Below are 288358 nucleotides of genomic sequence, written 5' to 3' on the forward strand. Positions count from 1 at the left end.
GGAAAATGGAAAAAGGATATGCCCAGGGGCCCCTGCCCCTGACTGCAAAAAATCCTTATATCGAAGGATGGACCCCACACCGAAGTTGTCCCCACCTCAAACTTGTGCTGCCCTGATAGACCCAAGGGAGCCCTACAAACTGACATCAGGAACCTGGACTGCTGAGTTTTCTTTCCCAGGGAAAATGGAAAAAGGATGTGCCCAGGGGCCCCTGGCCCTGACTGCAAAAAATCCTTATATCGAAGGATGGACCCCAGACCGAAGTTGTCCCCACTTCAAACTTGTGCTGCCCTGATAGACCCAAGGGAGCCCTACAAACTGACATCAGGAACCTGGACTGCTGAGTTTTCTTTCCCAGGGAAAATGGCCGAAGGATGTGCCCAGGGGCCCCTGGCCCTGACTGCAAAAAATCCTTATATCGAAGGATGGACCCCACACCGAAGTTGTCCCCACCTCAAACTTGTGCTGCCCTGATAGACCCAAGGGAGCCCTACAAACTGACATCAGGAACCTGGACTTCTGAGTTTTCTTTCCCAGGGAAAATGGAAAAAGGATGTGCCCAGGGGCCCCAGGCCCTGACTGCAAAGAATCCTTATAACGAAGGATGGACCCCACACCGAAGTTGTCCCCACTTCAAACTTGTGCTGCCCTGATAGACCCAAGGGAGCCCTACAAACTGACATCAGGAACCTGGACTGCTGAGTTTTCTTTCCCAGGGAAAATGGAAAAAGGATGTGCCCAGGGGCCCCTGGCCCTGACTGCAAAAAATCCTTATATCGAAGGATGGAACCCACACCGAAGTTGTCCCCACCTCAAACTTGTGCTGCCCTGATAGACCCAAGGGAACCCTACAAACTGACATCAGGAACCTGGACTGCTGAGTTTTCTTTCCCAGGGAAAATGGAAAAAGGATGTGCCCAGGGGCCCCTGGCCCTGGGCTGGGGCCTCACTGCAAAGAATCCTTATATCGAAGGATGGACCCCACACCGAAGTTGTCCCCACCTCAAACTTGTGCTGCCCTGATAGACCCAAGGGAGCCCTACAAACTGACATCAGGAACCTGGACTGCTGAGTTTTCTTTCCCAGGGAAAATGGAAAAAGGATGTGCCCAGGGGCCCCTGGCCCTGGGCTGGGGCCTCACTGCAAAGAATCCTTATATCGAAGGATGGACCCCACACCGAAGTTGTCCCCACCTCAAACTTGTGCTGCCCTGATAGACCCAAGGGAGCCCTACAAACTGACATCAGGAACCTGGACTGCTGAGTTTTCTTTCCCAGGGAAAATGGAAAAAGGATGTGCCCAGGGGCCCCTGGCCCTGACTGCAAAAAATCCTTATATCGAAGGATGGACCCCACACCGAAGTTGTCCCCACCTCAAACTTGTGCTGCCCTGATAGACCCAAGGGAGCCCTACAAACTGACATCAGGAACCTGGACTGCTGAGTTTTCTTTCCCAGGGAAAATGGAAAAAGGGTGTGCCCAGGGGCCCCAGGCCCTGACTGCAAAGAATCCTTATAACGAAGGATGGACCCCACACCGAAGTTATCCCCACTTCAAACTTGTGCTGCCCTGATAGACCCAAGGGAGCCCTACAAACTGACATCAGGAACCTGGACTGCTGAGTTTTCTTTCCCAGGGAAAATGGAAAAAGGATGTGCCCAGGGGCCCCTGGCCCTGACTGCAAAGAATCCTTATAACGAAGGATGGACCCCACACCGAAGTTGTCCCCACCTCAAACTTGTGCTGCCCTGATAGACCCAAGGGAGCCCTACAAACTGACATCAGGAACCTGGACTGCTGAGTTTTCTTTCCCAGGGAAAATGGAAAAAGGATGTGCCCAGGGGCCCCTGGCCCTGACTGCAAAAAATCCTTATATCGAAGGATGGACCCCAGACCGAAGTTGTCCCCACCTCAAACTTGTGCTGCCCTGATAGACCCAAGGGAGCCCTACAAACTGACATCAGGAACCTGGACTGCTGAGTTTTCTTTCCCAGGGAAAATGGAAAAAGGATGTGCCCAGGGGCCCCTGGCCCTGACTGCAAAGAATCCTTATATCGAAGGATGGACCTCACACCGAAGTTGTCCCCACCTCAAACTTGTGCTGCCCTGATAGACCCAAGGGAGCCCTACAAACTGACATCAGGAACCTGGACTGCTGAGTTTTCTTTCCCAGGGAAAATGGAAAAAGGATGTGCCCAGGGGCCCCTGGCCCTGACTGCAAAAAATCCTTATATCGAAGGATGGACCCCACACCGAAGTTGTCCCCACCTCAAACTTGTGCTGCCCTGATAGACCCAAGGGAACCCTACAAACTGACATCAGGAACCTGGACTGCTGAGTTTTCTTTCCCAGGGAAAATGGAAAAAGGGTGTGCCCAGGGGCCCCTGGCCCTGGGCTGGGGCCTCACTGCAAAGAATCCTTATATCGAAGGATGGACCCCACACCGAAGTTGTCCCCACCTCAAACTTGTGCTGCCCTGATAGACCCAAGGGAGCCCTACAAACTGACATCAGGAACCTGGACTGCTGAGTTTTCTTTCCCAGGGAAAATGGAAAAAGGATGTGCCCAGGGGCCCCTGGCCCTGGGCTGGGGCCTCACTGCAAGGAATCCTTATATCGAAGGATGGACCCCACACCGAAGTTGTCCCCACCTCAAACTTGTGCTGCCCTGATAGACCCAAGGGAGCCCTACAAACTGACATCAGGAACCTGGACTGCTGAGTTTTCTTTCCTAGGGAAAATGGAAAAAGGATGTGCCCAGGGGCCCCTGGCCCTGGGCTGGGGCCTCACTGCAAAGAATCCTTATATCGAAGGATGGACCCCACACCGAAGTTGTCCCCACCTCAAACTTGTGCTGCCCTGATAGACCCAAGGGAGCCCTACAAACTGACATCAGGAACCTGGACTGCTGAGTTTTCTTTCCCAGGGAAAATGGAAAAAGGATGTGCCCAGGGGCCCCTGGCCCTGACTGCAAAAAATCCTTATATCGAAGGATGGACCCCACACCGAAGTTGTCCCCACCTCAAACTTGTGCTGCCCTGATAGACCCAAGGGAGCCCTACAAACTGACATCAGGAACCTGGACTGCTGAGTTTTCTTTCCCAGGGAAAATGGAAAAAGGATGTGCCCAGGGGCCCCTGCCCCTGACTGCAAAAAATCCTTATATCGAAGGATGGACCCCACACCGAAGTTGTCCCCACCTCAAATTTGTGCTGCCCTGATAGACCCAAGGGAGCCCTACAAACTGACATCAGGAACCTGGACTGCTGAGTTTTCTTTCCCAGGGAAAATGGCCGAAGGATGTGCCCAGGGGCCCCTGGCCCTGACTGCAAAAAATCCTTATATCGAAGGATGGACCCCACACCGAAGTTGTCCCCACCTCAAACTTGTGCTGCCCTGATAGACCCAAGGGAGCCCTACAAACTGACATCAGGAACCTGGACTGCTGAGTTTTCTTTCCCAGGGAAAATGGAAAAAGGATGTGCCCAGGGGCCCCAGGCCCTGACTGCAAAGAATCCTTATAACGAAGGATGGACCCCACACCGAAGTTGTCCCCACTTCAAACTTGTGCTGCCCTGATAGACCCAAGGGAGCCCTACAAACTGACATCAGGAACCTGGACTGCTGACTTTTCTTTCCCAGGGAAAATGGAAAAAGGATGTGCCCAGGGGCCCCTGGCCCTGACTGCAAAAAATCCTTATATCGAAGGATGGAACCAACACCGAAGTTGTCCCCACCTCAAACTTGTGCTGCCCTGATAGACCCAAGGGAACCCTACAAACTGACATCAGGAACCTGGACTGCTGAGTTTTCTTTCCCAGGGAAAATGGAAAAAGGGTGTGCCCAGGGGCCCCTGGCCCTGGGCTGGGGCCTCACTGCAAAGAATCCTTATATCGAAGGATGGACCCCACACCGAAGTTGTCCCCACCTCAAACTTGTGCTGCCCTGATAGACCCAAGGGAGCCCTACAAACCGACATCAGGAACCTGGACTGCTGAGTTTTCTTTCCCAGGGAAAATGGAAAAAGGATGTGCCCAGGGGCCCCTGGCCCTGGGCTGGGGCCTCACTGCAAAGAATCCTTATATCGAAGGATGGACCCCACACCGAAGTTGTCCCCACCTCAAACTTGTGCTGCCCTGATAGACCCAAGGGAGCCCTACAAACTGACATCAGGAACCTGGACTGCTGAGTTTTCTTTCCCAGGGAAAATGGAAAAAGGATGTGCCCAGGGGCCCCTGGACATGGGCTGGGGCCTCACTGCAAAGAATCCTTATATCGAAGGATGGACCCCACACCGAAGTTGTCCCCACCTCAAACTTGTGCTGCCCTGATAGACCCAAGGGAGCCCTACAAACTGACATCAGGAACCTGGACTGCTGAGTTTTCTTTCCCAGGGAAAATGGAAAAAGGATGTGCCCAGGGGCCCCTGGCCCTGGGCTGGGGCCTCACTGCAAAGAATCCTTATATCGAAGGATGGACCCCACACCGAAGTTGTCCCCACCTCAAACTTGTGCTGCCCTGATAGACCCAAGGGAGCCCTACAAACTGACATCAGGAACCTGGACTGCTGAGTTTTCTTTCCCAGGGAAAATGGAAAAAGGATGTGCCCAGGGGCCCCTGGCCCTGACTGCAAAAAATCCTTATATCGAAGGATGGACCCCACACCGAAGTTGTCCCCACCTCAAACTTGTGCTGCCCTGATAGACCCAAGGGAGCCCTACAAACTGACATCAGGAACCTGGACTGCTGAGTTTTCTTTCCCAGGGAAAATGGAAAAAGGGTGTGCCCAGGGGCCCCAGGCCCTGACTGCAAAGAATCCTTATAACGAAGGATGGACCCCACACCGAAGTTATCCCCACTTCAAACTTGTGCTGCCCTGATAGACCCAAGGGAGCCCTACAAACTGACATCAGGAACCTGGACTGCTGAGTTTTCTTTCCCAGGGAAAATGGAAAAAGGATGTGCCCAGGGGCCCCTGGCCCTGACTGCAAAGAATCCTTATAACGAAGGATGGACCCCACACCGAAGTTGTCCCCACCTCAAACTTGTGCTGCCCTGATAGACCCAAGGGAGCCCTACAAACTGACATCAGGAACCTGGACTGCTGAGTTTTCTTTCCCAGGGAAAATGGAAAAAGGATGTGCCCAGGGGCCCCTGGCCCTGGGCTGGGGCCTCACTGCAAAGAATCCTTATATCGAAGGATGGACCCCACACCGAAGTTGTCCCCACCTCAAACTTGTGCTGCCCTGATAGACCCAAGGGAGCCCTACAAACTGACATCAGGAACCTGGACTGCTGAGTTTTCTTTCCCAGGGAAAATGGAAAAAGGATGTGCCCAGGGGCCCCTGGCCCTGGGCTGGGGCCTCACTGCAAAGAATCCTTATATCGAAGGATGGACCCCACACCGAAGTTGTCCCCACCTCAAACTTGTGCTGCCCTGATAGACCCAAGGGAGCCCTACAAACTGACATCAGGAACCTGGACTGCTGAGTTTTCTTTCCCAGGGAAAATGGAAAAAGGATGTGCCCAGGGGCCCCTGGCCCTGACTGCAAAAAATCCTTATATCGAAGGATGGACCCCACACCGAAGTTGTCCCCACCTCAAACTTGTGCTGCCCTGATAGACCCAAGGGAGCCCTACAAACTGACATCAGGAACCTGGACTGCTGAGTTTTCTTTCCCAGGGAAAATGGAAAAAGGATGTGCCCAGGGGTCCCTGGCCCTGGGCTGGGGCCTCACTGCAAGGAATCCTTATATCGAAGGATGGACCCCACACCGAAGTTGTCCCCACCTCAAACTTGTGCTGCCCTGATAGACCCAAGGGAGCCCTACAAACTGACATCAGGAACCTGGACTGCTGAGTTTTCTTTCCTAGGGAAAATGGAAAAAGGATGTGCCCAGGGGCCCCTGGCCCTGACTGCAAAGAATCCTTATATCGAAGGATGGACCCCACACCGAAGTTGTCCCCACCTCAAACTTGTGCTGCCCTGATAGACCCAAGGGAGCCCTACAAACTGACATCAGGAACCTGGACTGCTGAGTTTTCTTTCCCAGGGAAAATGGAAAAAGGATGTGCCCAGGGGCCCCTGGCCCTGACTGCAAAAAATCCTTATATCGAAGGATGGACCCCACACCGAAGTTGTCCCCACCTCAAACTTGTGCTGCCCTGATAGACCCAAGGGAGCCCTACAAACTGACATCAGGAACCTGGACTGCTGAGTTTTCTTTCCCAGGGAAAATGGAAAAAGGATGTGCCCAGGGGCCCCTGGCCCTGACTGCAAAAAATCCTTATATCGAAGGATGGACCCCACACCGAAGTTGTCCCCACCTCAAACTTGTGCTGCCCTGATAGACCCAAGGGAGCCCTACAAACTGACATCAGGAACCTGGACTGCTGAGTTTTCTTTCCCAGGGAAAATGGAAAAAGGATGTGCCCAGGGGCCCCTGGCCCTGACTGCAAAAAATCCTTATATCGAAGGATGGACCCCACACCGAAGTTGTCCCCACCTCAAACTTGTGCTGCCCTGATAGACCCAAGGGAGCCCTACAAACTGACATCAGGAACCTGGACTGCTGAGTTTTCTTTCCCAGGGAAAATGGAAAAAGGATGTGCCCAGGGGCCCCTGGCCCTGACTGCAAAAAATCCTTATATCGAAGGATGGACCCCACACCGAAGTTGTCCCCACCTCAAACTTGTGCTGCCCTGATAGACCCAAGGGAGCCCTACAAACTGACATCAGGAACCTGGACTGCTGAGTTTTCTTTCCCAGGGAAAATGGAAAAAGGATGTGCCCAGGGGCCCCAGGCCCTGACTGCAAAGAATCCTTATAACGAAGGATGGACCCCACACCGAAGTTGTCCCCACTTCAAACTTGTGCTGCCCTGATAGACCCAAGGGAGCCCTACAAACTGACATCAGGAACCTGGACTGCTGAGTTTTCTTTCCCAGGGAAAATGGAAAAAGGATGTGCCCAGGGGCCCCTGGCCCTGACTGCAAAAAATCCTTATATCGAAGGATGGAACCAACACCGAAGTTGTCCCCACCTCAAACTTGTGCTGCCCTGATAGACCCAAGGGAACCCTACAAACTGACATCAGGAACCTGGACTGCTGAGTTTTCTTTCCGAGGGAAAATGGAAAAAGGGTGTGCCCAGGGGCCCCTGGCCCTGGGCTGGGGCCTCACTGCAAAGAATCCTTATATCGAAGGATGGACCCCACACCGAAGTTGTCCCTACCTCAAACTTGTGCTGCCCTGATAGACCCAAGGGAGCCCTACAAACCGACATCAGGAACCTGGACTGCTGAGTTTTCTTTCCCAGGGAAAATGGAAAAAGGTTGTGCCCAGGGGCCCCTGGCCCTGGGCTGGGGCCTCACTGCAAAGAATCCTTATATCGAAGGATGGACCCCACACCGAAGTTGTCCCCACCTCAAACTTGTGCTGCCCTGATAGACCCAAGGGAGCCCTACAAACTGACATCAGGAACCTGGACTGCTGAGTTTTCTTTCCCAGGGAAAATGGAAAAAGGATGTGCCCAGGGGCCCCTGGCCCTGACTGCAAAGAATCCTTATATCGAAGGATGGACCCCACACCGAAGTTGTCCCCACCTCAAACATGTGCTGCCCTGATAGACCCAAGGGAGCCCTACAAACTGACATCAGGAACCTGGACTGCTGAGTTTTCTTTCCCAGGGAAAATGGAAAAAGGATGTGCCCAGGGGCCCCTGGACATGGGCTGGGGCCTCACTGCAAAGAATCCTTATATCAAAGGATGGCCCCCACACTGAAGATGTCCCCACTTCAAACTTGTGCTGCCCTGATAGACCCAAGGGAGCCCTACAAACTGACATCAGGAACCTGGACTGCTGAGTTTTCTTTCCCAGGGAAAATGGCCGAAGGATGTGCCCAGGGGCCCCTGGCCCTGACTGCAAAAAATCCTTATATCGAAGGATGGACCCCACACCGAAGTTGTCCCCACCTCAAACTTGTGCTGCCCTGATAGACCCAAGGGAGCCCTACAAACTGACATCAGGAACCTGGACTGCTGAGTTTTCTTTCCCAGGGAAAATGGAAAAAGGATGTGCCCAGGGGCCCCAGGCCCTGACTGCAAAGAATCCTTATAACGAAGGATGGACCCCACACCGAAGTTGTCCCCACTTCAAACTTGTGCTGCCCTGATAGACCCAAGGGAGCCCTACAAACTGACATCAGGAACCTGGACTGCTGAGTTTTCTTTCCCAGGGAAAATGGAAAAAGGATGTGCCCAGGGGCCCCTGGCCCTGACTGCAAAAAATCCTTATATCGAAGGATGGAACCAACACCGAAGTTGTCCCCACCTCAAACTTGTGCTGCCCTGATAGACCCAAGGGAACCCTACAAACTGACATCAGGAACCTGGACTGCTGAGTTTTCTTTCCCAGGGAAAATGGAAAAAGGGTGTGCCCAGGGGCCCCTGGCCCTGGGCTGGGGCCTCACTGCAAAGAATCCTTATATCGAAGGATGGACCCCACACCGAAGTTGTCCCCACCTCAAACTTGTGCTGCCCTGATAGACCCAAGGGAGCCCTACAAACCGACATCAGGAACCTGGACTGCTGAGTTTTCTTTCCCAGGGAAAATGGAAAAAGGATGTGCCCAGGGGCCCCTGGCCCTGGGCTGGGGCCTCACTGCAAAGAATCCTTATATCGAAGGATGGACCCCACACCGAAGTTGTCCCCACCTCAAACTTGTGCTGCCCTGATAGACCCAAGGGAGCCCTACAAACTGACATCAGGAACCTGGACTGCTGAGTTTTCTTTCCCAGGGAAAATGGAAAAAGGATGTGCCCAGGGGCCCCTGGACATGGGCTGGGGCCTCACTGCAAAGAATCCTTATATCAAAGGATGGCCCCCACACCGAAGATGTCCCCACTTCAAACTTGTGCTGCCCTGATAGACCCAAGGGAGCCCTACAAACTGACATCAGGAACCTGGACTGCTGAGTTTTCTTTCCCAGGGAAAATGGAAAAAGGATGTGCCCAGGGGCCCCTGGCCCTGGGCCCCGGGGCCGCACTGCAAAGAATCTTTATATCGAAGGATGGACCCCACACCGAAGTTGTCCCCACCTCAAACTTGTGCTGCCCTGATAGACCCAAGGGAGCCCTACAAACTGACATCAGGAACCTGGACTGCTGAGTTTTCTTTCCCAGGGAAAATGGAAAAAGGATGTGCCCAGGGGCCCCTGGCCCTGACTGCAAAAAATCCTTATATCGAAGGATGGACCCCAGACCGAAGTTGTCCCCACCTCAAACTTGTGCTGCCCTGATAGACCCAAGGGAGCCCTACAAACTGACATCAGGAACCTGGACTGCTGAGTTTTCTTTCCCAGGGAAAATGGCCGAAGGATGTGCCCAGGGGCCCCTGGCCCTGACTGCAAAAAATCCTTATATCGAAGGATGGACCCCAGACCGAAGTTGTCCCCACCTCAAACTTGTGCTGCCCTGATAGACCCAAGGGAGCCCTACAAACTGACATCAGGAACCTGGACTGCTGAGTTTTCTTTCCCAGGGAAAATGGAAAAAGGATGTGCCCAGGGGCCCCAGGCCCTGACTGCAAAGAATCCTTATAACGAAGGATGGACCCCACACCGAAGTTGTCCCCACTTCAAACTTGTGCTGCCCTGATAGACCCAAGGGAGCCCTACAAACTGACATCAGGAACCTGGACTGCTGAGTTTTCTTTCCCAGGGAAAATGGAAAAAGGATGTGCCCAGGGGCCCCTGGCCCTGACTGCAAAAAATCCTTATATCGAAGGATGGAACCCACACCGAAGTTGTCCCCACCTCAAACTTGTGCTGCCCTGATAGACCCAAGGGAACCCTACAAACTGACATCAGGAACCTGGACTGCTGAGTTTTCTTTCCCAGGGAAAATGGAAAAAGGATGTGCCCAGGGGCCCCTGGCCCTGGGCTGGGGCCTCACTGCAAAGAATCCTTATATCGAAGGATGGACCCCACACCGAAGTTGTCCCCACCTCAAACTTGTGCTGCCCTGATAGACCCAAGGGAGCCCTACAAACTGACATCAGGAACCTGGACTGCTGAGTTTTCTTTCCCAGGGAAAATGGAAAAAGGATGTGCCCAGGGGCCCCTGGCCCTGGGCTGGGGCCTCACTGCAAAGAATCCTTATATCGAAGGATGGACCCCACACCGAAGTTGTCCCCACCTCAAACTTGTGCTGCCCTGATAGACCCAAGGGAGCCCTACAAACTGACATCAGGAACCTGGACTGCTGAGTTTTCTTTCCCAGGGAAAATGGAAAAAGGATGTGCCCAGGGGCCCCTGGCCCTGACTGCAAAAAATCCTTATATCGAAGGATGGACCCCACACCGAAGTTGTCCCCACCTCAAACTTGTGCTGCCCTGATAGACCCAAGGGAGCCCTACAAACTGACATCAGGAACCTGGACTGCTGAGTTTTCTTTCCCAGGGAAAATGGAAAAAGGGTGTGTCCAGGGGCCCCAGGCCCTGACTGCAAAGAATCCTTATAACGAAGGATGGACCCCACACCGAAGTTATCCCCACTTCAAACTTGTGCTGCCCTGATAGACCCAAGGGAGCCCTACAAACTGACATCAGGAACCTGGACTGCTGAGTTTTCTTTCCCAGGGAAAATGGAAAAAGGATGTGCCCAGGGGCCCCTGGCCCTGACTGCAAAGAATCCTTATATCGAAGGATGGACCTCACACCGAAGTTGTCCCCACCTCAAACTTGTGCTGCCCTGATAGACCCAAGGGAGCCCTACAAACTGACATCAGGAACCTGGACTGCTGAGTTTTCTTTCCCAGGGAAAATGGAAAAAGGATGTGCCCAGGGGCCCCTGGCCCTGACTGCAAAAAATCCTTATATCGAAGGATGGACCCCACACCGAAGTTGTCCCCACCTCAAACTTGTGCTGCCCTGATAGACCCAAGGGAGCCCTACAAACTGACATCAGGAACCTGGACTGCTGAGTTTTCTTTCCCAGGGAAAATGGAAAAAGGATGTGCCCAGGGGCCCCTGGCCCTGACTGCAAAGAATCCTTATATCGAAGGATGGACCCCAGACCGAAGTTGTCCCCACCTCAAACTTGTGCTGCCCTGATAGACCCAAGGGAGCCCTACAAACTGACATCAGGAACCTGGACTGCTGAGTTTTCTTTCCCAGGGAAAATGGAAAAAGGATGTGCCCAGGGGCCCCTGGCCCTGACTGCAAAGAATCCTTATATCGAAGGATGGACCCCACACCGAAGTTGTCCCCACCTCAAACTTGTGCTGCCCTGATAGACCCAAGGGAGCCCTACAAACTGACATCAGGAACCTGGACTGCTGAGTTTTCTTTCCCAGGGAAAATGGAAAAAGGATGTGCCCAGGGGCCCCAGGCCCTGACTGCAAAAAATCCTTATAACGAAGGATGGACCCCACACCGAAGTTATCCCCACTTCAAACTTGTGCTGCCCTGATAGACCCAAGGGAGCCCTACAAACTGACATCAGGAACCTGGACTGCTGAGTTTTCTTTCCCAGGGAAAATGGAAAAAGGATGTGCCCAGGGGCCCCTGGCCCTGACTGCAAAAAATCCTTATATCGAAGGATGGAACCCAGACCGAAGTTGTCCCCACCTCAAACTTGTGCTGCCCTGATAGACCCAAGGGAGCCCTACAAACTGACATCAGGAACCTGGACTGCTGAGTTTTCTTTCCCAGGGAAAATGGAAAAAGGATGTGCCCAGGGGCCCCTGGCCCTGGGCTGGGGCCTCACTGCAAAGAATCCTTATATCGAAGGATGGACCCCACACCGAAGTTGTCCCCACCTCAAACTTGTGCTGCCCTGATAGACCCAAGGGAGCCCTACAAACTGACATCAGGAACCTAGACTGCTGAGTTTTCTTTCCCAGGGAAAATGGAAAAAGGATGTGCCCAGGGTTCCCTGGCCCTGGGCTGGGGCCTCACTACAAAAAATCCTTATATCGAAGGATGGACCCCACACCGAAATTGTCCCCACCTCACACTTGTGCTGCCCTGATAGACCCAAGGGAGCCCTACAAACTGACATCAGGAACCTGGACTGCTGAGTTTTCTTTCCCAGGGAAAATGGAAAAAGGATGTGCCCAGGGGCCCCTGGCCCTGACTGCAAAGAATCCTTATATCGAAGGATGGACCCCACACCGAAGTTGTCCCCACCTCAAACTTGTGCTGCCCTGATAGACCCAAGGGAGCCCTACAAACTGACATCAGGAACCTGGACTGCTGAGTTTTCTTTCCCAGGGAAAATGGAAAAAGGATGTGCCCAGGGGCCCCTGGCCCTGACTGCAAAAAATCCTTATATCGAAGGATGGACCCCACACCGAAGTTGTCCCCACCTCAAACTTGTGCTGCCCTGATAGACCCAAGGGAGCCCTACAAACTGACATCAGGAACCTGGACTGCTGAGTTTTCTTTCCCAGGGAAAATGGAAAAAGGATGTGCCCAGGGGCCCCTGGCCCTGGGCTGGGGCCTCACTGCAAAGAATCCTTATATCGAAGGATGGACCCCACACCGAAGTTGTCCCCACCTCAAACTTGTGCTGCCCTGATAGACCCAAGGGAGCCCTACAAACTGACATCAGGAACCTGGACTGCTGAGTTTTCTTTCCCAGGGAAAATGGAAAAAGGATGTGCCCAGGGGCCCCTGGCCCTGACTGCAAAAAATCCTTATATCGAAGGATGGACCCCACACCGAAGTTGTCCCCACCTCAAACTTGTGCTGCCCTGATAGACCCAAGGGAGCCCTACAAACTGACATCAGGAACCTGGACTGCTGAGTTTTCTTTCCCAGGGAAAATGGAAAAAGGGTGTGCCCAGGGGCCCCAGGCCCTGACTGCAAAGAATCCTTATAACGAAGGATGGACCCCACACCGAAGTTGTCCCCACCTCAAACTTGTGCTGCCCTGATAGACCCAAGGGAGCCCTACAAACTGACATCAGGAACCTGGACTGCTGAGTTTTCTTTCCCAGGGAAAATGGAAAAAGGATGTGCCCAGGGGCCCCTGGCCCTGGGCTGGGGCCTCACTGCAAAGAATCCTTATATCGAAGGATGGACCCCACACCGAAGTTGTCCCCACCTCAAACTTGTGCTGCCCTGATAGACCCAAGGGAGCCCTACAAACTGACATCAGGAACCTGGACTGCTGAGTTTTCTTTCCCAGGGAAAATGGAAAAAGGATGTGCCCAGGGGCCCCTGGCCCTGACTGCAAAAAATCCTTATATCGAAGGATGGACCCCACACCGAAGTTGTCCCCACCTCAAACTTGTGCTGCCCTGATAGACCCAAGGGAGCCCTACAAACTGACATCAGGAACCTGGACTGCTGAGTTTTCTTTCCCAGGGAAAATGGAAAAAGGATGTGCCCAGGGGTCCCTGGCCCTGGGCTGGGGCCTCACTGCAAGGAATCCTTATATCGAAGGATGGACCCCACACCGAAGTTGTCCCCACCTCAAACTTGTGCTGCCCTGATAGACCCAAGGGAGCCCTACAAACTGACATCAGGAACCTGGACTGCTGAGTTTTCTTTCCTAGGGAAAATGGAAAAAGGATGTGCCCAGGGGCCCCTGGCCCTGACTGCAAAGAATCCTTATATCGAAGGATGGACCCCACACCGAAGTTGTCCCCACCTCAAACTTGTGCTGCCCTGATAGACCCAAGGGAGCCCTACAAACTGACATCAGGAACCTGGACTGCTGAGTTTTCTTTCCCAGGGAAAATGGAAAAAGGATGTGCCCAGGGGCCCCTGGCCCTGACTGCAAAAAATCCTTATATCGAAGGATGGACCCCACACCGAAGTTGTCCCCACCTCAAACTTGTGCTGCCCTGATAGACCCAAGGGAGCCCTACAAACTGACATCAGGAACCTGGACTGCTGAGTTTTCTTTCCCAGGGAAAATGGAAAAAGGATGTGCCCAGGGGCCCCTGGCCCTGACTGCAAAAAATCCTTATATCGAAGGATGGACCCCACACCGAAGTTGTCCCCACCTCAAACTTGTGCTGCCCTGATAGACCCAAGGGAGCCCTACAAACTGACATCAGGAACCTGGACTGCTGAGTTTTCTTTCCCAGGGAAAATGGAAAAAGGATGTGCCCAGGGGCCCCTGGCCCTGACTGCAAAAAATCCTTATATCGAAGGATGGACCCCACACCGAAGTTGTCCCCACCTCAAACTTGTGCTGCCCTGATAGACCCAAGGGAGCCCTACAAACTGACATCAGGAACCTGGACTGCTGAGTTTTCTTTCCCAGGGAAAATGGAAAAAGGATGTGCCCAGGGGCCCCAGGCCCTGACTGCAAAGAATCCTTATAACGAAGGATGGACCCCACACCGAAGTTGTCCCCACTTCAAACTTGTGCTGCCCTGATAGACCCAAGGGAGCCCTACAAACTGACATCAGGAACCTGGACTGCTGAGTTTTCTTTCCCAGGGAAAATGGAAAAAGGATGTGCCCAGGGGCCCCTGGCCCTGACTGCAAAAAATCCTTATATCGAAGGATGGACCCCACACCGAAGTTGTCCCCACCTCAAACTTGTGCTGCCCTGATAGACCCAAGGGAACCCTACAAACTGACATCAGGAACCTGGACTGCTGAGTTTTCTTTCCCAGGGAAAATGGAAAAAGGGTGTGCCCAGGGGCCCCTGGCCCTGGGCTGGGGCCTCACTGCAAAGAATCCTTATATCGAAGGATGGACCCCACACCGAAGTTGTCCCCACCTCAAACTTGTGCTGCCCTGATAGACCCAAGGGAGCCCTACAAACCGACATCAGGAACCTGGACTGCTGAGTTTTCTTTCCCAGGGAAAATGGAAAAAGGATGTGCCCAGGGGCCCCTGGCCCTGGGCTGGGGCCTCACTGCAAAGAATCCTTATATCGAAGGATGGACCCCACACCGAAGTTGTCCCCACCTCAAACTTGTGCTGCCCTGATAGACCCAAGGGAGCCCTACAAACTGACATCAGGAACCTGGACTGCTGAGTTTTCTTTCCCAGGGAAAATGGAAAAAGGATGTGCCCAGGGGCCCCTGGCCCTGACTGCAAAAAATCCTTATATCGAAGGATGGACCCCACACCGAAGTTGTCCCCACCTCAAACTTGTGCTGCCCTGATAGACCCAAGGGAGCCCTACAAACTGACATCAGGAACCTGGACTGCTGAGTTTTCTTTCCCAGGGAAAATGGAAAAAGGGTGTGCCCAGGGGCCCCAGGCCCTGACTGCAAAGAATCCTTATAACGAAGGATGGACCCCACACCGAAGTTATCCCCACTTCAAACTTGTGCTGCCCTGATAGACCCAAGGGAGCCCTACAAACTGACATCAGGAACCTGGACTGCTGAGTTTTCTTTCCCAGGGAAAATGGAAAAAGGATGTGCCCAGGGGCCCCTGGCCCTGACTGCAAAGAATCCTTATAACGAAGGATGGACCCCACACCGAAGTTGTCCCCACCTCAAACTTGTGCTGCCCTGATAGACCCAAGGGAGCCCTACAAACTGACATCAGGAACCTGGACTGCTGAGTTTTCTTTCCCAGGGAAAATGGAAAAAGGATGTGCCCAGGGGCCCCTGGCCCTGACTGCAAAAAATCCTTATATCGAAGGATGGACCCCAGACCGAAGTTGTCCCCACCTCAAACTTGTGCTGCCCTGATAGACCCAAGGGAGCCCTACAAACTGACATCAGGAACCTGGACTGCTGAGTTTTCTTTCCCAGGGAAAATGGAAAAAGGATGTGCCCAGGGGCCCCTGGCCCTGACTGCAAAGAATCCTTATATCGAAGGATGGACCTCACACCGAAGTTGTCCCCACCTCAAACTTGTGCTGCCCTGATAGACCCAAGGGAGCCCTACAAACTGACATCAGGAACCTGGACTGCTGAGTTTTCTTTCCCAGGGAAAATGGAAAAAGGATGTGCCCAGGGGCCCCTGGCCCTGACTGCAAAAAATCCTTATATCGAAGGATGGACCCCACACCGAAGTTGTCCCCACCTCAAACTTGTGCTGCCCTGATAGACCCAAGGGAGCCCTACAAACTGACATCAGGAACCTGGACTGCTGAGTTTTCTTTCCCAGGGAAAATGGAAAAAGGATGTGCCCAGGGGCCCCTGGCCCTGACTGCAAAGAATCCTTATATCGAAGGATGGACCCCAGACCGAAGTTGTCCCCACCTCAAACTTGTGCTGCCCTGATAGACCCAAGGGAGCCCTACAAACTGACATCAGGAACCTGGACTGCTGAGTTTTCTTTCCCAGGGAAAATGGAAAAAGGATGTGCCCAGGGGCCCCTGGCCCTGACTGCAAAGAATCCTTATATCGAAGGATGGACCCCACACCGAAGTTGTCCCCACCTCAAACTTGTGCTGCCCTGATAGACCCAAGGGAGCCCTACAAACTGACATCAGGAACCTGGACTGCTGAGTTTTCTTTCCCAGGGAAAATGGAAAAAGGATGTGCCCAGGGGCCCCAGGCCCTGACTGCAAAAAATCCTTATAACGAAGGATGGACCCCACACCGAAGTTATCCCCACTTCAAACTTGTGCTGCCCTGATAGACCCAAGGGAGCCCTACAAACTGACATCAGGAACCTGGACTGCTGAGTTTTCTTTCCCAGGGAAAATGGAAAAAGGATGTGCCCAGGGGCCCCTGGCCCTGACTGCAAAAAATCCTTATATCGAAGGATGGAACCCAGACCGAAGTTGTCCCCACCTCAAACTTGTGCTGCCCTGATAGACCCAAGGGAGCCCTACAAACTGACATCAGGAACCTGGACTGCTGAGTTTTCTTTCCCAGGGAAAATGGAAAAAGGATGTGCCCAGGGGCCCCTGGCCCTGGGCTGGGGCCTCACTGCAAAGAATCCTTATATCGAAGGATGGACCCCACACCGAAGTTGTCCCCACCTCAAACTTGTGCTGCCCTGATAGACCCAAGGGAGCCCTACAAACTGACATCAGGAACCTAGACTGCTGAGTTTTCTTTCCCAGGGAAAATGGAAAAAGGATGTGTCCAGGGTTCCCTGGCCCTGGGCTGGGACCTCACTACAAAAAATCCTTATATCGAAGGATGGACCCCACACCGAAATTGTCCCCACCTCACACTTGTGCTGCCCTGATAGACCCAAGGGAGCCCTACAAACTGACATCAGGAACCTGGACTGCTGAGTTTTCTTTCCCAGGGAAAATGGAAAAAGGATGTGCCCAGGGGCCCCTGGCCCTGACTGCAAAGAATCCTTATATCGAAGGATGGACCCCACACCGAAGTTGTCCCCACCTCAAACTTGTGCTGCCCTGATAGACCCAAGGGAGCCCTACAAACTGACATCAGGAACCTGGACTGCTGAGTTTTCTTTCCCAGGGAAAATGGAAAAAGGATGTGCCCAGGGGCCCCTGGCCCTGACTGCAAAAAATCCTTATATCGAAGGATGGACCCCACACCGAAGTTGTCCCCACCTCAAACTTGTGCTGCCCTGATAGACCCAAGGGAGCCCTACAAACTGACATCAGGAACCTGGACTGCTGAGTTTTCTTTCCCAGGGAAAATGGAAAAAGGATGTGCCCAGGGGCCCCTGGCCCTGGGCTGGGGCCTCACTGCAAAGAATCCTTATATCGAAGGATGGACCCCACACCGAAGTTGTCCCCACCTCAAACTTGTGCTGCCCTGATAGACCCAAGGGAGCCCTACAAACTGACATCAGGAACCTGGACTGCTGAGTTTTCTTTCCCAGGGAAAATGGAAAAAGGATGTGCCCAGGGGCCCCTGGCCCTGACTGCAAAAAATCCTTATATCGAAGGATGGACCCCACACCGAAGTTGTCCCCACCTCAAACTTGTGCTGCCCTGATAGACCCAAGGGAGCCCTACAAACTGACATCAGGAACCTGGACTGCTGAGTTTTCTTTCCCAGGGAAAATGGAAAAAGGATGTGCCCAGGGGTCCCTGGCCCTGGGCTGGGGCCTCACTGCAAGGAATCCTTATATCGAAGGATGGACCCCACACCGAAGTTGTCCCCACCTCAAACTTGTGCTGCCCTGATAGACCCAAGGGAGCCCTACAAACTGACATCAGGAACCTGGACTGCTGAGTTTTCTTTCCTAGGGAAAATGGAAAAAGGATGTGCCCAGGGGCCCCTGGCCCTGACTGCAAAGAATCCTTATATCGAAGGATGGACCCCACACCGAAGTTGTCCCCACCTCAAACTTGTGCTGCCCTGATAGACCCAAGGGAGCCCTACAAACTGACATCAGGAACCTGGACTGCTGAGTTTTCTTTCCCAGGGAAAATGGAAAAAGGATGTGCCCAGGGGCCCCTGGCCCTGACTGCAAAAAATCCTTATATCGAAGGATGGACCCCACACCGAAGTTGTCCCCACCTCAAACTTGTGCTGCCCTGATAGACCCAAGGGAGCCCTACAAACTGACATCAGGAACCTGGACTGCTGAGTTTTCTTTCCCAGGGAAAATGGAAAAAGGATGTGCCCAGGGGCCCCTGGCCCTGACTGCAAAAAATCCTTATATCGAAGGATGGACCCCACACCGAAGTTGTCCCCACCTCAAACTTGTGCTGCCCTGATAGACCCAAGGGAGCCCTACAAACTGACATCAGGAACCTGGACTGCTGAGTTTTCTTTCCCAGGGAAAATGGAAAAAGGATGTGCCCAGGGGCCCCTGGCCCTGACTGCAAAAAATCCTTATATCGAAGGATGGACCCCACACCGAAGTTGTCCCCACCTCAAACTTGTGCTGCCCTGATAGACCCAAGGGAGCCCTACAAACTGACATCAGGAACCTGGACTGCTGAGTTTTCTTTCCCAGGGAAAATGGAAAAAGGATGTGCCCAGGGGCCCCAGGCCCTGACTGCAAAGAATCCTTATAACGAAGGATGGACCCCACACCGAAGTTGTCCCCACTTCAAACTTGTGCTGCCCTGATAGACCCAAGGGAGCCCTACAAACTGACATCAGGAACCTGGACTGCTGAGTTTTCTTTCCCAGGGAAAATGGAAAAAGGATGTGCCCAGGGGCCCCTGGCCCTGACTGCAAAAAATCCTTATATCGAAGGATGGACCCCACACCGAAGTTGTCCCCACCTCAAACTTGTGCTGCCCTGATAGACCCAAGGGAACCCTACAAACTGACATCAGGAACCTGGACTGCTGAGTTTTCTTTCCCAGGGAAAATGGAAAAAGGGTGTGCCCAGGGGCCCCTGGCCCTGGGCTGGGGCCTCACTGCAAAGAATCCTTATATCGAAGGATGGACCCCACACCGAAGTTGTCCCCACCTCAAACTTGTGCTGCCCTGATAGACCCAAGGGAGCCCTACAAACCGACATCAGGAACCTGGACTGCTGAGTTTTCTTTCCCAGGGAAAATGGAAAAAGGATGTGCCCAGGGGCCCCTGGCCCTGGGCTGGGGCCTCACTGCAAAGAATCCTTATATCGAAGGATGGACCCCACACCGAAGTTGTCCCCACCTCAAACTTGTGCTGCCCTGATAGACCCAAGGGAGCCCTACAAACTGACATCAGGAACCTGGACTGCTGAGTTTTCTTTCCCAGGGAAAATGGAAAAAGGATGTGCCCAGGGTTCCCAGGCCCTGGGCCCCGGGGCCTCACTGCAAAGAATCCTTATATCGAAGGATGGACCCCACACCGAAGTTGTCCTCACCTCAAACTTGTGCTGCCCTGATAGACCCAAGGGAGCCCTACAAACTGACATCAGGAACCTGGACTGCTGAGTTTTCTTTCCCAGGGAAAATGGAAAAAGGATGTGCCCAGGGGCCCCTGGACATGGGCTGGGGCCTCACTGCAAAGAATCCTTATATCAAAGGATGGCCCCCACACCGAAGATGTCCCCACTTCAAACTTGTGCTGCCCTGATAGACCCAAGGGAGCCCTACAAACTGACATCAGGAACCTGGACTGCTGAGTTTTCTTTCCCAGGGAAAATGGAAAAAGGATGTGCCCAGGGGCCCCTGGCCCTGGGCCCCGGGGCCGCACTGCAAAGAATCTTTATATCGAAGGATGGACCCCACACCGAAGTTGTCCCCACTTCAAACTTGTGCTGCCCTGATAGACCCAAGGGAGCCCTACAAACTGACATCAGGAACCTGGACTGCTGAGTTTTCTTTCCCAGGGAAAATGGAAAAAGGATGTGCCCAGGGGCCCCTGCCCCTGACTGCAAAAAATCCTTATATCGAAGGATGGACCCCACACCGAAGTTGTCCCCACTTCAAACTTGTGCTGCCCTGATAGACCCAAGGGAGCCCTACAAACTGACATCAGGAACCTGGACTGCTGAGTTTTCTTTCCCAGGGAAAATGGAAAAAGGATGTGCCCAGGGGCCCCTGGCCCTGACTGCAAAAAATCCTTATATCGAAGGATGGACCCCACACCGAAGTTGTCCCCACCTCAAACTTGTGCTGCCCTGATAGACCCAAGGGAGCCCTACAAACTGACATCAGGAACCTGGACTGCTGAGTTTTCTTTCCCAGGGAAAATGGCCGAAGGATGTGCCCAGGGGCCCCTGGCCCTGACTGCAAAAAATCCTTATATCGAAGGATGGACCCCACACCGAAGTTGTCCCCACCTCAAACTTGTGCTGCCCTGATAGACCCAAGGGAGCCCTACAAACTGACATCAGGAACCTGGACTGCTGAGTTTTCTTTCCCAGGGAAAATGGAAAAAGGATGTGCCCAGGGGCCCCAGGCCCTGACTGCAAAGAATCCTTATAACGAAGGATGGACCCCACACCGAAGTTGTCCCCACTTCAAACTTGTGCTGCCCTGATAGACCCAAGGGAGCCCTACAAACTGACATCAGGAACCTGGACTGCTGAGTTTTCTTTCCCAGGGAAAATGGAAAAAGGATGTGCCCAGGGGCCCCTGGCCCTGGGCTGGGGCCTCACTGCAAAGAATCCTTATATCGAAGGATGGACCCCACACCGAAGTTGTCCCCACCTCAAACTTGTGCTGCCCTGATAGACCCAAGGGAGCCCTACAAACTGACATCAGGAACCTGGACTGCTGAGTTTTCTTTCCCAGGGAAAATGGAAAAAGGATGTGCCCAGGGGCCCCTGGCCCTGGGCTGGGGCCTCACTGCAAAGAATCCTTATATCGAAGGATGGACCCCACACCGAAGTTGTCCCCACCTCAAACTTGTGCTGCCCTGATAGACCCAAGGGAGCCCTACAAACTGACATCAGGAACCTGGACTGCTGAGTTTTCTTTCCCAGGGAAAATGGAAAAAGGATGTGCCCAGGGGCCCCTGGCCCTGACTGCAAAAAATCCTTATATCGAAGGATGGACCCCACACCGAAGTTGTCCCCACCTCAAACTTGTGCTGCCCTGATAGACCCAAGGGAGCCCTACAAACTGACATCAGGAACCTGGACTGCTGAGTTTTCTTTCCCAGGGAAAATGGAAAAAGGATGTGCCCAGGGGCCCCTGGACATGGGCTGGGGCCTCACTGCAAAGAATCCTTATATCAAAGGATGGCCCCCACACCGAAGATGTCCCCACTTCAAACTTGTGCTGCCCTGATAGACCCAAGGGAGCCCTACAAACTGACATCAGGAACCTGGACTGCTGAGTTTTCTTTCCCAGGGAAAATGGAAAAAGGATGTGCCCAGGGGCCCCTGGCCCTGGGCCCCGGGGCCGCACTGCAAAGAATCTTTATATCGAAGGATGGACCCCACACCGAAGTTGTCCCCACCTCAAACTTGTGCTGCCCTGATAGACCCAAGGGAGCCCTACAAACTGACATCAGGAACCTGGACTGCTGAGTTTTCTTTCCCAGGGAAAATGGAAAAAGGATGTGCCCAGGGGCCCCTGCCCCTGACTGCAAAAAATCCTTATATCGAAGGATGGACCCCACACCGAAGTTGTCCCCACCTCAAACTTGTGCTGCCCTGATAGACCCAAGGGAGCCCTACAAACTGACATCAGGAACCTGGACTGCTGAGTTTTCTTTCCCAGGGAAAATGGAAAAAGGATGTGCCCAGGGGCCCCTGGCCCTGACTGCAAAAAATCCTTATATCGAAGGATGGACCCCACACCGAAGTTGTCCCCACTTCAAACTTGTGCTGCCCTGATAGACCCAAGGGAGCCCTACAAACTGACATCAGGAACCTGGACTGCTGAGTTTTCTTTCCCAGGGAAAATGGAAAAAGGGTGTGCCCAGGGGCCCCTGGCCCTGGGCTGGGGCCTCACTGCAAAGAATCCTTATATCGAAGGATGGACCCCACACCGAAGTTGTCCCCACCTCAAACTTGTGCTGCCCTGATAGACCCAAGGGAGCCCTACAAACTGACATCAGGAACCTGGACTGCTGAGTTTTCTTTCCCAGGGAAAATGGAAAAAGGATGTGCCCAGGGGCCCCTGGCCCTGGGCTGGGGCCTCACTGCAAGGAATCCTTATATCGAAGGATGGACCCCACACCGAAGTTGTCCCCACCTCAAACTTGTGCTGCCCTGATAGACCCAAGGGAGCCCTACAAACTGACATCAGGAACCTGGACTGCTGAGTTTTCTTTCCCAGGGAAAATGGAAAAAGGATGTGCCCAGGGGCCCCTGGCCCTGACTGCAAAAAATCCTTATATCGAAGGATGGACCCCACACCGAAGTTGTCCCCACCTCAAACTTGTGCTGCCCTGATAGACCCAAGGGAGCCCTACAAACTGACATCAGGAACCTGGACTGCTGAGTTTTCTTTCCCAGGGAAAATGGAAAAAGGATGTGCCCAGGGGCCCCTGGCCCTGACTGCAAAAAATCCTTATATCGAAGGATGGACCCCACACCGAAGTTGTCCCCACCTCAAACTTGTGCTGCCCTGATAGACCCAAGGGAGCCCTACAAACTGACATCAGGAACCTGGACTGCTGAGTTTTCTTTCCCAGGGAAAATGGAAAAAGGATGTGCCCAGGGGCCCCTGGCCCTGACTGCAAAAAATCCTTATATCGAAGGATGGACCCCACACCGAAGTTGTCCCCACCTCAAACTTGTGCTGCCCTGATAGACCCAAGGGAGCCCTACAAACTGACATCAGGAACCTGGACTGCTGAGTTTTCTTTCCCAGGGAAAATGGAAAAAGGATGTGCCCAGGGGCCCCAGGCCCTGACTGCAAAGAATCCTTATAACGAAGGATGGACCCCACACCGAAGTTGTCCCCACTTCAAACTTGTGCTGCCCTGATAGACCCAAGGGAGCCCTACAAACTGACATCAGGAACCTGGACTGCTGAGTTTTCTTTCCCAGGGAAAATGGAAAAAGGATGTGCCCAGGGGCCCCTGGCCCTGACTGCAAAAAATCCTTATATCGAAGGATGGAACCAACACCGAAGTTGTCCCCACCTCAAACTTGTGCTGCCCTGATAGACCCAAGGGAACCCTACAAACTGACATCAGGAACCTGGACTGCTGAGTTTTCTTTCCCAGGGAAAATGGAAAAAGGGTGTGCCCAGGGGCCCCTGGCCCTGGGCTGGGGCCTCACTGCAAAGAATCCTTATATCGAAGGATGGACCCCACACCGAAGTTGTCCCCACCTCAAACTTGTGCTGCCCTGATAGACCCAAGGGAGCCCTACAAACCGACATCAGGAACCTGGACTGCTGAGTTTTCTTTCCCAGGGAAAATGGAAAAAGGTTGTGCCCAGGGGCCCCTGGCCCTGGGCTGGGGCCTCACTGCAAAGAATCCTTATATCGAAGGATGGACCCCACACCGAAGTTGTCCCCACCTCAAACTTGTGCTGCCCTGATAGACCCAAGGGAGCCCTACAAACTGACATCAGGAACCTGGACTGCTGAGTTTTCTTTCCCAGGGAAAATGGAAAAAGGATGTGCCCAGGGGCCCCTGGCCCTGACTGCAAAGAATCCTTATATCGAAGGATGGACCCCACACCGAAGTTGTCCCCACCTCAAACATGTGCTGCCCTGATAGACCCAAGGGAGCCCTACAAACTGACATCAGGAACCTGGACTGCTGAGTTTTCTTTCCCAGGGAAAATGGAAAAAGGATGTGCCCAGGGGCCCCTGGACATGGGCTGGGGCCTCACTGCAAAGAATCCTTATATCAAAGGATGGCCCCCACACTGAAGATGTCCCCACTTCAAACTTGTGCTGCCCTGATAGACCCAAGGGAGCCCTACAAACTGACATCAGGAACCTGGACTGCTGAGTTTTCTTTCCCAGGGAAAATGGAAAAAGGATGTGCCCAGGGGCCCCTGGCCCTGGGCCCCGGGGCCGCACTGCAAAGAATCTTTATATCGAAGGATGGACCCCACACCGAAGTTGTCCCCACCTCAAACTTGTGCTGCCCTGATAGACCCAAGGGAGCCCTACAAACTGACATCAGGAACCTGGACTGCTGAGTTTTCTTTCCCAGGGAAAATGGAAAAAGGATATGCCCAGGGGCCCCTGCCCCTGACTGCAAAAAATCCTTATATCGAAGGATGGACCCCACACCGAAGTTGTCCCCACCTCAAACTTGTGCTGCCCTGATAGACCCAAGGGAGCCCTACAAACTGACATCAGGAACCTGGACTGCTGAGTTTTCTTTCCCAGGGAAAATGGAAAAAGGATGTGCCCAGGGGCCCCTGGCCCTGACTGCAAAAAATCCTTATATCGAAGGATGGACCCCAGACCGAAGTTGTCCCCACCTCAAACTTGTGCTGCCCTGATAGACCCAAGGGAGCCCTACAAACTGACATCAGGAACCTGGACTGCTGAGTTTTCTTTCCCAGGGAAAATGGCCGAAGGATGTGCCCAGGGGCCCCTGGCCCTGACTGCAAAAAATCCTTATATCGAAGGATGGACCCCAGACCGAAGTTGTCCCCACCTCAAACTTGTGCTGCCCTGATAGACCCAAGGGAGCCCTACAAACTGACATCAGGAACCTGGACTGCTGAGTTTTCTTTCCCAGGGAAAATGGAAAAAGGGTGTGCCCAGGGGCCCCAGGCCCTGACTGCAAAGAATCCTTATAACGAAGGATGGACCCCACACCGAAGTTGTCCCCACTTCAAACTTGTGCTGCCCTGATAGACCCAAGGGAGCCCTACAAACTGACATCAGGAACCTGGACTGCTGAGTTTTCTTTCCCAGGGAAAATGGAAAAAGGATGTGCCCAGGGGCCCCTGGCCCTGACTGCAAAAAATCCTTATATCGAAGGATGGAACCCACACCGAAGTTGTCCCCACCTCAAACTTGTGCTGCCCTGATAGACCCAAGGGAACCCTACAAACTGACATCAGGAACCTGGACTGCTGAGTTTTCTTTCCCAGGGAAAATGGAAAAAGGATGTGCCCAGGGGCCCCTGGCCCTGACTGCAAAAAATCCTTATATCGAAGGATGGACCCCACACCGAAGTTGTCCCCACCTCAAACTTGTGCTGCCCTGATAGACCCAAGGGAACCCTACAAACTGACATCAGGAACCTGGACTGCTGAGTTTTCTTTCCCAGGGAAAATGGAAAAAGGGTGTGCCCAGGGGCCCCTGGCCCTGGGCTGGGGCCTCACTGCAAAGAATCCTTATATCGAAGGATGGACCCCACACCGAAGTTGTCCCCACCTCAAACTTGTGCTGCCCTGATAGACCCAAGGGAGCCCTACAAACCGACATCAGGAACCTGGACTGCTGAGTTTTCTTTCCCAGGGAAAATGGAAAAAGGATGTGCCCAGGGGCCCCTGGCCCTGGGCTGGGGCCTCACTGCAAAGAATCCTTATATCGAAGGATGGACCCCACACCGAAGTTGTCCCCACCTCAAACTTGTGCTGCCCTGATAGACCCAAGGGAGCCCTACAAACTGACATCAGGAACCTGGACTGCTGAGTTTTCTTTCCCAGGGAAAATGGAAAAAGGATGTGCCCAGGGTTCCCAGGCCCTGGGCCCCGGGGCCTCACTGCAAAGAATCCTTATATCGAAGGATGGACCCCACACCGAAGTTGTCCTCACCTCAAACTTGTGCTGCCCTGATAGACCCAAGGGAGCCCTACAAACTGACATCAGGAACCTGGACTGCTGAGTTTTCTTTCCCAGGGAAAATGGAAAAAGGATGTGCCCAGGGGCCCCTGGACATGGGCTGGGGCCTCACTGCAAAGAATCCTTATATCAAAGGATGGCCCCCACACCGAAGATGTCCCCACTTCAAACTTGTGCTGCCCTGATAGACCCAAGGGAGCCCTACAAACTGACATCAGGAACCTGGACTGCTGAGTTTTCTTTCCCAGGGAAAATGGAAAAAGGATGTGCCCAGGGGCCCCTGGCCCTGGGCCCCGGGGCCGCACTGCAAAGAATCTTTATATCGAAGGATGGACCCCACACCGAAGTTGTCCCCACTTCAAACTTGTGCTGCCCTGATAGACCCAAGGGAGCCCTACAAACTGACATCAGGAACCTGGACTGCTGAGTTTTCTTTCCCAGGGAAAATGGAAAAAGGATGTGCCCAGGGGCCCCTGCCCCTGACTGCAAAAAATCCTTATATCGAAGGATGGACCCCACACCGAAGTTGTCCCCACTTCAAACTTGTGCTGCCCTGATAGACCCAAGGGAGCCCTACAAACTGACATCAGGAACCTGGACTGCTGAGTTTTCTTTCCCAGGGAAAATGGAAAAAGGATGTGCCCAGGGGCCCCTGGCCCTGACTGCAAAAAATCCTTATATCGAAGGATGGACCCCACACCGAAGTTGTCCCCACCTCAAACTTGTGCTGCCCTGATAGACCCAAGGGAGCCCTACAAACTGACATCAGGAACCTGGACTGCTGAGTTTTCTTTCCCAGGGAAAATGGCCGAAGGATGTGCCCAGGGGCCCCTGGCCCTGACTGCAAAAAATCCTTATATCGAAGGATGGACCCCACACCGAAGTTGTCCCCACCTCAAACTTGTGCTGCCCTGATAGACCCAAGGGAGCCCTACAAACTGACATCAGGAACCTGGACTGCTGAGTTTTCTTTCCCAGGGAAAATGGAAAAAGGATGTGCCCAGGGGCCCCAGGCCCTGACTGCAAAGAATCCTTATAACGAAGGATGGACCCCACACCGAAGTTGTCCCCACTTCAAACTTGTGCTGCCCTGATAGACCCAAGGGAGCCCTACAAACTGACATCAGGAACCTGGACTGCTGAGTTTTCTTTCCCAGGGAAAATGGAAAAAGGATGTGCCCAGGGGCCCCTGGCCCTGGGCTGGGGCCTCACTGCAAAGAATCCTTATATCGAAGGATGGACCCCACACCGAAGTTGTCCCCACCTCAAACTTGTGCTGCCCTGATAGACCCAAGGGAGCCCTACAAACTGACATCAGGAACCTGGACTGCTGAGTTTTCTTTCCCAGGGAAAATGGAAAAAGGATGTGCCCAGGGGCCCCTGGCCCTGGGCTGGGGCCTCACTGCAAAGAATCCTTATATCGAAGGATGGACCCCACACCGAAGTTGTCCCCACCTCAAACTTGTGCTGCCCTGATAGACCCAAGGGAGCCCTACAAACTGACATCAGGAACCTGGACTGCTGAGTTTTCTTTCCCAGGGAAAATGGAAAAAGGATGTGCCCAGGGGCCCCTGGCCCTGACTGCAAAAAATCCTTATATCGAAGGATGGACCCCACACCGAAGTTGTCCCCACCTCAAACTTGTGCTGCCCTGATAGACCCAAGGGAGCCCTACAAACTGACATCAGGAACCTGGACTGCTGAGTTTTCTTTCCCAGGGAAAATGGAAAAAGGATGTGCCCAGGGGCCCCTGGACATGGGCTGGGGCCTCACTGCAAAGAATCCTTATATCAAAGGATGGCCCCCACACCGAAGATGTCCCCACTTCAAACTTGTGCTGCCCTGATAGACCCAAGGGAGCCCTACAAACTGACATCAGGAACCTGGACTGCTGAGTTTTCTTTCCCAGGGAAAATGGAAAAAGGATGTGCCCAGGGGCCCCTGGCCCTGACTGCAAAAAATCCTTATATCGAAGGATGGAACCAACACCGAAGTTGTCCCCACCTCAAACTTGTGCTGCCCTGATAGACCCAAGGGAACCCTACAAACTGACATCAGGAACCTGGACTGCTGAGTTTTCTTTCCCAGGGAAAATGGAAAAAGGGTGTGCCCAGGGGCCCCTGGCCCTGGGCTGGGGCCTCACTGCAAAGAATCCTTATATCGAAGGATGGACCCCACACCGAAGTTGTCCCCACCTCAAACTTGTGCTGCCCTGATAGACCCAAGGGAGCCCTACAAACCGACATCAGGAACCTGGACTGCTGAGTTTTCTTTCCCAGGGAAAATGGAAAAAGGTTGTGCCCAGGGGCCCCTGGCCCTGGGCTGGGGCCTCACTGCAAAGAATCCTTATATCGAAGGATGGACCCCACACCGAAGTTGTCCCCACCTCAAACTTGTGCTGCCCTGATAGACCCAAGGGAGCCCTACAAACTGACATCAGGAACCTGGACTGCTGAGTTTTCTTTCCCAGGGAAAATGGAAAAAGGATGTGCCCAGGGGCCCCTGGCCCTGACTGCAAAGAATCCTTATATCGAAGGATGGACCCCACACCGAAGTTGTCCCCACCTCAAACATGTGCTGCCCTGATAGACCCAAGGGAGCCCTACAAACTGACATCAGGAACCTGGACTGCTGAGTTTTCTTTCCCAGGGAAAATGGAAAAAGGATGTGCCCAGGGGCCCCTGGACATGGGCTGGGGCCTCACTGCAAAGAATCCTTATATCAAAGGATGGCCCCCACACTGAAGATGTCCCCACTTCAAACTTGTGCTGCCCTGATAGACCCAAGGGAGCCCTACAAACTGACATCAGGAACCTGGACTGCTGAGTTTTCTTTCCCAGGGAAAATGGAAAAAGGATGTGCCCAGGGGCCCCTGGCCCTGGGCCCCGGGGCCGCACTGCAAAGAATCTTTATATCGAAGGATGGACCCCACACCGAAGTTGTCCCCACCTCAAACTTGTGCTGCCCTGATAGACCCAAGGGAGCCCTACAAACTGACATCAGGAACCTGGACTGCTGAGTTTTCTTTCCCAGGGAAAATGGAAAAAGGATATGCCCAGGGGCCCCTGCCCCTGACTGCAAAAAATCCTTATATCGAAGGATGGACCCCACACCGAAGTTGTCCCCACCTCAAACTTGTGCTGCCCTGATAGACCCAAGGGAGCCCTACAAACTGACATCAGGAACCTGGACTGCTGAGTTTTCTTTCCCAGGGAAAATGGAAAAAGGATGTGCCCAGGGGCCCCTGGCCCTGACTGCAAAAAATCCTTATATCGAAGGATGGACCCCAGACCGAAGTTGTCCCCACCTCAAACTTGTGCTGCCCTGATAGACCCAAGGGAGCCCTACAAACTGACATCAGGAACCTGGACTGCTGAGTTTTCTTTCCCAGGGAAAATGGCCGAAGGATGTGCCCAGGGGCCCCTGGCCCTGACTGCAAAAAATCCTTATATCGAAGGATGGACCCCAGACCGAAGTTGTCCCCACCTCAAACTTGTGCTGCCCTGATAGACCCAAGGGAGCCCTACAAACTGACATCAGGAACCTGGACTGCTGAGTTTTCTTTCCCAGGGAAAATGGAAAAAGGGTGTGCCCAGGGGCCCCAGGCCCTGACTGCAAAGAATCCTTATAACGAAGGATGGACCCCACACCGAAGTTGTCCCCACTTCAAACTTGTGCTGCCCTGATAGACCCAAGGGAGCCCTACAAACTGACATCAGGAACCTGGACTGCTGAGTTTTCTTTCCCAGGGAAAATGGAAAAAGGATGTGCCCAGGGGCCCCTGGCCCTGACTGCAAAAAATCCTTATATCGAAGGATGGAACCCACACCGAAGTTGTCCCCACCTCAAACTTGTGCTGCCCTGATAGACCCAAGGGAACCCTACAAACTGACATCAGGAACCTGGACTGCTGAGTTTTCTTTCCCAGGGAAAATGGAAAAAGGATGTGCCCAGGGGCCCCTGGCCCTGGGCTGGGGCCTCACTGCAAAGAATCCTTATATCGAAGGATGGACCCCACACCGAAGTTGTCCCCACCTCAAACTTGTGCTGCCCTGATAGACCCAAGGGAGCCCTACAAACTGACATCAGGAACCTGGACTGCTGAGTTTTCTTTCCCAGGGAAAATGGAAAAAGGATGTGCCCAGGGGCCCCTGGCCCTGGGCTGGGGCCTCACTGCAAAGAATCCTTATATCGAAGGATGGACCCCACACCGAAGTTGTCCCCACCTCAAACTTGTGCTGCCCTGATAGACCCAAGGGAGCCCTACAAACTGACATCAGGAACCTGGACTGCTGAGTTTTCTTTCCCAGGGAAAATGGAAAAAGGATGTGCCCAGGGGCCCCTGGCCCTGACTGCAAAAAATCCTTATATCGAAGGATGGACCCCACACCGAAGTTGTCCCCACCTCAAACTTGTGCTGCCCTGATAGACCCAAGGGAGCCCTACAAACTGACATCAGGAACCTGGACTGCTGAGTTTTCTTTCCCAGGGAAAATGGAAAAAGGGTGTGCCCAGGGGCCCCAGGCCCTGACTGCAAAGAATCCTTATAACGAAGGATGGACCCCACACCGAAGTTATCCCCACTTCAAACTTGTGCTGCCCTGATAGACCCAAGGGAGCCCTACAAACTGACATCAGGAACCTGGACTGCTGAGTTTTCTTTCCCAGGGAAAATGGAAAAAGGATGTGCCCAGGGGCCCCTGGCCCTGACTGCAAAGAATCCTTATAACGAAGGATGGACCCCACACCGAAGTTGTCCCCACCTCAAACTTGTGCTGCCCTGATAGACCCAAGGGAGCCCTACAAACTGACATCAGGAACCTGGACTGCTGAGTTTTCTTTCCCAGGGAAAATGGAAAAAGGATGTGCCCAGGGGCCCCTGGCCCTGACTGCAAAAAATCCTTATATCGAAGGATGGAACCCAGACCGAAGTTGTCCCCACCTCAAACTTGTGCTGCCCTGATAGACCCAAGGGAGCCCTACAAACTGACATCAGGAACCTGGACTGCTGAGTTTTCTTTCCCAGGGAAAATGGAAAAAGGATGTGCCCAGGGTTCCCGGGCCTTGGGCTCCGGGGCCTCACTGCAAAGAATCCTTATATCGAAGGATGGACCCCACACCGAAGTTGTCCCCACCTCAAACTTGTGCTGCCCTGATAGACCCAAGGGAGCCCTACAAACTGACATCAGGAACCTGGACTGCTGAGTTTTCTTTCCCAGGGAAAATGGAAAAAGGATGTGCCCAGGGGCCCCTGGCCCTGACTGCAAAAAATCCTTATATCGAAGGATGGACCCCAGACCGAAGTTGTCCCCACCTCAAACTTGTGCTGCCCTGATAGACCCAAGGGAGCCCTACAAACTGACATCAGGAACCTGGACTGCTGAGTTTTCTTTCCCAGGGAAAATGGAAAAAGGATGTGCCCAGGGGCCCCTGGCCCTGACTGCAAAGAATCCTTATATCGAAGGATGGACCTCACACCGAAGTTGTCCCCACCTCAAACTTGTGCTGCCCTGATAGACCCAAGGGAGCCCTACAAACTGACATCAGGAACCTGGACTGCTGAGTTTTCTTTCCCAGGGAAAATGGAAAAAGGATGTGCCCAGGGGCCCCTGGCCCTGACTGCAAAAAATCCTTATATCGAAGGATGGACCCCACACCGAAGTTGTCCCCACCTCAAACTTGTGCTGCCCTGATAGACCCAAGGGAGCCCTACAAACTGACATCAGGAACCTGGACTGCTGAGTTTTCTTTCCCAGGGAAAATGGAAAAAGGATGTGCCCAGGGGTCCCTGGCCCTGACTGCAAAGAATCCTTATATCGAAGGATGGACCCCAGACCGAAGTTGTCCCCACCTCAAACTTGTGCTGCCCTGATAGACCCAAGGGAGCCCTACAAACTGACATCAGGAACCTGGACTGCTGAGTTTTCTTTCCCAGGGAAAATGGAAAAAGGATGTGCCCAGGGGCCCCTGGCCCTGACTGCAAAGAATCCTTATATCGAAGGATGGACCCCACACCGAAGTTGTCCCCACCTCAAACTTGTGCTGCCCTGATAGACCCAAGGGAGCCCTACAAACTGACATCAGGAACCTGGACTGCTGAGTTTTCTTTCCCAGGGAAAATGGAAAAAGGATGTGCCCAGGGGCCCCTGGCCCTGACTGCAAAAAATCCTTATAACGAAGGATGGACCCCACACCGAAGTTATCCCCACTTCAAACTTGTGCTGCCCTGATAGACCCAAGGGAGCCCTACAAACTGACATCAGGAACCTGGACTGCTGAGTTTTCTTTCCCAGGGAAAATGGAAAAAGGATGTGCCCAGGGGCCCCTGGCCCTGACTGCAAAAAATCCTTATATCGAAGGATGGAACCCAGACCGAAGTTGTCCCCACCTCAAACTTGTGCTGCCCTGATAGACCCAAGGGAGCCCTACAAACTGACATCAGGAACCTGGACTGCTGAGTTTTCTTTCCCAGGGAAAATGGAAAAAGGATGTGCCCAGGGGCCCCTGGCCCTGGGCTGGGGCCTCACTGCAAAGAATCCTTATATCGAAGGATGGACCCCACACCGAAGTTGTCCCCACCTCAAACTTGTGCTGCCCTGATAGACCCAAGGGAGCCCTACAAACTGACATCAGGAACCTAGACTGCTGAGTTTTCTTTCCCAGGGAAAATGGAAAAAGGATGTGCCCAGGGTTCCCTGGCCCTGGGCTGGGGCCTCACTACAAAAAATCCTTATATCGAAGGATGGACCCCACACCGAAATTGTCCCCACCTCACACTTGTGCTGCCCTGATAGACCCAAGGGAGCCCTACAAACTGACATCAGGAACCTGGACTGCTGAGTTTTCTTTCCCAGGGAAAATGGAAAAAGGATGTGCCCAGGGGCCCCTGGCCCTGACTGCAAAGAATCCTTATATCGAAGGATGGACCCCACACCGAAGTTGTCCCCACCTCAAACTTGTGCTGCCCTGATAGACCCAAGGGAGCCCTACAAACTGACATCAGGAACCTGGACTGCTGAGTTTTCTTTCCCAGGGAAAATGGAAAAAGGATGTGCCCAGGGGCCCCTGGCCCTGACTGCAAAGAATCCTTATATCGAAGGATGGAACCCAGACCGAAGTTGTCCCCACCTCAAACTTGTGCTGCCCTGATAGACCCAAGGGAGCCCTACAAACTGACATCAGGAACCTGGACTGCTGAGTTTTCTTTCCCAGGGAAAATGGAAAAAGGATGTGCCCAGGGGCCCCTGGCCCTGGGCTGGGGCCTCACTGCAAAGAATCCTTATATCGAAGGATGGACCCCACACCGAAGTTGTCCCCACCTCAAACTTGTGCTGCCCTGATAGACCCAAGGGAGCCCTACAAACTGACATCAGGAACCTGGACTGCTGAGTTTTCTTTCCCAGGGAAAATGGAAAAAGGATGTGCCCAGGGGCCCCTGGACATGGGCTGGGGCCTCACTGCAAAGAATCCTTATATCAAAGGATGGACCCCACACCGAAGATGTCCCCACCTCAAACTTGTGCTGCCCTGATAGACCCAAGGGAGCCCTACAAACTGACATCAGGAACCTGGACTGCTGAGTTTTCTTTCCCAGGGAAAATGGAAAAAGGATGTGCCCAGGGACCCCTGGCCCTGGGCCCCGGGGCCGCACTGCAAAGAATCCTTATATCGAAGGATGGACCCCACACCGAAGTTGTCCCCACCTCAAACTTGTGCTGCCCTGATAGACCCAAGGGAGCCCTACAAACTGACATCAGGAACCTGGACTGCTGAGTTTTCTTTCCCAGGGAAAATGGAAAAAGGATGTGCCCAGGGGCCCCTGGCCCTGACTGCAAAAAATCCTTATATCGAAGGATGGACCCCACACCGAAGTTGTCCCCACCTCAAACTTGTGCTGCCCTGATAGACCCAAGGGAGCCCTACAAACTGACATCAGGAACCTGGACTGCTGAGTTTTCTTTCCCAGGGAAAATGGAAAAAGGATGTGCCCAGGGGCCCCTGGCCCTGACTGCAAAAAATCCTTATATCGAAGGATGGACCCCACACCGAAGTTGTCCCCACCTCAAACTTGTGCTGCCCTGATAGACCCAAGGGAGCCCTACAAACTGACATCAGGAACCTGGACTGCTGAGTTTTCTTTCCCAGGGAAAATGGAAAAAGGATGTGCCCAGGGGCCCCTGGACATGGGCTGGGGCCTCACTGCAAAGAATCCTTATATCAAAGGATGGCCCCCACACCGAAGATGTCCCCACCTCAAACTTGTGCTGCCCTGATAGACCCAAGGGAGCCCTACAAACTGACATCAGGAACCTGGACTGCTGAGTTTTCTTTCCCAGGGAAAATGGAAAAAGGATGTGCCCAGGGGCCCCAGGCCCTGACTGCAAAGAATCCTTATATCGAAGGATGGACCCCACACCGAAGTTGTCCCCACTTCAAACTTGTGCTGCCCTGATAGACCCAAGGGAGCCCTACAAACTGACATCAGGAACCTGGACTGCTGAGTTTTCTTTCCCAGGGAAAATGGAAAAAGGATGTGCCCAGGGGCCCCTGGCCCTGACTGCAAAAAATCCTTATATCGAAGGATGGAACCCACACCGAAGTTGTCCCCACCTCAAACTTGTGCTGCCCTGATAGACCCAAGGGAACCCTACAAACTGACATCAGGAACCTAGACTGCTGAGTTTTCTTTCCCAGGGAAAATGGAAAAAGGATGTGCCCAGGGGCCCCTGGCCCTGGGCTGGGGCCTCACTGCAAAGAATCCTTATATCGAAGGATGGACCCCACACCGAAGTTGTCCCCACCTCAAACTTGTGCTGCCCTGATAGACCCAAGGGAGCCCTACAAACTGACATCAGGAACCTGGACTGCTGAGTTTTCTTTCCCAGGGAAAATGGAAAAAGGATGTGCCCAGGGGCCCCTGGCCCTGACTGCAAAGAATCCTTATATCGAAGGATGGACCCCACACCGAAGTTGTCCCCACCTCAAACTTGTGCTGCCCTGATAGACCCAAGGGAGCCCTACAAACTGACATCAGGAACCTGGACTGCTGAGTTTTCTTTCCCAGGGAAAATGGAAAAAGGATGTGCCCAGGGGCCCCTGGCCCTGACTGCAAAAAATCCTTATATCGAAGGATGGACCCCACACCGAAGTTGTCCCCACCTCAAACTTGTGCTGCCCTGATAGACCCAAGGGAGCCCTACAAACTGACATCAGGAACCTGGACTGCTGAGTTTTCTTTCCCAGGGAAAATGGAAAAAGGATGTGCCCAGGGGCCCCAGGCCCTGACTGCAAAGAATCCTTATAACGAAGGATGGACCCCACACCGAAGTTATCCCCACTTCAAACTTGTGCTGCCCTGATAGACCCAAGGGAGCCCTACAAACTGACATCAGGAACCTGGACTGCTGAGTTTTCTTTCCCAGGGAAAATGGAAAAAGGATGTGCCCAGGGGCCCCAGGCCCTGACTGCAAAGAATCCTTATATCGAAGGATGGACCCCACACCGAAGTTGTCCCCACCTCAAACTTGTGCTGCCCTGATAGACCCAAGGGAGCCCTACAAACTGACATCAGGAACCTGGACTGCTGAGTTTTCTTTCCCAGGGAAAATGGAAAAAGGATGTGCCCAGGGGCCCCTGGCCCTGACTGCAAAAAATCCTTATATCGAAGGATGGACCCCACACCGAAGTTGTCCCCACCTCAAACTTGTGCTGCCCTGATAGACCCAAGGGAGCCCTACAAACTGACATCAGGAACCTGGACTGCTGAGTTTTCTTTCCCAGGGAAAATGGAAAAAGGATGTGCCCAGGGTTCCCAGGCCCTGGGCCCCGGGGCCTCACTGCAAAGAATCCTTATATCGAAGGATGGACCCCACACCGAAGTTGTCCCCACCTCAAACTTGTGCTGCCCTGATAGACCCAAGGGAGCCCTACAAACTGACATCAGGAACCTGGACTGCTGAGTTTTCTTTCCCAGGGAAAATGGAAAAAGGATGTGCCCAGGGGCCCCTGGCCCTGACTGCAAAGAATCCTTATATCGAAGGATGGACCCCACACCGAAGTTGTCCCCACCTCAAACTTGTGCTGCCCTGATAGACCCAAGGGAGCCCTACAAACTGACATCAGGAACCTGGACTGCTGAGTTTTCTTTCCCAGGGAAAATGGAAAAAGGATGTGCCCAGGGGCCCCTGGCCCTGACTGCAAAAAATCCTTATATCGAAGGATGGACCCCACACCGAAGTTGTCCCCACCTCAAACTTGTGCTGCCCTGATAGACCCAAGGGAGCCCTACAAACTGACATCAGGAACCTGGACTGCTGAGTTTTCTTTCCCAGGGAAAATGGAAAAAGGATGTGCCCAGGGGCCCCAGGCCCTGACTGCAAAGAATCCTTATAACGAAGGATGGACCCCACACCGACGTTATCCCCACTTCAAACTTGTGCTGCCCTGATAGACCCAAGGGAGCCCTACAAACTGACATCAGGAACCTGGACTGCTGAGTTTTCTTTCCCAGGGAAAATGGAAAAAGGATGTGCCCAGGGGCCCCTGGCCCTGACTGCAAAAAATCCTTATATCGAAGGATGGACCCCACACCGAAGTTGTCCCCACCTCAAACTTGTGCTGCCCTGATAGACCCAAGGGAGCCCTACAAACTGACATCAGGAACCTGGACTGCTGAGTTTTCTTTCCCAGGGAAAATGGAAAAAGGATGTGCCCAGGGGCCCCTGGCCCTGGGCTGGGGCCTCACTGCAAAGAATCCTTATATCGAAGGATGGACCCCACACCGAAGTTGTCCCCACCTCAAACTTGTGCTGCCCTGATAGACCCAAGGGAGCCCTACAAACTGACATCAGGAACCTAGACTGCTGAGTTTTCTTTCCCAGGGAAAATGGAAAAAGGATGTGCCCAGGGTTCCCTGGCCCTGGGCTGGGGCCTCACTACAAAAAATCCTTATATCGAAGGATGGACCCCACACCGAAATTGTCCCCACCTCACACTTGTGCTGCCCTGATAGACCCAAGGGAGCCCTACAAACTGACATCAGGAACCTGGACTGCTGAGTTTTCTTTCCCAGGGAAAATGGCCGAAGGATGTGCCCAGGGGCCCCTGGCCCTGACTGCAAAGAATCCTTATATCGAAGGATGGACCCCACACCGAAGTTGTCCCCACCTCAAACTTGTGCTGCCCTGATAGACCCAAGGGAGCCCTACAAACTGACATCAGGAACCTGGACTGCTGAGTTTTCTTTCCCAGGGAAAATGGAAAAAGGATGTGCCCAGGGGCCCCTGGCCCTGACTGCAAAAAATCCTTATATCGAAGGATGGACCCCACACCGAAGTTGTCCCCACCTCAAACTTGTGCTGCCCTGATAGACCCAAGGGAGCCCTACAAATTGACATCAGGAACCTGGACTGCTGAGTTTTCTTTCCCAGGGAAAATGGAAAAAGGATGTGCCCAGGGGCCCCTGGCCCTGGGCTGGGGCCTCACTGCAAAGAATCCTTATATCGAAGGATGGACCCCACACCGAAGTTGTCCCCACCTCAAACTTGTGCTGCCCTGATAGACCCAAGGGAGCCCTACAAACTGACATTAGGAACCTGGACTGCTGAGTTTTCTTTCCCAGGAAAAAGGCCGAAGGATGTGCCCAGGGGCCCCTGGCCCTGACTGCAAAAAATCCTTATATCGAAGGATGGACCCCAGACCGAAGTTGTCCCCACCTCAAACTTGTGCTGCCCTGATAGACCCAAGGGAGCCCTACAAACTGACATCAGGAACCTGGACTGCTGAGTTTTCTTTCCCAGGGAAAATGGAAAAAGGATGTGCCCAGGGGCCCCTGGCCCTGACTGCAAAAAATCCTTATATCGAAGGATGGACCCCACACCGAAGTTGTCCCCACCTCAAACTTGTGCTGCCCTGATAGACCCAAGGGAGCCCTACAAACTGACATCAGGAACCTGGACTGCTGAGTTTTCTTTCCCAGGGAAAATGGAAAAAGGATGTGCCCAGGGGCCCCTGGCCCTGACTGCAAAGAATCCTTATATCGAAGGATGGACCCCACACCGAAGTTGTCCCCACCTCAAACTTGTGCTGCCCTGATAGACCCAAGGGAGCCCTACAAACTGACATCAGGAACCTAGACTGCTGAGTTTTCTTTCCCAGGGAAAATGGAAAAAGGATGTGCCCAGGGTTCCCTGGCCCTGGGCTTGGGCCTCACTACAAAAAATCCTTATATCGAAGGATGGACCCCACACCGAAATTGTCCCCACCTCACACTTGTGCTGCCCTGATAGACCCAAGGGAGCCCTACAAACTGACATCAGGAACCTGGACTGCTGAGTTTTCTTTCCCAGGGAAAATGGCCGAAGGATGTGCCCAGGGGCCCCTGGCCCTGACTGCAAAGAATCCTTATATCGAAGGATGGACCCCACACCGAAGTTGTCCCCACCTCAAACTTGTGCTGCCCTGATAGACCCAAGGGAGCCCTACAAACTGACATCAGGAACCTGGACTGCTGAGTTTTCTTTCCCAGGGAAAATGGCCGAAGGATGTGCCCAGGGGCCCCTGGCCCTGACTGCAAAGAATCCTTATATCGAAGGATGGACCCCACACCGAAGTTGTCCCCACCTCAAACTTGTGCTGCCCTGATAGACCCAAGGGAGCCCTACAAACTGACATCAGGAACCTGGACTGCTGAGTTTTCTTTCCCAGGGAAAATGGAAAAAGGATGTGCCCAGGGGCCCCTGGCCCTGGGCTGGGGCCTCACTGCAAAGAATCCTTATATCGAAGGATGGACCCCACACCGAAGTTGTCCCCACCTCAAACTTGTGCTGCCCTGATAGACCCAAGGGAGCCCTACAAACTGACATCAGGAACCTAGACTGCTGAGTTTTCTTTCCCAGGGAAAATGGAAAAAGGATGTGCCCAGGGTTCCCTGGCCCTGGGCTGGGGCCTCACTACAAAAAATCCTTATATCGAAGGATGGACCCCACACCGAAATTGTCCCCACCTCACACTTGTGCTGCCCTGATAGACCCAAGGGAGCCCTACAAACTGACATCAGGAACCTGGACTGCTGAGTTTTCTTTCCCAGGGAAAATGGCCGAAGGATGTGCCCAGGGGCCCCTGGCCCTGACTGCAAAGAATCCTTATATCGAAGGATGGACCCCACACCGAAGTTGTCCCCACCTCAAACTTGTGCTGCCCTGATAGACCCAAGGGAGCCCTACAAACTGACATCAGGAACCTGGACTGCTGAGTTTTCTTTCCCAGGGAAAATGGAAAAAGGATGTGCCCAGGGGCCCCTGGCCCTGACTGCAAAAAATCCTTATATCGAAGGATGGACCCCACACCGAAGTTGTCCCCACCTCAAACTTGTGCTGCCCTGATAGACCCAAGGGAGCCCTACAAACTGACATCAGGAACCTGGACTGCTGAGTTTTCTTTCCCAGGGAAAATGGAAAAAGGATGTGCCCAGGGGCCCCTGGCCCTGGGCTGGGGCCTCACTGCAAAGAATCCTTATATCGAAGGATGGACCCCACACCGAAGTTGTCCCCACCTCAAACTTGTGCTGCCCTGATAGACCCAAGGGAGCCCTACAAACTGACATCAGGAACCTAGACTGCTGAGTTTTCTTTCCCAGGGAAAATGGAAAAAGGATGTGCCCAGGGTTCCCTGGCCCTGGGCTGGGGCCTCACTACAAAAAATCCTTATATCGAAGGATGGACCCCACACCGAAATTGTCCCCACCTCACACTTGTGCTGCCCTGATAGACCCAAGGGAGCCCTACAAACTGACATCAGGAACCTGGACTGCTGAGTTTTCTTTCCCAGGGAAAATGGCCGAAGGATGTGCCCAGGGGCCCCTGGCCCTGACTGCAAAGAATCCTTATATCGAAGGATGGACCCCACACCGAAGTTGTCCCCACCTCAAACTTGTGCTGCCCTGATAGACCCAAGGGAGCCCTACAAACTGACATCAGGAACCTGGACTGCTGAGTTTTCTTTCCCAGGGAAAATGGAAAAAGGATGTGCCCAGGGGCCCCTGGCCCTGACTGCAAAAAATCCTTATATCGAAGGATGGACCCCACACCGAAGTTGTCCCCACCTCAAACTTGTGCTGCCCTGATAGACCCAAGGGAGCCCTACAAATTGACATCAGGAACCTGGACTGCTGAGTTTTCTTTCCCAGGGAAAATGGAAAAAGGATGTGCCCAGGGGCCCCTGGCCCTGGGCTGGGGCCTCACTGCAAAGAATCCTTATATCGAAGGATGGACCCCACACCGAAGTTGTCCCCACCTCAAACTTGTGCTGCCCTGATAGACCCAAGGGAGCCCTACAAACTGACATTAGGAACCTGGACTGCTGAGTTTTCTTTCCCAGGAAAAAGGCCGAAGGATGTGCCCAGGGGCCCCTGGCCCTGACTGCAAAAAATCCTTATATCGAAGGATGGACCCCAGACCGAAGTTGTCCCCACCTCAAACTTGTGCTGCCCTGATAGACCCAAGGGAGCCCTACAAACTGACATCAGGAACCTGGACTGCTGAGTTTTCTTTCCCAGGGAAAATGGAAAAAGGATGTGCCCAGGGGCCCCTGGCCCTGACTGCAAAAAATCCTTATATCGAAGGATGGACCCCACACCGAAGTTGTCCCCACCTCAAACTTGTGCTGCCCTGATAGACCCAAGGGAGCCCTACAAACTGACATCAGGAACCTGGACTGCTGAGTTTTCTTTCCCAGGGAAAATGGAAAAAGGATGTGCCCAGGGGCCCCTGGCCCTGACTGCAAAGAATCCTTATATCGAAGGATGGACCCCACACCGAAGTTGTCCCCACCTCAAACTTGTGCTGCCCTGATAGACCCAAGGGAGCCCTACAAACTGACATCAGGAACCTAGACTGCTGAGTTTTCTTTCCCAGGGAAAATGGAAAAAGGATGTGCCCAGGGTTCCCTGGCCCTGGGCTGGGGCCTCACTACAAAAAATCCTTATATCGAAGGATGGACCCCACACCGAAATTGTCCCCACCTCACACTTGTGCTGCCCTGATAGACCCAAGGGAGCCCTACAAACTGACATCAGGAACCTGGACTGCTGAGTTTTCTTTCCCAGGGAAAATGGCCGAAGGATGTGCCCAGGGGCCCCTGGCCCTGACTGCAAAGAATCCTTATATCGAAGGATGGACCCCACACCGAAGTTGTCCCCACCTCAAACTTGTGCTGCCCTGATAGACCCAAGGGAGCCCTACAAACTGACATCAGGAACCTGGACTGCTGAGTTTTCTTTCCCAGGGAAAATGGAAAAAGGATGTGCCCAGGGGCCCCTGGCCCTGACTGCAAAAAATCCTTATATCGAAGGATGGACCCCACACCGAAGTTGTCCCCACCTCAAACTTGTGCTGCCCTGATAGACCCAAGGGAGCCCTACAAATTGACATCAGGAACCTGGACTGCTGAGTTTTCTTTCCCAGGGAAAATGGAAAAAGGATGTGCCCAGGGGCCCCTGGCCCTGGGCTGGGGCCTCACTGCAAAGAATCCTTATATCGAAGGATGGACCCCACACCGAAGTTGTCCCCACCTCAAACTTGTGCTGCCCTGATAGACCCAAGGGAGCCCTACAAACTGACATTAGGAACCTGGACTGCTGAGTTTTCTTTCCCAGGAAAAAGGCCGAAGGATGTGCCCAGGGGCCCCTGGCCCTGACTGCAAAAAATCCTTATATCGAAGGATGGACCCCAGACCGAAGTTGTCCCCACCTCAAACTTGTGCTGCCCTGATAGACCCAAGGGAGCCCTACAAACTGACATCAGGAACCTGGACTGCTGAGTTTTCTTTCCCAGGGAAAATGGAAAAAGGATGTGCCCAGGGGCCCCTGGCCCTGACTGCAAAAAATCCTTATATCGAAGGATGGACCCCACACCGAAGTTGTCCCCACCTCAAACTTGTGCTGCCCTGATAGACCCAAGGGAGCCCTACAAATTGACATCAGGAACCTGGACTGCTGAGTTTTCTTTCCCAGGGAAAATGGAAAAAGGATGTGCCCAGGGGCCCCTGGCCCTGGGCTGGGGCCTCACTGCAAAGAATCCTTATATCGAAGGATGGACCCCACACCGAAGTTGTCCCCACCTCAAACTTGTGCTGCCCTGATAGACCCAAGGGAGCCCTACAAACTGACATTAGGAACCTGGACTGCTGAGTTTTCTTTCCCAGGAAAAAGGCCGAAGGATGTGCCCAGGGGCCCCTGGCCCTGACTGCAAAAAATCCTTATATCGAAGGATGGACCCCAGACCGAAGTTGTCCCCACCTCAAACTTGTGCTGCCCTGATAGACCCAAGGGAGCCCTACAAACTGACATCAGGAACCTGGACTGCTGAGTTTTCTTTCCCAGGGAAAATGGAAAAAGGATGTGCCCAGGGGCCCCTGGCCCTGACTGCAAAAAATCCTTATATCGAAGGATGGACCCCACACCGAAGTTGTCCCCACCTCAAACTTGTGCTGCCCTGATAGACCCAAGGGAGCCCTACAAACTGACATCAGGAACCTGGACTGCTGAGTTTTCTTTCCCAGGGAAAATGGAAAAAGGATGTGCCCAGGGGCCCCTGGCCCTGACTGCAAAGAATCCTTATATCGAAGGATGGACCCCACACCGAAGTTGTCCCCACCTCAAACTTGTGCTGCCCTGATAGACCCAAGGGAGCCCTACAAACTGACATCAGGAACCTAGACTGCTGAGTTTTCTTTCCCAGGGAAAATGGAAAAAGGATGTGCCCAGGGTTCCCTGGCCCTGGGCTTGGGCCTCACTACAAAAAATCCTTATATCGAAGGATGGACCCCACACCGAAATTGTCCCCACCTCACACTTGTGCTGCCCTGATAGACCCAAGGGAGCCCTACAAACTGACATCAGGAACCTGGACTGCTGAGTTTTCTTTCCCAGGGAAAATGGCCGAAGGATGTGCCCAGGGGCCCCTGGCCCTGACTGCAAAGAATCCTTATATCGAAGGATGGACCCCACACCGAAGTTGTCCCCACCTCAAACTTGTGCTGCCCTGATAGACCCAAGGGCGCCCTACAAACTGACATCAGGAACCTGGACTGCTGAGTTTTCTTTCCCAGGGAAAATGGAAAAAGGATGTGCCCAGGGGCCCCTGGCCCTGACTGCAAAAAATCCTTATATCGAAGGATGGACCCCACACCGAAGTTGTCCCCACCTCAAACTTGTGCTGCCCTGATAGACCCAAGGGAGCCCTACAAACTGACATCAGGAACCTGGACTGCTGAGTTTTCTTTCCCAGGGAAAATGGAAAAAGGATGTGCCCAGGGGCCCCTGGCCCTGGGCTGGGGCCTCACTGCAAAGAATCCTTATATCGAAGGATGGACCCCACACCGAAGTTGTCCCCACCTCAAACTTGTGCTGCCCTGATAGACCCAAGGGAGCCCTACAAACTGACATTAGGAACCTGGACTGCTGAGTTTTCTTTCCCAGGAAAAAGGCCGAAGGATGTGCCCAGGGGCCCCTGGCCCTGACTGCAAAAAATCCTTATATCGAAGGATGGACCCCACACCGAAGTTGTCCCCACCTCAAACTTGTGCTGCCCTGATAGACCCAAGGGAGCCCTACAAACTGACATCAGGAACCTGGACTGCTGAGTTTTCTTTCCCAGGGAAAATGGAAAAAGGATGTGCCCAGGGGCCCCTGGCCCTGACTGCAAAAAATCCTTATATCGAAGGATGGACCCCACACCGAAGTTGTCCCCACCTCAAACTTGTGCTGCCCTGATAGACCCAAGGGAGCCCTACAAACTGACATCAGGAACCTGGACTGCTGAGTTTTCTTTCCCAGGGAAAATGGAAAAAGGATGTGCCCAGGGGCCCCTGGCCCTGGGCTGGGGCCTCACTGCAAAGAATCCTTATATCGAAGGATGGACCCCACACCGAAGTTGTCCCCACCTCAAACTTGTGCTGCCCTGATAGACCCAAGGGAGCCCTACAAACTGACATCAGGAACCTGGACTGCTGAGTTTTCTTTCCCAGGGAAAATGGAAAAAGGATGTGCCCAGGGGCCCCTGGACATGGGCTGGGGCCTCACTGCAAAGAATCCTTATATCAAAGGATGGCCCCCACACCGAAGATGTCCCCACCTCAAACTTGTACTGCCCTGATAGACCCAAGGGAGCCCTACAAACTGACATCAGGAACCTGGACTGCTGAGTTTTCTTTCCCAGGGAAAATGGAAAAAGGATGTGCCCAGGGGCCCCAGGCCCTGACTGCAAAGAATCCTTATATCGAAGGATGGACCCCACACCGAAGTTGTCCCCACTTCAAACTTGTGCTGCCCTGATAGACCCAAGGGAGCCCTACAAACTGACATCAGGAACCTGGACTGCTGAGTTTTCTTTCCCAGGGAAAATGGAAAAAGGATGTGCCCAGGGGCCCCTGGCCCTGACTGCAAAAAATCCTTATATCGAAGGATGGAACCCACACCGAAGTTGTCCCCACCTCAAACTTGTGCTGCCCTGATAGACCCAAGGGAACCCTACAAACTGACATCAGGAACCTGGACTGCTGAGTTTTCTTTCCCAGGGAAAATGGAAAAAGGATGTGCCCAGGGGCCCCTGGCCCTGGGCTGGGGCCTCACTGCAAAGAATCCTTATATCGAAGGATGGACCCCACACCGAAGTTGTCCCCACCTCAAACTTGTGCTGCCCTGATAGACCCAAGGGAGCCCTACAAACTGACATCAGGAACCTGGACTGCTGAGTTTTCTTTCCCAGGGAAAATGGAAAAAGGATGTGCCCAGGGGCCCCTGGCCCTGACTGCAAAGAATCCTTATATCGAAGGATGGACCCCACACCGAAGTTGTCCCCACCTCAAACTTGTGCTGCCCTGATAGACCCAAGGGAGCCCTACAAACTGACATCAGGAACCTGGACTGCTGAGTTTTCTTTCCCAGGGAAAATGGAAAAAGGATGTGCCCAGGGGCCCCTGGCCCTGACTGCAAAGAATCCTTATATCGAAGGATGGACCCCACACCGAAGTTGTCCCCACCTCAAACTTGTGCTGCCCTGATAGACCCAAGGGAGCCCTACAAACTGACATCAGGAACCTGGACTGCTGAGTTTTCTTTCCCAGGGAAAATGGAAAAAGGATGTGCCCAGGGGCCCCAGGCCCTGACTGCAAAGAATCCTTATAACGAAGGATGGACCCCACACCGAAGTTATCCCCACTTCAAACTTGTGCTGCCCTGATAGACCCAAGGGAGCCCTACAAACTGACATCAGGAACCTGGACTGCTGAGTTTTCTTTCCCAGGGAAAATGGAAAAAGGATGTGCCCAGGGGCCCCTGGCCCTGACTGCAAAGAATCCTTATATCGAAGGATGGACCCCAGACCGAAGTTGTCCCCACCTCAAACTTGTGCTGCCCTGATAGACCCAAGGGAGCCCTACAAACTGACATCAGGAACCTGGACTGCTGAGTTTTCTTTCCCAGGGAAAATGGAAAAAGGATGTGCCCAGGGGCCCCTGGCCCTGACTGCAAAAAATCCTTATATCGAAGGATGGACCCCACACCGAAGTTGTCCCCACCTCAAACTTGTGCTGCCCTGATAGACCCAAGGGAGCCCTACAAACTGACATCAGGAACCTGGACTGCTGAGTTTTCTTTCCCAGGGAAAATGGAAAAAGGATGTGCCCAGGGTTCCCAGGCCCTGGGCCCCGGGGCCTCACTGCAAAGAATCCTTATATCGAAGGATGGACCCCACACCGAAGTTGTCCCCACCTCAAACTTGTGCTGCCCTGATAGACCCAAGGGAGCCCTACAAACTGACATCAGGAACCTGGACTGCTGAGTTTTCTTTCCCAGGGAAAATGGAAAAAGGATGTGCCCAGGGGCCCCTGGCCCTGACTGCAAAGAATCCTTATATCGAAGGATGGACCCCACACCGAAGTTGTCCCCACCTCAAACTTGTGCTGCCCTGATAGACCCAAGGGAGCCCTACAAACTGACATCAGGAACCTGGACTGCTGAGTTTTCTTTCCCAGGGAAAATGGAAAAAGGATGTGCCCAGGGGCCCCTGGCCCTGACTGCAAAAAATCCTTATATCGAAGGATGGACCCCACACCGAAGTTGTCCCCACCTCAAACTTGTGCTGCCCTGATAGACCCAAGGGAGCCCTACAAACTGACATCAGGAACCTGGACTGCTGAGTTTTCTTTCCCAGGGAAAATGGAAAAAGGATGTGCCCAGGGGCCCCTGGCCCTGACTGCAAAGAATCCTTATATCGAAGGATGGACCCCACACCGAAGTTGTCCCCACCTCAAACTTGTGCTGCCCTGATAGACCCAAGGGAGCCCTACAAACTGACATCAGGAACCTGGACTGCTGAGTTTTCTTTCCCAGGGAAAATGGAAAAAGGATGTGCCCAGGGGCCCCTGGCCCTGACTGCAAAAAATCCTTATATCGAAGGATGGACCCCACACCGAAGTTGTCCCCACCTCAAACTTGTGCTGCCCTGATAGACCCAAGGGAGCCCTACAAACTGACATCAGGAACCTGGACTGCTGAGTTTTCTTTCCCAGGGAAAATGGAAAAAGGATGTGCCCAGGGGCCCCAGGCCCTGACTGCAAAGAATCCTTATAACGAAGGATGGACCCCACACCGACGTTATCCCCACTTCAAACTTGTGCTGCCCTGATAGACCCAAGGGAGCCCTACAAACTGACATCAGGAACCTGGACTGCTGAGTTTTCTTTCCCAGGGAAAATGGAAAAAGGATGTGCCCAGGGGCCCCTGGCCCTGACTGCAAAAAATCCTTATATCGAAGGATGGACCCCACACCGAAGTTGTCCCCACCTCAAACTTGTGCTGCCCTGATAGACCCAAGGGAGCCCTACAAACTGACATCAGGAACCTGGACTGCTGAGTTTTCTTTCCCAGGGAAAATGGAAAAAGGATGTGCCCAGGGGCCCCTGGCCCTGGGCTGGGGCCTCACTGCAAAGAATCCTTATATCGAAGGATGGACCCCACACCGAAGTTGTCCCCACCTCAAACTTGTGCTGCCCTGATAGACCCAAGGGAGCCCTACAAACTGACATCAGGAACCTAGACTGCTGAGTTTTCTTTCCCAGGGAAAATGGAAAAAGGATGTGCCCAGGGTTCCCTGGCCCTGGGCTGGGGCCTCACTACAAAAAATCCTTATATCGAAGGATGGACCCGACACCGAAATTGTCCCCACCTCACACTTGTGCTGCCCTGATAGACCCAAGGGAGCCCTACAAACTGACATCAGGAACCTGGACTGCTGAGTTTTCTTTCCCAGGGAAAATGGCCGAAGGATGTGCCCAGGGGCCCCTGGCCCTGACTGCAAAGAATCCTTATATCGAAGGATGGACCCCACACCGAAGTTGTCCCCACCTCAAACTTGTGCTGCCCTGATAGACCCAAGGGAGCCCTACAAACTGACATCAGGAACCTGGACTGCTGAGTTTTCTTTCCCAGGGAAAATGGAAAAAGGATGTGCCCAGGGGCCCCTGGCCCTGACTGCAAAAAATCCTTATATCGAAGGATGGACCCCACACCGAAGTTGTCCCCACCTCAAACTTGTGCTGCCCTGATAGACCCAAGGGAGCCCTACAAACTGACATCAGGAACCTGGACTGCTGAGTTTTCTTTCCCAGGGAAAATGGAAAAAGGATGTGCCCAGGGGCCCCTGGCCCTGGGCTGGGGCCTCACTGCAAAGAATCCTTATATCGAAGGATGGACCCCACACCGAAGTTGTCCCCACCTCAAACTTGTGCTGCCCTGATAGACCCAAGGGAGCCCTACAAACTGACATCAGGAACCTGGACTGCTGAGTTTTCTTTCCCAGGGAAAATGGAAAAAGGATGTGCCCAGGGGCCCCTGGCCCTGACTGCAAAAAATCCTTATATCGAAGGATGGACCCCACACCGAAGTTGTCCCCACCTCAAACTTGTGCTGCCCTGATAGACCCAAGGGAGCCCTACAAACTGACATCAGGAACCTGGACTGCTGAGTTTTCTTTCCCAGGGAAAATGGAAAAAGGATGTGCCCAGGGGCCCCTGGCCCTGACTGCAAAAAATCCTTATATCGAAGGATGGACCCCACACCGAAGTTGTCCCCACCTCAAACTTGTGCTGCCCTGATAGACCCAAGGGAGCCCTACAAACTGACATCAGGAACCTGGACTGCTGAGTTTTCTTTCCCAGGGAAAATGGAAAAAGGATGTGCCCAGGGGCCCCTGGCCCTGGGCTGGGGCCTCACTGCAAAGAATCCTTATATCGAAGGATGGACCCCACACCGAAGTTGTCCCCACCTCAAACTTGTGCTGCCCTGATAGACCCAAGGGAGCCCTACAAACTGACATCAGGAACCTAGACTGCTGAGTTTTCTTTCCCAGGGAAAATGGAAAAAGGATGTGCCCAGGGTTCCCTGGCCCTGGGCTGGGGCCTCACTACAAAAAATCCTTATATCGAAGGATGGACCCCACACCGAAATTGTCCCCACCTCACACTTGTGCTGCCCTGATAGACCCAAGGGAGCCCTACAAACTGACATCAGGAACCTGGACTGCTGAGTTTTCTTTCCCAGGGAAAATGGCCGAAGGATGTGCCCAGGGGCCCCTGGCCCTGACTGCAAAGAATCCTTATATCGAAGGATGGACCCCACACCGAAGTTGTCCCCACCTCAAACTTGTGCTGCCCTGATAGACCCAAGGGAGCCCTACAAACTGACATCAGGAACCTGGACTGCTGAGTTTTCTTTCCCAGGGAAAATGGAAAAAGGATGTGCCCAGGGGCCCCTGGCCCTGACTGCAAAAAATCCTTATATCGAAGGATGGACCCCACACCGAAGTTGTCCCCACCTCAAACTTGTGCTGCCCTGATAGACCCAAGGGAGCCCTACAAACTGACATCAGGAACCTGGACTGCTGAGTTTTCTTTCCCAGGGAAAATGGAAAAAGGATGTGCCCAGGGGCCCCTGGCCCTGACTGCAAAAAATCCTTATATCGAAGGATGGACCCCACACCGAAGTTGTCCCCACCTCAAACTTGTGCTGCCCTGATAGACCCAAGGGAGCCCTACAAACTGACATCAGGAACCTGGACTGCTGAGTTTTCTTTCCCAGGGAAAATGGAAAAAGGATGTGCCCTGGGTTCCCAGGCCCTGGGCCCCGGGGCCTCACTGCAAAGAATCCTTATATCGAAGGATGGACCCCACACCAAAGTTGTCCCCACCTCAAACTTGTGCTGCCCTGATAGACCCAAGGGAGCCCTACAAACTGACATCAGGAACCTGGACTGCTGAGTTTTCTTTCCCAGGGAAAATGGAAAAAGGATGTGCCCAGGGGCCCCTGGCCCTGACTGCAAAGAATCCTTATATCGAAGGATGGACCTCACACCGAAGTTGTCCCCACCTCAAACTTGTGCTGCCCTGATAGACCCAAGGGAGCCCTACAAACTGACATCAGGAACCTGGACTGCTGAGTTTTCTTTCCCAGGGAAAATGGAAAAAGGATGTGCCCAGGGGCCCCTGGCCCTGACTGCAAAAAATCCTTATATCGAAGGATGGACCCCAGACCGAAGTTGTCCCCACCTCAAACTTGTGCTGCCCTGATAGACCCAAGGGAGCCCTACAAACTGACATCAGGAACCTAGACTGCTGAGTTTTCTTTCCCAGGGAAAATGGAAAAAGGATGTGCCCAGGGGCCCCTGGCCCTGACTGCAAAAAATCCTTATATCGAAGGATGGACCCCACACCGAAGTTGTCCCCACCTCAAACTTGTGCTGCCCTGATAGACCCAAGGGAGCCCTACAAACTGACATCAGGAACCTGGACTGCTGAGTTTTCTTTCCCAGGGAAAATGGAAAAAGGATGTGCCCAGGGGCCCCAGGCCCTGACTGCAAAGAATCCTTATAACGAAGGATGGACCCCACACCGAAGTTATCCCCACTTCAAACTTGTGCTGCCCTGATAGACCCAAGGGAGCCCTACAAACTGACATCAGGAACCTGGACTGCTGAGTTTTCTTTCCCAGGGAAAATGGAAAAAGGATGTGCCCAGGGGCCCCTGGACATGGGCTGGGGCCTCACTGCAAAGAATCCTTATATCAAAGGATGGACCCCACACCGAAGATGTCCCCACCTCAAACTTGTGCTGCCCTGATAGACCCAAGGGAGCCCTACAAACTGACATCAGGAACCTGGACTGCTGAGTTTTCTTTCCCAGGGAAAATGGAAAAAGGATGTGCCCAGGGTTCCCAGGCCCTGGGCCCCGGGGCCTCACTGCAAAGAATCCTTATATCGAAGGATGGACCCCACACCGAAGTTGTCCCCACCTCAAACTTGTGCTGCCCTGATAGACCCAAGGGAGCCCTACAAACTGACATCAGGAACCTGGACTGCTGAGTTTTCTTTCCCACGGAAAATGGAAAAAGGATGTGCCCAGGGGCCCCTGGCCCTGACTGCAAAAAATCCTTATATCGAAGGATGGACCCCACACCGAAGTTGTCCCCACCTCAAACTTGTGCTGCCCTGATAGACCCAAGGGAGCCCTACAAACTGACATCAGGAACCTGGACTGCTGAGTTTTCTTTCCCAGGGAAAATGGAAAAAGGATGTGCCCAGGGGCCCCTGGCCCTGACTGCAAAGAATCCTTATATCGAAGGATGGACCTCACATGGAAGTTGTCCCCACCTCAAACTTGTGCTGCCCTGATAGACCCAAGGGAGCCCTACAAACTGACATCAGGAACCTGGACTGCTGAGTTTTCTTTTCCAGGGAAAATGGAAAAAGGATGTGCCCAGGGGCCCCTGGCCCTGGGCTGGGGCCTCACTGCAAAGAATCCTTATATCGAAGGATGGACCCCACACCGAAGTTGTCCCCACCTCAAACTTGTGCTGCCCTGATAGACCCAAGGGAGCCCTACAAACTGACATCAGGAACCTGGACTGCTGAGTTTTCTTTCCCAGGGAAAATGGAAAAAGGATGTGCCCAGGGGCCCCTGGCCCTGACTGCAAAAAATCCTTATATCGAAGGATGGACCCCACACCGAAGTTGTCCCCACCTCAAACTTGTGCTGCCCTGATAGACCCAAGGGAGCCCTACAAACTGACATCAGGAACCTGGACTGCTGAGTTTTCTTTCCCAGGGAAAATGGAAAAAGGATGTGCCCAGGGGCCCCTGGCCCTGGGCTGGGGCCTCACTGCAAAGAATCCTTATATCGAAGGATGGACCCCACACCGAAGTTGTCCCCACCTCAAACTTGTGCTGCCCTGATAGACCCAAGGGAGCCCTACAAACTGACATCAGGAACCTGGACTGCTGAGTTTTCTTTTCCAGGGAAAATGGAAAAAGGATGTGCCCAGGGGCCCCTGGCCCTGGGCTGGGGCCTCACTGCAAAAAATCCTTATATCGAAGGATGGACCCCACACCGAAGTTGTCCCCACCTCAAACTTGTGCTGCCCTGATAGACCCAAGGGAGCCCTACAAACTGACATCAGGAACCTGGACTGCTGAGTTTTCTTTCCCAGGGAAAATGGAAAAAGGATGTGCCCAGGGGCCCCTGGCCCTGACTGCAAAAAATCCTTATATCAAAGGATGGACCCCACACCGAAGTTGTCCCCACCTCAAACTTGTGCTGCCCTGATAGACCCAAGGGAGCCCTACAAACTGACATCAGGAACCTGGACTGCTGAGTTTTCTTTCCCAGGGAAAATGGAAAAAGGATGTGCCCAGGGTTTCCAGGCCCTGGGCCCCGGGGCCTCACTGCAAAGAATCCTTATATCGAAGGATGGACCCCACACCGAAGTTGTCCCCACCTCAAACTTGTGCTGCCCTGATAGACCCAAGGGAGCCCTACAAACTGACATCAGGAACCTGGACTGCTGAGTTTTCTTTCCCAGGGAAAATGGAAAAAGGATGTGCCCAGGGGCCCCTGGCCCTGACTGCAAAGAATCCTTATATCGAAGGATGGACCCCACACCGAAGTTGTCCCCACCTCAAACTTGTGCTGCCCTGATAGACCCAAGGGAGCCCTACAAACTGACATCAGGAACCTGGACTGCTGAGTTTTCTTTCCCAGGGAAAATGGAAAAAGGATGTGCCCAGGGGCCCCTGGACATGGGCTGGGGCCTCACTGCAAAGAATCCTTATATCAAAGGATGGCCCCCACACCGAAGATGTCCCCACCTCAAACTTGTGCTGCCCTGATAGACCCAAGGGAGCCCTACAAACTGACATCAGGAACCTGGACTGCTGAGTTTTCTTTTCCAGGGAAAATGGAAAAAGGATGTGCCCAGGGGCCCCTGGCCCTGGGCCCCGGGGCCGCACTGCAAAGAATCCTTATATCGAAGGATGGACCCCACACCGAAGTTGTCCCCACCTCAAACTTGTGCTGCCCTGATAGACCCAAGGGAGCCCTACAAACTGACATCAGGAACCTGGACTGCTGAGTTTTCTTTCCCAGGGAAAATGGAAAAAGGATGTGCCCAGGGGCCCCTGCCCCTGACTGCAAAAAATCCTTATATCGAAGGATGGACCCCACACCGAAGTTGTCCCCACCTCAAACTTGTGCTGCCCTGATAGACCCAAGGGAGCCCTACAAACTGACATCAGGAACCTGGACTGCTGAGTTTTCTTTCCCAGGGAAAATGGAAAAAGGATGTGCCCAGGGGCCCCTGGCCCTGACTGCAAAAAATCCTTATATCGAAGGATGGACCCCACACCGAAGTTGTCCCCACCTCAAACTTGTGCTGCCCTGATAGACCCAAGGGAGCCCTACAAACTGACATCAGGAACCTGGACTGCTGAGTTTTCTTTCCCAGGGAAAATGGCCGAAGGATGTGCCCAGGGGCCCCTGGCCCTGACTGCAAAAAATCCTTATATCGAAGGATGGACCCCACACCGAAGTTGTCCCCACCTCAAACTTGTGCTGCCCTGATAGACCCAAGGGAGCCCTACAAACTGACATCAGGAACCTGGACTGCTGAGTTTTCTTTCCCAGGGAAAATGGAAAAAGGATGTGCCCAGGGGCCCCAGGCCCTGACTGCAAAGAATCCTTATATCGAAGGATGGACCCCACACCGAAGTTGTCCCCACTTCAAACTTGTGCTGCCCTGATAGACCCAAGGGAGCCCTACAAACTGACATCAGGAACCTGGACTGCTGAGTTTTCTTTCCCAGGGAAAATGGAAAAAGGATGTGCCCAGGGGCCCTGGCCCTGACTGCAAAAAATCCTTATATCGAAGGATGGAACCCACACCGAAGTTGTCCCCACCTCAAACTTGTGCTGCCCTGATAGACCCAAGGGAGCCCTACAAACTGACATCAGGAACCTGGACTGCTGAGTTTTCTTTCCCAGGGAAAATGGAAAAAGGATGTGCCCAGGGGCCCCTGGCCCTGACTGCAAAGAATCCTTATATCGAAGGATGGACCTCACACCGAAGTTGTCCCCACCTCAAACTTGTGCTGCCCTGATAGACCCAAGGGAGCCCTACAAACTGACATCAGGAACCTGGACTGCTGAGTTTTCTTTCCCAGGGAAAATGGAAAAAGGATGTGCCCAGGGGCCCCTGGCCCTGACTGCAAAAAATCCTTATATCTAAGGATGGACCCCAGACCGAAGTTGTCCCCACCTCAAACTTGTGCTGCCCTGATAGACCCAAGGGAGCCCTACAAACTGACATCAGGAACCTAGACTGCTGAGTTTTCTTTCCCAGGGAAAATGGAAAAAGGATGTGCCCAGGGGCCCCTGGCCCTGACTGCAAAAAATCCTTATATCGAAGGATGGACCCCACACCGAAGTTGTCCCCACCTCAAACTTGTGCTGCCCTGATAGACCCAAGGGAGCCCTACAAACTGACATCAGGAACCTGGACTGCTGAGTTTTCTTTCCCAGGGAAAATGGAAAAAGGATGTGCCCAGGGGCCCCAGGCCCTGACTGCAAAGAATCCTTATAACGAAGGATGGACCCCACACCGAAGTTATCCCCACTTCAAACTTGTGCTGCCCTGATAGACCCAAGGGAGCCCTACAAACTGACATCAGGAACCTGGACTGCTGAGTTTTCTTTCCCAGGGAAAATGGAAAAAGGATGTGCCCAGGGGCCCCTGGACATGGGCTGGGGCCTCACTGCAAAGAATCCTTATATCAAAGGATGGACCCCACACCGAAGATGTCCCCACCTCAAACTTGTGCTGCCCTGATAGACCCAAGGGAGCCCTACAAACTGACATCAGGAACCTGGACTGCTGAGTTTTCTTTCCCAGGGAAAATGGAAAAAGGATGTGCCCAGGGTTCCCAGGCCCTGGGCCCCGGGGCCTCACTGCAAAGAATCCTTATATCGAAGGATGGACCCCACACCGAAGTTGTCCCCACCTCAAACTTGTGCTGCCCTGATAGACCCAAGGGAGCCCTACAAACTGACATCAGGAACCTGGACTGCTGAGTTTTCTTTCCCAGGGAAAATGGAAAAAGGATGTGCCCAGGGGCCCCTGGCCCTGACTGCAAAAAATCCTTATATCGAAGGATGGACCCCACACCGAAGTTGTCCCCACCTCAAACTTGTGCTGCCCTGATAGACCCAAGGGAGCCCTACAAACTGACATCAGGAACCTGGACTGCTGAGTTTTCTTTCCCAGGGAAAATGGAAAAAGGATGTGCCCAGGGGCCCCTGGCCCTGACTGCAAAGAATCCTTATATCGAAGGATGGACCTCACACCGAAGTTGTCCCCACCTCAAACTTGTGCTGCCCTGATAGACCCAAGGGAGCCCTACAAACTGACATCAGGAACCTGGACTGCTGAGTTTTCTTTTCCAGGGAAAATGGAAAAAGGATGTGCCCAGGGGCCCCTGGCCCTGGGCTGGGGCCTCACTGCAAAGAATCCTTATATCGAAGGATGGACCCCACACCGAAGTTGTCCCCACCTCAAACTTGTGCTGCCCTGATAGACCCAAGGGAGCCCTACAAACTGACATCAGGAACCTGGACTGCTGAGTTTTCTTTCCCAGGGAAAATGGAAAAAGGATGTGCCCAGGGGCCCCTGGCCCTGACTGCAAAAAATCCTTATATCGAAGGATGGACCCCACACCGAAGTTGTCCCCACCTCAAACTTGTGCTGCCCTGATAGACCCAAGGGAGCCCTACAAACTGACATCAGGAACCTGGACTGCTGAGTTTTCTTTCCCAGGGAAAATGGAAAAAGGATGTGCCCAGGGGCCCCTGGCCCTGACTGCAAAAAATCCTTATATCGAAGGATGGACCCCACACCGAAGTTGTCCCCACCTCAAACTTGTGCTGCCCTGATAGACCCAAGGGAGCCCTACAAACTGACATCAGGAACCTGGACTGCTGAGTTTTCTTTCCCAGGGAAAATGGCCGAAGGATGTGCCCAGGGGCCCCTGGCCCTGACTGCAAAAAATCCTTATATCGAAGGATGGACCCCACACCGAAGTTGTCCCCACCTCAAACTTGTGCTGCCCTGATAGACCCAAGGGAGCCCTACAAACTGACATCAGGAACCTGGACTGCTGAGTTTTCTTTCCCAGGGAAAATGGAAAAAGGATGTGCCCAGGGGCCCCAGGCCCTGACTGCAAAGAATCCTTATATCGAAGGATGGACCCCACACCGAAGTTGTCCCCACTTCAAACTTGTGCTGCCCTGATAGACCCAAGGGAGCCCTACAAACTGACATCAGGAACCTGGACTGCTGAGTTTTCTTTCCCAGGGAAAATGGAAAAAGGATGTGCCCAGGGGCCCTGGCCCTGACTGCAAAAAATCCTTATATCGAAGGATGGAACCCACACCGAAGTTGTCCCCACCTCAAACTTGTGCTGCCCTGATAGACCCAAGGGAGCCCTACAAACTGACATCAGGAACCTGGACTGCTGAGTTTTCTTTCCCAGGGAAAATGGAAAAAGGATGTGCCCAGGGGCCCCTGGCCCTGACTGCAAAGAATCCTTATATCGAAGGATGGACCTCACACCGAAGTTGTCCCCACCTCAAACTTGTGCTGCCCTGATAGACCCAAGGGAGCCCTACAAACTGACATCAGGAACCTGGACTGCTGAGTTTTCTTTCCCAGGGAAAATGGAAAAAGGATGTGCCCAGGGGCCCCTGGCCCTGACTGCAAAAAATCCTTATATCTAAGGATGGACCCCAGACCGAAGTTGTCCCCACCTCAAACTTGTGCTGCCCTGATAGACCCAAGGGAGCCCTACAAACTGACATCAGGAACCTAGACTGCTGAGTTTTCTTTCCCAGGGAAAATGGAAAAAGGATGTGCCCAGGGGCCCCTGGCCCTGACTGCAAAAAATCCTTATATCGAAGGATGGACCCCACACCGAAGTTGTCCCCACCTCAAACTTGTGCTGCCCTGATAGACCCAAGGGAGCCCTACAAACTGACATCAGGAACCTGGACTGCTGAGTTTTCTTTCCCAGGGAAAATGGAAAAAGGATGTGCCCAGGGGCCCCAGGCCCTGACTGCAAAGAATCCTTATAACGAAGGATGGACCCCACACCGAAGTTATCCCCACTTCAAACTTGTGCTGCCCTGATAGACCCAAGGGAGCCCTACAAACTGACATCAGGAACCTGGACTGCTGAGTTTTCTTTCCCAGGGAAAATGGAAAAAGGATGTGCCCAGGGGCCCCTGGACATGGGCTGGGGCCTCACTGCAAAGAATCCTTATATCAAAGGATGGACCCCACACCGAAGATGTCCCCACCTCAAACTTGTGCTGCCCTGATAGACCCAAGGGAGCCCTACAAACTGACATCAGGAACCTGGACTGCTGAGTTTTCTTTCCCAGGGAAAATGGAAAAAGGATGTGCCCAGGGTTCCCAGGCCCTGGGCCCCGGGGCCTCACTGCAAAGAATCCTTATATCGAAGGATGGACCCCACACCGAAGTTGTCCCCACCTCAAACTTGTGCTGCCCTGATAGACCCAAGGGAGCCCTACAAACTGACATCAGGAACCTGGACTGCTGAGTTTTCTTTCCCAGGGAAAATGGAAAAAGGATGTGCCCAGGGGCCCCTGGCCCTGACTGCAAAAAATCCTTATATCGAAGGATGGACCCCACACCGAAGTTGTCCCCACCTCAAACTTGTGCTGCCCTGATAGACCCAAGGGAGCCCTACAAACTGACATCAGGAACCTGGACTGCTGAGTTTTCTTTCCCAGGGAAAATGGAAAAAGGATGTGCCCAGGGGCCCCTGGCCCTGACTGCAAAGAATCCTTATATCGAAGGATGGACCTCACACCGAAGTTGTCCCCACCTCAAACTTGTGCTGCCCTGATAGACCCAAGGGAGCCCTACAAACTGACATCAGGAACCTGGACTGCTGAGTTTTCTTTTCCAGGGAAAATGGAAAAAGGATGTGCCCAGGGGCCCCTGGCCCTGGGCTGGGGCCTCACTGCAAAGAATCCTTATATCGAAGGATGGACCCCACACCGAAGTTGTCCCCACCTCAAACTTGTGCTGCCCTGATAGACCCAAGGGAGCCCTACAAACTGACATCAGGAACCTGGACTGCTGAGTTTTCTTTCCCAGGGAAAATGGAAAAAGGATGTGCCCAGGGGCCCCTGGCCCTGACTGCAAAAAATCCTTATATCGAAGGATGGACCCCACACCGAAGTTGTCCCCACCTCAAACTTGTGCTGCCCTGATAGACCCAAGGGAGCCCTACAAACTGACATCAGGAACCTGGACTGCTGAGTTTTCTTTCCCAGGGAAAATGGAAAAAGGATGTGCCCAGGGGCCCCTGGCCCTGGGCTGGGGCCTCACTGCAAAGAATCCTTATATCGAAGGATGGACCCCACACCGAAGTTGTCCCCACCTCAAACTTGTGCTGCCCTGATAGACCCAAGGGAGCCCTACAAACTGACATCAGGAACCTGGACTGCTGAGTTTTCTTTTCCAGGGAAAATGGAAAAAGGATGTGCCCAGGGGCCCCTGGCCCTGGGCTGGGGCCTCACTGCAAAAAATCCTTATATCGAAGGATGGACCCCACACCGAAGTTGTCCCCACCTCAAACTTGTGCTGCCCTGATAGACCCAAGGGAGCCCTACAAACTGACATCAGGAACCTGGACTGCTGAGTTTTCTTTCCCAGGGAAAATGGAAAAAGGATGTGCCCAGGGGCCCCTGGCCCTGACTGCAAAAAATCCTTATATCAAAGGATGGACCCCACACCGAAGTTGTCCCCACCTCAAACTTGTGCTGCCCTGATAGACCCAAGGGAGCCCTACAAACTGACATCAGGAACCTGGACTGCTGAGTTTTCTTTCCCAGGGAAAAGGGAAAAAGGATGTGCCCAGGGTTTCCAGGCCCTGGGCCCCGGGGCCTCACTGCAAAAAATCCTTATATCGAAGGATGGACCCCACACCGAAGTTGTCCCCACCTCAAACTTGTGCTGCCCTGATAGACCCAAGGGAGCCCTACAAACTGACATCAGGAACCTGGACTGCTGAGTTTTCTTTCCCAGGGAAAATGGAAAAAGGATGTGCCCAGGGGCCCCTGGCCCTGACTGCAAAGAATCCTTATATCGAAGGATGGACCCCACACCGAAGTTGTCCCCACCTCAAACTTGTGCTGCCCTGATAGACCCAAGGGAGCCCTACAAACTGACATCAGGAACCTGGACTGCTGAGTTTTCTTTCCCAGGGAAAATGGAAAAAGGATGTGCCCAGGGGCCCCTGGCCCTGACTGCAAAGAATCCTTATATCGAAGGATGGACCCCACACCGAAGTTGTCCCCACCTCAAACTTGTGCTGCCCTGATAGACCCAAGGGAGCCCTACAAACTGACATCAGGAACCTGGACTGCTGAGTTTTCTTTCCCAGGGAAAATGGAAAAAGGATGTGCCCAGGGGCCCCTGGACATGGGCTGGGGCCTCACTGCAAAGAATCCTTATATCAAAGGATGGCCCCCACACCGAAGATGTCCCCACCTCAAACTTGTGCTGCCCTGATAGACCCAAGGGAGCCCTACAAACTGACATCAGGAACCTGGACTGCTGAGTTTTCTTTTCCAGGGAAAATGGAAAAAGGATGTGCCCAGGGGCCCCTGGCCCTGGGCCCCGGGGCCGCACTGCAAAGAATCCTTATATCGAAGGATGGACCCCACACCGAAGTTGTCCCCACCTCAAACTTGTGCTGCCCTGATAGACCCAAGGGAGCCCTACAAACTGACATCAGGAACCTGGACTGCTGAGTTTTCTTTCCCAGGGAAAATGGAAAAAGGATGTGCCCAGGGGCCCCTGCCCCTGACTGCAAAAAATCCTTATATCGAAGGATGGACCCCACACCGAAGTTGTCCCCACCTCAAACTTGTGCTGCCCTGATAGACCCAAGGGAGCCCTACAAACTGACATCAGGAACCTGGACTGCTGAGTTTTCTTTCCCAGGGAAAATGGAAAAAGGATGTGCCCAGGGGCCCCTGGCCCTGACTGCAAAAAATCCTTATATCGAAGGATGGACCCCACACCGAAGTTGTCCCCACCTCAAACTTGTGCTGCCCTGATAGACCCAAGGGAGCCCTACAAACTGACATCAGGAACCTGGACTGCTGAGTTTTCTTTCCCAGGGAAAATGGCCGAAGGATGTGCCCAGGGGCCCCTGGCCCTGACTGCAAAAAATCCTTATATCGAAGGATGGACCCCACACCGAAGTTGTCCCCACCTCAAACTTGTGCTGCCCTGATAGACCCAAGGGAGCCCTACAAACTGACATCAGGAACCTGGACTGCTGAGTTTTCTTTCCCAGGGAAAATGGAAAAAGGATGTGCCCAGGGGCCCCAGGCCCTGACTGCAAAGAATCCTTATATCGAAGGATGGACCCCACACCGAAGTTGTCCCCACTTCAAACTTGTGCTGCCCTGATAGACCCAAGGGAGCCCTACAAACTGACATCAGGAACCTGGACTGCTGAGTTTTCTTTCCCAGGGAAAATGGAAAAAGGATGTGCCCAGGGGCCCCTGGCCCTGACTGCAAAAAATCCTTATATCGAAGGATGGAACCCACACCGAAGTTGTCCCCACCTCAAACTTGTGCTGCCCTGATAGACCCAAGGGAACCCTACAAACTGACATCAGGAACCTGGACTGCTGAGTTTTCTTTCCCAGGGAAAATGAAAAAAGGGTGTGCCCAGGGGCCCCTGGCCCTGGGCTGCGGCCTCACTGCAAAGAATCCTTATATCGAAGGATGGACCCCACACCGAAGTTGTCCCCACCTCAAACTTGTGCTGCCCTGATAGACCCAAGGGAGCCCTACAAACTGACATCAGGAACCTGGACTGCTGAGTTTTCTTTCCCAGGGAAAATGGAAAAAGGATGTGCCCAGGGGCCCCTGGCCCTGGGCTGGGGCCTCACTGCAAAGAATCCTTATATCGAAGGATGGACCCCACACCGAAGTTGTCCCCACCTCAAACTTGTGCTGCCCTGATAGACCCAAGGGAGCCCTACAAACTGACATCAGGAACCTGGACTGCTGAGTTTTCTTTCCCAGGGAAAATGGAAAAAGGATGTGCCCAGGGGCCCCTGGCCCTGACTGCAAAAAATCCTTATATCGAAGGATGGACCCCACACCGAAATTGTCCCCACCTCACACTTGTGCTGCCCTGATAGACCCAAGGGAGCCCTACAAACTGACATCAGGAACCTGGACTGCTGAGTTTTCTTTCCCAGGGAAAATGGCCGAAGGATGTGCCCAGGGGCCCCTGGCCCTGACTGCAAAGAATCCTTATATCGAAGGATGGACCCCACACCGAAGTTGTCCCCACCTCAAACTTGTGCTGCCCTGATAGACCCAAGGGAGCCCTACAAACTGACATCAGGAACCTGGACTGCTGAGTTTTCTTTCCCAGGGAAAATGGAAAAAGGATGTGCCCAGGGGCCCCAGGCCCTGACTGCAAAGAATCCTTATATCGAAGGATGGACCCCACACCGAAGTTATCCCCACTTCAAACTTGTGCTGCCCTGATAGACCCAAGGGAGCCCTACAAACTGACATCAGGAACCTGGACTGCTGAGTTTTCTTTCCCAGGGAAAATGGAAAAAGGATGTGCCCAGGGGCCCCTGGCCCTGACTGCAAAGAATCCTTATATCGAAGGATGGACCCCACACCGAAGTTGTCCCCACCTCAAACTTGTGCTGCCCTGATAGACCCAAGGGAGTCCTACAAACTGACATCAGGAACCTGGACTGCTGAGTTTTCTTTCCCAGGGAAAATGGAAAAAGGATGTGCCCAGGGGCCCCTGGCCCTGACTGCAAAAAATCCTTATATCGAAGGATGGACCCCACACCGAAGTTGTCCCCACCTCAAACTTGTGCTGCCCTGATAGACCCAAGGGAGCCCTACAAACTGACATCAGGAACCTGGACTGCTGAGTTTTCTTTCCCAGGGAAAATGGAAAAAGGATGTGCCCAGGGTTCCCAGGCCCTGGGCCCCGGGGCCTCACTGCAAAGAATCCTTATATCGAAGGATGGACCCCACACCGAAGTTGTCCCCACCTCAAACTTGTGCTGCCCTGATAGACCCAAGGGAGCCCTACAAACTGACATCAGGAACCTGGACTGCTGAGTTTTCTTTCCCAGGGAAAATGGAAAAAGGATGTGCCCAGGGGCCCCTGGCCCTGACTGCAAAAAATCCTTATATCGAAGGATGGACCCCACACCGAAGTTGTCCCCACCTCAAACTTGTGCTGCCCTGATAGACCCAAGGGAGCCCTACAAACTGACATCAGGAACCTGGACTGCTGAGTTTTCTTTCCCAGGGAAAATGGAAAAAGGATGTGCCATGGGGCCCCTGGCCCTGACTGCAAAGAATCCTTATATCGAAGGATGGACCTCACACCGAAGTTGTCCCCACCTCAAACTTGTGCTGCCCTGATAGACCCAAGGGAGCCCTACAAACTGACATCAGCAACCTGGACTGCTGAGTTTTCTTTCCCAGGGAAAATGGAAAAAGGATGTGCCCAGGGGCCCCTGGCCCTGACTGCAAAAAATCCTTATATCGAAGGATGGACCCCACACCGAAGTTGTCCCCACCTCAAACTTGTGCTGCCCTGATAGACCCAAGGGAGCCCTACAAACTGACATCAGGAACCTGGACTGCTGAGTTTTCTTTCCCAGGGAAAATGGAAAAAGGATGTGCCCAGGGGCCCCTGGCCCTGTCTGCAAAGAATCCTTATATCGAAGGATGGACCCCACACCGAAGTTGTCCCCACCTCAAACTTGTGCTGCCCTGATAGACCCAAGGGAGCCCTACAAACTGACATCAGGAACCTGGACTGCTGAGTTTTCTTTCCCAGGGAAAATGGAAAAAGGATGTGCCCAGGGGCCCCTGGCCCTGACTGCAAAAAATCCTTATATCGAAGGATGGACCCCACACCGAAGTTGTCCCCACCTCAAACTTGTGCTGCCCTGATAGACCCAAGGGAGCCCTACAAACTGACATCAGGAACCTGGACTGCTGAGTTTTCTTTCCCAGGGAAAATGGAAAAAGGATGTGCCCAGGGGCCCCAGGCCCTGACTGCAAAGAATCCTTATAACGAAGGATGGACCCCACACCGAAGATATCCCCACTTCAAACTTGTGCTGCCCTGATAGACCCAAGGGAGCCCTACAAACTGACATCAGGAACCTGGACTGCTGAGTTTTCTTTCCCAGGGAAAATGGAAAAAGGATGTGCCCAGGGGCCCCTGGCCCTGACTGCAAAAAATCCTTATATCGAAGGATGGACCCCACACCGAAGTTGTCCCCACCTCAAACTTGTGCTGCCCTGATAGACCCAAGGGAGCCCTACAAACTGACATCAGGAACCTGGACTGCTGAGTTTTCTTTCCCAGGGAAAATGGAAAAAGGATGTGCCCAGGGGCCCCTGGCCCTGGGCTGGGGCCTCACTGCAAAGAATCCTTATATCGAAGGATGGACCCCACACCGAAGTTGTCCCCACCTCAAACTTGTGCTGCCCTGATAGACCCAAGGGAGCCCTACAAACTGACATCAGGAACCTAGACTGCTGAGTTTTCTTTCCCAGGGAAAATGGAAAAAGGATGTGCCCAGGGGCCCCTGGCCCTGACTGCAAAAAATCCTTATATCGAAGGATGGACCCCACACCGAAGTTGTCCCCACCTCAAACTTGTGCTGCCCTGATAGACCCAAGGGAACCCTACAAACTGACATCAGGAAACTGGACTGCTGAGTTTTCTTTCCCAGGGAAAATGGAAAAAGGATGTGCCCAGGGGCCCCTGGCCCTGGGCTGGGGCCTCACTGCAAAGAATCCTTATATCGAAGGATGGACCCCACACCGAAGTTGTCCCCACCTCAAACTTGTGCTGCCCTGATAGACCCAAGGGAGCCCTACAAACTGACATCAGGAACCTAGACTGCTGAGTTTTCTTTCCCAGGGAAAATGGAAAAAGGATGTGCCCAGGGGCCCCTGGCCCTGACTGCAAAAAATCCTTATATCGAAGGATGGACCCCACACCGAAGTTGTCCCCACCTCAAACTTGTGCTGCCCTGATAGACCCAAGGGAGCCCTACAAACTGACATCAGGAAACTGGACTGCTGAGTTTTCTTTCCCAGGGAAAATGGAAAAAGGATGTGCCCAGGGGCCCCTGGCCCTGACTGCAAAAAATCCTTATATCGAAGGATGGACCCCACACCGAAGTTGTCCCCACCTCAAACTTGTGCTGCCCTGATAGACCCAAGGGAGCCCTACAAACTGACATCAGGAACCTGGACTGCTGAGTTTTCTTTCCCAGGGAAAATGGAAAAAGGATGTGCCCAGGGGCCCCTGGCCCTGACTGCAAAGAATCCTTATATCGAAGGATGGACCTCACACCGAAGTTGTCCCCACCTCAAACTTGTGCTGCCCTGATAGACCCAAGGGAGCCCTACAAACTGACATCAGCAACCTGGACTGCTGAGTTTTCTTTCCCAGGGAAAATGGAAAAAGGATGTGCCCAGGGGCCCCTGGCCCTGACTGCAAAAAATCCTTATATCGAAGGATGGACCCCAGACCGAAGTTGTCCCCACCTCAAACTTGTGCTGCCCTGATAGACCCAAGGGAGCCCTACAAACTGACATCAGGAACCTGGACTGCTGAGTTTTCTTTCCCAGGGAAAATGGAAAAAGGATGTGCCCAGGGGCCCCTGGCCCTGTCTGCAAAGAATCCTTATATCGAAGGATGGACCCCACACCGAAGTTGTCCCCACCTCAAACTTGTGCTGCCCTGATAGACCCAAGGGAGCCCTACAAACTGACATCAGGAACCTGGACTGCTGAGTTTTCTTTCCCAGGGAAAATGGAAAAAGGATGTGCCCAGGGGCCCCTGGCCCTGACTGCAAAAAATCCTTATATCGAAGGATGGACCCCACACCGAAGTTGTCCCCACCTCAAACTTGTGCTGCCCTGATAGACCCAAGGGAGCCCTACAAACTGACATCAGGAACCTGGACTGCTGAGTTTTCTTTCCCAGGGAAAATGGAAAAAGGATGTGCCCAGGGGCCCCTGGACATGGGCTGGGGCCTCACTGCAAAGAATCCTTATATCAAAGGATGGCCCCCACACCGAAGATGTCCCCACCTCAAACTTGTGCTGCCCTGATAGACCCAAGGGAGCCCTACAAACTGACATCAGGAACCTGGACTGCTGAGTTTTCTTTTCCAGGGAAAATGGAAAAAGGATGTGCCCAGGGGCCCCTGGCCCTGGGCCCCGGGGCCGCACTGCAAAGAATCCTTATATCGAAGGATGGACCCCACACCGAAGTTGTCCCCACCTCAAACTTGTGCTGCCCTGATAGACCCAAGGGAGCCCTACAAACTGACATCAGGAACCTGGACTGCTGAGTTTTCTTTCCCAGGGAAAATGGAAAAAGGATGTGCCCAGGGGCCCCTGGCCCTGACTGCAAAAAATCCTTATATCGAAGGATGGACCCCACACCGAAGTTGTCCCCACCTCAAACTTGTGCTGCCCTGATAGACCCAAGGGAGCCCTACAAACTGACATCAGGAACCTGGACTGCTGAGTTTTCTTTCCCAGGGAAAATGGAAAAAGGATGTGCCCAGGGGCCCCTGGCCCTGACTGCAAAAAATCCTTATATCGAAGGATGGACCCCACACCGAAGTTGTCCCCACCTCAAACTTGTGCTGCCCTGATAGACCCAAGGGAGCCCTACAAACTGACATCAGGAACCTGGACTGCTGAGTTTTCTTTCCCAGGGAAAATGGAAAAAGGATGTGCCCAGGGGCCCCTGGCCCTGACTGCAAAAAATCCTTATATCGAAGGATGGACCCCACACCGAAGTTGTCCCCACCTCAAACTTGTGCTGCCCTGATAGACCCAAGGGAGCCCTACAAACTGACATCAGGAACCTGGACTGCTGAGTTTTCTTTCCCAGGGAAAATGGCCGAAGGATGTGCCCAGGGGCCCCTGGCCCTGACTGCAAAAAATCCTTATATCGAAGGATGGACCCCACACCGAAGTTGTCCCCACCTCAAACTTGTGCTGCCCTGATAGACCCAAGGGAGCCCTACAAACTGACATCAGGAACCTGGACTGCTGAGTTTTCTTTCCCAGGGAAAATGGAAAAAGGATGTGCCCAGGGGCCCCAGGCCCTGACTGCAAAGAATCCTTATATCGAAGGATGGACCCCAGACCGAAGTTGTCCCCACTTCAAACTTGTGCTGCCCTGATAGACCCAAGGGAGCCCTACAAACTGACATCAGGAACCTGGACTGCTGAGTTTTCTTTCCCAGGGAAAATGGAAAAAGGATGTGCCCAGGGGCCCCTGGCCCTGACTGCAAAAAATCCTTATATCGAAGGATGGAACCCACACCGAAGTTGTCCCCACCTCAAACTTGTGCTGCCCTGATAGACCCAAGGGAACCCTACAAACTGACATCAGGAACCTGGACTGCTGAGTTTTCTTTCCCAGGGAAAATGGAAAAAGGGTGTGCCCAGGGGCCCCTGGCCCTGGGCTGGGGCCTCACTGCAAAGAATCCTTATATCGAAGGATGGACCCCACACCGAAGTTGTCCCCACCTCAAACTTGTGCTGCCCTGATAGACCCAAGGGAGCCCTACAAACTGACATCAGGAACCTGGACTGCTGAGTTTTCTTTCCCAGGGAAAATGGAAAAAGGATGTGCCCAGGGGCCCCTGGCCCTGGGCTGGGGCCTCAATGCAAAGAATCCTTATATCGAAGGATGGACCCCACACCGAAGTTGTCCCCACCTCAAACTTGTGCTGCCCTGATAGACCCAAGGGAGCCCTACAAACTGACATCAGGAACCTGGACTGCTGAGTTTTCTTTCCCAGGGAAAATGGCCGAAGGATGTGCCCAGGGGCCCCTGGCCCTGACTGCAAAAAATCCTTATATCGAAGGATGGACCCCACACCGAAATTGTCCCCACCTCACACTTGTGCTGCCCTGATAGACCCAAGGGAGCCCTACAAACTGACATCAGGAACCTGGACTGCTGAGTTTTCTTTCCCAGGGAAAATGGCCGAAGGATGTGCCCAGGGGCCCCTGGCCCTGACTGCAAAAAATCCTTATATCGAAGGATGGACCCCACACCGAAGTTGTCCCCACCTCAAACTTGTGCTGCCCTGATAGACCCAAGGGAGCCCTACAAACTGACATCAGGAACCTGGACTGCTGAGTTTTCTTTCCCAGGGAAAATGGAAAAAGGGTGTGCCCAGGGGCCCCAGGCCCTGACTGCAAAGAATCCTTATATCGAAGGATGGACCCCACACCGAAGTTATCCCCACTTCAAACTTGTGCTGCCCTGATAGAACCAAGGGAGCCCTACAAACTGACATCAGGAACCTGGACTGCTGAGTTTTCTTTCCCAGGGAAAATGGAAAAAGGATGTGCCCAGGGGCCCCTGGCCCTGACTGCAAAGAATCCTTATATCGAAGGATGGACCCCACACCGAAGTTGTCCCCACCTCAAACTTGTGCTGCCCTGATAGACCCAAGGGAGTCCTACAAACTGACATCAGGAACCTGGACTGCTGAGTTTTCTTTCCCAGGGAAAATGGAAAAAGGATGTGCCCAGGGGCCCCTGGCCCTGACTGCAAAAAATCCTTATATCGAAGGATGGACCCCACACCGAAGTTGTCCCCACCTCAAACTTGTGCTGCCCTGATAGACCCAAGGGAGCCCTACAAACTGACATCAGGAACCTGGACTGCTGAGTTTTCTTTCCCAGGGAAAATGGAAAAAGGATGTGCCCAGGGTTCCCAGGCCCTGGGCCCCGGGGCCTCACTGCAAAGAATCCTTATATCGAAGGATGGACCCCACACCGAAGTTGTCCCCACCTCAAACTTGTGCTGCCCTGATAGACCCAAGGGAGCCCTACAAACTGACATCAGGAACCTGGACTGCTGAGTTTTCTTTCCCAGGGAAAATGGAAAAAGGATGTGCCCAGGGGCCCCTGGCCCTGACTGCAAAAAATCCTTATATCGAAGGATGGACCCCACACCGAAGTTGTCCCCACCTCAAACTTGTGCTGCCCTGATAGACCCAAGGGAGCCCTACAAACTGACATCAGGAACCTGGACTGCTGAGTTTTCTTTCCCAGGGAAAATGGAAAAAGGATGTGCCCAGGGGCCCCTGGCCCTGACTGCAAAGAATCCTTATATCGAAGGATGGACCTCACACCGAAGTTGTCCCCACCTCAAACTTGTGCTGCCCTGATAGACCCAAGGGAGCCCTACAAACTGACATCAGCAACCTGGACTGCTGAGTTTTCTTTCCCAGGGAAAATGGAAAAAGGATGTGCCCAGGGGCCCCTGGCCCTGACTGCAAAAAATCCTTATATCGAAGGATGGACCCCACACCGAAGTTGTCCCCACCTCAAACTTGTGCTGCCCTGATAGACCCAAGGGAGCCCTACAAACTGACATCAGGAACCTGGACTGCTGAGTTTTCTTTCCCAGGGAAAATGGAAAAAGGATGTGCCCAGGGGCCCCTGGCCCTGTCTGCAAAGAATCCTTATATCGAAGGATGGACCCCACACCGAAGTTGTCCCCACCTCAAACTTGTGCTGCCCTGATAGACCCAAGGGAGCCCTACAAACTGACATCAGGAACCTGGACTGCTGAGTTTTCTTTCCCAGGGAAAATGGAAAAAGGATGTGCCCAGGGGCCCCTGGCCCTGACTGCAAAAAATCCTTATATCGAAGGATGGACCCCACACCGAAGTTGTCCCCACCTCAAACTTGTGCTGCCCTGATAGACCCAAGGGAGCCCTACAAACTGACATCAGGAACCTGGACTGCTGAGTTTTCTTTCCCAGGGAAAATGGAAAAAGGATGTGCCCAGGGGCCCCAGGCCCTGACTGCAAAGAATCCTTATAACGAAGAATGGACCCCACACCGAAGATATCCCCACTTCAAACTTGTGCTGCCCTGATAGACCCAAGGGAGCCCTACAAACTGACATCAGGAACCTGGACTGCTGAGTTTTCTTTCCCAGGGAAAATGGAAAAAGGATGTGCCCAGGGGCCCCTGGCCCTGACTGCAAAAAATCCTTATATCGAAGGATGGACCCCACACCGAAGTTGTCCCCACCTCAAACTTGTGCTGCCCTGATAGACCCAAGGGAGCCCTACAAACTGACATCAGGAACCTGGACTGCTGAGTTTTCTTTCCCAGGGAAAATGGAAAAAGGATGTGCCCAGGGGCCCCTGGCCCTGGGCTGGGGCCTCACTGCAAAGAATCCTTATATCGAAGGATGGACCCCACACCGAAGTTGTCCCCACCTCAAACTTGTGCTGCCCTGATAGACCCAAGGGAGCCCTACAAACTGACATCAGGAACCTAGACTGCTGAGTTTTCTTTCCCAGGGAAAATGGAAAAAGGATGTGCCCAGGGGCCCCTGGCCCTGACTGCAAAAAATCCTTATATCGAAGGATGGACCCCACACCGAAGTTGTCCCCACCTCAAACTTGTGCTGCCCTGATAGACCCAAGGGAACCCTACAAACTGACATCAGGAAACTGGACTGCTGAGTTTTCTTTCCCAGGGAAAATGGAAAAAGGATGTGCCCAGGGGCCCCTGGCCCTGGGCTGGGGCCTCACTGCAAAGAATCCTTATATCGAAGGATGGACCCCACACCGAAGTTGTCCCCACCTCAAACTTGTGCTGCCCTGATAGACCCAAGGGAGCCCTACAAACTGACATCAGGAACCTGGACTGCTGAGTTTTCTTTCCCAGGGAAAATGGAAAAAGGATGTGCCAAGGGGCCCCTGGCCCTGACTGCAAAAAATCCTTATATCGAAGGATGGACCCCACACCGAAGTTGTCCCCACCTCAAACTTGTGCTGCCCTGATAGACCCAAGGGAACCCTACAAACTGACATCAGGAAACTGGACTGCTGAGTTTTCTTTCCCAGGGAAAATGGAAAAAGGATGTGCCCAGGGGCCCCAGGCCCTGACTGCAAAAAATCCTTATATCGAAGGATGGACCCCACACCGAAGTTGTCCCCACCTCAAACTTGTGCTGCCCTGATAGACCCAAGGGAGCCCTACAAACTGACATCAGGAACCTGGACTGCTGAGTTTTCTTTCCCAGGGAAAATGGAAAAAGGATGTGCCCAGGGGCCCCTGGCCCTGACTGCAAAGAATCCTTATATCGAAGGATGGACCTCACACCGAAGTTGTCCCCACCTCAAACTTGTGCTGCCCTGATAGACCCAAGGGAGCCCTACAAACTGACATCAGCAACCTGGACTGCTGAGTTTTCTTTCCCAGGGAAAATGGAAAAAGGATGTGCCCAGGGGCCCCTGGCCCTGACTGCAAAAAATCCTTATATCGAAGGATGGACCCCACACCGAAGTTGTCCCCACCTCAAACTTGTGCTGCCCTGATAGACCCAAGGGAGCCCTACAAACTGACATCAGGAACCTGGACTGCTGAGTTTTCTTTCCCAGGGAAAATGGAAAAAGGATGTGCCAAGGGGCCCCTGGCCCTGTCTGCAAAGAATCCTTATATCGAAGGATGGACCCCACACCGAAGTTGTCCCCACCTCAAACTTGTGCTGCCCTGATAGACCCAAGGGAGCCCTACAAACTGACATCAGGAACCTGGACTGCTGAGTTTTCTTTCCCAGGGAAAATGGAAAAAGGATGTGCCCAGGGGCCCCTGGCCCTGACTGCAAAAAATCCTTATATCGAAGGATGGACCCCACACCGAAGTTGTCCCCACCTCAAACTTGTGCTGCCCTGATAGACCCAAGGGAGCCCTACAAACTGACATCAGGAACCTGGACTGCTGAGTTTTCTTTCCCAGGGAAAATGGAAAAAGGATGTGCCCAGGGGCCCCTGGCCCTGACTGCAAAGAATCCTTATATCGAAGGATGGACCTCACACCGAAGTTGTCCCCACCTCAAACTTGTGCTGCCCTGATAGACCCAAGGGAGCCCTACAAACTGACATCAGCAACCTGGACTGCTGAGTTTTCTTTCCCAGGGAAAATGGAAAAAGGATGTGCCCAGGGGCCCCTGGCCCTGACTGCAAAAAATCCTTATATCGAAGGATGGACCCCACACCGAAGTTGTCCCCACCTCAAACTTGTGCTGCCCTGATAGACCCAAGGGAGCCCTACAAACTGACATCAGGAACCTGGACTGCTGAGTTTTCTTTCCCAGGGAAAATGGAAAAAGGATGTGCCAAGGGGCCCCTGGCCCTGTCTGCAAAGAATCCTTATATCGAAGGATGGACCCCACACCGAAGTTGTCCCCACCTCAAACTTGTGCTGCCCTGATAGACCCAAGGGAGCCCTACAAACTGACATCAGGAACCTGGACTGCTGAGTTTTCTTTCCCAGGGAAAATGGAAAAAGGATGTGCCCAGGGGCCCCTGGCCCTGACTGCAAAGAATCCTTATATCGAAGGATGGACCCCACACCGAAGTTGTCCCTACCTCAAACTTGTGCTGCCCTGATAGACCCAAGGGAGCCCTACAAACTGACATCAGGAACCTGGACTGCTGAGTTTTCTTTCCCAGGGAAAATGGAAAAAGGATGTGCCCAGGGGCCCCAGGCCCTGACTGCAAAGAATCCTTATAACGAAGGATGGACCCCACACCGAAGATATCCCCACTTCAAACTTGTGCTGCCCTGATAGACCCAAGGGAGCCCTACAAACTGACATCAGGAACCTGGACTGCTGAGTTTTCTTTCCCAGGGAAAATGGAAAAAGGATGTGCCCAGGGGCCCCTGGCCCTGACTGCAAAAAATCCTTATATCGAAGGATGGACCCCACACCGAAGTTGTCCCCACCTCAAACTTGTGCTGCCCTGATAGACCCAAGGGAGCCCTACAAACTGACATCAGGAACCTGGACTGCTGAGTTTTCTTTCCCAGGGAAAATGGAAAAAGGATGTGCCCAGGGGCCCCTGGCCCTGGGCTGGGGCCTCACTGCAAAGAATCCTTATATCGAAGGATGGACCCCACACCGAAGTTGTCCCCACCTCAAACTTGTGCTGCCCTGATAGACCCAAGGGAGCCCTACAAACTGACATCAGGAACCTAGACTGCTGAGTTTTCTTTCCCAGGGAAAATGGAAAAAGGATGTGCCCAGGGGCCCCTGGCCCTGACTGCAAAAAATCCTTATATCGAAGGATGGACCCCACACCGAAGTTGTCCCCACCTCAAACTTGTGCTGCCCTGATAGACCCAAGGGAGCCCTACAAACTGACATCAGGAACCTGGACTGCTGAGTTTTCTTTCCCAGGGAAAATGGAAAAAGGATGTGCCCAGGGGCCCCTGGCCCTGGGCTGGGGCCTCACTGCAAAGAATCCTTATATCGAAGGATGGACCCCACACCGAAGTTGTCCCCACCTCAAACTTGTGCTGCCCTGATAGACCCAAGGGAGCCCTACAAACTGACATCAGGAACCTGGACTGCTGAGTTTTCTTTCCCAGGGAAAATGGAAAAAGGATGTGCCCAGGGTTCCCAGGCCCTGGGCCCCGGGGCCTCACTGCAAAGAATCCTTATATCGAAGGATGGACCCCACACCGAAGTTGTCCCCACCTCAAACTTGTGCTGCCCTGATAGACCCAAGGGAGCCCTACAAACTGACATCAGGAACCTGGACTGCTGAGTTTTCTTTCCCAGGGAAAATGGAAAAAGGATGTGCCCAGGGGCCCCTGGCCCTGACTGCAAAAAATCCTTATATCGAAGGATGGACCCCACACCGAAGTTGTCCCCACCTCAAACTTGTGCTGCCCTGATAGACCCAAGGGAGCCCTACAAACTGACATCAGGAACCTGGACTGCTGAGTTTTCTTTCCCAGGGAAAATGGAAAAAGGATGTGCCCAGGGGCCCCTGGCCCTGACTGCAAAGAATCCTTATATCGAAGGATGGACCTCACACCGAAGTTGTCCCCACCTCAAACTTGTGCTGCCCTGATAGACCCAAGGGAGCCCTACAAACTGACATCAGCAACCTGGACTGCTGAGTTTTCTTTCCCAGGGAAAATGGAAAAAGGATGTGCCCAGGGGCCCCTGGCCCTGACTGCAAAAAATCCTTATATCGAAGGATGGACCCCACACCGAAGTTGTCCCCACCTCAAACTTGTGCTGCCCTGATAGACCCAAGGGAGCCCTACAAACTGACATCAGGAACCTGGACTGCTGAGTTTTCTTTCCCAGGGAAAATGGAAAAAGGATGTGCCCAGGGGCCCCTGGCCCTGTCTGCAAAGAATCCTTATATCGAAGGATGGACCCCACACCGAAGTTGTCCCCACCTCAAACTTGTGCTGCCCTGATAGACCCAAGGGAGCCCTACAAACTGACATCAGGAACCTGGACTGCTGAGTTTTCTTTCCCAGGGAAAATGGAAAAAGGATGTGCCCAGGGGCCCCTGGCCCTGACTGCAAAAAATCCTTATATCGAAGGATGGACCCCACACCGAAGTTGTCCCCACCTCAAACTTGTGCTGCCCTGATAGACCCAAGGGAGCCCTACAAACTGACATCAGGAACCTGGACTGCTGAGTTTTCTTTCCCAGGGAAAATGGAAAAAGGATGTGCCCAGGGGCCCCAGGCCCTGACTGCAAAGAATCCTTATAACGAAGGATGGACCCCACACCGAAGATATCCCCACTTCAAACTTGTGCTGCCCTGATAGACCCAAGGGAGCCCTACAAACTGACATCAGGAACCTGGACTGCTGAGTTTTCTTTCCCAGGGAAAATGGAAAAAGGATGTGCCCAGGGGCCCCTGGCCCTGACTGCAAAAAATCCTTATATCGAAGGATGGACCCCACACCGAAGTTGTCCCCACCTCAAACTTGTGCTGCCCTGATAGACCCAAGGGAGCCCTACAAACTGACATCAGGAACCTGGACTGCTGAGTTTTCTTTCCCAGGGAAAATGGAAAAAGGATGTGCCCAGGGGCCCCTGGCCCTGGGCTGGGGCCTCACTGCAAAGAATCCTTATATCGAAGGATGGACCCCACACCGAAGTTGTCCCCACCTCAAACTTGTGCTGCCCTGATAGACCCAAGGGAGCCCTACAAACTGACATCAGGAACCTAGACTGCTGAGTTTTCTTTCCCAGGGAAAATGGAAAAAGGATGTGCCCAGGGGCCCCTGGCCCTGACTGCAAAAAATCCTTATATCGAAGGATGGACCCCACACCGAAGTTGTCCCCACCTCAAACTTGTGCTGCCCAGATAGACCCAAGGGAACCCTACAAACTGACATCAGGAAACTGGACTGCTGAGTTTTCTTTCCCAGGGAAAATGGAAAAAGGATGTGCCCAGGGGCCCCTGGCCCTGGGCTGGGGCCTCACTGCAAAGAATCCTTATATCGAAGGATGGACCCCACACCGAAGTTGTCCCCACCTCAAACTTGTGCTGCCCTGATAGACCCAAGGGAGCCCTACAAACTGACATCAGGAACCTAGACTGCTGAGTTTTCTTTCCCAGGGAAAATGGAAAAAGGATGTGCCAAGGGGCCCCTGGCCCTGACTGCAAAAAATCCTTATATCGAAGGATGGACCCCACACCGAAGTTGTCCCCACCTCAAACTTGTGCTGCCCTGATAGACCCAAGGGAACCCTACAAACTGACATCAGGAACCTGGACTGCTGAGTTTTCTTTCCCAGGGAAAATGGAAAAAGGATGTGCCCAGGGGCCCCTGGCCCTGACTGCAAAAAATCCTTATATCGAAGGATGGACCCCACACCGAAGTTGTCCCCACCTCAAACTTGTGCTGCCCTGATAGACCCAAGGGAGCCCTACAAACTGACATCAGGAACCTGGACTGCTGAGTTTTCTTTCCCAGGGAAAATGGAAAAAGGATGTGCCCAGGGGCCCCTGGCCCTGACTGCAAAGAATCCTTATATCGAAGGATGGACCTCACACCGAAGTTGTCCCCACCTCAAACTTGTGCTGCCCTGATAGACCCAAGGGAGCCCTACAAACTGACATCAGCAACCTGGACTGCTGAGTTTTCTTTCCCAGGGAAAATGGAAAAAGGATGTGCCCAGGGGCCCCTGGCCCTGACTGCAAAAAATCCTTATATCGAAGGATGGACCCCACACCGAAGTTGTCCCCACCTCAAACTTGTGCTGCCCTGATAGACCCAAGGGAGCCCTACAAACTGACATCAGGAACCTGGACTGCTGAGTTTTCTTTCCCAGGGAAAATGGAAAAAGGATGTGCCCAGGGGCCCCTGGCCCTGTCTGCAAAGAATCCTTATATCGAAGGATGGACCCCACACCGAAGTTGTCCCCACCTCAAACTTGTGCTGCCCTGATAGACCCAAGGGAGCCCTACAAACTGACATCAGGAACCTGGACTGCTGAGTTTTCTTTCCCAGGGAAAATGGAAAAAGGATGTGCCCAGGGGCCCCTGGCCCTGACTGCAAAAAATCCTTATATCGAAGGATGGACCCCACACCGAAGTTGTCCCCACCTCAAACTTGTGCTGCCCTGATAGACCCAAGGGAGCCCTACAAACTGACATCAGGAACCTGGACTGCTGAGTTTTCTTTCCCAGGGAAAATGGAAAAAGGATGTGTCCAGGGGCCCCAGGCCCTGACTGCAAAGAATCCTTATAACGAAGGATGGACCCCACACCGAAGATATCCCCACTTCAAACTTGTGCTGCCCTGATAGACCCAAGGGAGCCCTACAAACTGACATCAGGAACCTGGACTGCTGAGTTTTCTTTCCCAGGGAAAATGGAAAAAGGATGTGCCCAGGGGCCCCTGGCCCTGACTGCAAAAAATCCTTATATCGAAGGATGGACCCCACACCGAAGTTGTCCCCACCTCAAACTTGTGCTGCCCTGATAGACCCAAGGGAGCCCTACAAACTGACATCAGGAACCTGGACTGCTGAGTTTTCTTTCCCAGGGAAAATGGAAAAAGGATGTGCCCAGGGGCCCCTGGCCCTGGGCTGGGGCCTCACTGCAAAGAATCCTTATATCGAAGGATGGACCCCACACCGAAGTTGTCCCCACCTCAAACTTGTGCTGCCCTGATAGACCCAAGGGAGCCCTACAAACTGACATCAGGAACCTAGACTGCTGAGTTTTCTTTCCCAGGGAAAATGGAAAAAGGATGTGCCCAGGGGCCCCTGGCCCTGACTGCAAAAAATCCTTATATCGAAGGATGGACCCCACACCGAAGTTGTCCCCACCTCAAACTTGTGCTGCCCTGATAGACCCAAGGGAGCCCTACAAACTGACATCAGGAACCTGGACTGCTGAGTTTTCTTTCCCAGGGAAAATGGAAAAAGGATGTGCCCAGGGGCCCCTGGCCCTGGGCTGGGGCCTCACTGCAAAGAATCCTTATATCGAAGGATGGACCCCACACCGAAGTTGTCCCCACCTCAAACTTGTGCTGCCCTGATAGACCCAAGGGAGCCCTACAAACTGACATCAGGAACCTGGACTGCTGAGTTTGCTTTCCCAGGGAAAATGGAAAAAGGATGTGCCAAGGGGCCCCTGGCCCTGACTGCAAAAAATCCTTATATCGAAGGATGGACCCCACACCGAAGTTGTCCCCACCTCAAACTTGTGCTGCCCTGATAGACCCAAGGGAACCCTACAAACTGACATCAGGAAACTGGACTGCTGAGTTTTCTTTCCCAGGGAAAATGGAAAAAGGATGTGCCCAGGGGCCCCTGGCCCTGACTGCAAAAAATCCTTATATCGAAGGATGGACCCCACACCGAAGTTGTCCCCACCTCAAACTTGTGCTGCCCTGATAGACCCAAGGGAGCCCTACAAACTGACATCAGGAACCTGGACTGCTGAGTTTTCTTTCCCAGGGAAAATGGAAAAAGGATGTGCCCAGGGGCCCCTGGCCCTGGGCTGGGGCCTCACTGCAAAGAATCCTTATATCGAAGGATGGACCCCACACCGAAGTTGTCCCCACCTCAAACTTGTGCTGCCCTGATAGACCCAAGGGAGCCCTACAAACTGACATTAGGAACCTGGACTGCTGAGTTTTCTTTCCCAGGAAAATGGCCGAAGGATGTGCCCAGGGGCCCCTGGCCCTGACTGCAAAAAATCCTTATATCGAAGGATGGACCCCACACCGAAGTTGTCCCCACCTCAAACTTGTGCTGCCCTGATAGACCCAAGGGAGCCCTACAAACTGACATCAGGAACCTGGACTGCTGAGTTTTCTTTCCCAGGGAAAATGGAAAAAGGATGTGCCCAGGGGCCCCTGGCCCTGACTGCAAAAAATCCTTATATCGAAGGATGGACCCCACACCGAAGTTGTCCCCACCTCAAACTTGTGCTGCCCTGATAGAACTAAGGGAGCCCTACAAACTGACATCAGGAACCTGGACTGCTGAGTTTTCTTTCCCAGGGAAAATGGAAAAAGGATGTGCCCAGGGGCCCCTGGACATGGGCTGGGGCCTCACTGCAAAGAATCCTTATATCAAAGGATGGACCCCACACCGAAGATGTCCCCACCTCAAACTTGTGCTGCCCTGATAGACCCAAGGGAGCCCTACAAACTGACATCAGGAACCTGGACTGCTGAGTTTTCTTTCCCAGGGAAAATGGAAAAAGGATGTGCCCAGGGGCCCCTGGCCCTGACTGCAAAAAATCCTTATATCGAAGGATGGACCCCACACCGAAGTTGTCCCCACCTCAAACTTGTGCTGCCCTGATAGACCCAAGGGAGCCCTACAAACTGACATCAGGAACCTGGACTGCTGAGTTTTCTTTCCCAGGGAAAATGGAAAAAGGATGTGCCCAGGGGCCCCTCGCCCTGGGCTGGGGCCTCACTGCAAAGAATCCTTATATCGAAGGATGGACCCCACACCGAAGTTGTCCCCACCTCAAACTTGTGCTGCCCTGATAGACCCAAGGGAGCCCTACAAACTGACATCAGGAACCTGGACTGCTGAGTTTTCTTTTCCAGGGAAAATGGAAAAAGGATGTGCCCAGGGGCCCCTGGCCCTGGGCTGGGGCCTCACTGCAAAGAATCCTTATATCGAAGGATGGACCCCACACCGAAGTTGTCCCCACCTCAAACTTGTGCTGCCCTGATAGACCCAAGGGAGCCCTACAAACTGACATCAGGAACCTGGACTGCTGAGTTTTCTTTCCCAGGGAAAATGGAAAAAGGATGTGCCCAGGGGCCCCTGGCCCTGACTGCAAAAAATCCTTATATCGAAGGATGGACCCCACACCGAAGCTGTCCCCACCTCAAACTTGTGCTGCCCTGATAGACCCAAGGGAGCCCTACAAACTGACATCAGGAACCTGGACTGCTGAGTTTTCTTTCCCAGGGAAAATGGAAAAAGGGTGTGCCCAGGGGCCCCAGGCCCTGACTGCAAAGAATCCTTATAACGAAGGATGGACCCCACACCGAAGTTATCCCCACTTCAAACTTGTGCTGCCCTGATAGACCCAAGGGAGCCCTACAAACTGACATCAGGAACCTGGACTGCTGAGTTTTCTTTCCCAGGGAAAATGGAAAAAGGATGTGCCCAGGGGCCCCTGGCCCTGACTGCAAAAAATCCTTATATCGAAGGATGGACCCCACACCGAAGTTGTCCCCACCTCAAACTTGTGCTGCCCTGATAGACCCAAGGGAGCCCTACAAACTGACATCAGGAACCTGGACTGCTGAGTTTTCTTTCCCAGGGAAAATGGAAAAAGGATGTGCCCAGGGGCCCCTGGCCCTGACTGCAAAAAATCCTTATATCGAAGGATGGACCCCACACCGAAGTTGTCCCCACCTCAAACTTGTGCTGCCCTGATAGACCCAAGGGAGCCCTACAAACTGACATCAGGAACCTGGACTGCTGAGTTTTCTTTCCCAGGGAAAATGGAAAAAGGATGTGCCCAGGGTTCCCAGGCCCTGGGCCCCGGGGCCTCACTGCAAAGAATCCTTATATCGAAGGATGGACCCCACACCGAAGTTGTCCCCACCTCAAACTTGTGCTACCCTGATAGACCCAAGGGAGCCCTACAAACTGACATCAGGAACCTGGACTGCTGAGTTTTCTTTCCCAGGGAAAATGGAAAAAGGATGTGCCCAGGGGCCCCTGGCCCTGACTGCAAAAAATCCTTATATCGAAGGATGGACCCCACACCGAAGTTGTCCCCACCTCAAACTTGTGCTGCCCTGATAGACCCAAGGGAGCCCTACAAACTGACATCAGGAACCTGGACTGCTGAGTTTTCTTTCCCAGGGAAAATGGAAAAAGGATGTGCCCAGGGGCCCCTGGCCCTGACTGCAAAGAATCCTTATATCGAAGGATGGACCTCACACCGAAGTTGTCCCCACCTCAAACTTGTGCTGCCCTGATAGACCCAAGGGAGCCCTACAAACTGACATCAGGAACCTGGACTGCTGAGTTTTCTTTCCCAGGGAAAATGGAAAAAGGATGTGCCCAGGGGCCCCTGGCCCTGACTGCAAAGAATCCTTATATCGAAGGATGGACCCCAGACCGAAGTTGTCCCCACCTCAAACTTGTGCTGCCCTGATAGACCCAAGGGAGCCCTACAAACTGACATCAGGAACCTGGACTGCTGAGTTTTCTTTCCCAGGGAAAATGGAAAAAGGATGTGCCCAGGGGCCCCTGGCCCTGACTGCAGAAAATCCTTATATTGAAGGATGGACCCCACACCGAAGTTGTCCCCACCTCAAACTTGTGCTGCCCTGATAGACCCAAGGGAGCCCTACAAACTGACATCAGGAACCTGGACTGCTGAGTTTTCTTTCCCAGGGAAAATGGAAAAAGGATGTGCCCAGGGGCCCCTGGCCCTGACTGCAAAGAATCCTTATAACGAAGGATGGACCCCACACCGAAGTTATCCCCACTTGAAACTTGTGCTGCCCTGATAGACCCAAGGGAGCCCTACAAACTGACATCAGGAACCTGGACTGCTGAGTTTTCTTTCCCAGGGAAAATGGAAAAAGGATGTGCCCAGGGGCCCCTGGCCCTGACTGCAAAAAATCCTTATATCGAAGGATGGAACCCAGACCGAAGTTGTCCCCACCTCAAACTTGTGCTGCCCTGATAGACCCAAGGGAGCCCTACAAACTGACATCAGGAACCTGGACTGCTGAGTTTTATTTCCCAGGGAAAATGGAAAAAGGATGTGCCCAGGGGCCCCTGGCCCTGGGCTGGGGCCTCACTGCAAAGAATCCTTATATCGAAGGATGGACCCCACACCGAAGTTGTCCCCACCTCAAACTTGTGCTGCCCTGATAGACCCAAGGGAGCCCTACAAACTGACATCAGGAACCTAGACTGCTGAGTTTTCTTTCCCAGGGAAAATGGAAAAAGGATGTGCCCAGGGTTCCCTGGCCCTGGGCTGGGGCCTCACTACAAAAAATCCTTATATCGAAGGATGGACCCCACACCGAAATTGTCCCCACCTCACACTTGTGCTGCCCTGATAGACCCAAGGGAGCCCTACAAACTGACATCAGGAACCTGGACTGCTGAGTTTTCTTTCCCAGGGAAAATGGAAAAAGGATGTGCCCAGGGGCCCCTGGCCCTGACTGCAAAGAATCCTTATATCGAAGGATGGACCCCACACCGAAGTTGTCCCCACCTCAAACTTGTGCTGCCCTGATAGACCCAAGGGAGCCCTACAAACTGACATCAGGAACCTGGACTGCTGAGTTTTCTTTCCCAGGGAAAATGGAAAAAGGATGTGCCCAGGGGCCCCTGGCCCTGACTGCAAAAAATCCTTATATCGAAGGATGGACCCCACACCGAAGTTGTCCCCACCTCAAACTTGTGCTGCCCTGATAGACCCAAGGGAGCCCTACAAACTGACATCAGGAACCTGGACTGCTGAGTTTTCTTTCCCAGGGAAAATGGAAAAAGGATGTGCCCAGGGGCCCCTGGCCCTGGGCTGGGGCCTCACTGCAAAGAATCCATATATCGAAGGATGGACCCCACACCGAAGTTGTCCCCACCTCAAACTTGTGCTGCCCTGATAGACCCAAGGGAGCCCTACAAACTGACATTAGGAACCTGGACTGCTGAGTTTTCTTTCCCAGGGAAAATGGCCGAAGGATGTGCCCAGGGGCCCCTGGCCCTGACTGCAAAAAATCCTTATATCGAAGGATGGACCCCACACCGAAGTTGTCCCCACCTCAAACTTGTGCTGCCCTGATAGACCCAAGGGAGCCCTACAAACTGACATCAGGAACCTGGACTGCTGAGTTTTCTTTCCCAGGGAAAATGGAAAAAGGATGTGCCCAGGGGCCCCTGGCCCTGACTGCAAAGAATCCTTATATCGAAGGATGGACCCCACACCGAAGTTGTCCCCACCTCAAACTTGTGCTGCCCTGATAGACCCAAGGGAGCCCTACAAACTGACATCAGGAACCTGGACTGCTGAGTTTTCTTTCCCAGGGAAAATGGAAAAAGGATGTGCCCAGGGGCCCCTGGCCCTGGGCTGGGGCCTCACTGCAAAGAATCCTTATATCGAAGGATGGACCCCACACCGAAGTTGTCCCCACCTCAAACTTGTGCTGCCCTGATAGACCCAAGGGAGCCCTACAAACTGACATTAGGAACCTGGACTGCTGAGTTTTCTTTCCCAGGAAAATGGCCGAAGGATGTGCCCAGGGGCCCCTGGCCCTGACTGCAAAAAATCCTTATATCGAAGGATGGACCCCACACCGAAGTTGTCCCCACCTCAAACTTGTGCTGCCCTGATAGACCCAAGGGAGCCCTACAAACTGACATCAGGAACCTGGACTGCTGAGTTTTCTTTCCCAGGGAAAATGGAAAAAGGATGTGCCCAGGGGCCCCTGGCCCTGACTGCAAAAAATCCTTATATCGAAGGATGGACCCCACACCGAAGTTGTCCCCACCTCAAACTTGTGCTGCCCTGATAGACCCAAGGGAGCCCTACAAACTGACATCAGGAACCTGGACTGCTGAGTTTTCTTTCCCAGGGAAAATGGAAAAAGGATGTGCCCAGGGGCCCCTGGACATGGGCTGGGGCCTCACTGCAAAGAATCCTTATATCAAAGGATGGACCCCACACCGAAGATGTCCCCACCTCAAACTTGTGCTGCCCTGATAGACCCAAGGGAGCCCTACAAACTGACATCAGGAACCTGGACTGCTGAGTTTTCTTTCCCAGGGAAAATGGAAAATGGATGTGCCCAGGGGCCCCTGGCCCTGGGCCCCGGGGCCGCACTGCAAAGAATCCTTATATCGAAGGATGGACCCCACACCGAAGTTGTCCCCACCTCAAACTTGTGCTGCCCTGATAGACCCAAGGGAGCCCTACAAACTGACATCAGGAACCTGGACTGCTGAGTTTTCTTTCCCAGGGAAAATGGAAAAAGGATGTGCCCAGGGGCCCCTGGCCCTGACTGCAAAAAATCCTTATATCGAAGGATGGACCCCACACCGAAGTTGTCCCCACCTCAAACTTGTGCTGCCCTGATAGACCCAAGGGAGCCCTACAAACTGACATCAGGAACCTGGACTGCTGAGTTTTCTTTCCCAGGGAAAATGGAAAAAGGATGTGCCCAGGGGCCCCTGGCCCTGGGCTGGGGCCTCACTGCAAAGAATCCTTATATCGAAGGATGGACCCCACACCGAAGTTGTCCCCACCTCAAACTTGTGCTGCCCTGATAGACCCAAGGGAGCCCTACAAACTGACATCAGGAACCTGGACTGCTGAGTTTTCTTTTCCAGGGAAAATGGAAAAAGGATGTGCCCTGGGGCCCCTGGCCCTGGGCTGGGGCCTCACTGCAAAGAATCCTTATATCGAAGGATGGACCCCACACCGAAGTTGTCCCCACCTCAAACTTGTGCTGCCCTGATAGACCCAAGGGAGCCCTACAAACTGACATCAGGAACCTGGACTGCTGAGTTTTCTTTCCCAGGGAAAATGGAAAAAGGATGTGCCCAGGGGCCCCTGGCCCTGACTGCAAAAAATCCTTATATCGAAGGATGGACCCCACACCGAAGTTGTCCCCACCTCAAACTTGTGCTGCCCTGATAGACCCAAGGGAGCCCTACAAACTGACATCAGGAACCTGGACTGCTGAGTTTTCTTTCCCAGGGAAAATGGAAAAAGGATGTGCCCAGGGGCCCCTGGACATGGGCTGGGGCCTCACTGCAAAGAATCCTTATATCGAAGGATGGACCCCACACCGAAGTTATCCCCACTTCAAACTTGTGCTGCCCTGATAGACCCAAGGGAGCCCTACAAACTGACATCAGGAACCTGGACTGCTGAGTTTTCTTTTCCAGGGAAAATGGAAAAAGGATGTGCCCAGGGGCCCCTGGCCCTGGGCTGGGGCCTCACTGCAAAAAATCCTTATATCGAAGGATGGACCCCACACCGAAGTTGTCCCCACCTCAAACTTGTGCTGCCCTGATAGACCCAAGGGAGCCCTACAAACTGACATCAGGAACCTGGACTGCTGAGTTTTCTTTCCCAGGGAAAATGGAAAAAGGATGTGCCCAGGGGCCCCTGGCCCTGACTGCAAAAAATCCTTATATCGAAGGATGGACCCCACACCGAAGTTGTCCCCACCTCAAACTTGTGCTGCCCTGATAGACCCAAGGGAGCCCTACAAACTGACATCAGGAACCTGGACTGCTGAGTTTTCTTTCCCAGGGAAAAGGGAAAAAGGATGTGCCCAGGGTTTCCAGGCCCTGGGCCCCGGGGCCTCACTGCAAAGAATCCTTATATCGAAGGATGGACCCCACACCGAAGTTGTCCCCACCTCAAACTTGTGCTGCCCTGATAGACCCAAGGGAGCCCTACAAACTGACATCAGGAACCTGGACTGCTGAGTTTTCTTTCCCAGGGAAAATGGAAAAAGGATGTGCCCAGGGGCCCCTGGCCCTGACTGCAAAAAATCCTTATATCGAAGGATGGACCCCACACCGAAGTTGTCCCCACCTCAAACTTGTGCTGCCCTGATAGACCCAAGGGAGCCCTACAAACTGACATCAGGAACCTGGACTGCTGAGTTTTCTTTCCCAGGGAAAATGGAAAAAGGATGTGCCCAGGGGCCCCTGGCCCTGACTGCAAAAAATCCTTATATCGAAGGATGGACCCCAGACCGAAGTTGTCCCCACCTCAAACTTGTGCTGCCCTGATAGACCCAAGGGAGCCCTACAAACTGACATCAGGAACCTGGACTGCTGAGTTTTCTTTCCCAGGGAAAATGGAAAAAGGATGTGCCCAGGGGCCCCTGGCCCTGACTGCAAAGAATCCTTATATCGAAGGATGGACCCCACACCGAAGTTGTCCCCACCTCAAACTTGTGCTGCTCTGATAGACCCAAGGGAGCCCTACAAACTGACATCAGGAACCTGGACTGCTGAGTTTTCTTTCCCAGGGAAAATGGAAAAAGGGTGTGCCCAGGGGCCCCTCGCCCTGGGCTGGGGCCTCACTGCAAAGAATCCTTATATCGAAGGATGGACCCCACACCGAAGTTGTCCCCACCTCAAACTTGTGCTGCCCTGATAGACCCAAGGGAGCCCTACAAACTGACATCAGGAACCTGGACTGCTGAGTTTTCTTTCCCAGGGAAAATGGAAAAAGGATGTGCCCAGGGGCCCCTGGCCCTGGGCTGGGGCCTCACTGCAAAGAATCCTTATATCGAAGGATGGACCCCACACCGAAGTTGTCCCCACCTCAAACTTGTGCTGCCCTGATAGACCCAAGGGAGCCCTACAAACTGACATCAGGAACCTGGACTGCTGAGTTTTCTTTCCCAGGGAAAATGGAAAAAGGATGTGCCCAGGGGCCCCTGGCCCTGGGCTGGGGCCTCACTGCAAAGAATCCTTATATCGAAGGATGGACCCCACACCGAAGTTGTCCCCACCTCAAACTTGTGCTGCCCTGATAGACCCAAGGGAGCCCTACAAACTGACATCAGGAACCTGGACTGCTGAGTTTTCTTTCCCAGGGAAAATGGCCGAAGGATGTGCCCAGGGGCCCCTGGCCCTGACTGCAAAAAATCCTTATATCGAAGGATGGACCCCACACCGAAATTGTCCCCACCTCACACTTGTGCTGCCCTGATAGACCCAAGGGAGCCCTACAAACTGACATCAGGAACCTGGACTGCTGAGTTTTCTTTCCCAGGGAAAATGGCCGAAGGATGTGCCCAGGGGCCCCTGGCCCTGACTGCAAAAAATCCTTATATCGAAGGATGGACCCCACACCGAAGTTGTCCCCACCTCAAACTTGTGCTGCCCTGATAGACCCAAGGGAGCCCTACAAACTGACATCAGGAACCTGGACTGCTGAGTTTTCTTTTCCAGGGAAAATGGAAAAAGGATGTGCCCAGGGGCCCCTGGCCCTGACTGCACAGAATCCTTATATCGAAGGATGGACCTCACACCGAAGTTGTCCCCACCTCAAACTTGTGCTGCCCTGATAGACCCAAGGGAGCCCTACAAACTGACATCAGGAACCTGGACTGCTGAGTTTTCTTTCCCAGGGAAAATGGAAAAAGGATGTGCCCAGGGGCCCCTGGCCCTGACTGCAAAGAATCCTTATATCAAAGGATGGACCCCACACCGAAGTTGTCCCCACCTCAAACTTGTGCTGCCCTGATAGACCCAAGGGAGCCCTACAAACTAACATCAGGAACCTGGACTGCTGAGTTTTCTTTCCCAGGGAAAATGGAAAAAGGATGTGCCCAGGTGCCCCTGGCCCTGACTGCAAAAAATCCTTATATCGAAGGATGGACCCCACACCGAAATTGTCCCCACCTCACACTTGTGCTGCCCTGATAGACCCAAGGGAGCCCTACAAACTGACATCAGGAACCTGGACTGCTGAGTTTTCTTTCCCAGGGAAAATGGCCGAAGGATGTGCCCAGGGGCCCCTGGCCCTGACTGCAAAAAATCCTTATATCGAAGGATGGACCCCACACCGAAGTTGTCCCCACCTCAAACTTGTGCTGCCCTGATAGACCCAAGGGAGCCCTACAAACTGACATCAGGAACCTGGACTGCTGAGTTTTCTTTTCCAGGGAAAATGGAAAAAGGATGTGCCCAGGGGCCCCTGGCCCTGACTGCAAAGAATCCTTATATCGAAGGATGGACCTCACACTGAAGTTGTCCCCACCTCAAACTTGTGCTGCCCTGATAGACCCAAGGGAGCCCTACAAACTGACATCAGGAACCTGGACTGCTGAGTTTTCTTTCCCAGGGAAAATGGAAAAAGGATGTGCCCAGGGGCCCCTGGCCCTGACTGCAAAGAATCCTTATATCGAAGGATGGACCCCACACCGAAGTTGTCCCCACCTCAAACTTGTGCTGCCCTGATAGACCCAAGGGAGCCCTACAAACTGACATCAGGAACCTGGACTGCTGAGTTTTCTTTCCCAGGGAAAATGGAAAAAGGATGTGCCCAGGGGCCCCTGGCCCTGACTGCAAAAAATCCTTATATCGAAGGATGGACCCCAGACCGAAGTTGTCCCCACCTCAAACTTGTGCTGCCCTGATAGACCCAAGGGAGCCCTACAAACTGACATCAGGAACCTGGACTGCTGAGTTTTCTTTCCCAGGGAAAATGGAAAAAGGGTGTGCCCAGGGGCCCCAGGCCCTGACTGCAAAGAATCCTTATATCGAAGGATGGACCCCACACCGAAGTTATCCCCACTTCAAACTTGTGCTGCCCTGATAGACCCAAGGGAGCCCTACAAACTGACATCAGGAACCTGGACTGCTGAGTTTTCTTTCCCAGGGAAAATGGAAAAAGGATGTGCCCAGGGGCCCCTGGCCCTGACTGCAAAGAATCCTTATATCGAAGGATGGACCCCACACCGAAGTTGTCCCCACCTCAAACTTGTGCTGCCCTGATAGACCCAAGGGAGCCCTACAAACTGACATCAGGAACCTGGACTGCTGAGTTTTCTTTCCCAGGGAAAATGGAAAAAGGATGTGCCCAGGGGCCCCTGGCCCTGACTGCAAAAAATCCTTATATCGAAGGATGGACCCCACACCGAAGTTGTCCCCACCTCAAACTTGTGCTGCCCTGATAGACCCAAGGGAGCCCTACAAACTGACATCAGGAACCTGGACTGCTGAGTTTTCTTTCCCAGGGAAAATGGAAAAAGGATGTGCCCAGGGTTCCCAGGCCCTGGGCCCCTGGCCCTGACTGCAAAAAATCCTTATATCGAAGGATGGACCCCACACCGAAGTTGTCCCCACCTCAAACTTGTGCTGCCCTGATAGACCCAAGGGAGCCCTACAAACTGACATCAGGAACCTGGACTGCTGAGTTTTCTTTCCCAGGGAAAATGGAAAAAGGATGTGCCCAGGGGCCCCTGGCCCTGACTGCAAAGAATCCTTATATCGAAGGATGGACCCCACACCGAAGTTGTCCCCACCTCAAACTTGTGCTGCCCTGATAGACCCAAGGGAGCCCTACAAACTGACATCAGGAACCTGGACTGCTGAGTTTTCTTTCCCAGGGAAAATGGAAAAAGGGTGTGCCCAGGGGCCCCTGGCCCTGGGCTGGGGCCTCACTGCAAAGAATCCTTATATCGAAGGATGGACCCCACACCGAAGTTGTCCCCACCTCAAACTTGTGCTGCCCTGATAGACCCAAGGGAGCCCTACAAACTGACATCAGGAACCTGGACTGCTGAGTTTTCTTTCCCAGGGAAAATGGAAAAAGGATGTGCCCAGGGGCCCCTGGCCCTGACTGCAAAGAATCCTTATATCGAAGGATGGACCCCACACCGAAGTTGTCCCCACCTCAAACTTGTGCTGCCCTGATAGACCCAAGGGAGCCCTACAAACTGACATCAGGAACCTGGACTGCTGAGTTTTCTTTCCCAGGGAAAATGGCCGAAGGATGTGCCCAGGTGCCCCTGGCCCTGACTGCAAAAAATCCTTATATCGAAGGATGGACCCCACACCGAAATTGTCCCCACCTCACACTTGTGCTGCCCTGATAGACCCAAGGGAGCCCTACAAACTGACATCAGGAACCTGGACTGCTGAGTTTTCTTTCCCAGGGAAAATGGCCGAAGGATGTGCCCAGGGGCCCCTGGCCCTGACTGCAAAAAATCCTTATATCGAAGGATGGACCCCACACCGAAGTTGTCCCCACCTCAAACTTGTGCTGCCCTGATAGACCCAAGGGAGCCCTACAAACTGACATCAGGAACCTGGACTGCTGAGTTTTCTTTTCCAGGGAAAATGGAAAAAGGATGTGCCCAGGGGCCCCTGGCCCTGACTGCAAAGAATCCTTATATCGAAGGATGGACCTCACACTGAAGTTGTCCCCACCTCAAACTTGTGCTGCCCTGATAGACCCAAGGGAGCCCTACAAACTGACATCAGGAACCTGGACTGCTGAGTTTTCTTTCCCAGGGAAAATGGAAAAAGGATGTGCCCAGGGGCCCCTGGCCCTGACTGCAAAGAATCCTTATATCGAAGGATGGACCCCACACCGAAGTTGTCCCCACCTCAAACTTGTGCTGCCCTGATAGACCCAAGGGAGCCCTACAAACTGACATCAGGAACCTGGACTGCTGAGTTTTCTTTCCCAGGGAAAATGGAAAAAGGATGTGCCCAGGGGCCCCTGGCCCTGACTGCAAAAAATCCTTATATCGAAGGATGGACCCCAGACCGAAGTTGTCCCCACCTCAAACTTGTGCTGCCCTGATAGACCCAAGGGAGCCCTACAAACTGACATCAGGAACCTGGACTGCTGAGTTTTCTTTCCCAGGGAAAATGGAAAAAGGGTGTGCCCAGGGGCCCCAGGCCCTGACTGCAAAGAATCCTTATATCGAAGGATGGACCCCACACCGAAGTTATCCCCACTTCAAACTTGTGCTGCCCTGATAGACCCAAGGGAGCCCTACAAACTGACATCAGGAACCTGGACTGCTGAGTTTTCTTTCCCAGGGAAAATGGAAAAAGGATGTGCCCAGGGGCCCCTGGCCCTGACTGCAAAGAATCCTTATATCGAAGGATGGACCCCACACCGAAGTTGTCCCCACCTCAAACTTGTGCTGCCCTGATAGACCCAAGGGAGCCCTACAAACTGACATCAGGAACCTGGACTGCTGAGTTTTCTTTCCCAGGGAAAATGGAAAAAGGATGTGCCCAGGGGCCCCTGGCCCTGACTGCAAAAAATCCTTATATCGAAGGATGGACCCCACACCGAAGTTGTCCCCACCTCAAACTTGTGCTGCCCTGATAGACCCAAGGGAGCCCTACAAACTGACATCAGGAACCTGGACTGCTGAGTTTTCTTTCCCAGGGAAAATGGAAAAAGGATGTGCCCAGGGTTCCCAGGCCCTGGGCCCCTGGCCCTGACTGCAAAAAATCCTTATATCGAAGGATGGACCCCACACCGAAGTTGTCCCCACCTCAAACTTGTGCTGCCCTGATAGACCCAAGGGAGCCCTACAAACTGACATCAGGAACCTGGACTGCTGAGTTTTCTTTCCCAGGGAAAATGGAAAAAGGATGTGCCCAGGGGCCCCTGGCCCTGACTGCAAAAAATCCTTATATCGAAGGATGGACCCCACACCGAAGTTGTCCCCACCTCAAACTTGTGCTGCCCTGATAGACCCAAGGGAGCCCTACAAACTGACATCAGGAACCTGGACTGCTGAGTTTTCTTTCCCAGGGAAAATGGAAAAAGGATGTGCCCAGGGTTTCCAGGCACTGGGCCCCGGGGCCTCACTGCAAAGAATCCTTATATCGAAGGATGGACCCCACACCGAAGTTGTCCCCACCTCAAACTTGTGCTGCCCTGATAGACCCAAGGGAGCCCTACAAACTGACATCAGGAACCTGGACTGCTGAGTTTTCTTTCCCAGGGAAAATGGAAAAAGGATGTGCCCAGGGGCCCCTGGCCCTGACTGCAAAAAATCCTTATATCGAAGGATGGACCCCACACCGAAATTGTCCCCACCTCACACTTGTGCTGCCCTGATAGACCCAAGGGAGCCCTACAAACTGACATCAGGAACCTGGACTGCTGAGTTTTCTTTCCCAGGGAAAATGGCCGAAGGATGTGCCCAGGGGCCCCTGGCCCTGACTGCAAAAAATCCTTATATCGAAGGATGGACCCCACACCGAAGTTGTCCCCACCTCAAACTTGTGCTGCCCTGATAGACCCAAGGGAGCCCTACAAACTGACATCAGGAACCTGGACTGCTGAGTTTTCTTTTCCAGGGAAAATGGAAAAAGGATGTGCCCAGGGGCCCCTGGCCCTGACTGCAAAGAATCCTTATATCGAAGGATGGACCTCACACTGAAGTTGTCCCCACCTCAAACTTGTGCTGCCCTGATAGACCCAAGGGAGCCCTACAAACTGACATCAGGAACCTGGACTGCTGAGTTTTCTTTCCCAGGGAAAATGGAAAAAGGATGTGCCCAGGGGCCCCTGGCCCTGACTGCAAAGAATCCTTATATCGAAGGATGGACCCCACACCGAAGTTGTCCCCACCTCAAACTTGTGCTGCCCTGATAGACCCAAGGGAGCCCTACAAACTGACATCAGGAACCTGGACTGCTGAGTTTTCTTTCCCAGGGAAAATGGAAAAAGGATGTGCCCAGGGGCCCCTGGCCCTGACTGCAAAAAATCCTTATATCGAAGGATGGACCCCAGACCGAAGTTGTCCCCACCTCAAACTTGTGCTGCCCTGATAGACCCAAGGGAGCCCTACAAAATGACATCAGGAACCTGGACTGCTGAGTTTTCTTTCCCAGGGAAAATGGAAAAAGGGTGTGCCCAGGGGCCCCAGGCCCTGACTGCAAAGAATCCTTATATCGAAGGATGGACCCCACACCGAAGTTATCCCCACTTCAAACTTGTGCTGCCCTGATAGACCCAAGGGAGCCCTACAAACTGACATCAGGAACCTGGACTGCTGAGTTTTCTTTCCCAGGGAAAATGGAAAAAGGATGTGCCCAGGGGCCCCTGGCCCTGACTGCAAAGAATCCTTATATCGAAGGATGGACCCCACACCGAAGTTGTCCCCACCTCAAACTTGTGCTGCCCTGATAGACCCAAGGGAGCCCTACAAACTGACATCAGGAACCTGGACTGCTGAGTTTTCTTTCCCAGGGAAAATGGAAAAAGGATGTGCCCAGGGGCCCCTGGCCCTGACTGCAAAAAATCCTTATATCGAAGGATGGACCCCACACCGAAGTTGTCCCCACCTCAAACTTGTGCTGCCCTGATAGACCCAAGGGAGCCCTACAAACTGACATCAGGAACCTGGACTGCTGAGTTTTCTTTCCCAGGGAAAATGGAAAAAGGATGTGCCCAGGGTTCCCAGGCCCTGGGCCCCTGGCCCTGACTGCAAAAAATCCTTATATCGAAGGATGGACCCCACACCGAAGTTGTCCCCACCTCAAACTTGTGCTGCCCTGATAGACCCAAGGGAGCCCTACAAACTGACATCAGGAACCTGGACTGCTGAGTTTTCTTTCCCAGGGAAAATGGAAAAAGGATGTGCCCAGGGGCCCCTGGCCCTGACTGCAAAGAATCCTTATATCGAAGGATGGACCCCACACCGAAGTTGTCCCCACCTCAAACTTGTGCTGCCCTGATAGACCCAAGGGAGCCCTACAAACTGACATCAGGAACCTGGACTGCTGAGTTTTCTTTCCCAGGGAAAATGGAAAAAGGATGTGCCCAGGGTTTCCAGGCCCTGGGCCCCGGGGCCTCACTGCAAAGAATCCTTATATCAAAGGATGGACCCCACACCGAAGTTGTCCCCACCTCAAACTTGTGCTGCCCTGATAGACCCAAGGGAGCCCTACAAACTGACATCAGGAACCTGGACTGCTGAGTTTTCTTTCCCAGGGAAAATGGAAAAAGGATGTGCCCAGGGGCCCCTGGCCCTGACTGCAAAGAATCCTTATATCGAAGGATGGACCTCACACCGAAGTTGTCCCCACCTCAAACTTGTGCTGCCCTGATAGACCCAAGGGAGCCCTACAAACTGACATCAGGAACCTGGACTGCTGAGTTTTCTTTCCCAGGGAAAATGGAAAAAGGATGTGCCCAGGGGCCCCTGGCCCTGACTGCAAAAAATCCTTATATCGAAGGATGGACCCCACACCGAAGTTGTCCCCACCTCAAACTTGTGCTGCTCTGATAGACCCAAGGGAGCCCTACAAACTGACATCAGGAACCTGGACTGCTGAGTTTTCTTTCCCAGGGAAAATGGAAAAAGGGTGTGCCCAGGGGCCCCTCGCCCTGGGCTGGGGCCTCACTGCAAAGAATCCTTATATCGAAGGATGGACCCCACACCGAAGTTGTCCCCACCTCAAACTTGTGCTGCCCTGATAGACCCAAGGGAGCCCTACAAACTGACATCAGGAACCTGGACTGCTGAGTTTTCTTTCCCAGGGAAAATGGAAAAAGGATGTGCCCAGGGGCCCCTGGCCCTGGGCTGGGGCCTCACTGCAAAGAATCCTTATATCGAAGGATGGACCCCACACCGAAGTTGTCCCCACCTCAAACTTGTGCTGCCCTGATAGACCCAAGGGAGCCCTACAAACTGACATCAGGAACCTGGACTGCTGAGTTTTCTTTCCCAGGGAAAATGGCCGAAGGATGTGCCCAGGGGCCCCTGGCCCTGACTGCAAAAAATCCTTATATCGAAGGATGGACCCCACACCGAAATTGTCCCCACCTCACACTTGTGCTGCCCTGATAGACCCAAGGGAGCCCTACAAACTGACATCAGGAACCTGGACTGCTGAGTTTTCTTTCCCAGGGAAAATGGCCGAAGGATGTGCCCAGGGGCCCCTGGCCCTGACTGCAAAAAATCCTTATATCGAAGGATGGACCCCACACCGAAGTTGTCCCCACCTCAAACTTGTGCTGCCCTGATAGACCCAAGGGAGCCCTACAAACTGACATCAGGAACCTGGACTGCTGAGTTTTCTTTTCCAGGGAAAATGGAAAAAGGATGTGACCAGGGGCCCCTGGCCCTGACTGCACAGAATCCTTATATCGAAGGATGGACCTCACACCGAAGTTGTCCCCACCTCAAACTTGTGCTGCCCTGATAGACCCAAGGGAGCCCTACAAACTGACATCAGGAACCTGGACTGCTGAGTTTTCTTTCCCAGGGAAAATGGAAAAAGGATGTGCCCAGGGGCCCCTGGCCCTGACTGCAAAAAATCCTTATATCGAAGGATGGACCCCACACCGAAGTTGTCCCCACCTCAAACTTGTGCTGCCCTGATAGACCCAAGGGAGCCCTACAAACTGACATCAGGAACCTGGACTGCTGAGTTTTCTTTCCCAGGGAAAATGGAAAAAGGATGTGCCCAGGGGCCCCTGGCCCTGACTGCAAAGAATCCTTATATCGAAGGATGGACCCCACACCGAAGTTGTCCCCACCTCAAACTTGTGCTGCCCTGATAGACCCAAGGGAGCCCTACAAACTGACATCAAGAACCTGGACTGCTGAGTTTTCTTTCCCAGGGAAAATGGAAAAAGGATGTGCCCAGGGGCCCCTGGCCCTGACTGCAAAGAATCCTTATATCGAAGGATGGACCCCACACCGAAGTTGTCCCCACCTCAAACTTGTGCTGCCCTGATAGACCCAAGGGAGCCCTACAAACTGACATCAGGAACCTGGACTGCTGAGTTTTCTTTCCCAGGGAAAATGGCCGAAGGATGTGCCCAGGGGCCCCTGGCCCTGACTGCAAAAAATCCTTATATCGAAGGATGGACCCCACACCGAAATTGTCCCCACCTCACACTTGTGCTGCCCTGATAGACCCAAGGGAGCCCTACAAACTGACATCAGGAACCTGGACTGCTGAGTTTTCTTTCCCAGGGAAAATGGCCGAAGGATGTGCCCAGGGGCCCCTGGCCCTCACTGCAAAAAATCCTTATATCGAAGGATGGACCCCACACCGAAGTTGTCCCCACCTCAAACTTGTGCTGCCCTGATAGACCCAAGGGAGCCCTACAAACTGACATCAGGAACCTGGACTGCTGAGTTTTCTTTTCCAGGGAAAATGGAAAAAGGATGTGCCCAGGGGCCCCTGGCCCTGACTGCAAAGAATCCTTATATCGAAGGATGGACCTCACACCGAAGTTGTCCCCACCTCAAACTTGTGCTGCCCTGATAGACCCAAGGGAGCCCTACAAACTGACATCAGGAACCTGGACTGCTGAGTTTTCTTTCCCAGGGAAAATGGAAAAAGGATGTGCCCAGGGGCCCCTGGCCCTGACTGCAAAGAATCCTTATATCGAAGGATGGACCCCACACCGAAGTTGTCCCCACCTCAAACTTGTGCTGCCCTGATACACCCAAGGGAGCCCTACAAACTGACATCAGGAACCTGGACTGCTGAGTTTTCTTTCCCAGGGAAAATGGAAAAAGGATGTGCCCAGGGGCCCCTGGCCCTGACTGCAAAGAATCCTTATATCGAAGGATGGACCCCACACCGAAGTTGTCCCCACCTCAAACTTGTGCTGCCCTGATAGACCCAAGGGAGCCCTACAAACTGACATCAGGAACCTGGACTGCTGAGTTTTCTTTCCCAGGGAAAATGGAAAAAGGGTGTGCCCAGGGGCCCCAGGCCCTGACTGCAAAGAATCCTTATATCGAAGGATGGACCCCACACCGAAGTTATCCCCACTTCAAACTTGTACTGCCCTGATAGACCCAAGGGAGCCCTACAAACTGACATCAGGAACCTGGACTGCTGAGTTTTCTTTCCCAGGGAAAATGGAAAAAGGATGTGCCCAGGGGCCCCTGGCCCTGACTGCAAAGAATCCTTATATCGAAGGATGGACCCCACACCGAAGTTGTCCCCACCTCAAACTTGTGCTGCCCTGATAGACCCAAGGGAGCCCTACAAACTGACATCAGGAACCTGGACTGCTGAGTTTTCTTTCCCAGGGAAAATGGAAAAAGGATGTGCCCAGGGGCCCCTGGCCCTGACTGCAAAAAATCCTTATATCGAAGGATGGACCCCACACCGAAGTTGTCCCCACCTCAAACTTGTGCTGCCCTGATAGACCCAAGGGAGCCCTACAAACTGACATCAGGAACCTGGACTGCTGAGTTTTCTTTCCCAGGGAAAATGGAAAAAGGATGTGCCCAGGGTTCCCAGGCCCTGGGCCCCGGGGCCTCACTGCAAAGAATCCTTATATCGAAGGATGGACCCCACACCGAAGTTGTCCCCACCTCAAACTTGTGCTGCCCTGATAGACCCAAGGGAGCCCTACAAACTGACATCAGGAACCTGGACTGCTGAGTTTTCTTTCCCAGGGAAAATGGAAAAAGGATGTGCCCAGGGGCCCCTGGCCCTGACTGCAAAAAATCCTTATATCGAAGGATGGACCCCACACCGAAGTTGTCCCCACCTCAAACTTGTGCTGCCCTGATAGACCCAAGGGAGCCCTACAAACTGACATCAGGAACCTGGACTGCTGAGTTTTCTTTCCCAGGGAAAATGGAAAAAGGATGTGCCCAGGGGCCCCTGGCCCTGACTGCAAAGAATCCTTATATCGAAGGATGGACCTCACACCGAAGTTGTCCCCACCTCAAACTTGTGCTGCCCTGATAGACCCAAGGGAGCCCTACAAACTGACATCAGCAACCTGGACTGCTGAGTTTTCTTTCCCAGGGAAAATGGAAAAAGGATGTGCCCAGGGGCCCCTGGCCCTGACTGCAAAAAATCCTTATATCGAAGGATGGACCCCACACCGAAGTTGTCCCCACCTCAAACTTGTGCTGCCCTGATAGACCCAAGGGAGCCCTACAAACTGACATCAGGAACCTGGACTGCTGAGTTTTCTTTCCCAGGGAAAATGGAAAAAGGATGTGCCCAGGGGCCCCTGGCCCTGACTGCAAAGAATCCTTATATCGAAGGATGGACCCCACACCGAAGTTGTCCCCACCTCAAACTTGTGCTGCCCTGATAGACCCAAGGGAGCCCTACAAACTGACATCAGGAACCTGGACTGCTGAGTTTTCTTTCCCAGGGAAAATGGCCGAAGGATGTGCCCAGGGGCCCGTGGCCCTGACTGCAAAGAATCCTTATATCGAAGGATGGACCCCACACCGAAGTTGTCCCCACCTCAAACTTGTGCTGCCCTGATAGACCCAAGGGAGCCCTACAAACTGACATCAGGAACCTGGACTGCTGAGTTTTCTTTCCCAGGGAAAATGGAAAAAGGATGTGCCCAGGGGCCCCTGGCCCTGACTGCAAAAAATCCTTATATCGAAGGATGGACCCCACACCGAAATTGTCCCCACCTCAAACTTGTGCTGCCCTGATAGACCCAAGGGAGCCCTACAAACTGACATCAGGAACCTGGACTGCTGAGTTTTCTTTCCCAGGGAAAATGGAAAAAGGATGTGCCCAGGGGCCCCTGGACATGGGCTGGAGCCTCACTGCAAAGAATCCTTATATCGAAGGATGGACCCCACACCGAAGTTGTCCCCACCTCAAACTTGTGCTGCCCTGATAGACCCAAGGGAGCCCTACAAACTGACATCAGGAACCTGGACTGCTGAGTTTTTTTTCCCAGGAAAATGGCCGAAGGATGTGCCCAGGGGCCCCTGGCCCTGACTGCAAAAAATCCTTATATCGAAGGATGGACCCCACACCGAAGTTGTCCCCACCTCAAACTTGTGCTGCCCTGATAGACCCAAGGGAGCCCTACAAACTGACATCAGGAACCTGGACTGCTGAGTTTTCTTTCCCAGGGAAAATGGAAAAAGGATGTGCCCAGGGGCCCCTGGCCCTGACTGCAAAAAATCCTTATATCGAAGGATGGACCCCACACCGAAGTTGTCCCCACCTCAAACTTGTGCTGCCCTGATAGACCCAAGGGAGCCCTACAAACTGACATCAGGAACCTGGACTGCTGAGTTTTCTTTCCCAGGGAAAATGGAAAAAGGATGTCCCCAGGGGCCCCTGGACATGGGCTGGGGCCTCACTGCAAAGAATCCTTATATCAAAGGATGGACCCCACACCGAAGATGTCCCCACCTCAAACTTGTGCTGCCCTGATAGACCCAAGGGAGCCCTACAAACTGACATCAGGAACCTGGACTGCTGGGTTTTCTTTCCCAGGGAAAATGGAAAAAGGATGTGCCCAGGGGCCCCTGGCCCTGGGCCCCGGGGCCGCACTGCAAAGAATCCTTATATGGAAGGATGGACCCCACACCGAAGTTGTCCCCACCTCAAACTTGTGCTGCCCTGATAGACCCAAGGGAGCCCTACAAACTGACATCAGGAACCTGGACTGCTGAGTTTTCTTTCCCAGGGAAAATGGAAAAAGGATGTGCCCAGGGGCCCCTGGCCCTGACTGCAAAAAATCCTTATATCGAAGGATGGACCCCACACCGAAGTTGTCCCCACCTCAAACTTGTGCTGCCCTGATAGACCCAAGGGAGCCCTACAAACTGACATCAGGAACCTGGACTGCTGAGTTTTCTTTCCCAGGGAAAATGGAAAAAGGATGTGCCCAGGGGCCCCTGGCCCTGACTGCAAAAAATCCTTATATCGAAGGATGGACCCCACACCGAAGTTGTCCCCACCTCAAACTTGTGCTGCCCTGATAGACCCAAGGGAGCCCTACAAACTGACATCAGGAACCTGGACTGCTGAGTTTTCTTTCCCAGGGAAAATGGAAAAAGGATGTGCCCAGGGGCCCCTGGCCCTGACTGCAAAAAATCCTTATATCGAAGGATGGACCCCAGACCGAAGTTGTCCCCACCTCAAACTTGTGCTGCCCTGATAGACCCAAGGGAGCCCTACAAACTGACATCAGGAACCTGGACTGCTGAGTTTTCTTTCCCAGGGAAAATGGAAAAAGGGTGTGCCCAGGGGCCCCAGGCCCTGACTGCAAAGAATCCTTATATAGAAGGATGGACCTTACACCGAAGTTATCCCCACTTCAAACTTGTGCTGCCCTGATAGACCCAAGGGAGCCCTACAAACTGACATCAGGAACCTGGACTGCTGAGTTTTCTTTCCCAGGGAAAATGGAAAAAGGATGTGCCCAGGGGCCCCTGGCCCTGACTGCAAAGAATCCTTATATCGAAGGATGGACCCCACACCGAAGTTGTCCCCACCTCAAACTTGTGCTGCCCTGATAGACCCAAGGGAGCCCTACAAACTGACATCAGGAACCTGGACTGCTGAGTTTTCTTTCCCAGGGAAAATGGAAAAAGGATGTGCCCAGGGGCCCCTGGCCCTGACTGCAAAAAATCCTTATATCGAAGGATGGACCCCACACCGAAGTTGTCCCCACCTCAAACTTGTGCTGCCCTGATAGACCCAAGGGAGCCCTACAAACTGACATCAGCAACCTGGACTGCTGAGTTTTCTTTCCCAGGGAAAATGGAAAAAGGATGTGCCCAGGGGCCCCTGGCCCTGACTGCAAAAAATCCTTATATCGAAGGATGGACCCCACACCGAAGTTGTCCCCACCTCAAACTTGTGCTGCCCTGATAGACCCAAGGGAGCCCTACAAACTGACATCAGGAACCTAGACTGCTGAGTTTTCTTTCCCAGGGAAAATGGAAAAAGGATGTGCCCAGGGGCCCCTGGCCCTGACTGCAAAAAATCCTTATATCGAAGGATGGACCCCACACCGAAGTTGTCCCCACCTCAAACTTGTGCTGCCCTGATAGACCCAAGGGAGCCCTACAAACTGACATCAGGAACCTGGACTGCTGAGTTTTCTTTCCCAGGGAAAATGGAAAAAGGATGTGCCCAGGGTTCCCAGGCCCTGGGCCCCGGGGCCTCACTGCAAAGAATCCTTATATCGAAGGATGGACCCCACACCGAAGTTGTCCCCACCTCAAACTTGTGCTGCCCTGATAGACCCAAGGGAGCCCTACAAACTGACATCAGGAACCTGGACTGCTGAGTTTTCTTTCCCAGGGAAAATGGAAAAAGGATGTGCCCAGGGGCCCCTGGCCCTGACTGCAAAAAATCCTTATATCGAAGGATGGACCCCACACCGAAGTTGTCCCCACCTCAAACTTGTGCTGCCCTGATAGACCCAAGGGAGCCCTACAAACTGACATCAGGAACCTGGACTGCTGAGTTTTCTTTCCCAGGGAAAATGGAAAAAGGATGTGCCCAGGGGCCCCTGGCCCTGACTGCAAAAAATCCTTATATCGAAGGATGGACCTCACACCGAAGTTGTCCCCACCTCAAACTTGTGCTGCCCTGATAGACCCAAGGGAGCCCTACAAACTGACATCAGGAACCTGGACTGCTGAGTTTTCTTTCCCAGGGAAAATGGAAAAAGGATGTGCCCAGGGGCCCCTGGCCCTGACTGCAAAAAATCCTTATATCGAAGGATGGACCCCACACCGAAGTTGTCCCCACCTCAAACTTGTGCTGCCCTGATAGACCCAAGGGAGCCCTACAAACTGACATCAGGAACCTGGACTGCTGAGTTTTCTTTCCCAGGGAAAATGGAAAAAGGATGTGCCCAGGGGCCCCAGGCCCTGACTGCAAAGAATCCTTATAACGAAGGATGGACCCCACACTGAAGATATCCCCACTTCAAACTTGTGCTACCCTGATAGACCCAAGGGAGCCCTACAAACTGACATCAGGAACCTGGACTGCTGAGTTTTCTTTCCCAGGGAAAATGGAAAAAGGATGTGCCCAGGGGCCCCTGGCCCTGACTGCAAAAAATCCTTATATCGAAGGATGGACCCCACACCGAAGTTGTCCCCACCTCAAACTTGTGCTGCCCTGATAGACCCAAGGGAGCCCTACAAACTGACATCAGGAACCTGGACTGCTGAGTTTTCTTTCCCAGGGAAAATGGAAAAAGGGTGTGCCCAGGGGCCCCAGGCCCTGACTGCAAAGAATCCTTATATCGAAGGATGGACCCCACACCGAAGTTGTCCCCACCTCAAACTTGTGCTGCCCTGATAGACCCAAGGGAGCCCTACAAACTGACATCAGGAACCTAGACTGCTGAGTTTTCTTTCCCAGGGAAAATGGAAAAAGGATGTGCCCAGGGGCCCCTGGCCCTGACTGCAAAAAATCCTTATATCGAAGGATGGACCCCACACCGAAGTTGTCCCCACCTCAAACTTGTGCTGCCCTGATAGACCCAAGGGAGCCCTACAAACTGACATCAGGAACCTGGACTGCTGAGTTTTCTTTCCCAGGGAAAATGGAAAAAGGATGTGCCCAGGGGCCCCAGGCCCTGACTGCATAGAATCCTTATAACGAAGGATGGACCCCACACCGAAGATATCCCCACTTCAAACTTGTGCTGCCCTGATAGACCCAAGGGAGCCCTACAAACTGACATCAGGAACCTGGACTGCTGAGTTTTCTTTCCCAGGGAAAATGGAAAAAGGATGTGCCCAGGGGCCCCTGGCCCTGACTGCAAAAAATCCTTATATCGAAGGATGGAACCCAGACCGAAGTTGTCCCCACCTCAAACTTGTGCTGCCCTGATAGACCCAAGGGAGCCCTACAAACTGACATCAGGAACCTGGACTGCTGAGTTTTCTTTCCCAGGGAAAATGGAAAAAGGATGTGCCCAGGGGCCCCTGGCCCTGGGCTGGGGCCTCACTGCAAAGAATCCTTATATCGAAGGATGGACCCCACACCGAAGTTGTCCCCACCTCAAACTTGTGCTGCCCTGATAGACCCAAGGGAGCCCTACAAACTGACATCAGGAACCTAGACTGCTGAGTTTTCTTTCCCAGGGAAAATGGAAAAAGGATGTGCCCAGGGGCCCCTGGCCCTGACTGCAAAAAATCCTTATATCGAAGGATGGACCCCACACCGAAGTTGTCCCCACCTCAAACTTGTGCTGCCCTGATAGACCCAAGGGAGCCCTACAAACTGACATCAGGAACCTGGACTGCTGAGTTTTCTTTCCCAGGGAAAATGGAAAAAGGATGTGCCCAGGGGCCCCTGGCCCTGACTGCAAAAAATCCTTATATCGAAGGATGGACCCCACACCGAAGTTGTCCCCACCTCAAACTTGTGCTGCCCTGATAGACCCAAGGGAGCCCTACAAACTGACATCAGGAACCTGGACTGCTGAGTTTTCTTTCCCAGGGAAAATGGAAAAAGGATGTGCCCAGGGGCCCCTGACCCTGGGCTGGAGCCTCACTGCAAAGAATCCTTATATCGAAGGATGGACCCCACACCGAAGTTGTCCCCACCTCAAACTTGTGCTGCCCTGATAGACCCAAGGGAGCCCTACAAACTGACATTAGGAACCTGGACTGCTGAGTTTTCTTTCCCAGGAAAATGGCCGAAGGATGTGCCCAGGGGCCCCTGGCCCTGACTGCAAAAAATCCTTATATCGAAGGATGGACCCCACACCGAAGTTGTCCCCACCTCAAACTTGTGCTGCCCTGATAGACCCAAGGGAGCCCTACAAACTGACATCAGGAACCTGGACTGCTGAGTTTTCTTTCCCAGGGAAAATGGAAAAAGGATGTGCCCAGGGGCCCCTGGCCCTGACTGCAAAAAATCCTTATATCGAAGGATGGACCCCACACCGAAGTTGTCCCCACCTCAAACTTGTGCTGCCCTGATAGACCCAAGGGAACCCTACAAACTGACATCAGGAACCTGGACTGCTGAGTTTTCTTTCCCAGGGAAAATGGAAAAAGGATGTGCCCAGGGGCCCCTGGACATGGGCTGGGGCCTCACTGCAAAGAATCCTTATATCAAAGGATGCACCCCACACCGAAGATGTCCCCACCTCAAACTTGTGCTGCCCTGATAGACCCAAGGGAGCCCTACAAACTGACATCAGGAACCTGGACTGCTGAGTTTTCTTTCCCAGGGAAAATGGAAAAAGGATGTGCCCAGGGGCCCCTGGCCCTGGGCCCCGGGGCCGCACTGCAAAGAATCCTTATATCGAAGGATGGACCCCACACCGAAGTTGTCCCCACCTCAAACTTGTGCTGCCCTGATAGACCCAAGGGAGCCCTACAAACTGACATCAGGAACCTGGACTGCTGAGTTTTCTTTCCCAGGGAAAATGGAAAAAGGATGTGCCCAGAGGCCCCTGGCCCTGACTGCAAAAAATCCTTATATCGAAGGATGGACCCCACACCGAAGTTGTCCCCACCTCAAACTTGTGCTGCCCTGATAGACCCAAGGGAGCCCTACAAACTGACATCAGGAACCTGGACTGCTGAGTTTTCTTTCCCAGGGAAAATGGAAAAAGGATGTGCCCAGGGGCCCCTGGCCCTGGGCTGGGGCCTCACTGCAAAGAATCCTTATATCGAAGGATGGACCCCACACCGAAGTTGTCCCCACCTCAAACTTGTGCTGCCCTGATAGACCCAAGGGAGCCCTACAAACTGACATCAGGAACCTGGACTGCTGAGTTTTCTTTTCCAGGGAAAATGGAAAAAGGATGTGCCCAGGGGCCCCTGGCCCTGGGCTGGGGCCTGACTGCAAAGAATCCTTATATCGAAGGATGGACCCCACACCGAAGTTGTCCCCACCTCAAACTTGTGCTGCCCTGATAGACCCAAGGGAGCCCTACAAACTGACATCAGGAACCTGGACTGCTGAGTTTTCTTTCCCAGGGAAAATGGAAAAAGGATGTGCCCAGGGGCCCCTGGCCCTGACTGCAAAAAATCCTTATATCGAAGGATGGAACCCAGACCGAAGTTGTCCCCACCTCAAACTTGTGCTGCCCTGATAGACCCAAGGGAGCCCTACAAACTGACATCAGGAACCTGGACTGCTGAGTTTTCTTTCCCAGGGAAAATGGAAAAAGGATGTGCCCAGGGGCCCCTGGCCCTGGGCTGGGGCCTCACTGCAAAGAATCCTTATATCGAAGGATGGACCCCACACCGAAGTTGTCCCCACCTCAAACTTGTGCTGCCCTGATAGACCCAAGGGAGCCCTACAAACTGACATCAGGAACCTAGACTGCTGAGTTTTCTTTCCCAGGGAAAATGGAAAAAGGATGTGCCCAGGGGCCCCTGGCCCTGACTGCAAAAAATCCTTATATCGAAGGATGGACCCCACACCGAAGTTGTCCCCACCTCAAACTTGTGCTGCCCTGATAGACCCAAGGGAGCCCTACAAACTGACATCAGGAACCTGGACTGCTGAGTTTTCTTTCCCAGGGAAAATGGAAAAAGGATGTGCCCAGGGGCCCCTGGCCCTGACTGCAAAAAATCCTTATATCGAAGGATGGACCCCACACCGAAGTTGTCCCCACCTCAAACTTGTGCTGCCCTGATAGACCCAAGGGAGCCCTACAAACTGACATCAGGAACCTGGACTGCTGAGTTTTCTTTCCCAGGGAAAATGGAAAAAGGATGTGCCCAGGGGCCCCTGACCCTGGGCTGGAGCCTCACTGCAAAGAATCCTTATATCGAAGGATGGACCCCACACCGAAGTTGTCCCCACCTCAAACTTGTGCTGCCCTGATAGACCCAAGGGAGCCCTACAAACTGACATTAGGAACCTGGACTGCTGAGTTTTCTTTCCCAGGAAAATGGCCGAAGGATGTGCCCAGGGGCCCCTGGCCCTGACTGCAAAAAATCCTTATATCGAAGGATGGACCCCACACCGAAGTTGTCCCCACCTCAAACTTGTGCTGCCCTGATAGACCCAAGGGAGCCCTACAAACTGACATCAGGAACCTGGACTGCTGAGTTTTCTTTCCCAGGGAAAATGGAAAAAGGATGTGCCCAGGGGCCCCTGGCCCTGACTGCAAAAAATCCTTATATCGAAGGATGGACCCCACACCGAAGTTGTCCCCACCTCAAACTTGTGCTGCCCTGATAGACCCAAGGGAGCCCTACAAACTGACATCAGGAACCTGGACTGCTGAGTTTTCTTTCCCAGGGAAAATGGAAAAAGGATGTGCCCAGGGGCCCCTGGACATGGGCTGGGGCCTCACTGCAAAGAATCCTTATATCAAAGGATGCACCCCACACCGAAGATGTCCCCACCTCAAACTTGTGCTGCCCTGATAGACCCAAGGGAGCCCTACAAACTGACATCAGGAACCTGGACTGCTGAGTTTTCTTTCCCAGGGAAAATGGAAAAAGGATGTGCCCAGAGGCCCCTGGCCCTGACTGCAAAAAATCCTTATATCGAAGGATGGACCCCACACCGAAGTTGTCCCCACCTCAAACTTGTGCTGCCCTGATAGACCCAAGGGAGCCCTACAAACTGACATCAGGAACCTGGACTGCTGAGTTTTCTTTCCCAGGGAAAATGGAAAAAGGATGTGCCCAGGGGCCCCTGGCCCTGGGCTGGGGCCTGACTGCAAAGAATCCTTATATCGAAGGATGGACCCCACACCGAAGTTGTCCCCACCTCAAACTTGTGCTGCCCTGATAGACCCAAGGGAGCCCTACAAACTGACATCAGGAACCTGGACTGCTGAGTTTTCTTTTCCAGGGAAAATGGAAAAAGGATGTGCCCAGGGGCCCCTGGCCCTGGGCTGGGGCCTCACTGCAAAGAATCCTTATATCGAAGGATGGACCCCACACCGAAGTTGTCCCCACCTCAAACTTGTGCTGCCCTGATAGACCCAAGGGAGCCCTACAAACTGACATCAGGAACCTGGACTGCTGAGTTTTCTTTCCCAGGGAAAATGGAAAAAGGATGTGCCCAGGGGCCCCTGGCCCTGACTGCAAAAAATCCTTATATCGAAGGATGGACCCCACACCGAAGTTGTCCCCACCTCAAACTTGTGCTGCCCTGATAGACCCAAGGGAGCCCTACAAACTGACATCAGGAACCTGGACTGCTGAGTTTTCTTTCCCAGGGAAAATGGAAAAAGGATGTGCCCAGGGTTCCCAGGCCCTGGGCCCCTGGCCCTGACTGCAAAAAATCCTTATATCGAAGGATGGATCCCACACCGAAGTTGTCCCCACCTCAAACTTGTGCTGCCCTGATAGACCCAAGGGAGCCCTACAAACTGACATCAGGAACCTGGACTGCTGAGTTTTCTTTCCCAGGGAAAATGGAAAAAGGATGTGCCCAGGGGCCCCTGGCCCTGACTGCAAAAAATCCTTATATCGAAGGATGGACTCCAGACCGAAGTTGTCCCCACCTCAAACTTGTGCTGCCCTGATAGACCCAAGGGAGCCCTACAAACTGACATCAGGAACCTGGACTGCTGAGTTTTCTTTTCCAGGGAAAATGGAAAAAGGATGTGCCCAGGGGCCCCTGGCCCTGGGCTGGGGCCTCACTGCAAAGAATCCTTATATCGAAGGATGGACCCCACACCGAAGTTGTCCCCACCTCAAACTTGTGCTGCCCTGATAGACCCAAGGGAGCCCTACAAACTGACATCAGGAACCTGGACTGCTGAGTTTTCTTTCCCAGGGAAAATGGAAAAAGGATGTGCCCAGGGGCCCCTGGCCCTGACTGCAAAAAATCCTTATATCGAAGGATGGACCCCACACCGAAGTTGTCCCCACCTCAAACTTGTGCTGCCCTGATAGACCCAAGGGAGCCCTACAAACTGACATCAGGAACCTGGACTGCTGAGTTTTCTTTCCCAGGGAAAATGGAAAAAGGATGTGCCCAGGGTTCCCAGGCCCTGGGCCCCTGGCCCTGACTGCAAAAAATCCTTATATCGAAGGATGGATCCCACACCGAAGTTGTCCCCACCTCAAACTTGTGCTGCCCTGATAGACCCAAGGGAGCCCTACAAACTGACATCAGGAACCTGGACTGCTGAGTTTTCTTTCCCAGGGAAAATGGAAAAAGGATGTGCCCAGGGGCCCCTGGCCCTGACTGCAAAAAATCCTTATATCGAAGGATGGACTCCAGACCGAAGTTGTCCCCACCTCAAACTTGTGCTGCCCTGATAGACCCAAGGGAGCCCTACAAACTGACATCAGGAACCTGGACTGCTGAGTTTTCTTTCCCAGGGAAAATGGAAAAAGGATGTGCCCAGGGGCCCCTGGCCCTGACTGCAAAGAATCCTTATATCGAAGGATGGACCCCACACCGAAGTTGTCCCCACCTCAAACTTGTGCTGCCCTGATAGACCCAAGGGAGCCCTACAAACTGACATCAGGAACCTGGACTGCTGAGTTTTCTTTCCCAGGGAAAATGGAAAAAGGATGTGCCCAGGGGCCCCTGGACATGGGCTGGGGCCTCACTGCAAAGAATCCTTATATCAAAGGATGGCCCCCACACCGAAGATGTCCCCACCTCAAACTTGTGCTGCCCTGATAGACCCAAGGGAGCCCTACAAACTGACATCAGGAACCTGGACTGCTGAGTTTTCTTTCCCAGGGAAAATGGAAAAAGGATGTGCCCAGGGGCCCCTGGCCCTGGGCTGGGGCCTCACTGCAAAGAATCCTTATATCGAAGGATGGACCCCACACTGAAGTTGTCCCCACCTCAAACTTGTGCTGCCCTGATAGACCCAAGGGAGCCCTACAAACTGACATCAGGAACCTAGACTGCTGAGTTTTCTTTCCCAGGGAAAATGGAAAAAGGATGTGCCCAGGGGCCCCTGGCCCTGACTGCAAAAAATCCTTATATCGAAGGATGGACCCCACACCGAAGTTGTCCCCACCTCAAATTTGTGCTGCCCTGATAGACCCAAGGGAACCCTACAAACTGACATCAGGAAACTGGACTGCTGAGTTTTCTTTCCCAGGGAAAATGGAAAAAGGATGTGCCCAGGGTTCCCTGGCCCTGGGCTGGGGCCTCACTACAAAAAATCCTTATATCGAAGGATGGACCCCACACCGAAATTGTCCCCACCTCACACTTGTGCTGCCCTGATAGACCCAAGGGAGCCCTACAAACTGACATCAGGAACCTGGACTGCTGAGTTTTCTTTCCCAGGGAAAATGGCCGAAGGATGTGCCCAGGGGCCCCTGGCCCTGACTGCAAAGAATCCTTATATCGAAGGATGGACCCCACACCGAAGTTGTCCCCACCTCAAACTTGTGCTGCCCTGATAGACCCAAGGGAGCCCTACAAACTGACATCAGGAACCTGGACTGCTGAGTTTTCTTTCCCAGGGAAAATGGAAAAAGGATGTGCCCAGGGGCCCCTGGCCCTGACTGCAAAAAATCCTTATATCGAAGGATGGACCCCACACCGAAGTTGTCCCCACCTCAAACTTGTGCTGCCCTGATAGACCCAAGGGAGCCCTACAAACTGACATCAGGAACCTGGACTGCTGAGTTTTCTTTCCCAGGGAAAATGGAAAAAGGATGTGCCCAGGGGCCCCTGGCCCTGGGCTGGGGCCTCACTGCAAAGAATCCTTATATCGAAGGATGGACCCCACACCGAAGTTGTCCCCACCTCAAACTTGTGCTGCCCTGATAGACCCAAGGGAGCCCTACAAACTGACATCAGGAACCTGGACTGCTGAGTTTTCTTTCCCAGGGAAAATGGAAAAAGGATGTGCCCAGGGGCCCCTGGCCCTGACTGCAAAAAATCCTTATATCGAAGGATGGACCCCACACCGAAGTTGTCCCCACCTCAAACTTGTGCTGCCCTGATAGACCCAAGGGAGCCCTACAAACTGACATCAGGAACCTGGACTGCTGAGTTTTCTTTCCCAGGGAAAATGGAAAAAGGATGTGCCCAGGGGCCCCTGGACATGGGCTGGGGCCTGACTGCAAAGAATCCTTATATCAAAGGATGGACCCCACACCGAAGATGTCCCCACCTCAAACTTGTGCTGCCCTGATAGACCCAAGGGAGCCCTACAAACTGACATCAGGAACCTGGACTGCTGAGTTCTCTTTCCCAGGGAAAATGGAAAAAGGATGTACCCAGGGGCCCCTGGCCCTGGGCCCCGGGGCCGCACTGCAAAGAATCCTTATATCGAAGGATGGACCCCACACCGAAGTTGTCCCCACCTCAAACTTGTGCTGCCCTGATAGACCCAAGGGAGCCCTACAAACTGACATCAGGAACCTGGACTGCTGAGTTTTCTTTCCCAGGGAAAATGGAAAAAGGATGTGCCCAGGGGCCCCTGGCCCTGACTGCAAAAAATCCTTATATCGAAGGATGGACCCCACACCGAAGTTGTCCCCTCCTCAAACTTGTGCTGCCCTGATAGACCCAAGGGAGCCCTACAAACTGACATCAGGAACCTGGACTGCTGAGTTTTCTTTCCCAGGGAAAATGGAAAAAGGATGTGCCCAGGGGCCCCTGGCCCTGGGCTGGGGCCTCACTGCAAAGAATCCTTATATCGAAGGATGGACCCCACACCGAAGTTGTCCCCACCTCAAACTTGTGCTGCCCTGATAGACCCAAGGGAGCCCTACAAACTGACATCAGGAACCTGGACTGCTGAGTTTTCTTTTCCAGGGAAAATGGAAAAAGGATGTGCCCAGGGGCCCCTGGCCCTGGGCTGGGGCCTCACTGCAAAGAATCCTTATATCGAAGGATGGACCCCACACCGAAGTTGTCCCCACCTCAAACTTGTGCTGCCCTGATAGACCCAAGGGAGCCCTACAAACTGACATCAGGAACCTGGACTGCTGAGTTTTCTTTCCCAGGGAAAATGGAAAAAGGATGTGCCCAGGGGCCCCTGGCCCTGACTGCAAAAAATCCTTATGAGGGATGAGTAGGCTCCTGTTGCACGGTCGGGGTGTAGGGAGGCTGAGATCTCTGAAGCTTGCTCTTGGGGGAAGAGGTTTATTGGAGAATTCAGGAATGCCCAAGCCTCGTGCTCTCAGGCGTAGCACGTGGCTGGGCTTAGGAGGACGGGGGAGGGGAGAGAGAAACGGAGGGTTTAGGAGAGGGGAAGCCCCAGGCAGGGAGGGAGTCCTAGAGAGGAGGAGAGGGCCAAGAGAGGAGAGGGCCAAGAGAGGGAAGAAGTCCAAGAGAGGAGGAGAGGGCCAAGAGAGGGAAGAAGTCCAAGAGGCCGCATGGCTGCTCAGAGCCCCCTTATCAGGGGCTCCCAGGTGGGCTGGGACAAGGCATGGGCCAATGGGGTTACAGACTCTGTTTTAGGGGCAGGTACAGAGGTGCGGGATGAACCACAATCTTTTGCAGGGTGGAATGGAACAGTCCATTTCACTCCAGGATTCATCCAAGGGTAGAAGTGACATCCGGCTAGCTAAAATAACAATCGTATCTATCTATCCTCTGCAACAATTGCCCCTTTTCGTTAAACTTTTGAAAAGGTAAATACAGACTTAATTACTATTTTTGCACAACTTGGGGTACATAACATATTGCTAATGAAACTACACTTATTACTCTAAAAACAATCAAGCTTACTTTACAGAGTTCCTTCAGCCAAGATGCAGAGCTCAAACCTTCAGATAAACTGTTTAGCTAGATTTTTAATTGTAATTAAGGTGGCGTTTATTTCTTTACTGATTGAGCATTTTAACCTTTTGAATACTTTAGTCTAATGGAAGAATTTAACTGAGGTAGTGTTATTAAAACCTTTTGGGGAAGGTTCTATAATTGACTAGGTTGAAAAAGTCTATTAGAGCTTTGTATCAGTTAGAGATATGGTATCAGAGCTTGCAGTCTTGGCCAGAGTAACCCAGGCATTTGTCTCTGGTTAACCTATAGGTGAAACTTCAATACAAAAATTTGAAATAAGAGAACAAATGTAACAACAAGGGTATAAAAGTAACATGCATGTGAAAACAAATGTCCATAATCTTGAATTGTTTCTGGCAGGTAGTTTTCATCTCGTCTTAGCACAGTTCAAATCTGAGCGCTTGCTTCTTGGTTTGCACCTGCAAAGTCACTGCCATTTGTGAGGGCACTGCTAGATTTTGGTGTATGGTAAGGCTTTACATTCTTTGCCGGGATCCATCTGAGTCCTTCACCTGTAGAGACACAAGCAAACCCTCTCTCCCATGTTACAAGGTTATATGGGCTTTCTATTTCTCTTGTGACTGAGGTTTTGATCAAGACTTTTATTTTTACTTTTTTGTTGTTCAGAAAGTGTCTGTAAATGGGGATGTCAGGCTGTCCTATACAGCAATTTGAAAAATTGTATGCATATGGGGCTTTGCTGAACCTATTTTGGGGTGTGGCCTTATATATTCCCCTTTTCTGTTTTAATAAGCTGCTTTCTAGGGCTTTAGATGTCTTTTCTATGGTACCCAACAGCTGGTAACCATAGGAGAAAGGGAAGCTACTATCTCCTGCTACTACTAGGAATTCTCTCTCGTCCAGAGATGGGACAGCTGTCCACTCTCTGGGACTATGAGGCTTGGATATATGCCTGTCCATCAGTTGGAGGCCATCAATGATTCCCTGAGCATCCTGGGAAACTGAGGCAGCAGGGGTGGTACTGGTAGGGCTAGCACAGTTCTCCGTGGATCCTGTACTCGTCAAAGCAGCTGCCAGGTGCTGTTCCTCTTTCCCTGGCTGCATGCTAAGCTGTGAATTAGATGCAGCAGCTGCCAACAGCTGGGGCAGAGGGGCAGGAGTGGAGACTGTCAGCAAAGGCTCATGGGAGAAACCTGAGGATGTGGAGGGCTCTCTCCAAGCTGAGGCTGCAGCTGTGGAATGTGGATGCAGCCTAGGAGAGGAAGCAGGGGCATCCAGGGACTGCAGGGGCGGCGGTGGGGCGACGAGAACTACTTGTTGCGCGGCTGGTTGGAGTTCTGGGCGGGCACCCGGTACGGAGGGCTTTAGCGGCAAACCCGGAAGTGACTGGGGATTCTCCAGCCGCGGCAGCGGCGGTGGAACTCCTTCTGGCGGCTCCGGGGGTTCTGCCGGCGCCGCCGCTGAGCTCGGGGGTTCTGGTTGATCGCAGACCGCGGCACGGGGCGCGGGGGGATCAGCAGGCTCCATCGGCAGCGCGGCAGAGGCGGCAGGAACTGGCCGGACCGGGGGCACCGTGAACCGCGCATGCGGGGAGGGCGTCGCGTGGTCCGCCGGCCGAACCAACATGGCGGCCGCGTCTGCCGCCCCGCCGGAGCCCGCTGACGATGGGGACGTTCCGCGGGGGGGTTGCCGGGGGGTGGGGGGTGACGGGGTCGCGGCGCGGGGACCCGGGGTGTCCCCCCGTGGCCGCGGCTCAGGCTGGGGTGGAGGCGCCGGGCTTCCCGGTGCTTCCTGCCGCACGTCCGGGATTGGGGGCGTGGCCACGCGCTCTCCCGGCGTGGGCAGCGACGGCAAGGCGGCGGCTGCGAGAGCTGGGTCGAGCGTGTGTAGAAACGCGGCGAGGGTGCTTTGTAAGGAGCCAACGAAAGTAGCAACAGCCGCTGCTAGGGGGGTTTCGGGGGGAGCCGGGGCGGGCACAAGCCCCGCGGTCAGTGGGGGGGGCGGGGTGGCCGCGGGGGCCGGGACAGGAGTGGCGGCCGCGGGGGGTGGGGCGGGGCCGGGGCTGATCGCGGCGGAGGCGGGAGGGGCGGGGGCGGCCGCGGCGGGGGCCGCCGAGCCCGGCGGCAGGCGGCGCGGCGCGGGGATCGGGGGGGTGCGGGGGGTGGTCGCGGGGGCCGGCGCAGCCGCGGCGGGGGCGGCCGAGCCCGGCGGCAGGCGGCGCGGCGCGGGGATCGGGGGGGTGCGGGGGGTGGTCGCGGGGGCCGGAGCAGCCGCGGCGGTTGGGGGTGGGGTCGCGGTCGCGGCGGAAGCGGCAGGGGTGGAAGCGGCCGCGAGGGCCGGCGGCCAGCGGCGCGGCGCGGGGGTTGGGTGGGGGGTCGCAGGGGCCGGGGCGGCGGGAACCGCGTCACTCAGGGGGGCGGCCGCGGCGGTTGCGGCCGGGGCCGCGGCGGGAGGGGGAGGGGCGGGGCGGAAGGGGATCGCGGCGCGGTTGTCAGCAGCCGCGTGGGCCGGCCACATGGCCGGGACCGGCTCTCGAGGAACGAACAGTTCGGCCACAGCTCTAAAAGCTGGGAGTAACCTGCAAGCAACGGCGTCTCTCCTGGAAATCTCAATAAAAAGCTTATCACTTACTGAGTCCCAGAATTCTTTGGTAAAGGCGGCTGATGGATCAGCATGAGGGAAGTGGGGCAGGACCCATTCCAAAAGGGATTTTAACTCTTTCTTAGGCAAAGTACTATTATGACTACGTAACAGATGGTTCAATTGTTTGTAGAGATCTCTATCTTGGGTAGAGTGGGATTGTCCCATATTTTAGACCTGTGTAGCTCACCTCAAATTCGCAAAAGCAGAGATCCTCTCCTCAGGACTCTGCACAGGTCCTCTCAGAGCTCCGGGCGTCTCTCCGGACGGCTTTTCCGTGCTCGGGACCTTCAGACCTCCCCCCTCGGGGCTTCCAGCGCAGGCAGTGCTAGGCAGTGCTCGGTGCGCTCTCTTAACGTGGCCACGTGCCACCAGCTCACAGCTCCTTGCTCGGGCAGTCCCAAGAGCTCCAAAAGCCCGCTATTTACAGGCGATGGTGCTTGAGGGTAAAATGCCTCGGCAAACTTTAAAGAGATAAGGCTTCTACGTTGCTTAGCAACGACACCTTGTGCTCAGAGCGAAGAGGAGGCTATCACAGGTAATTACCGTGCATGGAGGTGTCGAAATTCGTGGATTCCTTTTTCTTTCACGTTGGGCGCCAGTTGTGGGATGAGTAGGCTCCTGTTGCACGGTCGGGGTGTAGGGAGGCTGAGATCTCTGAAGCTTGCTCTTGGGGGAAGAGGTTTATTGGAGAATTCAGGAATGCCCAAGCCTCGTGCTCTCAGGCGTAGCACGTGGCTGGGCTTAGGAGGACGGGGGAGGGGAGAGAGAAACGGAGGGTTTAGGAGAGGGGAAGCCCCAGGCAGGGAGGGAGTCCTAGAGAGGAGGAGAGGGCCAAGAGAGGAGAGGGCCAAGAGAGGGAAGAAGTCCAAGAGAAGAGGAGAGGGCCAAGAGAGGGAAGAAGTCCAAGAGGCCGCATGGCTGCTCAGAGCCCCCTTATCAGGGGCTCCCAGGTGGGCTGGGACAAGGCATGGGCCAATGGGGTTACAGACTCTGTTTTAGGGGCAGGTACAGAGGTGCGGGATGAACCACAATCTTTTGCAGGGTGGAATGGAACAGTCCATTTCACTCCAGGATTCATCCAAGGGTAGAAGTGACATCCGGCTAGCTAAAATAACAATCGTATCTATCTATCCTCTGCAACATCCTTATATCGAAGGATGGACCCCACACCGAAGTTGTCCCCACCTCAAACTTGTGCTGCCCTGATAGACCCAAGGGAGCCCTACAAACTGACATCAGGAACCTGGACTGCTGAGTTTTCTTTCCCAGGGAAAAGGGAAAAAGGATGTGCCCAGGGTTCCCAGGCCCTGGGTCCCGGGGCCTCACTGCAAAGAATCCTTATATCGAAGGATGGACCCCACACCGAAGTTGTCCCCACCTCAAACTTGTGCTGCCCTGATAGACCCAAGGGAGCCCTACAAACTGACATCAGGAACCTGGACTGCTGAGTTTTCTTTCCCAGGGAAAATGGAAAAAGGATGTGCCCAGGGGCCCCTGGCCCTGACTGCAAAAAATCCTTATATCGAAGGATGGACCCCACACCGAAGTTGTCCCCACCTCAAACTTGTGCTGCCCTGATAGACCCAAGGGAGCCCTACAAACTGACATCAGGAACCTGGACTGCTGAGTTTTCTTTCCCAGGGAAAATGGAAAAAGGATGTGCCCAGGGGCCCCTGGCCCTGACTGCAAAGAATCCTTATATCGAAGGATGGACCCCAGACCGAAGTTGTCCCCACCTCAAACTTGTGCTGCCCTGATAGACCCAAGGGAGCCCTACAAACTGACATCAGGAACCTGGACTGCTGAGTTTTCTTTCCCAGGGAAAATGGAAAAAGGATGTGCCCAGGGGCCCCTGGCCCTGACTGCAAAAAATCCTTATATCGAAGGATGGAACCCACACCGAAGTTGTCCCCACCTCAAACTTGTGCTGCCCTGATAGACCCAAGGGAACCCTACAAACTGACATCAGGAACCTGGACTGCTGAGTTTTCTTTCCCAGGGAAAATGGAAAAAGGATGTGCCCAGGGGCCCCTGGCCCTGACTGCAAAGAATCCTTATAACGAAGGATGGACCCCACACCGAAGTTGTCCCCACCTCAAACTTGTGCTGCCCTGATAGACCCAAGGGAGCCCTACAAACTGACATCAGGAACCTGGACTGCTGAGTTTTCTTTCCCAGGGAAAATGGAAAAAGGATGTGCCCAGGGGCCCCTGGCCCTGACTGCAAAAAATCCTTATATCGAAGGATGGACCCCACACCGAAGTTGTCCCCACCTCAAACTTGTGCTGCCCTGATAGACCCAAGGGAGCCCTACAAACTGACATCAGGAACCTGGACTGCTGAGTTTTCTTTCCCAGGGAAAATGGAAAAAGGATGTGCCCAGGGGCCCCTGGCCCTGACTGCAAAAAATCCTTATATCGAAGGATGGACCCCACACCGAAGTTGTCCCCACCTCAAACTTGTGCTGCCCTGATAGACCCAAGGGAGCCCTACAAACTGACATCAGGAACCTGGACTGCTGAGTTTTCTTTCCCAGGGAAAATGGAAAAAGGATGTGCCCAGGGTCCCCTGGCCCTGGGCTGGGGCCTCACTGCAAAGAATCCTTATATCGAAGGATGGACCCCACACCGAAGTTGTCCCCACCTCAAACTTGTGCTGCCCTGATAGACCCAAGGGAGCCCTACAAACTGACATCAGGAACCTGGACTGCTGAGTTTTCTTTCCCAGGGAAAATGGAAAAAGGATGTGCCCAGGGGCCCCTGGCCCTGACTGCAAAAAATCCTTATATCGAAGGATGGACCCCACACCGAAGTTGTCCCCACCTCAAACTTGTGCTGCCCTGATAGACCCAAGGGAGCCCTACAAACTGACATCAGGAACCTGGACTGCTGAGTTTTCTTTCCCAGGGAAAAGGGAAAAAGGATGTGCCCAGGGTTCCCAGGCCCTGGGTCCCGGGGCCTCACTGCAAAGAATCCTTATATCGAAGGATGGACCCCACACCGAAGTTGTCCCCACCTCAAACTTGTGCTGCCCTGATAGACCCAAGGGAGCCCTACAAACTGACATCAGGAACCTGGACTGCTGAGTTTTCTTTCCCAGGGAAAATGGAAAAAGGATGTGCCCAGGGGCCCCTGGCCCTGACTGCAAAAAATCCTTATATCGAAGGATGGACCCCACACCGAAGTTGTCCCCACCTCAAACTTGTGCTGCCCTGATAGACCCAAGGGAGCCCTACAAACTGACATCAGGAACCTGGACTGCTGAGTTTTCTTTCCCAGGGAAAATGGAAAAAGGATGTGCCCAGGGGCCCCTGGCCCTGACTGCAAAAAATCCTTATATCGAAGGATGGACCCCACACCGAAGTTGTCCCCACCTGAAACTTGTGCTGCCCTGATAGACCCAAGGGAGCCCTACAAACTGACATCAGGAACCTGGACTGCTGAGTTTTCTTTCCCAGGGAAAATGGAAAAAGGATGTGCCCAGGGGCCCCAGGCCCTGACTGCAAAGAATCCTTATAACGAAGGATGGACCCCACACCGAAGTTGTCCCCACTTCAAACTTGTGCTGCCCTGATAGACCCAAGGGAGCCCTACAAACTGACATCAGGAACCTGGACTGCTGAGTTTTCTTTCCCAGGGAAAATGGAAAAAGGATGTGCCCAGGGGCCCCTGGCCCTGACTGCAAAAAATCCTTATATCGAAGGATGGAACCCACACCGAAGTTGTCCCCACCTCAAACTTGTGCTGCCCTGATAGACCCAAGGGAACCCTACAAACTGACATCAGGAACCTGGACTGCTGAGTTTTCTTTCCCAGGGAAAATGGAAAAAGGGTGTGCCCAGGGGCCCCTGGCCCTGGGCTGGGGCCTCACTGCAAAAAATCCTTATATCGAAGGATGGACCCCACACCGAAGTTGTCCCCACCTCAAACTTGTGCTGCCCTGATAGACCCAAGGGAGCCCTACAAACTGACATCAGGAACCTGGACTGCTGAGTTTTCTTTCCCAGGGAAAATGGAAAAAGGATGTGCCCAGGGGCCCCTGGCCCTGGGCTGGGGCCTCACTGCAAAGAATCCTTATATCGAAGGATGGACCCCACACCGAAGTTGTCCCCACCTCAAACTTGTGCTGCCCTGATAGACCCAAGGGAGCCCTACAAACTGACATCAGGAACCTGGACTGCTGAGTTTTCTTTCCCAGGGAAAATGGAAAAAGGATGTGCCCAGGGGCCCCTGGCCCTGACTGAAAAAAATCCTTATATCGAAGGATGGACCCCACACCGAAGCTGTCCCCACCTCAAACTTGAGCTGCCCTGATAGACCCAAGGGAGCCCTACAAACTGACATCAGGAACCTGGACTGCTGAGTTTTCTTTCCCAGGGAAAATGGAAAAAGGATGTGCCCAGGGGCCCCTGGCCCTGACTGCAAAAAATCCTTATATCGAAGGATGGACCCCACACCGAAGTTGTCCCCACCTCAAACTTGTGCTGCCCTGATAGACCCAAGGGAGCCCTACAAACTGACATCATGAACCTGGACTGCTGAGTTTTCTTTCCCAGGGAAAATGGAAAAAGGATGTGCCCAGGGACCCCTGGCCCTGACTGCAAAGAATCCTTATATCGAAGGATGGACCCCACACCGAAGTTGTCCCCACCTCAAACTTGTGCTGCCCTGATAGACCCAAGGGAGCCCTACAAACTGACATCAGGAACCTGGACTGCTGAGTTTTCTTTCCCAGGGAAAATGGAAAAAGGATGTGCCCAGGGGCCCCTGGCCCTGACTGCAAAGAATCCTTATATCGAAGGATGGACCCCACACCGAAGTTGTCCCCACCTCACACTTGTGCTGCCCTGATAGACCCAAGGGAGCCCTACAAACTGACATCAGGAACCTAGACTGCTGAGTTTTCTTTCCCAGGGAAAATGGAAAAAGGGTGTGCCCAGGGGCCCCTGGCCCTGACTGCAAAAAATCCTTATATCGAAGGATGGACCCCACACCGAAGTTGTCCCCACCTCAAACTTGTGCTGCCCTGATAGACCCAAGGGAACCCTACAAACTGACATCAGGAAACTGGACTGCTGAGTTTTCTTTCCCAGGGAAAATGGAAAAAGGATGTGCCCAGGGTTCCCTGGCCCTGGGCTGGGGCCTCACTACAAAAAATCCTTATATCGAAGGATGGACCCCAGACCGAAGTTGTCCCCACCTCACACTTGTGCTGCCCTGATAGACCCAAGGGAGCCCTACAAACTGACATCAGGAACCTGGACTGCTGAGTTTTCTTTCCCAGGGAAAATGGAAAAAGGATGTGCCCAGGGGCCCCAGGCCCTGACTGCATAGAATCCTTATATCGAAGGATGGACCCCACACCGAAGCTGTCCCCACCTCAAACTTGTGCTACCCTGATAGACCCAAGGGAGCCCTACAAACTGACATCAGGAACCTGGACTGCTGAGTTTTCTTTCCCAGGGAAAATGGAAAAAGGATGTGCCCAGGGGCCCCTGGCCCTGACTGCAAAAAATCCTTATATCAAAGGATGGACCCCACACCGAAGTTGTCCCCACCTCAAACTTGTGCTGCCCTGATAGACCCAAGGGAGCCCTACAAACTGACATCAGGAACCTGGACTGCTGAGTTTTCTTTTCCAGGGAAAATGGAAAAAGGATGTGCCCAGGGGCCCCTGGCCCTGACTGCAAAGAATCCTTATATCGAAGGACGGACCTCACACCGAAGTTGTCCCCACCTCAAACTTGTGCTGCCCTGATAGACCCAAGGGAGCCCTACAAACTGACATCAGGAACCTGGACTGCTGAGTTTTCTTTCCCAGGGAAAATGGAAAAAGGATGTGCCCAGGGGCCCCTGGCCCTGACTGCAAAAAATCCTTATATCGAAGGATGGACCCCACACCGAAGTTGTCCCCACCTCAAACTTGTGCTGCCCTGATAGACCCAAGGGAGCCCTACAAACTGACATCAGGAACCTGGACTGCTGAGTTTTCTTTCCCAGGGAAAATGGAAAAAGGATGTGCCCAGGGACCCCTGGCCCTGACTGCAAAGAATCCTTATATCGAAGGATGGACCCCACACCGAAGTTGTCCCCACCTCAAACTTGTGCTGCCCTGATAGACCCAAGGGAGCCCTACAAACTGACATCAGGAACCTGGACTGCTGAGTTTTCTTTCCCAGGGAAAATGGAAAAAGGATGTGCCCAGGGGCCCCTGGCCCTGACTGCAAAGAATCCTTATATCGAAGGATGGACCCCACACCGAAGTTGTCCCCACCTCACACTTGTGCTGCCCTGATAGACCCAAGGGAGCCCTACAAACTGACATCAGGAACCTAGACTGCTGAGTTTTCTTTCCCAGGGAAAATGGAAAAAGGGTGTGCCCAGGGGCCCCTGGCCCTGACTGCAAAAAATCCTTATATCGAAGGATGGACCCCACACCGAAGTTGTCCCCACCTCAAACTTGTGCTGCCCTGATAGACCCAAGGGAACCCTACAAACTGACATCAGGAAACTGGACTGCTGAGTTTTCTTTCCCAGGGAAAATGGAAAAAGGATGTGCCCAGGGTTCCCTGGCCCTGGGCTGGGGCCTCACTAAAAAAAATCCTTATATCGAAGGATGGACCCCAGACCGAAGTTGTCCCCACCTCACACTTGTGCTGCCCTGATAGACCCAAGGGAGCCCTACAAACTGACATCAGGAACCTGGACTGCTGAGTTTTCTTTCCCAGGGAAAATGGAAAAAGGATGTGCCCAGGGGCCCCAGGCCCTGACTGCATAGAATCCTTATAACGAAGGATGGACCCCACACCGAAGATATCCCCACTTCACACTTGTGCTGCCCTGATAGACCCAAGGGAGCCCTACAAACTGACATCAGGAACCTGGACTGCCGAGTTTTCTTTCCCAGGGAAAATGGAAAAAGGATGTGCCCAGGGGCCCCAGGCCCTGACTGCAAAGAATCCTTATAACGAAGGATGGACCCCACACCGAAGTTGTCCCCACTTCAAACTTGTGCTGCCCTGATAGACCCAAGGGAGCCCTACAAACTGACATCAGGAACCTGGACTGCTGAGTTTTCTTTCCCAGGGAAAATGGAAAAAGGATGTGCCCAGGGGCCCCTGGCCCTGGGCTGGGGCCTCACTGCAAAGAATCCTTATATCGAAGGATGGACCCCACACCGAAGTTGTCCCCACCTCAAACTTGTGCTGCCCTGATAGACCCAAGGGAGCCCTACAAACTGACATCAGGAACCTGGACTGCTGAGTTTTCTTTCCCAGGGAAAATGGAAAAAGGATGTGCCCAGGGGCCCCTGGCCCTGGGCTGGGGCCTCACTGCAAAGAATCCTTATATCGAAGGATGGACCCCACACCGAAGTTGTCCCCACCTCAAACTTGTGCTGCCCTGATAGACCCAAGGGAGCCCTACAAACTGACATCAGGAACCTGGACTGCTGAGTTTTCTTTCCCAGGGAAAATGGAAAAAGGATGTGCCCAGGGACCCCTGGCCCTGACTGCAAAGAATCCTTATATCGAAGGATGGACCCCACACCGAAGTTGTCCCCACCTCAAACTTGTGCTGCCCTGATAGACCCAAGGGAGCCCTACAAACTGACATCAGGAACCTGGACTGCTGAGTTTTCTTTCCCAGGGAAAATGGAAAAAGGATGTGCCCAGGGGCCCCTGGCCCTGACTGCAAAAAATCCTTATATCGAAGGATGGACCCCACACCGAAGTTGTCCCCACCTCAAACTTGTGCTGCCCTGATAGACCCAAGGGAGCCCTACAAACTGACATCAGGAACCTGGACTGCTGAGTTTTCTTTCCCAGGGAAAATGGAAAAAGGATGTGCCCAGGGGCCCCAGGCCCTGACTGCAAAGAATCCTTATAACGAAGGATGGACCCCACACCGAAGTTATCCCCACTTCAAACTTGTGCTGCCCTGATAGACCCAAGGGAGCCCTACAAACTGACATCAGGAACCTGGACTGCTGAGTTTTCTTTCCCAGGGAAAATGGAAAAAGGATGTGCCCAGGGGCCCCTGGCCCTGACTGCAAAAAATCCTTATATCGAAGGATGGAACCCAGACCGAAGTTGTCCCCACCTCAAACTTGTGCTGCCCTGATAGACCCAAGGGAACCCTACAAACTGACATCAGGAAACTGGACTGCTGAGTTTTCTTTCCCAGGGAAAATGGAAAAAGGATGTGCCCAGGGTTCCCAGGCCCTGGGCTGGGGCCTCACTACAAAAAATCCTTATATCGAAGGATGGACCCCAGACCGAAGTTGTCCCCACCTCACACTTGTGCTGCCCTGATAGACCCAAGGGAGCCCTACAAACTGACATCAGGAACCTGGACTGCTGAGTTTTCTTTCCCAGGGAAAATGGCCGAAGGATGTGCCCAGGGGCCCCTGGCCCTGACTGCAAAAAATCCTTATATCGAAGGATGGAACCCACACCGAAGTTGTCCCCACCTCAAACTTGTGCTGCCCTGATAGACCCAAGGGAACCCTACAAACTGACATCAGGAACCTGGACTGCTGAGTTTTCTTTCCCAGGGAAAATGGAAAAAGGGTGTGCCCAGGGGCCCCTGGCCCTGGGCTGGGGCCTCACTGCGAAGAATCCTTATATCGAAGGATGGACCCCACACCGAAGTTGTCCCCACCTCAAACTTGTGCTGCCCTGATAGACCCAAGGGAGCCCTACAAACTGACATCAGGAACCAGGACTGCTGAGTTTTCTTTCCCAGGGAAAATGGAAAAAGGATGTGCCCAGGGGCCCCTGGCCCTGGGCTGGGGCCTCACTGCAAAGAATCCTTATATCGAAGGATGGACCCCACACCGAAGTTGTCCCCACCTCAAACTTGTGCTGCCCTGATAGACCCAAGGGAGCCCTACAAACTGACATCAGGAACCTGGACTGCTGAGTTTTCTTTCCCAGGGAAAATGGAAAAAGGATGTGCCCAGGGGCCCCTGACCCTGGGCTGGAGCCTCACTGCAAAGAATCCTTATATCGAAGGATGGACCCCACACCGAAGTTGTCCCCACCTCAAACTTGTGCTGCCCTGATAGACCCAAGGGAGCCCTACAAACTGACATTAGGAACCTGGACTGCTGAGTTTTCTTTCCCAGGAAAATGGCCGAAGGATGTGCCCAGGGGCCCCTGGCCCTGACTGCAAAAAATCCTTATATCGAAGGATGGACCCCACACCGAAGTTGTCCCCACCTCAAACTTGTGCTGCCCTGATAGACCCAAGGGAGCCCTACAAACTGACATCAGGAACCTGGACTGCTGAGTTTTCTTTCCCAGGGAAAATGGAAAAAGGATGTGCCCAGGGGCCCCTGGCCCTGACTGCAAAAAATCCTTATATCGAAGGATGGACCCCACACCGAAGTTGTCCCCACCTCAAACTTGTGCTGCCCTGATAGACCCAAGGGAGCCCTACAAACTGACATCAGGAACCTGGACTGCTGAGTTTTCTTTCCCAGGGAAAATGGAAAAAGGATGTGCCCAGGGGCCCCTGGCCCTGACTGCAAAGAATCCTTATATCGAAGGATGGACCCCACACCGAAGTTGTCCCCACCTCAAACTTGTGCTGCCCTGATAGACCCAAGGGAGCCCTACAAACTGACATCAGGAACCTGGACTGCTGAGTTTTCTTTCCCAGGGAAAATGGAAAAAGGATGTGCCCAGGGGCCCCTGGCCCTGACTGCAAAAAATCCTTATATCGAAGGATGGACCCCAGACCGAAGTTGTCCCCACCTCAAACTTGTGCTGCCCTGATAGACCCAAGGGAGCCCTACAAACTGACATCAGGAACCTGGACTGCTGAGTTTTCTTTCCCAGGGAAAATGGAAAAAGGTTGTGCCCAGGGGCCCCTGGCCCTGACTGCAAAGAATCCTTATAACGAAGGATGGACCCCACACCGAAGTTATCCCCACTTCAAACTTGTGCTGCCCTGATAGACCCAAGGGAGCCCTACAAACTGACATCAGGAACCTGGACTGCTGAGTTTTCTTTCCCAGGGAAAATGGAAAAAGGATGTGCCCAGGGGCCCCTGGCCCTGACTGCAAAGAATCCTTATATCGAAGGATGGACCCCACACCGAAGTTGTCCCCACCTCAAACTTGTGCTGCCCTGATAGACCCAAGGGAGCCCTACAAACTGACATCAGGAACCTGGACTGCTGAGTTTTCTTTCCCAGGGAAAATGGAAAAAGGATGTGCCCAGGGGCCCCTGGCCCTGACTGCAAAAAATCCTTATATCGAAGGATGGACCCCACACCGAAGTTGTCCCCACCTCAAACTTGTGCTGCCCTGATAGACCCAAGGGAACCCTACAAACTGACATCAGGAACCTGGACTGCTGAGTTTTCTTTCCCAGGGAAAATGGAAAAAGGGTGTGCCCAGGGGCCCCTGGCCCTGGGCTGGGGCCCTGACTGCAAAGAATCCTTATATCGAAGGATGGACCCCACACCGAAGTTGTCCCCACCTCAAACTTGTGCTGCCCTGATAGACCCAAGGGAGCCCTACAAACTGACATCAGGAACCTGGACTGCTGAGTTTTCTTTCCCAGGGAAAATGGAAAAAGGATGTGCCCAGGGGCCCCTGGCCCTGGGCTGGGACCTCACTGCAAAGAATCCTTATATCGAAGGATGGACCCCACACCGAAGTTGTCCCCACCTCAAACTTGTGCTGCCCTGATAGACCCAAGGGAGCCCTACAAACTGACATCAGGAACCTGGACTGCTGAGTTTTCTTTCCCAGGGAAAATGGAAAAAGGATGTGCCCAGGGGCCCCTGGCCCTGACTGCAAAAAATCCTTATATCGAAGGATGGACCCCACACCGAAGTTGTCCCCACCTCAAACTTGTGCTGCCCTGATAGACCCAAGGGAGCCCTACAAACTGACATCAGGAACCTGGACTGCTGAGTTTTCTTTCCCAGGGAAAATGGAAAAAGGTTGTGCCCAGGGGCCCCTGGCCCTGACTGCAAAGAATCCTTATAACGAAGGATGGACCCCACACCGAAGTTATCCCCACTTCAAACTTGTGCTGCCCTGATAGACCCAAGGGAGCCCTACAAACTGACATCAGGAACCTGGACTGCTGAGTTTTCTTTCCCAGGGAAAATGGAAAAAGGATGTGCCCAGGGGCCCCTGGCCCTGACTGCAAAGAATCCTTATATCGAAGGATGGACCCCACACCGAAGTTGTCCCCACCTCAAACTTGTGCTGCCCTGATAGACCCAAGGGAGCCCTACAAACTGACATCAGGAACCTGGACTGCTGAGTTTTCTTTCCCAGGGAAAATGGAAAAAGGATGTGCCCAGGGGCCCCTGGCCCTGACTGCGAAAAATCCTTATATCGAAGGATGGAACCCACACCTAAGTTGTCCCCACCTCAAACTTGTGCTGCCCTGATAGACCCAAGGGAACCCTACAAACTGACATCAGGAACCTGGACTGCTGAGTTTTCTTTCCCAGGGAAAATGGAAAAAGGGTGTGCCCAGGGGCCCCTGGCCCTGGGCTGGGGCCCTGACTGCAAAGAATCCTTATATCGAAGGATGGACCCCACACCGAAGTTGTCCCCACCTCAAACTTGTGCTGCCCTGATAGACCCAAGGGAGCCCTACAAACTGACATCAGGAACCTGGACTGCTGAGTTTTCTTTCCCAGGGAAAATGGAAAAAGGATGTGCCCAGGGGCCCCTGGCCCTGGGCTGGGGCCTCACTGCAAAGAATCCTTATATCGAAGGATGGACCCCACACCGAAGTTGTCCCCACCTCAAACTTGTGCTGCCCTGATAGACCCAAGGGAGCCCTACAAACTGACATCAGGAACCTGGACTGCTGAGTTTTCTTTCCCAGGGAAAATGGAAAAAGGATGTGCCCAGGGGCCCCTGGCCCTGACTGCAAAAAATCCTTATATCGAAGGATGGACCCCACACCGAAGCTGTCCCCACCTCAAACTTGTGCTGCCCTGATAGACCCAAGGGAGCCCTACAAACTGACATCAGGAACCTGGACTGCTGAGTTTTCTTTCCCAGGGAAAATGGAAAAAGGATGTGCCCAGGGGCCCCTGGCCCTGACTGCAAAAAATCCTTATATCAAAGGATGGACCCCACACCGAAGTTGTCCCCACCTCAAACTTGTGCTGCCCTGATAGACCCAAGGGAGCCCTACAAACTGACATCAGGAACCTGGACTGCTGAGTTTTCTTTCCCAGGGAAAATGGAAAAAGGATGTGCCCAGGGGCCCCTGGCCCTGACTGCAAAGAATCCTTATATCGAAGGATGGACCCCAGACCGAAGTTGTCCCCACCTCAAACTTGTGCTGCCCTGATAGACCCAAGGGAGCCCTACAAACTGACATCAGGAACCTGGACTGCTGAGTTTTCTTTCCCAGGGAAAATGGAAAAAGGATGTGCCCAGGGGCCCCTGGCCCTGACTGCAAAAAATCCTTATATCGAAGGATGGACCCCACACCGAAGTTGTCCCCACCTCAAACTTGTGCTGCCCTGATAGACCCAAGGGAGCCCTACAAACTGACATCAGGAACCTGGACTGCTGAGTTTTCTTTCCCAGGGAAAATGGAAAAAGGATGTGCCCAGGGACCCCTGGCCCTGACTGCAAAGAATCCTTATATCGAAGGATGGACCCCACACCGAAGTTGTCCCCACCTCAAACTTGTGCTGCCCTGATAGACCCAAGGGAGCCCTACAAACTGACATCAGGAACCTGGACTGCTGAGTTTTCTTTCCCAGGGAAAATGGAAAAAGGATGTGCCCAGGGGCCCCTGGCCCTGACTGCAAAGAATCCTTATATCGAAGGATGGACCCCACACCGAAGTTGTCCCCACCTCACACTTGTGCTGCCCTGATAGACCCAAGGGAGCCCTACAAACTGACATCAGGAACCTAGACTGCTGAGTTTTCTTTCCCAGGGAAAATGGAAAAAGGGTGTGCCCAGGGGCCCCTGGCCCTGACTGCAAAAAATCCTTATATCGAAGGATGGACCCCACACCGAAGTTGTCCCCACCTCAAACTTGTGCTGCCCTGATAGACCCAAGGGAACCCTACAAACTGACATCAGGAAACTGGACTGCTGAGTTTTCTTTCCCAGGGAAAATGGAAAAAGGATGTGCCCAGGGTTTCCTGGCCCTGGGGTGGGGCCTCACTACAAAAAATCCTTATATCGAAGGATGGACCCCAGACCGAAGTTGTCCCCACCTCACACTTGTGCTGCCCTGATAGACCCAAGGGAGCCCTACAAACTGACATCAGGAACCTGGACTGCTGAGTTTTCTTTCCCAGGGAAAATGGAAAAAGGATGTGCCCAGGGGCCCCAGGCCCTGACTGCATAGAATCCTTATATCGAAGGATGGACCCCACACCGAAGCTGTCCCCACCTCAAACTTGTGCTGCCCTGATAGACCCAAGGGAGCCCTACAAACTGACATCAGGAACCTGGACTGCTGAGTTTTCTTTCCCAGGGAAAATGGAAAAAGGATGTGCCCAGGGGCCCCTGGCCCTGACTGCAAAAAATCCTTATATCAAAGGATGGACCCCACACCGAAGTTGTCCCCACCTCAAACTTGTGCTGCCCTGATAGACCCAAGGGAGCCCTACAAACTGACATCAGGAACCTGGACTGCTGAGTTTTCTTTTCCAGGGAAAATGGAAAAAGGATGTGCCCAGGGGCCCCTGGCCCTGACTGCAAAGAATCCTTATATCGAAGGATGGACCTCACACCGAAGTTGTCCCCACCTCAAACTTGTGCTGCCCTGATAGACCCAAGGGAGCCCTACAAACTGACATCAGGAACCTGGACTGCTGAGTTTTCTTTCCCAGGGAAAATGGAAAAAGGATGTGCCCAGGGGCCCCTGGCCCTGACTGCAAAAAATCCTTATATCGAAGGATGGACCCCACACCGAAGTTGTCCCCACCTCAAACTTGTGCTGCCCTGATAGACCCAAGGGAGCCCTACAAACTGACATCAGGAACCTGGACTGCTGAGTTTTCTTTCCCAGGGAAAATGGAAAAAGGATGTGCCCAGGGTTCCCTGGCCCTGGGCTGGGGCCTCACTACAAAAAATCCTTATATCGAAGGATGGACCCCAGACCGAAGTTGTCCCCACCTCACACTTGTGCTGCCCTGATAGACCCAAGGGAGCCCTACAAACTGACATCAGGAACCTGGACTGCTGAGTTTTCTTTCCCAGGGAAAATGGAAAAAGGATGTGCCCAGGGGCCCCAGGCCCTGACTGCATAGAATCCTTATAACGAAGGATGGACCCCACACCGAAGATATCCCCACTTCACACTTGTGCTGCCCTGATAGACCCAAGGGAGCCCTACAAACTGACATCAGGAACCTGGACTGCTGAGTTTTCTTTCCCAGGGAAAATGGAAAAAGGATGTGCCCAGGGGCCCCAGGCCCTGACTGCAAAGAATCCTTATAACGAAGGATGGACCCCACACCGAAGTTGTCCCCACTTCAAACTTGTGCTGCCCTGATAGACCCAAGGGAGCCCTACAAACTGACATCAGGAACCTGGACTGCTGAGTTTTCTTTCCCAGGGAAAATGGAAAAAGGATGTGCCCAGGGGCCCCTGGCCCTGGGCTGGGGCCTCACTGCAAAGAATCCTTATATCGAAGGATGGACCCCACACCGAAGTTGTCCCCACCTCAAACTTGTGCTGCCCTGATAGACCCAAGGGAGCCCTACAACTGACATCAGGAACCTGGACTGCTGAGTTTTCTTTCCCAGGGAAAATGGAAAAAGGATGTGCCCAGGGGCCCCTGGCCCTGGGCTGGGGCCTCACTGCAAAGAATCCTTATATCGAAGGATGGACCCCACACCGAAGTTGTCCCCACCTCAAACTTGTGCTGCCCTGATAGACCCAAGGGAGCCCTACAAACTGACATCAGGAACCTGGACTGCTGAGTTTTCTTTCCCAGGGAAAATGGAAAAAGGATGTGCCCAGGGGCCCCTGGCCCTGACTGCAAAAAATCCTTATATCGAAGGATGGACCCCACACCGAAGTTGTCCCCACCTCAAACTTGTGCTGCCCTGATAGACCCAAGGGAGCCCTACAAACTGACATCAGGAACCTGGACTGCTGAGTTTTCTTTCCCAGGGAAAATGGAAAAAGGATGTGCCCAGGGACCCCTGGCCCTGACTGCAAAGAATCCTTATATCGAAGGATGGACCCCACACCGAAGTTGTCCCCACCTCAAACTTGTGCTGCCCTGATAGACCCAAGGGAGCCCTACAAACTGACATCAGGAACCTGGACTGCTGAGTTTTCTTTCCCAGGGAAAATGGAAAAAGGATGTGCCCAGGGGCCCCTGGCCCTGACTGCAAAAAATCCTTATATCGAAGGATGGACCCCACACCGAAGTTGTCCCCACCTCAAACTTGTGCTGCCCTGATAGACCCAAGGGAGCCCTACAAACTGACATCAGGAACCTGGACTGCTGAGTTTTCTTTCCCAGGGAAAATGGAAAAAGGATGTGCCCAGGGGCCCCAGGCCCTGACTGCAAAGAATCCTTATAACGAAGGATGGACCCCACACCGAAGTTATCCCCACTTCAAACTTGTGCTGCCCTGATAGACCCAAGGGAGCCCTACAAACTGACATCAGGAACCTGGACTGCTGAGTTTTCTTTCCCAGGGAAAATGGAAAAAGGATGTGCCCAGGGGCCCCTGGCCCTGACTGCAAAAAATCCTTATATCGAAGGATGGAACCCAGACCGAAGTTGTCCCCACCTCAAACTTGTGCTGCCCTGATAGACCCAAGGGAGCCCTACAAACTGACATCAGGAACCTGGACTGCTGAGTTTTCTTTCCCAGGGAAAATGGAAAAAGGATGTGCCCAGTGGCCCCTGGCCCTGGGCTGGGGCCTCACTGCAAAGAATCCTTATATCGAAGGATGGACCCCACACCGAAGTTGTCCCCACCTCAACCTTGTGCTGCCCTGATAGACCCAAGGGAGCCCTACAAACTGACATCAGGAACCTAGACTGCTGAGTTTTCTTTCCCAGGGAAAATGGAAAAAGGATGTGCCCAGGGGCCCCTGGCCCTGACTGCAAAAAATCCTTATATCGAAGGATGGACCCCACACCGAAGTTGTCCCCACCTCAAACTTGTGCTGCCCTGATAGACCCAAGGGAACCCTACAAACTGACATCAGGAAACTGGACTGCTGAGTTTTCTTTCCCAGGGAAAATGGAAAAAGGATGTGCCCAGGGTTCCCTGGCCCTGGGCTGGGGCCTCACTACAAAAAATCCTTATATCGAAGGATGGACCCCAGACCGAAGTTGTCCCCACCTCACACTTGTGCTGCCCTGATAGACCCAAGGGAGCCCTACAAACTGACATCAGGAACCTGGACTGCTGAGTTTTCTTTCCCAGGGAAAATGGCCGAAGGATGTGCCCAGGGGCCCCTGGCCCTGACTGCAAAAAATCCTTATATCGAAGGATGGAACCCACACCGAAGTTGTCCCCACCTCAAACTTGTGCTGCCCTGATAGACCCAAGGGAACCCTACAAACTGACATCAGGAACCTGGACTGCTGAGTTTTCTTTCCCAGGGAAAATGGAAAAAGGGTGTGCCCAGGGGCCCCTGGCCCTGGGCTGGGGCCTCACTGCGAAGAATCCTTATATCGAAGGATGGACCCCACACCGAAGTTGTCCCCACCTCAAACTTGTGCTGCCCTGATAGACCCAAGGGAGCCCTACAAACTGACATCAGGAACCTGGACTGCTGAGTTTTCTTTCCCAGGGAAAATGGAAAAAGGATGTGCCCAGGGGCCCCTGGCCCTGACTGCAAAAAATCCTTATATCGTAGGATGGACCCCACACCGAAGTTGTCCCCACCTCAAACTTGTGCTGCCCTGATAGACCCAAGGGAGCCCTACAAACTGACATCAGGAACCTGGACTGCTGAGTTTTCTTTCCCAGGGAAAATGGAAAAAGGATGTGCCCAGGGGCCCCTGGCCCTGACTGCAAAAAATCCTTATATCGAAGGATGGACCCCACACCGAAGTTGTCCCCACCTCAAACTTGTGCTGCCCTGATAGACCCAAGGGAGCCCTACAAACTGACATCAGGAACCTGGACTGCTGAGTTTTCTTTCCCAGGGAAAATGGAAAAAGGATGTGCCCAGGGGCCCCTGGCCCTGACTGCAAAGAATCCTTATATCGAAGGATGGACCCCACACCGAAGTTGTCCCCACCTCACACTTGTGCTGCCCTGATAGACCCAAGGGAGCCCTACAAACTGACATCAGGAACCTAGACTGCTGAGTTTTCTTTCCCAGGGAAAATGGAAAAAGGGTGTGCCCAGGGGCCCCTGGCCCTGACTGCAAAAAATCCTTATATCGAAGGATGGACCCCACACCGAAGTTGTCCCCACCTCAAACTTGTGCTGCCCTGATAGACCCAAGGGAACCCTACAAACTGACATCAGGAAACTGGACTGCTGAGTTTTCTTTCCCAGGGAAAATGGAAAAAGGATGTGCCCAGGGTTCCCTGGCCCTGGGGTGGGGCCTCACTACAAAAAATCCTTATATCGAAGGATGGACCCCAGACCGAAGTTGTCCCCACCTCACACTTGTGCTGCCCTGATAGACCCAAGGGAGCCCTACAAACTGACATCAGGAACCTGGACTGCTGAGTTTTCTTTCCCAGGGAAAATGGAAAAAGGATGTGCCCAGGGGCCCCAGGCCCTGACTGCATAGAATCCTTATATCGAAGGATGGACCCCACACCGAAGCTGTCCCCACCTCAAACTTGTGCTGCCCTGATAGACCCAAGGGAGCCCTACAAACTGACATCAGGAACCTGGACTGCTGAGTTTTCTTTCCCAGGGAAAATGGAAAAAGGATGTGCCCAGGGGCCCCTGGCCCTGACTGCAAAAAATCCTTATATCAAAGGATGGACCCCACACCGAAGTTGTCCCCACCTCAAACTTGTGCTGCCCTGATAGACCCAAGGGAGCCCTACAAACTGACATCAGGAACCTGGACTGCTGAGTTTTCTTTTCCAGGGAAAATGGAAAAAGGATGTGCCCAGGGGCCCCTGGCCCTGACTGCAAAGAATCCTTATATCGAAGGATGGACCTCACACCGAAGTTGTCCCCACCTCAAACTTGTGCTGCCCTGATAGACCCAAGGGAGCCCTACAAACTGACATCAGGAACCTGGACTGCTGAGTTTTCTTTCCCAGGGAAAATGGAAAAAGGATGTGCCCAGGGGCCCCTGGCCCTGACTGCAAAAAATCCTTATATCGAAGGATGGACCCCACACCGAAGTTGTCCCCACCTCAAACTTGTGCTGCCCTGATAGACCCAAGGGAGCCCTACAAACTGACATCAGGAACCTGGACTGCTGAGTTTTCTTTCCCAGGGAAAATGGAAAAAGCATGTGCCCAGGGTTCCCTGGCCCTGGGCTGGGGCCTCACTACAAAAAATCCTTATATCGAAGGATGGACCCCAGACCGAAGTTGTCCCCACCTCACACTTGTGCTGCCCTGATAGACCCAAGGGAGCCCTACAAACTGACATCAGGAACCTGGACTGCTGAGTTTTCTTTCCCAGGGAAAATGGAAAAAGGATGTGCCCAGGGGCCCCAGGCCCTGACTGCATAGAATCCTTATAACGAAGGATGGACCCCACACCGAAGATATCCCCACTTCACACTTGTGCTGCCCTGATAGACCCAAGGGAGCCCTACAAACTGACATCAGGAACCTGGACTGCTGAGTTTTCTTTCCCAGGGAAAATGGAAAAAGGATGTGCCCAGGGGCCCCAGGCCCTGACTGCAAAGAATCCTTATAACGAAGGATGGACCCCACACCGAAGTTGTCCCCACTTCAAACTTGTGCTGCCCTGATAGACCCAAGGGAGCCCTACAAACTGACATCAGGAACCTGGACTGCTGAGTTTTCTTTCCCAGGGAAAATGGAAAAAGGATGTGCCCAGGGGCCCCTGGCCCTGGGCTGGGGCCTCACTGCAAAGAATCCTTATATCGAAGGATGGACCCCACACCGAAGTTGTCCCCACCTCAAACTTGTGCTGCCCTGATAGACCCAAGGGAGCCCTACAACTGACATCAGGAACCTGGACTGCTGAGTTTTCTTTCCCAGGGAAAATGGAAAAAGGATGTGCCCAGGGGCCCCTGGCCCTGGGCTGGGGCCTCACTGCAAAGAATCCTTATATCGAAGGATGGACCCCACACCGAAGTTGTCCCCACCTCAAACTTGTGCTGCCCTGATAGACCCAAGGGAGCCCTACAAACTGACATCAGGAACCTGGACTGCTGAGTTTTCTTTCCCAGGGAAAATGGAAAAAGGATGTGCCCAGGGGCCCCTGGCCCTGACTGCAAAAAATCCTTATATCGAAGGATGGACCCCACACCGAAGTTGTCCCCACCTCAAACTTGTGCTGCCCTGATAGACCCAAGGGAGCCCTACAAACTGACATCAGGAACCTGGACTGCTGAGTTTTCTTTCCCAGGGAAAATGGAAAAAGGATGTGCCCAGGGACCCCTGGCCCTGACTGCAAAGAATCCTTATATCGAAGGATGGACCCCACACCGAAGTTGTCCCCACCTCAAACTTGTGCTGCCCTGATAGACCCAAGGGAGCCCTACAAACTGACATCAGGAACCTGGACTGCTGAGTTTTCTTTCCCAGGGAAAATGGAAAAAGGATGTGCCCAGGGGCCCCTGGCCCTGACTGCAAAAAATCCTTATATCGAAGGATGGACCCCACACCGAAGTTGTCCCCACCTCAAACTTGTGCTGCCCTGATAGACCCAAGGGAGCCCTACAAACTGACATCAGGAACCTGGACTGCTGAGTTTTCTTTCCCAGGGAAAATGGAAAAAGGATGTGACCAGGGGCCCCAGGCCCTGACTGCAAAGAATCCTTATAACGAAGGATGGACCCCACACCGAAGTTATCCCCACTTCAAACTTGTGCTGCCCTGATAGACCCAAGGGAGCCCTACAAACTGACATCAGGAACCTGGACTGCTGAGTTTTCTTTCCCAGGGAAAATGGAAAAAGGATGTGCCCAGGGGCCCCTGGCCCTGACTGCAAAAAATCCTTATATCGAAGGATGGAACCCAGACCGAAGTTGTCCCCACCTCAAACTTGTGCTGCCCTGATAGACCCAAGGGAGCCCTACAAACTGACATCAGGAACCTGGACTGCTGAGTTTTCTTTCCCAGGGAAAATGGAAAAAGGATGTGCCCAGTGGCCCCTGGCCCTGGGCTGGGGCCTCACTGCAAAGAATCCTTATATCGAAGGATGGACCCCACACCGAAGTTGTCCCCACCTCAACCTTGTGCTGCCCTGATAGACCCAAGGGAGCCCTACAAACTGACATCAGGAACCTAGACTGCTGAGTTTTCTTTCCCAGGGAAAATGGAAAAAGGATGTGCCCAGGGGCCCCTGGCCCTGACTGCAAAAAATCCTTATATCGAAGGATGGACCCCACACCGAAGTTGTCCCCACCTCAAACTTGTGCTGCCCTGATAGACCCAAGGGAACCCTACAAACTGACATCAGGAAACTGGACTGCTGAGTTTTCTTTCCCAGGGAAAATGGAAAAAGGATGTGCCCAGGGTTCCCTGGCCCTGGGCTGGGGCCTCACTACAAAAAATCCTTATATCGAAGGATGGACCCCAGACCGAAGTTGTCCCCACCTCACACTTGTGCTGCCCTGATAGACCCAAGGGAGCCCTACAAACTGACATCAGGAACCTGGACTGCTGAGTTTTCTTTCCCAGGGAAAATGGCCGAAGGATGTGCCCAGGGGCCCCTGGCCCTGACTGCAAAAAATCCTTATATCGAAGGATGGAACCCACACCGAAGTTGTCCCCACCTCAAACTTGTGCTGCCCTGATAGACCCAAGGGAACCCTACAAACTGACATCAGGAACCTGGACTGCTGAGTTTTCTTTCCCAGGGAAAATGGAAAAAGGGTGTGCCCAGGGGCCCCTGGCCCTGGGCTGGGGCCTCACTGCGAAGAATCCTTATATCGAAGGATGGACCCCACACCGAAGTTGTCCCCACCTCAAACTTGTGCTGCCCTGATAGACCCAAGGGAGCCCTACAAACTGACATCAGGAACCTGGACTGCTGAGTTTTCTTTCCCAGGGAAAATGGAAAAAGGATGTGCCCAGGGGCCCCTGGCCCTGACTGCAAAAAATCCTTATATCGTAGGATGGACCCCACACCGAAGTTGTCCCCACCTCAAACTTGTGCTGCCCTGATAGACCCAAGGGAGCCCTACAAACTGACATCAGGAACCTGGACTGCTGAGTTTTCTTTCCCAGGGAAAATGGAAAAAGGATGTGCCCAGGGGCCCCTGGCCCTGACTGCAAAAAATCCTTATATCGAAGGATGGACCCCACACCGAAGTTGTCCCCACCTCAAACTTGTGCTGCCCTGATAGACCCAAGGGAGCCCTACAAACTGACATCAGGAACCTGGACTGCTGAGTTTTCTTTCCCAGGGAAAATGGAAAAAGGATGTGCCCAGGGGCCCCTGGCCCTGACTGCAAAAAATCCTTATATCGAAGGATGGACCCCACACCGAAGTTGTCCCCACCTCAAACTTGTGCTGCCCTGATAGACCCAAGGGAGCCCTACAAACTGACATCAGGAACCTGGACTGCTGAGTTTTCTTTCCCAGGGAAAATGGAAAAAGGATGTGCCCAGGGGCCCCAGGCCCTGACTGCAAAGAATCCTTATAACGAAGGATGGACCCCACACCGAAGTTGTCCCCACCTCAAACTTGTGCTGCCCTGATAGACCCAAGGGAGCCCTACAAACTGACATCAGGAACCTGGACTGCTGAGTTTTCTTTCCCAGGGAAAATGGAAAAAGGATGTGCCCAGGGGCCCCTGGCCCTGACTGCAAAAAATCCTTATATCGAAGGATGGACCCCACACCGAAGTTGTCCCCACCTCAAACTTGTGCTGCCCTGATAGACCCAAGGGAGCCCTACAAACTGACATCAGGAACCTGGACTGCTGAGTTTTCTTTCCCAGGGAAAATGGAAAAAGGATGTGCCCAGGGGCCCCTGGCCCTGACTGCAAAAAATCCTTATATCGAAGGATGGACCCCACACCGAAGTTGTCCCCACCTCAAACTGGTGCTGCCCTGATAGACCCAAGGGAGCCCTACAAACTGACATCAGGAACCTGGACTGCTGAGTTTTCTTTCCCAGGGAAAATGGAAAAAGGATGTGCCCAGGGGCCCCTGGCCCTGACTGCAAAAAATCCTTATATCGAAGGATGGACCCCACACCGAAGTTGTCCCCACCTCAAACTTGTGCTGCCCTGATAGACCCAAGGGAGCCCTACAAACTGACATCAGGAACCTGGACTGCTGAGTTTTCTTTCCCAGGGAAAATGGAAAAAGGATGTGCCCAGGGGCCCCTGGCCCTGACTGCAAAGAATCCTTATATCGAAGGATGGACCCCACACCGAAGTTGTCCCCACCTTAAAATTGTGCTGCCCTGATAGACCCAAGGGAGCCCTACAAACTGACATCAGGAACCTGGACTGCTGAGTTTTCTTTCCCAGGGAAAATGGAAAAAGGATGTGCCCAGGGGCCCCTGGCCCTGACTGCAAAAAATCCTTATATCGAAGGATGGACCCCACACCGAAGTTGTCCCCACCTCAAACTTGTGCTGCCCTGATAGACCCAAGGGAGCCCTACAAACTGACATCAGGAACCTGGACTGCTGAGTTTTCTTTCCCAGGGAAAATGGAAAAAGGATGTGCCCAGGGGCCCCTGGCCCTGACTGAAAAAAATCCTTATATCGAAGGATGGACCCCACACCGAAGTTGTCCCCACCTCAAACTTGTGCTGCCCTGATACACCCAAGGGAGCCCTACAAACTGACATCAGGAACCTGGACTGCTGAGTTTTCTTTCCCAGGGAAAATGGAAAAAGGATGTGCCCAGGGGCCCCTGGCCCTGGGCTGGGGCCTCACTGCAAAGAATCCTTATATCGAAGGATGGACCCCACACCGAAGTTGTCCCCACCTCAAACTTGTGCTGCCCTGATAGACCCAAGGGAGCCCTACAAACTGACATCAGGAACCTGGACTGCTGAGTTTTCTTTCCCAGGGAAAATGGAAAAAGGATGTGCCCAGGGGCCCCTGGCCCTGACTGCAAAAAATCCTTATATCGAAGGATGGACCCCACACCGAAGTTGTCCCCACCTCAAACTTGTGCTGCCCTGATAGACCCAAGGGAGCCCTACAAACTGACATCAGGAACCTGGACTGCTGAGTTTTCTTTCCCAGGGAAAATGGAAAAAGGATGTGCCCAGGGGCCCCTGGCCCTGACTGCAAAGAATCCTTATATCGAAGGATGGACCCCACACCGAAGTTGTCCCCACCTCAAACTTGTGCTGCCCTGATAGACCCAAGGGAGCCCTACAAACTGACATCAGGAACCTGGACTGCTGAGTTTTCTTTCCCAGGGAAAATGGAAAAAGGATGTGCCCAGGGGCCCCAGGCCCTGACTGCAAAAAATCCTTATATCGAAGGATGGACCCCACACCGAAGTTGTCCCCACCTCAAACTTGTGCTGCCCTGATAGACCCAAGGGAGCCCTACGAACTGACATCAGGAACCTGGACTGCTGAGTTTTCTTTCCCAGGGAAAATGGAAAAAGGATGTGCCCAGGGGCCCCTGGCCCTGACTGCAAAAAATCCTTATATCGAAGGATGGACCCCACACCGAAGTTGTCCCCACCTCAAACTTGTGCTGCCCTGATAGACCCAAGGGAGCCCTACAAACTGACATCAGGAACCTGGACTGCTGAGTTTTCTTTCCCAGGGAAAATGGAAAAAGGATGTGCCCAGGGGCCCCTGGCCCTGGGCTGGGGCCTCACTGCAAAGAATCCTTATATCGAAGGATGGACCCCACACCGAAGTTGTCCCCACCTCAAACTTGTGCTGCCCTGATAGACCCAAGGGAGCCCTACAAACTGACATCAGGAACCTGGACTGCTGAGTTTTCTTTCCCAGGGAAAATGGAAAAAGGATGTGCCCAGGGGCCCCTGGCCCTGACTGCAAAAAATCCTTATATCGAAGGATGGACCCCACACCGAAGTTATCCCCACCTCAAACTTGTACTGCCCTGATAGACCCAAGGGAGCCCTACAAACTGACATCAGGAACCTGGACTGCTGAGTTTTCTTTCCCAGGGAAAATGGAAAAAGGATGTGCCCAGGGGCCCCTGGCCCTGACTGCAAAAAATCCTTATATCGAAGGATGGACCCCAGACTGAAGTTGTCCCCACCTCAAACTTGTGCTGCCCTGATAGACCCAAGGGAACCCTACAAACTGACATCAGGAACCTGGACTGCTGAGTTTTCTTTCCCAGGGAAAATGGAAAAAGGATGTGCCCAGGGGCCCCTGGCCCTGGGCGGGCGCCTCACTGCAAAGAATCCTTATATCGAAGGATGGACCCCACACCGAAGTTGTCCCCACCTCAAACTTGTGCTGCCCTGATAGACCCAAGGGAGCCCTACAAACTGACATCAGGAACCTGGACTGCTGAGTTTTCTTTCCCAGGGAAAATGGAAAAAGGATGTGCCCAGGGGCCCCTGGCCCTGACTGCAAAGAATCCTTATATCGAAGGATGGACCCCACACCGAAGTTGTCCCCACCTCAAACTTGTGCTGCCCTGATACACCCAAGGGAACCCTACAAACTGACATCAGGAACCTGGACTGCTGAGTTTTCTTTCCCAGGGAAAATGGAAAAAGGATGTGCCCAGGGGCCCCTGGCCCTGACTGCAAAAAATCCTTATATCGAAGGATGGACCCCACACCGAAGTTGTCCCCACCTCAAACTTGTGCTGCCCTGATAGACCCAAGGGAGCCCTACAAACTGACATCAGGAACCTGGACTGCTGAGTTTTCTTTCCCAGGGAAAATGGAAAAAGGATGTGCCCAGGGGCCCCTGGCCCTGACTGCAAAAAATCCTTATATCGAAGGATGGACCCCACACCGAAGTTGTCCCCACCTCAAACTTGTGCTGCCCTGATAGACCCAAGGGAGCCCTACAAACTGACATCAGGAACCTGGACTGCTGAGTTTTCTTTCCCAGGGAAAATGGAAAAAGGATGTGCCCAGGGGCCCCTGGCCCTGACTGCAAAGAATCCTTATATCGAAGGATGGACCCCACACCGAAGTTGTCCCCACCTCAAACTTGTGCTGCCCTGATAGACCCAAGGGAGCCCTACAAACTGACATCAGGAACCTGGACTGCTGAGTTTTCTTTCCCAGGGAAAATGGAAAAAGGATGTGCCCAGGGGCCCCTGGCCCTGACTGCAAAAAATCCTTATATCGAAGGATGGACCCCACACCGAAGTTGTCCCCACCTCAAACTTGTGCTGCCCTGATAGACCCAAGGGAGCCCTACAAACTGACATCAGGAACCTGGACTGCTGAGTTTTCTTTCCCAGGGAAAATGGAAAAAGGATGTGCCCAGGGGCCCCAGGCCCTGACTGCAAAGAATCCTTATATCGAAGGATGGACCCCACACCGAAGTTGTCCCCACCTCAAACTTGTGCTGCCCTGATAGACCCAAGGGAGCCCTACAAACTGACATCAGGAACCTGGACTGCTGAGTTTTCTTTCCCAGGGAAAATGGAAAAAGGATGTGCCCAGGGGCCCCTGGCCCTGGGCTGGGGCCTCACTGCAAAGAATCCTTATATCGAAGGATGGACCCCACACCGAAGTTGTCCCCACCTTAAAATTGTGCTGCCCTGATAGACCCAAGGGAGCCCTACAAACTGACATCAGGAACCTGGACTGCTGAGTTTTCTTTCCCAGGGAAAATGGAAAAAGGATGTGCCCAGGGGCCCCTGGCCCTGACTGCAAAAAATCCTTATATCGAAGGATGGACCCCACACCGAAGTTGTCCCCACCTCAAACTTGTGCTGCCCTGATAGACCCAAGGGAGCCCTACAAACTGACATCAGGAACCTGGACTGCTGAGTTTTCTTTCCCAGGGAAAATGGAAAAAGGATGTGCCCAGGGGCCCCAGGCCCTGACTGCAAAGAATCCTTATATCGAAGGATGGACCCCACACCGAAGTTGTCCCCACCTCAAACTTGTGCTGCCCTGATAGACCCAAGGGAGCCCTACAAACTGACATCAGGAACCTGGACTGCTGAGTTTTCTTTCCCAGGGAAAATGGAAAAAGGATGTGCCCAGGGGCCCCTGGCCCTGACTGCAAAGAATCCTTATATCGAAGGATGGACCCCACACCGAAGTTGTCCCCACCTCAAACTTGTGCTGCCCTGATAGACCCAAGGGAGCCCTACAAACTGACATCAGGAACCTGGACTGCTGAGTTTTCTTTCCCAGGGAAAATGGAAAAAGGATGTGCCCAGGGGCCCCTGGCCCTGACTGCAAAAAATCCTTATATCGAAGGATGGAGCCCACACCGAAGTTGTCCCCACCTCAAACTTGTGCTGCCCTGATAGACCCAAGGGAGCCCTACAAACTGACATCAGGAACCTGGACTGCTGAGTTTTCTTTCCCAGGGAAAATGGAAAAAGGATGTGCCCAGGGGCCCCTGGCCCTGACTGCAAAGAATCCTTATATCGAAGGATGGACCCCACACCGAAGTTGTCCCCACCTCAAACTTGTGCTGCCCTGATAGACCCAAGGGAGCCCTACAAACTGACATCAGGAACCTGGACTGCTGAGTTTTCTTTCCCAGGGAAAATGGAAAAAGGATGTGCCCAGGGGCCCCTGGCCCTGGGCTGGGGCCTCACTGCAAAGAATCCTTATATCGAAGGATGGACCCCACACCGAAGTTGTCCCCACCTTAAAATTGTGCTGCCCTGATAGACCCAAGGGAGCCCTACAAACTGACATCAGGAACCTGGACTGCTGAGTTTTCTTTCCCAGGGAAAATGGAAAAAGGATGTGCCCAGGGGCCCCTGGCCCTGACTGCAAAAAATCCTTATATCGAAGGATGGACCCCACACCGAAGTTGTCCCCACCTCAAACTTGTGCTGCCCTGATAGACCCAAGGGAGCCCTACAAACTGACATCAGGAACCTGGACTGCTGAGTTTTCTTTCCCAGGGAAAATGGAAAAAGGATGTGCCCAGGGGCCCCAGGCCCTGACTGCAAAGAATCCTTATATCGAAGGATGGACCCCACACCGAAGTTGTCCCCACCTCAAACTTGTGCTGCCCTGATAGACCCAAGGGAGCCCTACAAACTGACATCAGGAACCTGGACTGCTGAGTTTTCTTTCCCAGGGAAAATGGAAAAAGGATGTGCCCAGGGGCCCCTGGCCCTGACTGCAAAAAATCCTTATATCGAAGGATGGACCCCACACCGAAGTTGTCCCCACCTCAAACTTGTGCTGCCCTGATAGACCCAAGGGAGCCCTACAAACTGACATCAGGAACCTGGACTGCTGAGTTTTCTTTCCCAGGGAAAATGGAAAAAGGATGTGCCCAGGGGCCCCTGGCCCTGACTGCAAAAAATCCTTATATCGAAGGATGGACCCCACACCGAAGTTGTCCCCACCTCAAACTTGTGCTGCCCTGATAGACCCAAGGGAGCCCTACAAACTGACATCAGGAACCTGGACTGCTGAGTTTTCTTTCCCAGGGAAAATGGAAAAAGGATGTGCCCAGGGGCCCCAGGCCCTGACTGCAAAGAATCCTTATAACGAAGGATGGACCCCACACCGAAGTTGTCCCCACCTCAAACTTGTGCTGCCCTGATAGACCCAAGGGAGCCCTACAAACTGACATCAGGAACCTGGACTGCTGAGTTTTCTTTCCCAGGGAAAATGGAAAAAGGATGTGCCCAGGGGCCCCTGGCCCTGACTGCAAAAAATCCTTATATCGAAGGATGGACCCCACACCGAAGTTGTCCCCACCTCAAACTTGTGCTGCCCTGATAGACCCAAGGGAACCCTACAAACTGACATCAGGAAACTGGACTGCTGAGTTTTCTTTCCCAGGGAAAATGGAAAAAGGATGTGCCCAGGGTTCCCTGGCCCTGGGCTGGGATCTCACTACAAAAAATCCTTATATCGAAGGATGGACCCCACACCGAAGTTGTCCCCACCTCAAACTTGTGCTGCCCTGATAGACCCAAGGGAGCCCTACAAACTGACATCAGGAACCTGGACTGCTGAGTTTTCTTTCCCAGGGAAAATGGAAAAAGGATGTGCCCAGGGGCCCCTGGCCCTGACTGCAAAAAATCCTTATATCGAAGGATGGACCCCACACCGAAGTTGTCCCCACCTCAAACTTGTGCTGCCCTGATAGACCCAAGGGAGCCCTACAAACTGACATCAGGAACCGGGACTGCTGAGTTTTCTTTCCCAGGGAAAATGGAAAAAGGATGTGCCCAGGGGCCCCAGGCCCTGACTGCAAAGAATCCTTATAACGAAGGATGGACCCCACACCGAAGTTGTCCCCACCTCAAACTTGTGCTGCCCTGATAGACCCAAGGGAGCCCTACAAACTGACATCAGGAACCTGGACTGCTGAGTTTTCTTTCCCAGGGAAAATGGAAAAAGGATGTGCCCAGGGTCCCCTGGCCCTGACTGCAAAGAATCCTTATATCGAAGGATGGACCCCACACCGAAGTTGTCCCCACCTCAAACTTGTGCTGCCCTGATAGACCCAAGGGAGCCCTACAAACTGACATCAGGAACCTGGACTGCTGAGTTTTCTTTCCCAGGGAAAATGGAAAAAGGATGTGCCCAGGGGCCCCTGGCCCTGACTGCAAAAAATCCTTATATCGAAGGATGGACCCCACACCGAAGTTGTCCCCACCTCAAACTTGTGCTGCCCTGATAGACCCAAGGGAGCCCTACAAACTGACATCAGGAACCTGGACTGCTGAGTTTTCTTTCCCAGGGAAAATGGAAAAAGGATGTGCCCAGGGGCCCCTGGCCCTGACTGCAAAAAATCCTTATATCGAAGGATGGACCCCACACCGAAGTTGTCCCCACCTCAAACTTGTGCTGCCCTGATAGACCCAAGGGAGCCCTACAAACTGACATCAGGAACCTGGACTGCTGAGTTTTCTTTCCCAGGGAAAATGGAAAAAGGATGTGCCCAGGGGCCCCTGGCCCTGGGCTGGGGCCTCACTGCAAAGAATCCTTATATCGAAGGATGGACCCCACACCGAAGTTGTCCCCACCTTAAAATTGTGCTGCCCTGATAGACCCAAGGGAGCCCTACAAACTGACATCAGGAACCTGGACTGCTGAGTTTTCTTTCCCAGGGAAAATGGAAAAAGGATGTGCCCAGGGGCCCCTGGCCCTGACTGCAAAAAATCCTTATATCGAAGGATGGACCCCACACCGAAGTTGTCCCCACCTCAAACTTGTGCTGCCCTGATAGACCCAAGGGAGCCCTACAAACTGACATCAGGAACCGGGACTGCTGAGTTTTCTTTCCCAGGGAAAATGGAAAAAGGATGTGCCCAGGGGCCCCTGGCCCTGACTGCAAAAAATCCTTATATCGAAGGATGGACCCCACACCGAAGTTGTCCCCACCTCAAACTTGTGCTGCCCTGATAGACCCAAGGGAGCCCTACAAACTGACATCAGGAACCTGGACTGCTGAGTTTTCTTTCCCAGGGAAAATGGAAAAAGGATGTGCCCAGGGGCCCCTGGCCCTGGGCTGTGGCCTCACTGCAAAGAATCCATATATCGAAGGATGGACCCCACACCGAAGTTGTCCCCACCTCAAACTTGTGCTGCCCTGATAGACCCAAGGGAGCCCTACAAACTGACATCAGGAACCTGGACTGCTGAGTTTTCTTTCCCAGGGAAAATGGAAAAAGGATGTGCCCAGGGGCCCCTGGCCCTGACTGCAAAAAATCCTTATATCGAAGGATGGACCCCACACCGAAGTTGTCCCCACCTCAAACTTGTGCTGCCCTGATAGACCCAAGGGAGCCCTACAAACTGACATCAGGAACCTGGACTGCTGAGTTTTCTTTCCCAGGGAAAATGGAAAAAGGATGTGCCCAGGGGCCCCAGGCCCTGACTGCAAAGAATCCTTATATCGAAGGATGGACCCCACACCGAAGTTGTCCCCACCTCAAACTTGTGCTGCCCTGATAGACCCAAGGGAGCCCTACAAACTGACATCAGGAACCTGGACTGCTGAGTTTTCTTTCCCAGGGAAAATGGAAAAAGGATGTGCCCAGGGGCCCCTGGCCCTGGGCTGGGGCCTCACTGCAAAGAATCCTTATATCGAAGGATGGACCCCACACCGAAGTTGTCCCCACCTTAAAATTGTGCTGCCCTGATAGACCCAAGGGAGCCCTACAAACTGACATCAGGAACCTGGACTGCTGAGTTTTCTTTCCCAGGGAAAATGGAAAAAGGATGTGCCCAGGGGCCCCTGGCCCTGACTGCAAAAAATCCTTATATCGAAGGATGGACCCCACACCGAAGTTGTCCCCACCTCAAACTTGTGCTGCCCTGATAGACCCAAGGGAGCCCTACAAACTGACATCAGGAACCTGGACTGCTGAGTTTTCTTTCCCAGGGAAAATGGAAAAAGGATGTGCCCAGGGGCCCCAGGCCCTGACTGCAAAGAATCCTTATAACGAAGGATGGACCCCACACCGAAGTTGTCCCCACCTCAAACTTGTGCTGCCCTGATAGACCCAAGGGAGCCCTACAAACTGACATCAGGAACCTGGACTGCTGAGTTTTCTTTCCCAGGGAAAATGGAAAAAGGATGTGCCCAGGGGCCCCTGGCCCTGACTGCAAAAAATCCTTATATCGAAGGATGGAACCCAGAACGAAGTTGTCCCCACCTCAAACTTGTGCTGCCCTGATAGACCCAAGGGAACCCTACAAACTGACATCAGGAACCTGGACTGCTGAGTTTTCTTTCCCAGGGAAAATGGAAAAAGGATGTGCCCAGGGGCCCCTGGCCCTGGGCGGGGGCCTCACTGCAAAGAATCCTTATATCGAAGGATGGACCCCACACCGAAGTTGTCCCCACCTCAAACTTGTGCTGCCCTGATAGACCCAAGGGAGCCCTACAAACTGACATCAGGAACCTGGACTGCTGAGTTTTCTTTCCCAGGGAAAATGGAAAAAGGATGTGCCCAGGGGCCCCTGGCCCTGACTGCAAAGAATCCTTATATCGAAGGATGGACCCCACACCGAAGTTGTCCCCACCTCAAACTTGTGCTGCCCTGATACACCCAAGGGAACCCTACAAACTGACATCAGGAACCTGGACTGCTGAGTTTTCTTTCCCAGGGAAAATGGAAAAAGGATGTGCCCAGGGGCCCCTGGCCCTGACTGCAAAAAATCCTTATATCGAAGGATGGACCCCACACCGAAGTTGTCCCCACCTCAAACTTGTGCTGCCCTGATAGACCCAAGGGAACCCTACAAACTGACATCAGGAACCTGGACTGCTGAGTTTTCTTTCCCAGGGAAAATGGAAAAAGGATGTGCCCAGGGGCCCCTGGCCCTGGGCTGGGGCCTCACTGCAAAGAATCCTTATATCGAAGGATGGACCCCACACCGAAGTTGTCCCCACCTCAAACTTGTGCTGCCCTGATAGACCCAAGGGAGCCCTACGAACTGACATCAGGAACCTGGACTGCTGAGTTTTCTTTCCCAGGGAAAATGGAAAAAGGATGTGCCCAGGGGCCCCTGGCCCTGACTGCAAAAAATCCTTATATCGAAGGATGGACCCCACACCGAAGTTGTCCCCACCTCAAACTGGTGCTGCCCTGATAGACCCAAGGGAGCCCTACAAACTGACATCAGGAACCTGGACTGCTGAGTTTTCTTTCCCAGGGAAAATGGAAAAAGGATGTGCCCAGGGGCCCCTGGCCCTGACTGCAAAAAATCCTTATATCGAAGGATGGACCCCACACCGAAGTTGTCCCCACCTCAAACTTGTGCTGCCCTGATAGACCCAAGGGAGCCCTACAAACTGACATCAGGAACCTGGACTGCTGAGTTTTCTTTCCCAGGGAAAATGGAAAAAGGATGTGCCCAGGGGCCCCTGGCCCTGACTGCAAAGAATCCTTATATCGAAGGATGGACCCCACACCGAAGTTGTCCCCACCTTAAAATTGTGCTGCCCTGATAGACCCAAGGGAGCCCTACAAACTGACATCAGGAACCTGGACTGCTGAGTTTTCTTTCCCAGGGAAAATGGAAAAAGGATGTGCCCAGGGGCCCCTGGCCCTGACTGCAAAAAATCCTTATATCGAAGGATGGACCCCACACCGAAGTTGTCCCCACCTCAAACTTGTGCTGCCCTGATAGACCCAAGGGAGCCCTACAAACTGACATCAGGAACCTGGACTGCTGAGTTTTCTTTCCCAGGGAAAATGGAAAAAGGATGTGCCCAGGGGCCCCTGGCCCTGACTGCAAAAAATCCTTATATCGAAGGATGGAACCCAGACCGAAGTTGTCCCCACCTCAAACTTGTGCTGCCCTGATAGACCCAAGGGAACCCTACAAACTGACATCAGGAACCTGGACTGCTGAGTTTTCTTTCCCAGGGAAAATGGAAAAAGGATGTGCCCAGGGGCCCCTGGCCCTGGGCGGGGGCCTCACTGCAAAGAATCCTTATATCGAAGGATGGACCCCACACTGAAGTTGTCCCCACCTCAAACTTGTGCTGCCCTGATAGACCCAAGGGAGCCCTACAAACTGACATCAGGAACCTGGACTGCTGAGTTTTCTTTCCCAGGGAAAATGGAAAAAGGATGTGCCCAGGGGCCCCTGGCCCTGACTGCAAAGAATCCTTATATCGAAGGATGGACCCCACACCGAAGTTGTCCCCACCTCAAACTTGTGCTGCCCTGATACACGCAAGGGAGCCCTACAAACTGACATCAGGAACCTGGACTGCTGAGTTTTCTTTCCCAGGGAAAATGGAAAAAGGATGTGCCCAGGGGCCCCAGGCCCTGACTGCAAAGAATCCTTATAACGAAGGATGGACCCCACACCGAAGTTGTCCCCACTTCAAACTTGTGCTGCCCTGATAGACCCAAGGGAGCCCTACAAACTGACATCAGGAACCTGGACTGCTGAGTTTTCTTTCCCAGGGAAAATGGAAAAAGGATGTGCCCAGGGGCCCCTGGCCCTGGGCTGGGGCCTCACTGCAAAGAATCCTTATATCGAAGGATGGACCCCACACCGAAGTTGTCCCCACCTCAAACTTGTGCTGCCCTGATAGACCCAAGGGAGCCCTACGAACTGACATCAGGAACCTGGACTGCTGAGTTTTCTTTCCCAGGGAAAATGGAAAAAGGGTGTGCCCAGGGGCCCCAGGCCCTGACTGCAAAGAATCCTTATAACGAAGGATGGACCCCACACCGAAGTTATCCCCACTTCAAACTTGTGCTGCCCTGATAGACCCAAGGGAGCCCTACAAACTGACATCAGGAACCTGGACTGCTGAGTTTTCTTTCCCAGGGAAAATGGAAAAAGGATGTGCCCAGGGGCCCCTGGCCCTGGGCTGGGGCCTCACTGCAAAGAATCCTTATATCGAAGGATGGACCCCACACCGAAGTTGTCCCCACCTCAAACTTGTGCTGCCCTGATAGACCCAAGGGAGCCCTACAAACTGACATCAGGAACCTGGACTGCTGAGTTTTCTTTCCCAGGGAAAATGGAAAAAGGATGTGCCCAGGGTTCCCTGGCCCTGGGCTGGGATCTCACTACAAAAAATCCTTATATCGAAGGATGGACCCCACACCGAAGTTGTCCCCACCTCAAACTTGTGCTGCCCTGATAGACCCAAGGGAGCCCTACAAACTGACATCAGGAACCTGGACTGCTGAGTTTTCTTTCCCAGGGAAAATGGAAAAAGGATGTGCCCAGGGGCCCCTGGCCCTGACTGCAAAAAATCCTTATATCGAAGGATGGACCCCACACCGAAGTTGTCCCCACCTCAAACTTGTGCTGCCCTGATAGACCCAAGGGAGCCCTACAAACTGACATCAGGAACCGGGACTGCTGAGTTTTCTTTCCCAGGGAAAATGGAAAAAGGATGTGCCCAGGGGCCCCAGGCCCTGACTGCAAAGAATCCTTATAACGAAGGATGGACCCCACACCGAAGTTGTCCCCACCTCAAACTTGTGCTGCCCTGATAGACCCAAGGGAGCCCTACAAACTGACATCAGGAACCTGGACTGCTGAGTTTTCTTTCCCAGGGAAAATGGAAAAAGGATGTGCCCAGGGTCCCCTGGCCCTGACTGCAAAGAATCCTTATATCGAAGGATGGACCCCACACCGAAGTTGTCCCCACCTCAAACTTGTGCTGCCCTGATAGACCCAAGGGAGCCCTACAAACTGACATCAGGAACCTGGACTGCTGAGTTTTCTTTCCCAGGGAAAATGGAAAAAGGATGTGCCCAGGGGCCCCTGGCCCTGACTGCAAAAAATCCTTATATCGAAGGATGGACCCCACACCGAAGTTGTCCCCACCTCAAACTTGTGCTGCCCTGATAGACCCAAGGGAGCCCTACAAACTGACATCAGGAACCTGGACTGCTGAGTTTTCTTTCCCAGGGAAAATGGAAAAAGGATGTGCCCAGGGGCCCCTGGCCCTGACTGCAAAAAATCCTTATATCGAAGGATGGACCCCACACCGAAGTTGTCCCCACCTCAAACTTGTGCTGCCCTGATAGACCCAAGGGAGCCCTACAAACTGACATCAGGAACCTGGACTGCTGAGTTTTCTTTCCCAGGGAAAATGGAAAAAGGATGTGCCCAGGGGCCCCTGGCCCTGGGCTGGGGCCTCACTGCAAAGAATCCTTATATCGAAGGATGGACCCCACACCGAAGTTGTCCCCACCTTAAAATTGTGCTGCCCTGATAGACCCAAGGGAGCCCTACAAACTGACATCAGGAACCTGGACTGCTGAGTTTTCTTTCCCAGGGAAAATGGAAAAAGGATGTGCCCAGGGGCCCCTGGCCCTGACTGCAAAAAATCCTTATATCGAAGGATGGACCCCACACCGAAGTTGTCCCCACCTCAAACTTGTGCTGCCCTGATAGACCCAAGGGAGCCCTACAAACTGACATCAGGAACCGGGACTGCTGAGTTTTCTTTCCCAGGGAAAATGGAAAAAGGATGTGCCCAGGGGCCCCTGGCCCTGACTGCAAAAAATCCTTATATCGAAGGATGGACCCCACACCGAAGTTGTCCCCACCTCAAACTTGTGCTGCCCTGATAGACCCAAGGGAGCCCTACAAACTGACATCAGGAACCTGGACTGCTGAGTTTTCTTTCCCAGGGAAAATGGAAAAAGGATGTGCCCAGGGGCCCCTGGCCCTGGGCTGTGGCCTCACTGCAAAGAATCCATATATCGAAGGATGGACCCCACACCGAAGTTGTCCCCACCTCAAACTTGTGCTGCCCTGATAGACCCAAGGGAGCCCTACAAACTGACATCAGGAACCTGGACTGCTGAGTTTTCTTTCCCAGGGAAAATGGAAAAAGGATGTGCCCAGGGGCCCCTGGCCCTGACTGCAAAAAATCCTTATATCGAAGGATGGACCCCACACCGAAGTTGTCCCCACCTCAAACTTGTGCTGCCCTGATAGACCCAAGGGAGCCCTACAAACTGACATCAGGAACCTGGACTGCTGAGTTTTCTTTCCCAGGGAAAATGGAAAAAGGATGTGCCCAGGGGCCCCAGGCCCTGACTGCAAAGAATCCTTATATCGAAGGATGGACCCCACACCGAAGTTGTCCCCACCTCAAACTTGTGCTGCCCTGATAGACCCAAGGGAGCCCTACAAACTGACATCAGGAACCTGGACTGCTGAGTTTTCTTTCCCAGGGAAAATGGAAAAAGGATGTGCCCAGGGGCCCCTGGCCCTGGGCTGGGGCCTCACTGCAAAGAATCCTTATATCGAAGGATGGACCCCACACCGAAGTTGTCCCCACCTTAAAATTGTGCTGCCCTGATAGACCCAAGGGAGCCCTACAAACTGACATCAGGAACCTGGACTGCTGAGTTTTCTTTCCCAGGGAAAATGGAAAAAGGATGTGCCCAGGGGCCCCTGGCCCTGACTGCAAAAAATCCTTATATCGAAGGATGGACCCCACACCGAAGTTGTCCCCACCTCAAACTTGTGCTGCCCTGATAGACCCAAGGGAGCCCTACAAACTGACATCAGGAACCTGGACTGCTGAGTTTTCTTTCCCAGGGAAAATGGAAAAAGGATGTGCCCAGGGGCCCCAGGCCCTGACTGCAAAGAATCCTTATAACGAAGGATGGACCCCACACCGAAGTTGTCCCCACCTCAAACTTGTGCTGCCCTGATAGACCCAAGGGAGCCCTACAAACTGACATCAGGAACCTGGACTGCTGAGTTTTCTTTCCCAGGGAAAATGGAAAAAGGATGTGCCCAGGGGCCCCTGGCCCTGACTGCAAAAAATCCTTATATCGAAGGATGGAACCCAGAACGAAGTTGTCCCCACCTCAAACTTGTGCTGCCCTGATAGACCCAAGGGAACCCTACAAACTGACATCAGGAACCTGGACTGCTGAGTTTTCTTTCCCAGGGAAAATGGAAAAAGGATGTGCCCAGGGGCCCCTGGCCCTGGGCGGGGGCCTCACTGCAAAGAATCCTTATATCGAAGGATGGACCCCACACCGAAGTTGTCCCCACCTCAAACTTGTGCTGCCCTGATAGACCCAAGGGAGCCCTACAAACTGACATCAGGAACCTGGACTGCTGAGTTTTCTTTCCCAGGGAAAATGGAAAAAGGATGTGCCCAGGGGCCCCTGGCCCTGACTGCAAAGAATCCTTATATCGAAGGATGGACCCCACACCGAAGTTGTCCCCACCTCAAACTTGTGCTGCCCTGATACACCCAAGGGAACCCTACAAACTGACATCAGGAACCTGGACTGCTGAGTTTTCTTTCCCAGGGAAAATGGAAAAAGGATGTGCCCAGGGGCCCCTGGCCCTGACTGCAAAAAATCCTTATATCGAAGGATGGACCCCACACCGAAGTTGTCCCCACCTCAAACTTGTGCTGCCCTGATAGACCCAAGGGAACCCTACAAACTGACATCAGGAACCTGGACTGCTGAGTTTTCTTTCCCAGGGAAAATGGAAAAAGGATGTGCCCAGGGGCCCCTGGCCCTGGGCTGGGGCCTCACTGCAAAGAATCCTTATATCGAAGGATGGACCCCACACCGAAGTTGTCCCCACCTCAAACTTGTGCTGCCCTGATAGACCCAAGGGAGCCCTACGAACTGACATCAGGAACCTGGACTGCTGAGTTTTCTTTCCCAGGGAAAATGGAAAAAGGATGTGCCCAGGGGCCCCTGGCCCTGACTGCAAAAAATCCTTATATCGAAGGATGGACCCCACACCGAAGTTGTCCCCACCTCAAACTTGTGCTGCCCTGATAGACCCAAGGGAGCCCTACAAACTGACATCAGGAACCTGGACTGCTGAGTTTTCTTTCCCAGGGAAAATGGAAAAAGGATGTGCCCAGGGGCCCCTGGCCCTGACTGCAAAGAATCCTTATATCGAAGGATGGACCCCACACCGAAGTTGTCCCCACCTCAAACTTGTGCTGCCCTGATAGACCCAAGGGAGCCCTACAAACTGACATCAGGAACCTGGACTGCTGAGTTTTCTTTCCCAGGGAAAATGGAAAAAGGATGTGCCCAGGGGCCCCTGGCCCTGACTGCAAAAAATCCTTATATCGAAGGATGGAGCCCACACCGAAGTTGTCCCCACCTCAAACTTGTGCTGCCCTGATAGACCCAAGGGAGCCCTACAAACTGACATCAGGAACCTGGACTGCTGAGTTTTCTTTCCCAGGGAAAATGGAAAAAGGATGTGCCCAGGGGCCCCTGGCCCTGACTGCAAAAAATCCTTATATCGAAGGATGGACCCCACACCGAAGTTGTCCCCACCTCAAACTTGTGCTGCCCTGATAGACCCAAGGGAGCCCTACAAACTGACATCAGGAACCTGGACTGCTGAGTTTTCTTTCCCAGGGAAAATGGAAAAAGGATGTGCCCAGGGGCCCCTGGCCCTGACTGCAAAAAATCCTTATATCGAAGGATGGAACCCAGACCGAAGTTGTCCCCACCTCAAACTTGTGCTGCCCTGATAGACCCAAGGGAACCCTACAAACTGACATCAGGAACCTGGACTGCTGAGTTTTCTTTCCCAGGGAAAATGGAAAAAGGATGTGCCCAGGGGCCCCTGGCCCTGGGCGGGGGCCTCACTGCAAAGAATCCTTATATCGAAGGATGGACCCCACACTGAAGTTGTCCCCACCTCAAACTTGTGCTGCCCTGATAGACCCAAGGGAGCCCTACAAACTGACATCAGGAACCTGGACTGCTGAGTTTTCTTTCCCAGGGAAAATGGAAAAAGGATGTGCCCAGGGGCCCCTGGCCCTGACTGCAAAGAATCCTTATATCGAAGGATGGACCCCACACCGAAGTTGTCCCCACCTCAAACTTGTGCTGCCCTGATACACGCAAGGGAGCCCTACAAACTGACATCAGGAACCTGGACTGCTGAGTTTTCTTTCCCAGGGAAAATGGAAAAAGGATGTGCCCAGGGGCCCCAGGCCCTGACTGCAAAGAATCCTTATAACGAAGGATGGACCCCACACCGAAGTTGTCCCCACTTCAAACTTGTGCTGCCCTGATAGACCCAAGGGAGCCCTACAAACTGACATCAGGAACCTGGACTGCTGAGTTTTCTTTCCCAGGGAAAATGGAAAAAGGATGTGCCCAGGGGCCCCTGGCCCTGGGCTGGGGCCTCACTGCAAAGAATCCTTATATCGAAGGATGGACCCCACACCGAAGTTGTCCCCACCTCAAACTTGTGCTGCCCTGATAGACCCAAGGGAGCCCTACGAACTGACATCAGGAACCTGGACTGCTGAGTTTTCTTTCCCAGGGAAAATGGAAAAAGGGTGTGCCCAGGGGCCCCAGGCCCTGACTGCAAAGAATCCTTATAACGAAGGATGGACCCCACACCGAAGTTATCCCCACTTCAAACTTGTGCTGCCCTGATAGACCCAAGGGAGCCCTACAAACTGACATCAGGAACCTGGACTGCTGAGTTTTCTTTCCCAGGGAAAATGGAAAAAGGATGTGCCCAGGGGCCCCTGGCCCTGACTGCAAAGAATCCTTATATCGAAGGATGGAGCCCACACCGAAGTTGTCCCCACCTCAAACTTGTGCTGCCCTGATAGACCCAAGGGAGCCCTACAAACTGACATCAGGAACCTGGACTGCTGAGTTTTCTTTCCCAGGGAAAATGGAAAAAGGATGTGCCCAGGGGCCCCTGGCCCTGACTGCAAAAAATCCTTATATCGAAGGATGGACCCCACACCGAAGTTGTCCCCACCTCAAACTTGTGCTGCCCTGATAGACCCAAGGGAGCCCTACAAACTGACATCAGGAACCTGGACTGCTGAGTTTTCTTTCCCAGGGAAAATGGAAAAAGGATGTGCCCAGGGGCCCCAGGCCCTGACTGCAAAGAATCCTTATAACGAAGGATGGACCCCACACCGAAGTTGTCCCCACCTCAAACTTGTGCTGCCCTGATAGACCCAAGGGAGCCCTACAAACTGACATCAGGAACCTGGACTGCTGAGTTTTCTTTCCCAGGGAAAATGGAAAAAGGATGTGCCCAGGGGCCCCTGGCCCTGACTGCAAAAAATCCTTATATCGAAGGATGGACCCCACACCGAAGTTGTCCCCACCTCAAACTTGTGCTGCCCTGATAGACCCAAGGGAGCCCTACAAACTGACATCAGGAACCTGGACTGCTGAGTTTTCTTTCCCAGGGAAAATGGAAAAAGGATGTGCCCAGGGGCCCCTGGCCCTGACTGCAAAGAATCCTTATATCGAAGGATGGACCCCACACCGAAGTTGTCCCCACCTCAAACTTGTGCTGCCCTGATAGACCCAAGGGAGCCCTACAAACTGACATCAGGAACCTGGACTGCTGAGTTTTCTTTCCCAGGGAAAATGGAAAAAGGATGTGCCCAGGGGCCCCTGGCCCTGACTGCAAAGAATCCTTATATCGAAGGATGGAGCCCACACCGAAGTTGTCCCCACCTCAAACTTGTGCTGCCCTGATAGACCCAAGGGAGCCCTACAAACTGACATCAGGAACCTGGACTGCTGAGTTTTCTTTCCCAGGGAAAATGGAAAAAGGATGTGCCCAGGGGCCCCTGGCCCTGACTGCAAAAAATCCTTATATCGAAGGATGGACCCCACACCGAAGTTGTCCCCACCTCAAACTTGTGCTGCCCTGATAGACCCAAGGGAGCCCTACAAACTGACATCAGGAACCTGGACTGCTGAGTTTTCTTTCCCAGGGAAAATGGAAAAAGGATGTGCCCAGGGGCCCCTGGCCCTGACTGCAAAAAATCCTTATATCGTAGGATGGACCCCACACCGAAGTTGTCCCCACCTCAAACTTGTGCTGCCCTGATAGACCCAAGGGAGCCCTACAAACTGACATCAGGAACCTGGACTGCTGAGTTTGCTTTCCCAGGGAAAATGGAAAAAGGATGTGCCCAGGGGCCCCTGGCCCTGACTGCAAAAAATCCTTATATCGAAGGATGGACCCCACACCGAAGTTGTCCCCACCTCAAACTTGTGCTGCCCTGATAGACCCAAGGGAGCCCTACAAACTGACATCAGGAACCTGGACTGCTGAGTTTTCTTTCCCAGGGAAAATGGAAAAAGGATGTGCCCAGGGGCCCCTGGCCCTGACTGCAAAAAATCCTTATATCGAAGGATGGACCCCACACCGAAGTTGTCCCCACCTCAAACTTGTGCTGCCCTGATAGACCCAAGGGAGCCCTACAAACTGACATCAGGAACCTGGACTGCTGAGTTTTCTTTCCCAGGGAAAATGGAAAAAGGATGTGCCCAGGGGCCCCAGGCCCTGACTGCAAAGAATCCTTATAACGAAGGATGGACCCCACACCGAAGTTGTCCCCACCTCAAACTTGTGCTGCCCTGATAGACCCAAGGGAGCCCTACAAACTGACATCAGGAACCTGGACTGCTGAGTTTTCTTTCCCAGGGAAAATGGAAAAAGGATGTGCCCAGGGGCCCCTGGCCCTGACTGCAAAAAATCCTTATATCGAAGGATGGACCCCACACCGAAGTTGTCCCCACCTCAAACTTGTGCTGCCCTGATAGACCCAAGGGAGCCCTACAAACTGACATCAGGAACCTGGACTGCTGAGTTTTCTTTCCCAGGGAAAATGGAAAAAGGATGTGCCCAGGGGCCCCTGGCCCTGACTGCAAAAAATCCTTATATCGAAGGATGGACCCCACACCGAAGTTGTCCCCACCTCAAACTTGTGCTGCCCTGATAGACCCAAGGGAGCCCTACAAACTGACATCAGGAACCTGGACTGCTGAGTTTTCTTTCCCAGGGAAAATGGAAAAAGGATGTGCCCAGGGGCCCCTGGCCCTGGGCTGGGGCCTCACTGCAAAGAATCCTTATATCGAAGGATGGACCCCACACCGAAGTTGTCCCCACCTCAAACTTGTGCTGCCCTGATAGACCCAAGGGAGCCCTACGAACTGACATCAGGAACCTGGACTGCTGAGTTTTCTTTCCCAGGGAAAATGGAAAAAGGATGTGCCCAGGGGCCCCTGGCCCTGACTGCAAAAAATCCTTATATCGAAGGATGGACCCCACACCGAAGTTGTCCCCACCTCAAACTTGTGCTGCCCTGATAGACCCAAGGGAGCCCTACAAACTGACATCAGGAACCTGGACTGCTGAGTTTTCTTTCCCAGGGAAAATGGAAAAAGGATGTGCCCAGGGGCCCCTGGCCCTGACTGCAAAGAATCCTTATATCGAAGGATGGACCCCACACCGAAGTTGTCCCCACCTCAAACTTGTGCTGCCCTGATAGACCCAAGGGAGCCCTACAAACTGACATCAGGAACCTGGACTGCTGAGTTTTCTTTCCCAGGGAAAATGGAAAAAGGATGTGCCCAGGGGCCCCTGGCCCTGACTGCAAAGAATCCTTATATCGAAGGATGGAGCCCACACCGAAGTTGTCCCCACCTCAAACTTGTGCTGCCCTGATAGACCCAAGGGAGCCCTACAAACTGACATCAGGAACCTGGACTGCTGAGTTTTCTTTCCCAGGGAAAATGGAAAAAGGATGTGCCCAGGGGCCCCTGGCCCTGACTGCAAAAAATCCTTATATCGAAGGATGGACCCCACACCGAAGTTGTCCCCACCTCAAACTTGTGCTGCCCTGATAGACCCAAGGGAGCCCTACAAACTGACATCAGGAACCTGGACTGCTGAGTTTTCTTTCCCAGGGAAAATGGAAAAAGGATGTGCCCAGGGGCCCCTGGCCCTGACTGCAAAAAATCCTTATATCGTAGGATGGACCCCACACCGAAGTTGTCCCCACCTCAAACTTGTGCTGCCCTGATAGACCCAAGGGAGCCCTACAAACTGACATCAGGAACCTGGACTGCTGAGTTTGCTTTCCCAGGGAAAATGGAAAAAGGATGTGCCCAGGGGCCCCTGGCCCTGACTGCAAAAAATCCTTATATCGAAGGATGGACCCCACACCGAAGTTGTCCCCAACTCAAACTTGTGCTGCCCTGATAGACCCAAGGGAGCCCTACAAACTGACATCAGGAACCTGGACTGCTGAGTTTTCTTTCCCAGGGAAAATGGAAAAAGGATGTGCCCAGGGGCCCCTGGCCCTGACTGCAAAAAATCCTTATATCGAAGGATGGACCCCACACCGAAGTTGTCCCCACCTCAAACTTGTGCTGCCCTGATAGACCCAAGGGAGCCCTACAAACTGACATCAGGAACCTGGACTGCTGAGTTTTCTTTCCCAGGGAAAATGGAAAAAGGATGTGCCCAGGGGCCCCTGGCCCTGACTGCAAAGAATCCTTATATCGAAGGATGGACCCCACACCGAAGTTGTCCCCACCTCAAACTTGTGCTGCCCTGATAGACCCAAGGGAGCCCTACAAACTGACATCAGGAACCTGGACTGCTGAGTTTTCTTTCCCAGGGAAAATGGAAAAAGGATGTGCCCAGGGGCCCCTGGCCCTGACTGCAAAGAATCCTTATATCGAAGGATGGACCCCACACCGAAGTTGTCCCCACCTCAAACTTGTGCTGCCCTGATAGACCCAAGGGAGCCCTACAAACTGACATCAGGAACCTGGACTGCTGAGTTTTCTTTCCCAGGGAAAATGGAAAAAGGATGTGCCCAGGGGCCCCTGGCCCTGACTGCAAAAAATCCTTATATCGAAGGATGGACCCCACACCGAAGTTGCCCCCACCTCAAACTTGTGCTGCCCTGATAGACCCAAGGGAGCCCTACAAACTGACATCAGGAACCTGGACTGCTGAGTTTTCTTTCCCAGGGAAAATGGAAAAAGGATGTGCCCAGGGGCCCCTGGCCCTGGGCTGGGGCCTCACTGCAAAGAATCCTTATATCGAAGGATGGACCCCACACCGAAGTTGTCCCCACCTCAAACTTGTGCTGCCCTGATAGACCCAAGGGAGCCCTACAAACTGACATTAGGAACCTGGACTGCTGAGTTTTCTTTCCCAGGGAAAATGGAAAAAGGATGTGCCCAGGGGCCCCTGGCCCTGACTGCAAAAAATCCTTATATCGAAGGATGGACCCCACACCGAAGTTGTCCCCACCTTAAAATTGTGCTGCCCTGATAGACCCAAGGGAGCCCTACAAACTGACATCAGGAACCTGGACTGCTGAGTTTTCTTTCCCAGGGAAAATGGAAAAAGGATGTGCCCAGGGGCCCCTGGCCCTGACTGCAAAAAATCCTTATATCGAAGGATGGACCCCACACCGAAGTTGTCCCCACCTCAAACTTGTGCTGCCCTGATAGACCCAAGGGAGCCCTACAAACTGACATCAGGAACCTGGACTGCTGAGTTTTCTTTCCCAGGGAAAATGGAAAAATGATGTGCCCAGGGGCCCCTGGCCCTGGGCTGGGGCCTCACTGCAAAGAATCCTTATATCGAAGGATGGACCCCACACCGAAGTTGTCCCCACCTTAAAATTGTGCTGCCCTGATAGACCCAAGGGAGCCCTACAAACTGACATCAGGAACCTGGACTGCTGAGTTTTCTTTCCCAGGGAAAATGGAAAAAGGATGTGCCCAGGGGCCCCTGGCCCTGACTGCAAAAAATCCTTATATCGAAGGATGGACCCCACACCGAAGTTGTCCCCACCTCAAACTTGTGCTGCCCTGATAGACCCAAGGGAGCCCTACAAACTGACATCAGGAACCTGGACTGCTGAGTTTTCTTTCCCAGGGAAAATGGAAAAATGATGTGCCCAGGGGCCCCTGGCCCTGACTGCAAAGAATCCTTATATCGAAGGATGGACCCCACACCGAAGTTGTCCCCACCTCAAACTTGTGCTGCCCTGATAGACCCAAGGGAGCCCTACAAACTGACATCAGGAACCTGGACTGCTGAGTTTTCTTTCCCAGGGAAAATGGAAAAAGGATGTGCCCAGGGGCCCCAGGCCATGACTGCAAAGAATCCTTATATCGAAGGATGGACCCCACACCGAAGTTGTCCCCACCTCAAACTTGTGCTGCCCTGATAGACCCAAGGGAGCCCTACGAACTGACATCAGGAACCTGGACTGCTGAGTTTTCTTTCCCAGGGAAAATGGAAAAAGGATGTGCCCAGGGGCCCCTGGCCCTGACTGCAAAAAATCCTTATATCGAAGGATGGACCCCACACCGAAGTTGTCCCCACCTCAAACTTGTGCTGCCCTGATAGACCCAAGGGAGCCCTACAAACTGACATCAGGAACCTGGACTGCTGAGTTTTCTTTCCCAGGGAAAATGGAAAAAGGATGTGCCCAGGGGCCCCTGGCCCTGGGCTGGGGCCTCACTGCAAAGAATCCTTATATCGAAGGATGGACCCCACACCGAAGTTGTCCCCACCTCAAACTTGTGCTGCCCTGATAGACCCAAGGGAGCCCTACAAACTGACATCAGGAACCTGGACTGCTGAGTTTTCTTTCCCAGGGAAAATGGAAAAAGGATGTGCCCAGGGGCCCCTGGCCCTGACTGCAAAAAATCCTTATATCGAAGGATGGACCCCACACCGAAGTTGTCCCCACCTCAAACTTGTACTGCCCTGATAGACCCAAGGGAGCCCTACAAACTGACATCAGGAACCTGGACTGCTGAGTTTTCTTTCCCAGGGAAAATGGAAAAAGGATGTGCCCAGGGGCCCCTGGCCCTGACTGCAAAGAATCCTTATATCGAAGGATGGACCCCACACCGAAGTTGTCCCCACCTCAAACTTGTGCTGCCCTGATAGACCCAAGGGAACCCTACAAACTGACATCAGGAACCTGGACTGCTGAGTTTTCTTTCCCAGGGAAAATGGAAAAAGGATGTGCCCAGGGGCCCCTGGCCCTGGGCTGGGGCCTCACTGCAAAGAATCCTTATATCGAAGGATGGACCCCACACCGAAGTTGTCCCCACCTCAAACTTGTGCTGCCCTGATAGACCCAAGGGAGCCCTACAAACTGACATCAGGAACCTGGACTGCTGAGTTTTCTTTCCCAGGGAAAATGGAAAAAGGATGTGCCCAGGGGCCCCTGGCCCTGACTGCAAAGAATCCTTATATCGAAGGATGGACCCCACACCGAAGTTGTCCCCACCTCAAACTTGTGCTGCCCTGATACACCCAAGGGAACCCTACAAACTGACATCAGGAACCTGGACTGCTGAGTTTTCTTTCCCAGGGAAAATGGAAAAAGGATGTGCCCAGGGGCCCCAGGCCCTGACTGCAAAAAATCCTTATATCGAAGGATGGACCCCACACCGAAGTTGTCCCCACCTCAAACTTGTGCTGCCCTGATAGACCCAAGGGAGCCCTACAAACTGACATCAGGAACCTGGACTGCTGAGTTTTCTTTCCCAGGGAAAATGGAAAAAGGATGTGCCCAGGGGCCCCTGGCCCTGACTGCAAAAAATCCTTATATCGAAGGATGGACCCCACACCGAAGTTGTCCCCACCTCAAACTTGTACTGCCCTGATAGACCCAAGGGAGCCCTACAAACTGACATCAGGAACCTGGACTGCTGAGTTTTCTTTCCCAGGGAAAATGGAAAAAGGATGTGCCCAGGGGCCCCTGGCCCTCACTGCAAAGAATCCTTATATCGAAGGATGGACCCCACACCGAAGTTGTCCCCACCTCAAACTTGTGCTGCCCTGATAGACCCAAGGGAACCCTACAAACTGACATCAGGAACCTGGACTGCTGAGTTTTCTTTCCCAGGGAAAATGGAAAAAGGATGTGCCCAGGGGCCCCTGGCCCTGGGCTGGGGCCTCACTGCAAAGAATCCTTATATCGAAGGATGGACCCCACACCGAAGTTGTCCCCACCTCAAACTTGTGCTGCCCTGATAGACCCAAGGGAGCCCTACAAACTGACATCAGGAACCTGGACTGCTGAGTTTTCTTTCCCAGGGAAAATGGAAAAAGGATGTGCCCAGGGGCCCCTGGCCCTGACTGCAAAGAATCCTTATATCGAAGGATGGACCCCACACCGAAGTTGTCCCCACCTCAAACTTGTGCTGCCCTGATACACCCAAGGGAACCCTACAAACTGACATCAGGAACCTGGACTGCTGAGTTTTCTTTCCCAGGGAAAATGGAAAAAGGATGTGCCCAGGGGCCCCAGGCCCTGACTGCAAAAAATCCTTATATCGAAGGATGGACCCCACACCGAAGTTGTCCCCACCTCAAACTTGTGCTGCCCTGATAGACCCAAGGGAGCCCTACAAACTGACATCAGGAACCTGGACTGCTGAGTTTTCTTTCCCAGGGAAAATGGAAAAAGGATGTGCCCAGTGGCCCCTGGCCCTGACTGCAAAAAATCCTTATATCGAAGGATGGACCCCACACCGAAGTTGTCCCCACCTCAAACTTGTGCTGCCCTGATAGACCCAAGGGAGCCCTACAAACTGACATCAGGAACCTGGACTGCTGAGTTTTCTTTCCCAGGGAAAATGGAAAAAGGATGTGCCCAGGGGCCCCAGGCCCTGACTGCAAAGAATCCTTATAACGAAGGATGGAACCCAGACCGAAGTTGTCCCCACCTCAAACTTGTGCTGCCCTGATAGACCCAAGAGAACCCTACAAACTGACATCAGGAAACTGGACTGCTGAGTTTTCTTTCCCAGGGAAAATGGAAAAAGGGTGTGCCCAGGGTTCCCTGGCCCTGGGCTGGGGCCTCACTACAAAAAATCCTTATATCGAAGGATGGACCCCACACCGAAGTTGTCCCCACCTCAAACTTGTGCTGCCCTGATAGACCCAAGGGAGCCCTACAAACTGACATCAGGAAACTGGACTGCTGAGTTTTCTTTCCCAGGGAAAATGGAAAAAGGGTGTGCCCAGGGTTCCCTGGCCCTGGGCTGGGGCCTCACTACAAAAAATCCTTATATCGAAGGATGGACCCCACACCGAAGTTGTCCCCACCTCAAACTTGTGCTGCCCTGATAGACCCAAGGGAGCCCTACAAACTGACATCAGGAACCTGGACTGCTGAGTTTTCTTTCCCAGGGAAAATGGAAAAAGGATGTGCCCAGGGGCCCCTGGCCCTGACTGCAAAGAATCCTTATATCGAAGGATGGACCCCACACCGAAGTTGTCCCCACCTCAAACTTGTGCTGCCCTGATACACCCAAGGGAACCCTACAAACTGACATCAGGAACCTGGACTGCTGAGTTTTCTTTCCCAGGGAAAATGGAAAAAGGATGTGCCCAGGGGCCCCAGGCCCTGACTGCAAAAAATCCTTATATCGAAGGATGGACCCCACACCGAAGTTGTCCCCACCTCAAACTTGTGCTGCCCTGATAGACCCAAGGGAGCCCTACAAACTGACATCAGGAACCTGGACTGCTGAGTTTTCTTTCCCAGGGAAAATGGAAAAAGGATGTGCCCAGTGGCCCCTGGCCCTGACTGCAAAAAATCCTTATATCGAAGGATGGACCCCACACCGAAGTTGTCCCCACCTCAAACTTGTGCTGCCCTGATAGACCCAAGGGAGCCCTACAAACTGACATCAGGAACCTGGACTGCTGAGTTTTCTTTCCCAGGGAAAATGGAAAAAGGATGTGCCCAGGGGCCCCAGGCCCTGACTGCAAAGAATCCTTATAACGAAGGATGGAACCCAGACCGAAGTTGTCCCCACCTCAAACTTGTGCTGCCCTGATAGACCCAAGAGAACCCTACAAACTGACATCAGGAAACTGGACTGCTGAGTTTTCTTTCCCAGGGAAAATGGAAAAAGGGTGTGCCCAGGGTTCCCTGGCCCTGGGCTGGGGCCTCACTACAAAAAATCCTTATATCGAAGGATGGACCCCACACCGAAGTTGTCCCCACCTCAAACTTGTGCTGCCCTGATAGACCCAAGGGAGCCCTACAAACTGACATCAGGAACCTGGACTGCTGAGTTTTCTTTCCCAGGGAAAATGGAAAAAGGATGTGCCCAGGGGCCCCTGGCCCTGACTGCAAAGAATCCTTATATCGAAGGATGGACCCCACACCGAAGTTGTCCCCACCTCAAACTTGTGCTGCCCTGATAGACCCAAGGGAGCCCTACAAACTGACATCAGGAACCTGGACTGCTGAGTTTTCTTTCCCAGGGAAAATGGAAAAAGGATGTGCCCAGGGGCCCCTGGCCCTGGGCTGGGGCCTCACTGCAAAGAATCCTTATATCGAAGGATGGACCCCACACCGAAGTTGTCCCCACCTTAAAATTGTGCGGCCCTGATAGACCCAAGGGAGCCCTACAAACTGACATCAGGAACCTGGACTGCTGAGTTTTCTTTCCCAGGGAAAATGGAAAAAGGATGTGCCCAGGGGCCCCTGGCCCTGACTGCAAAAAATCCTTATATCGAAGGATGGACCCCACACCGAAGTTGTCCCCACCTCAAACTTGTGCTGCCCTGATAGACCCAAGGGAGCCCTACAAACTGACATCAGGAACCTGGACTGCTGAGTTTTCTTTCCCAGGGAAAATGGAAAAAGGATGTGCCCAGGGGCCCCAGGCCCTGACTGCAAAGAATCCTTATAACGAAGGATGGACCCCACACCGAAGTTATCCCCACCTCAAACTTGTGCTGCCCGGATAGACCCAAGGGAGCCCTACAAACTGACATCAGGAACCTGGACTGCTGAGTTTTCTTTCCCAGGGAAAATGGAAAAAGGATGTGCCCAGGGGCCCCTGGCCCTGACTGCAAAAAATCCTTATATCGAAGGATGGACCCCACACCGAAGTTGTCCCCACCTCAAACTTGTGCTGCCCTGATAGACCCAAGGGAGCCCTACAAACTGACATCAGGAACCTGGACTGCTGAGTTTTCTTTCCCAGGGAAAATGGAAAAAGGATGTGCCCAGGGGCCCCAGGCCCTGACTGCAAAGAATCCTTATATCGAAGGATGGACCCCACACCGAAGTTGTCCCCACCTCAAACTTGTGCTGCCCTGATAGACCCAAGGGAGCCCTACAAACTGACATCAGGAACCTGGACTGCTGAGTTTTCTTTCCCAGGGAAAATGGAAAAAGGATGTGCCCAGGGGCCCCTGGCCCTGGGCTGGGGCCTCACTGCAAAGAATCCTTATATCGAAGGATGGACCCCACACCGAAGTTGTCCCCACCTTAAAATTGTGCTGCCCTGATAGACCCAAGGGAGCCCTACAAACTGACATCAGGAACCTGGACTGCTGAGTTTTCTTTCCCAGGGAAAATGGAAAAAGGATGTGCCCAGGGGCCCCTGGCCCTGACTGCAAAAAATCCTTATATCGAAGGATGGACCCCACACCGAAGTTGTCCCCACCTCAAACTTGTGCTGCCCTGATAGACCCAAGGGAGCCCTACAAACTGACATCAGGAACCTGGACTGCTGAGTTTTCTTTCCCAGGGAAAATGGAAAAAGGATGTGCCCAGGGGCCCCTGGCCCTGGGCTGGGGCCTCACTGCAAAGAATCCTTATATCGAAGGATGGACCCCACACCGAAGTTGTCCCCACCTTAAAATTGTGCTGCCCTGATAGACCCAAGGGAGCCCTACAAACTGACATCAGGAACCTGGACTGCTGAGTTTTCTTTCCCAGGGAAAATGGAAAAAGGATGTGCCCAGGGGCCCCTGGCCCTGACTGCAAAAAATCCTTATATCGAAGGATGGACCCCACACCGAAGTTGTCCCCACCTTAAAATTGTGCTGCCCTGATAGACCCAAGGGAGCCCTACAAACTGACATCAGGAACCTGGACTGCTGAGTTTTCTTTCCCAGGGAAAATGGAAAAAGGATGTGCCCAGGGGCCCCTGGCCCTGACTGCAAAAAATCCTTATATCGAAGGATGGACCCCACACCGAAGTTGTCCCCACCTCAAACTTGTGCTGCCCTGATAGACCCAAGGGAGCCCTACAAACTGACATCAGGAACCTGGACTGCTGAGTTTTCTTTCCCAGGGAAAATGGAAAAAGGATGTGCCCAGGGGCCCCTGGCCCTGACTGCAAAAAATCCTTATATCGAAGGATGGACCCCACACCGAAGTTGTCCCCACCTCAAACTTGTGCTGCCCTGATAGACCCAAGGGAGCCCTACAAACTGACATCAGGAACCTGGACTGCTGAGTTTTCTTTCCCAGGGAAAATGGAAAAAGGATGTGCCCAGGGGCCCCAGGCCCTGACTGCAAAGAATCCTTATATCGAAGGATGGACCCCACACCGAAGTTGTCCCCACCTCAAACTTGTGCTGCCCTGATAGACCCAAGGGAGCCCTACAAACTGACATCAGGAACCTGGACTGCTGAGTTTTCTTTCCCAGGGAAAATGGAAAAAGGATGTGCCCAGGGGCCCCTGGCCCTGGGCTGGGGCCTCACTGCAAAGAATCCTTATATCGAAGGATGGACCCCACACCGAAGTTGTCCCCACCTTAAAATTGTGCTGCCCTGATAGACCCAAGGGAGCCCTACAAACTGACATCAGGAACCTGGACTGCTGAGTTTTCTTTCCCAGGGAAAATGGAAAAAGGATGTGCCCAGGGGCCCCTGGCCCTGACTGCAAAAAATCCTTATATCGAAGGATGGACCCCACACCGAAGTTGTCCCCACCTCAAACTTGTGCTGCCCTGATAGACCCAAGGGAGCCCTACAAACTGACATCAGGAACCTGGACTGCTGAGTTTTCTTTCCCAGGGAAAATGGAAAAAGGATGTGCCCAGGGGCCCCAGGCCCTGACTGCAAAGAATCCTTATAACGAAGGATGGACCCCACACCGAAGTTGTCCCCACCTCAAACTTGTGCTGCCCTGATAGACCCAAGGGAGCCCTACAAACTGACATCAGGAACCTGGACTGCTGAGTTTTCTTTCCCAGGGAAAATGGAAAAAGGATGTGCCCAGGGGCCCCTGGCCCTGACTGCAAAAAATCCTTATATCGAAGATTGGAACCCAGACCGAAGTTGTCCCCACCTCAAACTTGTGCTGCCCTGATAGACCCAAGGGAACCCTACAAACTGACATCAGGAACCTGGACTGCTGAGTTTTCTTTCCCAGGGAAAATGGAAAAAGGATGTGCCCAGGGGCCCCTGGCCCTGGGCGGGGGCCTCACTGCAAAGAATCCTTATATCGAAGGATGGACCCCACACCGAAGTTGTCCCCACCTCAAACTTGTGCTGCCCTGATAGACCCAAGGGAGCCCTACAAACTGACATCAGGAACCTGGACTGCTGAGTTTTCTTTCCCAGGGAAAATGGAAAAAGGATGTGCCCAGGGGCCCCTGGCCCTGACTGCAAAGAATCCTTATATCGAAGGATGGACCCCACACCGAAGTTGTCCCCACCTCAAACTTGTGCTGCCCTGATAGACCCAAGGGAGCCCTACAAACTGACATCAGGAACCTGGACTGCTGAGTTTTCTTTCCCAGGGAAAATGGAAAAAGGATGTGCCCAGGGGCCCCTGGCCCTGACTGCAAAAAATCCTTATATCGAAGGATGGACCCCACACCGAAGTTGTCCCCACCTCAAACTTGTGCTGCCCTGATAGACCCAAGGGAGCCCTACAAACTGACATCAGGAACCTGGACTGCTGAGTTTTCTTTCCCAGGGAAAATGGAAAAAGGATGTGCCCAGGGGCCCCTGGCCCTGACTGCAAAGAATCCTTATATCGAAGGATGGACCCCACACCGAAGTTGTCCCCACCTCAAACTTGTGCTGCCCTGATAGACCCAAGGGAGCCCTACAAACTGACATCAGGAACCTGGACTGCTGAGTTTTCTTTCCCAGGGAAAATGGAAAAAGGATGTGCCCAGGGGCCCCTGGCCCTGACTGCAAAGAATCCTTATATCGAAGGATGGACCCCACACCGAAGTTGTCCCCACCTCAAACTTGTGCTGCCCTGATAGACCCAAGGGAGCCCTACAAACTGACATCAGGAACCTGGACTGCTGAGTTTTCTTTCCCAGGGAAAATGGAAAAAGGATGTGCCCAGGGGCCCCTGGCCCTGACTGCAAAGAATCCTTATATCGAAGGATGGACCCCACACCGAAGTTGTCCCCACCTCAAACTTGTGCTGCCCTGATAGACCCAAGGGAGCCCTACAAACTGACATCAGGAACCTGGACTGCTGAGTTTTCTTTCCCAGGGAAAATGGAAAAAGGATGTGCCCAGGGGCCCCTGGCCCTGGGCTGGGGCCTCACTGCAAAGAATCCTTATATCGAAGGATGGACCCCACACCGAAGTTGTCCCCACCTTAAAATTGTGCTGCCCTGATAGACCCAAGGGAGCCCTACAAACTGACATCAGGAACCTGGACTGCTGAGTTTTCTTTCCCAGGGAAAATGGAAAAAGGATGTGCCCAGGGGCCCCTGGCCCTGACTGCAAAAAATCCTTATATCGAAGGATGGACCCCACACCGAAGTTGTCCCCACCTCAAACTTGTGCTGCCCTGATAGACCCAAGGGAGCCCTACAAACTGACATCAGGAACCTGGACTGCTGAGTTTTCTTTCCCAGGGAAAATGGAAAAAGGATGTGCCCAGGGGCCCCTGGCCCTGACTGCAAAAAATCCTTATATCGAAGGATGGACCCCACACCGAAGTTGTCCCCACCTCAAACTTGTGCTGCCCTGATAGACCCAAGGGAGCCCTACAAACTGACATCAGGAACCTGGACTGCTGAGTTTTCTTTCCCAGGGAAAATGGAAAAAGGATGTGCCCAGGGGCCCCTGGCCCTGACTGCAAAAAATCCTTATATCGAAGGATGGACCCCACACCGAAGTTGTCCCCACCTCAAACTTGTGCTGCCCTGATAGACCCAAGGGAGCCCTACAAACTGACATCAGGAACCTGGACTGCTGAGTTTTCTTTCCCAGGGAAAATGGAAAAAGGATGTGCCCAGGGGCCCCTGGCCCTGACTGCAAAGAATCCTTATATCGAAGGATGGACCCCACACCGAAGTTGTCCCCACCTCAAACTTGTGCTGCCCTGATAGACCCAAGGGAGCCCTACAAACTGACATCAGGAACCTGGACTGCTGAGTTTTCTTTCCCAGGGAAAATGGAAAAAGGATGTGCCCAGGGGCCCCTGGCCCTGGGCTGGGGCCTCACTGCAAAGAATCCTTATATCGAAGGATGGACCCCACACCGAAGTTGTCCCCACCTTAAAATTGTGCGGCCCTGATAGACCCAAGGGAGCCCTACAAACTGACATCAGGAACCTGGACTGCTGAGTTTTCTTTCCCAGGGAAAATGGAAAAAGGATGTGCCCAGGGGCCCCTGGCCCTGACTGCAAAAAATCCTTATATCGAAGGATGGACCCCACACCGAAGTTGTCCCCACCTCAAACTTGTGCTGCCCTGATAGACCCAAGGGAGCCCTACAAACTGACATCAGGAACCTGGACTGCTGAGTTTTCTTTCCCAGGGAAAATGGAAAAAGGATGTGCCCAGGGGCCCCAGGCCCTGACTGCAAAGAATCCTTATAACGAAGGATGGACCCCACACCGAAGTTATCCCCACCTCAAACTTGTGCTGCCCGGATAGACCCAAGGGAGCCCTACAAACTGACATCAGGAACCTGGACTGCTGAGTTTTCTTTCCCAGGGAAAATGGAAAAAGGATGTGCCCAGGGGCCCCTGGCCCTGACTGCAAAAAATCCTTATATCGAAGGATGGACCCCACACCGAAGTTGTCCCCACCTCAAACTTGTGCTGCCCTGATAGACCCAAGGGAGCCCTACAAACTGACATCAGGAACCTGGACTGCTGAGTTTTCTTTCCCAGGGAAAATGGAAAAAGGATGTGCCCAGGGGCCCCAGGCCCTGACTGCAAAGAATCCTTATATCGAAGGATGGACCCCACACCGAAGTTGTCCCCACCTCAAACTTGTGCTGCCCTGATAGACCCAAGGGAGCCCTACAAACTGACATCAGGAACCTGGACTGCTGAGTTTTCTTTCCCAGGGAAAATGGAAAAAGGATGTGCCCAGGGGCCCCTGGCCCTGGGCTGGGGCCTCACTGCAAAGAATCCTTATATCGAAGGATGGACCCCACACCGAAGTTGTCCCCACCTTAAAATTGTGCTGCCCTGATAGACCCAAGGGAGCCCTACAAACTGACATCAGGAACCTGGACTGCTGAGTTTTCTTTCCCAGGGAAAATGGAAAAAGGATGTGCCCAGGGGCCCCTGGCCCTGACTGCAAAAAATCCTTATATCGAAGGATGGACCCCACACCGAAGTTGTCCCCACCTCAAACTTGTGCTGCCCTGATAGACCCAAGGGAGCCCTACAAACTGACATCAGGAACCTGGACTGCTGAGTTTTCTTTCCCAGGGAAAATGGAAAAAGGATGTGCCCAGGGGCCCCTGGCCCTGGGCTGGGGCCTCACTGCAAAGAATCCTTATATCGAAGGATGGACCCCACACCGAAGTTGTCCCCACCTTAAAATTGTGCTGCCCTGATAGACCCAAGGGAGCCCTACAAACTGACATCAGGAACCTGGACTGCTGAGTTTTCTTTCCCAGGGAAAATGGAAAAAGGATGTGCCCAGGGGCCCCTGGCCCTGACTGCAAAAAATCCTTATATCGAAGGATGGACCCCACACCGAAGTTGTCCCCACCTTAAAATTGTGCTGCCCTGATAGACCCAAGGGAGCCCTACAAACTGACATCAGGAACCTGGACTGCTGAGTTTTCTTTCCCAGGGAAAATGGAAAAAGGATGTGCCCAGGGGCCCCTGGCCCTGACTGCAAAAAATCCTTATATCGAAGGATGGACCCCACACCGAAGTTGTCCCCACCTCAAACTTGTGCTGCCCTGATAGACCCAAGGGAGCCCTACAAACTGACATCAGGAACCTGGACTGCTGAGTTTTCTTTCCCAGGGAAAATGGAAAAAGGATGTGCCCAGGGGCCCCTGGCCCTGACTGCAAAAAATCCTTATATCGAAGGATGGACCCCACACCGAAGTTGTCCCCACCTCAAACTTGTGCTGCCCTGATAGACCCAAGGGAGCCCTACAAACTGACATCAGGAACCTGGACTGCTGAGTTTTCTTTCCCAGGGAAAATGGAAAAAGGATGTGCCCAGGGGCCCCAGGCCCTGACTGCAAAGAATCCTTATATCGAAGGATGGACCCCACACCGAAGTTGTCCCCACCTCAAACTTGTGCTGCCCTGATAGACCCAAGGGAGCCCTACAAACTGACATCAGGAACCTGGACTGCTGAGTTTTCTTTCCCAGGGAAAATGGAAAAAGGATGTGCCCAGGGGCCCCTGGCCCTGGGCTGGGGCCTCACTGCAAAGAATCCTTATATCGAAGGATGGACCCCACACCGAAGTTGTCCCCACCTTAAAATTGTGCTGCCCTGATAGACCCAAGGGAGCCCTACAAACTGACATCAGGAACCTGGACTGCTGAGTTTTCTTTCCCAGGGAAAATGGAAAAAGGATGTGCCCAGGGGCCCCTGGCCCTGACTGCAAAAAATCCTTATATCGAAGGATGGACCCCACACCGAAGTTGTCCCCACCTCAAACTTGTGCTGCCCTGATAGACCCAAGGGAGCCCTACAAACTGACATCAGGAACCTGGACTGCTGAGTTTTCTTTCCCAGGGAAAATGGAAAAAGGATGTGCCCAGGGGCCCCAGGCCCTGACTGCAAAGAATCCTTATAACGAAGGATGGACCCCACACCGAAGTTGTCCCCACCTCAAACTTGTGCTGCCCTGATAGACCCAAGGGAGCCCTACAAACTGACATCAGGAACCTGGACTGCTGAGTTTTCTTTCCCAGGGAAAATGGAAAAAGGATGTGCCCAGGGGCCCCTGGCCCTGACTGCAAAAAATCCTTATATCGAAGATTGGAACCCAGACCGAAGTTGTCCCCACCTCAAACTTGTGCTGCCCTGATAGACCCAAGGGAACCCTACAAACTGACATCAGGAACCTGGACTGCTGAGTTTTCTTTCCCAGGGAAAATGGAAAAAGGATGTGCCCAGGGGCCCCTGGCCCTGGGCGGGGGCCTCACTGCAAAGAATCCTTATATCGAAGGATGGACCCCACACCGAAGTTGTCCCCACCTCAAACTTGTGCTGCCCTGATAGACCCAAGGGAGCCCTACAAACTGACATCAGGAACCTGGACTGCTGAGTTTTCTTTCCCAGGGAAAATGGAAAAAGGATGTGCCCAGGGGCCCCTGGCCCTGACTGCAAAGAATCCTTATATCGAAGGATGGACCCCACACCGAAGTTGTCCCCACCTCAAACTTGTGCTGCCCTGATAGACCCAAGGGAGCCCTACAAACTGACATCAGGAACCTGGACTGCTGAGTTTTCTTTCCCAGGGAAAATGGAAAAAGGATGTGCCCAGGGGCCCCTGGCCCTGACTGCAAAAAATCCTTATATCGAAGGATGGACCCCACACCGAAGTTGTCCCCACCTCAAACTTGTGCTGCCCTGATAGACCCAAGGGAGCCCTACAAACTGACATCAGGAACCTGGACTGCTGAGTTTTCTTTCCCAGGGAAAATGGAAAAAGGATGTGCCCAGGGGCCCCTGGCCCTGACTGCAAAGAATCCTTATATCGAAGGATGGACCCCACACCGAAGTTGTCCCCACCTCAAACTTGTGCTGCCCTGATAGACCCAAGGGAGCCCTACAAACTGACATCAGGAACCTGGACTGCTGAGTTTTCTTTCCCAGGGAAAATGGAAAAAGGATGTGCCCAGGGGCCCCTGGCCCTGACTGCAAAGAATCCTTATATCGAAGGATGGACCCCACACCGAAGTTGTCCCCACCTCAAACTTGTGCTGCCCTGATAGACCCAAGGGAGCCCTACAAACTGACATCAGGAACCTGGACTGCTGAGTTTTCTTTCCCAGGGAAAATGGAAAAAGGATGTGCCCAGGGGCCCCTGGCCCTGACTGCAAAAAATCCTTATATCGAAGGATGGACCCCACACCGAAGTTGTCCCCACCTCAAACTTGTGCTGCCCTGATAGACCCAAGGGAGCCCTACAAACTGACATCAGGAACCTGGACTGCTGAGTTTTCTTTCCCAGGGAAAATGGAAAAAGGATGTGCCCAGGGGCCCCTGGCCCTGGGCTGGGGCCTCACTGCAAAGAATCCTTATATCGAAGGATGGACCCCACACCGAAGTTGTCCCCACCTTAAAATTGTGCTGCCCTGATAGACCCAAGGGAGCCCTACAAACTGACATCAGGAACCTGGACTGCTGAGTTTTCTTTCCCAGGGAAAATGGAAAAAGGATGTGCCCAGGGGCCCCTGGCCCTGACTGCAAAAAATCCTTATATCGAAGGATGGACCCCACACCGAAGTTGTCCCCACCTCAAACTTGTGCTGCCCTGATAGACCCAAGGGAGCCCTACAAACTGACATCAGGAACCTGGACTGCTGAGTTTTCTTTCCCAGGGAAAATGGAAAAAGGATGTGCCCAGGGGCCCCTGGCCCTGACTGCAAAAAATCCTTATATCGAAGGATGGACCCCACACCGAAGTTGTCCCCACCTCAAACTTGTGCTGCCCTGATAGACCCAAGGGAGCCCTACAAACTGACATCAGGAACCTGGACTGCTGAGTTTTCTTTCCCAGGGAAAATGGAAAAAGGATGTGCCCAGGGGCCCCTGGCCCTGACTGCAAAAAATCCTTATATCGAAGGATGGACCCCACACCGAAGTTGTCCCCACCTCAAACTTGTGCTGCCCTGATAGACCCAAGGGAGCCCTACAAACTGACATCAGGAACCTGGACTGCTGAGTTTTCTTTCCCAGGGAAAATGGAAAAAGGATGTGCCCAGGGGCCCCAGGCCCTGACTGCAAAGAATCCTTATAACGAAGGATGGACCCCACACCGAAGTTGTCCCCACCTCAAACTTGTGCTGCCCTGATAGACCCAAGGGAGCCCTACAAACTGACATCAGGAACCTGGACTGCTGAGTTTTCTTTCCCAGGGAAAATGGAAAAAGGATGTGCCCAGGGGCCCCTGGCCCTGGGCTGGGGCCTCACTGCAAAGAATCCTTATATCGAAGGATGGACCCCACACCGAAGTTGTCCCCACCTTAAAATTGTGCTGCCCTGATAGACCCAAGGGAGCCCTACAAACTGACATCAGGAACCTGGACTGCTGAGTTTTCTTTCCCAGGGAAAATGGAAAAAGGATGTGCCCAGGGGCCCCTGGCCCTGACTGCAAAAAATCCTTATATCGAAGGATGGACCCCACACCGAAGTTGTCCCCACCTCAAACTTGTGCTGCCCTGATAGACCCAAGGGAGCCCTACAAACTGACATCAGGAACCTGGACTGCTGAGTTTTCTTTCCCAGGGAAAATGGAAAAAGGATGTGCCCAGGGGCCCCAGGCCCTGACTGCAAAGAATCCTTATAACGAAGGATGGACCCCACACCGAAGTTGTCCCCACCTCAAACTTGTGCTGCCCTGATAGACCCAAGGGAGCCCTACAAACTGACATCAGGAACCTGGACTGCTGAGTTTTCTTTCCCAGGGAAAATGGAAAAAGGATGTGCCCAGGGGCCCCTGGCCCTGACTGCAAAAAATCCTTATATCGAAGGATGGACCCCACACCGAAGTTGTCCCCACCTCAAACTTGTGCTGCCCTGATAGACCCAAGGGAACCCTACAAACTGACATCAGGAAACTGGACTGCTGAGTTTTCTTTCCCAGGGAAAATGGAACAAGGGTGTGCCCAGGGTTCCCTGGCCCTGGGCTGGGATCTCACTACAAAAAATCCTTATATCGAAGGATGGACCCCACACCGAAGTTGTCCCCACCTCAAACTTGTGCTGCCCTGATAGACCCAAGGGAGCCCTACAAACTGACATCAGGAACCTGGACTGCTGAGTTTTCTTTTCCAGGGAAAATGGAAAAAGGATGTGCCCAGGGGCCCCTGGCCCTGACTGCAAAAAATCCTTATATCGAAGGATGGACCCCACACCGAAGTTGTCCCCACCTCAAACTTGTGCTGCCCTGATAGACCCAAGGGAGCCCTACAAACTGACATCAGGAACCGGGACTGCTGAGTTTTCTTTCCCAGGGAAAATGGAAAAAGGATGTGCCCAGGGGCCCCTGGCCCTGACTGCAAAAAATCCTTATATCGAAGGATGGACCCCACACCGAAGTTGTCCCCACCTCAAACTTGTGCTGCCCTGATAGACCCAAGGGAGCCCTACAAACTGACATCAGGAACCTGGACTGCTGAGTTTTCTTTCCCAGGGAAAATGGAAAAAGGATGTGCCCAGGGGCCCCAGGCCCTGACTGCAAAGAATCCTTATAACGAAGGATGGACCCCACACCGAAGTTGTCCCCACCTCAAACTTGTGCTGCCCTGATAGACCCAAGGGAGCCCTACAAACTGACATCAGGAACCTGGACTGCTGAGTTTTCTTTCCCAGGGAAAATGGAAAAAGGATGTGCCCAGGGGCCCCTGGCCCTGACTGCAAAGAATCCTTATATCGAAGGATGGACCCCACACCGAAGTTGTCCCCACCTCAAACTTGTGCTGCCCTGATACACCCAAGGGAGCCCTACAAACTGACATCAGGAACCTGGACTGCTGAGTTTTCTTTCCCAGGGAAAATGGAAAAAGGATGTGCCCAGGGGCCCCTGGCCCTGACTGCAAAAAATCCTTATATCGAAGGATGGACCCCACACCGAAGTTGTCCCCACCTCAAACTTGTGCTGCCCTGATAGACCCAAGGGAGCCCTACAAACTGACATCAGGAACCTGGACTGCTGAGTTTTCTTTCCCAGGGAAAATGGAAAAAGGATGTGCCCAGGGGCCCCTGGCCCTGACTGCAAAAAATCCTTATATCGAAGGATGGACCCCACACCGAAGTTGTCCCCACCTCAAACTTGTGCTGCCCTGATAGACCCAAGGGAGCCCTACAAACTGACATCAGGAACCTGGACTGCTGAGTTTTCTTTCCCAGGGAAAATGGAAAAAGGATGTGCCCAGGGGCCCCTGGCCCTGGGCTGGGGCCTCACTGCAAAGAATCCTTATATCGAAAGATGGACCCCACACCGAAGTTGTCCCCACCTCAAACTTGTGCTGCCCTGATAGACCCAAGGGAGCCCTACAAACTGACATCAGGAACCTGGACTGCTGAGTTTTCTTTCCCAGGGAAAATGGAAAAAGGATGTGCCCAGGGGCCCCTGGCCCTGGGCTGGGGCCTCACTGCAAAGAATCCTTATATCGAAGGATGGACCCCACACCGAAGTTGTCCCCACCTTAAAATTGTGCTGCCCTGATAGACCCAAGGGAGCCCTACAAACTGACATCAGGAACCTGGACTGCTGAGTTTTCTTTCCCAGGGAAAATGGAAAAAGGATGTGCCCAGGGGCCCCTGGCCCTGACTGCAAAAAATCCTTATATCGAAGGATGGACCCCACACCGAAGTTGTCCCCACCTCAAACTTGTGCTGCCCTGATACACCCAAGGGAGCCCTACAAACTGACATCAGGAACCTGGACTGCTGAGTTTTCTTTCCCAGGGAAAATGGAAAAAGGATGTGCCCAGGGGCCCCTGGCCCTGACTGCAAAGAATCCTTATAACGAAGGATGGACCCCACACCGAAGTTGTCCCCACCTCAAACTTGTGCTGCCCTGATAGACCCAAGGGAGCCCTACAAACTGACATCAGGAACCTGGACTGCTGAGTTTTCTTTCCCAGGGAAAATGGAAAAAGGATGTGCCCAGGGGCCCCTGGCCCTGACTGCAAAGAATCCTTATATCGAAGGATGGACCCCACACCGAAGTTGTCCCCACCTCAAACTTGTGCTGCCCTGATACACCCAAGGGAACCCTACAAACTGACATCAGGAACCTGGACTGCTGAGTTTTCTTTCCCAGGGAAAATGGAAAAAGGATGTGCCCAGGGGCCCCAGGCCCTGACTGCAAAAAATCCTTATATCGAAGGATGGACCCCACACCGAAGTTGTCCCCACCTCAAACTTGTGCTGCCCTGATAGACCCAAGGGAGCCCTACAAACTGACATCAGGAACCTGGACTGCTGAGTTTTCTTTCCCAGGGAAAATGGAAAAAGGATGTGCCCAGGGGCCCCTGGCCCTGACTGCAAAAAATCCTTATATCGAAGGATGGACCCCACACCGAAGTTGTCCCCACCTCAAACTTGTGCTGCCCTGATAGACCCAAGGGAGCCCTACAAACTGACATCAGGAACCTGGACTGCTGAGTTTTCTTTCCCAGGGAAAATGGAAAAAGGATGTGCCCAGGGGCCCCAGGCCCTGACTGCAAAGAATCCTTATAACGAAGGATGGACCCCACACCGAAGTTGTCCCCACCTCAAACTTGTGCTGCCCTGATAGACCCAAGGGAGCCCTACAAACTGACATCAGGAACCTGGACTGCTGAGTTTTCTTTCCCAGGGAAAATGGAAAAAGGATGTGCCCAGGGGCCCCTGGCCCTGACTGCAAAAAATCCTTATATCGAAGGATGGAACCCAGACCGAAGTTGTCCCCACCTCAAACTTGTGCTGCCCTGATAGACCCAAGGGAACCCTACAAACTGACATCAGGAACCTGGACTGCTGAGTTTTCTTTCCCAGGGAAAATGGAAAAAGGATGTGCCCAGGGGCCCCTGGCCCTGACTGCAAAAAATCCTTATATCGAAGGATGGACCCCACACCGAAGTTGTCCCCACCTCAAACTTGTGCTGCCCTGATAGACCCAAGGGAGCCCTACAAACTGACATCAGGAACCTGGACTGCTGAGTTTTCTTTCCCAGGGAAAATGGAAAAAGGATGTGCCCAGGGGCCCCTGGCCGTGACTGCAAAAAATCCTTATATCGAAGGATGGACCCCACACCGAAGTTGTCCCCACCTCAAACTTGTGCTGCCCTGATAGACCCAAGGGAGCCCTACAAACTGACATCAGGAACCTGGACTGCTGAGTTTTCTTTCCCAGGGAAAATGGAAAAAGGATGTGCCCAGGGGCCCCTGGCCCTGACTGCAAAAAATCCTTATATCGAAGGATGGACCCCACACCGAAGTTGTCCCCACCTCAAACTTGTGCTGCCCTGATAGACCCAAGGGAGCCCTACAAACTGACATCAGGAACCTGGACTGCTGAGTTTTCTTTCCCAGGGAAAATGGAAAAAGGATGTGCCCAGGGGCCCCAGGCCCTGACTGCAAAGAATCCTTATAACGAAGGATGGACCCCACACCGAAGTTGTCCCCACCTCAAACTTGTGCTGCCCTGATAGACCCAAGGGAGCCCTACAAACTGACATCAGGAACCTGGACTGCTGAGTTTTCTTTCCCAGGGAAAATGGAAAAAGGATGTGCCCAGGGGCCCCTGGCCCTGGGCTGGGGCCTCACTGCAAAGAATCCTTATATCGAAGGATGGACCCCACACCGAAGTTGTCCCCACCTTAAAATTGTGCTGCCCTGATAGACCCAAGGGAGCCCTACAAACTGACATCAGGAACCTGGACTGCTGAGTTTTCTTTCCCAGGGAAAATGGAAAAAGGATGTGCCCAGGGGCCCCTGGCCCTGACTGCAAAAAATCCTTATATCGAAGGATGGACCCCACACCGAAGTTGTCCCCACCTCAAACTTGTGCGGCCCTGATAGACCCAAGGGAGCCCTACAAACTGACATCAGGAACTTGGACTGCTGAGTTTTCTTTCCCAGGGAAAATGGAAAAAGGATGTGCCCAGGGGCCCCAGGCCCTGACTGCAAAGAATCCTTATAACGAAGGATGGACCCCACACCGAAGTTGTCCCCACCTCAAACTTGTGCTGCCCTGATAGACCCAAGGGAGCCCTACAAACTGACATCAGGAACCTGGACTGCTGAGTTTTCTTTCCCAGGGAAAATGGAAAAAGGATGTGCCCAGGGGCCCCTGGCCCTGACTGCAAAAAATCCTTATATCGAAGGATGGACCCCACACCGAAGTTGTCCCCACCTCAAACTTGTGCTGCCCTGATAGACCCAAGGGAACCCTACAAACTGACATCAGGAAACTGGACTGCTGAGTTTTCTTTCCCAGGGAAAATGGAACAAGGGTGTGCCCAGGGTTCCCTGGCCCTGGGCTGGGATCTCACTACAAAAAATCCTTATATCGAAGGATGGACCCCACACCGAAGTTGTCCCCACCTCAAACTTGTGCTGCCCTGATAGACCCAAGGGAGCCCTACAAACTGACATCAGGAACCTGGACTGCTGAGTTTTCTTTCCCAGGGAAAATGGAAAAAGGATGTGCCCAGGGGCCCCTGGCCCTGACTGCAAAAAATCCTTATATCGAAGGATGGACCCCACACCGAAGTTGTCCCCACCTCAAACTTGTGCTGCCCTGATAGACCCAAGGGAGCCCTACAAACTGACATCAGGAACCTGGACTGCTGAGTTTTCTTTCCCAGGGAAAATGGAAAAAGGATGTGCCCAGGGGCCCCTGGCCCTGACTGCAAAAAATCCTTATATCGAAGGATGGACCCCACACCGAAGTTGTCCCCACCTCAAACTTGTGCTGCCCTGATAGACCCAAGGGAGCCCTACAAACTGACATCAGGAACCTGGACTGCTGAGTTTTCTTTCCCAGGGAAAATGGAAAAAGGATGTGCCCAGGGGCCCCAGGCCCTGACTGCAAAGAATCCTTATAACGAAGGATGGACCCCACACCGAAGTTGTCCCCACCTCAAACTTGTGCTGCCCTGATAGACCCAAGGGAGCCCTACAAACTGACATCAGGAACCTGGACTGCTGAGTTTTCTTTCCCAGGGAAAATGGAAAAAGGATGTGCCCAGGGGCCCCTGGCCCTGACTGCAAAAAATCCTTATATCGAAGGATGGACCCCACACCGAAGTTGTCCCCACCTCAAACTTGTGCTGCCCTGATAGACCCAAGGGAGCCCTACAAACTGACATCAGGAACCTGGACTGCTGAGTTTTCTTTCCCAGGGAAAATGGAAAAAGGATGTGCCCAGGGGCCCCTGGCCCTGACTGCAAAAAATCCTTATATCGAAGGATGGACCCCACACCGAAGTTGTCCCCACCTCAAACTTGTGCTGCCCTGATAGACCCAAGGGAGCCCTACAAACTGACATCAGGAACCTGGACTGCTGAGTTTTCTTTCCCAGGGAAAATGGAAAAAGGATGTGCCCAGGGGCCCCTGGCCCTGACTGCAAAAAATCCTTATATCGAAGGATGGACCCCACACCGAAGTTGTCCCCACCTCAAACTTGTGCTGCCCTGATAGACCCAAGGGAGCCCTACAAACTGACATCAGGAACCTGGACTGCTGAGTTTTCTTTCCCAGGGAAAATGGAAAAAGGATGTGCCCAGAGGCCCCTGGCCCTGACTGCAAAAAATCCTTATATCGATGGATGGACCCCACACCGAAGTTGTCCCCACCTCAAACTTGTGCTGCCCTGATAGACCCAAGGGAGCCCTACAAACTGACATCAGGAACCTGGACTGCTGAGTTTTCTTTCCCAGGGAAAATGGAAAAAGGATGTGCCCAGGGGCCCCTGGCCCTGGGCTGGGGCCTCACTGCAAAGAATCCTTATATCGAAGGATGGACCCCACACCGAAGTTGTCCCCACCTTAAAATTGTGCTGCCCTGATAGACCCAAGGGAGCCCTACAAACTGACATCAGGAACCTGGACTGCTGAGTTTTCTTTCCCAGGGAAAATGGAAAAAGGATGTGCCCAGGGGCCCCTGGCCCTGACTGCAAAAAATCCTTATATCGAAGGATGGACCCCACACCGAAGTTGTCCCCACCTCAAACTTGTGCTGCCCTGATAGACCCAAGGGAGCCCTACAAACTGACATCAGGAACCGGGACTGCTGAGTTTTCTTTCCCAGGGAAAATGGAAAAAGGATGTGCCCAGGGGCCCCTGGCCCTGACTGCAAAAAATCCTTATATCGAAGGATGGACCCCACACCGAAGTTGTCCCCACCTCAAACTTGTGCTGCCCTGATAGACCCAAGGGAGCCCTACAAACTGACATCAGGAACCTGGACTGCTGAGTTTTCTTTCCCAGGGAAAATGGAAAAAGGATGTGCCCAGGGGCCCCAGGCCCTGACTGCAAAGTATCCTTATAACGAAGGATGGACCCCACACCGAAGTTGTCCCCACCTCAAACTTGTGCTGCCCTGATAGACCCAAGGGAGCCCTACAAACTGACATCAGGAACCTGGACTGCTGAGTTTTCTTTCCCAGGGAAAATGGAAAAAGGATGTGCCCAGGGGCCCCTGGCCCTGACTGCAAAAAATCCTTATATCGAAGGATGGACCCCACACCGAAGTTGTCCCCACCTCAAACTTGTGCTGCCCTGATACACCCAAGGGAGCCCTACAAACTGACATCAGGAACCTGGACTGCTGAGTTTTCTTTCCCAGGGAAAATGGAAAAAGGATGTGCCCAGGGGCCCCTGGCCCAGACTGCAAAAAATCCTTATATCGAAGGATGGACCCCACACCGAAGTTGTCCCCACCTCAAACTTGTGCTGCCCTGATAGACCCAAGGGAGCCCTACAAACTGACATCAGGAACCTGGACTGCTGAGTTTTCTTTCCCAGGGAAAATGGAAAAAGGATGTGCCCAGGGGCCCCTGGCCCTGACTGCAAAAAATCCTTATATCGAAGGATGGACCCCACACCGAAGTTGTCCCCACCTCAAACTTGTGCTGCCCTGATAGACCCAAGGGAGCCCTACAAACTGACATCAGGAACCTGGACTGCTGAGTTTTCTTTCCCAGGGAAAATGGAAAAAGGATGTGCCCAGGGGCCCCTGGCCCTGACTGCAAAAAATCCTTATATCGAAGGATGGACCCCACACCGAAGTTGTCCCCACCTTAAAATTGTGCTGCCCTGATAGACCCAAGGGAGCCCTACAAACTGACATCAGGAACCTGGACTGCTGAGTTTTCTTTCCCAGGGAAAATGGCCGAAGGATGTGCCCAGGGGCCCCTGGCCCTGGGCGGGGGCCTCACTGCAAAGAATCCTTATATCGAAGGATGGACCCCACACCGAAGTTGTCCCCACCTCAAACTTGTGCTGCCCTGATAGACCCAAGGGAGCCCTACAAACTGACATCAGGAACCTGGACTGCTGAGTTTTCTTTCCCAGGGAAAATGGAAAAAGGATGTGCCCAGGGGCCCCTGGCCCTGACTGCAAAGAATCCTTATATCGAAGGATGGACCCCACATCGAAGTTGTCCCCACCTCAAACTTGTGCTGCCCTGATACACCCAAGGGAACCCTACAAACTGACATCAGGAACCTGGACTGCTGAGTTTTCTTTCCCAGGGAAAATGGAAAAAGGATGTGCCCAGGGGCCCCTGGCCCTGACTGCAAAAAATCCTTATATCGAAGGATGGACCCCACACCGAAGTTGTCCCCACCTCAAACTTGTGCTGCCCTGATAGACCCAAGGGAGCCCTACAAACTGACATCAGGAACCTGGACTGCTGAGTTTTCTTTCCCAGGGAAAATGGAAAAAGGATGTGCCCAGGGGCCCCTGGCCCTGACTGCAAAAAATCCTTATATCGAAGGATGGACCCCACACCGAAGTTGTCCCCACCTCAAACTTGTGCTGCCCTGATAGACCCAAGGGAGCCCTACAAACTGACATCAGGAACCTGGACTGCTGAGTTTTCTTTCCCAGGGAAAATGGAAAAAGGATGTGCCCAGGGGCCCCAGGCCCTGACTGCAAAGAATCCTTATAACGAAGGATGGACCCCACACCGAAGTTGTCCCCACCTCAAACTTGTGCTGCCCTGATAGACCCAAGGGAGCCCTACAAACTGACATCAGGAACCTGGACTGCTGAGTTTTCTTTCCCAGGGAAAATGGAAAAAGGATGTGCCCAGGGGCCCCTGGCCCTGACTGCAAAAAATCCTTATATCGAAGGATGGACCCCACACCGAAGTTGTCCCCACCTCAAACTTGTGCTGCCCTGATAGACCCAAGGGAACCCTACAAACTGACATCAGGAAACTGGACTGCTGAGTTTTCTTTCCCAGGGAAAATGGAAAAAGGGTGTGCCCAGGGTTCCCTGACCCTGGGCTGGGGCCTCACTACAAAAAATCCATATATCGAAGGATGGACCCCACACCGAAGTTGTCCCCACCTCAAACTTGTGCTGCCCTGATAGACCCAAGGGAGCCCTACAAACTGACATCAGGAACCTGGACTGCTGAGTTTTCTTTCCCAGGGAAAATGGAAAAAGGATGTGCCCAGGGGCCCCTGGCCCTGACTGCAAAGAATCCTTATATCGAAGGATGGACCCCACACCGAAGTTGTCCCCACCTCAAACTTGTGCTGCCCTGATAGACCCAAGGGAGCCCTACAAACTGACATCAGGAACCTGGACTGCTGAGTTTTCTTTCCCAGGGAAAATGGAAAAAGGATGTGCCCAGGGGCCCCTGGCCCTGGGCTGGGGCCTCACTGCAAAGAATCCTTATATCGAAGGATGGACCCCACACCGAAGTTGTCCCCACCTTAAAATTGTGCTGCCCTGATAGACCCAAGGGAGCCCTACAAACTGACATCAGGAACCTGGACTGCTGAGTTTTCTTTCCCAGGGAAAATGGAAAAAGGATGTGCCCAGGGGCCCCTGGCCCTGACTGCAAAAAATCCTTATATCGAAGGATGGACCCCACACCGAAGTTGTCCCCACCTCAAACTTGTGCTGCCCTGATAGACCCAAGGGAGCCCTACAAACTGACATCAGGAACCTGGACTGCTGAGTTTTCTTTCCCAGGGAAAATGGAAAAAGGATGTGCCCAGGGGCCCCTGGCCCTGACTGCAAAGAATCCTTATAACGAAGGATGGACCCCACACCGAAGTTGTCCCCACCTCAAACTTGTGCTGCCCTGATAGACCCAAGGGAGCCCTACAAACTGACATCAGGAACCTGGACTGCTGAGTTTTCTTTCCCAGGGAAAATGGAAAAAGGATGTGCCCAGGGGCCCCTGGCCCTGACTGCAAAAAATCCTTATATCGAAGGATGGACCCCACACCGAAGTTGTCCCCACCTCAAACTTGTGCTGCCCTGATAGACCCAAGGGAGCCCTACAAACTGACATCAGGAACCTGGACTGCTGAGTTTTCTTTCCCAGGGAAAATGGAAAAAGGATGTGCCCAGGGGCCCCTGGCCCTGGGCGGGGGCCTCACTGCAAAGAATCCTTATATCGAAGGATGGACCCCACACCGAAGTTGTCCCCACCTCAAACTTGTGCTGCCCTGATAGACCCAAGGGAGCCCTACAAACTGACATCAGGAACCTGGACTGCTGAGTTTTCTTTCCCAGGGAAAATGGAAAAAGGATGTGCCCAGGGGCCCCTGGCCCTGACTGCAAAGAATCCTTATATCGAAGGATGGACCCCACACCGAAGTTGTCCCCACCTCAAACTTGTGCTGCCCTGATACACCCAAGGGAACCCTACAAACTGACATCAGGAACCTGGACTGCTGAGTTTTCTTTCCCAGGGAAAATGGAAAAAGGATGTGCCCAGGGGCCCCTGGCCCTGACTGCAAAAAATCCTTATATCGAAGGATGGACCCCACACCGAAGTTGTCCCCACCTCAAACTTGTGCTGCCCTGATAGACCCAAGGGAGCCCTACAAACTGACATCAGGAACCTGGACTGCTGAGTTTTCTTTCCCAGGGAAAATGGAAAAAGGATGTGCCCAGGGGCCCCTGGCCCTGACTGCAAAAAATCCTTATATCGAAGGATGGACCCCACACCGAAGTTGTCCCCACCTCAAACTTGTGCTGCCCTGATAGACCCAAGGGAGCCCTACAAACTGACATCAGGAACCTGGACTGCTGAGTTTTCTTTCCCAGGGAAAATGGAAAAAGGATGTGCCCAGGGGCCCCAGGCCCTGACTGCAAAGAATCCTTATAACGAAGGATGGACCCCACACCGAAGTTGTCCCCACCTCAAACTTGTGCTGCCCTGATAGACCCAAGGGAGCCCTACAAACTGACATCAGGAACCTGGACTGCTGAGTTTTCTTTCCCAGGGAAAATGGAAAAAGGATGTGCCCAGGGGCCCCTGGCCCTGACTGCAAAAAATCCTTATATCGAAGGATGGAACCCAGACCGAAGTTGTCCCCACCTCAAACTTGTGCTGCCCTGATAGACCCAAGGGAACCCTACAAACTGACATCAGGAAACTGGACTGCTGAGTTTTCTTTCCCAGGGAAAATGGAAAAAGGGTGTGCCCAGGGTTCCCTGACCCTGGGCTGGGGCCTCACTACAAAAAATCCATATATCGAAGGATGGACCCCACACCGAAGTTGTCCCCACCTCAAACTTGTGCTGCCCTGATAGACCCAAGGGAGCCCTACAAACTGACATCAGGAACCTGGACTGCTGAGTTTTCTTTCCCAGGGAAAATGGAAAAAGGATGTGCCCAGGGGCCCCTGGCCCTGACTGCAAAAAATCCTTATATCGAAGGATGGACCCCACACCGAAGTTGTCCCCACCTCAAACTTGTGCTGCCCTGATAGACCCAAGGGAGCCCTACAAACTGACATCAGGAACCTGGACTGCTGAGTTTTCTTTCCCAGGGAAAATGGAAAAAGGATGTGCCCAGGGGCCCCTGGCCCTGACTGCAAAGAATCCTTATATCGAAGGATGGACCCCACACCGAAGTTGTCCCCACCTCAAACTTGTGCTGCCCTGATAGACCCAAGGGAGCCCTACAAACTGACATCAGGAACCTGGACTGCTGAGTTTTCTTTCCCAGGGAAAATGGAAAAAGGATGTGCCCAGGGGCCCCTGGCCCTGGGCTGGGGCCTCACTGCAAAGAATCCTTATATCGAAGGATGGACCCCACACCGAAGTTGTCCCCACCTTAAAATTGTGCTGCCCTGATAGACCCAAGGGAGCCCTACAAACTGACATCAGGAACCTGGACTGCTGAGTTTTCTTTCCCAGGGAAAATGGAAAAAGGATGTGCCCAGGGGCCCCTGGCCCTGACTGCAAAAAATCCTTATATCGAAGGATGGACCCCACACCGAAGTTGTCCCCACCTCAAACTTGTGCTGCCCTGATAGACCCAAGGGAGCCCTACAAACTGACATCAGGAACCTGGACTGCTGAGTTTTCTTTCCCAGGGAAAATGGAAAAAGGATGTGCCCAGGGGCCCCAGGCCCTGACTGCAAAGAATCCTTATAACGAAGGATGGACCCCACACCGAAGTTGTCCCCACCTCAAACTTGTGCTGCCCTGATAGACCCAAGGGAGCCCTACAAACTGACATCAGGAACCTGGACTGCTGAGTTTTCTTTCCCAGGGAAAATGGAAAAAGGATGTGCCCAGGGGCCCCTGGCCCTGACTGCAAAAAATCCTTATATCGAAGGATGGACCCCACACCGAAGTTGTCCCCACCTCAAACTTGTGCTGCCCTGATAGACCCAAGGGAGCCCTACAAACTGACATCAGGAACCTGGACTGCTGAGTTTTCTTTCCCAGGGAAAATGGAAAAAGGATGTGCCCAGGGGCCCCTGGCCCTGACTGCAAAGAATCCTTATATCGAAGGATGGACCCCACACCGAAGTTGTCCCCACCTCAAACTTGTGCTGCCCTGATAGACCCAAGGGAGCCCTACAAACTGACATCAGGAACCTGGACTGCTGAGTTTTCTTTCCCAGGGAAAATGGAAAAAGGATGTGCCCAGGGGCCCCTGGCCCTGACTGCAAAAAATCCTTATATCGAAGGATGGACCCCACACCGAAGTTGTCCCCACCTCAAACTTGTGCTGCCCTGATAGACCCAAGGGAGCCCTACAAACTGACATCAGGAACCTGGACTGCTGAGTTTTCTTTCCCAGGGAAAATGGAAAAAGGATGTGCCCAGGGGCCCCTGGCCCTGGGCTGGGGCCTCACTGCAAAGAATCCTTATATCGAAGGATGGACCCCACACCGAAGTTGTCCCCACCTCAAACTTGTGCTGCCCTGATAGACCCAAGGGAGCCCTACAAACTGACATCAGGAACCTGGACTGCTGAGTTTTCTTTCCCAGGGAAAATGGAAAAAGGATGTGCCCAGGGGCCCCTGGCCCTGACTGCAAAAAATCCTTATATCGAAGGATGGACCCCACACCGAAGTTGTCCCCACCTCAAACTTGTGCTGCCCTGATAGACCCAAGGGAGCCCTACAAACTGACATCAGGAACCGGGACTGCTGAGTTTTCTTTCCCAGGGAAAATGGAAAAAGGATGTGCCCAGGGGCCCCTGGCCCTGACTGCAAAAATCCTTATATCGAAGGATGGACCCCACACCGAAGTTGTCCCCACCTCAAACTTGTGCTGCCCTGATACACCCAAGGGAGCCCTACAAACTGACATCAGGAACCTGGACTGCTGAGTTTTCTTTCCCAGGGAAAATGGAAAAAGGATGTGCCCAGGGGCCCCTGGCCCTGACTGCAAAAAATCCTTATATCGAAGGATGGACCCCACACCGAAGTTGTCCCCACCTCAAACTTGTGCTGCCCTGATACACCCAAGGGAGCCCTACAAACTGACATCAGGAACCTGGACTGCTGAGTTTTCTTTCCCAGGGAAAATGGAAAAAGGATGTGCCCAGGGTTCCCTGGCCCTGACTGCAAAAAATCCTTATATCGAAGGATGGACCCCACACCGAAGTTGTCCCCACCTCAAACTTGTGCTGCCCTGATAGACCCAAGGGAGCCCTACAAACTGACATCAGGAACCTGGACTGCTGAGTTTTCTTTCCCAGGGAAAATGGAAAAAGGATGTGCCCAGGGGCCCCAGGCCCTGACTGCAAAGAATCCTTATAACGAAGGATGGACCCCACACCGAAGTTGTCCCCACCTCAAACTTGTGCTGCCCTGATAGACCCAAGGGAGCCCTACAAACTGACATCAGGAACCTGGACTGCTGAGTTTTCTTTCCCAGGGAAAATGGAAAAAGGATGTGCCCAGGGGCCCCTGGCCCTGACTGCAAAAAATCCTTATATCGAAGGATGGACCCCACACCGAAGTTGTCCCCACCTCAAACTTGTGCTGCCCTGATAGACCCAAGGGAGCCCTACAAACTGACATCAGGAACCTGGACTGCTGAGTTTTCTTTCCCAGGGAAAATGGAAAAAGGATGTGCCCAGGGGCCCCTGGCCCTGACTGCAAAAAATCCTTATATCGAAGGATGGACCCCACACCGAAGTTGTCCCCACCTCAAACTTGTGCTGCCCTGATAGACCCAAGGGAGCCCTACAAACTGACATCAGGAACCTGGACTGCTGAGTTTTCTTTCCCAGGGAAAATGGAAAAAGGATGTGCCCAGGGGCCCCTGGCCCTGACTGCAAAAAATCCTTATATCGAAGGATGGACCCCACACCGAAGTTGTCCCCACCTCAAACTTGTGCTGCCCTGATAGACCCAAGGGAGCCCTACAAACTGACATCAGGAACCTGGACTGCTGAGTTTTCTTTCCCAGGGAAAATGGAAAAAGGATGTGCCCAGGGGCCCCTGGCCCTGGGCTGGGGCCTCACTGCAAAGAATCCTTATATCGAAGGATGGACCCCACACCGAAGTTGTCCCCACCTCAAACTTGTGCTGCCCTGATAGACCCAAGGGAGCCCTACAAACTGACATCAGGAACCTGGACTGCTGAGTTTTCTTTCCCAGGGAAAATGGAAAAAGGATGTGCCATGGGGCCCCTGGCCCTGACTGCAAAAAATCCTTATATCGAAGGATGGACCCCACACCGAAGTTGTCCCCACCTCAAACTTGTGCTGCCCTGATAGACCCAAGGGAGCCCTACAAACTGACATCAGGAACCGGGACTGCTGAGTTTTCTTTCCCAGGGAAAATGGAAAAAGGATGTGCCCAGGGGCCCCTGGCCCTGACTGCAAAAAATCCTTATATCGAAGGATGGACCCCACACCGAAGTTGTCCCCACCTCAAACTTGTGCTGCCCTGATACACCCAAGGGAGCCCTACAAACTGACATCAGGAACCTGGACTGCTGAGTTTTCTTTCCCAGGGAAAATGGAAAAAGGATGTGCCCAGGGGCCCCTGGCCCTGGGCTGGGGCCTCACTGCAAAGAATCCTTATATCGAAGGATGGACCCCACACCGAAGTTGTCCCCACCTCAAACTTGTGCTGCCCTGATAGACCCAAGGGAGCCCTACAAACTGACATCAGGAACCTGGACTGCTGAGTTTTCTTTCCCAGGGAAAATGGAAAAAGGATGTGCCCAGGGTTCCCTGGCCCTGACTGCAAAAAATCCTTATATCGAAGGATGGACCCCACACTGAAGTTGTCCCCACCTCAAACTTGTGCTGCCCTGATAGACCCAAGGGAGCCCTACAAACTGACATCAGGAACCTGGACTGCTGAGTTTTCTTTCCCAGGGAAAATGGAAAAAGGATGTGCCCAGGGGCCCCTGGCCCTGACTGCAAAGAATCCTTATATCGAAGGATGGACCCCACACCGAAGTTGTCCCCACCTCAAACTTGTGCTGCCCTGATAGACCCAAGGGAGCCCTACGAACTGACATCAGGAACCTGGACTGCTGAGTTTTCTTTCCCAGGGAAAATGGAAAAAGGATGTGCCCAGGGGCCCCTGGCCCTGACTGCAAAAAATCCTTATATCGAAGGATGGACCCCACACCGAAGTTGTCCCCACCTCAAACTTGTGCTGCCCTGATAGACCCAAGGGAGCCCTACAAACTGACATCAGGAACCTGGACTGCTGAGTTTTCTTTCCCAGGGAAAATGGAAAAAGGATGTGCCCAGGGGCCCCTGGCCCTGACTGCAAAAAATCCTTATATCGAAGGATGGACCCCACACCGAAGTTGTCCCCACCTCAAACTTGTGCTGCCCTGATAGACCCAAGGGAGCCCTACAAACTGACATCAGGAACCTGGACTGCTGAGTTTTCTTTCCCAGGGAAAATGGAAAAAGGATGTGCCCAGGGGCCCCTGGCCCTGACTGCAAAAAATCCTTATATCGAAGGATGGACCCCACACCGAAGTTGTCCCCACCTCAAACTTGTGCTGCCCTGATAGACCCAAGGGAGCCCTACAAACTGACATCAGGAACCTGGACTGCTGAGTTTTCTTTCCCAGGGAAAATGGAAAAAGGATGTGCCCAGGGGCCCCAGGCCCTGACTGCAAAGAATCCTTATATCGAAGGATGGACCCCACACCGAAGTTGTCCCCACCTCAAACTTGTGCTGCCCTGATAGACCCAAGGGAGCCCTACAAACTGACATCAGGAACCTGGACTGCTGAGTTTTCTTTCCCAGGGAAAATGGAAAAAGGATGTGCCCAGGGGCCCCTGGCCCTGGGCTGGGGCCTCACTGCAAAGAATCCTTATATCGAAGGATGGACCCCACACCGAAGTTGTCCCCACCTTAAAATTGTGCTGCCCTGGTAGACCCAAGGGAGCCCTACAAACTGACATCAGGAACCTGGACTGCTGAGTTTTCTTTCCCAGGGAAAATGGAAAAAGGATGTGCCCAGGGGCCCCTGGCCCTGACTGCAAAAAATCCTTATATCGAAGGATGGACCCCACACCGAAGTTGTCCCCACCTCAAACTTGTGCTGCCCTGATAGACCCAAGGGAGCCCTACAAACTGACATCAGGAACCTGGACTGCTGAGTTTTCTTTCCCAGGGAAAATGGAAAAAGGATGTGCCCAGGGGCCCCTGGCCCTGGGCTGGGGCCTCACTGCAAAGAATCCTTATATCGAAGGATGGACCCCACACCGAAGTTGTCCCCACCTTAAAATTGTGCTGCCCTGATAGACCCAAGGGAGCCCTACAAACTGACATCAGGAACCTGGACTGCTGAGTTTTCTTTCCCAGGGAAAATGGAAAAAGGATGTGCCCAGGGGCCCCTGGCCCTGACTGCAAAAAATCCTTATATCGAAGGATGGACCCCACACCGAAGTTGTCCCCACCTCAAACTTGTGCTGCCCTGATAGACCCAAGGGAGCCCTACAAACTGACATCAGGAACCTGGACTGCTGAGTTTTCTTTCCCAGGGAAAATGGAAAAAGGATGTGCCCAGGGGCCCCTGGCCCTGACTGCAAAGAATCCTTATAACGAAGGATGGACCCCACACCGAAGTTGTCCCCACCTCAAACTTGTGCTGCCCTGATAGACCCAAGGGAGCCCTACAAACTGACATCAGGAACCTGGACTGCTGAGTTTTCTTTCCCAGGGAAAATGGAAAAAGGATGTGCCCAGGGGCCCCTGGCCCTGACTGCAAAAAATCCTTATATCGAAGGATGGACCCCACACCGAAGTTGTCCCCACCTTAAAATTGTGCTGCCCTGATAGACCCAAGGGAGCCCTACAAACTGACATCAGGAACCTGGACTGCTGAGTTTTCTTTCCCAGGGAAAATGGAAAAAGGATGTGCCCAGGGGCCCCTGGCCCTGGGCGGGGGCCTCACTGCAAAGAATCCTTATATCGAAGGATGGACCCCACACCGAAGTTGTCCCCACCTCAAACTTGTGCTGCCCTGATAGACCCAAGGGAGCCCTACAAACTGACATCAGGAACCTGGACTGCTGAGTTTTCTTTCCCAGGGAAAATGGAAAAAGGATGTGCCCAGGGGCCCCTGGCCCTGACTGCAAAGAATCCTTATATCGAAGGATGGACCCCACACCGAAGTTGTCCCCACCTCAAACTTGTGCTGCCCTGATACACCCAAGGGAACCCTACAAACTGACATCAGGAACCTGGACTGCTGAGTTTTCTTTCCCAGGGAAAATGGAAAAAGGATGTGCCCAGGGGCCCCTGGCCCTGACTGCAAAAAATCCTTATATCGAAGGATGGACCCCACACCGAAGTTGTCCCCACCTCAAACTTGTGCTGCCCTGATAGACCCAAGGGAGCCCTACAAACTGACATCAGGAACCTGGACTGCTGAGTTTTCTTTCCCAGGGAAAATGGAAAAAGGATGTGCCCAGGGGCCCCTGGCCCTGACTGCAAAAAATCCTTATATCGAAGGATGGACCCCACACCGAAGTTGTCCCCACCTCAAACTTGTGCTGCCCTGATAGACCCAAGGGAGCCCTACAAACTGACATCAGGAACCTGGACTGCTGAGTTTTCTTTCCCAGGGAAAATGGAAAAAGGATGTGCCCAGGGGCCCCAGGCCCTGACTGCAAAGAATCCTTATAACGAAGGATGGACCCCACACCGAAGTTGTCCCCACCTCAAACTTGTGCTGCCCTGATAGACCCAAGGGAGCCCTACAAACTGACATCAGGAACCTGGACTGCTGAGTTTTCTTTCCCAGGGAAAATGGAAAAAGGATGTGCCCAGGGGCCCCTGGCCCTGACTGCAAAAAATCCTTATATCGAAGGATGGAACCCAGACCGAAGTTGTCCCCACCTCAAACTTGTGCTGCCCTGATAGACCCAAGGGAACCCTACAAACTGACATCAGGAAACTGGACTGCTGAGTTTTCTTTCCCAGGGAAAATGGAAAAAGGGTGTGCCCAGGGTTCCCTGACCCTGGGCTGGGGCCTCACTACAAAAAATCCATATATCGAAGGATGGACCCCACACCGAAGTTGTCCCCACCTCAAACTTGTGCTGCCCTGATAGACCCAAGGGAGCCCTACAAACTGACATCAGGAACCTGGACTGCTGAGTTTTCTTTCCCAGGGAAAATGGAAAAAGGATGTGCCCAGGGGCCCCTGGCCCTGACTGCAAAAAATCCTTATATCGAAGGATGGACCCCACACCGAAGTTGTCCCCACCTCAAACTTGTGCTGCCCTGATAGACCCAAGGGAGCCCTACAAACTGACATCAGGAACCTGGACTGCTGAGTTTTCTTTCCCAGGGAAAATGGAAAAAGGATGTGCCCAGGGGCCCCTGGCCCTGACTGCAAAGAATCCTTATATCGAAGGATGGACCCCACACCGAAGTTGTCCCCACCTCAAACTTGTGCTGCCCTGATAGACCCAAGGGAGCCCTACAAACTGACATCAGGAACCTGGACTGCTGAGTTTTCTTTCCCAGGGAAAATGGAAAAAGGATGTGCCCAGGGGCCCCTGGCCCTGGGCTGGGGCCTCACTGCAAAGAATCCTTATATCGAAGGATGGACCCCACACCGAAGTTGTCCCCACCTTAAAATTGTGCTGCCCTGATAGACCCAAGGGAGCCCTACAAACTGACATCAGGAACCTGGACTGCTGAGTTTTCTTTCCCAGGGAAAATGGAAAAAGGATGTGCCCAGGGGCCCCTGGCCCTGACTGCAAAAAATCCTTATATCGAAGGATGGACCCCACACCGAAGTTGTCCCCACCTCAAACTTGTGCTGCCCTGATAGACCCAAGGGAGCCCTACAAACTGACATCAGGAACCTGGACTGCTGAGTTTTCTTTCCCAGGGAAAATGGAAAAAGGATGTGCCCAGGGGCCCCAGGCCCTGACTGCAAAGAATCCTTATAACGAAGGATGGACCCCACACCGAAGTTGTCCCCACCTCAAACTTGTGCTGCCCTGATAGACCCAAGGGAGCCCTACAAACTGACATCAGGAACCTGGACTGCTGAGTTTTCTTTCCCAGGGAAAATGGAAAAAGGATGTGCCCAGGGGCCCCTGGCCCTGACTGCAAAAAATCCTTATATCGAAGGATGGACCCCACACCGAAGTTGTCCCCACCTCAAACTTGTGCTGCCCTGATAGACCCAAGGGAGCCCTACAAACTGACATCAGGAACCTGGACTGCTGAGTTTTCTTTCCCAGGGAAAATGGAAAAAGGATGTGCCCAGGGGCCCCTGGCCCTGACTGCAAAGAATCCTTATATCGAAGGATGGACCCCACACCAAAGTTGTCCCCACCTCAAACTTGTGCTGCCCTGATAGACCCAAGGGAGCCCTACAAACTGACATCAGGAACCTGGACTGCTGAGTTTTCTTTCCCAGGGAAAATGGAAAAAGGATGTGCCCAGGGGCCCCTGGCCCTGACTGCAAAAAATCCTTATATCGAAGGATGGACCCCACACCGAAGTTGTCCCCACCTCAAACTTGTGCTGCCCTGATAGACCCAAGGGAGCCCTACAAACTGACATCAGGAACCTGGACTGCTGAGTTTTCTTTCCCAGGGAAAATGGAAAAAGGATGTGCCCAGGGGCCCCTGGCCCTGGGCTAGGGCCTCACTGCAAAGAATCCTTATATCGAAGGATGGACCCCACACCGAAGTTGTCCCCACCTCAAACTTGTGCTGCCCTGATAGACCCAAGGGAGCCCTACAAACTGACATCAGGAACCTGGACTGCTGAGTTTTCTTTCCCAGGGAAAATGGAAAAAGGATGTGCCCAGGGGCCCCTGGCCCTGACTGCAAAAAATCCTTATATCGAAGGATGGACCCCACACCGAAGTTGTCCCCACCTCAAACTTGTGCTGCCCTGATAGACCCAAGGGAGCCCTACAAACTGACATCAGGAACCGGGACTGCTGAGTTTTCTTTCCCAGGGAAAATGGAAAAAGGATGTGCCCAGGGGCCCCTGGCCCTGACTGCAAAAATCCTTATATCGAAGGATGGACCCCACACCGAAGTTGTCCCCACCTCAAACTTGTGCTGCCCTGATACACCCAAGGGAGCCCTACAAACTGACATCAGGAACCTGGACTGCTGAGTTTTCTTTCCCAGGGAAAATGGAAAAAGGATGTGCCCAGGGGCCCCTGGCCCTGACTGCAAAAAATCCTTATATCGAAGGATGGACCCCACACCGAAGTTGTCCCCACCTCAAACTTGTGCTGCCCTGATAGACCCAAGGGAGCCCTACAAACTGACATCAGGAACCTGGACTGCTGAGTTTTCTTTCCCAGGGAAAATGGAAAAAGGATGTGCCCAGGGTTCCCTGGCCCTGACTGCAAAAAATCCTTATATCGAAGGATGGACCCCACACCGAAGTTGTCCCCACCTCAAACTTGTGCTGCCCTGATAGACCCAAGGGAGCCCTACAAACTGACATCAGGAACCTGGACTGCTGAGTTTTCTTTCCCAGGGAAAATGGAAAAAGGATGTGCCCAGGGGCCCCAGGCCCTGACTGCAAAGAATCCTTATAACGAAGGATGGACCCCACACCGAAGTTGTCCCCACCTCAAACTTGTGCTGCCCTGATAGACCCAAGGGAGCCCTACAAACTGACATCAGGAACCTGGACTGCTGAGTTTTCTTTCCCAGGGAAAATGGAAAAAGGATGTGCCCAGGGGCCCCTGGCCCTGACTGCAAAAAATCCTTATATCGAAGGATGGACCCCACACCGAAGTTGTCCCCACCTCAAACTTGTGCTGCCCTGATAGACCCAAGGGAGCCCTACAAACTGACATCAGGAACCTGGACTGCTGAGTTTTCTTTCCCAGGGAAAATGGAAAAAGGATGTGCCCAGGGGCCCCTGGCCCTGACTGCAAAAAATCCTTATATCGAAGGATGGACCCCACACCGAAGTTGTCCCCACCTCAAACTTGTGCTGCCCTGATAGACCCAAGGGAGCCCTACAAACTGACATCAGGAACCTGGACTGCTGAGTTTTCTTTCCCAGGGAAAATGGAAAAAGGATGTGCCCAGGGGCCCCTGGCCCTGACTGCAAAAAATCCTTATATCGAAGGATGGACCCCACACCGAAGTTGTCCCCACCTCAAACTTGTGCTGCCCTGATAGACCCAAGGGAGCCCTACAAACTGACATCAGGAACCTGGACTGCTGAGTTTTCTTTCCCAGGGAAAATGGAAAAAGGATGTGCCCAGGGGCCCCTGGCCCTGGGCTGGGGCCTCACTGCAAAGAATCCTTATATCGAAGGATGGACCCCACACCGAAGTTGTCCCCACCTCAAACTTGTGCTGCCCTGATAGACCCAAGGGAGCCCTACAAACTGACATCAGGAACCTGGACTGCTGAGTTTTCTTTCCCAGGGAAAATGGAAAAAGGATGTGCCCAGGGGCCCCTGGCCCTGACTGCAAAAAATCCTTATATCGAAGGATGGACCCCACACCGAAGTTGTCCCCACCTCAAACTTGTGCTGCCCTGATAGACCCAAGGGAGCCCTACAAACTGACATCAGGAACCGGGACTGCTGAGTTTTCTTTCCCAGGGAAAATGGAAAAAGGATGTGCCCAGGGGCCCCTGGCCCTGACTGCAAAAAATCCTTATATCGAAGGATGGACCCCACACCGAAGTTGTCCCCACCTCAAACTTGTGCTGCCCTGATACACCCAAGGGAGCCCTACAAACTGACATCAGGAACCTGGACTGCTGAGTTTTCTTTCCCAGGGAAAATGGAAAAAGGATGTGCCCAGGGGCCCCTGGCCCTGGGCTGGGGCCTCACTGCAAAGAATCCTTATATCGAAGGATGGACCCCACACCGAAGTTGTCCCCACCTCAAACTTGTGCTGCCCTGATAGACCCAAGGGAGCCCTACAAACTGACATCAGGAACCTGGACTGCTGAGTTTTCTTTCCCAGGGAAAATGGAAAAAGGATGTGCCCAGGGTTCCCTGGCCCTGACTGCAAAAAATCCTTATATCGAAGGATGGACCCCACACTGAAGTTGTCCCCACCTCAAACTTGTGCTGCCCTGATAGACCCAAGGGAGCCCTACAAACTGACATCAGGAACCTGGACTGCTGAGTTTTCTTTCCCAGGGAAAATGGAAAAAGGATGTGCCCAGGGGCCCCTGGCCCTGACTGCAAAGAATCCTTATATCGAAGGATGGACCCCACACCGAAGTTGTCCCCACCTCAAACTTGTGCTGCCCTGATAGACCCAAGGGAGCCCTACGAACTGACATCAGGAACCTGGACTGCTGAGTTTTCTTTCCCAGGGAAAATGGAAAAAGGATGTGCCCAGGGGCCCCTGGCCCTGACTGCAAAAAATCCTTATATCGAAGGATGGACCCCACACCGAAGTTGTCCCCACCTCAAACTTGTGCTGCCCTGATAGACCCAAGGGAGCCCTACAAACTGACATCAGGAACCTGGACTGCTGAGTTTTCTTTCCCAGGGAAAATGGAAAAAGGATGTGCCCAGGGGCCCCTGGCCCTGACTGCAAAAAATCCTTATATCGAAGGATGGACCCCACACCGAAGTTGTCCCCACCTCAAACTTGTGCTGCCCTGATAGACCCAAGGGAGCCCTACAAACTGACATCAGGAACCTGGACTGCTGAGTTTTCTTTCCCAGGGAAAATGGAAAAAGGATGTGCCCAGGGGCCCCTGGCCCTGACTGCAAAAAATCCTTATATCGAAGGATGGACCCCACACCGAAGTTGTCCCCACCTCAAACTTGTGCTGCCCTGATAGACCCAAGGGAGCCCTACAAACTGACATCAGGAACCTGGACTGCTGAGTTTTCTTTCCCAGGGAAAATGGAAAAAGGATGTGCCCAGGGGCCCCAGGCCCTGACTGCAAAGAATCCTTATATCGAAGGATGGACCCCACACCGAAGTTGTCCCCACCTCAAACTTGTGCTGCCCTGATAGACCCAAGGGAGCCCTACAAACTGACATCAGGAACCTGGACTGCTGAGTTTTCTTTCCCAGGGAAAATGGAAAAAGGATGTGCCCAGGGGCCCCTGGCCCTGGGCTGGGGCCTCACTGCAAAGAATCCTTATATCGAAGGATGGACCCCACACCGAAGTTGTCCCCACCTTAAAATTGTGCTGCCCTGGTAGACCCAAGGGAGCCCTACAAACTGACATCAGGAACCTGGACTGCTGAGTTTTCTTTCCCAGGGAAAATGGAAAAAGGATGTGCCCAGGGGCCCCTGGCCCTGACTGCAAAAAATCCTTATATCGAAGGATGGACCCCACACCGAAGTTGTCCCCACCTCAAACTTGTGCTGCCCTGATAGACCCAAGGGAGCCCTACAAACTGACATCAGGAACCTGGACTGCTGAGTTTTCTTTCCCAGGGAAAATGGAAAAAGGATGTGCCCAGGGGCCCCTGGCCGTGACTGCAAAAAATCCTTATATCGAAGGATGGACCCCACACCGAAGTTGTCCCCACCTCAAACTTGTGCTGCCCTGATACACCCAAGGGAGCCCTACAAACTGACATCAGGAACCTGGACTGCTGAGTTTTCTTTCCCAGGGAAAATGGAAAAAGGATGTGCCCAGGGGCCCCTGGCCCTGACTGCAAAAAATCCTTATATCGAAGGATGGACCCCACACCGAAGTTGTCCCCACCTCAAACTTGTGCTGCCCTGATACACCCAAGGGAGCCCAACAAACTGACATCAGGAACCTGGACTGCTGAGTTTTCTTTCCCAGGGAAAATGGAAAAAGGATGTGCCCAGGGGCCCCTGGCCCTGACTGCAAAAAATCCTTATATCGAAGGATGGACCCCACACCGAAGTTGTCCCCACCTCAAACTTGTGCTGCCCTGATAGACCCAAGGGAGCCCTACAAACTGACATCAGGAACCTGGACTGCTGAGTTTTCTTTCCCAGGGAAAATGGAAAAAGGATGTGCCCAGGGGCCCCAGGCCCTGACTGCAAAGAATCCTTATATCGAAGGATGGACCCCACACCGAAGTTGTCCCCACCTCAAACTTGTGCTGCCCTGATAGACCCAAGGGAGCCCTACAAACTGACATCAGGAACCTGGACTGCTGAGTTTTCTTTCCCAGGGAAAATGGAAAAAGGATGTGCCCAGGGGCCCCTGGCCCTGGGCTGGGGCCTCACTGCAAAGAATCCTTATATCGAAGGATGGACCCCACACCGAAGTTGTCCCCACCTTAAAATTGTGCTGCCCTGATAGACCCAAGGGAGCCCTACAAACTGACATCAGGAACCTGGACTGCTGAGTTTTCTTTCCCAGGGAAAATGGAAAAAGGATGTGCCCAGGGGCCCCTGGCCCTGACTGCAAAAAATCCTTATATCGAAGGATGGACCCCACACCGAAGTTGTCCCCACCTCAAACTTGTGCTGCCCTGATAGACCCAAGGGAGCCCTACAAACTGACATCAGGAACCTGGACTGCTGAGTTTTCTTTCCCAGGGAAAATGGAAAAAGGATGTGCCCAGGGGCCCCTGGCCGTGACTGCAAAAAATCCTTATATCGAAGGATGGACCCCACACCGAAGTTGTCCCCACCTCAAACTTGTGCTGCCCTGATACACCCAAGGGAGCCCTACAAACTGACATCAGGAACCTGGACTGCTGAGTTTTCTTTCCCAGGGAAAATGGAAAAAGGATGTGCCCAGGGGCCCCTGGCCCTGACTGCAAAAAATCCTTATATCGAAGGATGGACCCCACACCGAAGTTGTCCCCACCTCAAACTTGTGCTGCCCTGATACACCCAAGGGAGCCCTACAAACTGACATCAGGAACCTGGACTGCTGAGTTTTCTTTCCCAGGGAAAATGGAAAAAGGATGTGCCCAGGGGCCCCTGGCCCTGACTGCAAAAAATCCTTATATCGAAGGATGGACCCCACACCGAAGTTGTCCCCACCTCAAACTTGTGCTGCCCTGATAGACCCAAGGGAGCCCTACAAACTGACATCAGGAACCTGGACTGCTGAGTTTTCTTTCCCAGGGAAAATGGAAAAAGGATGTGCCCAGGGGCCCCAGGCCCTGACTGCAAAGAATCCTTATAACGAAGGATGGACCCCACACCGAAGTTGTCCCCACCTCAAACTTGTGCTGCCCTGATAGACCCAAGGGAGCCCTACAAACTGACATCAGGAACCTGGACTGCTGAGTTTTCTTTCCCAGGGAAAATGGAAAAAGGATGTGCCCAGGGGCCCCTGGCCCTGACTGCAAAAAATCCTTATATCGAAGGATGGACCCCACACCGAAGTTGTCCCCACCTCAAACTTGTGCTGCCCTGATAGACCCAAGGGAGCCCTACAAACTGACATCAGGAACCTGGACTGCTGAGTTTTCTTTCCCAGGGAAAATGGAAAAAGGATGTGCCCAGGGGCCCCTGGCCCTGACTGCAAAAAATCCTTATATCGAAGGATGGACCCCACACCGAAGTTGTCCCCACCTCAAACTTGTGCTGCCCTGATAGACCCAAGGGAGCCCTACAAACTGACATCAGGAACCTGGACTGCTGAGTTTTCTTTCCCAGGGAAAATGGAAAAAGGATGTGCCCAGGGGCCCCTGGCCCTGACTGCAAAAAATCCTTATATCGAAGGATGGACCCCACACCGAAGTTGTCCCCACCTCAAACTTGTGCTGCCCTGATAGACCCAAGGGAGCCCTACAAACTGACATCAGGAACCTGGACTGCTGAGTTTTCTTTCCCAGGGAAAATGGAAAAAGGATGTGCCCAGGGGCCCCTGGCCCTGGGCTGGGGCCTCACTGCAAAGAATCCTTATATCGAAGGATGGACCCCACACCGAAGTTGTCCCCACCTCAAACTTGTGCTGCCCTGATAGACCCAAGGGAGCCCTACAAACTGACATCAGGAACCTGGACTGCTGAGTTTTCTTTCCCAGGGAAAATGGAAAAAGGATGTGCCCAGGGGCCCCTGGCCCTGACTGCAAAAAATCCTTATATCGAAGGATGGACCCCACACCGAAGTTGTCCCCACCTCAAACTTGTGCTGCCCTGATAGACCCAAGGGAGCCCTACAAACTGACATCAGGAACCTGGACTGCTGAGTTTTCTTTCCCAGGGAAAATGGAAAAAGGATGTGCCCAGGGGCCCCTGGCCCTGACTGCAAAGAATCCTTATATCGAAGGATGGACCCCACACCGAAGTTGTCCCCACCTCAAACTTGTGCTGCCCTGATAGACCCAAGGGAGCCCTACAAACTGACATCAGGAACCTGGACTGCTGAGTTTTCTTTCCCAGGGAAAATGGAAAAAGGATGTGCCCAGGGGCCCCTGGCCCTGACTGCAAAAAATCCTTATATCGAAGGATGGACCCCACACCGAAGTTGTCCCCACCTCAAACTTGTGCTGCCCTGATACACCCAAGGGAGCCCTACAAACTGACATCAGGAACCTGGACTGCTGAGTTTTCTTTCCCAGGGAAAATGGAAAAAGGATGTGCCCAGGGGCCCCTGGCCCTGACTGCAAAAAATCCTTATATCGAAGGATGGACCCCACACCGAAGTTGTCCCCACCTCAAACTTGTGCTGCCCTGATAGACCCAAGGGAGCCCTACAAACTGACATCAGGAACCTGGACTGCTGAGTTTTCTTTCCCAGGGAAAATGGAAAAAGGATGTGCCCAGGGGCCCCAGGCCCTGACTGCAAAGAATCCTTATAACGAAGGATGGACCCCACACCGAAGTTGTCCCCACCTCAAACTTGTGCTGCCCTGATAGACCCAAGGGAGCCCTACAAACTGACATCAGGAACCTGGACTGCTGAGTTTTCTTTCCCAGGGAAAATGGAAAAAGGATGTGCCCAGGGGCCCCTGGCCCTGACTGCAAAAAATCCTTATATCGAAGGATGGACCCCACACCGAAGTTGTCCCCACCTCAAACTTGTGCTGCCCTGATAGACCCAAGGGAGCCCTACAAACTGACATCAGGAACCTGGACTGCTGAGTTTTCTTTCCCAGGGAAAATGGAAAAAGGATGTGCCCAGGGGCCCCTGGCCCTGACTGCAAAAAATCCTTATATCGAAGGATGGACCCCACACCGAAGTTGTCCCCACCTCAAACTTGTGCTGCCCTGATAGACCCAAGGGAGCCCTACAAACTGACATCAGGAACCTGGACTGCTGAGTTTTCTTTCCCAGGGAAAATGGAAAAAGGATGTGCCCAGGGGCCCCTGGCCCTGACTGCAAAAAATCCTTATATCGAAGGATGGACCCCACACCGAAGTTGTCCCCACCTCAAACTTGTGCTGCCCTGATAGACCCAAGGGAGCCCTACAAACTGACATCAGGAACCTGGACTGCTGAGTTTTCTTTCCCAGGGAAAATGGAAAAAGGATGTGCCCAGGGTTCCCTGGCCCTGGGCTGGGGCCTCACTGCAAAGAATCCTTATATCGAAGGATGGACCCCACACCGAAGTTGTCCCCACCTCAAACTTGTGCTGCCCTGATAGACCCAAGGGAGCCCTACAAACTGACATCAGGAACCTGGACTGCTGAGTTTTCTTTCCCAGGGAAAATGGAAAAAGGATGTGCCCAGGGGCCCCTGGCCCTGACTGCAAAAAATCCTTATATCGAAGGATGGACCCCACACCGAAGTTGTCCCCACCTCAAACTTGTGCTGCCCTGATAGACCCAAGGGAGCCCTACAAACTGACATCAGGAACCGGGACTGCTGAGTTTTCTTTCCCAGGGAAAATGGAAAAAGGATGTGCCCAGGGGCCCCTGGCCCTGACTGCAAAAAATCCTTATATCGAAGGATGGACCCCACACCGAAGTTGTCCCCACCTCAAACTTGTGCTGCCCTGATACACCCAAGGGAGCCCTACAAACTGACATAAGGAACCTGGACTGCTGAGTTTTCTTTCCCAGGGAAAATGGAAAAAGGATGTGCCCAGGGGCCCCTGGCCCTGGGCTGGGGCCTCACTGCAAAGAATCCTTATATCGAAGGATGGACCCCACACCGAAGTTGTCCCCACCTCAAACTTGTGCTGCCCTGATAGACCCAAGGGAGCCCTACAAACTGACATCAGGAACCTGGACTGCTGAGTTTTCTTTCCCAGGGAAAATGGAAAAAGGATGTGCCCAGGGTTCCCTGGCCCTGACTGCAAAAAATCCTTATATCGAAGGATGGACCCCACACCGAAGTTGTCCCCACCTCAAACTTGTGCTGCCCTGATAGACCCAAGGGAGCCCTACAAACTGACATCAGGAACCTGGACTGCTGAGTTTTCTTTCCCAGGGAAAATGGAAAAAGGATGTGCCCAGGGGCCCCTGGCCCTGACTGCAAAGAATCCTTATATCGAAGGATGGACCCCACACCGAAGTTGTCCCCACCTCAAACTTGTGCTGCCCTGATAGACCCAAGGGAGCCCTACGAACTGACATCAGGAACCTGGACTGCTGAGTTTTCTTTCCCAGGGAAAATGGAAAAAGGATGTGCCCAGGGTTCCCTGGCCCTGACTGCAAAAAATCCTTATATCGAAGGATGGACCCCACACCGAAGTTGTCCCCACCTCAAACTTGTGCTGCCCTGATAGACCCAAGGGAGCCCTACAAACTGACATCAGTAACCTGGACTGCTGAGTTTTCTTTCCCAGGGAAAATGGAAAAAGGATGTGCCCAGGGGCCCCTGGCCCTGACTGCAAAAAATCCTTATATCGAAGGATGGACCCCACACCGAAGTTGTCCCCACCTCAAACTTGTGCTGCCCTGATAGACCCAAGGGAGCCCTACAAACTGACATCAGGAACCTGGACTGCTGAGTTTTCTTTCCCAGGGAAAATGGAAAAAGGATGTGCCCAGGGGCCCCTGGCCCTGGGCTCGGGCCTCACTGCAAAGAATCCTTATATCGAAGGATGGACCCCACACCGAAGTTGTCCCCACCTCAAACTTGTGCTGCCCTGATAGACCCAAGGGAGCCCTACAAACTGACATCAGGAACCTGGACTGCTGAGTTTTCTTTCCCATGGAAAATGGAAAAAGGATGTGCCCAGGGGCCCCTGGCCCTGGGCTGGGGCCTCACTGCAAAGAATCCTTATATCGAAGGATGGACCCCACACCGAAGTTGTCCCCACCTCAAACTTGTGCTGCCCTGATAGACCCAAGGGAGCCCTACAAACTGACATCAGGAACCTGGACTGCTGAGTTTTCTTTCCCAGGGAAAATGGAAAAAGGATGTGCCCAGGGGCCCCTGGCCCTGACTGCAAAAAATCCTTATATCGAAGGATGGACCCCACACCGAAGTTGTCCCCACCTCAAACTTGTGCTGCCCTGATAGACCCAAGGGAGCCCTACAAACTGACATCAGGAACCTGGACTGCTGAGTTTTCTTTCCTAGGGAAAATGGAAAAAGGATGTGCCCAGGGGCCCCTGGCCCTGGGCTGGGGCCTCACTGCAAAGAATCCTTATATAGAAGGATGGACCCCACACCGAAGTTGTCCCCACCTCAAACTTGTGCTGCCCTGATAGACCCAAGGGAGCCCTACAAACTGACATCAGGAACCTGGACTGCTGAGTTTTCTTTCCCAGGGAAAATGGAAAAAGGATGTGCCCAGGGGCCCCTGGCCCTGGGCTGGGGCCTCACTGCAAAGAATCCTTATATCGAAGGATGGACCCCACACCGAAGTTGTCCCCACCTCAAACTTGTGCTGCCCTGATAGACCCAAGGGAGCCCTACAAACTGACATCAGGAACCTGGACTGCTGAGTTTTCTTTCCCAGGGAAAATGGAAAAAGGATGTGCCCAGGGGCCCCTGGCCCTGGGCTGGGGCCTCACTGCAAAGAATCCTTATATCGAAGGATGGACCCCACACCGAAGTTGTCCCCACCTCAAACTTGTGCTGCCCTGATAGACCCAAGGGAGCCCTACAAACTGACATCAGGAACCTGGACTGCTGAGTTTTCTTTCCCAGGGAAAATGGAAAAAGGATGTGCCCAGGGGCCCCTGGCCCTGACTGCAAAAAATCCTTATATCGAAGGATGGACCCCACACCGAAGTTGTCCCCACCTCAAACTTGTGCTGCCCTGATAGACCCAAGGGAGCCCTACAAACTGACATCAGGAACCTGGACTGCTGAGTTTTCTTTCCCAGGGAAAATGGAAAAAGGATGTGCCCAGGGGCCCCTGGACATGGGCTGGGGCCTCACTGCAAAGAATCCTTATATCGAAGGATGGACCCCACACCGAAGATGTCCCCACCTCAAACTTGTGCTGCCCTGATAGACCCAAGGGAGCCCTACAAACTGACATCAGGAACCTGGACTGCTGAGTTTTCTTTCCCAGGGAAAATGGAAAAAGGATGTGCCCAGGGGCCCCTGGCCCTGACTGCAAAAAATCCTTATATCGAAGGATGGACCCCACACCGAAGTTGTCCCCACCTCAAACTTGTGCTGCCCTGATAGACCCAAGGGAGCCCTACAAACTGACATCAGGAACCTGGACTGCTGAGTTTTCTTTCCCAGGGAAAATGGAAAAAGGATGTGCCCAGGGGCCCCTGGCCCTCACTGCAAAGAATCCTTATATCGAAGGATGGACCCCACACCGAAGTTGTCCCCACCTCAAACTTGTGCTGCCCTGATAGACCCAAGGGAGCCCTACAAACTGACATCAGGAACCTGGACTGCTGAGTTTTCTTTCCCAGGGAAAATGGAAAAAGGATGTGCCCAGGGGCCCCTGGCCCTGGGCTGGGGCCTCACTGCAAAGAATCCTTATATCGAAGGATGGACCCCACACCGAAGTTGTCCCCACCTCAAACTTGTGCTGCCCTGATACACCCAAGGGAGCCCTACAAACTGACATCAGGAACCTGGACTGCTGAGTTTTCTTTCCCAGGGAAAATGGAAAAAGGATGTGCCCAGGGTTCCCTGGCCCTGACTGCAAAAAATCCTTATATCGAAGGATGGACCCCACACCGAAGTTGTCCCCACCTCAAACTTGTGCTGCCCTGATAGACCCAAGGGAGCCCTACAAACTGACATCAGGAACCTGGACTGCTGAGTTTTCTTTCCCAGGGAAAATGGAAAAAGGATGTGCCCAGGGGCCCCTGGCCCTGGGCTGGGGCCTCACTGCAAAGAATCCTTATATCGAAGGATGGACCCCACACCGAAGTTGTCCCCACCTCAAACTTGTGCTGCCCTGATAGACCCAAGGGAGCCCTACAAACTGACATCAGGAACCTGGACTGCTGAGTTTTCTTTCCCAGGGAAAATGGAAAAAGGATGTGCCCAGGGGCCCCTGGCCCTGAATGCAAAAAATCCTTATATCGAAGGATGGACCCCACACCGAAGTTGTCCCCACCTCAAACTTGTGCTGCCCTGATAGACCCAAGGGAGCCCTACAAACTGACATCAGGAACCTGGACTGCTGAGTTTTCTTTCCCAGGGAAAATGGAAAAAGGATGTGCCCAGGGGCCCCTGGCCCTGACTGCAAAAAATCCTTATATCGAAGGATGGACCCCACACCGAAGTTGTCCCCACCTCAAACTTGTGCTGCCCTGATAGACCCAAGGGAGCCCTACAAACTGACATCAGGAACCTGGACTGCTGAGTTTTCTTTCCCAGGGAAAATGGAAAAAGGATGTGCCCAGGGGCCCCTGGCCCTGGGCTGGGGCCTCACTGCAAAGAATCCTTATATCGAAGGATGGACCCCACACCGAAGTTGTCCCCACCTCAAACTTGTGCTGCCCTGATAGACCCAAGGGAGCCCTACAAACTGACATCAGTAACCTGGACTGCTGAGTTTTCTTTCCCAGGGAAAATGGAAAAAGGATGTTCCCAGGGGCCCCTGGCCCTGACTGCAAAAAATCCTTATATCGAAGGATGGACCCCACACCGAAGTTGTCCCCACCTCAAACTTGTGCTGCCCTGATAGACCCAAGGGAGCCCTACAAACTGACATCAGGAACCTGGACTGCTGAGTTTTCTTTCCTAGGGAAAATGGAAAAAGGATGTGCCCAGGGGCCCCTGGCCCTGGGCTGGGGCCTCACTGCAAAGAATCCTTATATCGAAGGATGGACCCCACACCGAAGTTGTCCCCACCTCAAACTTGTGCTGCCCTGATAGACCCAAGGGAGCCCTACAAACTGACATCAGGAACCTGGACTGCTGAGTTTTCTTTCCTAGGGAAAATGGAAAAAGGATGTGCCCAGGGGCCCCTGGCCCTGGGCTGGGGCCTCACTGCAAAGAATCCTTATATAGAAGGATGGACCCCACACCGAAGTTGTCCCCACCTCAAACTTGTGCTGCCCTGATAGACCCAAGGGAGCCCTACAAACTGACATCAGGAACCTGGACTGCTGAGTTTTCTTTCCCAGGGAAAATGGAAAAAGGATGTGCCCAGGGGCCCCTGGCCCTGGGCTGGGACCTCACTGCAAAGAATCCTTATATCGAAGGATGGACCCCACACCGAAGTTGTCCCCACCTCAAACTTGTGCTGCCCTGATAGACCCAAGGGAGCCCTACAAACTGACATCAGGAAACTGGACTGCTGAGTTTTCTTTCCCAGGGAAAATGGAAAAAGGATGTGCCCAGGGGCCCCTGGCCCTGGGCTGGGGCCTCACTGCAAAGAATCCTTATATCGAAGGATGGACCCCACACCGAAGTTGTCCCCACCTCAAACTTGTGCTGCCCTGATAGACCCAAGGGAGCCCTACAAACTGACATCAGGAACCTGGACTGCTGAGTTTTCTTTCCCAGGGAAAATGGAAAAAGGATGTGCCCAGGGCCCCTGGCCCTGACTGCAAAAAATCCTTATATCGAAGGATGGACCCCACACCGAAGTTGTCCCCACCTCAAACTTGTGCTGCCCTGATAGACCCAAGGGAGCCCTACAAACTGACATCAGGAACCTGGACTGCTGAGTTTTCTTTCCCAGGGAAAATGGAAAAAGGATGTGCCCAGGGGCCCCTGGCCCTGGGCTGGGGCCTCACTGCAAAGAATCCTTATATCGAAGGATGGACCCCACACCGAAGTTGTCCCCACCTCAAACTTGTGCTGCCCTGATACACGCAAGGGAGCCCTACAAACTGACATCAGGAACCTGGACTGCTGAGTTTTCTTTCCCAGGGAAAATGGAAAAAGGATGTGCCCAGGGGCCCCTGGCCCTGAATGCAAAAAATCCTTATATCGAAGGATGGACCCCACACCGAAGTTGTCCCCACCTCAAACTTGTGCTGCCCTGATAGACCCAAGGGAGCCCTACAAACTGACATCAGGAACCTGGACTGCTGAGTTTTCTTTCCCAGGGAAAATGGAAAAAGGATGTGCCCAGGGGCCCCTGGACATGGGCTGGGGCCTCACTGCAAAGAATCCTTATATCGAAGGATGGACCCCACACCGAAGTTGTCCCCACCTCAAACTTGTGCTGCCCTGATAGACCCAAGGGAGCCCTACAAACTGACATCAGGAACCTGGACTGCTGAGTTTTCTTTCCCAGGGAAAATGGAAAAAGGATGTGCCCAGGGGCCCCTGGCCCTGACTGCAAAGAATCCTTATATCGAAGGATGGACCCCACACCGAAGTTGTCCCCACCTCAAACTTGTGCTGCCCTGATAGACCCAAGGGAGCCCTACAAACTGACATCAGGAACCTGGACTGCTGAGTTTTCTTTCCTAGGGAAAATGGAAAAAGGATGTGCCCAGGGGCCCCTGGCCCTGACTGCAAAGAATCCTTATATCGAAGGATGGACCCCACACCGAAGTTGTCCCCACCTCAAACTTGTGCTGCCCTGATAGACCCAAGGGAGCCCTACAAACTGACATCAGGAACCTGGACTGCTGAGTTTTCTTTCCCAGGGAAAATGGAAAAAGGATGTGCCCAGGGGCCCCTGGCCCTCACTGCAAAGAATCCTTATATCGAAGGATGGACCCCACACCGAAGTTGTCCCCACCTCAAACTTGTGCTGCCCTGATAGACCCAAGGGAGCCCTACAAACTGACATCAGGAACCTGGACTGCTGAGTTTTCTTTCCCAGGGAAAATGGAAAAAGGATGTGCCCAGGGGCCCCTGGCCCTGGGCTGGGGCCTCACTGCAAAGAATCCTTATATCGAAGGATGGACCCCACACCGAAGTTGTCCCCACCTCAAACTTGTGCTGCCCTGATACACGCAAGGGAGCCCTACAAACTGACATCAGGAACCTGGACTGCTGAGTTTTCTTTCCCAGGGAAAATGGAAAAAGAATGTGCCCAGGGTTCCCTGGCCCTGACTGCAAAAAATCCTTATATCGAAGGATGGACCCCACACCGAAGTTGTCCCCACCTCAAACTTGTGCTGCCCTGATAGACCCAAGGGAGCCCTACAAACTGACATCAGGAACCTGGACTGCTGAGTTTTCTTTCCCAGGGAAAATGGAAAAAGGATGTGCCCAGGGGCCCCTGGCCCTGGGCTGGGGCCTCACTGCAAAGAATCCTTATATCGAAGGATGGACCCCACACCGAAGTTGTCCCCACCTCAAACTTGTGCTGCCCTGATACACGCAAGGGAGCCGTACAAACTGACATCAGGAACCTGGACTGCTGAGTTTTCTTTCCCAGGGAAAATGGAAAAAGGATGTGCCCAGGGGCCCCTGGCCCTGGGCTGGGGCCTCACTGCAAAGAATCCTTATATAGAAGGATGGACCCCACACCGAAGTTGTCCCCACCTCAAACTTGTGCTGCCCTGATAGACCCAAGGGAGCCCTACAAACTGACATCAGGAAACTGGACTGCTGAGTTTTCTTTCCCAGGGAAAATGGAAAAAGGATGTGCCCAGGGGCCCCTGGCCCTGGGCTGGGGCCTCACTGCAAAGAATCCTTATATCGAAGGATGGACCCCACACCAAAGTTGTCCCCACCTCAAACTTGTGCTGCCCTGATAGACCCAAGGGAGCCCTACAAACTGACATCAGGAACCTGGACTGCTGAGTTTTCTTTCCCAGGGAAAATGGAAAAAGGATGTGCCCAGGGCCCCTGGCCCTGACTGCAAAAAATCCTTATATCGAAGGATGGACCCCACACCGAAGTTGTCCCCACCTCAAACTTGTGCTGCCCTGATAGACCCAAGGGAGCCCTACAAACTGACATCAGGAACCTGGACTGCTGAGTTTTCTTTCCCAGGGAAAATGGAAAAAGGATGTGCCCAGGGGCCCCTGGCCCTGGGCTGGGGCCTCACTGCAAAGAATCCTTATATCGAAGGATGGACCCCACACCGAAGTTGTCCCCACCTCAAACTTGTGCTGCCCTGATACACGCAAGGGAGCCCTACAAACTGACATCAGGAACCTGGACTGCTGAGTTTTCTTTCCCAGGGAAAATGGAAAAAGGATGTGCCCAGGGGCCCCTGGCCCTGAATGCAAAAAATCCTTATATCGAAGGATGGACCCCACACCGAAGTTGTCCCCACCTCAAACTTGTGCTGCCCTGATAGACCCAAGGGAGCCCTACAAACTGACATCAGGAACCTGGACTGCTGAGTTTTCTTTCCCAGGGAAAATGGAAAAAGGATGTGCCCAGGGGCCCCTGGACATGGGCTGGGGCCTCACTGCAAAGAATCCTTATATCGAAGGATGGACCCCACACCGAAGATGTCCCCACCTCAAACTTGTGCTGCCCTGATAGACCCAAGGGAGCCCTACAAACTGACATCAGGAACCTGGACTGCTGAGTTTTCTTTCCCAGGGAAAATGGAAAAAGGATGTGCCCAGGGGCCCCTGGCCCTAACTGCAAAAAATCCTTATATCGAAGGATGGACCCCACACTGAAGTTGTCCCCACCTCAAACTTGTGCTGCCCTGATAGACCCAAGGGAGCCCTACAAACTGACATCAGGAACCTGGACTGCTGAGTTTTCTTTCCTAGGGAAAATGGAAAAAGGATGTGCCCAGGGGCCCCTGGCCCTGACTGCAAAGAATCCTTATATCGAAGGATGGACCCCACACCGAAGTTGTCCCCACCTCAAACTTGTGCTGCCCTGATAGACCCAAGGGAGCCCTACAAACTGACATCAGGAACCTGGACTGCTGAGTTTTCTTTCCCAGGGAAAATGGAAAAAGGATGTGCCCAGGGGCCCCTGGCCCTCACTGCAAAGAATCCTTATATCGAAGGATGGACCCCACACCGAAGTTGTCCCCACCTCAAACTTGTGCTGCCCTGATAGACCCAAGGGAGCCCTACAAACTGACATCAGGAACCTGGACTGCTGAGTTTTCTTTCCCAGGGAAAATGGAAAAAGGATGTGCCCAGGGGCCCCTGGCCCTGGGCTGGGGCCTCACTGCAAAGAATCCTTATATCGAAGGATGGACCCCACACCGAAGTTGTCCCCACCTCAAACTTGTGCTGCCCTGATACACGCAAGGGAGCCGTACAAACTGACATCAGGAACCTGGACTGCTGAGTTTTCTTTCCCAGGGAAAATGGAAAAAGGATGTGCCCAGGGGCCCCTGGACATGGGCTGGGGCCTCACTGCAAAGAATCCTTATATCGAAGGATGGACCCCACACCGAAGATGTCCCCACCTCAAACTTGTGCTGCCCTGATAGACCCAAGGGAGCCCTACAAACTGACATCAGGAACCTGGACTGCTGAGTTTTCTTTCCCAGGGAAAATGGAAAAAGGATGTGCCCAGGGGCCCCTGGCCCTGACTGCAAAAAATCCTTATATCGAAGGATGGACCCCACACCGAAGTTGTCCCCACCTCAAACTTGTGCTGCCCTGATAGACCCAAGGGAGCCCTACAAACTGACATCAGGAACCTGGACTGCTGAGTTTTCTTTCCTAGGGAAAATGGAAAAAGGATGTGCCCAGGGGCCCCTGGCCCTGACTGCAAAGAATCCTTATATCGAAGGATGGACCCCACACCGAAGTTGTCCCCACCTCAAACTTGTGCTGCCCTGATAGACCCAAGGGAGCCCTACAAACTGACATCAGGAACCTGGACTGCTGAGTTTTCTTTCCCAGGGAAAATGGAAAAAGGATGTGCCCAGGGGCCCCTGGCCCTGACTGCAAAGAATCCTTATATCGAAGGATGGACCCCACACCGAAGTTGTCCCCACCTCAAACTTGTGCTGCCCTGATAGACCCAAGGGAGCCCTACAAACTGACATCAGGAACCTGGACTGCTGAGTTTTCTTTCCCAGGGAAAATGGAAAAAGGATGTGCCCAGGGGCCCCTGGCCCTGGGCTGGGGCCTCACTGCAAAGAATCCTTATATCGAAGGATGGACCCCACACCGAAGTTGTCCCCACCTCAAACTTGTGCTGCCCTGATACACGCAAGGGAGCCCTACAAACTGACATCAGGAACCTGGACTGCTGAGTTTTCTTTCCCAGGGAAAATGGAAAAAGGATGTGCCCAGGGTTCCCTGGCCCTGACTGCAAAAAATCCTTATATCGAAGGATGGACCCCACACCGAAGTTGTCCCCACCTCAAACTTGTGCTGCCCTGATAGACCTAAGGGAGCCCTACAAACTGACATCAGGAACCTGGACTGCTGAGTTTTCTTTCCCAGGGAAAATGGCCAAAGGATGTGCCCAGGGGCCCCTGGCCCTGACTGCAAAAAATCCTTATATCGAAGGATGGACCCCACACCGAAGTTGTCCCCACCTCAAACTTGTGCTGCCCTGATAGACCCAAGGGAGCCCTACAAACTGACATCAGGAACCTGGACTGCTGAGTTTTCTTTCCTAGGGAAAATGGAAAAAGGATGTGCCCAGGGGCCCCTGGCCCTGACTGCAAAGAATCCTTATATCGAAGGATGGACCCCACACCGAAGTTGTCCCCACCTCAAACTTGTGCTGCCCTGATAGACCCAAGGGAGCCCTACAAACTGACATCAGGAACCTGGACTGCTGAGTTTTCTTTCCCAGGGAAAATGGAAAAAGGATGTGCCCAGGGGCCCCTGGCCCTGACTGCAAAGAATCCTTATATCGAAGGATGGACCCCACACCGAAGTTGTCCCCACCTCAAACTTGTGCTGCCCTGATAGACCCAAGGGAGCCCTACAAACTGACATCAGGAACCTGGACTGCTGAGTTTTCTTTCCCAGGGAAAATGGAAAAAGGATGTGCCCAGGGGCCCCTGGCCCTGTGCTGGGGCCTCACTGCAAAGAATCCTTATATCGAAGGATGGACCCCACACCGAAGTTGTCCCCACCTCAAACTTGTGCTGCCCTGATACACGCAAGGGAGCCCTACAAACTGACATCAGGAACCTGGACTGCTGAGTTTTCTTTCCCAGGGAAAATGGAAAAAGGATGTGCCCAGGGTTCCCTGGCCCTGACTGCAAAAAATCCTTATATCGAAGGATGGACCCCACACCGAAGTTGTCCCCACCTCAAACTTGTGCTGCCCTGATAGACCCAAGGGAGCCCTACAAACTGACATCAGGAACCTGGACTGCTGAGTTTTCTTTCCCAGGGAAAATGGAAAAAGGATGTGCCCAGGGGCCCCTGGCCCTGACTGCAAAAAATCCTTATATCGAAGGATGGACCCCACACCGAAGTTGTCCCCACCTCAAACTTGTGCTGCCCTGATAGACCCAAGGGAGCCCTACAAACTGACATCAGGAACCTGGACTGCTGAGTTTTCTTTCCCAGGGAAAATGGAAAAAGGATGTGCCCAGGGGCCCCTGGCCCTCACTGCAAAGAATCCTTATATCGAAGGATGGACCCCACACCGAAGTTGTCCCCACCTCAAACTTGTGCTGCCCTGATAGACCCAAGGGAGCCCTACAAACTGACATCAGGAACCTGGACTGCTGAGTTTTCTTTCCCAGGGAAAATGGAAAAAGGATGTGCCCAGGGGCCCCTGGCCCTGGGCTGGGGCCTCACTGCAAAGAATCCTTATATCGAAGGATGGACCCCACACCGAAGTTGTCCCCACCTCAAACTTGTGCTGCCCTGATACACGCAAGGGAGCCGTACAAACTGACATCAGGAACCTGGACTGCTGAGTTTTCTTTCCCAGGGAAAATGGAAAAAGGATGTGCCCAGGGGCCCCTGGACATGGGCTGGGGCCTCACTGCAAAGAATCCTTATATCGAAGGATGGACCCCACACCGAAGATGTCCCCACCTCAAACTTGTGCTGCCCTGATAGACCCAAGGGAGCCCTACAAACTGACATCAGGAACCTGGACTGCTGAGTTTTCTTTCCCAGGGAAAATGGAAAAAGGATGTGCCCAGGGGCCCCTGGCCCTGACTGCAAAAAATCCTTATATCGAAGGATGGACCCCACACCGAAGTTGTCCCCACCTCAAACTTGTGCTGCCCTGATAGACCCAAGGGAGCCCTACAAACTGACATCAGGAACCTGGACTGCTGAGTTTTCTTTCCTAGGGAAAATGGAAAAAGGATGTGCCCAGGGGCCCCTGGCCCTGACTGCAAAGAATCCTTATATCGAAGGATGGACCCCACACCGAAGTTGTCCCCACCTCAAACTTGTGCTGCCCTGATAGACCCAAGGGAGCCCTACAAACTGACATCAGGAACCTGGACTGCTGAGTTTTCTTTCCCAGGGAAAATGGAAAAAGGATGTGCCCAGGGGCCCCTGGCCCTGACTGCAAAAAATCCTTATATCGAAGGATGGACCCCACACCGAAGTTGTCCCCACCTCAAACTTGTGCTGCCCTGATACACGCAAGGGAGCCCTACAAACTGACATCAGGAACCTGGACTGCTGAGTTTTCTTTCCCAGGGAAAATGGAAAAAGGATGTGCCCAGGGTTCCCTGGCCCTGACTGCAAAAAATCCTTATATCGAAGGATGGACCCCACACCGAAGTTGTCCCCACCTCAAACTTGTGCTGCCCTGATAGACCCAAGGGAGCCCTACAAACTGACATCAGGAACCTGGACTGCTGAGTTTTCTTTCCCAGGGAAAATGGAAAAAGGATGTGCCCAGGGGCCCCTGGCCCTGGGCTGGGGCCTCACTGCAAAGAATCCTTATATCGAAGGATGGACCCCACACCGAAGTTGTCCCCACCTTAAAATTGTGCTGCCCTGATAGACCCAAGGGAGCCCTACAAACTGACATCAGGAACCTGGACTGCTGAGTTTTCTTTCCCAGGGAAAATGGAAAAAGGATGTGCCCAGGGGCCCCTGGCCCTGACTGCAAAGAATCCTTATATCGAAGGATGGACCCCACACCGAAGTTGTCCCCACCTCAAACTTGTGCTGCCCTGATAGACCCAAGGGAGCCCTACAAACTGACATCAGGAACCTGGACTGCTGAGTTTTCTTTCCCAGGGAAAATGGAAAAAGGATGTGCCCAGGGGCCCCTGGCCCTGACTGCAAAGAATCCTTATATCGAAGGATGGACCCCACACCGAAGTTGTCCCCACCTCAAACTTGTGCTGCCCTGATAGACCCAAGGGAGCCCTACAAACTGACATCAGGAACCTGGACTGCTGAGTTTTCTTTCCCAGGGAAAATGGAAAAAGGATGTGCCCAGGGGCCCCTGGCCCTGGGCTGGGGCCTCACTGCAAAGAATCCTTATATCGAAGGATGGACCCCACACCGAAGTTGTCCCCACCTCAAACTTGTGCTGCCCTGATAGACCCAAGGGAGCCCTACAAACTGACATCAGGAACCTGGACTGCTGAGTTTTCTTTCCCAGGGAAAATGGAAAAAGGATGTGCCCAGGGCCCCTGGCCCTGACTGCAAAAAATCCTTATATCGAAGGATGGACCCCACACCGAAGTTGTCCCCACCTCAAACTTGTGCTGCCCTGATAGACCCAAGGGAGCCCTACAAACTGACATCAGGAACCTGGACTGCTGAGTTTTCTTTCCCAGGGAAAATGGAAAAAGGATGTGCCCAGGGGCCCCTGGCCCTGGGCTGGGGCCTCACTGCAAAGAATCCTTATATCGAAGGATGGACCCCACACCGAAGTTGTCCCCACCTCAAACTTGTGCTGCCCTGATACACGCAAGGGAGCCCTACAAACTGACATCAGGAACCTGGACTGCTGAGTTTTCTTTCCCAGGGAAAATGGAAAAAGGATGTGCCCAGGGGCCCCTGGCCCTGAATGCAAAAAATCCTTATATCGAAGGATGGACCCCACACCGAAGTTGTCCCCACCTCAAACTTGTGCTGCCCTGATAGACCCAAGGGAGCCCTACAAACTGACATCAGGAACCTGGACTGCTGAGTTTTCTTTCCCAGGGAAAATGGAAAAAGGATGTGCCCAGGGGCCCCTGGCCCTGGGCTGGGGCCTCACTGCAAAGAATCCTTATATCGAAGGATGGACCCCACACCGAAGTTGTCCCCACCTTAAAATTGTGCTGCCCTGATAGACCCAAGGGAGCCCTACAAACTGACATCAGGAACCTGGACTGCTGAGTTTTCTTTCCCAGGGAAAATGGAAAAAGGATGTGCCCAGGGGCCCCTGGCCCTGACTGCAAAAAATCCTTATATCGAAGGATGGACCCCACACCGAAGTTGTCCCCACCTCAAACTTGTGCTGCCCTGATAGACCCAAGGGAGCCCTACAAACTGACATCAGGAACCTGGACTGCTGAGTTTTCTTTCCCAGGGAAAATGGAAAAAGGATGTGCCCAGGGGCCCCTGGCCCTGACTGCAAAAAATCCTTATATCGAAGGATGGACCCCACACCGAAGTTGTCCCCACCTCAAACTTGTGCTGCCCTGATACACCCAAGGGAGCCCTACAAACTGACATCAGGAACCTGGACTGCTGAGTTTTCTTTCCCAGGGAAAATGGAAAAAGGATGTGCCCAGGGGCCCCTGGCCCTGGGCTGGGGCCTCACTGCAAAGAATCCTTATATCGAAGGATGGACCCCACACCGAAGTTGTCCCCACCTCAAACTTGTGCTGCCCTGATAGACCCAAGGGAGCCCTACAAACTGACATCAGGAACCTGGACTGCTGAGTTTTCTTTCCTAGGGAAAATGGAAAAAGGATGTGCCCAGGGGCCCCTGGCCCTGGGCTGGGGCCTCACTGCAAAGAATCCTTATATAGAAGGATGGACCCCACACCGAAGTTGTCCCCACCTCAAACTTGTGCTGCCCTGATAGACCCAAGGGAGCCCTACAAACTGACATCAGGAACCTGGACTGCTGAGTTTTCTTTCCCAGGGAAAATGGAAAAAGGATGTGCCCAGGGGCCCCTGGCCCTGGGCTGGGACCTCACTGCAAAGAATCCTTATATCGAAGGATGGACCCCACACCGAAGTTGTCCCCACCTCAAACTTGTGCTGCCCTGATAGACCCAAGGGAGCCCTACAAACTGACATCAGGAAACTGGACTGCTGAGTTTTCTTTCCCAGGGAAAATGGAAAAAGGATGTGCCCAGGGGCCCCTGGCCCTGGGCTGGGGCCTCACTGCAAAGAATCCTTATATCGAAGGATGGACCCCACACCGAAGTTGTCCCCACCTCAAACTTGTGCTGCCCTGATAGACCCAAGGGAGCCCTACAAACTGACATCAGGAACCTGGACTGCTGAGTTTTCTTTCCCAGGGAAAATGGAAAAAGGATGTGCCCAGGGCCCCTGGCCCTGACTGCAAAAAATCCTTATATCGAAGGATGGACCCCACACCGAAGTTGTCCCCACCTCAAACTTGTGCTGCCCTGATAGACCCAAGGGAGCCCTACAAACTGACATCAGGAACCTGGACTGCTGAGTTTTCTTTCCCAGGGAAAATGGAAAAAGGATGTGCCCAGGGGCCCCTGGCCCTGGGCTGGGGCCTCACTGCAAAGAATCCTTATATCGAAGGATGGACCCCACACCGAAGTTGTCCCCACCTCAAACTTGTGCTGCCCTGATACACGCAAGGGAGCCCTACAAACTGACATCAGGAACCTGGACTGCTGAGTTTTCTTTCCCAGGGAAAATGGAAAAAGGATGTGCCCAGGGGCCCCTGGCCCTGAATGCAAAAAATCCTTATATCGAAGGATGGACCCCACACCGAAGTTGTCCCCACCTCAAACTTGTGCTGCCCTGATAGACCCAAGGGAGCCCTACAAACTGACATCAGGAACCTGGACTGCTGAGTTTTCTTTCCCAGGGAAAATGGAAAAAGGATGTGCCCAGGGGCCCCTGGACATGGGCTGGGGCCTCACTGCAAAGAATCCTTATATCGAAGGATGGACCCCACACCGAAGTTGTCCCCACCTCAAACTTGTGCTGCCCTGATAGACCCAAGGGAGCCCTACAAACTGACATCAGGAACCTGGACTGCTGAGTTTTCTTTCCCAGGGAAAATGGAAAAAGGATGTGCCCAGGGGCCCCTGGCCCTGACTGCAAAGAATCCTTATATCGAAGGATGGACCCCACACCGAAGTTGTCCCCACCTCAAACTTGTGCTGCCCTGATAGACCCAAGGGAGCCCTACAAACTGACATCAGGAACCTGGACTGCTGAGTTTTCTTTCCTAGGGAAAATGGAAAAAGGATGTGCCCAGGGGCCCCTGGCCCTGACTGCAAAGAATCCTTATATCGAAGGATGGACCCCACACCGAAGTTGTCCCCACCTCAAACTTGTGCTGCCCTGATAGACCCAAGGGAGCCCTACAAACTGACATCAGGAACCTGGACTGCTGAGTTTTCTTTCCCAGGGAAAATGGAAAAAGGATGTGCCCAGGGGCCCCTGGCCCTCACTGCAAAGAATCCTTATATCGAAGGATGGACCCCACACCGAAGTTGTCCCCACCTCAAACTTGTGCTGCCCTGATAGACCCAAGGGAGCCCTACAAACTGACATCAGGAACCTGGACTGCTGAGTTTTCTTTCCCAGGGAAAATGGAAAAAGGATGTGCCCAGGGGCCCCTGGCCCTGGGCTGGGGCCTCACTGCAAAGAATCCTTATATCGAAGGATGGACCCCACACCGAAGTTGTCCCCACCTCAAACTTGTGCTGCCCTGATACACGCAAGGGAGCCCTACAAACTGACATCAGGAACCTGGACTGCTGAGTTTTCTTTCCCAGGGAAAATGGAAAAAGAATGTGCCCAGGGTTCCCTGGCCCTGACTGCAAAAAATCCTTATATCGAAGGATGGACCCCACACCGAAGTTGTCCCCACCTCAAACTTGTGCTGCCCTGATAGACCCAAGGGAGCCCTACAAACTGACATCAGGAACCTGGACTGCTGAGTTTTCTTTCCCAGGGAAAATGGAAAAAGGATGTGCCCAGGGGCCCCTGGCCCTGGGCTGGGGCCTCACTGCAAAGAATCCTTATATCGAAGGATGGACCCCACACCGAAGTTGTCCCCACCTCAAACTTGTGCTGCCCTGATACACGCAAGGGAGCCGTACAAACTGACATCAGGAACCTGGACTGCTGAGTTTTCTTTCCCAGGGAAAATGGAAAAAGGATGTGCCCAGGGGCCCCTGGCCCTGGGCTGGGGCCTCACTGCAAAGAATCCTTATATAGAAGGATGGACCCCACACCGAAGTTGTCCCCACCTCAAACTTGTGCTGCCCTGATAGACCCAAGGGAGCCCTACAAACTGACATCAGGAAACTGGACTGCTGAGTTTTCTTTCCCAGGGAAAATGGAAAAAGGATGTGCCCAGGGGCCCCTGGCCCTGGGCTGGGGCCTCACTGCAAAGAATCCTTATATCGAAGGATGGACCCCACACCAAAGTTGTCCCCACCTCAAACTTGTGCTGCCCTGATAGACCCAAGGGAGCCCTACAAACTGACATCAGGAACCTGGACTGCTGAGTTTTCTTTCCCAGGGAAAATGGAAAAAGGATGTGCCCAGGGCCCCTGGCCCTGACTGCAAAAAATCCTTATATCGAAGGATGGACCCCACACCGAAGTTGTCCCCACCTCAAACTTGTGCTGCCCTGATAGACCCAAGGGAGCCCTACAAACTGACATCAGGAACCTGGACTGCTGAGTTTTCTTTCCCAGGGAAAATGGAAAAAGGATGTGCCCAGGGGCCCCTGGCCCTGGGCTGGGGCCTCACTGCAAAGAATCCTTATATCGAAGGATGGACCCCACACCGAAGTTGTCCCCACCTCAAACTTGTGCTGCCCTGATACACGCAAGGGAGCCCTACAAACTGACATCAGGAACCTGGACTGCTGAGTTTTCTTTCCCAGGGAAAATGGAAAAAGGATGTGCCCAGGGGCCCCTGGCCCTGAATGCAAAAAATCCTTATATCGAAGGATGGACCCCACACCGAAGTTGTCCCCACCTCAAACTTGTGCTGCCCTGATAGACCCAAGGGAGCCCTACAAACTGACATCAGGAACCTGGACTGCTGAGTTTTCTTTCCCAGGGAAAATGGAAAAAGGATGTGCCCAGGGGCCCCTGGACATGGGCTGGGGCCTCACTGCAAAGAATCCTTATATCGAAGGATGGACCCCACACCGAAGATGTCCCCACCTCAAACTTGTGCTGCCCTGATAGACCCAAGGGAGCCCTACAAACTGACATCAGGAACCTGGACTGCTGAGTTTTCTTTCCCAGGGAAAATGGAAAAAGGATGTGCCCAGGGGCCCCTGGCCCTAACTGCAAAAAATCCTTATATCGAAGGATGGACCCCACACTGAAGTTGTCCCCACCTCAAACTTGTGCTGCCCTGATAGACCCAAGGGAGCCCTACAAACTGACATCAGGAACCTGGACTGCTGAGTTTTCTTTCCTAGGGAAAATGGAAAAAGGATGTGCCCAGGGGCCCCTGGCCCTGACTGCAAAGAATCCTTATATCGAAGGATGGACCCCACACCGAAGTTGTCCCCACCTCAAACTTGTGCTGCCCTGATAGACCCAAGGGAGCCCTACAAACTGACATCAGGAACCTGGACTGCTGAGTTTTCTTTCCCAGGGAAAATGGAAAAAGGATGTGCCCAGGGGCCCCTGGCCCTCACTGCAAAGAATCCTTATATCGAAGGATGGACCCCACACCGAAGTTGTCCCCACCTCAAACTTGTGCTGCCCTGATAGACCCAAGGGAGCCCTACAAACTGACATCAGGAACCTGGACTGCTGAGTTTTCTTTCCCAGGGAAAATGGAAAAAGGATGTGCCCAGGGGCCCCTGGCCCTGGGCTGGGGCCTCACTGCAAAGAATCCTTATATCGAAGGATGGACCCCACACCGAAGTTGTCCCCACCTCAAACTTGTGCTGCCCTGATACACGCAAGGGAGCCGTACAAACTGACATCAGGAACCTGGACTGCTGAGTTTTCTTTCCCAGGGAAAATGGAAAAAGGATGTGCCCAGGGGCCCCTGGACATGGGCTGGGGCCTCACTGCAAAGAATCCTTATATCGAAGGATGGACCCCACACCGAAGATGTCCCCACCTCAAACTTGTGCTGCCCTGATAGACCCAAGGGAGCCCTACAAACTGACATCAGGAACCTGGAATGCTGAGTTTTCTTTCCCAGGGAAAATGGAAAAAGGATGTGCCCAGGGGCCCCTGGCCCTGACTGCAAAAAATCCTTATATCGAAGGATGGACCCCACACCGAAGTTGTCCCCACCTCAAACTTGTGCTGCCCTGATAGACCCAAGGGAGCCCTACAAACTGACATCAGGAACCTGGACTGCTGAGTTTTCTTTCCTAGGGAAAATGGAAAAAGGATGTGCCCAGGGTTCCCTGGCCCTGACTGCAAAGAATCCTTATATCGAAGGATGGACCCCACACCGAAGTTGTCCCCACCTCAAACTTGTGCTGCCCTGATAGACCCAAGGGAGCCCTACAAACTGACATCAGGAACCTGGACTGCTGAGTTTTCTTTCCCAGGGAAAATGGAAAAAGGATGTGCCCAGGGGCCCCTGGCCCTGACTGCAAAGAATCCTTATATCGAAGGATGGACCCCACACCGAAGTTGTCCCCACCTCAAACTTGTGCTGCCCTGATAGACCCAAGGGAGCCCTACAAACTGACATCAGGAACCTGGACTGCTGAGTTTTCTTTCCCAGGGAAAATGGAAAAAGGATGTGCCCAGGGGCCCCTGGCCCTGGGCTGGGGCCTCACTGCAAAGAATCCTTATATCGAAGGATGGACCCCACACCGAAGTTGTCCCCACCTCAAACTTGTGCTGCCCTGATACACGCAAGGGAGCCCTACAAACTGACATCAGGAACCTGGACTGCTGAGTTTTCTTTCCCAGGGAAAATGGAAAAAGGATGTGCCCAGGGTTCCCTGGCCCTGACTGCAAAAAATCCTTATATCGAAGGATGGACCCCACACCGAAGTTGTCCCCACCTCAAACTTGTGCTGCCCTGATAGACCTAAGGGAGCCCTACAAACTGACATCAGGAACCTGGACTGCTGAGTTTTCTTTCCCAGGGAAAATGGCCAAAGGATGTGCCCAGGGGCCCCTGGCCCTGACTGCAAAAAATCCTTATATCGAAGGATGGACCCCACACCGAAGTTGTCCCCACCTCAAACTTGTGCTGCCCTGATAGACCCAAGGGAGCCCTACAAACTGACATCAGGAACCTGGACTGCTGAGTTTTCTTTCCTAGGGAAAATGGAAAAAGGATGTGCCCAGGGGCCCCTGGCCCTGACTGCAAAGAATCCTTATATCGAAGGATGGACCCCACACCGAAGTTGTCCCCACCTCAAACTTGTGCTGCCCTGATAGACCCAAGGGAGCCCTACAAACTGACATCAGGAACCTGGACTGCTGAGTTTTCTTTCCCAGGGAAAATGGAAAAAGGATGTGCCCAGGGGCCCCTGGCCCTGACTGCAAAGAATCCTTATATCGAAGGATGGACCCCACACCGAAGTTGTCCCCACCTCAAACTTGTGCTGCCCTGATAGACCCAAGGGAGCCCTACAAACTGACATCAGGAACCTGGACTGCTGAGTTTTCTTTCCCAGGGAAAATGGAAAAAGGATGTGCCCAGGGGCCCCTGGCCCTGTGCTGGGGCCTCACTGCAAAGAATCCTTATATCGAAGGATGGACCCCACACCGAAGTTGTCCCCACCTCAAACTTGTGCTGCCCTGATACACGCAAGGGAGCCCTACAAACTGACATCAGGAACCTGGACTGCTGAGTTTTCTTTCCCAGGGAAAATGGAAAAAGGATGTGCCCAGGGTTCCCTGGCCCTGACTGCAAAAAATCCTTATATCGAAGGATGGACCCCACACCGAAGTTGTCCCCACCTCAAACTTGTGCTGCCCTGATAGACCCAAGGGAGCCCTACAAACTGACATCAGGAACCTGGACTGCTGAGTTTTCTTTCCCAGGGAAAATGGCCAAAGGATGTGCCCAGGGGCCCCTGGCCCTGACTGCAAAAAATCCTTATATCGAAGGATGGACCCCACACCGAAGTTGTCCCCACCTCAAACTTGTGCTGCCCTGATAGACCCAAGGGAGCCCTACAAACTGACATCAGGAACCTGGACTGCTGAGTTTTCTTTCCCAGGGAAAATGGAAAAAGGATGTGCCCAGGGGCCCCTGGCCCTCACTGCAAAGAATCCTTATATCGAAGGATGGACCCCACACCGAAGTTGTCCCCACCTCAAACTTGTGCTGCCCTGATAGACCCAAGGGAGCCCTACAAACTGACATCAGGAACCTGGACTGCTGAGTTTTCTTTCCCAGGGAAAATGGAAAAAGGATGTGCCCAGGGGCCCCTGGCCCTGGGCTGGGGCCTCACTGCAAAGAATCCTTATATCGAAGGATGGACCCCACACCGAAGTTGTCCCCACCTCAAACTTGTGCTGCCCTGATACACGCAAGGGAGCCGTACAAACTGACATCAGGAACCTGGACTGCTGAGTTTTCTTTCCCAGGGAAAATGGAAAAAGGATGTGCCCAGGGGCCCCTGGACATGGGCTGGGGCCTCACTGCAAAGAATCCTTATATCGAAGGATGGACCCCACACCGAAGATGTCCCCACCTCAAACTTGTGCTGCCCTGATAGACCCAAGGGAGCCCTACAAACTGACATCAGGAACCTGGACTGCTGAGTTTTCTTTCCCAGGGAAAATGGAAAAAGGATGTGCCCAGGGGCCCCTGGCCCTGACTGCAAAAAATCCTTATATCGAAGGATGGACCCCACACCGAAGTTGTCCCCACCTCAAACTTGTGCTGCCCTGATAGACCCAAGGGAGCCCTACAAACTGACATCAGGAACCTGGACTGCTGAGTTTTCTTTCCTAGGGAAAATGGAAAAAGGATGTGCCCAGGGGCCCCTGGCCCTGACTGCAAAGAATCCTTATATCGAAGGATGGACCCCACACCGAAGTTGTCCCCACCTCAAACTTGTGCTGCCCTGATAGACCCAAGGGAGCCCTACAAACTGACATCAGGAACCTGGACTGCTGAGTTTTCTTTCCCAGGGAAAATGGAAAAAGGATGTGCCCAGGGGCCCCTGGCCCTGACTGCAAAAAATCCTTATATCGAAGGATGGACCCCACACCGAAGTTGTCCCCACCTCAAACTTGTGCTGCCCTGATACACGCAAGGGAGCCCTACAAACTGACATCAGGAACCTGGACTGCTGAGTTTTCTTTCCCAGGGAAAATGGAAAAAGGATGTGCCCAGGGTTCCCTGGCCCTGACTGCAAAAAATCCTTATATCGAAGGATGGACCCCACACCGAAGTTGTCCCCACCTCAAACTTGTGCTGCCCTGATAGACCCAAGGGAGCCCTACAAACTGACATCAGGAACCTGGACTGCTGAGTTTTCTTTCCCAGGGAAAATGGAAAAAGGATGTGCCCAGGGGCCCCTGGCCCTGGGCTGGGGCCTCACTGCAAAGAATCCTTATATCGAAGGATGGACCCCACACCGAAGTTGTCCCCACCTTAAAATTGTGCTGCCCTGATAGACCCAAGGGAGCCCTACAAACTGACATCAGGAACCTGGACTGCTGAGTTTTCTTTCCCAGGGAAAATGGAAAAAGGATGTGCCCAGGGGCCCCTGGCCCTGACTGCAAAGAATCCTTATATCGAAGGATGGACCCCACACCGAAGTTGTCCCCACCTCAAACTTGTGCTGCCCTGATAGACCCAAGGGAGCCCTACAAACTGACATCAGGAACCTGGACTGCTGAGTTTTCTTTCCCAGGGAAAATGGAAAAAGGATGTGCCCAGGGGCCCCTGGCCCTGACTGCAAAGAATCCTTATATCGAAGGATGGACCCCACACCGAAGTTGTCCCCACCTCAAACTTGTGCTGCCCTGATAGACCCAAGGGAGCCCTACAAACTGACATCAGGAACCTGGACTGCTGAGTTTTCTTTCCCAGGGAAAATGGAAAAAGGATGTGCCCAGGGGCCCCTGGCCCTGGGCTGGGGCCTCACTGCAAAGAATCCTTATATCGAAGGATGGACCCCACACCGAAGTTGTCCCCACCTCAAACTTGTGCTGCCCTGATAGACCCAAGGGAGCCCTACAAACTGACATCAGGAACCTGGACTGCTGAGTTTTCTTTCCCAGGGAAAATGGAAAAAGGATGTGCCCAGGGCCCCTGGCCCTGACTGCAAAAAATCCTTATATCGAAGGATGGACCCCACACCGAAGTTGTCCCCACCTCAAACTTGTGCTGCCCTGATAGACCCAAGGGAGCCCTACAAACTGACATCAGGAACCTGGACTGCTGAGTTTTCTTTCCCAGGGAAAATGGAAAAAGGATGTGCCCAGGGGCCCCTGGCCCTGGGCTGGGGCCTCACTGCAAAGAATCCTTATATCGAAGGATGGACCCCACACCGAAGTTGTCCCCACCTCAAACTTGTGCTGCCCTGATACACGCAAGGGAGCCCTACAAACTGACATCAGGAACCTGGACTGCTGAGTTTTCTTTCCCAGGGAAAATGGAAAAAGGATGTGCCCAGGGGCCCCTGGCCCTGAATGCAAAAAATCCTTATATCGAAGGATGGACCCCACACCGAAGTTGTCCCCACCTCAAACTTGTGCTGCCCTGATAGACCCAAGGGAGCCCTACAAACTGACATCAGGAACCTGGACTGCTGAGTTTTCTTTCCCAGGGAAAATGGAAAAAGGATGTGCCCAGGGGCCCCTGGCCCTGGGCTGGGGCCTCACTGCAAAGAATCCTTATATCGAAGGATGGACCCCACACCGAAGTTGTCCCCACCTTAAAATTGTGCTGCCCTGATAGACCCAAGGGAGCCCTACAAACTGACATCAGGAACCTGGACTGCTGAGTTTTCTTTCCCAGGGAAAATGGAAAAAGGATGTGCCCAGGGGCCCCTGGCCCTGACTGCAAAAAATCCTTATATCGAAGGATGGACCCCACACCGAAGTTGTCCCCACCTCAAACTTGTGCTGCCCTGATAGACCCAAGGGAGCCCTACAAACTGACATCAGGAACCTGGACTGCTGAGTTTTCTTTCCCAGGGAAAATGGAAAAAGGATGTGCCCAGGGGCCCCTGGCCCTGACTGCAAAAAATCCTTATATCGAAGGATGGACCCCACACCGAAGTTGTCCCCACCTCAAACTTGTGCTGCCCTGATACACCCAAGGGAGCCCTACAAACTGACATCAGGAACCTGGACTGCTGAGTTTTCTTTCCCAGGGAAAATGGAAAAAGGATGTGCCCAGGGGCCCCTGGCCCTGGGCTGGGGCCTCACTGCAAAGAATCCTTATATCGAAGGATGGACCCCACACCGAAGTTGTCCCCACCTCAAACTTGTGCTGCCCTGATAGACCCAAGGGAGCCCTACAAACTGACATCAGTAACCTGGACTGCTGAGTTTTCTTTCCCAGGGAAAATGGAAAAAGGATGTGCCCAGGGGCCCCTGGCCCTGACTGCAAAAAATCCTTATATCGAAGGATGGACCCCACACCGAAGTTGTCCCCACCTCAAACTTGTGCTGCCCTGATAGACCCAAGGGAGCCCTACAAACTGACATCAGGAACCTGGACTGCTGAGTTTTCTTTCCTAGGGAAAATGGAAAAAGGATGTGCCCAGGGGCCCCTGGCCCTGGGCTGGGGCCTCACTGCAAAGAATCCTTATATAGAAGGATGGACCCCACACCGAAGTTGTCCCCACCTCAAACTTGTGCTGCCCTGATAGACCCAAGGGAGCCCTACAAACTGACATCAGGAACCTGGACTGCTGAGTTTTCTTTCCCAGGGAAAATGGAAAAAGGATGTGCCCAGGGGCCCCTGGCCCTGGGCTGGGGCCTCACTGCAAAGAATCCTTATATCGAAGGATGGACCCCACACCGAAGTTGTCCCCACCTCAAACTTGTGCTGCCCTGATAGACCCAAGGGAGCCCTACAAACTGACATCAGGAAACTGGACTGCTGAGTTTTCTTTCCCAGGGAAAATGGAAAAAGGATGTGCCCAGGGGCCCCTGGCCCTGGGCTGGGGCCTCACTGCAAAGAATCCTTATATCGAAGGATGGACCCCACACCGAAGTTGTCCCCACCTCAAACTTGTGCTGCCCTGATAGACCCAAGGGAGCCCTACAAACTGACATCAGGAACCTGGACTGCTGAGTTTTCTTTCCCAGGGAAAATGGAAAAAGGATGTGCCCAGGGCCCCTGGCCCTGACTGCAAAAAATCCTTATATCGAAGGATGGACCCCACACCGAAGTTGTCCCCACCTCAAACTTGTGCTGCCCTGATAGACCCAAGGGAGCCCTACAAACTGACATCAGGAACCTGGACTGCTGAGTTTTCTTTCCCAGGGAAAATGGAAAAAGGATGTGCCCAGGGGCCCCTGGCCCTGGGCTGGGGCCTCACTGCAAAGAATCCTTATATCGAAGGATGGACCCCACACCGAAGTTGTCCCCACCTCAAACTTGTGCTGCCCTGATACACGCAAGGGAGCCCTACAAACTGACATCAGGAACCTGGACTGCTGAGTTTTCTTTCCCAGGGAAAATGGAAAAAGGATGTGCCCAGGGGCCCCTGGCCCTGAATGCAAAAAATCCTTATATCGAAGGATGGACCCCACACCGAAGTTGTCCCCACCTCAAACTTGTGCTGCCCTGATAGACCCAAGGGAGCCCTACAAACTGACATCAGGAACCTGGACTGCTGAGTTTTCTTTCCCAGGGAAAATGGAAAAAGGATGTGCCCAGGGGCCCCTGGACATGGGCTGGGGCCTCACTGCAAAGAATCCTTATATCGAAGGATGGACCCCACACCGAAGTTGTCCCCACCTCAAACTTGTGCTGCCCTGATAGACCCAAGGGAGCCCTACAAACTGACATCAGGAACCTGGACTGCTGAGTTTTCTTTCCCAGGGAAAATGGAAAAAGGATGTGCCCAGGGGCCCCTGGCCCTGACTGCAAAGAATCCTTATATCGAAGGATGGACCCCACACCGAAGTTGTCCCCACCTCAAACTTGTGCTGCCCTGATAGACCCAAGGGAGCCCTACAAACTGACATCAGGAACCTGGACTGCTGAGTTTTCTTTCCTAGGGAAAATGGAAAAAGGATGTGCCCAGGGGCCCCTGGCCCTGACTGCAAAGAATCCTTATATCGAAGGATGGACCCCACACCGAAGTTGTCCCCACCTCAAACTTGTGCTGCCCTGATAGACCCAAGGGAGCCCTACAAACTGACATCAGGAACCTGGACTGCTGAGTTTTCTTTCCCAGGGAAAATGGAAAAAGGATGTGCCCAGGGGCCCCTGGCCCTCACTGCAAAGAATCCTTATATCGAAGGATGGACCCCACACCGAAGTTGTCCCCACCTCAAACTTGTGCTGCCCTGATAGACCCAAGGGAGCCCTACAAACTGACATCAGGAACCTGGACTGCTGAGTTTTCTTTCCCAGGGAAAATGGAAAAAGGATGTGCCCAGGGGCCCCTGGCCCTGGGCTGGGGCCTCACTGCAAAGAATCCTTATATCGAAGGATGGACCCCACACCGAAGTTGTCCCCACCTCAAACTTGTGCTGCCCTGATACACGCAAGGGAGCCCTACAAACTGACATCAGGAACCTGGACTGCTGAGTTTTCTTTCCCAGGGAAAATGGAAAAAGAATGTGCCCAGGGTTCCCTGGCCCTGACTGCAAAAAATCCTTATATCGAAGGATGGACCCCACACCGAAGTTGTCCCCACCTCAAACTTGTGCTGCCCTGATAGACCCAAGGGAGCCCTACAAACTGACATCAGGAACCTGGACTGCTGAGTTTTCTTTCCCAGGGAAAATGGAAAAAGGATGTGCCCAGGGGCCCCTGGCCCTGGGCTGGGGCCTCACTGCAAAGAATCCTTATATCGAAGGATGGACCCCACACCGAAGTTGTCCCCACCTCAAACTTGTGCTGCCCTGATACACGCAAGGGAGCCGTACAAACTGACATCAGGAACCTGGACTGCTGAGTTTTCTTTCCCAGGGAAAATGGAAAAAGGATGTGCCCAGGGGCCCCTGGCCCTGGGCTGGGGCCTCACTGCAAAGAATCCTTATATAGAAGGATGGACCCCACACCGAAGTTGTCCCCACCTCAAACTTGTGCTGCCCTGATAGACCCAAGGGAGCCCTACAAACTGACATCAGGAACCTGGACTGCTGAGTTTTCTTTCCCAGGGAAAATGGAAAAAGGATGTGCCCAGGGGCCCCTGGCCCTGGGCTGGGACCTCACTGCAAAGAATCCTTATATCGAAGGATGGACCCCACACCGAAGTTGTCCCCACCTCAAACTTGTGCTGCCCTGATAGACCCAAGGGAGCCCTACAAACTGACATCAGGAAACTGGACTGCTGAGTTTTCTTTCCCAGGGAAAATGGAAAAAGGATGTGCCCAGGGGCCCCTGGCCCTGGGCTGGGGCCTCACTGCAAAGAATCCTTATATCGAAGGATGGACCCCACACCAAAGTTGTCCCCACCTCAAACTTGTGCTGCCCTGATAGACCCAAGGGAGCCCTACAAACTGACATCAGGAACCTGGACTGCTGAGTTTTCTTTCCCAGGGAAAATGGAAAAAGGATATGCCCAGGGGCCCCTGGCCCTGGGCTGGGGCCTCACTGCAAAGAATCCTTATATCGAAGGATGGACCCCACACCGAAGTTGTCCCCACCTCAAACTTGTGCTGCCCTGATACACGCAAGGGAGCCCTACAAACTGACATCAGGAACCTGGACTGCTGAGTTTTCTTTCCCAGGGAAAATGGAAAAAGGATGTGCCCAGGGGCCCCTGGCCCTGAATGCAAAAAATCCTTATATCGAAGGATGGACCCCACACCGAAGTTGTCCCCACCTCAAACTTGTGCTGCCCTGATAGACCCAAGGGAGCCCTACAAACTGACATCAGGAACCTGGACTGCTGAGTTTTCTTTCCCAGGGAAAATGGAAAAAGGATGTGCCCAGGGGCCCCTGGACATGGGCTGGGGCCTCACTGCAAAGAATCCTTATATCGAAGGATGGACCCCACACCGAAGATGTCCCCACCTCAAACTTGTGCTGCCCTGATAGACCCAAGGGAGCCCTACAAACTGACATCAGGAACCTGGACTGCTGAGTTTTCTTTCCCAGGGAAAATGGAAAAAGGATGTGCCCAGGGGCCCCTGGCCCTAACTGCAAAAAATCCTTATATCGAAGGATGGACCCCACACCGAAGTTGTCCCCACCTCAAACTTGTGCTGCCCTGATAGACCCAAGGGAGCCCTACAAACTGACATCAGGAACCTGGACTGCTGAGTTTTCTTTCCTAGGGAAAATGGAAAAAGGATGTGCCCAGGGGCCCCTGGCCCTGACTGCAAAGAATCCTTATATCGAAGGATGGACCCCACACCGAAGTTGTCCCCACCTCAAACTTGTGCTGCCCTGATAGACCCAAGGGAGCCTTACAAACTGACATCAGGAACCTGGACTGCTGAGTTTTCTTTCCCAGGGAAAATGGAAAAAGGATGTGCCCAGGGGCCCCTGGCCCTCACTGCAAAGAATCCTTATATCGAAGGATGGACCCCACACCGAAGTTGTCCCCACCTCAAACTTGTGCTGCCCTGATAGACCCAAGGGAGCCCTACAAACTGACATCAGGAACCTGGACTGCTGAGTTTTCTTTCCCAGGGAAAATGGAAAAAGGATGTGCCCAGGGGCCCCTGGCCCTGGGCTGGGGCCTCACTGCAAAGAATCCTTATATCGAAGGATGGACCCCACACCGAAGTTGTCCCCACCTCAAACTTGTGCTGCCCTGATACACCCAAGGGAGCCCTACAAACTGACATCAGGAACCTGGACTGCTGAGTTTTCTTTCCCAGGGAAAATGGAAAAAGGATGTGCCCAGGGGCCCCTGGACATGGGCTGGGGCCTCACTGCAAAGAATCCTTATATCGAAGGATGGACCCCACACCGAAGATGTCCCCACCTCAAACTTGTGCTGCCCTGATAGACCCAAGGGAGCCCTACAAACTGACATCAGGAACCTGGACTGCTGAGTTTTCTTTCCTAGGGAAAATGGAAAAAGGATGTGCCCAGGGGCCCCTGGCCCTGACTGCAAAGAATCCTTATATCGAAGGATGGACCCCACACCGAAGTTGTCCCCACCTCAAACTTGTGCTGCCCTGATAGACCCAAGGGAGCCCTACAAACTGACATCAGGAACCTGGACTGCTGAGTTTTCTTTCCCAGGGAAAATGGAAAAAGGATGTGCCCAGGGGCCCCTGGCCCTGACTGCAAAGAATCCTTATATCGAAGGATGGACCCCACACCGAAGTTGTCCCCACCTCAAACTTGTGCTGCCCTGATAGACCCAAGGGAGCCCTACAAACTGACATAAGGAACCTGGACTGCTGAGTTTTCTTTCCCAGGGAAAATGGAAAAAGGATGTGCCCAGGGGCCCCTGGCCCTGGGCTGGGGCCTCACTGCAAAGAATCCTTATATCGAAGGATGGACCCCACACCGAAGTTGTCCCCACCTCAAACTTGTGCTGCCCTGATACACGCAAGGGAGCCCTACAAACTGACATCAGGAACCTGGACTGCTGAGTTTTCTTTCCCAGGGAAAATGGAAAAAGGATGTGCCCAGGGTTCCCTGGCCCTGACTGCAAAAAATCCTTATATCGAAGGATGGACCCCACACCGAAGTTGTCCCCACCTCAAACTTTTGCTGCCCTGATAGACCTAAGGGAGCCCTACAAACTGACATCAGGAACCTGGACTGCTGAGTTTTCTTTCCCAGGGAAAATGGCCAAAGGATGTGCCCAGGGGCCCCTGGCCCTGACTGCAAAAAATCCTTATATCGAAGGATGGACCCCACACCGAAGTTGTCCCCACCTCAAACTTGTGCTGCCCTGATAGACCCAAGGGAGCCCTACAAACTGACATCAGGAACCTGGACTGCTGAGTTTTCTTTCCTAGGGAAAATGGAAAAAGGATGTGCCCAGGGGCCCCTGGCCCTGACTGCAAAGAATCCTTATATCGAAGGATGGACCCCACACCGAAGTTGTCCCCACCTCAAACTTGTGCTGCCCTGATAGACCCAAGGGAGCCCTACAAACTGACATCAGGAACCTGGACTGCTGAGTTTTCTTTCCCAGGGAAAATGGAAAAAGGATGTGCCCAGGGGCCCCTGGCCCTGACTGCAAAGAATCCTTATATCGAAGGATGGACCCCACACCGAAGTTGTCCCCACCTCAAACTTGTGCTGCCCTGATAGACCCAAGGGAGCCCTACAAACTGACATCAGGAACCTGGACTGCTGAGTTTTCTTTCCCAGGGAAAATGGAAAAAGGATGTGCCCAGGGGCCCCTGGCCCTGTGCTGGGGCCTCACTGCAAAGAATCCTTATATCGAAGGATGGACCCCACACCGAAGTTGTCCCCACCTCAAACTTGTGCTGCCCTGATACACGCAAGGGAGCCCTACAAACTGACATCAGGAACCTGGACTGCTGAGTTTTCTTTCCCAGGGAAAATGGAAAAAGGATGTGCCCAGGGTTCCCTGGCCCTGACTGCAAAAAATCCTTATATCGAAGGATGGACCCCACACCGAAGTTGTCCCCACCTCAAACTTGTGCTGCCCTGATAGACCCAAGGGAGCCCTACAAACTGACATCAGGAACCTGGACTGCTGAGTTTTCTTTCCCAGGGAAAATGGCCAAAGGATGTGCCCAGGGGCCCCTGGCCCTGACTGCAAAAAATCCTTATATCGAAGGATGGACCCCACACCGAAGTTGTCCCCACCTCAAACTTGTGCTGCCCTGATAGACCCAAGGGAGCCCTACAAACTGACATCAGGAACCTGGACTGCTGAGTTTTCTTTCCCAGGGAAAATGGAAAAAGGATGTGCCCAGGGGCCCCTGGCCCTGGGCTGGGGCCTCACTGCAAAGAATCCTTATATCGAAGGATGGACCCCACACCGAAGTTGTCCCCACCTCAAACTTGTGCTGCCCTGATACACGCAAGGGAGCCGTACAAACTGACATCAGGAACCTGGACTGCTGAGTTTTCTTTCCCAGGGAAAATGGAAAAAGGATGTGCCCAGGGGCCCCTGGACATGGGCTGGGGCCTCACTGCAAAGAATCCTTATATCGAAGGATGGACCCCACACCGAAGATGTCCCCACCTCAAACTTGTGCTGCCCTGATAGACCCAAGGGAGCCCTACAAACTGACATCAGGAACCTGGACTGCTGAGTTTTCTTTCCCAGGGAAAATGGAAAAAGGATGTGCCCAGGGGCCCCTGGCCCTGACTGCAAAAAATCCTTATATCGAAGGATGGACCCCACACCGAAGTTGTCCCCACCTCAAACTTGTGCTGCCCTGATAGACCCAAGGGAGCCCTACAAACTGACATCAGGAACCTGGACTGCTGAGTTTTCTTTCCTAGGGAAAATGGAAAAAGGATGTGCCCAGGGGCCCCTGGCCCTGACTGCAAAGAATCCTTATATCGAAGGATGGACCCCACACCGAAGTTGTCCCCACCTCAAACTTGTGCTGCCCTGATAGACCCAAGGGAGCCCTACAAACTGACATCAGGAACCTGGACTGCTGAGTTTTCTTTCCCAGGGAAAATGGAAAAAGGATGTGCCCAGGGGCCCCTGGCCCTGACTGCAAAGAATCCTTATATCGAAGGATGGACCCCACACCGAAGTTGTCCCCACCTCAAACTTGTGCTGCCCTGATACACGCAAGGGAGCCCTACAAACTGACATCAGGAACCTGGACTGCTGAGTTTTCTTTCCCAGGGAAAATGGAAAAAGGATGTGCCCAGGGTTCCCTGGCCCTGACTGCAAAAAATCCTTATATCGAAGGATGGACCCCACACCGAAGTTGTCCCCACCTCAAACTTGTGCTGCCCTGATAGACCCAAGGGAGCCCTACAAACTGACATCAGGAACCTGGACTGCTGAGTTTTCTTTCCCAGGGAAAATGGAAAAAGGATGTGCCCAGGGGCCCCTGGCCCTGGGCTGGGGCCTCACTGCAAAGAATCCTTATATCGAAGGATGGACCCCACACCGAAGTTGTCCCCACCTTAAAATTGTGCTGCCCTGATAGACCCAAGGGAGCCCTACAAACTGACATCAGGAACCTGGACTGCTGAGTTTTCTTTCCCAGGGAAAATGGAAAAAGGATGTGCCCAGGGGCCCCTGGCCCTGACTGCAAAAAATCCTTATATCGAAGGATGGACCCCACACCGAAGTTGTCCCCACCTCAAACTTGTGCTGCCCTGATAGACCCAAGGGAGCCCTACAAACTGACATCAGGAACCTGGACTGCTGAGTTTTCTTTCCCAGGGAAAATGGAAAAAGGATGTGCCCAGGGGCCCCTGGCCCTGACTGCAAAGAATCCTTATATCGAAGGATGGACCCCACACCGAAGTTGTCCCCACCTCAAACTTGTGCTGCCCTGATACACCCAAGGGAGCCCTACAAACTGACATCAGGAACCTGGACTGCTGAGTTTTCTTTCCCAGGGAAAATGGAAAAAGGATGTGCCCAGGGGCCCCTGGCCCTGGGCTGGGGCCTCACTGCAAAGAATCCTTATATCGAAGGATGGACCCCACACCGAAGTTGTCCCCACCTCAAACTTGTGCTGCCCTGATAGACCCAAGGGAGCCCTACAAACTGACATCAGGAACCTGGACTGCTGAGTTTTCTTTCCCAGGGAAAATGGAAAAAGGATGTGCCCAGGGGCCCCTGGCCCTGACTGCAAAAAATCCTTATATCGAAGGATGGACCCCACACCGAAGTTGTCCCCACCTCAAACTTGTGCTGCCCTGATAGACCCAAGGGAGCCCTACAAACTGACATCAGGAACCTGGACTGCTGAGTTTTCTTTCCTAGGGAAAATGGAAAAAGGATGTGCCCAGGGGCCCCTGGCCCTGGGCTGGGGCCTCACTGCAAAGAATCCTTATATCGAAGGATGGACCCCACACCGAAGTTGTCCCCACCTCAAACTTGTGCTGCCCTGATAGACCCAAGGGAGCCCTACAAACTGACATCAGGAACCTGGACTGCTGAGTTTTCTTTCCTAGGGAAAATGGAAAAAGGATGTGCCCAGGGGCCCCTGGCCCTGGGCTGGGGCCTCACTGCAAAGAATCCTTATATAGAAGGATGGACCCCACACCGAAGTTGTCCCCACCTCAAACTTGTGCTGCCCTGATAGACCCAAGGGAGCCCTACAAACTGACATCAGGAACCTGGACTGCTGAGTTTTCTTTCCCAGGGAAAATGGAAAAAGGATGTGCCCAGGGGCCCCTGGCCCTGGGCTGGGACCTCACTGCAAAGAATCCTTATATCGAAGGATGGACCCCACACCGAAGTTGTCCCCACCTCAAACTTGTGCTGCCCTGATAGACCCAAGGGAGCCCTACAAACTGACATCAGGAACCTGGACTGCTGAGTTTTCTTTCCCAGGGAAAATGGAAAAAGGATGTGCCCAGGGCCCCTGGCCCTGACTGCAAAAAATCCTTATATCGAAGGATGGACCCCACACCGAAGTTGTCCCCACCTCAAACTTGTGCTGCCCTGATAGACCCAAGGGAGCCCTACAAACTGACATCAGGAACTTGGACTGCTGAGTTTTCTTTCCCAGGGAAAATGGAAAAAGGATGTGCCCAGGGGCCCCTGGCCCTGGGCTGGGGCCTCACTGCAAAGAATCCTTATATCGAAGGATGGACCCCACACCGAAGTTGTCCCCACCTCAAACTTGTGCTGCCCTGATACACGCAAGGGAGCCCTACAAACTGACATCAGGAACCTGGACTGCTGAGTTTTCTTTCCCAGGGAAAATGGAAAAAGGATGTGCCCAGGGGCCCCTGGCCCTGAATGCAAAAAATCCTTATATCGAAGGATGGACCCCACACCGAAGTTGTCCCCACCTCAAACTTGTGCTGCCCTGATAGACCCAAGGGAGCCCTACAAACTGACATCAGGAACCTGGACTGCTGAGTTTTCTTTCCCAGGGAAAATGGAAAAAGGATGTGCCCAGGGGCCCCTGGACATGGGCTGGGGCCTCACTGCAAAGAATCCTTATATCGAAGGATGGACCCCACACCGAAGTTGTCCCCACCTCAAACTTGTGCTGCCCTGATAGACCCAAGGGAGCCCTACAAACTGACATCAGGAACCTGGACTGCTGAGTTTTCTTTCCCAGGGAAAATGGAAAAAGGATGTGCCCAGGGGCCCCTGGCCCTGACTGCAAAAAATCCTTATATCGAAGGATGGACCCCACACCGAAGTTGTCCCCACCTCAAACTTGTGCTGCCCTGATAGACCCAAGGGAGCCCTACAAACTGACATCAGGAACCTGGACTGCTGAGTTTTCTTTCCTAGGGAAAATGGAAAAAGGATGTGCCCAGGGGCCCCTGGCCCTGACTGCAAAGAATCCTTATATCGAAGGATGGACCCCACACCGAAGTTGTCCCCACCTCAAACTTGTGCTGCCCTGATAGACCCAAGGGAGCCCTACAAACTGACATCAGGAACCTGGACTGCTGAGTTTTCTTTCCCAGGGAAAATGGAAAAAGGATGTGCCCAGGGGCCCCTGGCCCTCACTGCAAAGAATCCTTATATCGAAGGATGGACCCCACACCGAAGTTGTCCCCACCTCAAACTTGTGCTGCCCTGATAGACCCAAGGGAGCCCTACAAACTGACATCAGGAACCTGGACTGCTGAGTTTTCTTTCCCAGGGAAAATGGAAAAAGGATGTGCCCAGGGGCCCCTGGCCCTGGGCTGGGGCCTCACTGCAAAGAATCCTTATATCGAAGGATGGACCCCACACCGAAGTTGTCCCCACCTCAAACTTGTGCTGCCCTGATACACGCAAGGGAGCCCTACAAACTGACATCAGGAACCTGGACTGCTGAGTTTTCTTTCCCAGGGAAAATGGAAAAAGGATGTGCCCAGGGTTCCCTGGCCCTGACTGCAAAAAATCCTTATATCGAAGGATGGACCCCACACCGAAGTTGTCCCCACCTCAAACTTGTGCTGCCCTGATAGACCCAAGGGAGCCCTACAAACTGACATCAGGAACCTGGACTGCTGAGTTTTCTTTCCCAGGGAAAATGGAAAAAGGATGTGCCCAGGGGCCCCTGGCCCTGGGCTGGGGCCTCACTGCAAAGAATCCTTATATCGAAGGATGGACCCCACACCGAAGTTGTCCCCACCTCAAACTTGTGCTGCCCTGATACACGCAAGGGAGCCGTACAAACTGACATCAGGAACCTGGACTGCTGAGTTTTCTTTCCCAGGGAAAATGGAAAAAGGATGTGCCCAGGGGCCCCTGGCCCTGGGCTGGGGCCTCACTGCAAAGAATCCTTATATAGAAGGATGGACCCCACACCGAAGTTGTCCCCACCTCAAACTTGTGCTGCCCTGATAGACCCAAGGGAGCCCTACAAACTGACATCAGGAACCTGGACTGCTGAGTTTTCTTTCCCAGGGAAAATGGAAAAAGGATGTGCCCAGGGGCCCCTGGCCCTGGGCTGGGACCTCACTGCAAAGAATCCTTATATCGAAGGATGGACCCCACACCAAAGTTGTCCCCACCTCAAACTTGTGCTGCCCTGATAGACCCAAGGGAGCCCTACAAACTGACATCAGGAACCTGGACTGCTGAGTTTTCTTTCCCAGGGAAAATGGAAAAAGGATGTGCCCAGGGCCCCTGGCCCTGACTGCAAAAAATCCTTATATCGAAGGATGGACCCCACACCGAAGTTGTCCCCACCTCAAACTTGTGCTGCCCTGATAGACCCAAGGGAGCCCTACAAACTGACATCAGGAACCTGGACTGCTGAGTTTTCTTTCCCAGGGAAAATGGAAAAAGGATGTGCCCAGGGGCCCCTGGCCCTGGGCTGGGGCCTCACTGCAAAGAATCCTTATATCGAAGGATGGACCCCACACCGAAGTTGTCCCCACCTCAAACTTGTGCTGCCCTGATACACGCAAGGGAGCCCTACAAACTGACATCAGGAACCTGGACTGCTGAGTTTTCTTTCCCAGGGAAAATGGAAAAAGGATGTGCCCAGGGGCCCCTGGCCCTGAATGCAAAAAATCCTTATATCGAAGGATGGACCCCACACCGAAGTTGTCCCCACCTCAAACTTGTGCTGCCCTGATAGACCCAAGGGAGCCCTACAAACTGACATCAGGAACCTGGACTGCTGAGTTTTCTTTCCCAGGGAAAATGGAAAAAGGATGTGCCCAGGGGCCCCTGGACATGGGCTGGGGCCTCACTGCAAAGAATCCTTATATCGAAGGATGGACCCCACACCGAAGATGTCCCCACCTCAAACTTGTGCTGCCCTGATAGACCCAAGGGAGCCCTACAAACTGACATCAGGAACCTGGACTGCTGAGTTTTCTTTCCCAGGGAAAATGGAAAAAGGATGTGCCCAGGGGCCCCTGGCCCTAACTGCAAAAAATCCTTATATCGAAGGATGGACCCCACACCGAAGTTGTCCCCACCTCAAACTTGTGCTGCCCTGATAGACCCAAGGGAGCCCTACAAACTGACATCAGGAACCTGGACTGCTGAGTTTTCTTTCCTAGGGAAAATGGAAAAAGGATGTGCCCAGGGGCCCCTGGCCCTGACTGCAAAGAATCCTTATATCGAAGGATGGACCCCACACCGAAGTTGTCCCCACCTCAAACTTGTGCTGCCCTGATAGACCCAAGGGAGCCCTACAAACTGACATCAGGAACCTGGACTGCTGAGTTTTCTTTCCCAGGGAAAATGGAAAAAGGATGTGCCCAGGGGCCCCTGGCCCTCACTGCAAAGAATCCTTATATCGAAGGATGGACCCCACACCGAAGTTGTCCCCACCTCAAACTTGTGCTGCCCTGATAGACCCAAGGGAGCCCTACAAACTGACATCAGGAACCTGGACTGCTGAGTTTTCTTTCCCAGGGAAAATGGAAAAAGGATGTGCCCAGGGGCCCCTGGCCCTGGGCTGGGGCCTCACTGCAAAGAATCCTTATATCGAAGGATGGACCCCACACCGAAGTTGTCCCCACCTCAAACTTGTGCTGCCCTGATACACGCAAGGGAGCCGTACAAACTGACATCAGGAACCTGGACTGCTGAGTTTTCTTTCCCAGGGAAAATGGAAAAAGGATGTGCCCAGGGGCCCCTGGACATGGGCTGGGGCCTCACTGCAAAGAATCCTTATATCGAAGGATGGACCCCACACCGAAGATGTCCCCACCTCAAACTTGTGCTGCCCTGATAGACCCAAGGGAGCCCTACAAACTGACATCAGGAACCTGGACTGCTGAGTTTTCTTTCCCAGGGAAAATGGAAAAAGGATGTGCCCAGGGGCCCCTGGCCCTGAATGCAAAAAATCCTTATATCGAAGGATGGACCCCACACCGAAGTTGTCCCCACCTCAAACTTGTGCTGCCCTGATAGACCCAAGGGAGCCCTACAAACTGACATCAGGAACCTGGACTGCTGAGTTTTCTTTCCCAGGGAAAATGGAAAAAGGATGTGCCCAGGGGCCCCTGGCCCTGACTGCAAAGAATCCTTATATCGAAGGATGGACCCCACACCGAAGTTGTCCCCACCTCAAACTTGTGCTGCCCTGATAGACCCAAGGGAGCCCTACAAACTGACATCAGGAACCTGGACTGCTGAGTTTTCTTTCCCAGGGAAAATGGAAAAAGGATGTGCCCAGGGGCCCCTGGCCCTGACTGCAAAGAATCCTTATATCGAAGGATGGACCCCACACCGAAGTTGTCCCCACCTCAAACTTGTGCTGCCCTGATAGACCCAAGGGAGCCCTACAAACTGACATCAGGAACCTGGACTGCTGAGTTTTCTTTCCCAGGGAAAATGGAAAAAGGATGTGCCCAGGGGCCCCTGGCCCTGGGCTGGGGCCTCACTGCAAAGAATCCTTATATCGAAGGATGGACCCCACACCGAAGTTGTCCCCACCTCAAACTTGTGCTGCCCTGATACACGCAAGGGAGCCCTACAAACTGACATCAGGAACCTGGACTGCTGAGTTTTCTTTCCCAGGGAAAATGGAAAAAGGATGTGCCCAGGGTTCCCTGGCCCTGACTGCAAAAAATCCTTATATCGAAGGATGGACCCCACACCGAAGTTGTCCCCACCTCAAACTTGTGCTGCCCTGATAGACCTAAGGGAGCCCTACAAACTGACATCAGGAACCTGGACTGCTGAGTTTTCTTTCCCAGGGAAAATGGCCAAAGGATGTGCCCAGGGGCCCCTGGCCCTGACTGCAAAAAATCCTTATATCGAAGGATGGACCCCACACCGAAGTTGTCCCCACCTCAAACTTGTGCTGCCCTGATAGACCCAAGGGAGCCCTACAAACTGACATCAGGAACCTGGACTGCTGAGTTTTCTTTCCTAGGGAAAATGGAAAAAGGATGTGCCCAGGGGCCCCTGGCCCTGACTGCAAAGAATCCTTATATCGAAGGATGGACCCCACACCGAAGTTGTCCCCACCTCAAACTTGTGCTGCCCTGATAGACCCAAGGGAGCCCTACAAACTGACATCAGGAACCTGGACTGCTGAGTTTTCTTTCCCAGGGAAAATGGAAAAAGGATGTGCCCAGGGGCCCCTGGCCCTGACTGCAAAGAATCCTTATATCGAAGGATGGACCCCACACCGAAGTTGTCCCCACCTCAAACTTGTGCTGCCCTGATAGACCCAAGGGAGCCCTACAAACTGACATCAGGAACCTGGACTGCTGAGTTTTCTTTCCCAGGGAAAATGGAAAAAGGATGTGCCCAGGGGCCCCTGGCCCTGTGCTGGGGCCTCACTGCAAAGAATCCTTATATCGAAGGATGGACCCCACACCGAAGTTGTCCCCACCTCAAACTTGTGCTGCCCTGATAGACCCAAGGGAGCCCTACAAACTGACATCAGGAACCTGGACTGCTGAGTTTTCTTTCCCAGGGAAAATGGCCAAAGGATGTGCCCAGGGGCCCCTGGCCCTGACTGCAAAAAATCCTTATATCGAAGGATGGACCCCACACCGAAGTTGTCCCCACCTCAAACTTGTGCTGCCCTGATAGACCCAAGGGAGCCCTACAAACTGACATCAGGAACCTGGACTGCTGAGTTTTCTTTCCCAGGGAAAATGGAAAAAGGATGTGCCCAGGGGCCCCTGGCCCTCACTGCAAAGAATCCTTATATCGAAGGATGGACCCCACACCGAAGTTGTCCCCACCTCAAACTTGTGCTGCCCTGATAGACCCAAGGGAGCCCTACAAACTGACATCAGGAACCTGGACTGCTGAGTTTTCTTTCCCAGGGAAAATGGAAAAAGGATGTGCCCAGGGGCCCCTGGCCCTGGGCTGGGGCCTCACTGCAAAGAATCCTTATATCGAAGGATGGACCCCACACCGAAGTTGTCCCCACCTCAAACTTGTGCTGCCCTGATACACGCAAGGGAGCCGTACAAACTGACATCAGGAACCTGGACTGCTGAGTTTTCTTTCCCAGGGAAAATGGAAAAAGGATGTGCCCAGGGGCCCCTGGACATGGGCTGGGGCCTCACTGCAAAGAATCCTTATATCGAAGGATGGACCCCACACCGAAGATGTCCCCACCTCAAACTTGTGCTGCCCTGATAGACCCAAGGGAGCCCTACAAACTGACATCAGGAACCTGGACTGCTGAGTTTTCTTTCCCAGGGAAAATGGAAAAAGGATGTGCCCAGGGGCCCCTGGCCCTGACTGCAAAAAATCCTTATATCGAAGGATGGACCCCACACCGAAGTTGTCCCCACCTCAAACTTGTGCTGCCCTGATAGACCCAAGGGAGCCCTACAAACTGACATCAGGAACCTGGACTGCTGAGTTTTCTTTCCTAGGGAAAATGGAAAAAGGATGTGCCCAGGGGCCCCTGGCCCTGACTGCAAAGAATCCTTATATCGAAGGATGGACCCCACACCGAAGTTGTCCCCACCTCAAACTTGTGCTGCCCTGATAGACCCAAGGGAGCCCTACAAACTGACATCAGGAACCTGGACTGCTGAGTTTTCTTTCCCAGGGAAAATGGAAAAAGGATGTGCCCAGGGGCCCCTGGCCCTGACTGCAAAGAATCCTTATATCGAAGGATGGACCCCACACCGAAGTTGTCCCCACCTCAAACTTGTGCTGCCCTGATAGACCCAAGGGAGCCCTACAAACTGACATCAGGAACCTGGACTGCTGAGTTTTCTTTCCCAGGGAAAATGGAAAAAGGATGTGCCCAGGGGCCCCTGGCCCTGGGCTGGGGCCTCACTGCAAAGAATCCTTATATCGAAGGATGGACCCCACACCGAAGTTGTCCCCACCTCAAACTTGTGCTGCCCTGATAGACCCAAGGGAGCCCTACAAACTGACATCAGGAACCTGGACTGCTGAGTTTTCTTTCCCAGGGAAAATGGAAAAAGGATGTGCCCAGGGTTCCCTGGCCCTGACTGCAAAAAATCCTTATATCGAAGGATGGACCCCACACCGAAGTTGTCCCCACCTCAAACTTGTGCTGCCCTGATAGACCTAAGGGAGCCCTACAAACTGACATCAGGAACCTGGACTGCTGAGTTTTCTTTCCCAGGGAAAATGGCCAAAGGATGTGCCCAGGGGCCCCTGGCCCTGACTGCAAAAAATCCTTATATCGAAGGATGGACCCCACACCGAAGTTGTCCCCACCTCAAACTTGTGCTGCCCTGATAGACCCAAGGGAGCCCTACAAACTGACATCAGGAACCTGGACTGCTGAGTTTTCTTTCCTAGGGAAAATGGAAAAAGGATGTGCCCAGGGGCCCCTGGCCCTGACTGCAAAGAATCCTTATATCGAAGGATGGACCCCACACCGAAGTTGTCCCCACCTCAAACTTGTGCTGCCCTGATAGACCCAAGGGAGCCCTACAAACTGACATCAGGAACCTGGACTGCTGAGTTTTCTTTCCCAGGGAAAATGGAAAAAGGATGTGCCCAGGGGCCCCTGGCCCTGACTGCAAAGAATCCTTATATCGAAGGATGGACCCCACACCGAAGTTGTCCCCACCTCAAACTTGTGCTGCCCTGATAGACCCAAGGGAGCCCTACAAACTGACATCAGGAACCTGGACTGCTGAGTTTTCTTTCCCAGGGAAAATGGAAAAAGGATGTGCCCAGGGTTCCCTGGCCCTGACTGCAAAGAATCCTTATATCGAAGGATGGAACCCACACCGAAGTTGTCCCCACCTCAAACTTGTGCTGCCCTGATAGACCCAAGGGAGCCCTACAAACTGACATCAGGAACCTGGACTGCTGAGTTTTCTTTCCCAGGGAAAATGGAAAAAGGATGTGCCCAGGGGCCCCTGGCCCTGACTGCAAAAAATCCTTATATCGAAGGATGGAGCCCACACCGAAGTTGTCCCCACCTCAAACTTGTGCTGCCCTGATAGACCCAAGGGAGCCCTACAAACTGACATCAGGAACCTGGACTGCTGAGTTTTCTTTCCCAGGGAAAATGGAAAAAGGATGTGCCCAGGGGCCCCTGGCCCTGACTGCAAAGAATCCTTATATCGAAGGATGGACCCCACACCGAAGTTGTCCCCACCTCAAACTTGTGCTGCCCTGATAGACCCAAGGGAGCCCTACAAACTGACATCAGGAACCTGGACTGCTGAGTTTTCTTTCCCAGGGAAAATGGAAAAAGGATGTGCCCAGGGGCCCCTGGCCCTGGGCTGGGGCCTCACTGCAAAGAATCCTTATATCGAAGGATGGACCCCACACCGAAGTTGTCCCCACCTCAAACTTGTGCTGCCCTGATAGACCCAAGGGAGCCCTACAAACTGACATCAGGAACCTGGACTGCTGAGTTTTCTTTCCCAGGGAAAATGGAAAAAGGATGTGCCCAGGGTTCCCTGGCCCTGACTGCAAAAAATCCTTATATCGAAGGATGGACCCCACACCGAAGTTGTCCCCACCTCAAACTTGTGCTGCCCTGATAGACCCAAGGGAGCCCTACAAACTGACATCAGGAACCTGGACTGCTGAGTTTTCTTTCCCAGGGAAAATGGAAAAAGGATGTGCCCAGGGGCCCCTGGCCCTGGGCTGGGGCCCTGTCTGCAAAGAATCCTTATATCGAAGGATGGAGCCCACACCGAAGTTGTCCCCACCTCAAACTTGTGCTGTCCTGATAGACCCAAGGGAGCCCTACAAACTGACATCAGGAACCTGGACTGCTGAGTTTTCTTTCCCAGGGAAAATGGAAAAAGGATGTGCCCAGGGTTCCCTGGCCCTGACTGCAAAAAATCCTTATATCGAAGGATGGACCCCACACCGAAGTTGTCCCCACCTCAAACTTGTGCTGCCCTGATAGACCTAAGGGAGCCCTACAAACTGACATCAGGAACCTGGACTGCTGAGTTTTCTTTCCCAGGGAAAATGGCCAAAGGATGTGCCCAGGGGCCCCTGGCCCTGACTGCAAAAAATCCTTATATCGAAGGATGGACCCCACACCGAAGTTGTCCCCACCTCAAACTTGTGCTGCCCTGATAGACCCAAGGGAGCCCTACAAACTGACATCAGGAACCTGGACTGCTGAGTTTTCTTTCCTAGGGAAAATGGAAAAAGGATGTGCCCAGGGGCCCCTGGCCCTGACTGCAAAGAATCCTTATATCGAAGGATGGACCCCACACCGAAGTTGTCCCCACCTCAAACTTGTGCTGCCCTGATAGACCCAAGGGAGCCCTACAAACTGACATCAGGAACCTGGACTGCTGAGTTTTCTTTCCCAGGGAAAATGGAAAAAGGATGTGCCCAGGGGCCCCTGGCCCTGACTGCAAAGAATCCTTATATCGAAGGATGGACCCCACACCGAAGTTGTCCCCACCTCAAACTTGTGCTGCCCTGATAGACCCAAGGGAGCCCTACAAACTGACATCAGGAACCTGGACTGCTGAGTTTTCTTTCCCAGGGAAAATGGAAAAAGGATGTGCCCAGGGTTCCCTGGCCCTGACTGCAAAGAATCCTTATATCGAAGGATGGAACCCACACCGAAGTTGTCCCCACCTCAAACTTGTGCTGCCCTGATAGACCCAAGGGAGCCCTACAAACTGACATCAGGAACCTGGACTGCTGAGTTTTCTTTCCCAGGGAAAATGGAAAAAGGATGTGCCCAGGGGCCCCTGGCCCTGACTGCAAAAAATCCTTATATCGAAGGATGGAGCCCACACCGAAGTTGTCCCCACCTCAAACTTGTGCTGCCCTGATAGACCCAAGGGAGCCCTACAAACTGACATCAGGAACCTGGACTGCTGAGTTTTCTTTCCCAGGGAAAATGGAAAAAGGATGTGCCCAGGGGCCCCTGGCCCTGACTGCAAAGAATCCTTATATCGAAGGATGGACCCCACACCGAAGTTGTCCCCACCTCAAACTTGTGCTGCCCTGATAGACCCAAGGGAGCCCTACAAACTGACATCAGGAACCTGGACTGCTGAGTTTTCTTTCCCAGGGAAAATGGAAAAAGGATGTGCCCAGGGGCCCCTGGCCCTGGGCTGGGGCCTCACTGCAAAGAATCCTTATATCGAAGGATGGACCCCACACCGAAGTTGTCCCCACCTCAAACTTGTGCTGCCCTGATAGACCCAAGGGAGCCCTACAAACTGACATCAGGAACCTGGACTGCTGAGTTTTCTTTCCCAGGGAAAATGGAAAAAGGATGTGCCCAGGGTTCCCTGGCCCTGACTGCAAAAAATCCTTATATCGAAGGATGGACCCCACACCGAAGTTGTCCCCACCTCAAACTTGTGCTGCCCTGATAGACCCAAGGGAGCCCTACAAACTGACATCAGGAACCTGGACTGCTGAGTTTTCTTTCCCAGGGAAAATGGAAAAAGGATGTGCCCAGGGGCCCCTGGCCCTGGGCTGGGGCCCTGTCTGCAAAGAATCCTTATATCGAAGGATGGAGCCCACACCGAAGTTGTCCCCACCTCAAACTTGTGCTGTCCTGATAGACCCAAGGGAGCCCTACAAACTGACATCAGGAACCTGGACTGCTGAGTTTTCTTTCCCAGGGAAAATGGAAAAAGGATGTGCCCAGGGTTCCCTGGCCCTGACTGCAAAGAATCCTTATATCGAAGGATGGAACCCACACCGAAGTTGTCCCCACCTCAAACTTGTGCTGCCCTGATAGACCCAAGGGAGCCCTACAAACTGACATCAGGAACCTGGACTGCTGAGTTTTCTTTCCCAGGGAAAATGGAAAAAGGATGTGCCCAGGGGCCCCTGGCCCTGACTGCAAAAAATCCTTATATCGAAGGATGGAGCCCACACCGAAGTTGTCCCCACCTCAAACTTGTGCTGCCCTGATAGACCCAAGGGAGCCCTACAAACTGACATCAGGAACCTGGACTGCTGAGTTTTCTTTCCCAGGGAAAATGGAAAAAGGATGTGCCCAGGGGCCCCTGGCCCTGACTGCAAAGAATCCTTATATCGAAGGATGGACCCCACACCGAAGTTGTCCCCACCTCAAACTTGTGCTGCCCTGATAGACCCAAGGGAGCCCTACAAACTGACATCAGGAACCTGGACTGCTGAGTTTTCTTTCCCAGGGAAAATGGAAAAAGGATGTGCCCAGGGGCCCCTGGCCCTGGGCTGGGGCCTCACTGCAAAGAATCCTTATATCGAAGGATGGACCCCACACCGAAGTTGTCCCCACCTCAAACTTGTGCTGCCCTGATACACGCAAGGGAGCCCTACAAACTGACATCAGGAACCTGGACTGCTGAGTTTTCTTTCCCAGGGAAAATGGAAAAAGGATGTGCCCAGGGTTCCCTGGCCCTGACTGCAAAAAATCCTTATATCGAAGGATGGACCCCACACCGAAGTTGTCCCCACCTCAAACTTGTGCTGCCCTGATAGACCCAAGGGAGCCCTACAAACTGACATCAGGAACCTGGACTGCTGAGTTTTCTTTCCCAGGGAAAATGGAAAAAGGATGTGCCCAGCGGCCCCTGGCCCTGACTGCAAAAAATCCTTATATCGAAGGATGGACCCCACACCGAAGTTGTCCCCACCTCAAACTTGTGCTGCCCTGATACACGCAAGGGAGCCCTACAAACTGACATCAGGAACCTGGACTGCTGAGTTTTCTTTCCCAGGGAAAATGGAAAAAGGATGTGCCCAGGGTTCCCTGGCCCTGACTGCAAAAAATCCTTATATCGAAGGATGGACCCCACACCGAAGTTGTCCCCACCTCAAACTTGTGCTGCCCTGATAGACCCAAGGGAGCCCTACAAACTGACATCAGGAACCTGGACTGCTGAGTTTTCTTTCCCAGGGAAAATGGCCAAAGGATGTGCCCAGGGGCCCCTGGCCCTGACTGCAAAAAATCCTTATATCGAAGGATGGACCCCACACCGAAGTTGTCCCCACCTCAAACTTGTGCTGCCCTGATAGACCCAAGGGAGCCCTACAAACTGACATCAGGAACCTGGACTGCTGAGTTTTCTTTCCCAGGGAAAATGGAAAAAGGATGTGCCCAGGGGCCCCTGGCCCTGGGCCCCGGGGCCTCACTGCAAAGAATCCTTATATCGAAGGATGGACCCCACACTGAAGTTGTCCCCACCTCAAACTTGTGCTGCCCTGATAGACCCAAGGGAGCCCTACAAACTGACATCAGGAACCTAGACTACTGAGTTTTCTTTCCCAGGGAAAATGGAAAAAGGATGTGCCCAGGGGCCCCTGGCCCTGACTGCAAAGAATCCTTATATCGAAGGATGGACCCCACACCGAAGTTGTCCCCACCTCAAACTTGTGCTGCCCTGATAGACCCAAGGGAGCCCTACAAACTGACATCAGGAACCTGGACTGCTGAGTTTTCTTTCCCAGGGAAAATGGAAAAAGGATGTGCCCAGGGGCCCCTGGCCCTGGGCTGGGGCCTCACTGCAAAGAATCCTTATATCGAAGGATGGACCCCACACCGAAGTTGTCCCCACCTCAAACTTGTGCTGCCCTGATACACGCAAGGGAGCCCTACAAACTGACATCAGGAACCTGGACTGCTGAGTTTTCTTTCCCAGGGAAAATGGAAAAAGGATGTGCCCAGGGTTCCCTGGCCCTGACTGCAAAAAATCCTTATATCGAAGGATGGACCCCACACCGAAGTTGTCCCCACCTCAAACTTGTGCTGCCCTGATAGACCCAAGGGAGCCCTACAAACTGACATCAGGAACCTGGACTGCTGAGTTTTCTTTCCCAGGGAAAATGGCCAAAGGATGTGCCCAGGGGCCCCTGGCCCTGACTGCAAAAAATCCTTATATCGAAGGATGGACCCCACACCGAAGTTGTCCCCACCTCAAACTTGTGCTGCCCTGATAGACCCAAGGGAGCCCTACAAACTGACATCAGGAACCTGGACTGCTGAGTTTTCTTTCCCAGGGAAAATGGAAAAAGGATGTGCCCAGGGGCCCCTGGCCCTGGGCCCCGGGGCCTCACTGCAAAGAATCCTTATATCGAAGGATGGACCCCACACCGAAGTTGTCCCCACCTCAAACTTGTGCTGCCCTGATAGACCCAAGGGAGCCCTACAAACTGACATCAGGAACCTAGACTACTGAGTTTTCTTTCCCAGGGAAAATGGAAAAAGGATGTGCCCAGGGGCCCCTGGCCCTGACTGCAAAAAATCCTTATATCGAAGGATGGACCCCACACCGAAGTTGTCCCCACCTCAAACTTGTGCTGCCCTGATAGACCCAAGGGAACCCTACAAACTCATATCAGGAAACTGGACTGCTGAGTTTTCTTTCCCAGGGAAAATGGAAAAAGGATGTGCCCAGGGTTCCCTGGCCCTGGGCTGGGGCCTCACTGCAAAAAATCCTTATATCGAAGGATGGCCCCCAGACCGAAGTTGTCCCCACCTCAAACTTGTGCTGCCCTGATAGACCCAAGGGAACCCTACAAACTGACATCAGGAAACTGGACTGCTGAGTTTTCTTTCCCAGGGAAAATGGAAAAAGGATGTGCCCAGGGTTCCGTGGCCCTGGGCTGGAGCCTCACTACAAAAAATCCTTATATCGAAGGATGGACCCCACACCGAAGTTGTCCCCACCTCAAACTTGTGCTGCCCTGATAGACCCAAGAGAGCCCTACAAACTGACATCAGGAACCTGGACTGCTGAGTTTTCTTTCCCAGGGAAAATGGAAAAAGGATGTGCCCAGGGGCCCCTGGCCCTGACTGCAAAAAATCCTTATATCGAAGGATGGACCCCACACCGAAGTTGTCCCCACCTCAAACTTGTGCTGCCCTGATAGACCTAAGGGAGCCCTACAAACTGACATCAGGAACCTGGACTGCTGAGTTTTCTTTCCCAGGGAAAATGGAAAAAGGATGTGCCCAGGGGCCCCTGGCCCTGACTGCAAAAAATCCTTATATCGAAGGATGGACCCCACACCGAAGTTGTCCCCACCTCAAACTTGTGCTGCCCTGATAGACCCAAGGGAGCCCTACAAACTGACATCAGGAACCTGGACTGCTGAGTTTTCTTTCCCAGGGAAAATGGAAAAAGGATGTGCCCAGGGGCCCCTGCCCCTGACTGCAAAGAATCCTTATATCGAAGGATGGAACCCACACCGAAGTTGTCCCCACCTCAAACTTGTGCTGCCCTGATAGACCCAAGGGAGCCCTACAAACTGACATCAGGAACCTGGACTGCTGAGTTTTCTTTCCCAGGGAAAATGGAAAAAGGATGTGCCCAGGGGCCCCTGGCCCTGACTGCAAAAAATCCTTATATCGAAGGATGGAGCCCACACCGAAGTTGTCCCCACCTCAAACTTGTGCTGCCCTGATAGACCCAAGGGAGCCCAACAAACTGACATCAGGAACCTGGACTGCTGAGTTTTCTTTCCCAGGGAAAATGGAAAAAGGATGTGCCCAGGGGCCCCTGGCCCTGACTGCAAAGAATCCTTATATCGAAGGATGGACCCCACACCGAAGTTGTCCCCACCTCAAACTTGTGCTGCCCTGATAGACCCAAGGGAGCCCTACAAACTGACATCAGGAACCTGGACTGCTGAGTTTTCTTTCCCAGGGAAAATGGAAAAAGGATGTGCCCAGGGGCCCCTGGCCCTGGGCTGGGGCCTCACTGCAAAGAATCCTTATATCGAAGGATGGACCCCACACCGAAGTTGTCCCCACCTCAAACTTGTGCTGCCCTGATACACGCAAGGGAGCCCTACAAACTGACATCAGGAACCTGGACTGCTGAGTTTTCTTTCCCAGGGAAAATGGAAAAAGGATGTGCCCAGGGTTCCCTGGCCCTGACTGCAAAAAATCCTTATATCGAAGGATGGACCCCACACCGAAGTTGTCCCCACCTCAAACTTGTGCTGCCCTGATAGACCCAAGGGAGCCCTACAAACTGACATCAGGAACCTGGACTGCTGAGTTTTCTTTCCCAGGGAAAATGGAAAAAGGATGTGCCCAGGGGCCCCTGGACATGGGCTGGGGCCTCACTGCAAAGAATCCTTATATCGAAGGATGGACCCCACACCGAAGTTGTCCCCACCTCAAACTTGTGCTGCCCTGATAGACCCAAGGGAGCCCTACAAACTGACATCAGGAACCTGGACTGCTGAGTTTTCTTTCCCAGGGAAAATGGAAAAAGGATGTGCCCAGGGGCCCCTGGCCCTGACTGCAAAAAATCCTTATATCGAAGGATGGACCCCACACCGAAGTTGTCCCCACCTCAAACTTGTGCTGCCCTGATAGACCCAAGGGAGCCCTACAAACTGACATCAGGAACCTGGACTGCTGAGTTTTCTTTCCTAGGGAAAATGGAAAAAGGATGTGCCCAGGGGCCCCTGGCCCTGACTGCAAAGAATCCTTATATCGAAGGATGGACCCCACACCGAAGTTGTCCCCACCTCAAACTTGTGCTGCCCTGATAGACCCAAGGGAGCCCTACAAACTGACATCAGGAACCTGGACTGCTGAGTTTTCTTTCCCAGGGAAAATGGAAAAAGGATGTGCCCAGGGGCCCCTGGCCCTGGGCTGGGGCCTCACTGCAAAGAATCCTTATATCGAAGGATGGACCCCACACCGAAGTTGTCCCCACCTCAAACTTGTGCTGCCCTGATACACGCAAGGGAGCCCTACAAACTGACATCAGGAACCTGGACTGCTGAGTTTTCTTTCCCAGGGAAAATGGAAAAAGGATGTGCCCAGGGTTCCCTGGCCCTGACTGCAAAAAATCCTTATATCGAAGGATGGACCCCACACCGAAGTTGTCCCCACCTCAAACTTGTGCTGCCCTGATAGACCCAAGGGAGCCCTACAAACTGACATCAGGAACCTGGACTGCTGAGTTTTCTTTCCCAGGGAAAATGGAAAAAGGATGTGCCCAGGGGCCCCTGGCCCTGACTGCAAAAAATCCTTATATCGAAGGATGGACCCCACACCGAAGTTGTCCCCACCTCAAACTTGTGCTGCCCTGATAGACCCAAGGGAGCCCTACAAACTGACATCAGGAACCTGGACTGCTGAGTTTTCTTTCCCAGGGAAAATGGAAAAAGGATGTGCCCAGGGGCCCCTGGCCCTGGGCCCCGGGGCCTCACTGCAAAGAATCCTTATATCGAAGGATGGACCCCACACTGAAGTTGTCCCCACCTCAAACTTGTGCTGCCCTGATAGACCCAAGGGAGCCCTACAAACTGACATCAGGAACCTAGACTACTGAGTTTTCTTTCCCAGGGAAAATGGAAAAAGGATGTGCCCAGGGGCCCCTGGCCCTGAATGCAAAAAATCCTTATATCGAAGGATGGACCCCAGACCGAAGTTGTCCCCACCTCAAACTTGTGCTGCCCTGATAGACCCAAGGGAACCCTACAAACTCACATGAGGAACCTGGACTGCTGAGTTTTCTTTCCCAGGGAAAATGGAAAAAGGATGTGCCCAGGGGCCCCTGGCCCTGACTGCAAAGAATCCTTATATCGAAGGATGGACCCCACACCGAAGTTGTCCCCACCTCAAACTTGTGCTGCCCTGATAGACCCAAGGGAGCCCTACAAACTGACATCAGGAACCTGGACTGCTGAGTTTTCTTTCCCAGGGAAAATGGAAAAAGGATGTGCCCAGGGGCCCCTGGCCCTGGGCCCCGGGGCCTCACTGCAAAGAATCCTTATATCGAAGGATGGACCCCACACTGAAGTTGTCCCCACCTCAAACTTGTGCTGCCCTGATAGACCCAAGGGAGCCCTACAAACTGACATCAGGAACCTAGACTACTGAGTTTTCTTTCCCAGGGAAAATGGAAAAAGGATGTGCCCAGGGGCCCCTGGCCCTGAATGCAAAAAATCCTTATATCGAAGGATGGACCCCAGACCGAAGTTGTCCCCACCTCAAACTTGTGCTGCCCTGATAGACCCAAGGGAACCCTACAAACTCACATGAGGAAACTGGACTGCTGAGTTTTCTTTCCCAGGGAAAATGGAAAAAGGATGTGCCCAGGGTTCCCTGGCCCTGGGCTGGGGCCTCACTGCAAAAAATCCTTATATCGAAGGATGGCCCCCAGACCGAAGTTGTCCCCACCTCAAACTTGTGCTGCCCTGATAGACCCAAGGGAACCCTACAAACTGACATCAGGAACCTGGACTGCTGAGTTTTCTTTCCCAGGGAAAATGGAAAAAGGATGTGCCCAGGGTTCCCTGGCCCTGGGCTGGAGCCTCACTACAAAAAATCCTTATATCGAAGGATGGACCCCACACCGAAGTTGTCCCCACCTCAAACTTGTGCTGCCCTGATAGACCCAAGGGAGCCCTACAAACTGACATCAGGAACCTGGACTGCTGAGTTTTCTTTCCCAGGGAAAATGGAAAAAGGATGTGCCCAGGGGCCCCTGGCCCTGACTGCAAAAAATCCTTATATCGAAGGATGGACCCCACACCGAAGTTGTCCCCACCTCAAACTTGTGCTGCCCTGATAGACCTAAGGGAGCCCTACAAACTGACATCAGGAACCTGGACTGCTGAGTTTTCTTTCCCAGGGAAAATGGAAAAAGGATGTGCCCAGGGGCCCCTGGCCCTGACTGCAAAAAATCCTTATATCGAAGGATGGACCCCACACCGAAGTTGTCCCCACCTCAAACTTGTGCTGCCCTGATAGACCCAAGGGAGCCCTACAAACTGACATCAGGAACCTGGACTGCTGAGTTTTCTTTCCCAGGGAAAATGGAAAAAGGATGTGCCCAGGGTTCCCTGGCCCTGACTGCAAAGAATCCTTATATCGAAGGATGGACCCCACACCGAAGTTGTCCCCACCTCAAACTTGTGCTGCCCTGATAGACCCAAGGGAGCCCTACAAACTGACATCAGGAACCTGGACTGCTGAGTTTTCTTTCCCAGGGAAAATGGAAAAAGGATGTGCCCAGGGGCCCCTGGCCCTGCCTGCAAAAAATCCTTATATCGAAGGATGGACCCCACACCGAAGTTGTCCCCACCTCAAACTTGTGCTGCCCTGATAGACCCAAGGGAACCCTACAAACTGACATCAGGAAACTGTACTGCTGAGTTTTCTTTCCCAGGGAAAATGGAAAAAGGATGTGCCCAGGGTTCCCTGGCCCTGGGCTGGGTCCTCACTACAAAAAATCCTTATATCGAAGGATGGACCCCACACCGAAGTTGTCCCCACCTCAAACTTGTGCTGCCCTGATAGACCCAAGGGAGCCCTACAAACTGACATCAGGAACCTGGACTGCTGAGTTTTCTTTCCCAGGGAAAATGGCCGAAGGATGTGCCCAGGGGCCCCTGGCCCTGACTGCAAAAAATCCTTATATCGAAGGATGGACCCCACACCGAAGTTGTCCCCACCTCAAACTTGTGCTGCCCTGATAGACCCAAGGGAGCCCTACAAACTGACATCAGGAACCTGGACTGCTGAGTTTTCTTTCCTAGGGAAAATGGAAAAAGGATGTGCCCAGGGGCCCCTGGCCCTGGGCTGGGGCCTCACTGCAAAGAATCCTTATATCGAAGGATGGACCCCACACCGAAGTTGTCCCCACCTCAAACTTGTGCTGCCCTGATAGACCCAAGGGAGCCCTACAAACTGACATCAGGAACCTGGACTGCTGAGTTTTCTTTCCTAGGGAAAATGGAAAAAGGATGTGCCCAGGGGCCCCTGGCCCTGGGCTGGGGCCTCACTGCAAAGAATCCTTATATTGAAGGATGGACCCCACACCGAAGTTGTCCCCACCTCAAACTTGTGCTGCCCTGATAGACCCAAGGGAGCCCTACAAACTGACATCAGGAACCTGGACTGCTGAGTTTTCTTTCCCAGGGAAAATGGAAAAAGGATGTGCCCAGGGGCCCCTGGCCCTGGGCTGGGGCCTCACTGCAAAGAATCCTTATATCGAAGGATGGACCCCACACCGAAGTTGTCCCCACCTCAAACTTGTGCTGCCCTGATAGACCCAAGGGAGCCCTACAAACTGACATCAGGAACCTGGACTGCTGAGTTTTCTTTCCCAGGGAAAATGGAAAAAGGATGTGCCATGGGGCCCCTGGCCCTGACTGCAAAAAATCCTTATATCGAAGGATGGACCCCACACCGAAGTTGTCCCCACCTCAAACTTGTGCTGCCCTGATAGACCCAAGGGAGCCCTACAAACTGACATCAGGAACCTGGACTGCTGAGTTTTCTTTCCCAGGGAAAATGGAAAAAGGATGTGCCCAGGGGCCCCTGGCCCTGACTGCAAAAAATCCTTATATCGAAGGATGGACCCCACACCGAAGTTGTCCCCACCTCAAACTTGTGCTGCCCTGATAGACCCAAGGGAGCCCTACAAACTGACATCAGGAACCTGGACTGCTGAGTTTTCTTTCCCAGGGAAAATGGAAAAAGGATGTGCCCAGGGCCCCCTGGCCCTGGGCTAGGGCCTCACTGCAAAGAATCCTTATATCGAAGGATGGACCCCACACCGAAGGTGTCCCCACCTCAAACTTGTGCTGCCCTGATAGACCCAAGGGAGCCCTACAAACTGACATCAGGAACCAGGACTGCTGAGTTTTCTTTCCCAGGGAAAATGGAAAAAGGATGTGCCCAGGGGCCCCTGGCCCTGAATGCAAAAAATCCTTATATCGAAGGATGGACCCCACACCGAAGTTGTCCCCACCTCAAACTTGTGCTGCCCTGATAGACCCAAGGGAACCCTACAAACTGACATCAGGAACCTGGACTGCTGAGTTTTCTTTCCCAGGGAAAATGGAAAAAGGATGTGCCCAGGGGCCCCTGGCCGTGACTGCAAAAAATCCTTATATCGAAGGATGGACCCCACACCGAAGTTGTCCCCACCTCAAACTTGTGCTGCCCTGATAGACCCAAGGGAGCCCTACAAACTGACATCAGGAACCTGGACTGCTGAGTTTTCTTTCCTAGGGAAAATGGAAAAAGGATGTGCCCAGGGGCCCCTGGCCCTGACTGCAAAAAATCCTTATATCGAAGGATGGACCCCACACCGAAGTTGTCCCCACCTCAAACTTGTGCTGCCCTGATAGACCCAAGGGAGCCCTACAAACTGACATCAGGAACCTGGACTGCTGAGTTTTCTTTCCTAGGGAAAATGGAAAAAGGATGTGCCCAGGGGCCCCTGGCCCTGGGCTGGGGCCTCACTGCAAAGAATCCTTATATCGAAGGATGGACCCCACACCGAAGTTGTCCCCACCTCAAACTTGTGCTGCCCTGATACACGCAAGGGAGCCCTACAAACTGACATCAGGAACCTGGACTGCTGAGTTTTCTTTCCCAGGGAAAATGGAAAAAGGATGTGCCCAGGGGCCCCTGGCCCTGACTGCAAAAAATCCTTATATCGAAGGATGGACCCCACACCGAAGTTGTCCCCACCTCAAACTTGTGCTGCCCTGATAGACCCAAGGGAGCCCTACAAACTGACATCAGGAACCTGGACTGCTGAGTTTTCTTTCCCAGGGAAAATGGAAAAAGGATGTGCCCAGGGGCCCCTGGCCCTGGGCCCCGGGGCCTCACTGCAAAGAATCCTTATATCGAAGGATGGACCCCACACTGAAGTTGTCCCCACCTCAAACTTGTGCTGCCCTGATAGACCCAAGGGAGCCCTACAAACTGACATCAGGAACCTAGACTGCTGAGTTTTCTTTCCCAGGGAAAATGGAAAAAGGATGTGCCCAGGGGCCCCTGGCCCTGACTGCAAAAAATCCTTATATCGAAGGATGGACCCCACACCGAAGTTGTCCCCACCTCAAACTTGTGCTGCCCTGATACACCCAAGGGAGCCCTACAAACTGACATCAGGAACCTGGACTGCTGAGTTTTCTTTCCCAGGGAAAATGGAAAAAGGATGTGCCATGGGGCCCCTGGCCCTGACTGCAAAAAATCCTTATATCGAAGGATGGACCCCACACCGAAGTTGTCCCCACCTCAAACTTGTGCTGCCCTGATAGACCCAAGGGAGCCCTACAAACTGACATCAGGAACCTGGACTGCTGAGTTTTCTTTCCCAGGGAAAATGGAAAAAGGATGTGCCCAGGGGCCCCTGGCCCTGACTGCAAAAAATCCTTATATCGAAGGATGGACCCCACACCGAAGTTGTCCCCACCTCAAACTTGTGCTGCCCTGATAGACCCAAGGGAGCCCTACAAACTGACATCAGGAACCTGGACTGCTGAGTTTTCTTTCCCAGGGAAAATGGAAAAAGGATGTGCCCAGGGCCCCCTGGCCCTGGGCTAGGGCCTCACTGCAAAGAATCCTTATATCGAAGGATGGACCCCACACCGAAGGTGTCCCCACCTCAAACTTGTGCTGCCCTGATAGACCCAAGGGAGCCCTACAAACTGACATCAGGAACCAGGACTGCTGAGTTTTCTTTCCCAGGGAAAATGGAAAAAGGATGTGCCCAGGGGCCCCTGGCCCTGAATGCAAAAAATCCTTATATCGAAGGATGGACCCCACACCGAAGTTGTCCCCACCTCAAACTTGTGCTGCCCTGATAGACCCAAGGGAGCCCTACAAACTGACATCAGGAACCTGGACTGCTGAGTTTTCTTTCCCAGGGAAAATGGAAAAAGGATGTGCCCAGGGGCCCCTGGACACGGGCTGGGGCCTCACTGCAAAGAATCCTTATATCGAAGGATGGACCCCACACCGAAGATGTCCCCACCTCAAACTTGTGCTGCCCTGATAGACCCAAGGGAGCCCTACAAACTGACATCAGGAACCTGGACTGCTGAGTTTTCTTTCCCAGGGAAAATGGAAAAAGGATGTGCCCAGGGGCCCCTGGCCCTGACTGCAAAAAATCCTTATATCGAAGGATGGACCCCACACCGAAGTTGTCCCCACCTCAAACTTGTGCTGCCCTGATAGACCCAAGGGAGCCCTACAAACTGACATCAGGAACCTGGACTGCTGAGTTTTCTTTCCCAGGGAAAATGGAAAAAGGATGTGCCCAGGGGCCCCTGGCCGTGACTGCAAAAAATCCTTATATCGAAGGATGGACCCCACACCGAAGTTGTCCCCACCTCAAACTTGTGCTGCCCTGATAGACCCAAGGGAGCCCTACAAACTGACATCAGGAACCTGGACTGCTGAGTTTTCTTTCCTAGGGAAAATGGAAAAAGGATGTGCCCAGGGGCCCCTGGCCCTGACTGCAAAAAATCCTTATATCGAAGGATGGACCCCACACCGAAGTTGTCCCCACCTCAAACTGGTGCTGCCCTGATAGACCCAAGGGAGCCCTACAAACTGACATCAGGAACCTGGACTGCTGAGTTTTCTTTCCCAGGGAAAATGGAAAAAGGATGTGCCCAGGGGCCCCTGGCCCTGGGCTGGGGCCTCACTGCAAAGAATCCTTATATCGAAGGATGGACCCCACACCGAAGTTGTCCCCACCTCAAACTTGTGCTGCCCTGATACACGCAAGGGAGCCCTACAAACTGATATCAGGAACCTGGACTGCTGAGTTTTCTTTCCCAGGGAAAATGGAAAAAGGATGTGCCCAGGGGCCCCTGGCCCTGACTGCAAAAAATCCTTATATCGAAGGATGGACCCCACACCGAAGTTGTCCCCACCTCAAACTTGTGCTGCCCTGATAGACCCAAGGGAGCCCTACAAACTGACATCAGGAACCTGGACTGCTGAGTTTTCTTTCCCAGGGAAAATGGAAAAAGGATGTGCCCAGGGGCCCCTGGCCCTGGGCCCCGGGGCCTCACTGCAAAGAATCCTTATATCGAAGGATGGACCCCACACTGAAGTTGTCCCCACCTCAAACTTGTGCTGCCCTGATAGACCCAAGGGAGCCCTACAAACTGACATCAGGAACCTGGACTGCTGAGTTTTCTTTCCTAGGGAAAATGGAAAAAGGATGTGCCCAGGGGCCCCTGGCCCTGGGCTGGGGCCTCACTGCAAAGAATCCTTATATCGAAGGATGGACCCCACACCGAAGTTGTCCCCACCTCAAACTTGTGCTGCCCTGATAGACCCAAGGGAGCCCTACAAACTGACATCAGGAACCCGGACTGCTGAGTTTTCTTTCCTAGGGAAAATGGCCAAAGGATGTGCCCAGGGGCCCCTAGCCCTGACTGCAAAAAATCCTTATATCGAAGGATGCACCCCACACCGAAGTTGTCCCCACCTCAAACTTGTGCTGCCCTGATAGACCCAAGGGAGCCCTACAAACTGACATCAGGAACCTGGACTGCTGAGTTTTCTTTCCCAGGGAAAATGGAAAAAGGATGTGCCCAGGGGCCCCTGGCCCTGGGCCCCGGGGCCTCACTGCAAAGAATCCTTATATCGAAGGATGGACCCCACACTGAAGTTGTCCCCACCTCAAACTTGTGCTGCCCTGATAGACCCAAGGGAGCCCTACAAACTGACATCAGGAACCTAGACTACTGAGTTTTCTTTCCCAGGGAAAATGGAAAAAGGATGTGCCCAGGGGCCCCTGGCCCTGAATGCAAAAAATCCTTATATCGAAGGATGGACCCCAGACCGAAGTTGTCCCCACCTCAAACTTGTGCTGCCCTGATAGACCCAAGGGAACCCTACAAACTCACATGAGGAAACTGGACTGCTGAGTTTTCTTTCCCAGGGAAAATGGAAAAAGGATGTGCCCAGGGTTCCCTGGCCCTGGGCTGGGGCCTCACTGCAAAAAATCCTTATATCGAAGGATGGCCCCCAGACCGAAGTTGTCCCCACCTCAAACTTGTGCTGCCCTGATAGACCCAAGGGAACCCTACAAACTGACATCAGGAAACTGGACTGCTGAGTTTTCTTTCCCAGGGAAAATGGAAAAAGGATGTGCCCAGGGTTCCCTGGCCCTGGGCTGGAGCCTCACTACAAAAAATCCTTATATCGAAGGATGGACCCCACACCGAAGTTGTCCCCACCTCAAACTTGTGCTGCCCTGATAGACCCAAGGGAGCCCTACAAACTGACATCAGGAACCTGGACTGCTGAGTTTTCTTTCCCAGGGAAAATGGAAAAAGGATGTGCCCAGGGGCCCCTGGCCCTGACTGCAAAAAATCCTTATATCGAAGGATGGACCCCACACCGAAGTTGTCCCCACCTCAAACTTGTGCTGCCCTGATAGACCTAAGGGAGCCCTACAAACTGACATCAGGAACCTGGACTGCTGAGTTTTCTTTCCCAGGGAAAATGGAAAAAGGATGTGCCCAGGGGCCCCTGGCCCTGACTGCAAAAAATCCTTATATCGAAGGATGGACCCCACACCGAAGTTGTCCCCACCTCAAACTTGTGCTGCCCTGATAGACCCAAGGGAGCCCTACAAACTGACATCAGGAACCTGGACTGCTGAGTTTTCTTTCCCAGGGAAAATGGAAAAAGGATGTGCCCAGGGTTCCCTGGCCCTGACTGCAAAGAATCCTTATATCGAAGGATGGACCCCACACCGAAGTTGTCCCCACCTCAAACTTGTGCTGCCCTGATAGACCCAAGGGAGCCCTACAAACTGACATCAGGAACCTGGACTGCTGAGTTTTCTTTCCCAGGGAAAATGGAAAAAGGATGTGCCCAGGGGCCCCTGGCCCTGACTGCAAAAAATCCTTATATCGAAGGATGGACCCCACACCGAAGTTGTCCCCACCTCAAACTTGTGCTGCCCTGATAGACCCAAGGGAACCCTACAAACTGACATCAGGAAACTGTACTGCTGAGTTTTCTTTCCCAGGGAAAATGGAAAAAGGATGTGCCCAGGGTTCCCTGGCCCTGGGCTGGGTCCTCACTACAAAAAATCCTTATATCGAAGGATGGACCCCACACCGAAGTTGTCCCCACCTCAAACTTGTGCTGCCCTGATAGACCCAAGGGAGCCCTACAAACTGACATCAGGAACCTGGACTGCTGAGTTTTCTTTCCCAGGGAAAATGGCCGAAGGATGTGCCCAGGGGCCCCTGGCCCTGACTGCAAAAAATCCTTATATCGAAGGATGGACCCCACACCGAAGTTGTCCCCACCTCAAACTTGTGCTGCCCTGATAGACCCAAGGGAGCCCTACAAACTGACATCAGGAACCTGGACTGCTGAGTTTTCTTTCCTAGGGAAAATGGAAAAAGGATGTGCCCAGGGGCCCCTGGCCCTGGGCTGGGGCCTCACTGCAAAGAATCCTTATATCGAAGGATGGACCCCACACCGAAGTTGTCCCCACCTCAAACTTGTGCTGCCCTGATAGACCCAAGGGAGCCCTACAAACTGACATCAGGAACCTGGACTGCTGAGTTTTCTTTCCTAGGGAAAATGGAAAAAGGATGTGCCCAGGGGCCCCTGGCCCTGGGCTGGGGCCTCACTGCAAAGAATCCTTATATTGAAGGATGGACCCCACACCGAAGTTGTCCCCACCTCAAACTTGTGCTGCCTTGATAGACCCAAGGGAGCCCTACAAACTGACATCAGGAACCTGGACTGCTGAGTTTTCTTTCCCAGGGAAAATGGAAAAAGGATGTGCCCAGGGGCCCCTGGCCCTGGGCTGGGGCCTCACTGCAAAGAATCCTTATATCGAAGGATGGACCCCACACCGAAGTTGTCCCCACCTCAAACTTGTGCTGCCCTGATAGACCCAAGGGAGCCCTACAAACTGACATCAGGAACCTGGACTGCTGAGTTTTCTTTCCCAGGGAAAATGGAAAAAGGATGTGCCCAGGGTTCCCTGGCCCTGACTGCAAAAAATCCTTATATCGAAGGATGGACCCCACACCGAAGTTGTCCCCACCTCAAACTTGTGCTGCCCTGATAGACCCAAGGGAGCCCTACAAACTGACATCAGGAACCTGGACTGCTGAGTTTTCTTTCCCAGGGAAAATGGAAAAAGGATGTGCCCAGGGGCCCCTGGCCCTGACTGCAAAAAATCCTTATATCGAAGGATGGACCCCACACCGAAGTTGTCCCCACCTCAAACTTGTGCTGCCCTGATAGACCCAAGGGAGCCCTACAAACTGACATCAGGAACCTGGACTTCTGAGTTTTCTTTCCCAGGGAAAATGGAAAAAGGATGTGCCCAGGGCCCCCTGGCCCTGGGCTAGGGCCTCACTGCAAAGAATCCTTATATCGAAGGATGGACCCCACACCGAAGGTGTCCCCACCTCAAACTTGTGCTGCCCTGATAGACCCAAGGGAGCCCTACAAACTGACATCAGGAACCAGGACTGCTGAGTTTTCTTTCCCAGGGAAAATGGAAAAAGGATGTGCCCAGGGGCCCCTGGCCCTGAATGCAAAAAATCCTTATATCGAAGGATGGACCCCACACCGAAGTTGTCCCCACCTCAAACTTGTGCTGCCCTGATAGACCCAAGGGAGCCCTACAAACTGACATCAGGAACCTGGACTGCTGAGTTTTCTTTCCCAGGGAAAATGGAAAAAGGATGTGCCCAGGGGCCCCTGGACACGGGCTGGGGCCTCACTGCAAAGAATCCTTATATCGAAGGATGGACCCCACACCGAAGATGTCCCCACCTCAAACTTGTGCTGCCCTGATAGACCCAAGGGAGCCCTACAAACTGACATCAGGAACCTGGACTGCTGAGTTTTCTTTCCCAGGGAAAATGGAAAAAGGATGTGCCATGGGGCCCCTGGCCCTGACTGCAAAAAATCCTTATATCGAAGGATGGACCCCACACCGAAGTTGTCCCCACCTCAAACTTGTGCTGCCCTGATAGACCCAAGGGAGCCCTACAAACTGACATCAGGAACCTGGACTGCTGAGTTTTCTTTCCCAGGGAAAATGGAAAAAGGATGTGCCCAGGGGCCCCTGGCCGTGACTGCAAAAAATCCTTATATCGAAGGATGGACCCCACACCGAAGTTGTCCCCACCTCAAACTTGTGCTGCCCTGATAGACCCAAGGGAGCCCTACAAACTGACATCAGGAACCTGGACTGCTGAGTTTTCTTTCCTAGGGAAAATGGAAAAAGGATGTGCCCAGGGGCCCCTGGCCCTGACTGCAAAAAATCCTTATATCGAAGGATGGACCCCACACCGAAGTTGTCCCCACCTCAAACTTGTGCTGCCCTGATAGACCCAAGGGAGCCCTACAAACTGACATCAGGAAACTGGACTGCTGAGTTTTCTTTCCCAGGGAAAATGGAAAAAGGATGTGCCCAGGGGCCCCTGGCCCTGGGCTGGGGCCTCACTGCAAAGAATCCTTATATCGAAGGATGGACCCCACACCGAAGTTGTCCCCACCTCAAACTTGTGCTGCCCTGATACACGCAAGGGAGCCCTACAAACTGACATCAGGAACCTGGACTGCTGAGTTTTCTTTCCCAGGGAAAATGGAAAAAGGATGTGCCCAGGGGCCCCTGGCCCTGACTGCAAAAAATCCTTATATCGAAGGATGGACCCCACACCGAAGTTGTCCCCACCTCAAACTTGTGCTGCCCTGATAGACCCAAGGGAGCCCTACAAACTGACATCAGGAACCTGGACTGCTGAGTTTTCTTTCCCAGGGAAAATGGAAAAAGGATGTGCCCAGGGGCCCCTGGCCCTGGGCCCCGGGGCCTCACTGCAAAGAATCCTTATATCGAAGGATGGACCCCACACTGAAGTTGTCCCCACCTCAAACTTGTGCTGCCCTGATAGACCCAAGGGAGCCCTACAAACTGACATCAGGAACCTAGACTGCTGAGTTTTCTTTCCCGGGGAAAATGGAAAAAGGATGTGCCCAGGGGCCCCTGGCCCTGACTGCAAAAAATCCTTATATCGAAGGATGGACCCCACACCGAAGTTGTCCCCACCTCAAACTTGTGCTGCCCTGATACACCCAAGGGAGCCCTACAAACTGACATCAGGAACCTGGACTGCTGAGTTTTCTTTCCCAGGGAAAATGGAAAAAGGATGTGCCATGGGGCCCCTGGCCCTGACTGCAAAAAATCCTTATATCGAAGGATGGACCCCACACCGAAGTTGTCCCCACCTCAAACTTGTGCTGCCCTGATAGACCCAAGGGAGCCCTACAAACTGACATCAGGAACCTGGACTGCTGAGTTTTCTTTCCCAGGGAAAATGGAAAAAGGATGTGCCCAGGGGCCCCTGGCCCTGACTGCAAAAAATCCTTATATCGAAGGATGGACCCCACACCGAAGTTGTCCCCACCTCAAACTTGTGCTGCCCTGATAGACCCAAGGGAGCCCTACAAACTGACATCAGGAACCTGGACTGCTGAGTTTTCTTTCCCAGGGAAAATGGAAAAAGGATGTGCCCAGGGCCCCCTGGCCCTGGGCTAGGGCCTCACTGCAAAGAATCCTTATATCGAAGGATGGACCCCACACCGAAGGTGTCCCCACCTCAAACTTGTGCTGCCCTGATAGACCCAAGGGAGCCCTACAAACTGACATCAGGAACCAGGACTGCTGAGTTTTCTTTCCCAGGGAAAATGGAAAAAGGATGTGCCCAGGGGCCCCTGGCCCTGAATGCAAAAAATCCTTATATCGAAGGATGGACCCCACACCGAAGTTGTCCCCACCTCAAACTTGTGCTGCCCTGATAGACCCAAGGGAGCCCTACAAACTGACATCAGGAACCTGGACTGCTGAGTTTTCTTTCCCAGGGAAAATGGAAAAAGGATGTGCCCAGGGGCCCCTGGACACGGGCTGGGGCCTCACTGCAAAGAATCCTTATATCGAAGGATGGACCCCACACCGAAGATGTCCCCACCTCAAACTTGTGCTGCCCTGATAGACCCAAGGGAGCCCTACAAACTGACATCAGGAACCTGGACTGCTGAGTTTTCTTTCCCAGGGAAAATGGAAAAAGGATGTGCCCAGGGGCCCCTGGCCCTGACTGCAAAAAATCCTTATATCGAAGGATGGACCCCACACCGAAGTTGTCCCCACCTCAAACTTGTGCTGCCCTGATAGACCCAAGGGAGCCCTACAAACTGACATCAGGAACCTGGACTGCTGAGTTTTCTTTCCCAGGGAAAATGGAAAAAGGATGTGCCCAGGGGCCCCTGGCCGTGACTGCAAAAAATCCTTATATCGAAGGATGGACCCCACACCGAAGTTGTCCCCACCTCAAACTTGTGCTGCCCTGATAGACCCAAGGGAGCCCTACAAACTGACATCAGGAACCTGGACTGCTGAGTTTTCTTTCCTAGGGAAAATGGAAAAAGGATGTGCCATGGGGCCCCTGGCCCTGACTGCAAAAAATCCTTATATCGAAGGATGGACCCCACACCGAAGTTGTCCCCACCTCAAACTTGTGCTGCCCTGATAGACCCAAGGGAGCCCTACAAACTGACATCAGGAACCTGGACTGCTGAGTTTTCTTTCCCAGGGAAAATGGAAAAAGGATGTGCCCAGGGGCCCCTGGCCCTGACTGCAAAAAATCCTTATATCGAAGGATGGACCCCACACCGAAGTTGTCCCCACCTCAAACTTGTGCTGCCCTGATAGACCCAAGGGAGCCCTACAAACTGACATCAGGAACCTGGACTGCTGAGTTTTCTTTCCCAGGGAAAATGGAAAAAGGATGTGCCCAGGGGCCCCTGGCCCTGACTGCAAAAAATCCTTATATCGAAGGATGGACCCCACACCGAAGTTGTCCCCACCTCAAACTTGTGCTGCCCTGATAGACCCAAGGGAACCCTACAAACTGACATCAGGAAACTGTACTGCTGAGTTTTCTTTCCCAGGGAAAATGGAAAAAGGATGTGCCCAGGGTTCCCTGGCCCTGGGCTGGGTCCTCACTACAAAAAATCCTTATATCGAAGGATGGACCCCACACCGAAGTTGTCCCCACCTCAAACTTGTGCTGCCCTGATAGACCCAAGGGAGCCCTACAAACTGACATCAGGAACCTGGACTGCTGAGTTTTCTTTCCCAGGGAAAATGGCCGAAGGATGTGCCCAGGGGCCCCTGGCCCTGACTGCAAAAAATCCTTATATCGAAGGATGGACCCCACACCGAAGTTGTCCCCACCTCAAACTTGTGCTGCCCTGATAGACCCAAGGGAGCCCTACAAACTGACATCAGGAACCTGGACTGCTGAGTTTTCTTTCCTAGGGAAAATGGAAAAAGGATGTGCCCAGGGGCCCCTGGCCCTGGGCTGGGGCCTCACTGCAAAGAATCCTTATATCGAAGGATGGACCCCACACCGAAGTTGTCCCCACCTCAAACTTGTGCTGCCCTGATAGACCCAAGGGAGCCCTACAAACTGACATCAGGAACCTGGACTGCTGAGTTTTCTTTCCCAGGGAAAATGGAAAAAGGATGTGCCCAGGGGCCCCTGGCCCTGACTGCAAAAAATCCTTATATCGAAGGATGGACCCCACACCGAAGTTGTCCCCACCTCAAACTTGTGCTGCCCTGATAGACCCAAGGGAGCCCTACAAACTGACATCAGGAACCTGGACTGCTGAGTTTTCTTTCCCAGGGAAAATGGAAAAAGGATGTGCCCAGGGCCCCCTGGCCCTGGGCTAGGGCCTCACTGCAAAGAATCCTTATATCGAAGGATGGACCCCACACCGAAGGTGTCCCCACCTCAAACTTGTGCTGCCCTGATAGACCCAAGGGAGCCCTACAAACTGACATCAGGAACCAGGACTGCTGAGTTTTCTTTCCCAGGGAAAATGGAAAAAGGATGTGCCCAGGGGCCCCTGGCCCTGAATGCAAAAAATCCTTATATCGAAGGATGGACCCCACACCGAAGTTGTCCCCACCTCAAACTTGTGCTGCCCTGATAGACCCAAGGGAGCCCTACAAACTGACATCAGGAACCTGGACTGCTGAGTTTTCTTTCCCAGGGAAAATGGAAAAAGGATGTGCCCAGGGGCCCCTGGACACGGGCTGGGGCCTCACTGCAAAGAATCCTTATATCGAAGGATGGACCCCACACCGAAGATGTCCCCACCTCAAACTTGTGCTGCCCTGATAGACCCAAGGGAGCCCTACAAACTGACATCAGGAACCTGGACTGCTGAGTTTTCTTTCCCAGGGAAAATGGAAAAAGGATGTGCCATGGGGCCCCTGGCCCTGACTGCAAAAAATCCTTATATCGAAGGATGGACCCCACACCGAAGTTGTCCCCACCTCAAACTTGTGCTGCCCTGATAGACCCAAGGGAGCCCTACAAACTGACATCAGGAACCTGGACTGCTGAGTTTTCTTTCCCAGGGAAAATGGAAAAAGGATGTGCCCAGGGGCCCCTGGCCCTGGGCTGGGGCCTCACTGCAAAGAATCCTTATATCGAAGGATGGACCCCACACCGAAGTTGTCCCCACCTCAAACTTGTGCTGCCCTGATACACGCAAGGGAGCCCTACAAACTGACATCAGGAACCTGGACTGCTGAGTTTTCTTTCCCAGGGAAAATGGAAAAAGGATGTGCCCAGGGGCCCCTGGCCCTGACTGCAAAAAATCCTTATATCGAAGGATGGACCCCACACCGAAGTTGTCCCCACCTCAAACTTGTGCTGCCCTGATAGACCCAAGGGAGCCCTACAAACTGACATCAGGAACCTGGACTGCTGAGTTTTCTTTCCCAGGGAAAATGGAAAAAGGATGTGCCCAGGGGCCCCTGGCCCTGGGCCCCGGGGCCTCACTGCAAAGAATCCTTATATCGAAGGATGGACCCCACACTGAAGTTGTCCCCACCTCAAACTTGTGCTGCCCTGATAGACCCAAGGGAGCCCTACAAACTGACATCAGGAACCTAGACTGCTGAGTTTTCTTTCCCAGGGAAAATGGAAAAAGGATGTGCCCAGGGGCCCCGGGGCCTCACTGCAAAGAATCCTTATATCGAAGGATGGACCCCACACCGAAGTTGTCCCCACCTCAAACTTGTGCTGCCCTGATACACCCAAGGGAGCCCTACAAACTGACATCAGGAACCTGGACTGCTGAGTTTTCTTTCCCAGGGAAAATGGAAAAAGGATGTGCCATGGGGCCCCTGGCCCTGACTGCAAAAAATCCTTATATCGAAGGATGGACCCCACACCGAAGTTGTCCCCACCTCAAACTTGTGCTGCCCTGATAGACCCAAGGGAGCCCTACAAACTGACATCAGGAACCTGGACTGCTGAGTTTTCTTTCCCAGGGAAAATGGAAAAAGGATGTGCCCAGGGGCCCCTGGCCCTGACTGCAAAAAATCCTTATATCGAAGGATGGACCCCACACCGAAGTTGTCCCCACCTCAAACTTGTGCTGCCCTGATAGACCCAAGGGAGCCCTACAAACTGACATCAGGAACCTGGACTGCTGAGTTTTCTTTCCCAGGGAAAATGGAAAAAGGATGTGCCCAGGGCCCCCTGGCCCTGGGCTAGGGCCTCACTGCAAAGAATCCTTATATCGAAGGATGGACCCCACACCGAAGGTGTCCCCACCTCAAACTTGTGCTGCCCTGATAGACCCAAGGGAGCCCTACAAACTGACATCAGGAACCAGGACTGCTGAGTTTTCTTTCCCAGGGAAAATGGAAAAAGGATGTGCCCAGGGGCCCCTGGCCCTGAATGCAAAAAATCCTTATATCGAAGGATGGACCCCACACCGAAGTTGTCCCCACCTCAAACTTGTGCTGCCCTGATAGACCCAAGGGAGCCCTACAAACTGACATCAGGAACCTGGACTGCTGAGTTTTCTTTCCCAGGGAAAATGGAAAAAGGATGTGCCCAGGGGCCCCTGGACACGGGCTGGGGCCTCACTGCAAAGAATCCTTATATCGAAGGATGGACCCCACACCGAAGATGTCCCCACCTCAAACTTGTGCTGCCCTGATAGACCCAAGGGAGCCCTACAAACTGACATCAGGAACCTGGACTGCTGAGTTTTCTTTCCCAGGGAAAATGGAAAAAGGATGTGCCCAGGGGCCCCTGGCCCTGACTGCAAAAAATCCTTATATCGAAGGATGGACCCCACACCGAAGTTGTCCCCACCTCAAACTTGTGCTGCCCTGATAGACCCAAGGGAGCCCTACAAACTGACATCAGGAACCTGGACTGCTGAGTTTTCTTTCCCAGGGAAAATGGAAAAAGGATGTGCCCAGGGGCCCCTGGCCGTGACTGCAAAAAATCCTTATATCGAAGGATGGACCCCACACCGAAGTTGTCCCCACCTCAAACTTGTGCTGCCCTGATAGACCCAAGGGAGCCCTACAAACTGACATCAGGAACCTGGACTGCTGAGTTTTCTTTCCTAGGGAAAATGGAAAAAGGATGTGCCCAGGGGCCCCTGGCCCTGACTGCAAAAAATCCTTATATCGAAGGATGGACCCCACACCGAAGTTGTCCCCACCTCAAACTGGTGCTGCCCTGATAGACCCAAGGGAGCCCTACAAACTGACATCAGGAACCTGGACTGCTGAGTTTTCTTTCCCAGGGAAAATGGAAAAAGGATGTGCCCAGGGGCCCCTGGCCCTGGGCTGGGGCCTCACTGCAAAGAATCCTTATATCGAAGGATGGACCCCACACCGAAGTTGTCCCCACCTCAAACTTGTGCTGCCCTGATACACGCAAGGGAGCCCTACAAACTGATATCAGGAACCTGGACTGCTGAGTTTTCTTTCCCAGGGAAAATGGAAAAAGGATGTGCCCAGGGGCCCCTGGCCCTGACTGCAAAAAATCCTTATATCGAAGGATGGACCCCACACCGAAGTTGTCCCCACCTCAAACTTGTGCTGCCCTGATAGACCCAAGGGAGCCCTACAAACTGACATCAGGAACCTGGACTGCTGAGTTTTCTTTCCCAGGGAAAATGGAAAAAGGATGTGCCCAGGGGCCCCTGGCCCTGGGCTGGGGCCTCACTGCAAAGAATCCTTATATCGAAGGATGGACCCCACACCGAAGTTGTCCCCACCTCAAACTTGTGCTGCCCTGATACACGCAAGGGAGCCCTACAAACTGACATCAGGAACCTGGACTGCTGAGTTTTCTTTCCCAGGGAAAATGGAAAAAGGATGTGCCCAGGGGCCCCTGGCCCTGACTGCAAAAAATCCTTATATCGAAGGATGGACCCCACACCGAAGTTGTCCCCACCTCAAACTTGTGCTGCCCTGATAGACCCAAGGGAGCCCTACAAACTGACATCAGGAACCTGGACTGCTGAGTTTTCTTTCCCAGGGAAAATGGAAAAAGGATGTGCCCAGGGGCCCCTGGCCCTGGGCCCCGGGGCCTCACTGCAAAGAATCCTTATATCGAAGGATGGACCCCACACTGAAGTTGTCCCCACCTCAAACTTGTGCTGCCCTGATAGACCCAAGGGAGCCCTACAAACTGACATCAGGAACCTAGACTGCTGAGTTTTCTTTCCCAGGGAAAATGGAAAAAGGATGTGCCCAGGGGCCCCTGGCCCTGACTGCAAAAAATCCTTATATCGAAGGATGGACCCCACACCGAAGTTGTCCCCACCTCAAACTTGTGCTGCCCTGATACACCCAAGGGAGCCCTACAAACTGACATCAGGAACCTGGACTGCTGAGTTTTCTTTCCCAGGGAAAATGGAAAAAGGATGTGCCATGGGGCCCCTGGCCCTGACTGCAAAAAATCCTTATATCGAAGGATGGACCCCACACCGAAGTTGTCCCCACCTCAAACTTGTGCTGCCCTGATAGACCCAAGGGAGCCCTACAAACTGACATCAGGAACCTGGACTGCTGAGTTTTCTTTCCCAGGGAAAATGGAAAAAGGATGTGCCCAGGGGCCCCTGGCCCTGACTGCAAAAAATCCTTATATCGAAGGATGGACCCCACACCGAAGTTGTCCCCACCTCAAACTTGTGCTGCCCTGATAGACCCAAGGGAGCCCTACAAACTGACATCAGGAACCTGGACTGCTGAGTTTTCTTTCCCAGGGAAAATGGAAAAAGGATGTGCCCAGGGCCCCCTGGCCCTGGGCTAGGGCCTCACTGCAAAGAATCCTTATATCGAAGGATGGACCCCACACCGAAGGTGTCCCCACCTCAAACTTGTGCTGCCCTGATAGACCCAAGGGAGCCCTACAAACTGACATCAGGAACCAGGACTGCTGAGTTTTCTTTCCCAGGGAAAATGGAAAAAGGATGTGCCCAGGGGCCCCTGGCCCTGAATGCAAAAAATCCTTATATCGAAGGATGGACCCCACACCGAAGTTGTCCCCACCTCAAACTTGTGCTGCCCTGATAGACCCAAGGGAGCCCTACAAACTGACATCAGGAACCTGGACTGCTGAGTTTTCTTTCCCAGGGAAAATGGAAAAAGGATGTGCCCAGGGGCCCCTGGACACGGGCTGGGGCCTCACTGCAAAGAATCCTTATATCGAAGGATGGACCCCACACCGAAGATGTCCCCACCTCAAACTTGTGCTGCCCTGATAGACCCAAGGGAGCCCTACAAACTGACATCAGGAACCTGGACTGCTGAGTTTTCTTTCCCAGGGAAAATGGAAAAAGGATGTGCCCAGGGGCCCCTGGCCCTGACTGCAAAAAATCCTTATATCGAAGGATGGACCCCACACCGAAGTTGTCCCCACCTCAAACTTGTGCTGCCCTGATAGACCCAAGGGAGCCCTACAAACTGACATCAGGAACCTGGACTGCTGAGTTTTCTTTCCCAGGGAAAATGGAAAAAGGATGTGCCCAGGGGCCCCTGGCCGTGACTGCAAAAAATCCTTATATCGAAGGATGGACCCCACACCGAAGTTGTCCCCACCTCAAACTTGTGCTGCCCTGATAGACCCAAGGGAGCCCTACAAACTGACATCAGGAACCTGGACTGCTGAGTTTTCTTTCCTAGGGAAAATGGAAAAAGGATGTGCCCAGGGGCCCCTGGCCCTGACTGCAAAAAATCCTTATATCGAAGGATGGACCCCACACCGAAGTTGTCCCCACCTCAAACTGGTGCTGCCCTGATAGACCCAAGGGAGCCCTACAAACTGACATCAGGAACCTGGACTGCTGAGTTTTCTTTCCCAGGGAAAATGGAAAAAGGATGTGCCCAGGGGCCCCTGGCCCTGGGCTGGGGCCTCACTGCAAAGAATCCTTATATCGAAGGATGGACCCCACACCGAAGTTGTCCCCACCTCAAACTTGTGCTGCCCTGATACACGCAAGGGAGCCCTACAAACTGATATCAGGAACCTGGACTGCTGAGTTTTCTTTCCCAGGGAAAATGGAAAAAGAATGTGCCCAGGGGCCCCTGGCCCTGACTGCAAAAAATCCTTATATCGAAGGATGGACCCCACACCGAAGTTGTCCCCACCTCAAACTTGTGCTGCCCTGATAGACCCAAGGGAGCCCTACAAACTGACATCAGGAACCTGGACTGCTGAGTTTTCTTTCCCAGGGAAAATGGAAAAAGGATGTGCCCAGGGGCCCCTGGCCCTGGGCCCCGGGGCCTCACTGCAAAGAATCCTTATATCGAAGGATGGACCCCACACTGAAGTTGTCCCCACCTCAAACTTGTGCTGCCCTGATAGACCCAAGGGAGCCCTACAAACTGACATCAGGAACCTGGACTGCTGAGTTTTCTTTCCTAGGGAAAATGGAAAAAGGATGTGCCCAGGGGCCCCTGGCCCTGGGCTAGGGCCTCACTGCAAAGAATCCTTATATCGAAGGATGGACCCCACACCGAAGTTGTCCCCACCTCAAACTTGTGCTGCCCTGATAGACCCAAGGGAGCCCTACAAACTGACATCAGGAACCCGGACTGCTGAGTTTTCTTTCCTAGGGAAAATGGCCAAAGGATGTGCCCAGGGGCCCCTAGCCCTGACTGCAAAAAATCCTTATATCGAAGGATGCACCCCACACCGAAGTTGTCCCCACCTCAAACTTGTGCTGCCCTGATAGACCCAAGGGAGCCCTACAAACTGACATCAGGAACCTGGACTGCTGAGTTTTCTTTCCCAGGGAAAATGGAAAAAGGATGTGCCCAGGGGCCCCTGGCCCTGGGCCCCGGGGCCTCACTGCAAAGAATCCTTATATCGAAGGATGGACCCCACACTGAAGTTGTCCCCACCTCAAACTTGTGCTGCCCTGATAGACCCAAGGGAGCCCTACAAACTGACATCAGGAACCTAGACTACTGAGTTTTCTTTCCCAGGGAAAATGGAAAAAGGATGTGCCCAGGGGCCCCTGGCCCTGAATGCAAAAAATCCTTATATCGAAGGATGGACCCCAGACCGAAGTTGTCCCCACCTCAAACTTGTGCTGCCCTGATAGACCCAAGGGAACCCTACAAACTCACATGAGGAAACTGGACTGCTGAGTTTTCTTTCCCAGGGAAAATGGAAAAAGGATGTGCCCAGGGTTCCCTGGCCCTGGGCTGGGGCCTCACTGCAAAAAATCCTTATATCGAAGGATGGCCCCCAGACCGAAGTTGTCCCCACCTGAAACTTGTGCTGCCCTGATAGACCCAAGGGAGCCCTACAAACTGACATCAGGAAACTGGACTGCTGAGTTTTCTTTCCCAGGGAAAATGGAAAAAGGATGTGCCCAGGGTTCCCTGGCCCTGGGCTGGAGCCTCACTACAAAAAATCCTTATATCGAAGGATGGACCCCACACCGAAGTTGTCCCCACCTCAAACTTGTGCTGCCCTGATAGACCCAAGGGAGCCCTACAAACTGACATCAGGAACCTGGACTGCTGAGTTTTCTTTCCCAGGGAAAATGGAAAAAGGATGTGCCCAGGGGCCCCTGGCCCTGACTGCAAAAAATCCTTATATCGAAGGATGGACCCCACACCGAAGTTGTCCCCACCTCAAACTTGTGCTGCCCTGATAGACCTAAGGGAGCCCTACAAACTGACATCAGGAACCTGGACTGCTGAGTTTTCTTTCCCAGGGAAAATGGAAAAAGGATGTGCCCAGGGGCCCCTGGCCCTGACTGCAAAAAATCCTTATATCGAAGGATGGACCCCACACCGAAGTTGTCCCCACCTCAAACTTGTGCTGCCCTGATAGACCCAAGGGAGCCCTACAAACTGACATCAGGAACCTGGACTGCTGAGTTTTCTTTCCCAGGGAAAATGGAAAAAGGATGTGCCCAGGGTTCCCTGGCCCTGACTGCAAAGAATCCTTATATCGAAGGATGGACCCCACACCGAAGTTGTCCCCACCTCAAACTTGTGCTGCCCTGATAGACCCAAGGGAGCCCTACAAACTGACATCAGGAACCTGGACTGCTGAGTTTTCTTTCCCAGGGAAAATGGAAAAAGGATGTGCCCAGGGGCCCCTGGCCCTGACTGCAAAAAATCCTTATATCGAAGGATGGACCCCACACCGAAGTTGTCCCCACCTCAAACTTGTGCTGCCCTGATAGACCCAAGGGAACCCTACAAACTGACATCAGGAAACTGTACTGCTGAGTTTTCTTTCCCAGGGAAAATGGAAAAAGGATGTGCCCAGGGTTCCCTGGCCCTGGGCTGGGTCCTCACTACAAAAAATCCTTATATCGAAGGATGGACCCCACACCGAAGTTGTCCCCACCTCAAACTTGTGCTGCCCTGATAGACCCAAGGGAGCCCTACAAACTGACATCAGGAACCTGGACTGCTGAGTTTTCTTTCCCAGGGAAAATGGCCGAAGGATGTGCCCAGGGGCCCCTGGCCCTGACTGCAAAAAATCCTTATATCGAAGGATGGACCCCACACCGAAGTTGTCCCCACCTCAAACTTGTGCTGCCCTGATAGACCCAAGGGAGCCCTACAAACTGACATCAGGAACCTGGACTGCTGAGTTTTCTTTCCTAGGGAAAATGGAAAAAGGATGTGCCCAGGGGCCCCTGGCCCTGGGCTGGGGCCTCACTGCAAAGAATCCTTATATCGAAGGATGGACCCCACACCGAAGTTGTCCCCACCTCAAACTTGTGCTGCCCTGATAGACCCAAGGGAGCCCTACAAACTGACATCAGGAACCTGGACTGCTGAGTTTTCTTTCCTAGGGAAAATGGAAAAAGGATGTGCCCAGGGGCCCCTGGCCCTGGGCTGGGGCCTCACTGCAAAGAATCCTTATATTGAAGGATGGACCCCACACCGAAGTTGTCCCCACCTCAAACTTGTGCTGCCCTGATAGACCCAAGGGAGCCCTACAAACTGACATCAGGAACCTGGACTGCTGAGTTTTCTTTCCCAGGGAAAATGGAAAAAGGATGTGCCCAGGGGCCCCTGGCCCTGGGCTGGGGCCTCACTGCAAAGAATCCTTATATCGAAGGATGGACCCCACACCGAAGTTGTCCCCACCTCAAACTTGTGCTGCCCTGATAGACCCAAGGGAGCCCTACAAACTGACATCAGGAACCTGGACTGCTGAGTTTTCTTTCCCAGGGAAAATGGAAAAAGGATGTGCCATGGGGCCCCTGGCCCTGACTGCAAAAAATCCTTATATCGAAGGATGGACCCCACACCGAAGTTGTCCCCACCTCAAACTTGTGCTGCCCTGATAGACCCAAGGGAGCCCTACAAACTGACATCAGGAACCTGGACTGCTGAGTTTTCTTTCCCAGGGAAAATGGAAAAAGGATGTGCCCAGGGGCCCCTGGCCCTGACTGCAAAAAATCCTTATATCGAAGGATGGACCCCACACCGAAGTTGTCCCCACCTCAAACTTGTGCTGCCCTGATAGACCCAAGGGAGCCCTACAAACTGACATCAGGAACCTGGACTGCTGAGTTTTCTTTCCCAGGGAAAATGGAAAAAGGATGTGCCCAGGGCCCCCTGGCCCTGGGCTAGGGCCTCACTGCAAAGAATCCTTATATCGAAGGATGGACCCCACACCGAAGGTGTCCCCACCTCAAACTTGTGCTGCCCTGATAGACCCAAGGGAGCCCTACAAACTGACATCAGGAACCAGGACTGCTGAGTTTTCTTTCCCAGGGAAAATGGAAAAAGGATGTGCCCAGGGGCCCCTGGCCCTGAATGCAAAAAATCCTTATATCGAAGGATGGACCCCACACCGAAGTTGTCCCCACCTCAAACTTGTGCTGCCCTGATAGACCCAAGGGAGCCCTACAAACTGACATCAGGAACCTGGACTGCTGAGTTTTCTTTCCCAGGGAAAATGGAAAAAGGATGTGCCCAGGGGCCCCTGGACACGGGCTGGGGCCTCACTGCAAAGAATCCTTATATCGAAGGATGGACCCCACACCGAAGATGTCCCCACCTCAAACTTGTGCTGCCCTGATAGACCCAAGGGAGCCCTACAAACTGACATCAGGAACCTGGACTGCTGAGTTTTCTTTCCCAGGGAAAATGGAAAAAGGATGTGCCATGGGGCCCCTGGCCCTGACTGCAAAAAATCCTTATATCGAAGGATGGACCCCACACCGAAGTTGTCCCCACCTCAAACTTGTGCTGCCCTGATAGACCCAAGGGAGCCCTACAAACTGACATCAGGAACCTGGACTGCTGAGTTTTCTTTCCCAGGGAAAATGGAAAAAGGATGTGCCCAGGGGCCCCTGGCCGTGACTGCAAAAAATCCTTATATCGAAGGATGGACCCCACACCGAAGTTGTCCCCACCTCAAACTTGTGCTGCCCTGATAGACCCAAGGGAGCCCTACAAACTGACATCAGGAACCTGGACTGCTGAGTTTTCTTTCCTAGGGAAAATGGAAAAAGGATGTGCCCAGGGGCCCCTGGCCCTGACTGCAAAAAATCCTTATATCGAAGGATGGACCCCACACCGAAGTTGTCCCCACCTCAAACTTGTGCTGCCCTGATAGACCCAAGGGAGCCCTACAAACTGACATCAGGAACCTGGACTGCTGAGTTTTCTTTCCCAGGGAAAATGGAAAAAGGATGTGCCCAGGGGCCCCTGGCCCTGGGCTGGGGCCTCACTGCAAAGAATCCTTATATCGAAGGATGGACCCCACACCGAAGTTGTCCCCACCTCAAACTTGTGCTGCCCTGATACACGCAAGGGAGCCCTACAAACTGACATCAGGAACCTGGACTGCTGAGTTTTCTTTCCCAGGGAAAATGGAAAAAGGATGTGCCCAGGGGCCCCTGGCCCTGACTGCAAAAAATCCTTATATCGAAGGATGGACCCCACACCGAAGTTGTCCCCACCTCAAACTTGTGCTGCCCTGATAGACCCAAGGGAGCCCTACAAACTGACATCAGGAACCTGGACTGCTGAGTTTTCTTTCCCAGGGAAAATGGAAAAAGGATGTGCCCAGGGGCCCCTGGCCCTGGGCCCCGGGGCCTCACTGCAAAGTATCCTTATATCGAAGGATGGACCCCACACTGAAGTTGTCCCCACCTCAAACTTGTGCTGCCCTGATAGACCCAAGGGAGCCCTACAAACTGACATCAGGAACCTAGACTGCTGAGTTTTCTTTCCCAGGGAAAATGGAAAAAGGATGTGCCCAGGGGCCCCTGGCCCTGACTGCAAAAAATCCTTATATCGAAGGATGGACCCCACACCGAAGTTGTCCCCACCTCAAACTTGTGCTGCCCTGATACACCCAAGGGAGCCCTACAAACTGACATCAGGAACCTGGACTGCTGAGTTTTCTTTCCCAGGGAAAATGGAAAAAGGATGTGCCATGGGGCCCCTGGCCCTGACTGCAAAAAATCCTTATATCGAAGGATGGACCCCACACCGAAGTTGTCCCCACCTCAAACTTGTGCTGCCCTGATAGACCCAAGGGAGCCCTACAAACTGACATCAGGAACCTGGACTGCTGAGTTTTCTTTCCCAGGGAAAATGGAAAAAGGATGTGCCCAGGGGCCCCTGGCCCTGACTGCAAAAAATCCTTATATCGAAGGATGGACCCCACACCGAAGTTGTCCCCACCTCAAACTTGTGCTGCCCTGATAGACCCAAGGGAGCCCTACAAACTGACATCAGGAACCTGGACTGCTGAGTTTTCTTTCCCAGGGAAAATGGAAAAAGGATGTGCCCAGGGCCCCCTGGCCCTGGGCTAGGGCCTCACTGCAAAGAATCCTTATATCGAAGGATGGACCCCACACCGAAGGTGTCCCCACCTCAAACTTGTGCTGCCCTGATAGACCCAAGGGAGCCCTACAAACTGACATCAGGAACCAGGACTGCTGAGTTTTCTTTCCCAGGGAAAATGGAAAAAGGATGTGCCCAGGGGCCCCTGGCCCTGAATGCAAAAAATCCTTATATCGAAGGATGGACCCCACACCGAAGTTGTCCCCACCTCAAACTTGTGCTGCCCTGATAGACCCAAGGGAGCCCTACAAACTGACATCAGGAACCTGGACTGCTGAGTTTTCTTTCCTAGGGAAAATGGAAAAAGGATGTGCCCAGGGGCCCCTGGCCCTGACTGCAAAAAATCCTTATATCGAAGGATGGACCCCACACCGAAGTTGTCCCCACCTCAAACTGGTGCTGCCCTGATAGACCCAAGGGAGCCCTACAAACTGACATCAGGAACCTGGACTGCTGAGTTTTCTTTCCCAGGGAAAATGGAAAAAGGATGTGCCCAGGGGCCCCTGGCCCTGGGCTGGGGCCTCACTGCAAAGAATCCTTATATCGAAGGATGGACCCCACACCGAAGTTGTCCCCACCTCAAACTTGTGCTGCCCTGATACACGCAAGGGAGCCCTACAAACTGATATCAGGAACCTGGACTGCTGAGTTTTCTTTCCCAGGGAAAATGGAAAAAGGATGTGCCCAGGGGCCCCTGGCCCTGACTGCAAAAAATCCTTATATCGAAGGATGGACCCCACACCGAAGTTGTCCCCACCTCAAACTTGTGCTGCCCTGATAGACCCAAGGGAGCCCTACAAACTGACATCAGGAACCTGGACTGCTGAGTTTTCTTTCCCAGGGAAAATGGAAAAAGGATGTGCCCAGGGGCCCCTGGCCCTGGGCCCCGGGGCCTCACTGCAAAGAATCCTTATATCGAAGGATGGACCCCACACTGAAGTTGTCCCCACCTCAAACTTGTGCTGCCCTGATAGACCCAAGGGAGCCCTACAAACTGACATCAGGAACCTGGACTGCTGAGTTTTCTTTCCTAGGGAAAATGGAAAAAGGATGTGCCCAGGGGCCCCTGGCCCTGGGCTGGGGCCTCACTGCAAAGAATCCTTATATCGAAGGATGGACCCCACACCGAAGTTGTCCCCACCTCAAACTTGTGCTGCCCTGATAGACCCAAGGGAGCCCTACAAACTGACATCAGGAACCCGGACTGCTGAGTTTTCTTTCCTAGGGAAAATGGCCAAAGGATGTGCCCAGGGGCCCCTAGCCCTGACTGCAAAAAATCCTTATATCGAAGGATGCACCCCACACCGAAGTTGTCCCCACCTCAAACTTGTGCTGCCCTGATAGACCCAAGGGAGCCCTACAAACTGACATCAGGAACCTGGACTGCTGAGTTTTCTTTCCCAGGGAAAATGGAAAAAGGATGTGCCCAGGGCCCCCTGGCCCTGGGCTAGGGCCTCACTGCAAAGAATCCTTATATCGAAGGATGGACCCCACACCGAAGGTGTCCCCACCTCAAACTTGTGCTGCCCTGATAGACCCAAGGGAGCCCTACAAACTGACATCAGGAACCAGGACTGCTGAGTTTTCTTTCCCAGGGAAAATGGAAAAAGGATGTGCCCAGGGGCCCCTGGCCCTGAATGCAAAAAATCCTTATATCGAAGGATGGACCCCACACTGAAGTTGTCCCCACCTCAAACTTGTGCTGCCCTGATAGACCCAAGGGAGCCCTACAAACTGACATCAGGAACCTGGACTGCTGAGTTTTCTTTCCTAGGGAAAATGGAAAAAGGATGTGCCCAGGGGCCCCTGGCCCTGGGCTGGGGCCTCACTGCAAAGAATCCTTATATCGAAGGATGGACCCCACACCGAAGATGTCCCCACCTCAAACTTGTGCTGCCCTGATAGACCCAAGGGAGCCCTACAAACTGACATCAGGAACCTGGACTGCTGAGTTTTCTTTCCCAGGGAAAATGGAAAAAGGATGTGCCATGGGGCCCCTGGCCCTGACTGCAAAAAATCCTTATATCGAAGGATGGACCCCACACCGAAGTTGTCCCCACCTCAAACTTGTGCTGCCCTGATAGACCCAAGGGAGCCCTACAAACTGACATCAGGAACCTGGACTGCTGAGTTTTCTTTCCCAGGGAAAATGGAAAAAGGATGTGCCCAGGGGCCCCTGGCCGTGACTGCAAAAAATCCTTATATCGAAGGATGGACCCCACACCGAAGTTGTCCCCACCTCAAACTTGTGCTGCCCTGATAGACCCAAGGGAGCCCTACGAACTGACATCAGGAACCTGGACTGCTGAGTTTTCTTTCCCAGGGAAAATGGAAAAAGGATGTGCCCAGGGGCCCCTGGCCCTGACTGCAAAAAATCCTTATATCGAAGGATGGACCCCACACCGAAGTTGTCCCCACCTCAAACTTGTGCTGCCCTGATAGACCCAAGGGAGCCCTACAAACTGACATCAGGAACCTGGACTGCTGAGTTTTCTTTCCCAGGGAAAATGGAAAAAGGATGTGCCCAGGGGCCCCTGGCCCTGGGCTGGGGCCTCACTGCAAAGAATCCTTATATCGAAGGATGGACCCCACACCGAAGTTGTCCCCACCTCAAACTTGTGCTGCCCTGATACACGCAAGGGAGCCCTACAAACTGACATCAGGAACCTGGACTGCTGAGTTTTCTTTCCCAGGGAAAATGGAAAAAGGATGTGCCCAGGGGCCCCTGGCCCTGACTGCAAAAAATCCTTATATCGAAGGATGGACCCCACACCGAAGTTGTCCCCACCTCAAACTTGTGCTGCCCTGATAGACCCAAGGGAGCCCTACAAACTGACATCAGGAACCTGGACTGCTGAGTTTTCTTTCCCAGGGAAAATGGAAAAAGGATGTGCCCAGGGGCCCCTGGCCCTGGGCCCCGGGGCCTCACTGCAAAGAATCCTTATATCGAAGGATGGACCCCACACCGAAGGTGTCCCCACCTCAAACTTGTGCTGCCCTGATAGACCCAAGGGAGCCCTACAAACTGACATCAGGAACCAGGACTGCTGAGTTTTCTTTCCCAGGGAAAATGGAAAAAGGATGTGCCCAGGGGCCCCTGGCCCTGAATGCAAAAAATCCTTATATCGAAGGATGGACCCCACACTGAAGTTGTCCCCACCTCAAACTTGTGCTGCCCTGATAGACCCAAGGGAGCCCTACAAACTGACATCAGGAACCTGGACTGCTGAGTTTTCTTTCCTAGGGAAAATGGAAAAAGGATGTGCCCAGGGGCCCCTGGCCCTGGGCTGGGACCTCTCTGCAAAGAATCCTTATATCGAAGGATGGACCCCACACCGAAGATGTCCCCACCTCAAACTTGTGCTGCCCTGATAGACCCAAGGGAGCCCTACAAACTGACATCAGGAACCTGGACTGCTGAGTTTTCTTTCCCAGGGAAAATGGAAAAAGGATGTGCCATGGGGCCCCTGGCCCTGACTGCAAAAAATCCTTATATCGAAGGATGGACCCCACACCGAAGTTGTCCCCACCTCAAACTTGTGCTGCCCTGATAGACCCAAGGGAGCCCTACAAACTGACATCAGGAACCTGGACTGCTGAGTTTTCTTTCCCAGGGAAAATGGAAAAAGGATGTGCCCAGGGGCCCCTGGCCGTGACTGCAAAAAATCCTTATATCGAAGGATGGACCCCACACCGAAGTTGTCCCCACCTCAAACTTGTGCTGCCCTGATAGACCCAAGGGAGCCCTACGAACTGACATCAGGAACCTGGACTGCTGAGTTTTCTTTCCCAGGGAAAATGGAAAAAGGATGTGCCCAGGGGCCCCTGGCCCTGACTGCAAAAAATCCTTATATCGAAGGATGGACCCCACACCGAAGTTGTCCCCACCTCAAACTTGTGCTGCCCTGATAGACCCAAGGGAGCCCTACAAACTGACATCAGGAACCTGGACTGCTGAGTTTTCTTTCCCAGGGAAAATGGAAAAAGGATGTGCCCAGGGGCCCCTGGCCCTGGGCTGGGGCCTCACTGCAAAGAATCCTTATATCGAAGGATGGACCCCACACCGAAGTTGTCCCCACCTCAAACTTGTGCTGCCCTGATACACGCAAGGGAGCCCTACAAACTGACATCAGGAACCTGGACTGCTGAGTTTTCTTTCCCAGGGAAAATGGAAAAAGGATGTGCCCAGGGGCCCCTGGCCCTGACTGCAAAAAATCCTTATATCGAAGGATGGACCCCACACCGAAGTTGTCCCCACCTCAAACTTGTGCTGCCCTGATAGACCCAAGGGAGCCCTACAAACTGACATCAGGAACCTGGACTGCTGAGTTTTCTTTCCCAGGGAAAATGGAAAAAGGATGTGCCCAGGGGCCCCTGGCCCTGGGCCCCGGGGCCTCACTGCAAAGAATCCTTATATCGAAGGATGGACCCCACACCGAAGTTGTCCCCACCTCAAACTTGTGCTGCCCTGATAGACCCAAGGGAGCCCTACAAACTGACATCAGGAACCTGGACTGCTGAGTTTTCTTTCCTAGGGAAAATGGAAAAAGGATGTGCCCAGGGGCCCCTGGCCCTGGGCTGGGGCCTCACTGCAAAGAATCCTTATATCGAAGGATGGACCCCACACCGAAGTTGTCCCCACCTCAAACTTGTGCTGCCCTGATAGACCCAAGGGAGCCCTACAAACTGACATCAGGAACCCGGACTGCTGAGTTTTCTTTCCTAGGGAAAATGGCCAAAGGATGTGCCCAGGGGCCCCTAGCCCTGACTGCAAAAAATCCTTATATCGAAGGATGCACCCCACACCGAAGTTGTCCCCACCTCAAACTTGTGCTGCCCTGATAGACCCAAGGGAGCCCTACAAACTGACATCAGGAACCTGGACTGCTGAGTTTTCTTTCCCAGGGAAAATGGAAAAAGGATGTGCCCAGGGCCCCCTGGCCCTGGGCTAGGGCCTCACTGCAAAGAATCCTTATATCGAAGGATGGACCCCACACCGAAGGTGTCCCCACCTCAAACTTGTGCTGCCCTGATAGACCCAAGGGAGCCCTACAAACTGACATCAGGAACCAGGACTGCTGAGTTTTCTTTCCCAGGGAAAATGGAAAAAGGATGTGCCCAGGGGCCCCTGGCCCTGAATGCAAAAAATCCTTATATCGAAGGATGGACCCCACACCGAAGTTGTCCCCACCTCAAACTTGTGCTGCCCTGATAGACCCAAGGGAGCCCTACAAACTGACATCAGGAACCTGGACTGCTGAGTTTTCTTTCCCAGGGAAAATGGAAAAAGGATGTGCCCAGGGGCCCCTGGCCCTGGGCTGGGGCCTCACTGCAAAGAATCCTTATATCGAAGGATGGACCCCACACCGAAGTTGTCCCCACCTCAAACTTGTGCTGCCCTGATACACGCAAGGGAGCCCTACAAACTGACATCAGGAACCTGGACTGCTGAGTTTTCTTTCCCAGGGAAAATGGAAAAAGGATGTGCCCAGGGGCCCCTGGCCCTGACTGCAAAGAATCCTTATATCGAAGGATGGACCCCACACCGAAGGTGTCCCCACCTCAAACTTGTGCTGCCCTGATAGACCCAAGGGAGCCCTACAAACTGACATCAGGAACCAGGACTGCTGAGTTTTCTTTCCCAGGGAAAATGGAAAAAGGATGTGCCCAGGGGCCCCTGGCCCCGAATGCAAAAAATCCTTATATCGAAGGATGGACCCCACACCGAAGTTGTCCCCACCTCAAACTTGTGCTGCCCTGATAGACCCAAGGGAGCCCTACAAACTGACATCAGGAACCTGGACTGCTGAGTTTTCTTTCCCAGGGAAAATGGAAAAAGGATGTGCCCAGGGGCCCCTGGACACGGGCTGGGGCCTCACTGCAAAGAATCCTTATATCGAAGGATGGACCCCACACCGAAGATGTCCCCACCTCAAACTTGTGCTGCCCTGATAGACCCAAGGGAGCCCTACAAACTGACATCAGGAACCTGGACTGCTGAGTTTTCTTTCCCAGGGAAAATGGAAAAAGGATGTGCCCAGGGGCCCCTGGCCCTGACTGCAAAAAATCCTTATATCGAAGGATGGACCCCACACCGAAGTTGTCCCCACCTCAAACTTGTGCTGCCCTGATAGACCCAAGGGAGCCCTACAAACTGACATCAGGAACCTGGACTGCTGAGTTTTCTTTCCCAGGGAAAATGGAAAAAGGATGTGCCCAGGGGCCCCTGGCCGTGACTGCAAAAAATCCTTATATCGAAGGATGGACCCCACACCGAAGTTGTCCCCACCTCAAACTTGTGCTGCCCTGATAGACCCAAGGGAGCCCTACAAACTGACATCAGGAACCTGGACTGCTGAGTTTTCTTTCCTAGGGAAAATGGAAAAAGGATGTGCCCAGGGGCCCCTGGCCCTGACTGCAAAAAATCCTTATATCGAAGGATGGACCCCACACCGAAGTTGTCCCCACCTCAAACTGGTGCTGCCCTGATAGACCCAAGGGAGCCCTACAAACTGACATCAGGAACCTGGACTGCTGAGTTTTCTTTCCCAGGGAAAATGGAAAAAGGATGTGCCCAGGGGCCCCTGGCCCTGGGCTGGGGCCTCACTGCAAAGAATCCTTATATCGAAGGATGGACCCCACACTGAAGTTGTCCCCACCTCAAACTTGTGCTGCCCTGATAGACCCAAGGGAGCCCTACAAACTGACATCAGGAACCTAGACTGCTGAGTTTTCTTTCCCAGGGAAAATGGAAAAAGGATGTGCCCAGGGGCCCCTGGCCCTGACTGCAAAAAATCCTTATATCGAAGGATGGACCCCACACCGAAGTTGTCCCCACCTCAAACTTGTGCTGCCCTGATAGACCCAAGGGAACCCTACAAACTCACATCAGGAAACTGGACTGCTGAGTTTTCTTTCCCAGGGAAAATGGAAAAAGGATGTGCCCAGGGTTCCCTGGCCCTGGGCTGGGGCCTCACTGCAAAAAATCCTTATATCGAAGGATGGCCCCCAGACCGAAGTTGTCCCCACCTCAAACTTGTGCTGCCCTGATAGACCCAAGGGAACCCTACAAACTGACATCAGGAAACTGGACTGCTGAGTTTTCTTTCCCAGGGAAAATGGAAAAAGGATGTGCCCAGGGTTCCCTGGCCCTGGGCTGGAGCCTCACTACAAAAAATCCTTATATCGAAGGATGGACCCCACACCGAAGTTGTCCCCACCTCAAACTTGTGCTGCCCTGATAGACCCAAGGGAGCCCTACAAACTGACATCAGGAACCTGGACTGCTGAGTTTTCTTTCCCAGGGAAAATGGAAAAAGGATGTGCCCAGGGGCCCCTGGCCCTGACTGCAAAAAATCCTTATATCGAAGGATGGACCCCACACCGAAGTTGTCCCCACCTCAAACTTGTGCTGCCCTGATAGACCTAAGGGAGCCCTACAAACTGACATCAGGAACCTGGACTGCTGAGTTTTCTTTCCCAGGGAAAATGGAAAAAGGATGTGCCCAGGGGCCCCTGGCCCTGACTGCAAAAAATCCTTATATCGAAGGATGGACCCCACACCGAAGTTGTCCCCACCTCAAACTTGTGCTGCCCTGATAGACCCAAGGGAGCCCTACAAACTGACATCAGGAACCTGGACTGCTGAGTTTTCTTTCCCAGGGAAAATGGAAAAAGGATGTGCCCAGGGTTCCCTGGCCCTGACTGCAAAAAATCCTTATATCGAAGGATGGACCCCACACCGAAGTTGTCCCCACCTCAAACTTGTGCTGCCCTGATAGACCCAAGGGAGCCCTACAAACTGACATCAGGAACCTGGACTGCTGAGTTTTCTTTCCCAGGGAAAATGGAAAAAGGATGTGCCCAGGGGCCCCTGGCCCTGGGCTGGGGCCTCACTGCAAAAAATCCTTATATCGAAGGATGGCCCCCAGACCGAAGTTGTCCCCACCTCAAACTTGTGCTGCCCTGATAGACCCAAGGGAACCCTACAAACTGACATCAGGAAACTGGACTGCTGAATTTTCTTTCCCAGGGAAAATGGAAAAAGGATGTGCCCAGGGTTCCCTGGCCCTGGGCTGGAGCCTCACTACAAAAAATCCTTATATCGAAGGATGGACCCCACACCGAAGTTGTCCCCACCTCAAACTTGTGCTGCCCTGATAGACCCAAGGGAGCCCTACAAACTGACATCAGGAACCTGGACTGCTGAGTTTTCTTTCCCAGGGAAAATGGAAAAAGGATGAGCCCAGGGGCCCCTGGCCCTGACTGCAAAAAATCCTTATATCGAAGGATGGACCCCACACCGAAGTTGTCCCCACCTCAAACTTGTGCTGCCCTGATAGACCTAAGGGAGCCCTACAAACTGACATCAGGAACCTGGACTGCTGAGTTTTCTTTCCCAGGGAAAATGGAAAAAGGATGTGCCCAGGGGCCCCTGGCCCTGACTGCAAAAAATCCTTATATCGAAGGATGGACCCCACACCGAAGTTGTCCCCACCTCAAACTTGTGCTGCCCTGATAGACCCAAGGGAGCCCTACAAACTGACATCAGGAACCTGGACTGCTGAGTTTTCTTTCCCAGGGAAAATGGAAAAAGGATGTGCCCAGGGGCCCCTGGCCCTGACTGCAAAAAATCCTTATATCGAAGGATGGACCCCACACCGAAGTTGTCCCCACCTCAAACTTGTGCTGCCCTGATAGACCCAAGGGAGCCCTACAAACTGACATCAGGAACCTGGACTGCTGAGTTTTCTTTCCCAGGGAAAATGGAAAAAGGATGTGCCCAGGGTTCCCTGGCCCTGACTGCAAAAAATCCTTATATCGAAGGATGGACCCCACACCGAAGTTGTCCCCACCTCAAACTTGTGCTGCCCTGATAGACCCAAGGGAGCCCTACAAACTGACATCAGGAACCTGGACTGCTGAGTTTTCTTTCCCAGGAAAATGGAAAAAGGATGTGCCCAGGGGCCCCTGGACATGGGCTGGGGCCTCACTGCAAAGAATCCTTATATCGAAGGATGGACCCCACACCGAAGATGTCCCCACCTCAAACTTGTGCTGCCCTGATAGACCCAAGGGAGCCCTACAAACTGACATCAGGAACCTGGACTGCTGAGTTTTCTTTCCCAGGGAAAATGGAAAAAGGATGTGCCCAGGGGCCCCTGGCCCTGACTGCAAAAAATCCTTATATCGAAGGATGGACCCCACACCGAAGTTGTCCCCACCTCAAACTTGTGCTGCCCTGATACACCCAAGGGAGCCCTACAAACTGACATCAGGAACCTGGACTGCTGAGTTTTCTTTCCCAGGGAAAATGTAAAAAGGATGTGCCCAGTGGCCCCTGGCCCTGACTGCAAAAAATCCTTATATCGAAGGATGGACCCCACACCGAAGTTGTCCCCACCTCAAACTTGTGCTGCCCTGATAGACCCATGGGAGCCCTACAAACTGACATCAGGAACCTGAACTGCTGAGTTTTTTTTTCTAGGGAAAATGGAAAAAGGATGTGCCCTGGGGCCCTTGGCCCCGACTGCAAAAAATCCTTATATCGAAGGATGGACCCCACACCGAAGTTGTCCCCACCTCAAACTTGTGCTGCCCTGATAGACCCAAGGGAGCCCTACAACCTGACATCAGGAATCTGGACTGCTGAGTTTTCTTTCCCAGGGAAAATGGAAAAAGGATGTGCCCAGGGGCCCCTGGCCCTGACTGCAAAAAATCCTTATATCGAAGGATGGACCCCACACCGAAGTTGCCCCCACCTCAAACTTGTGCTGCCCTGATAGACCCAAGGGAGCCCTACAAACTGACATCAGGAACCTGGACTGCTGAGTTTTCTTTCCTAGGGAAAATGGCCAAAGGATGTGCCCAGGGGCCCCTGGCCGTGACTGCAAAAAATCCTTATATCGAAGGATGGACCCCACACCGAAGTTGTCCCCACCTCAAACTTGTGCTGCCCTGATAGACCCAAGGGAGCCCTACAAACTGACATCAGGAACCTGGACTGCTGAGTTTTCTTTCCTAGGGAAAATGGCCAAAGGATGTGCCCAGGGGCCCCTGGCCCTGACTGCAAAAAATCCTTATATCGAGGGATGGAGCCCAGACCGAAGTTGTCCCCACCTCAAACTTGTGCTGCCCTGATAGACCCAAGGGAGCCCTACAAACTGAAATCAGGAACCTGGACTGCTGAGTTTTCTTTCCCAGGGAAAATGGAAAAAGGATGTGCCCAGGGGCCCCTGGCCCTTGGGCTGGGACCTCACTGTTAGGAATCCTTATATCGAAGGATGGACATCACACCGAAGTTGTCCCCACCTCAAACTTGTGCTGCCCTGATAGACTCAAGGGAGCCCTACAAACTGAGATCAGGAACCTGGACTGCTGAGTTTTCTTTCCCAGGGAAAATGGAAAAAGGATGTGCCCAGGGGCCCCTCGCCCTGGGCTGGGCCCTGACTGCAAAAAATCCTTATATCGAAGGATGGACCCCACACCGAAGTTGTCCCCACCTCAAACTTGTGCTGCCCTGATAGACCCAAGGGAGCCCTACAAACTGACATCAGGAACCTGGACTGCTGAGTTTTCTTTCCCAGGGAAAATGGAAAAAGGATGAGCCCAGGGTCACCTGTCCCTGCCTGCAAAGAATCCATATACCGAAGGATGGACCCCACACCGAAGTTGTCCCCACCTCAAACTTGTGCTGCCCTGATAGACCCAAGGGAGCCCTACAAACTGACATCAGGAACCTGGACTGCTGAGTTTTCTTTCCCAGGGAAAATGGAAAAAGGATGTGCCCAGGGGCCCCTGGCCCTGACTGCAAAGAATCCTTATATCGAAGGATGGACCCCACACCGAAGTTGTCCCCACCTCAAACTTGTGCTGCCCTGATACACCCAAGGAAGCCCTAAAAACTGACATCAGGAACCTGGACTGCTGAGTTTTCTTTCCCAGGGAAAATGGAAAAAGGATGTGCCCAGGGGTCCCTGGCCCTGGGCTGGGACCTCACTGTTAGGAATCCTTATATCGAAGGATGGACATCACACCGAAGTTGTCCCCACCTCAAACTTGTGCTGCCCTGATAGACTCAAGGGAGCCCTACAAACTGAGATCAGGAACCTGGACTGCTGAGTTTTCTTTCCCAGGGAAAATGGAAAAAGGATGTGCCCAGGGGCCCCTCGCCCTGGGCTGGGCCCTGACTGCAAAAAATCCTTATATCGAAGGATGGAGCCCACACCGAAGTTGTCCCCACCTCAAACTTGTGCTGCCCTGATACACCCAAGGGAGCCCTACAAACTGACATCAGGAACCTGGACTGCTGAGTTTTCTTTCCCAGGGAAAATGGAAAAAGGATGAGCCCAGGGTCACCTGTCCCTGCCTGCAAAGAATCCATATACCGAAGGATGGACCCCACACCGAAGTTGTCCCCACCTCAAACTTGTGCTGCCCTGATAGACCCAAGGGAGCCCTACAAACTGACATCAGGAACCTGGACTGCTGAGTTTTCTTTCCTAGGGAAAATGGCCAAAGGATGAGCCCAGGGTCACCTGGCCCTGACTGAAAAAATCCTTATATCGAAGGATGGAGCCCACACCGAAGTTGTCCCCACCTCAAACTTGTGCTGCCCTGATACACCCAAGGGAGCCCTACAAACTGAGATCAGGAACCTGGACTGCTGAGTTTTCTTTCCCAGGGAAAATGGAAAAAGGATGTGCCCAGGGGCCCTTGGCCCTGACTGCAAAAAATCCTTATATCGAAGGATGGACCCCACACCGAAGTTGTCCCCACCTCAAACTTGTGCTGCCCTGATAGACCCCAGGGAGCCCTACAAACTGACATCAGGAACCTGGACTGCTGAGTTTTCTTTCCCAGGGAAAATGGAAAAAGGATGTGCCCAGGGGCCCCTGGCCCTGGGCTCCTGGCCCTGACTGCAAAAAATCCTTATATCGAAGGATGGACCCCACACCGAAGTTGTCCCCACCTCAAACTTGTGCTGCCCTGATACACCCAAGGGAGCCCTACAAACTGACATCAGGAACCTGGACTGCTGAGTTTTCTTTTCCAGGGAAAATGGAAAAAGCATGTGCCCAGGGGCCCTTGGCCCTGACTGCAAAAAATCCTTATATCGAAGGATGGAGCCCACACCGAAGTTGTCCCCACCTCAAACTTGTGCTGCCCTGATAGACTCAAGGGAGCCCTACAAACTGACATCAGGAACCTGGACTGCTGAGTTTTCTTTCCCAGGGAAAATGGCCAAAGGATGTGCCCAGGGGCCCCTGGCCCTGGGCTGGGGCCTCACTGCAAAGAATCCTTATATCGAAGGATGGAGCCCACACCGAAGTTGTCCCCACCTCAAACTTGTGCTGCCCTGATAGACCCAAGGGAGCCCTACAAACTGACATCAGGAACCTGGACTGCTGAGTTTTCTTTCCCAGGGAAAATGCCAAAGGATGAGCCCAGGGTCACCTGGCCCTGCCTGCAAAGGATCCTTATATCGAAGGATGGACCCCACACCGAAGTTGTCCCCACCTCAAACTTGTGCTGCCCTGATAGACCCAAGGGAGCCCTACAAACTGACATCAGGAACCTGGACTGCTGAGTTTTCTTTCCCAGGGAAAATGGAAAAAGGATGTGCCCAGGGGCCCCTGGCCCTGGGCTCGGGCCTGACTGCAAAGAATCCATATATCGAAGGATGCACCCACCACCGAAGTTGTCCCCAACTCAAACTTGTGCTGCCCTGATACACCCAAGGGAGCCCTACAAACTGACATCAGGGATCTGGACTGCTGAGTTTTCTTTCCCAGGGAAAATGGAAAAAGGATGTGGCCAGGGGCCCCTCGCCCTCGGCCCCTGGCCTTGACTGCAAAAAATCCTTATATCGAAGGATGGACCCCACACCGAAGTTGTCCCCACCTCAAACTTGTGCTGCCCTGATAGACCCAAGGGAGCCCTACAAACTGACATCAGGAACCTGGACTGCTGAGTTTTCTTTCCCAGGGAAAATGGAAAAAGGATGTGCCCAGGGGCCCCTGGCCCTGGGCTGGGGCCTCACTGCAAAGAATCCTTATATCGAAGGATGGACCCCACACCAAAGTTGTCCCCACCTCAAACTTGTGCTGCCCTGATACACCCAAGGGAGCCCTACAAACTGACATCAGGAACCTGGACTGCTGAGTTTTCTTTCCCAGGGAAAATGGCCAAAGGATGTGCCCGGGGGCCCCTGGCCCTGACTGCAAAAAATCCTTATATCGAAGGATGGACCCCACACCGAAGTTGTCCCCACCTCAAACTTGTGCTGCCCTGATACACCGAAGGGAGCCCTACAAACTGACATCAGGAATCTGGACTGCTGAGTTTTCTTTCCCAGGGAAAATGGAAAAAGGATGTGCCCAGGGGCTCCTGGCCTGGGCTGGGACCTGACTGCAAAAAATCCTTATATCGAAGGATGGACCCCACACCGAAGTTGTCCCCACCTCAAACTTGTGCTGCCCTGATACACCCAAGGGAGCCCTACAAACTGACATCAGGAACCTGGACTGCTGAGTTTTCTTTCCTAGGGAAAATGGCCAAAGGATGTGCCCAGGGGCCCCTGGCCCTGGGCTCGGGCCTGACTGCAAAGAATCCATATATCGAAGGATGCACCCACCACCGAAGTTGTCCCCAACTCAAACTTGTGCTGCCCTGATACACCCAAGGGAGCCCTACAAACTGACATCAGGGATCTGGACTGCTGAGTTTTCTTTCCCAGGGAAAATGGAAAAAGGATGTGGCCAGGGGCCCCTCACCCTGGGCCCCTGGCCCTGACTGCAAAAAATCCTTATATCGAAGGATGGACCCCACACCGAAGTTGTCCCCACCTCAAACTTGTGCTGCCCTGATAGACCCAAGGGAGCCCTACAAACTGACATCAGGAACCTGGACTGCTGAGTTTTCTTTCCCAGGGAAAATGGAAAAAGGATGTGCCCAGGGGCCCCTGGCCCTGGGCTGGGACCTCACTGCAAAGAATCCTTATATCGAAGGATGGACCCCACACCAAAGTTGTCCCCACCTCAAACTTGTGCTGCCCTGATACACCCAAGGGAGCCCTACAAACTGACATCAGGAACCTGGACTGCTGAGTTTTCTTTCCCAGGGAAAATGGCCAAAGGATGTGCCCGGGGGCCCCTGGCCCTGACTGCAAAAAATCCTTATATCGAAGGATGCACACCACACCGAAGTTGTCCCCACCTCAAATTTGTGCTGCCCTGATACACCCAAGGGAGCCCTACAAACTGACATCAGGAATCTGGACTGCTGAGTTTTCTTTCCCAGGGAAAATGGAAAAAGGATGTGCCCGGGGGCCCCTGGCCCTGGGCCCCAGGCCCTGTCTGCAAAGAATCCTTATATCGAAGGATGGAGCCCACACCGAAGTTGTCCCCACCTCAAACTTGTGCTGCCCTGATAGACCCAAGGGAGCCCTACAAACTGACATCAGGAAACTGGACTGCTGAGTTTTCTTTCCCAGGGAAAATGGAAAAAGGATGTGCCCAGGGGCTCCTGGCCTGGGCTGGGACCTGACTGCAAAAAATCCTTATATCGAAGGATGGACCCCACACCGAAGTTGTCCCCACCTCAAACTTGTGCTGCCCTGATAGACCCAAGGGAGCCCTACAAACTGACATCAGGAACCTGGACTGCTGAGTTTTCTTTCCCAGGGAAAATGGAAAAAGGATGTGCCCAGGGGCCCCTGGCCCTGGGCTGGGGCCTCACTGCAAAGAATCCTTATATCGAAGGATGGACCCCACACCGAAGTTGTCCCCACCTCAAACTTGTGCTGCCCTGATACACCCAAGGGAGCCCTACAAACTGACATCAGGAAACTGGACTGCTGAGTTTTCTTTCCCAGGGAAAATGGAAAAAGGATGTGCCCAGGGGCTCCTGGCCTGGGCTGGGACCTGACTGCAAAAAATCCTTATATCGAAGGATGGACCCCACACCGAAGTTGTCCCCACCTCAAACTTGTGCTGCCCTGATAGACCCAAGGGAGCCCTACAAACTGACATCAGGAACCTGGACTGCTGAGTTTTCTTTCCCAGGGAAAATGGAAAAAGGATGTGCCCAGGGGCCCCTGGCCCTGGGCTGGGACCTCACTGCAAAGAATCCTTATATCGAAGGATGGACCCCACACCGAAGTTGTCCCCACCTCAAACTTGTGCTGCCCTGATAGACCCAAGGGAGCCCTACAAACTGACATCAGGAACTTGGACTGCTGTGTTTTCTTTCCCAGGGAAAATGGCCAAAGGATGTGCCCGGGGGCCCCTGGCCCTGACTGCAAAAAATCCTTATATCGAAGGATGCACACCACACCGAAGTTGTCCCCACCTCAAACTTGTGCTGCC

This window comes from Lonchura striata, chromosome 23, assembly GCF_050655825.1.
Source record: "Lonchura striata isolate lonStrDom1 chromosome 23, ASM5065582v1, whole genome shotgun sequence".
Lineage (NCBI taxonomy): Eukaryota > Metazoa > Chordata > Aves > Passeriformes > Estrildidae > Lonchura > Lonchura striata.